Source organism: Apteryx mantelli, chromosome 7 (genome assembly GCF_036417845.1).
Source record: "Apteryx mantelli isolate bAptMan1 chromosome 7, bAptMan1.hap1, whole genome shotgun sequence".
In the NCBI taxonomy this organism is placed as follows: domain Eukaryota; kingdom Metazoa; phylum Chordata; class Aves; order Apterygiformes; family Apterygidae; genus Apteryx; species Apteryx mantelli.
Window position 1 is genome coordinate 20723912 of NC_089984.1, and position 225927 is coordinate 20949838.

Consider the following 225927-nt stretch of genomic DNA (forward strand, 5'->3'; position numbering starts at 1 on the left):
CTCCCTGCGTTGCATGTGGTCATTGTAATAAGTTTTCTTGCTGACAGGGTGTTGTACTGAGGGAGTCTGGTTCTGCTACTGAAGTGTCTCTGCCTAATTAGGGCGTAGTCTCTAAAAGCTCGAAGCTGAAGTAGCCTAGTGCTCTTTGCTTCAAGCTCTGACAATTCAGCAGATGTTTTGTGTACAGGGCTGCAGTTTTTGCCATCTTCCTATGTAAGAGGAGTATTTGAACATGGTTTTCTAAGTCACCCCTCTCCCCCAGCACATGCACACAAGTTGATTACTGTGTGGGAGACCTATGATTGATGGTAGCTCTTATTTGTGCCCAAATCAGATTTCCCTTTATACTAGGATTGGTTTGCTGTTGCTTGCTGGGCTGGTGAAGGAAGTTTGGCAGGATCCTTTTATGCTGTAGTGCACCTGTGAGAGGTGGGGAGAAGTATGAGCAGAGCTAGACCTCAAATGTTTGATATCCTTTCCATTCCATTATGAAAACTATCATCTCTTAACTTAGCTATAATTGATACCGTAGACAAATGGATAGAGCATTTGACTAGCGATCAGGAGATTTGTGATCTGCTTCTGGCTTTGCTACGGCTCTGTAGAGTCACTGTAGACAACCCGCTTCTGTGCTCTGTGTTTCCGTTTTCCTATTTGTACGTGCAGATGACGAGACTGACCTCTGCAGGGATCGCTGAAGCGGGCTGATGAACAGTGATGCAGAGCAGCTGGGTGGCATTGTTGCTACCCGTCACAGGAGAGTCCATTTTTCTCTGAGAATTTGAAAGGTTTGGGACTGCAGACTAATGCATCTGGAATGCTTGTTTATTTGGGTTTGGGAGAAATTTATTTTAGAGTTGGGAAAGGTGGTCCTTGGGGGCAGTTAAAGTGTCTTGAGTGGAGGATTATGAAGTTTCCTTTGAGATCCCTAGTGGCAGAGAGCTCCTCACCTGGAGGAATGCCTGCCTGCCTGCCTGCCTGCCAGTAAAAAATAGAAACTTACAGGTGTGTGTGTAGTATGAAAAACTAAGTAAGCCATTTCCTTTATACTAAACAAATCTTAGAAAATAAAAATGCATATGCTCGTGGTTTAAGGCAATCTGGCTGCAGGTTTTTAATTTTTAATTAAAAAATTAAGTCAGTAAAATCTTAACTCTGAAACTTCCTTATATCATTAGGGGGTAATGTAAAACACCAGTGTATGGGTAAAGAGGAGAAAGGTTGTTGCCCCTTGTCAGTGACAGTTCATAAAATTTCATTCAGCATCATTAGCCATGAATGGAATGGAAGGATGACATTTATTCACAGAAAACGTTTCTGTTAACCCATCTTACCACTGTATTTTGACAGAATTGAGATTTGGCAAGTACTTGTCGGTACAAATTACCATCTCGTCACAACTTACTTCTATGTGCGTGTTTCTGTGGAAAAGTCTAGCATTCATAGTAACAGAGGACAGTTTGCAAAAATGGAATTAACACTATGTTATTGGAGGCTTTGTTTACCTTGGCACATCTTACAGGTTATACCAGTAGTTACAGCAGTGCAACCACTCTCTGGTTGCTCTTGTTTCAGAAAGCATTTTTTTTTCATGATTTATTTGTTATTATGTGGTGAGAAGTTTAAAATAAACTGGAAAAGCTACTTATACAAGATGGACATGTTCTACTTATGTTGGTTGAAATTCATCTTTTTGGATATATCATGATATTTTTCCTGCCCAGAAAAGTCCCAAACCTTCAGACAGATTGTCTTAAATGCATGTTTTTAAGAACTGTAAGCAGCTCTTGCTCATCCCAAAGTAGTATTAATGCTGAAATTATTTTAATTATCATAATAGAATAGCAAGTTTGAATACCTAATCTGCTATATGTGTACAATATCAGTAAAAATCTCCCATATCAGTTAGAAAAATTTCATTAGCCCTTAAGTTTCCACATAAACTTTTTTTTAACCTTTTACACAGCATTGTACTTTGACCCTTCCCTTTTGAATGAAAAAGGCTTCTTGACATATTAAAATCTCAATAGAAGTGGGCAAATAGAAATATTCAGTGTAAGTTAATTTTTTACTGAATATCCAGGGAAGTTTTTAAAAACAATTCCTGAGAAGGAGGGAAAAAGTTGTTTTGGAGAAGTGCATTCTTAGCAGGAAAGGCACGTGCCAGGTGAAATAGGCACAGGGCAGTAGGATGGCCTGGAAGAGGGGAAGGAAGAAATAAAGGTAGAGCACCTGGAGTGCAAGGAGGTTGGCAGAGGGAAGAGAGTGGAAATTTAAGGGGGATTTAAAGGTATATTGCAAATGAGTAGAGGAGGCTACATACGATGTAGCTGGAAACACAAAGATTACAGAAAGACTGAGAGGCTGTGATATGCTGAAAGCAGGAGGAAGGCAGGCGCCTTCGGTTCTGCGGTTTCCTATTCCACCAGTCCAGAGCCGACAGGTCCAGAGCAGATCGCACGGTACCCACAGGAGTGTTATCCAGAGGCAACTGGTGCGCCCAACACCTGTCCCCCTCCCTCTAGTTCTGCCACTGCTTTACGGCCTTGTCTAATTAAAACATTGAGGGGAAGGGTTTGGAGAGATGGGATGGGGCATATTTTGTGGGTGGGGGGGGGGAGTTCACTACAGATTTATGGAATTTTAGGCCATTACTGTTGCACTTGCATGATATATTAGGTACCTATTCACTCCTTTCAGTGATTTTTTTTTTTTTTCCCATGGTGTAACTTCTGCTACTTGAGATTGGTTGGCTTGGTGGAGAGAGGGGAACAACTGAAAAAACTGTTTTTATACCAGAATATCAAATTGTGGTTTGAAGAGGTAAATCTAATTTCACAGAATGTCATACTGGCTCATAAATGCTGGAGGCACGCGATACAAAATGTTGAAGTGATAGAGATTCGCTCTGCTGGTTCAACTTTGTTCAGCTGATTTAGAGAGGGCAACTTCAGTGCTAGCTCGGGCGTCGCCTGCTCCTGCCGCTCTGCCGTCGGCAGGGGCAGAAGGCAGCATCTGCTGATGGCGGAGCCGGTGCTTCATCCGGCACAAGCGCTGCGGCGGGCGCCCGCGTTAGCGCGGCTCGGGCAGGGGCGCCGGGGCGCTTGCAGACCCGCACGGCTGCCGCCGGCTCGGGGCTGAACCCTCCTCCGCGCTCCCTTACGGCACCACGGCAGAGGCTCGTCTGCTCCGCTCGGCTCGCTCGCTCCACCTGCCAGCTCGGGCACCGCGCTTGCTGAGGCTCGTGTGGACAAGGCTTCAGGTACACGAGCATCTTCAGCCTCCCAGCGCAGAGCAACAGGGTCCTGCACAGCAAACTGCTTTTCTGTGGGTGCTGAGGATGAAACGCACCAGGCCCGGCACTCCTCAGCCCGGGGGGGGGGGGGGGGACAGGCTCTCCCTTTCCCTCCTCCCCTCCGCCACGGGCCGCTTTCCCTGCTTTGGACCCCTCGGCTCCTTCTGCACCAGTCCTTGCCTCTCCGTTTTCCTCCTCCTCGGCAAAGTACCTGGGGCAGCAGCACGGTTCCTGCCGGCGCCCCCGCGCTGCGGCGCAGCGCCCGAGCCGCCGATGCAGCCCCCTCCGCCCTCCTCCTCTCCTCTCCTCTCCCCCTAAGCGGGGGCTGCACCGCCTCCCTGCAGCCGGGGCCGCGCCCGCACCGACGCGCTGGCGGCCGCCGCCGCGATTGCACGTGACGGGGGAAGCCGCTCGGGCGCTGCGTCCCGGCGGGAAGCGCGGCGGCTCCCGCGGAGCGCGGCCCCCCCCCCCCCCCCTTGCCTCCCTCCTTGCGGCGCCGCGGGCGGGGCGGGGCGGTGACGGGGGCGGGGCCGCGCGCGCCGCCGGCCCCTCCCCCGCGCGGAAGATGGCGGCCGGGCGGCGCGGCGGCGGCGGCTCCCCCAGCGGCCGGAGCGGCACCCAGCGGCCGGGAGCCGGCGGGCCGCGGCCGGCCTGAGCCGTCCCCGTCGCGCCGGGGGACGCGCGCCGGCAGCCGAGCCCTCGCCCGCCCGGCGCGGCCCCTGCGGCAGGTGAGCAGCAGGAGCCGGCGGCGGCGGGGGGCGGCGCTGCCCCGGGCCGGGGCGGCCGCGGGCGCGGCGGGCTCCGCAGCTCGGCCGCGCCGGGAGGCCGCGGGGCCCCGCCCGGCTGCGGCGGCGCCGCCGTGCGCGGGGAGCGCGGTGCCGAGCGGCCGCGCCGCCCCGGCAGCGGAGCGGGGGGGGAGCGCGGCCGCCGCGAGCTCCGCGCGGGGCGGCGACAGCCCGGCGGGGGGGGCCCGGGGCAGCCGGTGGAGGTGGGGAGCCGCCCGTCGCCTGCCTCCCTCCCTCCCTCGGGGCGGCGGCGCCCGCGGCGGTGCGGTGACAAGTAGGGCGCGAGGCTGCCCCGCTTGCTCGGGCCAGAGTCAAGGAAGCCCGTGTTGCAGCGCGAGTCAGAAGCGGGCGAATGGCACATGTCCGAATTCAGCCTCCGGTTACGGTTCTGCACACTGGGATCCCGTGTGGCAAACCTTGCCAAACAAGCGTTCAGGATCGTTGGCTGTGCGCGCGTCCTCGTTAAGAGGCGTAGCTTTGCTTTTTATGGCAAAGAGGTAAACCTGAAACTCCTGCCGAAGTTTTCGGGTTAGATGCAGTCAACTCGATTACCCGGCATACTTGGGCAGGGAAATTTTGGGTGGTGGAAGCGTGCGGGTGGTGTGGGTGCGGTGGGACACGGGTGCTGTGGCTCGAAGACAGCCAGAAGCGATCACAAACTCGGCAGCCGCCGTGCGGCTCGGCGCCCTGGGAGCGTGACGGGCTGGGTGCCCCCGTGGCCCGGCTGGCTCGGGGCTGTGCCACGTCCGCCCTCGCAGCGAGCCCGGACCGGGGCCGGGCGCGGAGACACCTGCGGTGCCCTCCCGGCTGCGGCTGCCCCGGCGGCCTCCCTGCACCGGCCTGCTCGGTGCAGCTGGTTGCGTAGCGCGGGGCTCATGGATCCAACCCGCGGGAGAAAATAGGTTGGACCTAGAAAAACATCATAGTTTGTACTTCACGCTGCCCAAAAGCGATTACGCTGTTCTGAGAGCTAGACTGATCCCGAAAGCAGCCTGACTCTGCTAGACCAGATCTGAGCCAGTGGAAAAACTCTGTGCTAGAATTTGGCAAACGTAAAATACTCCAAAACTTTTCCACTGTCAGCAGCTGTGAACATGTACGTATCTCTTAGTGTTATTGGTGCATATGTTTGCTACTTTTTTTTAAATTCTCTTCTTCTTCCCAAATTCCTCTTTCTTTTTTTCATTCCTCCCTTTTACTTTTTGCTCCCTTTCTAAGTATTTCATGTTATTCTCCTTGCTGCTTCTTCTCTAACACAGTTTCCTAATGTGTCTTTTCTTTCTCCTTGATATTTTTCAGCCTTTGTAAAACTGTTTGTTTTTTTTTAATGTATATGATTTTGAACAAGGAAATACTGGAAATTTGCAAAGGAGGTGAGAATGAACTTCAGAGCAAGGGCGCGGAGCAGAAGTAGTGGTACATTTGTCCACGTCAGATTTTTCACTTCAGTCGCAGAAGTGAAATTTGCTGCTACGTGTCGGTTCTCAAACCTGGTGTCAGGGCAGATACCGGGGGACCAATATTGTCTTTCGGTATTGCTGACTGCGAGGAAGGAGGAGTCGTGGGGCGTTCTGACAGCAAAATGGGGATTGCGATACAAAGAAAGCTGAGAATCACTGCTGAAGGTGTGGAATAATACCCACGAGTGTTCATCAGTGCATGAGGTGTGCTGGAAAGCTGTGTGTTTTTTCAGCCTTATCCAGCAGTTGCAGTGATGATGCTCTCTGCTCCATGGCTTTTGTGTGAGGCATGTTTTACTGTTGTGATGCCTAACCTGTGGTCTGATCTCCATCAGCATTTACATAGATGACCTGGTAAAAAAAAGCCTGAGCCTAGTTTTGTGTTAGCTTTTATAATCCTATTATTTCTGAAAAAGAGGCAAAAAAATATCAAAATGCAGATGAGGCCTCTGTCTGTGTCCTGAACCACAGCATATCTCCTCAGCTCTGGGCCTGGTTTGGAAGGTTTAAATGCCGATCTCAGCGTGCTCTGTGGTACATCTGGAAGATGCGGTGGTTCTCTGAGCAGAGCTGCACTGATAAGCTAATCTGTTTCTTTTTAATTGGCAGAGTTGTTTACACATGATCTCTCACTCATTTTCCTGTTTTAAAGGAATGCGTATCCATCCCTGATTACAGCTCAGGTCAAAATCCCTCAGCACTTGTAGCAAATCTCTTTTAATTGGTCTCATTTAGCTCTCATAAGGTTGTGCTTTAATCCTCTCTCTTCTGAATCCTTTTCCCCAGTCTGTAATGTAATTTATTACAGGATATTTTATAGACAAGGGAACAGCCTCTGGCTGTCAGCAACCTTTGCAGTGGATCAGATTTCCAGCTCAACAGGCAGCTGCAGCGGAGCCTGTGGGTGTGAGGCAGCGAGGCCGCGGCAGCGCGCGGGCGGTCGGGTCCGTCTGTGGCGCTGGCATCGGGCACCAGCATCGGTTCTGCCCCCGTTCTGCAAGTGATTAGGGCAGATGCTCCCGCGTCTCTGCTCCTCCGGCTTTTGTGTAGCTGTCGCTAATGCCCAGGGTCGCCGAGTTCAGTTTTTCTCTTTCAAGCTGCCTCTCCAGTCTCCGTGGCTGAGCGTAAATACATCTAAGTTACTGTTGCCTGTGAAGACAGGCTTTGAACAGTGCAGAATTAGTGCAAGCCTAATGTTGGGAGCTTATTTTCTTAAGGCCCAGAGTGGCATCAGCTGTCTTTGTAAAATTTCCGGTGACTTTCCTGAATATAGTTGCTTTGGTTAATTGAACATAACGCAAAAAGGTGAGGCTGTGCGTTTCACTATGCCTGTGCCAACGCGCTTCACCCCTGGCCCGCAACAGCCCGGTCTGTGGGCACGGCGCGCTGGTGCGGCTCGCTGCTGGCCTCGGCGCGCTGGCGCTCCAAGTCTCGCGGGTGCTTTTCCGAGCTGTGCACCCTGCCCTTATGCTGGCGGTTCCCCCGCGGCGGGAACAGCCGAAGGGGACGCGTGCCTCGGCTTCGCCTGTTTCAGTTCGGGTGCCAGACTGCGCGGTGCGGCAGCGAAGGTGGAGACGCGCTCTCTGCTCCGCTCATCCTGCTGCGGAGGCTGGAGTCTCCAGCAGAGCAGCGGGCCGCAGTTATGCTTTAAATCACCACCAGGAGATTTACCGTAGCGCATATATCAGAGCCCTAACTGTTCTCTCTGCCTAGCAATATTTGAAGGTCTCAGGCCTCTGGCAATTGCTGTTTGGGGACTGTTTTTCAATATAAACCAATATCCAGAAAGGAAATGATATAGATCGCTAGGCTCAATCCATATGTGCCCTAATAAAAATGCTGTAGAAATCTCTAGATGGGAATGATGAATTAATCCTCTACATCAGGAAGATATCTTCCACCATATTCTTCCCTGCTCTAATATTTTTAGTAAGGTAACTGATTTACCAGTGAGTGTGAGGTGGTTGATGTATTTGTAAAATGTAGCCCGGACCTTCTCAAAATATTTGTAGCTTATACTGGGTAATGTTGCAAGATCAGTTTTCACTGACGTGGGAACTGGTGTTTGCTTGTTTTTTAAAGCAGCCTCAAAAGCTCTGCCAACAAGGAGGGAAATGGTCATGGTCTATCTCTATGTATAGACTCAAGTCTGCTTTTGAATTTGTTGAGTAGAATGAATAGTGCAAAATGAATAAGAACAGCTTCACCCAACACCTGCATATGTATTAACCATGCCAATACGATGTTTAGAAATACCTGTCTCTTCAAGTGTGTTGTATCCGTATGAAACCAAAGCTGTTCCTCCTGCTGGGATTGTAGACATTTAATATCAACAGTGTTTGCAGCTGCTCTCGGGCCAAAATGTTAATACCTTAATTTAGCCTAAAATACTGCACACTGTCTTTTCATGAACTGAATATAATTTTCCTCATTAAAAACAAATCATGAAGTTAAACATTAAAACTAACTGTGGTTAGATACCAACCCCCCCCCCAGGATCGAAGAAAGGTGGAATGGAGAGACAAGTTTTGTCCTCTGTTCAGTGCGTGGGGCTGATGCAGGTCTCTGCTGTGTGCTGCTGTCATGCCACAGTTACGTATTGCCGTCCCTGGTGCTCTGCGGGGTGTTTTGAATGTGGGATGGGAATGAGGGAGTGTGATCTAGGTTTTTGGTGGGGTCAGAGTACAGCCATACTGCACTAGTCTTGTCTTGTCTTTTCTCCCCCAACTCTAGTGCATTATTCTGATTTCTTTTTCCTTTGGAAGCACCCACATTTGAGGAAGAGATTATCCTCGGCATTCCCTGTAAAGCAGGAGACAGCGGAGGGTGTTCCCGTCCCTACCGCTGTCTGTCCCGGGATTCCCGCTGGCGGGAGGAGACAAGGGCTCTCGGAGAGCTCCTCGGAGGCGAAGGCTTTCCACAATGGAGAAGAGGGTAGAACATCAAGCTCTACATGTTAAATGACATATTGACAGGCTGTAGCCCTCACCAGGCTTAGGGGTCAGTGCTGCTTTTATTTATTGGTGTGTAATTTTCCTCCATATTCAGCACTTATTTTGGGAGCTGGGCTGGCAGGAAAGAGGGACAGTGAAATGACAGTGTTTTCCCTCCTTCCTTAATCTCTGCTTTTTGCAGTTCTAGTTTGCCCTCTGCTCTCTTCTAAAACTTACAACCCTAGCTCCTAGCCCTTTCCTCACTATTGCTCCAGTCTCATGCATTCTGCATTTCATTTGCATCAGAAACTTTCTAAGAATATGGCGTTCCTCTGAGCAGTTCATGTTGGGAGGCTTACCTGTCAGGACCGTTAGATTATATGACTGAGCAACTTGCTTTTCTTTGATCGTTTTGGTCTTATGGTTCTGGATGATTCCATTAGCCTAATATTTTGGTGGTCTTTCAGCTTGTCCCTAATTAATGCTAATTTGCTTGGCAGTACTTCTGAAGTGAAATCAGAGTTTGCATGTGGATTTTTAGAGCTCTTCAACAGATCTTAACTCTTAAATTTTCAATCACTTTCATTTAAATTCCTCAAAGGAAACAGTGGGATGACAGGCCCTAGCTGCGATAAACTCTAAGTAATAGAGATCAATTTAGAAAAGAAGAGGAATTTTATATTTGCTTCAAAAGGTTAAAAGAACCCCAGAACATTTTATAAATGTCTGTTTTTGTCTTAAGAGCTTCTTATTCAAATGAGTTTACGTTAGCTATCTGGCCCTATTCAGTGCTTTAGAAGGCATGGGAAAATTCATGTCAGAAAGGGTTTTTAGAATGTTTAAATTAGTCATGTTTGAGAGCTGGACTCATCTGACTGTACGTAAAGATCTACAACTGAAGTGTCCACATCTAATCTAGTCACTGTATGTTCCCTTATATTAAGGGTGTTTGAGGGCACAGTTCATTTTATCCTAAAGCAGATGCCTATATTTGGTGAGGTGAATCATGTTCTTAAAGTAGTTTTTTGTCTTTGCATTGAATGTAAAGGAAACCGACAGTGTTTATTTCAGATGTAGGAAGAGTAGAAAACAGGGCAGACATCTAATGGTAGATAAGTTGAATGCCTCCTGGAGTGACATTTATTTGTATCTAATCCAGGACTTCTTTCAGTGTAGCATTTTTAATAACTTCAGTGATAATTGATTTGCATGAATTTGACTCTTCTGGACTAAGCAGCTGCTCCTAACTACCATTCCCACTTTTAGGACACTTCTTCTCTGAATTGCTTTTTGTTTGTTTGTTTGTTAATGCTGATGTAGTTGTTCTGTGCTACTGTCAGTAATTCTGGAAGTTTTTGCAAATGCTGAATGTTACAGCATGCTCTGCAACCTTCAACAGTCTCTTTGCCCTTACCTGTTTGTTAAATTGTTCCACAGTCAGGGTCCCCCTGTGCCTTTTTGGTAACCAGAACCTTTTTGTGACTCTGACCAGCTATGCTTTTACCAGACAGCTCAGACCAGGTCGTGAACAGATCTTCATTGGATTCAAAGTCTTAAAAGTTGAGGTAGTTGGCTCTGGAAGCAAGCTGAGTATCAAAAGGCCATGTAATGTCCTACATCATTTTTTTTGCCTGTAAAGAGACAGACTTCTGTTCTGCACAAGCTGGAAATTTTAATTTCCAGTGAATTATGAGTTCAGACTTGAAATGGACCAATATAGCGGCACATTATTTCTAGATCATTGCTTGAGAGGAATAATGTAATTTCATAGCAAGTTGAATACCTCTTAATACTTGATGGCCCAAGTTGAACCAGGGGCACTGTAGGACTTGGGACTCTGTGCCATCTAATTAAAGGCAGAATTTTTCCTTGGAGAAAAGATTGATGTCTTGGCCGACTCCTTAAAATGTTGTTTTCTTCCAGCTGTCGTCACCTGTGTCCTGTGTGTGTTTTTCTTCTGAGGAGTCGGTTCCAGGTGTAGGGATGTCTTGGAAGTGGCAACATTTATGTCAGTTGAGGAGATACAGAACTGAATTTCATTGGCATGTTATTAGCAGTGAACCACTTAGCCCTTAAATTAGGGTGTAGGCATACTAGAGAGGACAGGCAGGAATTGGTGAGGAGATTGCATTGATCACTGCAGAGCGCCATGTCTTGAGGATTGCTGGGAGATGAGGAGTTAGCTTTCTTTTTCATCAGCTTTATGTGTCCTCTTTCAGGAGAACAGTATGAGCTATCACAATATCAAATCTGTCTTTCAGTTGGGATAAAGTAGGATCTTGGCTGAGTCCAGAAGCTCCAAAGAGATGGGTTCATTTCAGCGTTGAGGCCTGGCATAAATGGCTGGTCTCCATTTCTAATTTATTGTCCAGACATCTTCCCAGAAATATTAAGCTTTCATTTTTTTCTCTACTTCAGTTACAAATCACGTATTTTAATTTGTTACTTTTAATTTCATTGTTTTTATCCACTTTAATTAAATGTTTTGGATTCAGTCAGCCATACTTTAGCTCACACTGCGAGTGCTTTACCCTAGGATGACTCATATTCATCTTCCTTATAAGCAGAGATCTGTCACTGTCTCCTGACTTAGAGTTTGTCTGCAGGTTTTCATCCATTTTCTTCTTTTCTGTTCCTGTTTCAGATCTGGCCACTTGTATCAAAACATGATATGAGTAAGTTTACTCCCCTGAGTCAAGGCCATCATGAAAACATGCTATCATGTGTTAGCACCTGTAGTTTAGTATCATGTGATGGTGCATAGAATATGGCACATTTCCTTGGCTTGGGTCCATATGGACATATAAACACAGAGCTTTCTGCAGGAAAACTTGTTTTACCTCAGACAAAATACTCGTTTGCTTTTCCCAGCATTACTTTTAAATACAAATTCCTCAGTAACCACACTTAAGGACAGAGTGCCTGTGGTCGCAGACAGAGCTGGAGGTCCCTTTTGGTCTTGCATTGTGTATGTGAGGAGGTTAAGAACAAGGTAATGTTCAGGGGTTGTCCTAATTGCAGTTCATGTTCAGTATAATGTTTCTTTAAGGTTGTTACATTTAATTCTTTGGCACCTTGTACAGCGATTGTATAATTATCCTATTTGTATATCAGTCTTATTTTTTTCCCGTTGCTAAATGCAAACAGGTGAAGATGACTTTCGAACATACTTCTCTTGGTTTGCATTTAAGCTGGTGCTACCACTGAGAAGAGCAGTCCCGTCCCATCCTGACTCTTCTCAGTATTGGCACAGCCACTCAGCAAGCAGGATGAGGAAACTGATGGGAAAATTAAAATAGTGAGAACAGAACAACCCTCTTTTTTTGCTATGTTAATGTTCATTTTTCCAGGGAAAAAGAAGGATTATTTTTCAGTTGATCAGTAGGAACCCCACTCGGGCTCAGATGCGTGTGGTGACACACCGCAGAGTGCCTTGCGGTTACAGTGGGTTGGTGAGGTGCTAGGGCTGCTTCCTTTTGAGAAGAGGAGAGGCATGCTCACGTAAATGCCTGCCAAATGATCACCGTAAAGGTACAGTTTCACTTGGTGTCATCGAAAGAGGTCCTACACTACTTTTCTTTGAATGAGCCCAGCAAAATTTTAGATGTCAAATTTATCTAGGTTAGACTTAAGTAACAGTGGTAATAACAAACTCCAAAAGGATATCTGAAATGGGCAACATGACGACAGACAAGCTGTGTTCCCAGCAACCGTGATCTAGCAACTGCATCCCTTCATAGGCTCCTGTTCTTTTCCACTTTTAATTGCACAGTGATAATGCAATTGATATAAAAACTGATTTTTATATCATCTTATATCATTTTTTATGTCATTTCCTATGAAGGGAAGGATTGAAGAAATCGTAGCAATGGTCATTTCTAAAGGAGATGCATCCAGGGGAAGAGGAAAGCTGTCACTTTGATCAAGTTGCAGAGCAGAGCGAAGGTCACAGGTTCTATACTGAATTTTTTGAGCTGTTCTCCAGCACTTTCCAGCTTCTCTGATGAGTAGCACTGCATTATCTTTACATTGCTGTGCAGTTTACCAGAAAGACAGGACATGTTGCAGCAGAAAGCTGTTTATGTTTCTACAGAAAGGTTCTTGGTTTTGTTTTTTCATAACTTCTTTTTAAAAAAAAAAAGCTGGTTCTTTGCTTTCCTCAGCATCTCTTTCCAGCACCCTGCCACTGACGGTCTGACCCATGATACTATTCTGGACAGATCTTTGGGGATTGAAATTACTGCAAGTGCTAAGGCCCCTTCCCCTTCCTGCAATTATATCTTCCTGAAATACATCCTGTGCAGGGGTGAAGATCAGCAAGAGGCAGTGCTGACAGACAAAGTAGTGGAAATTGATACAGTGTCTGCCTTGGAATCAAGGTTGCTCTTGAAGGATGTCTGTAAACCTTTTAGTCTCATACCTGTATTCGATAGTTTAAAAAATACATAAAGTTAAAAAAGTTAAGCACCTCTTCATACAGATGTGAAGTGTAAACAACACAAAGGCAAGATTCTGTTTTTTCCCCATCATCAGGCTTCATCCTGATCTGGAGAAAGCATTGCTTAGAGATGCAGAGCTTGTTTGGTCTTCGTGGCCTAGTGAGTTAGTAACCCTGTCCTTACTCTGCCAGGAGGGGGTTGATGGCACCAACTTTGAAAACAGTCATTGAGACCTCTACTGTTTTTGTACTCCCTTCACAGCCCTTTGGCACTCATGCTATCCAGCCTCTGCTATTGTATCTCTGTTGGGATATCTGAAACCTTCCTGGGACTGTATGAATTTGCTTAAGAAATTGCATCTTCCTTTGTAGTCATGACCTTTTACAACAGCTGTCTTCCAGTTCAGCTATGAAACTGCTGACAAAGTTGGGGAAGTGGCCGAAAAGCTTGTGAGCACAGATGCCAGGACTTTCATAATGAGCAGGATAGGATGAAGGAACTCATGGCCAAATGCAAATAAGGATGACCATATCTGTACTGACATTAGGATCTAATCTAACACTCAAATCTTAAATTTAGATTTCCTACAACAAAATATCCTTGGGTAACATTGGGTTTTTTTAGAAAAACCTTACAGTCTAGCTTTATTCCACTTGTCATGGAGGAAAAGAAAGAGAGAAAATGTTTCTTGTAAAGGTATAGGAAGGGGTTGCATACTGCACTGAAATTCCTTCTGTGAATGTAAGGAGACTTCTCATCCCTTTCTTCTTGCTCTAAGGCCAGGCTTACAGCTGAGAAATAGGAGAATAAAATGAGAAAAAAATGGAAATGACTTTTGGTTAGTACTGATCAGAGTCTGGTTAGGAGTTGGTGGTATTGGTTCAAAAGGCTTTTTTATCCTGTCGTTGTCACCCAAGACCCTCTTAAACAGTGGTGAGGAAATGTCACATGAAAATTCGTAGAAATGTTTGCTAATTTTTGTTATTTTTGGAAATGACAAAGTCTGGGAACCAGTAAATGACAGCAGCAAATGAAGTAGTTCTTCCCTTGTCGCGGTCGCTCGGATATGGTATCTCTCTCCTGGGGAGCGAGTCATACAGTGCATTTTTTTGGTTTGGCAAACTTCCTGCACAAGGTCAGCATTCCCATTACGCTAGTAGCACAGCATCATCATGCTTTAAATGTACTAGCTGCAGAAAGTTATAAGTGATTACTGATTTTTGAATGCTGCAATATTTTGAATATTCAGCTTGAGGCATTTTATTAAAGGGGCCTCATTACCACAGAGCAAGTGCCAAGTGCTTTAAAAATTCTGTGCCTCTTTAATGTAGCTCATACTGGGCATAGATAATCACTACTGAGGCTTAAAACCTTTGGCATATGGTGCATCTGGGAGCGTGTAGCCATGTGACTGGGCAGGGGAATCCCCTTTTTCTTTCCTCTTCCAAAAAGCTCTTTCCTGACTCACAGGTCCAATTGCTGCTATTTCTTGAATAGTGTGCAGAGCATAGCAATATGTGGGCAGCTAACTAATGCAAAGTACTCTCCTGTCTAGTGTTTCATCGTTCTCTCTGCCTGAGGCTTTGTAGCCTTGGGTTTTTTTTAGTTAAAATCTTTAAACAATGGATTATCTGTTTTCAAGGTTTTAGAGGATTTGAAATAGCAGTTACCCTTAGGCATTTGGCTCAAGATTACAGCAATAAGTACATTCATCAGAGCCCCCAGCCCTTCCAAAAGCCAGGCAGTCATAAGATTACCTTTACCGTATTTTTCTACTTTTAAGTCCAGTGAAGTGTATCAACTTAACAGTTCAAGATAGTTCAAGTTCCTTTTGACCATCCACACTGGTTTGTGAAAAAAGGGGTATGTGTGTGGCGAGATTGAGAGCACCTATGGGGGACCCTCATTCTCCCTCGGACATTGGCTTTTACCACAATACCACATCTGGGTTTTCCAGGAAAAGGCCAACTCTGCTTTTTTTCTAAAGCCCAGTACTTCTGAAAATGTCATATTGCTCTAAAATTTTCAAATTGGAATGTGATTTTAATGAATATTGACATTTCTGATCTTTGTGTGCCAGCTGCTATTTTTCTGAAAGATAGTGCTGGGACTATAAGGCCCCGTTCCAGAGATTACAAACCAGTTGCCACCCAGTTGTGGTATCTGACATGGCAATTTGTGTAAGAGCACTTCTTGGTTGTTTTATTTAAACAGTGAACATAATGTTTTTCTTCTGTTACTATGAGAGCTAAAGTAGTTTACAGATATTAGACATTCTACTGCGTTGCTTCAGAGAACGATGTCAGCTGTCAGTAGGAGACCCAAAAGCCAGTTCTAATAAAAAGCTGCATTTTCTAATGCAGTTTATTTCTGTACGGAAGAGCTGTTCATCCTATGACTTTGCATGGGCTGTGGGACTGACTTTTCTCCAAAGAGCAGCTGTATCCCAGGAAAGATCATTGCATAGAGGGAGCTGTGATGTCTGTGGATCTGAGCTCCTGTGAAGATTTCTACCTCTAACAGGTTTAAGTGATTGTCAGCAAGCGCTATTTCCTGGCCCTCTGAACTCTTGTTCACACCACATCATGCTGCTCACCACAGTTAAATACCATGTGCTGATTTGCCACAGGTTTCATCAAAAGACCCTCCCAACACATGTACACAAATTGGAAAAGGAGGAATTCAATTCTCTTTGAAAGGTTTTTGTACTTTGCTTGCTCTCTCCTTTTCTTTTTCCTTTTCATCCAATGGGCAAGTAAAGATAAGCATTTACTAAACCACTGTATATGCTTTCAAAGCATATGATATACATTACTTTTGCCTGCAAAACTTTGGGCTTACTTTTCAGCAAGAGATGCAAGTATTTGTGGTATTTATAGGTAGAATTGAGTCAGCCTCAGCACTGTGTCACATAAATTTTCATCAGAAGATGGTAGAAGCATTGAGGGTTTTTTGGGCTAGTGCTTACAATGACTGCAGCATTTTCTACTGTAGTCTTACCCTTTACTGTCACACTGCAATTCCCCTTCCTGGAGAAAAGTATTTTCACCATTTGTTTTGGTAGGTGGATAAGTATTAAGAGAATCAGTAACTTAACTAAGCAATATAGCAGGTTTGTGTATGTGCTCTAGAGAATCTTGATATCAAGTCTGGTGCTTTTTTCACTGATGTGGATGGGTGGGATAGGGAAATGAATATGAATTATGATGAAAATGGATATCCATTATTTTGGTTTTTTGTGGCTATCAAGAAGAATGTAAGTGTATATACATAAATAAATAAATATATAAATAAAATAAGTGGCTGTTGATATTGCATTACAGATGGAATACTTTTTTCCCATCCCATGAAAATTCACTCAGAGATATGATGCCAGGGGAAAAAATGTAGCTTATGCATGCTTAAGATTTTGTAGAGCTTAATGCTTAGAAACTCTGAAGATCCCATCCACAATGAGCATACTTGAGCCTGGGGCTGAGCTCGATTTTTCCCATGAATCGCAGGTCTCTGCCCTTTCAGTATAGTCAGCACTGGAGCTGTCACCAGAGCTGGGGACTGATCCTGTAGTCTGTGCTCTGCAGCTTTCATATGGAGGGGAGAGAAGGAAGCTCCTGGATGGGGGCATCCCAGGGTTATGAGCTAGAGCTGGCCGGTGTATGAACAGACCCATGAGGATCCCTAAAGGAGATGGAAACTGGAACTGGGGTCTGTGGGAGCTAGAGATTATGACTGTTTAAAAAAGAGGGATGATTCTAGTAAATGAATGGGGTTCAAAGAGATGATGGACATGCTGAGGTTGAACTAGAGGACTGGGAATTATAAATGGAAGATATTGCGCTAAGGGGGTACAGCATGGCTCAGCTTATGTTGCCAGAGAGAGAAATGTTAGACAGGGAACTGGTAGGTGAACAGCAAGGATGGGATGAGGAACTTGAGAAGGGTGGATTATAACAGATTAGATGGGAGAGATTGGTTTTGGAGGAGAAAAGAAAGTGAAATAGTTATGGTACAGGTAGGAAGAAGTAGATGGAAGGATGGTGGCACCTTCTTGTGCCTTCAAATGGAAATCAGGTCTCCAAATCTCAAGACGTGGCTGTCAGAAAATACCTAAAAACCTCTGGCAATGCTTGTTCCTTTTTACAGTTCTTCCACACCGAGAAAACAGCCTAAAGTTGCTATAATTTATGGTTAGCTCAAAATGGCTGTGTGGCAGATGAGATGGTGATAGCTCTGCTGATGGCCCATGTGCTATCAGCGTGATGCTTATGTGATGAAATTCCTGGTTTAGGTTTTTTGTTTAACATGGAAACTGCAGACAGGAGGAGAGATGCAGAAAGAGGTATATGCATGCACATGCACACCCACATTCAGATATTCTGAAGGTTGTAAAGACAGACATTAATAAGTTGTAATATACCAGAATTAAGATTGTCTATACAGCCATAATGCATTCCCCTTAAATATGACAGTTTATGACTTGCATAGATGAAGAAAGCTTTTCATTTTTCATTTTTTCACACTTGTTCTGTTAATTCTTCCATCTACATTTGTTTTATTGTAAGTACTATAAGGAAGAAAGCATGCTACAGATTTAAGGGTTTTTTTTTTTATCTACTGATGTTAGTGTTTTGGAACCCAACAATGTGATTTAAGCAAGGATTTTTTATATGTTCTCCTCAGTGATGTTATAGCATGTTATGTGCAGCTTAACTTCCAGCCTTGAAACATTAAATCTTGGGAGCTCAGCTTGCTGTGTTTGCTAGGATATTTTTTCCCTGTCTTTAGGGAATGAGTTGCAAAAAGTCATACCTTGAATTACTTCCTGTATTTTGTCCTTTGGTCTTCTCTTCTGTGACAATAGCATTAATGTTTTGGCTTAAATGATAGCTAAGTTTTGCTAGAATACGGGGAGAAAAACACATATATGTAAGTGCTTTTAAGAAAGGAGGAAGTGGAGAGGTTGAGGATGGGAGGTCCTGTGACATTAGTGGTGAAACAACTTAATATATAATTCATGAGTCAATAATTTCCTCTTTCCTTTTGCAGTCTTCTCGTCCAGACGAGGTATTTTCTTTTCCCTTCTCAAGCCAGCCTCTTTTCCCTGCCCTGTTGCTTTTAGGGAAAAGCTGCAAGAAAAAGCCCCAGTGGCACAGGTGTTCTTCAGGCCACAAAACTGTTACAGAAAGAGCAAGGAAACAGGCAGGAAACTGCTACAGGAGCAGCAGATCCCGCAGATCATAGGATAAATGATGATCAAACCCCTCTCCTAATCCATCCTCTACTTATCCACACAACCCAGAACTTTGATCACTTCGAGTTTGTCTAGTCTGTGAAGAAGGCTGCATCTCTAGAGTATATTCTAAAATAATAGCTGACACGGTAAGTCTTTGCACAAAACAAGTTACTGTGAGCAATTTTGAAGGAAACATTTTAGATTCAGAACTGAGGCTATAGTTCAGAGAGGTATGACTCTCTTTTTATCTCAGTAGTGGGTTACCGCAGAATCTTTTCAGCAATAATACTTTTTCAGGTTCCTTTTTTATTACAAAGAAAAAGAGTAATTAGTTTCTGTTACTGTTTTCTACATCAAGAACACCATGGGGTTTTTTTTTTGCTGGAGGATGGCTGCTTTTGCAGCTTAGGTTTGTATGGTTTTAAATTTAGGGGCTCTTAGTAGACTTGCTGTGTTTTCCGTAGACTTGAGTATCTTTTGTTACAGTAGTCTATATATGTTAAAACTGCTGATGTAGCTCAGCAGTCATGTGATGTGGTATTTCATTCTTAATCAGTCCTGAACAAAGATCATCTGTGCAAACAGCAGTTCACTAGGGACTATAATTAAAGCAGATTGTTTTTTCCATATTGCCTAGTGTAAATCCATGTCTTCATGTTGAAGAGATCAGTGAGCTTATCCAATCAGTTGACCACTTGTTCTGTGCTAAAAACAAAGAAGCTGTGATTCGCCTCTGTTTTGTTGCAAAGCTGCCTTATTGGAAGACTGCTGTTGGCAACCTGCATGCAAAGTTTGGGATGTCTGCCTTTCTTGTAATGTTGTAGAAATTCACTACGAAGGGGCAAAGGAAGGGCTGGGTGAGCTGTCTGTGGGACATGGCTTCAGATGTGCTGCAGCAGAAAGCTAGGATGGGAGACAAGCACAGATTTTGCTGGTGGATTTAAAAAAAAACCAAAAACAAACAGGATGTGAGTCATGTTCCACTGCCTCCATTAGCAACACTGAAAGGAAAAAACTGGTGGATACATGGTTTTCATATTAAAGAAAGAACACAATAGGCAGGGAAAGGTTCAGGCTTGGAAGACAGAAACCTTTGCAAGAGGGAAAATTGAAGTGAACAAGTGCTCTTTGAATGTCTTTAAATGGAACTTGAGATGTTGATTTCTAATTAAAATTTTCACTTTGTGCCCAGCATTAAATTCAGCTGTTTTAAAGCTCTAGATAGTTCATCTGTGCCAGGAGGGTTTTTTTTTTTTGGATCAAATGGAAGAATGATATTTGCTTGAGGCTCTTTTGTAGAGTGGTCTGCCTTTTATCTCATCTGAATAACATGCACCGGTGGAAGGTGCCTGCTGTGTCTGCTCTTCCCCCCTTTGGATCCCTAATTAGCAAGTAACTTTTCATTTATTTTCCAGTACTATTTCAGAGAAACATTAAAAAAAAAGGTGAGTTGAGTAGAACACAGATTACTCTTTGGTGATAGTTAAATTGAATTCTCCTCAGGAACAGGAGAGGAACAGAAAAACAGTAGCTTACATACAAGGCAGGTCTCTGTCATCTTAATGTTTGTGCATGGGTCATACGCTATTGGTTTTTCATAGGACCTGCCAAAATGATGGTTTTCCAAGTAGACGTCACTTTGGACTGTCTGGTTGATTTACTGAATTTACTGCAGTGTTTACACCTCTGCTACTGAAGAGAGGAAACTAAGGGTCAAGCAAGTGGGACCTTCTTCATTTGCAGCCCATTATGACAAGGAGGAGCTCAACAAATATCCATATTTAATGTCTTAACATTAGACAAGCATGTCAAAACTCATAAAAAATAGTGACTGTTTCACTGATCTTCTGGTGTATGACAAATTTGAATGTCTTTGGCTCATCCAAATTGAGCACACTTGGTCATACCCCCTCTCTGAGGTGCTGAAAGGCCTTTTTCATATCTCCTAAGAAAACATTGTCATTGGTATTTGGTTATTGGTCATTGTCAGCACCAAATGACTTCAAACCATTACATGAGCTTCTGTCATTTCAGAAATAGTGGTGATCTCATCATCAGGCATATCGGAGACATCCTTTAGTTTAATATTTTAACAACTGTTGATCCATCCGGAATCATTCTTCTCATAAATCAAGGAATTGCTCAACCCCTAGTAAAGCCCTTGTGGCTAACATCAGGGAAGTAATACCAGATCTCTAACAGGATTTATATGCTGGTTCGTGTTTTCTAGTTGTCAATACAAGAAAAACTGAAATCAGGTAACAGTACCTCTGAAGAAGGACAGCAAGTTATTTAATCTATTTCAAGAGTGAGCTTAGTTTTTGTGCCACCTGTAATTGCAAGAGGTAAATTACTGTCTATGCAAGGCTTCTCAACTGGGCAGAGGGTCATACATGTTCTATCAAAGCTTTCAGATCCTAGAGGGGAAGCCATCAAGTACACTGATTTAAGGTTTGGTTGTAGCTTCTGTCAGTAGTTCTGGCCAGATTAGGATAGAAGATGCACTTCATGACAGGCAAAAGGATACAGAAATGCCTTACTCATCCCTCCCTAACAGTTTGTGGTGGATGAAGAGGACAAATTGCCATATCAGAATTTAAAAGTGGATTGTTTAGTATAATTCTTCCTTTTTGTCAGTTAGCTGATTATCTTGTTTAATTAACTTTTAGGTATTGTTTGACCTGTTTTTATACATGCCAGTTTCTTAATTCTGTAAATCAGCAGCAGGAAGCAAGGCAATCTTCACATCCCACAGTTAGGAGTGAGGTCTGACGGCAAGTTCGGAAGAACAGTACTCCAGCGAGCAGCTGATTCATACAGCTGTTACGCTTGTTCCCACCATCAAGGGAAGAATGCCTCTCTAGTAACCGGCAGTGATAATTATGCTGACACATACTCAAGAAAGCCAGCAGCCCTTTAAAAACTCTGTATTTACTATGGTTCTTGGTGATGATGTTACTTTCACAGTGGGCCTGTGGTCCTGCTGTTTCTAGGCCGTGCTTTTCGAGCTGTGAGAGGTGCCCAGCGTTCTGCTCTGTAGCCCCGGTACGGGGATATGGAAGGTTTAGTACTGCGGGCTGCGCAGAGTGCTGCGGTGAAGAAACATGACCTCAGCTGCAGATGTCTATGCATCGCCAGTAACATTCATACAGATTACAGCATGTCTAAGAATTACAGTCATTGCAGAGTTCTTTTTATTTATGAAATAGTTTCTCTGTAAAGGAGATATTGACAATTTCTCATTTTGAGTAGTGATTCAGGACTAGGTAGCTTGCCATTGGCAGAAGGGGAGACTGTCAATGATATTGGAAAGTAACAAATTCAGTTCTGAAGAAAGGAAATATATTTCATTCAGTGCACAATTAGTTTGTGGAATTCACTGCTGCAGTACATCACTGGTGCTAAAATTTATTGGAGTTCAGAGGTAATCTTTCTGTGTTATGGGAGTAGTAATTGTTATATAGACAAATCCTGCAAATGAAAACAAACTTCTAAAGCCTTTTGGAAAGGACAGACACCTGCCTTTATCTTAAGGTAATCTCTAAGTGTAGGGGCTAAGAAGGACTATTTTTCCTGAGGATTATTCTACAAATCTGTCTTCAAGGCAGTCTTCTGCTATTCTTGGAAATATTGGGGACTAGACAGTGTAGATGTTAGGATACTGATGTGAGTGAGTTTCAGGCCAAATTCAGAATGACATTTTTGTACTTTAAATAATTATAATTCTTGCCAGACCATAAAACAACTATGAAGATCCCACTCAAAACAAGGTGTTATGTTCAGATGATCACACTGGTGATAAAACGTTAGGTAGAAACATATTTTGTAATCTAGGCAGGATATTTAAGATAAATACAAGCTTTTGATGAGGTTGAGGAACAATGGCGAATTTTTTTGGAGATTATCTTCAAGTGCTGTAACAAATACATCTAGCTGTTATTTGTACATGGTTCTGGCATACAGCAGTACATCTTCAACCTTCAGATCATGTTCCATTTAAACAAAATCCAGTGTTATCTCATTTTGGACTGAAGTCTGTCTGCTGTTGTATTTGTCTAAACCTTTGTCCTTGTTCAAAAACTGAAGAGAGGTTGGAAGCCTCTGCAGTTGTCTGTGCTCAACCCTTGCTCCATGAGAGTGTGAGTCAGAAGTGGGCAGCTGTGTTTTGGTCCTGCTGGCCAGGTATTGTAAAGGGCAAGTTGAATAAGGCTGATTGAGAGCTTTTCAGGGAGCCCGTTGGTGTTACTTTGTCATTTGCACGTATAAAAAGGCCTTGTATTGCCCAGTCCTACCCTGTCACACCTGAAGTTTTGGGCTAGCCTAGTACGAAGCAACCCTGACTCAGAGTTTCTGGGTTTGTGGCACTGATGCTCTGTTGTGATATCAGGTCTTGGCAGAGCTAACCGTATCTTTTCTGTTCAAATTGCTTCTGAATAAACATGTAATACCACAAGCTAGAATGAGAGAAACTGAACTGGTGGGTTATGACCACAAACACAAAAGTAATTTTAAAACAGTCATTATGTCTGTCCTCCCAAATGATTAGGTTTCTTTTTGTTTTGTGTGCAAAAAGATAATCTTTAGATCCTTACTGTTGTTTTTCTTTGTAAGTCCCAGTTTAAAAAAAAAAATCATTTGCTTCATGCATTTGGAATTTACATTTCATGAGCAAAAAGACAAGTCAACAAACATGCTTGCTTGCTGGATAAAATACTGTCTCTCTATTAAGGAATTATTATTGGCTATCCATCCAAACATAAAATACCAATAAATTAATTAATGATATCAGTGTGCCACTATTTAATGTTATCTTTTGATTGTGTGAAAACTGAGAAAGATTTGTCAACAATAAAATACCTAAAAAGAAACTGATTAAAGGAAACCAAGCATCATAACTTTAGGCATTTTTTTGCATTTACACATTTGGCATATGCATTTGCCTTTTCACCTGTGCATTAGAGTTTCTTTGGCCTAAGCTCCATGCACTTTTCTGTTGCAATGTTAGATATATTGGACCCTGTGAGAGGCGTGACTGACCTGATGTGATATCATGGTTTATAAATAGCAGTAGAAAATCAGGGCGTACTCTTAGGCAGAACTGAGCAGGGTTATTTGGAGTTAGGCTGGTGGGCCAGGACTGTCAGGGTAAGGGATGCAGCTGCCAGGAGCTGTGGTGCGCTGGGAGCTGTTCGTGATCTCGGGACTAGAAGAGCAGTGGTTGCCCTAGATCGGCTTCATGCACTTGGCTTGCGGAGGAGGGAACAGGGAAGCGTAAAATGAGGAGATCAGCACAGCTTCGCCTAATGCTAAACATGGTGCCTTCTGTTTTTTTTGTTTTTTCTCATCACAAAATTTGCTTACTGTGTATTAATTAGGTAAGACTTCTTGCTACCTCCTTGGTTTGTATTATCTCAGTCTCAGTGATATGATGTGAACCACGTTAGATAAAGATTTTGCATGTAGGCTGTTGGGAGAATACTTTGCAAACTGAGAGAAGAAAAGCCTTTTCATAAAACTGTCCTAATAGAATGCATTTAGAAGCCAAAGGCACCTTTGTATAATACTTGTTAGTTAAGAATGATGATTTATTTTATAATGTACTGGAATGAAATTAATGCTGCTAAAGAGTTATATTTTCTGTATAGATATGTAATATTCTTATAATTGTCCTCTTTTAGCCTATGGTTGTTGTGCACAGTGCTTTATTGCCATCTGTCTACTCTTATTCCTCCATTTTCTTCATATCCTGTTCTTTGTCCTCAAAGCTGAAATTAAAATTTTAGCCTTGGTTACATATAAAACTAGGAATTCTATTTTTGGTGTCTTGGAGAATAAATTTGTTCTGATCCAAACCGAAAGATTATCCGCTTTCTTGTGATTTCTTGTATGCTATGGTTGAATTGATATTGGCCATGTGTTAGTGCATGTGTGGCTGGAAAGGATGTGTAGAAGTGAGAGGCAGAAGCTGGTATTTTCTTTCTCTGTGATTTTTAAGACAGAAACTAAATATAGTGAGTGTTAAGCAGATGGCTATGTTGTCGCATAATAAATATTTGAAGAAAATTAAATTATGTCGTGCCTGTTTGCTGACGACAGTTTCAGCCCCCATAGTAACAGTAGTAGTAATAATAGGACTGAGGATTTACAGTATATTTATTTTTTAATTATCAAAGTGAGATACCTAGGAAGGTTGTATAAGGAGACTTTTTTTGTGGGAAAGATCGAGCGATGTGCTTGAGGTCACCCAGCACGTCAGTCAGGCTCTCAAACGAGAATGCAGGTCCCCTTGATTTCGAGACAATAGGTTTCAGTCTTAAACCATGCTAACTTGCAAGTACTTATTTGAGCATTTCCTTCAGAACTTTATTGTTTGTTGCTGGCTTTTTTTTTTTAATTCCAACCTAATTGTTTATAAATGGTAACTTGCCAAGAGTAGATAATAAAAACAGACTTGCATTCCTGTCCGATGTACTTCAGCAACAGGCTTGCTATGAAAAAACTGTATCAAAGGCCCTCCTGAGAGTTTTGCTGTGAGGAGGAGAAGGTGATGGGATGCCAGAGAGATCATGAAGACTCAGCTGAAATGAGAGGTTTTATTTATATAGCTAGGCTTCATCTAGTTGTACTAATAGAGTACAAGCATTTCTTTTAGATAGAGGGGATGGATTCTGTCTTTAGCCGACATTAGTTTACTCCTCTTTCTGGCATGAGCCAGAAAATCCCACTGGCATATAACTGTTCATGTACATTAGCTTATCTTTGCTGGGAGGACTCTTTTGTTTTCTTCTGTAAATCATTTTGATATTGCTGTATGCGAGAGATGCAGAATGAGAGTAAGAACTATAATGTCACTCAAGGGTGAGAAGTATGGACAGCAGATTGGATCTGCAGCAGCAGAAGAGTTGATCAGGCCCATGGTCCACCCTCTTTTTGCAGTACTCTGCAGATGTGGTGGAGTTTATGATTTGTCTCAGTTAGCCATTCCTGGCCAATTTTTGCTGATATTTTATTGCCCTCTGACTGGAAGTACTTGTATCAGTAATAAAAATGGAGTTGGCTCTTAACACATGGCACATGGTGGGAGTAGTTTGCTTGCTTTATTAAAGTAGAAAGTATAATCTGTAGCGTGACTGGCATATTTTTTATTTGCTGGTGAGAGAACAAGACCTGGGATTCTTCAGTACCTCTGTAAAAATTTGTCATATGCTTCAGCTTAAAGATATGTTAAGAGCAACCTGAGCTCTTACATGCATGGTTGGTCCTGCTGTGTGATGCTAACATAAAGTGATTAGAAAGCTATCATTAATATAAAATGAACAAAATAGGTCCTAAAAGTACCTGGTTAGATACTTTTGCTGTGTGCCCCCACACACATCAGTACTTTGCTCTTTTGTTTGCTTGTTGCAGCTTGTGCTTTGCTGTAATCCTGTGTTAGGCTTTTTACTAAACTGTGTCAGTGTAATGTTGATGCTCTTTTCTGCCAGTTTCCTCTCTATGGAGTCTCCCCTATTCTTTGAAATGAATCCATAGCAATTCTTCTCACATCATTCGTAACCTTCCCTAATATGTTGCCTTGTGTGCATCTTTGATCAAATGCTTTCTTGTCTTTGCAGCTTCTTTCAGTATGCAGTCATTTTTAGTTTCAGTGTGCTGTGTTACTCTCCACGGTAAGTATATAACTTATAACACTGTGTTGCATAAAGGAGGGCTAAACATCTCTACAGAAGTCCCTTGCTTTTTAACATCCCACTAGCGTCTTGTAATGGATTTGTTGGGGCTCTGGAGAGATGTCTTTTTCTAACCTAGTTTTTGGCTCAGCTGTTCTCTTTTCCATCATTTCCTACAGTGTTTCTGATTTTCATATATGCTCACTTTTGATGCCGCTGTTACTTCTTTTTCCATGCTTTATTCAAGTACAGAAGCAAGCGCCTGTGGTGGTTTGGTGCTGTTTCTTCAGTTAATCCTCTATTTCTCGAGCTTTGTTGACATATAGAAGTGCTGTACTTTAACTCAAGGTATGATGATGATGATGATTATTGACTGTTCTAGCAGCATTCCTTGATACTTTTTTTTTAAGGGTGCAGTAACTAAAGCAATTTTCTAGCTGTCGTGACTTAACAACCAACTGCTAGTTGTTGGACCACAGTAACTATGTTCTTAGTTTACTTCAGGTGTGAAATAAATGTCTTGCTGAAACCATGTCTGTGTGTAGGCCTTTGGTATGAACTGTCAGGGAACGAGGAACGAAAACAGTGATACGGGGTTCTTAAATTTGGCCCAGTAACGAATGAATTCCCAGATGTAGCAGTAGGAGAGCATTCCTTTCTGGTTCTCGGAGAACTGTTCAGTATCGATCAGCGCTAGCACTGCCAGGGATGGCAGGGAGTGTTAGGTGCAAGCATCTTACGTCAGTGTTAGCTGGTGGCTATGGGGAAAGGTAAGCAGGAGGATTGCTTTGTGGCTAATACGCTGTAACTGGAATTAGAAATTTTGACTTGGCTCCCTTGCTCTGCTGTTCATGTGAACTTTGGCAATTTATTTTCATTGCTGCCTCAGTCCTGTTTTTGTCAAATCAGGATGATATGTCCCTTCTAATAGTTGTCTGCCCTCTCTGTTTCTTTTGAAAATTATGTGGGATATGGACTGTCTTTTATTAGATATACAGAAATAATGATTATGTATACAGATGTATTTGTGTGCTTGTGTATGTGTTTGGATAGATACATAGTATATGACAGTCCTAATCTTGGCTGAAGCCTTTTGGTGTGTGCTGTAATGTAAATAGCAATGAGAATATAGTTGAAACAAAAATGATGTGATGCTTTCTCAACGGTTTGGTCAGAAAATACAGCTTCCTGTTTTAACTGCAGGTGGTATTTTGGGGTCTTGGCATAAATACTGTCCAGTAGCTTTCAGAACTCATAGGTAGTTGCATAAAAATATATGAGAAGAATTTCCATCTGTCATTTCTCAACTTTGTTTCTTTGATATTGTATTTCTTAATATCATAAAAGCCAGTCTTCTTTTTTGGCTTACTTTGAGTCATAAAATGCACTTATGAGAAGAAAAAAAAGGAGAAGATGAGAATGCTGTGTCCAGTCACAACAGTGATATATGTAATACAGTGTTCTGGTTCCAGTAGTACCTGATGACCAGATGTTTTGGAGGAAGTGATAAAATCCCCACAATGGACAATTATGTAATTATGAGTGACAGTTTCAAAAGCAGTTAAGAGATCCCACACATCCACACATCCCACTGAATGCAATGAAGGCAATGAGATCAGGAAAAAAAAAAGTTCTCTGCTTTTTGAAGGATAAATGCCAATCTCCCTTGTGTTTGTAGTAACTAAAGATGACTTTTATTTTTGTATATATTACTAGCTCTTACCAAAATATTGCTCTGATAATGGATTACATAAATTGCATGCTTACATTTCACAATACTGCATTGCTTTTCTCCCCTAATTCTTCTTTTCCACTTTATATAAAACACACAGTGAAATTAAAAGTCAGGTTGTTGTTGCTTAAAGTAAACAACTTGTTTTGGCAAGTAGTAGGCTTGTGGAAGTGAAGCAGGGGTTGTAGTGGATCATGTGGTTGAACAGGAGTCAACAGTGCAAATAATGTCTCTGAAGGATCCCTGCATTTGGTGTGTGTAGGGTAATCTTTCCCTCTGCTGCCGACTGGAAAGATGTCAGCTGGGATGCTGCAGCTGCTTTTGTGCACCGTACTTTAGGAAGTTCAGGAGAAAGCAATAGCAATGAAAATGTGGCCTGCAAGGAAATAATAACAGAGTCAGGGTTATTCAGTCTGGAGAAGATAAAATAACTTGATTTTTTTAGTGTGCTGCAAAGAGAAAAAGAATAATCTGTCCTTCATGTTAACGCAGGATAAGACTAGAAGTAAAGGGCTTAAATTGCAGAAATGGTGATTTAGAGTAGGCATTAGGGAAAACTTTTGAACAGCACAAGTAGTTAGGTGGTAGGCTGGATTGCCTAGGGAGCTTGTGGAGGCTCTGTCATAGAAGATTTTAGCAAAGATAACAGGCAAGCATGTCAGGAATGCTTTAGGTGTCACTGATGCTATCTGAAAAAAGTTCCTTCCAGGCCTGTTCCCTGTGATTGTAAGGGTACTGAACTTATTTCTGTATAGCTTCTCTTCAGATTTATGCATATATTTTGCCCCGATAATTTTCATTGCATTTCCTTGAGCATTTTTCTTTCTGCTTTATACTGTTTCGGTCAAGGTGGACTGAAAGACATTCAGGGTGAAAGTATAATGTTAATGTATATAATGTCAGTATTATTTTGTCCTAACTGTCTTATTTTTAACCACTGTTTAATACTACTAATCCAGTGACTATTTGCACTGACACACAACATATATTCTTATAGAGTTGCCACAGGGAATTTATAGCTCATAATTAAAGACCTCTTTCTGTTTCTTATTTCCTTGTCATTTTTCGTGTTGCTCTGGCCCCAAACTGGCCAAGGGCTGTCTCTGTTACAGTCTCCTAAACTAATCCACAATCTCCTGTCTATTTATCAACCTCACTAAAAGTTGTATGTAGTTGACATTTTATTTCAGTTTGCTTTCTCTTGCAAATATTTAACAACAACCTGAAAGAAAATAGATGCTAATCTTTGAGAACTCCACAAATACCCTTCTTCCACGCTCAAAACTGATCAGGGATTCCTGCTTTCTTTCTTTTTGCCAGTTTCCCGCTTGTGACAGTACTTTGTTCTTCCTGCGTGCACAGTGACTTGAGCAGCCCTTTGTGAAGGGCTTCGCAAAATCTTTTGGCAAAGTTCAAATAAACAATGTGTTCTTGTATTCCTTTAGCCCATAGTTATTTTTAATCCCTGAAAGAATTCGGCTCCTTAACAGATCTACCTTGTGTTCAATTCATCTTGTCCCCTCAACTATGCAGAAATCTTCAATCTGCGCATGCTCAAAATGATTCTCCTTCCTTCTGTTCTTGAGAAGACTTTGGGTTTTTACAGACTTCCCAGTTCACAGGAATTCAGGTTTGCTTTCCTATGTTGAGGCGGTGCCTGCAACTGCAAACACAAGACCGGTATCCACTGGGTATTTTTCAGTGGCATAAATTCTCACACATTCTCACTTTTCTCTTGTCCCTGCATAACATCAGTAATGGTACCATTATAAGTATTTGTGCATCTTTGAACTGAATAAAAAGAGGAAAAATAGCTGGCTCCTCACAGTATATGCCAATAGAGCAGAAGCAGCCTGACAAAGCGACTGTGCAGCTGGGTAGGGTGTGGAAGGGAGGAGAAGGAAGGGAGATAAATGCCTTCTTTTGATGCTGCTGTTGGCGGCTTAACAGTGTATCATACGTGGCTTAAGATATGTCAGATTGTCTGTTGTGATTTTGTCCTTTTACATTAGGTAATTAGGCTGAGAGTAGGAAATTTGCAACAGAAAGTTAGAGATGTAAACACATTCACAGTAGTGCTGAACATCATATCCAGCCACGTGGGGACCTTGTGTCATTGTATCTTACTGAGAAATGTTATGTTTTTATCATCTTTATTACAACTGTTTTTTTCCTTAATTAAACTAATAAGAGATGCTGAATGTTGGAGGTGAGTCAAATGTAGATGAAGAGGGGACAGTAACACAGAAGAACTAGAGATATTAGAAACAGGGAGAGTGTCGAAATTAGGTAAGGCTGTTTTGCAGGGAGGCATTGGAGAGGGTGCAGACTAGTGCAGTCAAAAGAGAGGTTAACATGAAATTTGTGTGTGTGTCAGGGCGAGAGTGAAGCTGGAAAAGCACTGGTACTGACAAGGAGCCTTGGGGGTGGCTGTGCAGCAGATTAATGAGTTTGCAGATGCATCATGGCAGCAAGAAACAAATTAATATGACTTTGGGCTATCCACATTATAGAGAAGTTCCTTCTTAAACAACTGAGAGAGTTAACTTGCTGAGTGTGCAGGCCCAAACATCTTGTTTCTAGACGGATGTAAACCAACTGAAGTGAGCTGAGAGAAGAACAACGAATGAGTACAGACCAAAAGGACTGACCGGCAAATATGCCTACCTTGGCTAAGTGATAACTAGAAGTGTAGTTGAGAGAAGTGATAACAGTCTACAAATATTTGAGAGGCACATACTTGAAAGATAGAAACTAATTAATTTAGCGAGGTAAGAAGGGACATACCTGGAAGCCAGGGAATGAGATTATGAAGTACATTAAAGTATGGGATAGCCTCCCCAACAGAAGAGTTGGAAGAAAAAATGTTATAACTGGTAGAAAGATTCAGGAAATAGTCTAACATCAAAGAGTCAGCTTTCAGATGAAAATAGATTGGATAATTTAATAAGTCTCTTTCACCCTTCTAATTTATGTTTGCTTTTGAGGTATTAAGGCAAGTTGGCAGCCTCTCTTAACTCTTTATTTTTGCTTCCCTCATGCTTCCTGCTGCTGTGAATCTACATTGTTGCGTACCGGTCAAGATGGTTAAGTCCAGTGGCATAACAGAAATAGAGAGGAAGAGGAAGGTGTTTAGATGCTAATCCTAGACATTGTCTTTCTTTAGAAAAATATATTTAAAAGAGGAGCATTAAAATAAACAGTATAAATGTATAAAAGGGGAGGAGAAAGGTGGAGAAACTTTGGGAGTGACTTTCTGGAGCACTGTCTTGCTACCTACTGCCTAAAAGCTGTAGCTGCAAATACACGGGAGAGGGCTGATACTGAGAGGCTCCAGTCACAGCTGTTGCACTGTTTTCTTTCTGTTGGACTTAGACAAGTGCTGGTGAGCGAGCTCCCAGACTGAGTTAACTATTTGTGTTAGACTCTGTCAACTATGGAAACCTGCAAGTGGTGGGACGGTAAGAGCAGGAGCAAAACCCTCTTAAAACAGAGGGAGGCGGCAGGGAATTGTTCCTTAATCGACCTAAGTGTATCTTAAATAGCAGCCAGAAGGTCAGTTTATCTGCATCTGAGAGAAAGGAGAATGTGTGGCTTGTGTGGTAGGGGAAACAGTGACGTGTTCGGATCCGCTGCTAGTGCCGGTTGCTTCTTTTCAGGACAGACTGGTGCCTATTAGGCTCTGGTGTGGTGAGGGCAGAGGGCAAGGAGGAGGAGGCGGCGAGGAAGCACCCGCGTGGAGCCACTGCCAGAGTCACCGGCTTGTGAAGGGAAGCATGTGGCCATGCTTGGCACTTGCTGGCTGACTGTTGTTGGCTTAAAGGCAGCCCTGGGATTGATTTGAGGAGATTATGTAAAGAATTTGGGAAGTGTACAAGTTTGGGGGTTTTCCTTTGCAAAGCATAAAAACTTGAACCTCAGTTTCCAAGCAACACTAAGAGAAAGCTAGTTTATGATGATACCTAGCATTTCTATGTGTTTTCTCTATATACAAACCATACAAGGATTTAAGCTGCTGTCTGAGCTCCAGTGTAGAGGACTTCAGCTGAGGGTGTGTTTTATCATTTTCATTATGGAGAAAGGTCTTCATGCGAAATTTAAAGCAGGGTTTTCAGCACTGTGATGCATACATTAAGAGCCGTGGAAGTTGTAACTCTCTTATTGGGGGACTGTCAACTCTTTAGCAAGCCCAGAACTTCTTGGCTTATTCTTTCCCTTCCTGCTTTTGATTTTATATATAATTTGGGATCTGTTTCAGTGACTAACAGATATTAGTTGCTGGGCTCTTAACAAGGCACAATAGTGTGTGCACTATCTTGTTGAATAGTTTGTGTTTAGAATAAAAGTGATTGTTTGCTGAGTCTGGGTGCAATGGTCTTGGTACTCATATAAAATAAAGTACTCGTTGATCTTTTTTTCCTGTGTCTCTCTAATCGAGACCCATTTTATTCTCCCTCCCCCAGGTGGAGGGAGCGCCTGTGAGCCAGGCGTTGTTGACTTTTGCTCTGCCTGCTGGCTGCTGAACAAAGGTGCTGCTGAAAAGGTAAGTGCTTAACTTCCATCCTCTTTGATGTAGATTTACATTCCCAGGAACTGATAAATTTAGACTTACCATACCTGTCACAGTAAACTGTATCCAGGTTTGAAATGGGGAGATTGTAATTTATCAGCTCATAAAATTGTGAGAGTCAGCCATCAAAGCACAGTTAGATTTCTGGTTTAGTGTAGATGGCATAGCGCTCTGCAGCACAGCAGACCAGGGAAGCTGAAAGGTTAAGTATGTTTCACCTCTTGAGCACAAGAGTAGAGATCTGAATTTAGAGCAGCGGAAATCTCTGAGACCCTGAAAATAAACAGTAATAAAGATATGGTACTTGCCCAGAGACCGCCATGGGAGGGCATGGCTGAGAGGACTGCTTGACTGCGCATAGTTGTGTGGGTTTCTTTATAAAATCTGATGTGTAACACATCAGGTATCTTCTGAAAGTAACAGAGGTACCTGAGCATTAGTTGAAAGAAAAAGAAAACACGTTTTTGTCAAATGGAGAAGGCTACTTATGAGATGGGGAGGGGGGTGAATTTAATCCCGTTGCTCTGCTGCGAGAAGGCGCTGTTGGTGCTTGAGCAGGAGTCTGTAGAAAGCTTTCCCTTCAGTCGGGGAAATCCCGTGTGCAAGACACACAAAGGTGCAGTGTGTGTGTGCGCGGGGGGGGTCATCTTGCAGGTATTTTTGATTTGCATTGAACAGTTTAAAACAAAAAAGCATTAGCACAGAAGAGAACATTTAAAAACATCACAGTGCTTTATGGTTGTGAAATAGGGTTTATGTTTCGTCTGCGTGCAAAAAAACCTGTGTCTGTAAGGGAGTATCAGTACTTTAAGGAAGGGTAGATGAAAGTAAATATGTGATACCATTAAGTTGTTATTGGTTTGTGTTTCATATGACTGCCTTAAGCATCACAAATGGGGATGTCACGCATAAGGCTTGTTCAGGAGCATCTGTAAAATCTTTACGCTGTCAGATGTTGTGTGTATATTGGTCTTCTGCAGAGAGTCTGCTTTATACATATCCTGTGTTTAAAAATACTTGTGCTCTCTACCTGAGCCTATAAAAACGCTGCATTAGAGTCATTAGCTTAATATTTTAGGAACTGGAGAGAGTCACTGATAAAATGTTCTAGAAACTTCCAAGTTGTAGTCTAATAGGCTTTTTTATACCCAATAAAGTGTTTAAAGTAAATATCTTGACTTTATAAAGAAAAATATCTTAGAATCTTCAAGATTAGAAGCAAATATTGTATATTCTGTTAGAAAGCTGGACTCTCACTCACACTTGACGAAACTTGAACATCTAGTTCTTTAATGTACTGAAATAGCTGGATTTAAATTTTATCAGCCACTGTTACTGTTTGCTTAATTTTTCCTGTAGTAAAGATTTTAATAGAAATATCACCATATTATACTGTTTCAGAGAATTGTGATTCTTCTATAATACATTTAATAACATATGTTTATATTACCTAAAATCACAATTTAAATATTGTCTTGTCTTGTAAGAAGCTGTGAAACACTTCTTGGGAGGGTTATGGGCATTCATTAAAAGGAACGAGGTCAGAAGGTACCCTTTCTGTAATTAAAAATTCTTACTGCAGTTTGGCTTGGTTTTTTGAATCCACTTGTTTTCAAAATCAAAGTGCTTTCATTGGCTCTTTGCCCGTGATCTGATCTGGAGCCTCTTCATCCTGTCTCAGAAGATTTGTGAGTTGATATCAAAAGCCCATATTAACGTGCAAGTATTGTATCACAACCCTGTTTTAGAGTTTATAGGAATACTTCATAGAATTTAGTGTACAGCAGGTGTTATACTTTTTTTTTTTTTTTTAACTTTCGTCATTTCAAAAGTGTCTTGCAAAACTTCATGGTACACCTTTGAAATCATGAAAGGCAAGAGCAAGGTATAGAAAGATTCCCTTACTGTTTTTCTGTATAGATAAATATGCCTAGTAGAGCAAGATCTTTTACTGTTTTGTGTTTCTTTTGCTCTACAACATCTATCCAAAAAGCCTTCCTGACTAGGAGACATAAGGACACTAAAATAAGTAGCATACTGGATGCAGATGCAACTCATAAACTAGTTCTGTGTGTCAGAACTGTGCCCTTGACTGATACTTGTCACAGCAAAATGAATTGAATTAGTTTCCAGTTGTGCTTGGCATGTTTCTTCTGCCAGAGGAAGTGCAAGGAGCAATCATGAGGAATATAATGTACAGAAAGATTTGCAAGCAAGCAAGAAGTTAGCTTAATAGCCAGAGGTGGCAGACAGGTGTGAGGATATGGCCTGAAAGAAGTCATAGTTATGAGGCTTTAATTTTATTAAATAATCATGAAGAATAATTCTCTATACCTGGGGGATTGTAGAGAATAATAATTTCCAATAAAGTCTACTTCAGCTATTCCCATGGTACTCTTGAGGCTGAGCATCTTTGGTCTTTTTGCCCTGAGCAGCTAAATCATGTGAGACTCAGTGGTACAACTGAATTGGTGGCAGCATTGCGTGGATTTTTTTTGTTTTTTTTTTTCCCCACTAAAACTTGCTATTGCAGACAAGACCCTAAAAGCAAGCAAAGCTCATATATTGAAAAGTGTCAGGGGAGTTACTGAGGATATCTGTATTTTTGTGGTTGTCCTCTAGAAGGTATGGATTCTTTAAAAAAAAACAAAAACAAAAAAAACCTTTCTATTTAAACCTTTGTGTGTGTATTTGTGTATATTTTTATATATGTGTAGATGTGTGTGTGTGCGTGTATATATATATATATATGAGTATGACTAGATACTCAGCCTTAGATAAGCCTTAGAGATAAGGCTTAAGAAAACATGCACAAGTCAGATCTGTTGATCAAGCAGTTTTATAGTGAGGCGCATTCCAGCTCACAGGCATGCTTTTGAGTATGATGATAGACAGAAATAAAATAAGAAATTAGAGCTAGTGACACTTGAGTTAGGGAAGGCCTAGGAGGAACGAACAGAGAGTCTGAGGCTCTTTCAGGAACCAACTGCAGCAGGCTTTCCTTCAGCCTGATGAGGCCAGAGATACAGAATGGTTCTTCTTTTGGAATAATGTTGGATTCAACATTGTAAATTTGGGGAGGGAAAGGAGCTGATGCCTCATCCTGACATTGTGTGGTGCTTGTTTCTTTGTGCTCCAGTTCCCGACTGAGGGAGGCTTGGTCACGTTCTTTGATGTATGTGCAATCTGCAGAGGGATCTTTGGAGTCCCTGCATTAACGCACTACATGCTGCTCTTCATTTCCCATGCCCACTCAACTGGTGGTTTGGAGGTGGCTGTAAGTACATAACGGTTCACTGCAGGAAAGCCTTCTACGCCCCCTTTTCAGATTCTCAGTCAAACCAGAAACTCGGACGCAGTGCAAAGGTTCAGACCTCTATTTCTGAAATGATGGGTTTGAACATAAAGTGCTTTTCTGCTGAGGAGCTTTAGGCACATGGAGCTGAAGTGTCAGCAGCTTCCTGAAGCAGGCTTTTCCTGGTCAGGGATTTTTTCAAGCAGACTCACATCTCCCTCTCCAGTAAGCAGTAGCATCCTTGTGATTCCTTTCAGATTTGCTGGCTTTTGTGGAGTAGAGTAGAAGGGGGTGGATGTTGCATTGAATTTGGTGCCTCTCCAAAGCTGGTAGGATTGTTCCCAGCTGTCAGTGACTCACAGTAGCCAAGCTGCTGTCTCAGAGTTTGAGTTAGTGGAATTTGCTGTTCAGTTTCCCTTGAATTGTCTGGCAGAGGTGGAATTTCCCGTGAAGTAGGAAAGGCAGGAGAAATTCCACAAAGTAGTAGATTTGAATGTGCGTTGTGTCTGAAAAATTGCTGAGCAATGCAGTCCTTCTTCATCTGTATGGGAATAGCCTCTTGCCAACAGTTGTGAAGAACTGGGCTTTCCAGCGTTTCTTTTTTGTTCTGTATGAATTCTTGCATTGTACTTATAGCTGAACATCTCTGAACAGTTTCCAGAAGTGCATTAAAATGTGATAAATGTATGTCATGATTGTTGTCTTGTCCTTTCTATACATGCATGGCAAACTTCATTTGGATTTAGAGGTTCTAAGTTGTCAGCAGAGTAACTAGTTTGTTTATGCCAAAGAAAAGGGTCACAAGTGTCATCAATGCAATTTATATATAGAATTCATGCATTTACTGAACAGTAAATTAAATCTTCCCCTATCTTCTTGACTGCTTGTTCACTTTTTCTAAGGCAGACTATATTTACCTCTTATATTAAAGTGAAGGGGTGTTTGAAGTACCTAGGATATACTGTGAGGGTTGAGGACTTGGGTCCAAAGTTACATTTTGATTGCTGCTGTTCTGGTAGCATGCGGCTCTTCCAGAGAGCCTGCTGGGCTCTGATGGAGTGTAAGTGTTGGCTCTTGAGCAGCACAGAATCAGCAGGATGCTTTGGATATCATTTATTTTCTTTCAAGAAGACTGTTGTGCAACTGAGAATCACTGTCATTTGCCAAAAGAAATAAAGCCTTTGAAGATTATTTGCCTTATTGGTGCTCTGTTTTAGAGTATCAGAATGTCTGGAGCAAATTCAGTCTGTTGCAGGTACTGAGTCAGTACCTGACTAGCCCACACACGTGGCTGGATTATACTGTGTGTGCAGTAGCTTGTTCCCTCCTTTCTGTCTGTGGTTTGTACCTGTGAACTTTGCGTGTGTATGAAAGGTTTCTTCCAGGTTGGAATGCCATATGAAAACATGAAAGGCAAATAAAATAGCAAGTTGTTTTCTACCCTATACTGCTGCTTTTCCATTGCCATTAATCCATTTGTACAAAATCCAAGAGCCCAGAATAAGAAAATGACATTTAGTTCACAAATCAGATAAGCAAAGAGGGAAGAGGTAATGGACACAATTTTATTTGCTGGATATACTAAGCAAGAACAACCTGAAAAGATTAATTGCATATCTGTTTCAGACCGTAGGTATATTTTTCCGTTAGACAGGGCTACACCACTGAAAGACTAGTAATGAACCCTTGCTTCTCTTAGTCCTATTTTTGATTCCTGTATATGCCCTTTTATTTGCAACACCCAAAAAATCTCTTCTTTCTCCTTCAACTGAATCACAGATCATGAAACTCCTCTCTTTCCAGACTAGTACTGGATTGCCATGCTGATAATTGCTAATGAAACTGTTAGGTTCTCTGATACCAATTTTTGTCTTGTGAAGATCCAGATATGCTTGGTTTCATCAGCCTTTAATGTCTGTTGGTCAACTTGTGCAACTAAAAAAGTGATGTCAAATATTTTTGGTTAAATGTGCAAACACTGTGTTAGATGATTAACTGTGGAGGTACATCTAATCACCCAAAGAAAGTCGTATTTCTGAGTATTTATGTACTTGATGCACCAGGCTTCAGGGACTTCATCTCCCCTGCCCTAAATACTTCTGCTGAGATAGGAAGTTGGTAACATTAACCTTGTCCCCAGTTGCCCAGGTCTTCCTTCCATAAATTTGACTAGTTTAGTGTTTTGTTTTTTCTAAGATCCTTCCTGTTAAGAGGGTCATTGAAAGTTATATCCAAGTAGTGAAGCTGAAAATAACCAATCTCAGGGCTATCTAGGGAATGGCATTTGTAGTAATGTAATGACCTTTTAGGGGCCTTTTCCTTCATTGATATGAATTACTCATTTCAGAATCTGGTAAATCAACTTTCGCTTTTTGATATATCCACAATCACAAGAAAATACTTCCACTTGAAATGGTCCTTCTGCCTTGCACTATTTTTGAGAGGGAGGTTGCTGGGGGCTGAGAGAAGATTGCCATGTTGAAAGCTGAAGACTTCTTTGCATGAATACATTGAAAAAAATTGAGATTAAATGTTTAAAGGTATGTAGTCAATAGGCAGTAAACTAAGATGCCTTAAACCATGGTGTGTATTTTTTTATTCAGAAATAAACTAACCTTAGTTTGCTGTTCTTTATATTTTCTGAATGTCTTGTATATGAAGGAGTTTTGCTAATGATCTCCCAAGTTTTTCTGAATGGCATAATTGATCCAGTGGAAGTCGTACTGTAAATGCAGATGTTTGTAATGTTTGTTACTTAGATTTTTCTCAAGTCAGTGTTGTGACACTGACTTTGGTAGCTGTTGAGAGTCCTGAGAGGTGTCTTTCCTGGAGCTCACATTGTAATTAGCATCAGACTGATCAGATCAGCCTATTGTAACTCGGGTCTCAGGCTTGTACTACGTTACCTTGAAATGCACAATTAGATGATAATACTGAAAATACTGTGTTGATGCAGTATTGTTACCTGGCCTTCAAAGTGCAGGTCTGTAGTCCCTTTAAAGGAAGTGAAAAGGATACAACAGAAACAGATGGATACAGAGGTACCTACAGAAATGAGAAGCAGCACAGTGAAATGTGATTTTAAGTTTGAAAGTTTGAACTGTTTTTTGGAAAATGTGACAAATACGAAATAACATATCCTGAAAATAGTGAATCCCTTTAGGATAGTAAATTAAAAACTCCTTTTTTTACATTTCTTTATCTATGCAAGAACAAAGAGTTTTTCAACAGATCTGAGCAGAAACAAATGTAAGCCACTAACAGGTGGTGCTTTTTATTATGCCCAAATTTGTCTGTGGAGCTCAGTGTCATGCTGTGTCTGTTGTTAATGCTGAGATATAAATGGGAATCGGCGGGACTGGGTATTTATGACTGATGGAAAGAAAAAAGACAAAGACAGAGGCTACAAACTTGTGCAGTACAATGTGAGTCAAATTCTAATTCCATGAATATTTTAATTTGGGATTTCTTGCAAATCTTTAAAAACGTGGGAGCGGCTTGTTTCAAAATGTCCAATATCAGAGCGCAATGGACTCCTACTCTGAATCAGTATCTTTCATGCTACCATTAAATTTCCTGATATTGGGAACTAATGCCATCACTAACTACCGGGGAAAAAATGTATTGAAATTTATCCTGTGTATCTGGAAGATAGTTTGGGGTGGAAGCAGAGCTCCCACAGAAGGCTGTTGTTAATTCAGCTTGTCTTATCTTCTGTCCTACTTTTCCTCTCAGTCCTGCAATATATAATTTCTTTTGTTCTCCTTACCATGTTGATAATGCAGAATACAAATTCTTCAGTCATTTTCTCCTTACAGTTCCTTTCTAAATCTATCCAGTCTGACTCCTGCAGTCTGATAGGGGAAATCTCCGCCAAAGCATGTAATCTCATATTTTAGAAATGGGGAATCAAAAGCATATGTTTCAAGTGACCAAAGGAGAGTATCTCCATCGTAGAGTACCTGAGCTTCTGACAAAGTGGCCTGTCCTGTGGCAAAAAGAAAATGATCTGACAAATTTTCAACTCTCTGTAAAATATCCAGTCAAAAAATCATTTTTAAGTCAAGAATCCTGTGGACTATTTCTTTTACTGAGCCACTTGGGAGGATCTGAGTGTAAGGAAGCAGGAACTTGCTCTGTGCATGCATGATGTTGAGGGCAGCAGATATGCAGAAGTACTTCAGCCAAGTGCGAAAGGCAGCAAGCAGTGTTGTGCAGGCCCGCCTGTCCAGCGCTCACTGCTTGGCAGACTGTCTCCCCGTCTGAAATTGCACCTGGAGCTTACCATTTGCCCTTGTTTTTATTAAGGAAAGTGCGTGTTTATTCTTTTGGCTCCCTGATGTATTTAACAAATATACCTCATTTTGAAGTGCCCCCCCCACAGCTGCATCACGGTTCCTGCCCTTTCCTAGTACCCTGAGGCTCTCACTTGGGTTTGAGCTGTTCCCTTGCCATTTTCTCTTAAGCCGACTTGTGTTCCACCTTCCTCTCGCTTTCTCTATCTTAACCTCAGTGACTGAATTTGAGGTAGAATAGTGGCTTACTTTCTAAGCCGGTATAGGTGAGGAAAAGCAGTTTACATGCAGGAGGTACATCACAGTACTGTAGCTAGGGAAGAGAAAGAGAGAATAATGGGGTGATGAAAGGCAAAACATTCAGTGAAATGAGTTTCTAAAACAGCACACAAAGAATGTGTGTGGCGAAGAGGGAGTTGTCTGAAAAATCTGTGTTTGTTCCCTGGAGGTTCCCGTGTGCTATAATTGAGTCAGCATGTCAGAGTGAAGTATGTGGCGAGCTGTGGGAGTGGGGGAAGAGTACTCCTCCTGCACATGAAGGGCTTGGATGAACCGAGTCCTGCAGCGATAATAAGCACTCTGTTTTTGCATTGCTGAAGCCACAACGCACTAGCTGTCCAACCAAGCTCTACAGTTGATGTTTCTCTAAGAATTTTTTTTAAGTTGTTGTTTGCTTGGGAAGCTTAAGAATAATTGGCTCTGACTTTGCTTCTGATGTGGAAATGAAAGAAGATGCTGAACAGAAAGGGAAGAGGGGAAGATGACTGAATGTGCTATTGAGATATAGGCAATGCAACCTGTAATGGCCTTCCTTAATTTAACTGTTTTTAAATGTCAAAGAAACAAATGCCATTTTCTCTGCATCTTACAATATTACTCGTATTGGTTTAATTTTTTGGGAACATCTGGGATATACTGGCTTACTTTTCTTTAGTGCCTGTATTTCTGTGTTTGAAATGCAAAAGGGATGATTTAAACGCTTTGCTCTGGCAGATCGTTGCAGCTTTTGGCTGTGTGACTTCATGCGTGATGCTGCTCTGGCAGCTCTCTCCTTGGCCGTAGCTGGCTGCGGCATTGCCCTTGGAATTCATGCAAACTGAAAATCTTTTAAACCCAGTGTTTCCATGCTAACGGGCTAATTTTGTCTTGATTGTTTTTTGTGCAGAGTCTTTACCTTTGGTGCTTTCATATTTTATAAATCATGCTTAGTGACATATTTGATGCTCTGATTGTTTCCATAGTGACAGCGATGGCAGAAACCTGCAAAAGGAAGGTGACAGGACTGTATTTTCAAGATTAACTATTTTACAGAGGAATGGATTGAGGGGATGGGAATATAGTAGATTTTTCCAAGCAGTCACAGAATATTTGGGAGTGGGGGGAAAAACTTGGGAGGTGGGAGAGAAAAGGCAGCACGGAAGAAAGGGTCTGGTATTTTGGCATTTGTTTGTGTGGGGAAGCAATGAACACAAGGTCAGCCTGGAAAATATGAGATGCTTTCAGCAACATGTCTCCTTTACTGCTGCTCCAAAAGATCATGAAGTTTTGAAATGCTCGAAACTTCAGTGTATGAATTATCTTCATAGAGGAGGCAGAAGTTAATATGCCTGCGAGAAAATATGCGTAATATATCTTTTGTTTTGTAATTCCCCCTTCCAAGTTCATAACCTAAGTGCAGGAAGCTTTTAGCATTAGAAATCAGACACTTAAAAAAGCTATTAGTGAGAGCTTTGACTTCCTTTTTTCTCCTGGTAAAATCAGCAGTCTGATTTTATTTTTTGGGAAGCAAGACTTTATCCCCTTTTATTACATGTCGTATTACCTGTGTTCGTCAGTGAGATACCTTGTGCAAATGCGAGTGTTTGATCAGAATCCTCTCTGCAACAGAGAGGGATTTTTAAGCATTTCCACTGAAGCATTTGGTAGCATTTGAAACGCAGTTTTGCTCCCCCACCCTGCTATTGCAGTGCTGAAGGGCTGCGGCCAGATTTGGGACGGTGCCCTGTGGCTCTGCCCAGGAAGAGCCAAGGCAGGCTGCGCTGCCCAGTCCGGGGCGGCAGGCGCCGCGCAGCCCCGGGGGAAATGAAGCAGGCTGAGAGCAAGGCACAGGTGCCACGCTCCAATTTAACACGTTGTTAAATCACATCTCTTATGCCTTCTAGCCAAAATATGGCATCATACTGTAAGCTGAATTCATGTTACATCTTATTACACTGGGGAAGAGGAGCGGCCAGCTGGGAACTTAGGTCGCCTTGAGAGTTGCAGAAGTTATCCATTTGCTGGTGCCTGAGGCCTCCGAGGTCGCATCTGCATCGGTGCCTCAGCTGCTTCTTCCATTACTTTGATATCTCGGGAGTGGGGATGAGCAAAAAACATATAATTTGTGATTCTTCCTTGTGTTACTATCTTGATGTCTTAGGAATCGTGGTACAGGCGACTTGTTGGTCAGCTAGCGTGCTGAAAAGAGTTTAATTGCATTTTTCCCTTCGCCCGCTGGAGAGGAAGCTTCTCTGTGTTCTGTACCAGCTGGAATCATTGCGTATAAGACTGGAAAGCAGTACAGAAATTGTGGGAGCAGTTAGTAGCAGCAGTAAGGTTGAAGTATATTGTGCCATTTGCTCAAAATCATATCTGCCTGTTTGCAGAATGATACAGAATTAAATAGAATCAGTTTCGTCAGAGACAAGTTCATTTTTGGATAGTTAAGCTGTTGAGGTGTTGACTTAGTGGGAAAATAAGAAAGTGATTAAGATATGTTTCCTCCACTTCCCCCCACCCCAAAATGACTGTTGCTTTTGCATCATTTACACCGATACAGACCTTTAGGGCATAGCGTAGTGCTGTGCCTTAAGTAATGTCTTGTGTCCTGAGCTATGTTGGGCATCACTTATATTTCACTTTTGTTATGAAATTTAGACATAAAAAGACATTTAGACATGCTTCCTTCATGTGACTCCTGTATCTAATTTCTTTATCTTGCAAGACAAGCTCACTTCTTATATCGTGCAGCCTTAACTTTTCTGATCGCTCTTAGAATCACGTGATAGTGTTTTTTTTTTTTTCTTTTTTGCACTGTTGTTTATTAATAGAAGCTGCTGGCTGATATTCATTCACATTGACCCCTCTGCTGCCTGTTAAAGGATAGCTTTTATTTTGCAGAGGTATCACTGTATGCTTAATTTGCCCTGCAGAACCTTTGCAGGTGTTTTAATCTTATATGAAATGGGGAAAATCAAGAGGTAACTGGAGAAAAAAGAAACCAATCATTCTTACGTAAATTTAAACATTAAAGCTATTGACCATGTAGATTTGGATATGGTTTTGTTCATTTCTTGAAGTAGAACTTTTTCTTAAATCATGGGAAAACATCTGCACAGAAAAAAAACATTTCTTTTGCATCTGTTGCTCCTGGTTCCACTTACAGGCAGCTGTCTGGTTTATACTCAGTGAAAACAACCAGTCGTGCCCTTGTAAACTTTTTCAGTTTAGAGGAATGTGTATTTATTTGTATGGAAATGTTCGTATGTGAAACACAGAAAACCTTTATTGCAGAAGTGAAATTTCAGAGTTCAAAATGTATAAGCCTTAATACTCTGATAAAAGCTCTTCCTTCACAAAAATCTAGTTGACAGCTTTCACCTCTTCATATGTCATTAATATTTAGTGCTATTGCAAGTCCTTGGGTAGCAGATTCAGGTGGCTTTGTGCATGTTGCACAGAGATTTTCATCAACTCTGCTTTGATGAATTTTGTGGCATACTTTAGGGTAGCAAACTATGGATTTAATATAAATTGGCTTATCATTGGAGGAATATACCTTGATAAAATTGCACACATGCAGTCCATCCCTCCCCTTTTGGGGTGGGGTGTATAAAGTGGGAAATGACTGCTAATTTAGTGGTACAGTGTGTTCTTTTATTGATGACATACGTGTTGTGTAATCAGGTCAAGTCAGTGTGTGTATTCTTTGGCCAATTTGTTCCTACCTTGAAATGCCTTCTGTTGAAAATAGCTCAGAGATATTTGAGCCATGTTTGTCAAGATTAAATCAAGATGCTTTGGATTTCCAGAATCCTGTCCTCTGAATTTTTTGAGATGTAAACTTCTTGGAAGTTTTTTTCATGCCTTCTAATGATGTTTTTAGTCTTTTTTTTTATTTCTAGAAACACTTTTAATGTATGCTTTGAAAGAATCATGTGCAGTCATTTTTATTTTTGTCTTCTGAATCTTTGTAATCGAGTATCTATCTTCTTTGCTTATTCTTTCTCACTTCTGCATTTCAATCAGTTAAAATATGGGTTATGTTTCATGATGCTCATGAGTGTAAATCTGTAATTTATTTTGCCACGTCTCTTAGGAATTACCTTTTGCTTAGTTGGGATGAAATTGTGAATGTCAAACCCAAAAATAAATGCTGTTTTCTCATAGTGCGTGATTTTTTTTTGACAAAATCTACAAAGCTGTTATCCTAACAACTGAGTAAATTAGTTCTGTGATTTTGATTGATTTCTAACCTGGAATCAAAATAGATATTAATTTTGGAGATGGTGATGATAAGTTAGTGTGTTCTTTAATCCCAGAAGTACAAAATCCTTTTTAAAAAAAAACAGAATTGGAATTCTAGCTTTAGACATGTTGAAGCTTACAGAGGTTTTCTTTTTTGCCTCTGCTGTTCTTTGGGGTAGCTGCAGACCTGGGTGGCGATTCCCAAACTTGCGAGTCTTATCGACTTGATAAATGTCCTTTTTCCTTCTGTAGTGTCATTTGTTCTGGGACTTCAGGGTTCTGGCTTATATGAAATAAGAGGGTGCTGAGGACCAAAAACGCATCTTAGTAAACAGTGACTCCTGTGGGTATTAGGCATGGCTGCTCTGCCAGTCCCTCCACCGCTCTGGCTCTTAGCTAGCTTTTTTCCTGTTGTGTTAATTTATTGCACAGTATCACCCTCTGTGAGTACCTTTGGATATGGCAAATCTGATCGACTGAGCTCTTTCTTGCCCTCAAGCTCATGAGCAGGAGAGTATTTGATTTCCACTGTTTTCACATGTCAAGTGAGTCAGTCTGGGATGGGGATATTTCCGTGTTGTATTAAATATCTCTTGAGACATCTTCTCTTGAATGCTCTAAATTCTGGGTCGGCCTCTATGTTGGTAAGGTGGATGGATACTTAAAACTTAGCACATTTTCTAAGTTTGGGGTTTTTTTCTTAATGCAGAACAGAATTGCTGATCTCCCAGTTTCACTGTGGTAGTGTAGGGAATAGTAGTTGTAAAATATTCTGCTGCTAAATCATAGCACTGCTAGAGTGTAGTCACTTCATTTGGTTAATTTTCTTGGTAGGCATGGAAAGGTTTTCAGAGTGGATATTTACTTCAAAAAACATTAAAGTGAATTTAGTTGTGGCAACCGAAATTCTGTTTATTTGCAGAGCAGGTGCGATATAGCTTGTTGTGACATGCTGTTGTCAATGCTGTCCCACTAGGGCGGCTCAGCGCTGGTTCATGGCTCTGAGAACTGCAGCCGGTTGGGATGGTAGCTTTTGTAATGTGAGAACTGTGTGGAGACCACCAAACTCGATCAGAACCAAAGTCAGCTTCGTTCTCAGCCAGCCTGAAGCTATTGCTGTATTCCAGCTTTTATAATTGCATGACAGGCACCCATGGTGGGCAGCCCTTTGAATGTTGGCTCTACTGTACTGTTTGTTCTGTTTCGGGAAGCTGGATGAGACCTTGAGTCTGTGTGGGCACGCTTCTCTCCTCACTTCAGCACCTCTCTGCAGGGTGCCTTTGTAATGCTGGCTTCAGCCTATTCACCATAGATTCTTTTCCAAAACATGTATCTCGGTGGTGAGAGACATCCACATTCCCTTTCTGGCGGCTGTAGGAAATTGTACAATAGGACGATATGGTTGATATGACTCTTTGCTCTTGGAATGCTTTCTGGCATATTGCTGAATATCGGTAACATTGGTAGTATCATCATCCCCTTGCCTAAAGTATGCTGCTGGAATGGATTTAGGAGGGTTCTCCATTTCCATTGGTGTAGCTTTTGGATCACAGAGAGACAAGTGGATGATATTAGTAGGTGGCAAGTCTTTGAAGTACATTAGAATCAACTTCAGAGAGAAAGAAAATCCCTTCCTTAAGCTACAGATAAACAATAATGCTTTCAAACCTTCAAGAGGATCAAGGTGAAACTCAGTGAACTGCAAGTTCAGAGAAGATGATCCTTTTTTGTGATGAGAAGTGGCAAAAATAGCTTCTTTCCTTTTTGTATTGCCATAACAAAGCAAAATAACAAAGTACTGAGATTTTTCTATGAAAAAAATATAATTTTTTTAAATTTTAAATAGCCTCATCTTAATACACCTGGGTAGAATATATTTTAAAAGAAAGATGAAAACGTCTCCTTGGAATTCTGAAGTACCTTCAAAAGTAGGTGAAATGACTTGAATTCATCTGATTGTGTGGATACATTTCACAGCATTTATTTGCTTATTTAGATTTGCAGGAGACTGTCATCTTTCAACTGATCTGTGTCACTCCCAGTTTAGCTGGCTGGCTATGACTGGGAGAGCAAGCATGGGACAATCTCATTCCTCTTTTCCTTGCTAATTTACTCGGGAAAGAAGGAAAGTGCTTGTAGACCATGCACCTTGAGTACATTTCAGAAGGTAAATGTGCCCCTTCTCTACCTAGAGAAGGGCACTGTCATCAGGCAGATGAGTCGGAGAGCAGTAGAAAGTGGCCTGGGAAAGGAAGTGGCCTCCTCGGAGAAGAGGCTCCTTTCCTCCCAGGTGCCGTTTGGTTGTTCCAGGGATCCTGAGTCTTGGAAGACAAAGGAGAAAACTGAACATATTTTCTTGAATGTGTGAGAATTTTGGACATTCGGCTTTCAGATTCTTATATAAGTTTTTATTTGCCAGTTGTGACACACAGCCCATATGGCATACTAATAAATGTCCATGTCCACTTGGCTGCAGGCTTTATCCACCAACCATTTCAAAGCTGTACAAAATTGTAGAAGATGCTTTTGCAGAACATAATACGTGAGTTGTGATGTCATGCCTAGTAAATAAAAACTTACGTAAGAATCTGAAAGCTAAATGTTGAAAATTCAAATAGGAACAACAAAGAAAAAGAAAATTGGTGGTTAAAAAAGAAATCATCTTTTAAACATACATGCTGACACATGAGGACTATTGGGAGAACTCCAAACAACTCTGTGTGTCACCTTTAACAAAAAGCTCTCTGTATAGACAGGGCCATAAAGAAGTGCCACACAACAGTCTGTCCCGTACACAATACAAAAAGTGAGAACAAACTAGGTATTGAGAGGTGGTGCATTTGGGTGGGGGAGGGAGATTTAAATGTGTCCTTAAGGAAAGAATCTGTGCAAAGGATTCAGAAAGAAATAAGATGGCAGTGGCAGCAGCCAGGATTTGCAGAGCTTTTCAGTCCTTTGTTTGGTTATCTTGCATAAGTGCTTTAGCTGGAGACTCTTTCAGGAGCTGCATGGGGCCGGCTTGGAACACAAATGTGCATGAATCCAAATGTAATTTCCCCGTTGTGCACGTCCTGGCTGTGACAGCTCAAGTTATGAATGTAAAATAGCAGAAAAAAGTTTAGAAGATGGCCAGGCCTGAAATGTTAATAAGTACTGAACTACCGGGGGCTCCCCTGAGCTTGGCAAAGGTGCTGCCCGAATTTTAAGTTTGTAGCTGCTTCTGTGCTTCGTTTCAGTGTTCCTTGAAAAAGAAGAAGTAGCCCATATCTCTGTGTTCCTAAGTGATTCAGCTTAGTAGAGGTAATATTCAGATGTTTACCTCCATGTGAAGTGCAGGGCAGGCAAAGAGGGCTGATGCTTATTCTCCACTGCCATTTGTGGTCGGTGCTAGCACACAGACTGAGTCAGCATCAGTGGCTTCAATCTGCAAAAATGAAGTACTGTTCAGGGAACGGCAGTATCTTTTCCCTTTAATGCAGTTCTGTTTACTGAGAGGCAATTACCCATAATCTGCAGCTTTCCCTAATTCCCTGTGTTCGGGAGGCATTTGTCTTTCCTCTTGGGAGGACTCGTGCAGAATAAGGGCTTTCCTCCCCCAACGTCACCACGCTGCTCGCAGAAAGGGCACCTCGTGAGTGCGAGACAGCTTGTCTCACGGGCTGTGCAAGCAAGGAAGGGGCTTTTCCCTCTTCTACATGCAACTTGCAAAGCAAAGAGAAGTTGCAAAGTTTACAGCTCTCCCTGCTTCCTCAGCATCATTTTTTCCTGGGTCTGCCCTGTCCCTCTCTCTTTTTCCATCCTCCTTCCATCTCTTGTTACCATGGAGAATGAAATGCCAGTTCCATTCAAGTTGTCGGCTGAATAGGTTTTGAGGTTGATGGATGGTGAGAATCTCTTATCCCTCCTTCTCCAAATACCGCCCCTGCCTGGTTCTTGACATTTCACTTGCCAGAGACTGGCAGTCAGAGAGAGGGAACTGAAAAGGAGGCTGGCAGTGTCCTGCTGAGATGCTCTTTCAGCTCCTTGGATGAGATCAGCAGCCGTGAGAAGGTCTTAAGGACTTTGCAGAGCCTTGTCCTCAAGCTGGCTGGGGCACGAATGCTCACTTGAGTGCGTGCTCGTGCTTCCCCAAAGCACTCCGGGAAAGGAAAATTCATATGCGGCTCTTGCTCTTTCTTATGGCTGTGTTTCAAGGGGTGATGCAACCCTGCAACTGAAGGGGAAAGGTAAGGAGTGAATGGATACAATGTGTGCTCTAGTCTAAGTCGTTTCTCTTGTATATACCTCTTTTAGACTTCATCTTAGTACTACATCACATGAAAAGTGGAATTTCTTTGCAGCAGTCTGACTTGCCAGGTTTCCTGGCTGCAATGCTGAAGTTAGCAGGAGAGTCTGTTTGTAGTGTGATTATAGCAGTCCCCATTTGCGCTGGTTACTTACTCTCGTATTACTAGCATGGTGTCAAACAGCCTTCTGAATAAGGTATCTTTTAATAACAGATTTGTGGAATTGAGGATCTTACTGAACAGGCCCAGGATTGAAATGTGACGTTGGGGGGCTGCTGGAGTGCCTGCAATAGAAGTACAAAGCAGAAAAATCAAAATGATAGCACTGTAAAATTATACAGAAAATATTTCTTTTGTTGTGATTTATTACTTTTCACGCAAGATAACTACAGATTTGCAAGGGATCAGGAGAATTTTCAGTTTATGCTGAAAGGCTTAAGACTGTCCTTTTTACTGGAGGGGTTGTTTTGACTGATGACCACTGTACTAGGGTTTGGGAGACACGTATACCTGGCATGGTTTGGTAGGTGTGTGGATTTCACTTCTGGAAGTAATGTTTAGTGAAGTTTATGGTTTTAGAATTTAAATTCAGATGTTTTTCCAATTAGAACATTCCATAAACATATACTTGTTGGGAGAGGGAAAATATTTTTGTGAGTTTTTTGCTAAAGCCCTTATACAACTACTTCAGTTACTTGCTGTTTTCACATGCTTGGCATTCCTGCTTTTTTTTTTTTCTGATTTTCATCAACTAAATATTAGTCAGCCATATGGTTTATAAGTTCTGTTTCCTTCCAAAAAGAAAACTCAATTTTTTGTGCATCATCATTTATAGAATACAAATGTTGTTGGTTTGGGGTTTTTTTTGTGGGGAAAAAAGAACTCAGCAGTTTTGCAAATCTCGTGAACCAAAGTTGAAGGTTGCCACTTTTTGCTCTGCTGTAGTTGGAAGTAGCGCTCCTAGAACTGATATGGCAGGAGCGTGCAGGCATGGGAATTACGCTGACGGTGCTTTTGCAGGTAGCATTCCGATTTGTTTAAGGTCATATGTGGAAATCTGTTTTGGGTGCTTTGGAACAGCTGTGTTATGCTTGAGGAGTGATTGCGGATTCTTTCTTTCAGTACATCTTTTCAAAACATTGGACTGAAATATTTCCACTCCAAGATATTAATAGCCTTCTATTTGTTCCTGAACTTACGAAACAAATACATCTTTCCATACTACCTCCAATGGCTTTTGCATCTGTCTTACCCTCTTAAGAATTCAGTTTTCATTGATGCTGCATGTCCTGTTCGTTGTTGGCTTGTTGTCTCCCTGCTGGAGTTTTCCTACTGTGAGGTTGCTTTTTCCTGTGCAAGCCATGTCCAAATGCTGATATGTTAGCTGTTCGGCCACTGGGGTGTTAAAAGAGAAATCTGTAACTAGTGCATCAGAAGGGGTGTGTGTGTACAGATGTATACAAAATAATATAAATAATAATATAAATATATTACACATATATGATTATACCATCCCAGCTCTTTAATTAGTTGTAAAGGTCATAACATTTCTGTCTCCAAAGCTCTGTAGGGATTCCCTAGGCGGATGCACACGTTGTGGACCCCTTATTACTTGTGATTTTTAGTCATATGAAATAATATGCAGGACTTTGAGCTTTGCAGATTTTTCTAGTTTGAAACTGGTTGGCTGCAGAACTGGAAAAATGAGATTTTCAAAAATGCACAGCTGGAGCAGCTTCTTTCTGCAATAACTGCATCATTCATGTCAGATGGAATTGAGGGAAAGTGGTATGGCAAGGAAGAAAAGGAGAGAAGTCCATTGGGACACCGAAGGATACCATAGTTTGGGATTAGCTTCCTAATAGATGCTCGGCTTCATGTTTCCATTCATAAGGGATGGGGGCAGGGTGAGCGTCTGTCTTGGCGTGGGGATTTCAAGGGAGCTGAAGCAGCATCAGCATCAAGGCTTGGGCTGTGTCTCTCTTCTGTTATCCTGCTGTTGTTTTGATTTAGATACTGCCTTCTGTATGGAGAAGAATACGCTCCTACCTATTTCTGAGTTTGCACGAGATGAAATCCCCAGTCTTTCTCTCCTGCTCTGTGAGGTTTGTTATGCTAATTTCAGAGGTCCTCAAAAGTTTTTCTGGGTATTCATGACAGGTTTCAACTTCTGAAAAAAAGATCTTCCAGGTTTCAACATGGATATGTTTAGAGTCAATTTGGTCTCTGAAATACCTCCTTGTTTTCCTCCCTACTGAGGTCGACCTTTTCTGTTTTTCTTTTTCCGTGATGAGAATTGGACTGACTTTTTTTTTTTTTTTTTTTTTTTTTTTAAGTAGCAGTAGTAGTATAGACTGCACACTTCTGGTAGCTTCTCAGCTTCCTTCCATCTGGTCTTTGGTTAAATTATTCGTGGAAAAAATTTTAATGCCCCTCTCATTTTAGATTCAGAGCTGCAAAATAGCAGTTCTGTGCTCCTCTATACACTGTCACTTAGGCTTTTTACGGGTTCCCAGATCTGCCTGAATATACTGTGGTTAGTACTGTTAATCACCAAAGGTGACTTTTTTTTTTTTTATCATACCCAGAAATATCTCATGATTTCAGAAACTGGCACTAAGGTGGTGGCTACTCTAATCCAGTGGTCCTGCCTGGTACATGTGGTTCTCTTGTAATGTTTTTTCTGCTCTTCTGTAGGTTGACTCCTGCTGACACGAATGACTAGTGTACCACTGCCTAGATTAATTCTAGAGAGTCAAAATGCCACGAACACTATGGAAACCCTGAAGAGTCACCTTTAGTCCTAAGTTTTGATTAAGTAGTCTGGTTCTCATGTTCTCTCTCTGCATGAATGCAAGATTGTCTTAATTCTGCAACAGCCTGAAACACTGTAGATGTCAGTTTATCCTTTACATTATATAAAATATAAATGCTAAAAGCAAAATGTAAACACCAAAATCTGTTCTGCATCAAATATTTATTCAAATCCCAGCTTTCTGAATCTGTGGTCTTTCTGAAATCTCTCACCTGAGTCTTAATAAGCTGGATTTGAAAATCCAGCAAAATGAAGGAATACCAAAATGTCAGTTTTGTTTTCTTCCATTGGACTCGGTCAGTACTTCCCTATGTGTGAATTTGTTCGACTCTTTCACAGTGTCTTCTGCAATAAAGCATCATGGATCCCGAGGAGTTTGTAACGTAGCACAGGAAGCCTTGGATATGGGCAGTCCTTCATGCCCCATGTCTCCAGCATCTTTGAATCTAGGAATTAATGTTACACACACACATTTGTGGACAAAAAATTGCAGTACGAGGAACATCAGCAGATGATGAAACTGTATCCAGCAACCAGGGAGGCTGAAGAACATCTTACTGACATGCCTGCTGTGGTTGACAGAAATGAAATAATTCTGCATTACAGAATTCTGTATTAAACCCTTGTAACAGATTGCCATTAACTCCTTGTTTAATATGTTTAAATAGCATCCCAATTAATGCTAGAGCTAGTTTGATCAGAAGTAAAATAAATTTGTCTAATGTATTATTCTACCTTTCTTGGTATCTGTCAAATAATATCTTTGACAAATAGTGCTCTATCGCTTGGGGAACTTAAGAATTTTGCAGAAAAATATTGATCAAATGAATCATTATATTAACACTGGGAAAATTTGTTGGATAATTTGACTGCTCTTCAGGTGGTTATTATTTTTAATTCCCTGGTTTGTTTTTTTTTATTCCTCTTTCACTTCAGTTGTCTCTAGTGGAAATTAGAGTATGCAAATTTTATTTTCATTATTTTCCCCACATTATCTGGGACTCATATCTGTCTCCCCCTTTCCTTCCACTGCTTACCTCTCCCCTATGTCTGTTTGCTCTTCCCTGCAATCTTTCCCTGCTGTGCTTTTCTTTTGCTACCATCATCTTTTCCTCTTCCTTTCTCATCCAAACAGTAGCCAGAAAAACAAGCTTGCCAGTTGCCTCTGCAGAAACCCACATTCAGAATTTTCTTATCTCGCCCTAAAGCCTCCTGGCTGCTATTTACATGTAGGCAGCTGGAGGAAGATGCAGTTCTAAACTTCCTTCAGTTTGCTGGATGTTTTGTTTTATTTCACCTTTTCCTTAGTGAATAGTGTCTGTGTTTCTGTGCAGCGCTTTCCCAGGCAGGGTAACAGGGAACTGACCTCGTTTGCTTCGGTTTCCCTCCTGCCTGCTGCTTCATCGCTGTGCCCAAGTCGGTGAGAAAGGACAAGGCTTTGTTCAGCCTCAACTGCTGCAGCTTGGAAAAAACTGTGAGCAAGCAGGATCCTGAAACTGTCCATCCGTGGATTTAGGAAGACAGGTCTTCACTGATTGGTACTTTGCAAGTTATCTTTATAACCTTAACATCTGGAAAATTAACTTTATTTTAGCTTTTGCCAAAGCTTCCTACCTGTCCTGGTCGAGTGGATTTTTAAGCCCTTTTATAGGCTGGTCTATATGCAAAGAATGAACATTGTACTCTTCGGTTGCTCATACTCTTATCTCAAGTGTCATTTACTGGAATCTCTCTACCTTTTGCCTCCTGTAAAATGTAAACTGAATTACAGGTATATAATTAAATCAACATACTGTGTGTGTGAGGAATGAGAGGCCATATCCATAGTTAAAATATTAAAATCTATGATTTAATGTACCTAAGCTATTGTTTGGAGTATTGAGAACACTGGTTGTGTAAGAACAATTTCCAACTGAGACGAAATGTGTTTCTGTGCTAGGTCAGTGCTACAGGAGATCATTTCACCTCACCTGGCAGAGCTGCTGCCCTATAAACCATGTGGCTGCTAGTTAAAAGACTCAGATGTGTGGTATTACTGCTCCTCTGGGATGGGGAGATTTTACTAATTGGTAAACACTTGTGAGCCTTTGACTGCAAAAAGTGTCAAAGCCTGGTTGAATGGCTTGGCAATCTCAGGTACTCCACGTTTGCTTTTGTATGTAAGCCCTGTCACAGTCACTCTGTTGCATTTGGCACACTTCATACTTAAAATTACCGTGGTAGTGTCTGAGACAGATTTTCTGCATGAATTTTTATGCCAAACCTCATACATATAGTATTGGTGTGTGCATTGTCTATATATGTGGAACATAGGATTCTCAGACCTGAGGCTGTTAATTAATTTATTTTACATTATGCATAGCAACTGAAGTTGCTGTAGGCTTGCCATAACCCAAATCTAGAACACAAAATCAAAATGAGAAACTGTAAAACAAAATGTAGCACAGGAAGCATGACAAGAAGTGGAATTAATCTCTTTAACATAATTACCTTTCCCTTTAACCTTGGCTTCCTGAGTAGGTGTTTGATGTCAATTTACCTTGAAGGCTAGGAGCAGCAGGGTAGTGTGGGACAGAGTCAAATTTGGGTGCAACATGAGGGATGCCCCTTGTAATCGCATGGAGCTGTGCGGTACATGCCTAAAGCCCAGCTGCTGGCTATTTCAGATTTGTCGCTGTGAAATCCTCTCCTTTAGTCTTTTTCCAGAGCTGTAGCACTCGATACCAATACATCCCCCTGCTTCCATCCCCGGCCCCAATCTAGTTATTTTTTGGCTGTATATTGCTCTTTTCCAGCTGTGATACTTGATTTTTATTCTATGTGTAGAAAGATAGGAGAGTAGTAGAAGTAGTAGTATCTGAAAGTGGTATTTGCTTCTATTTTAAATAAAGCTTAACATTTTTTCGTAGCAGATGGACACTGTAATAGAAACAGGGAGACACACTAGAGACAGCTTTTGAAAATATTGCATGTGTTTCACTCTGGTTCAGGGTTTTCACTCCTAAAACGCATTCAAAGTTTGTTAGCATTTTGCAGTTAAAAAGTTTAGAAGGAAATAACCAGTAACTCAAGAGTATAGTGATTCTTCAGATTTAAGACTATTACCTGCCCTCAGATAACATACACATGCAGTATTCACATTGACTGAAGGTTGATTAAATGCATGTCCAAAAACAGAATTTTCTCAAAAAACAAGTAGCTTTGGAAGAATATGATCTAATGGACTAAGATGTTCTAACTGTAGCCAGCCTCTATATTGTATTGTTATGGGTAACTCCTCTATCTCCTGCCTTCCCCTTTAGTCTGTTTAATAAAGATACTGTTTTGTGAAAGGCGATCTCAGACCATGCTTCTCCTGGAAAGGTCAGTGTTGCCCTCATCTGCCACAGTCATGGCATTTTTGTCTTGCTTCAGTTTCTGCAATCAGGCAGCTTGTAGGGTAAGCTGGATCAGCTCATAAATCTGACTGACTGATAATCATTCTTTGGTGTATTAGTTCTTACTTGGATCAGTGTGCTGTGAATAGCCAAGGATATGGGACCATCTTTTTTGGTGGTAGCCACTAACACTGACTTATGCTGGTTGTGAAACTGCACCCTGATGCTATTAACCCATATCAACCCTGTAGTAGGCTTTTTGATACTTGATTGAGCGCTACATAATATTATATTGCAGATGAGTAGTAGGAAAAGTTGTAGTTTCTTCTACAACTAGTATCTCTGTGTAGTATAGCAACTGTACCTGCAAGTCGTGAATGTCCTCTTACGCTGAGGTTTTCAAGCTCAGTTGGGTTGGGTATCATGTGCAGGAGCAATGTCATTTTTGGGCCAAGCTAACATAGGTGGAAGCACACTTCTGTCCCGTCCCCTTGTATCTTATCTCATATTCTCTCTCTCTTGCCCCTAATCCCATAGGACCAAATACCTCTTACTTATTAGTGCAGAGCTCCATCCTCGGACCTTGAATTTGTGTTTCCACCTATGTATTACAACCCCACAAATCAGGCATTGTGTGATGTTGATCACGAACACTAAAACCCTGTTCCCATACTTCATCCTGCCTTGCCTCTGCTCCTGAGCAACGCCAAGCAGCAGAAGCTGCTTTATGCAACACAGTCAAAAGGCATTAACTGCCTTGGGAGAGGTGTTCGCCCCAGCGTTTGGATGAGAACCATCAAGGTGCTGTCAGGAGTTGCTGTCATGTACTGACTTGGAGGTTGTTTTTTTGAGAATCTCTATTTTGGCAGCTGTTATTCGGAGAGAGTGGGGATCCCACCCAAATGTATTCTTTTTTTTTACTTATGGGAGAAGTGTTTTATACACTAAAGAAGGTGGCTTCTAGTCCCATCTTTGCATTTCCATATTTTACCTAGTAGTTGTTTCAGTTGTTTAAAGTACATGGATTTGTTATTCTGGATCATGGATATAAATAGATGCCAGTAGCAGGAGGTCTTATCAGCTGCGAGCAGCTGCATCTGCCTGTTTGTTTTTAAGTCTAGGCACCTAAAGTGCAGATGAGCGGCAAAACTTGGTTTTCTGACAGGTAAAATTCAGAAATGAAATTCTCTGGAATTTGTTGAAAGCTGTTGCCTCTGTTTTCAAAGTGAACTAGCATTAGCCTGTTGTGGGAAGGCTGTCACCTGTTTATTGGAGCTCAGAGTTATGGTTCAGGGTGGTCTGTAATTCTTTGCCTTTTTGAAATGCTGTGTCTATATGGACAGTCATGCTTAACTAAGTAGGTATATTACTTGTATATGTTGGAGAGCGTAGAGAACCAAATCTGATTTCCTTCCAAGTATCATCTTTATACTCTTGGCAGAAGTGGCTCTTGGGGAATGCTTGGGGATACTGGGAGAGAAGAGGAATATCCATGGGCAAAGCTTCAGAGGAAAGAATTTCAAACCTTGTATGGGGGATGTTGCAGATAGCCTTCATAATCAAAATAGGTTAATTTTTTACCTCTGAACTAGTGTGTAGGCACCAAAATTGGCCTTTCTGCCGTTTAATTGTTACAGCTAACCTTTTATTTTCCATGGGCAGATTATTCAGGTTACAAGTTATCCATGCAGAAATCTTGGGCTCAGACCTGGAAGTAGTACATCTATTTTTGAGTGGCTCAGACCCTGAGTTAATAGAGATGTCAGCTTGCTTTACCAGCTTTCTTCAGAGCTGCCATTGGTGTCCCTGTATTGTGCTTCCAGAATATGGCTTGCTGGGAAGCCAAGTTTAGAGGCTTTCTTGAGCCAGCCAGGGTCCACTGCTTAGAGGCCTGACCTGAAGCTCTGGTTCTGCAAGACATGGAGCTGCTGATAGCAGCAGTTTTCCAGCAGTGATAAGTGGGGCAACAGTAACAGGTTATATGTACTATCCCTTCTGCTTTGAGAGATTTAAGGGCTGGGGTTTCATATGGGGCTAGCTCAGTTCTGGCTCTGTACCCCAGCTAAGAGCCCTTCCAGAGCCTGGAGCCCTGCGAAGTACGGTGCAACGATACTGGGCAGCCTCTGAGCTTTTGCTTCTCTGCAGCTGGGGTTGCGTGCTCAGGTTTCTTCCGTTATCTGGGTACTCCCATCCCCCATTACGCTGGCTAATGGAGAACTGGCTGACTTTATTAATGCTTGATTGAAGGCCGTATCAAGTGGTGTCTGACCAAGCTAAGAATAAAGTGTTTAGTTCAGATGTTTTCTCCTGGGATGCTCAATGTTCACAACATTTATGGAAAAGATTGAGAGGGTAGATAATCTTGTACCAGGCTCAGCTGCAAAATTCATCTACCCTTGAATAATGGCTTTCTTCTCAAACTCATTCAGTTTGATGCATCTGTTCTGTCTATACAGGTATATCTCTGTAGTATGAACAGCAAAGGCACTTTTTTTATTTTCCACTTCTAGGAAAGTCTGTAGGCCTGTGTGGTTTGCGTGTACTAGGTAGTTGGACAACAGAGGTATTTTGTGGAAAATACTAACAAACTTTATTCCAGCTAAAAAAGGGAAGGATTTTTTTCACCTCATATATTCTGATAAACTTCTGTTGTCAAGTAGCAAAAAGATGCCCAAAAAGAAGTACATGTGCCTGGAAACAGGACTTGAATGTGGTGTAGCGTCCCACAGGGAGCAATGCTAGTATTTGCTGTGATGGCTTCTGAGGTGTAGAAGAGTATTGTTGTATCCTTGGGCTGTGGTAGCTGACAGAGAAAAAATTAAACCTGTTTGCTAGTTGTAAAATCTGTTTTCTTTTTACCAAGAAATTTTTTGCTTTTTGCACATGGTCTTGCCAGATTTACTATGCCAGGTCTTAAGAAGTAGCGTGTCTTGTTGTGCAAGACACCTTTTGGTCACTTTGGAGAAGAGCTCACTGTTCACTAGTTTTCTCCTTTCAGTTGGAATCGTATGGTCTTCCCAATCCTAGATTTAGCTTTTCTAACAATTACAATAATGCATAACGGACTGAGCAACGGTAGATGATTGAGGCCTTTTTTCTGCAGGACCTTGTGATCATAGGCTCGTCAAAGTAACAATAATTCTTATTAATGCAAAGGTAAAGAAAGAAAACAAATGAGTATGGCTGAAAAAATAAGTTCTTTATGCCTAACTCATAGTTCCTTTTTAATGTTTTTCTTTTCTTTGCAACTTTGGGTAATTTCTAGTCAGGTCAGTTACTTCTGTTACTGGCTGGCAGAATCATGAAGGCCCGAGTGCCTTCTCCTGCGGCTCTAACAGATAGGCAACAGTGTCTTGAAGTCAAGAGCTAGAATCAGAGCTAGTTTACTTTCATTTCCTGAATGAAAACTGCAGTACTTCAGGTATTGAATCACAAGTGGATCAGACACCCCTATCAGAGAATGTTTCCAGTTTGGAATATTTAGCTGCCTTACACAGTCAGATATGTGTATTTATACAATCTTCTTCCCTCTCCCCAGGTTCCTGGTGTTTTTACTGAATCTGCATCTGGTGCAACACAGCTCTTTTTCAGACTGCACTCACACTTTTTTGAGGTAAGAAGGAAATTGAAATAAATGATAATTTTGGCCTGGTTAGCATGATAGACAAGGATGGTGGGAGAGAATTCTTGTTTTGTGGGTCTTTGGTTTGATATGTTGGTGAAGGACATAAAAAGCAGAGATCTTTTCTGACTGAGGAGAGTAATCTATTTCTACATTATTAGACTTTAATGCTTTTTGCTTTCTTGATCTTGCTACTTATGAAATATAAAGTGAGTGAAATATACTTAGGAAATATAAAGTACGAGTTATCAATTAAAGCTGAGTAGTGATGAATTTTCAGACTTTAAAGCTTGTATTCTCTTTGAGGTGAAAAATTTTTTTTCTCAGTATTGGCACCATGCTCTAAATGCATTTGAATCTGTGCTGGGTCTGTGGATTCCAGCACTGTATGATAGTACTATAGTGAAGTACATCAACGTGTACTCCTGCTTACAGATGGAAAGATTGCGATACAGACAGAAAATTGACAGTCACTTTGTCTGGCTCTTGGACAAAATCTTCTGGAGAGAAATGGCTGTAACGTCCTTAGGTACAGTGCAGCTATTAATATATTTGCTCTAAGCATGGTGGGTTTTTTTAGCTTTTCTATTTTGTCCAATATGCTCTTCAAAGATGAACTTTTTGTACTACAATTATTCAGGGGATGGAGGTATGAAGATGCAGCACTAAGCATCTCCAAAGTGCACCAGTAATTATTTTTGACACTAGCTTGCTGTACATTAAAAAGCAAAAGTGTTCATTATGCTTCAAGAGACTCTACTCATCAAGAGCTCAGGATGACTGTACACAGAATAGGAAGCTTTCACAGGTTCCATCCTATGGGCTGCATTCATATTTCTGCTCTTCCCAAGCATAGATGTATCATGTACCCATGGCTTTCTTAAATTGCGGAGTAATAGATCTGTAATGCTGGAAAAGGTTCTGCTGTATTCAGGGTGCACAGGGGGTGATTCTCTGGCTGATGGGGGCAGGGGGAGGCACTAAGTCAGACATAGCACTGGAAGTTTGAAAAGAGAATTTGGGTAGGAATGGTTTACACCTTACTGCCAGAATAGAAAAGCCTCCTCTTGTATTTTTGTCTCCTTCTTTCTCCAGATGTCTTAATTTCTTCCTTTGCTAGATGGCTTTTCTGTTCTCTTCCCTCTTTTGTAATCGAGATAGCTTGCAAGAGAGAAGACACTTTGGTTAAAAAACAAGGCCTTGACACAGTGGAAGAGTTAAAGCATTCTTCATGGTTGTTGGAGCCAGCTCCAAGGTGTGGTGTCAGAACAATAGATTTAATTTCTCACCGTGTTCTGGAAACAGTGCTGATATGAGGTTATGACTAGTATCTCCCAAGCATTTCCCTATACGTGCATCCCTGCAACCTCCTTATCAGATAAGCTGCTGATAAGCAGCTCTGTCAGGTACCAGAAAGCACAAGACTTCTGGGCCTTTGGGAACTGCCCATTTCATGTTGCCGTGTGCCTCTGCAGTTAGTAAAGTTTTCTGAAAGTGGCATTTTGGAAAGGAAGAGATGCCATGTGTCTTGTGGGTTTGGTTTATGTGCAGCTCTTTGTGTTTAATGTGTCTACCTGTTGCTGGGCTGGGGCTAATCAGTGCTGGAAGGTGGTGTTGTCTTGTAACATGAATATTGCATCTCCTGAGACAGACATTGTAGAGTTCAGCGTGATTCAGCTACCATAGGTTTAAACAGGACAGGGGTATCTGTGTTTAAGTTTGAAGTTTTATGTTAAACTTGATGTCTCTTTCCAGCAGGGATAGACTCTTTAATCTCCTTGCTATCATGCTTTAGGGGAGTTGTTGGGACAGTAACGTCTCTGCTGCCACTGCACTGTATAAGGCTGACTGCTGTTTCAAGAGCCAGCTTGTGCTTTTATCCAGTGTCTTTTAGTACTGCAGAGTTCAGACTCAGCACCTTCCTGCAGGAGGCTTTACAGGATGCCACTAACTGCTGGCACTGCAACATCTGGGCTTTGGTGCTCCACCACTTCCCGTTGACTTGTGAATGCATCTGAGCTCCAGCGTGCTCCAGAACAGGTAGCAGGCATGTTGGTTGCAAGAAGTGAAGAAAAGTCAGTAGTCAGACAAACCCTTAGCTTGGTGGTAGGTGGGCACAGGTGACTGAAGAGGTTGAATCATAGCTTTAGGGAATGGGTGTGGAATGAATATTCTGCTCCTGAGAGTATCTGGGAGAGCCTCCACCCTGACCTCCCCTCAGAATTGCTGTGCTGAGAGGAGGGGGTAGGATTTCCCTTTACTATCTCCCTCTTTGTTTCTGTACTCCTTCCTTCCTTTTTGTTCATGATTGTTCTTCAAAGAAATAACATAAAACCCCCTTACAAATTTTCATAATTTTAATAAAACAAAAGGGAGGTGCACAGGAGCCTCATTCATCACCTTTTGTCTCCAGACTTGATCTGACATCTGAGACTACAGAAAAACTTTGGCAAGTGCAATGATTTCCCGTGTGGGGGTAATAAGAGAGAAAAAAACTGTCAGTTGAAAACAGCAGGAGCTGCATTAGCAAATATAAATTAAACAGATGGCTAAGATACTGCAGCTGTCGCTTAGAAGCTCCAGGAAGATCTTTAGCTTAGAGCTGCAGGAGGCTATTTTAAAAGGAAAGACAAAAACAACAACAAAGCAAACTTTAGCATGACCAAAGAGACAATAGAGGCATTCAGATGATTAGATGAAATTTACCCAGCACTGATTTTTTTCTTCACCTTTTCAAATCTTAGGACTCTAAAATTAATTCAGGATCAGCTATTATAAGATCACATTACAGATTTTCATACAGTGGGGTTGTCTGCTGGCTTAAAGGTACTATTCCCGATTTCTATGTGAGACACCATCTCTGACATGTGCTCCAGAGAGAGGGGTGAAATGTGCCTCATATCATGCAATTGTGATCTTCTGCTGGTTGTTTTAACAGTCTGCAGCTGCTTCAAGAAAGCCTTCTTATGAAAGAATTGTTTGTTGGAGTGTAGTGTTAGAAGTACTAAAATTTTTGTGGAGGAAGCACCTTCATTTAAAGTGTCTTGCATGTTCAGTCCAGGGTAACATTTTTCAGGCCCATTTTCTGCTCAAAAGTGATTTTTTTTCCTTTGTGAAAGAAGTAATAAAAAACGTATCCAGGTACGTTATTTTCAACATATGAGGGTAAACTGGAGTTTCAGTGGTGTTTTTTGGAGACCAGAAAGCAATTAATTCTCAAAACAGTGCATCTATAATATATTTTCTTCAGTGAGGGCTGGTGATTTGTCTTAGATACCTTGTGCATAAGCAGACTGTTATGCTGCCTTGATATATATTTGAAGATGTGAATTTTGAAATAGGTGCAGCTGCATTTGAAGCCTGTATTTCACATTCAAAGAAATAGTGTGGACAAACAAATTCCTAGACATGCTGATTGATTTCTCTTTCAGAGTTCTGCTTTTTCTATTTGTTTTTTTTACTGCAAAATTTTTCATGTGTTTATGGTTGACTTTTTAAACACTACTTAAAATGCAAGAAATTCTGTATTTTGCTAGCACTACAGCCCCCCAGGCAAAATTACTCTCTCTCCTTTGCTGTATGCTTTTTTCCAAATTGTATTGTTCCTTTAACGTAAATATCTGTAAGTGCAATTAGCTCCAAGTCTAATCTTCATCTATACAGATGACTTGGGAGCTGCAAAACTACGTGTCAAAAAACTAAACCTTTCGTTCCTCTATATTTATCCTTAATCCCATCCCCATAAAGTTTGAGGAAATAAGCCACACCATGCTCTGAAAGTCAGTGAGCCTCCATGCTGTTGGACCAGTGCCAGAACTAGGAAGTTCATCATTAAGATGTAAATACTCCTTGGCTGCTAAATCTTTAACCTGCCCTAGACTGTTCCCTGATTGTAGTGGTTCAGGACACAAGTCATGAAGGGGATCAAATTTCAAAAGCAACACCTCAAACTCATTTGTGTGAGCTTGCTGAAGACACGTAGCTTCAGTCTTCTCGTACCGTCCAGGGCTGCTTGCACTGGCTCAGGGAGTGGAAGAGGGCTTCTTGTCGTTTAACTGTGCATTTCTTTTGCACTGGCAGTTTCATGCTTCAGTGTAGAACGGTGCAGCTGATCATGCCACGTAACTGTCATTTCTACCCTGGAAATTTCATTTCTACCCTACAGAAACTTTGGAGCAGTTACATAACTTCATAAAGCTAAGAGGAAGAAAGCCTCAGCCAGAGTATATGCCTTTGCTCCCAAGGAAAAATGGAAGAAACAAAGCTGGCCTTGAAGTGTACTTGAACTTGAGAATGATAAATGTGGGATATCTTTGGCAGTGATGGAGGGACGTTTCAGAGTAGGTGACCTTCCACTGGGAAGCCTGGCCTCATCCTCCACATGTTTCTTCTGAGACTTCTGCTCCAAATGCTTTAGCTAATGCTCACTGCCATGGCATCATGCTCGGGAAGGGAGCCGTGCTGCGTAGTCAGGACTCGGGGCATACAGCAAGGTTATGTGTTGAACCCTGCAAATTTGTCAGCTCTGTTTTGGGGAAGAAACTGAGGGATGCATGAATAGAGGCCAAAAAGAGGATGATAATTGAAAGGGGACAAAGAGGAAGAAAGGAAAAAAAGAAAAGCAATGAAGTGACTGAAATAGGAAGAAACACTGGGGCAGGATAGCCTTGCTAAAGCTTTTTTTTTTTTTTTTTTCCCCCCCTGCTGAGTAGCCAAAGGGCAGGAATGAACTTTTTCAGCTAGATGTGTCTAATGGCCCTATTCTGTCCTTGTTCTTCAGGCAAACGTTCTGGTGATATCAGTGGGAGTACTGCTGTGGAGGATGGTACATGGCTGTTATGCTGTAGATAAAGCAAATTGATTGTAAGCAGGTCTGTAGCACAGATACAGTGCTAGATGTAATGTCTTTATGGTTTTTGAAGGAAGGCCATGACATAAATTTGCACATGACATAAAGTGTTAATATCTAACTCTCATTGATTAGGGACAGCTGCTTACATGCAGAATGGATGCTAGTGGGAAAAGGAAACCCAATCCAGCACTGTTTTATGCTGTCATGAAAAGAAAGTGCTTCTTAACTGGAAGCAAGAATGCCTGGCCTTTTAGTGCTTCAGTATTGGTCTAGGGCTTAGCTAATGTGGAAAATATTTCATGTATTTTAGCCCTCATTTGGACCTTGTTCTTTTTAACCCTAGTCCAGAACTGACGAGTCTGTTTTAGGCCAGTGCTGTTCTTCATGCCAGATAGAGAGGTACATCAGTGACTGAGCAAAGGTTGCTGAGAACATGTAAGGATTATAAATTAGTACCTGTTGTTTCGCTTATAGTTTGCGATGTCACGTAAATAATTCTTAGCTGTAACAAAACAGTGCATTGAGTAGTTCTGATATGTGGGCTGTGGATTCTACAGTGATATTTTGGTAAATAATACGTTACTGATTGATTTATGTAGCTAGTCTTTCTAATTTGCCCCGTAACAGAGAATATGGGGTTTCATGTTTAGTTTCACTTCAAAGCAGATTTAGCTTTACTTTTCAGTGGAAAGCAACAAAATACATGTGCTTCAGTTGTGGTAATGAAACCTTCTTTCATGTGGAAAACAAATTTTCAATACTGTTAAGTAACTTACTTCCCTTATCTCTGGCAACTTCTGTCTTTGGATTTTGAGCTCTGGTCCAGATTCAAGCACGCCTGACCTGAATCAGTTTGTGGAAAAATATTTACCTAATTTGTGACCTGCCACAGATTTGAAATATGGTTCTGCCATAGCACTTGCACTGTATTGCATAGCTTTGGTGCCATGTGTGTTAGAAAACTCTCTGATACAGTAGATGATGTGGAGAAACTCCCTTCTAAAATAAGTACAGGTTTCTCTTTGGAGAAAGCTTTTCAGAGAAGTGAGACAGATGTTCTTCCTTTCCCTGTGTAAACAAGCCCTTAGGTGATGAGATTTGGTGCAGGCTTCTAGAAAGGTGCAGAAAAACTGAAAGGCAAAATGTAAACGCACTGCTGCTGGTACCCGCAGACTACCTTAAGAAGCTCAGAATAAGACTAAACATGTCTAGAAAAAAGGGCAACTAGTCATCTGGGAACCTGATGTGATGGCACCTCTCCACCTTTGTTAGGAGATAAATAACAATTAGATAGCTGATGTTGTTTTAAACTTGAGTGAGAAAATTGGAAGTTTCAATAGAAAATAGTAATAATAGTACAGGTAAAAAATTACTCTCCTTTCTGTCACATGAACTGGTTTCTTGTACCATAGTCCATATTCTTTACAGCAGTATAAATCACATGTAAGCGTTAAATCTAATGCTGTTAATACTATGTCTTTTTCTGTTTGGTAAAATGGACTTGACCAAGGCTTTATTTTAGTTCTTCTTGTTCCTTTTTCTCCTTGTTTTGTAAAGGAACAAAAAATATATATCTTTTAAAAAATACTGAAGTCAAATATCTTTGCTGCTAAGATAATCTCTTTACAGAGGGCCCTTACTTCTAGCTAATTCACATAAATAAATGAATGCAGAAACTTGGTATTGCAAAAGTAGTAAATGCATGTCTTTCATCTGTAGCCTCCAAAATATGTAGGCCTGAGCTAGTTTTCAAGGTTTTGGCAGTATAACCATGTTTTGTTAAGGTTCTGCAGAAATCACCCTTCGTTGACATACGATACCCATATGCTAGATTCAGTTAGATACCACCAAAAATGTGCTTCTGCTAGTATAGCTTTTCTTTTACTGGGAACTGGTACTAGTTGTTCTGGCAAAAGACCTTTTTTTCCCTGTGTAAACCACATCTCTGCTAGGCAGATTTGCTAGTATAGCTATTTTAGCAAAGCCTTTCTGCTGCAGAAAAGACCTTATTGATAATACCGTGAGGTTCCCACAGTAGATGAAAGGCACAATACAAAGGGCTTTTACAAACATGAATTAAGCTTCACAACACCCTTGTAAAATAAGTCATTCTTCCAGCTTGTCAATGGCTAGTTTCTTTTAATATGAGACATTTTGCGGGGATGAGAGGGAAGGGTGGAAGATTCAGAGTTGGGGGAATGAATATCTGGTAGCATTGATAAGTTAAACAAATTTCGGACCTGCTGGAATCCCCTGCCATCTCCATCTTATGTTTAAAATGTCCTGGCAAAATCGGTATTAGAGCAGCAGATAGCTGCTGGTTGCTGGTTTCATCTGATCTTTGATAGTAGGAGGAACTCTATAATGTTCACTCATTGGCACTTGGTAATTCCATTTTTTCCTGACAAACCTGCAGCCAGCTTTTGTGTATGTGATGCTCTCATTAATGCTGCTCTTAACTAGTGTTCTCTTTGATGTATTTGTATTAGACTCTTGCATCAGCTCTTATAGTTTATGTAGTTCAGGGTTATGAACAGGTTATACAGTTCAGGGATCTCAAAAGGAATGGAGAAAAACAGAACTATAGATTTAGGCACAAAAATTACTTTAAAGTCATTCAAAAGCTAGAATAGTCTGATATTGAGGTTGCCTGTTGGTCTTAGTTCAGCCATTGCTGTGTGTTAATTATCGTGCAGTCTTTAATGACATGTTCATATTCTATTTATTCCCCTTCATCTGTTAGGGAATAAGGAACCTACTACCTAGCAGGATGTAGGTTCATTTTCTCCTTTACCATTCACCAGCATCACTTCTGAACTCAGTCAGTAAACTCTTGGGACAGCCCCGTGCATTTCTGCGGTTCTCTGCTAAACACCGTGTCCAGGATTCTGTATTAATAAACCTATCCAGAATTTAAGCAAGCTCTGCAATTTCTCCTCCTCCCAGCTCAAGGCCTTCGCGGGGTGGTAATTGCTTTCACCAACAAGATACCTTTTCTCACCGAGTGCAGTGAGGGACTGACTCGCTTTTGAAAAGCTGGCCCAGATCCAGTAAAATCGGGGAAGCGGTGGAGACATCTGGGCTGCCTGCACTCCCTGTCCTAGCCCTTCTTGCATGCCAGAGGAAGTTCCCGTAACTGCTCTGCAGTGTGCTTGATCCTCCGAGAGCTACTTGATCTATTAGCAGTATTTTCGTGCTCTGTTTCCACAGCAACAGCGCACACTTTTTTTTCCCCCCCTCTCAAAGTGGCTGTTGCTTTGAGAATTAGACCTGTGGAAGAAGCTTGGCCTTCTTGTCCCCTATCGAGATTTCAGCTTGCAGAGGTCAAGAGTGAGAGGAGTAGGATGGGGAGAGTGTGACTCCTGGCAGAGTGGATGCGATTATGAAGTGACGGTGGAAGGAACTAGTCCTATTTAATTGCGTTTTTTTAGTGTTAATAAAACTGTTGTGTTGAAAATCTTGGCTCTCCCAAAGCTGTGCCTGCAAGTGAATGGCCTGGGACTAACATTAACAACTAATGTCTTAGCGCTTTGCATGTGCTCTTGTAATCATGTAGGACCCATGTCTGGTTTTGTGCATGTGTTCATGCACAGCATGAAACCAGATGTACATTTTTATATTCATCTGCTCATAGACCACTTTTTGTGTGTTGCACATCACTTTACAAAACTTAATCTTCTGTCACAACATTCATCCTAGTATTGTAGGAAGGGAAATGTTATATATTTAATTGATCCACTGAAATAAATAAATGCATGCCACTGCTTGGGCTGTGTTAAGCCATGATACCACTTGTGGGTAGCAAGGCACTCCCCTTCCAACTGGAGCACATGCTGTTGACTGTACCAGTCTCAACATTTTCTGCTGCCTGGAGGACTCAGAAGCTTTCAATTTTTAAAGTATTTCTGTAGATCAGTAACTTGTCCTTTTTAGAGATGGGTGAGAATAGAAGCATATGGTTTGATATCTTGCCTGGGTTGGCTTTTTTGATCCATAGCTAAGAAAGTGTCTCCCCTTATGTGGGTGCTTAATGCAAGCCTAATTTGCAACTGTTTTATTTTGCTTCTTCCCTAGTCTCCTGGTCTTAAAAATTAAACTGTTACCCTTCCTGCAAAGCAGATCATTTGTGGTACTGAACTCTGTGATGCTTTTTATCTCCTTTGCTCGTCTTTCCTTTCTTAGGAATGTACACCTTTATATTGAAACTAGGGAATTTGGAAGTAAATGCTATTCTGCTTTTAACAGACTCGCTATGTTGTGGAATAGTTTAAAATGCTATGCTTTCATTTTGATAAGTCAATTATTAATACTGGTTTCTGGAATCTCCCTTCCTTTAGAGTGAATATCAAAAGCAGTATCTGTGACTATGTTACGCCTTTGCAGGAAAAGCCTCTGCTTGATGAGAGTGTGTGATGGCTCTTCACTGTCAGTATTCTAGTTTCTAGTAGTTTTGAGTCAGGATGCTAGAAGTGCTAAATTTCTCTCTGACTGAATGATAAGCAGGTGTTTGATTGGCAAAATCAATGGCTAATGAATGAAACCACATAACCTGGTTATCAGGGAAAGGCACTTTTTTTTACAGCCATCTCTGCAGTGCAAAGGACAGAAATTTACTGATCCTTACCTGTATAAAATGTAAAAAGTTGGTCAGGGTCAAGCATCCAATCAGAAATGTCACATGTGCCCAAAAGGTGGAAATTAATAAAAATATGTTTTATAAATTTCTAATTTAAAAAGTACATCCGGATATGTTTATATTAAAGATTTCATATTTGGTTTTCCTTCTTCAAAAATGAAGAGCATTCCAATACTGAAGCTTTTTTAAATTGAAAATAAACTCTATGATTTCAAATCTTGCATCGCTTGAGTTCAACTCTTTCTGATTCTATCTAGTCTTTTTGACTGCACGTTGAAGAAACTATAACTTCCAGCTTACTTGAGAACTTGTTTACTGAAAGACCAGAATATAAAATTCCATGTCTGTTTAACATTCAGTAATTCACCATTAAGCTACTTGACAGAAGTTAAAATTTATGTTAATACTGTCTTGATTAAACAGCACTCATTATCACTCACTGTGATTTGGCCAAATCAGTTTCCTAGCAGATGTCTCAATAAAGGAGCCATCCTACTATGGCATGTCCAAATTAAGTTGAGCATATTGCATTAATGTTTTGCACTTATATAGCATCTTTCATTTCAAAGCACTTCATTAGGTAATATAACGGCCAAAGCAAATTTATACCTCTAAAGAGCTACAGGGCATTTTATAACTTCAACGTATGTCCTGTATTACAATTTTTAATGTTTAGTACAGAAGAGTCATTTAGTGGTTTCTTCCATGGAACTCTGTTTATGTAGCTTGCAGAAGAAGGTTTGAGCTAACCCTCCCTAGGCTGGAACAGATGCCTCCACAGACAATAAATATTTCAAACCACAGCTTTAAACCACTTTTAAATAATCCTTTCCAGCCAGTCTTGGAATCTTTGGTGCTCTTTCAAGCCCCTTCTCTTTCATTTTCTTTTAAAATTGTTTTATTACCACAGAAAATACATGTGCTTTCCCATCTTTTATTTAAATCATTCCTTGGTGCCTGTTTGGAGCATCACTCTAAATTCCTTTTATGCAGGCTTTGCTGAAGTAACTGAAAACTGAAGCGCAGAGGAGGGTTTTTTTGTTTGTTTTTTTTTTCCTCCTCATGTGCAGTGTTAGTCTCATACCTATGGGATAAGACATTCCTCCTTAAATCCTCACAGTTTGTTTTCATGTATTAGGTTATTTCAGTTTACATATGCAGGGAAAGCTGGTACAAGTCATAAGTATGTATATGAAAATCTAAGGATTTTCTGTGTTCAATTTTTGTGCCTGGAAATGGTTGCTTTTCAGGCTTCTCTAGCATTCAAAAATTCTGTTATAATTGTAATGTAGTACAAAGCAGACATCTGACACATGACACCAAACAAGCCACTACCTTATTTTTTCTGTTTAAAAATTGAACTAATCATGTTTTGCATTTACTTAATGGTTAAGTTCATCAATCGTGTTTTACAGATAGTATAACTGAGAGCAGACATTGGAGGCAATTTGCCCAAGATCCTAGTATTTCCTGTAACTCTGGTTGCATTTTCCTGATTTGATTTGGAATGATTCAATGAAGAACTATATGTGATTTCATAGATGTGTGATGTATCAAGTTTGTGGCTCATGTGATAACATTTAGACTCACCATTTCCCTCTGTGCATGCACCTGGCTGGATTTTCTTGTAACGACAAATCGTTTCATTGCCAAGTTTTCCCAAACTTAACGTGATGTGGGCCATCTAGGAAAGTTAATGTCCATGTTATGTTTCAGGGTGAATAGTTCAGCTGGATTGCAGCCATCCTTGAAAAAAATAATGGACTTTTTCCAAATACTAGAATTATTTCTTGCTTTTGTTAACTCTTTATGTAATTCAAAGGCAGCTGAAGGGATTTAACTTCAACAAAGCGTGTCATATTTCCCTGCCGAAGGCGGAAGTTGCAGAGGCTCAGGAGTGACTGAGGGCAGGCAGCGTGGCAGGTGGCTTGTCCTTACGTCTGTCCCTGCACATGCGGTGTGTTACGTGGAAAGGCTGGACTTGTCAGAGAGCTGTTAGTCCTAGGCTAACTGGGCATCTGCTGTGAATCAAGCCGAAGCTCTGTGGTTAGTACCGTGAGATACCAACCTGTAGGCAGAGTTTCCTAGGGGATGGTTTGCTTGGAGCGTAAGACCTCAGAGGTGGCTGGTGGGTGCTGAGCCCGGAGAGCTGCGGGGCAGCTCGCCTCTGCGCCCCCTTCGGCTCCTGTGTCCCCATAGGCCGTCGGCTGCGTTACTGGTGGGGAGGGGCGAGATGGGACAGCGCTCTGGGTTTGATTTAGTGCTGGTGCTGCAACGTTTGAAGGAAATCTAAGATTCAGCAAGTGAGAAGTGGTGAGAGACCCAATGAAGGTTTTTTGAGCCGTTAATGGTGTTCGTAGTGGAGTCCTCTTGTATTATTCATGCCCTTTGAGCTTTCAGCCAAGCGGAGCGCTCTGCGCTGAAAGTGTGATACTAGCAGGTAAAAGGAAATTAACCCTGTGGTGATATATTGCAAGTTTCTTGGCAAAGTAATAATTTGTACAGTGTGTTGAGGGGGGGATAAAAGCATGTCTGAAAGAGGGGGAAATGCAGATTTCAACCCTGAGCCGATCTCAGAAGGTTCTTGGAGTACTCTGCAGGGAAGCACAGAGAGACCGCTTGAACCTGTGTGCAAGTCCTTGAGTCCCTCCCTGTGTTATGCTTCCTAACCAAGTATGTGTTCTGGGTTTCAAAAGAAGTTAGGTTTTGCAGCTGTAAGATGAGCTAGTACTCAAAGATTTCCAGATGATGCTATGGAAAGCTTTGCTGTACAAGGCTTTGCCATGTTAAGAATGACTGTAGTAGTTAAGACTTCCCAATGGTTTGCAGATCAGGTACCAGAAATCTGTCTTCCCGGGTTGAATCTGTAGGTCTATCATGTTTGTGACATGTTTAGCTCTCCTTGTGTAAACTCTTTATGTTTAGGATTCTTCTCTTCAGTTCCCTTGCCTTCTTCCTCTCCCTCCTACTGTTTCGAATTTATCCCATGGTTATGTTAGAGTAGAACTGTGTGCCGGAGGGCTTGTAGGAAGGGTTCAGAAACAGGAGGCTTTTAATGCAGTGGATCTATTTCAGTAATTGATCTGGGATATTTGTGCTGGAGTCGTCTCTTATACCCAGCTTTTTCTCTCTATCCATCTCCCAGTTCCTCTGAGATTTCCCAGTGAGTATCCAGAATGTAAAACAGATTATTGCACTGGTGGAGAAGAGCCTCACTCAGCAGCTGAATCATCTTAGGAAAGGAGCGGAGAAAGTGGCTGTAAAAAGCAGCTCTTTGCTGGTGCATAAGCTGAAGAATGTCTGATCTTTGAGTTATTGCATGTACCTTTTGTAGGTAGGACTGAAGTATATTACCCTGGAGGCAGAAAAGGGAACTAGTGGTGGACTCAGTACCTGTGCTGAGGACTGGTTAACTTCTGAACATAAAACACAAACACTTTAAGCTCAGATTCTTCCTTTCTCTTTCCCACGTACAGAAAGTCATGTTCAAGGATAATATTTTTAAAAGCAATTTATTCCTTAGAACCCTAAGCTGTTTGGGTTTTAGGTGCAAGAAAATTCTGAAAATTTCATCCTAGAAAGTACGTGTCTTCAGGGTTTTTTTTGTTTTGTTTTTAATTGGAAACAAGAATTTGATGCATGATTTTCCATCTGACATAAACCTTAATAATAATTCGGTTAAAAAACTGTGCCTTGGAAGCCAGCAGACTGTGAAATAAAGGGCTTTTGTGAACAGTGTATCTCTTCATGTGCTGATTTGCAGGACAAAGTCAAGGTGCATGAGACATAGCAATAAGGACCAGAAGGAAAATTTTACACAAAGCATGGTGCTAAGTTTTAGTCTGGGTATCATAGTTGCGCCAGGACTCTTCGAGAGACAGAAGGCAGAAGAGTAGAAATTGTTACTCTTGTGAAGATCGCTGTGCTAGGACTCCACTCTTGACTGTGCAGCCTTGTAACCGCATCTTGAATGTGGTGTTGCAGTTCTGCTCCTTGGACATTCTTAAGGCCAATAAATGTTTCTTTTGCTAGCACCCATACCAGCGGTACATAGCACTGAATACTGTTGAAATCCAAATGTTACTAATGGCAGTCTTTGATCAAGAGACTTTGTTGAAAGCTTAGTCTACTTTTAAAGTATGTTAAACGTGTAATAGTTAAGCAGTTAAACTCTTTAACATTGGTTCAACTACAGCTATTCCTTAAAAACATTGCTGATGGCAGATAATTTTCTTAACTTTTTTTTGTTTTTGGTACTGTGTTGATCAGTATGCATGATCAGTAACATATTGTGGAGAAAAAGATAATGCAAGTTCCAGAAAGTCTCAGCTGACGGGGTTCGGCAGCCTGGGCTTTTCCACCACTTGCCTATCTTCTTACAAGACAGAGCCTTTTACAGGATCTCTATTCTTTGTGAATTTTCTGGATGATTGCAGGAAATTCCTTTATTGCTTTATGGGGATGTTTTATCCTTCTGTAGGTAATATTTGCAGATTCCTTATATGCTACTTATTTAAAGAGATCTCTGCAGTGTTACAGTCTCTTTAAAACGGCAAAAGCAGGTGCAGTCAGATACAAAGCCCCCGGAGCCCCCCCCGCTCAGTATGGGGTAGCCGGGGTCTCCGTTCCCCTTCGGCAGCGGTGCAACAGGAAAGCCAGGCTTGGATTTCAGTGAAGCTCTCAGTTCCTCCTGCCGACAAATTGCGAAGGTGCCTGCCGAGCCGCTAGGGGTAAGGTGCAAGCCTGTGACTTTAAACAAAGAAGCTATGTGCTTAGCCTCCACTGCAGTTAGCAAAAAGGAGATGAGATTGAGAAATAAAAGGCAGTAGTCCAAGGATGAGAGAGCAGGGAAACACCACTCCTTTCTGTCAGAAGGAGCGTGACAGGAAAGTCCTGCTCCGGACGGAGAACAGGTAAGCTTATCCTGGGAAATAAGGGGGAGGAACTGCAGACATTGGGTTTCACATAAGGCATGCTGGCTCCATTTGAGTATTCGGCATGTCTGCTATGCTTAATAATGTCGGTATTTAAATAGTTTTAACCGGGCTTTGAAGTTAGAGCCATGTTGAGTTAAGGTAGAGGTCAGTGTGTTGTAACTCTTGGCTGAACATTGATAGCAACTTTGTGTACTTATTGCATGTTTTTAAGCCATTTGACAATAAAGAAAATTTAGGAGTATGATTTTTATTTGAAAATTTAATAACCGTGGCAGTTTTATGTGGCAGAAATTAACAGAAATTGTAGAAGGCCTAATGTAATGGAATCTACTGTTTTTCTGCATCCATAATATTTTTCTTCATGGCCTAATTAAACATGTGAAATGAAACTCCTGAGCCTGGATTTTGCCTCCAACATACACAGAGAAGTCTGTACTTGCATTTTTAAATTTTGAACCACGGTTATCAGGCATTTTAAAGCAAGGAAATCCCAGGCAGCAGGGAAATGAGTATCTCCAGTGTACAGATACACAGGTTGTGCCTGGGAAGCTGGTACAGAGCAGCACTTTACACTGCAACCCCTGCGGGCTCTGGCAGCAGTGAAACAGAGGAAATTTTAAAGAGTATCGGTGTAGACAAGCCCAGTTCTGCTTTCATGGGAGGACTTGGTCCTGCAGATTTTATCTTCTGTTTAGGTTTGCTGTACCCTGCTCGTGTCACAGCACCTCACTATTCGCTTTCCTTTTAACTCGCAGAACTGCTTTCTCTTGTAGGTGAGGCTCCCCTTCCCTTATCTTTAAGAGGGTGTGTGAGAGACAATAGCAAAGCACTGAAAAAGCCCATTGCAATTGTATTGCCTGTGTTGTCAAGAATATTTTTGGAGCACTTGGAAAGGTGATTGCTTGAGGTGCAGTACTGTTTCAGATAAATTGGTAAGTTTAAGATAAAGTTGAGTAGAAATCAAACTGGTATAGAGGGGCCAGTATGGGTTGAAAGAGCAATTGCAGGAGGGTACTCCAGTGCAGCTGAAATGGAAGAAGAAAAAAAAAAATCCACTGTTGGACAGGAATATATCTGCATAATTAATAGGGAAAAATGCTTTCAGATATGTGTAATTTTGTGTATATTCCCTTGGGGACAGCAGACTGTGTGATTATATACCACCTTTGATACTGCAGTCCTTTCTGCGTCTGTCTTTTCCTTCACATGTACCCAGCCTTGCAGTCAGGGGTTGCAGAATCCAGCCAAGTGTCAGGCCCCGAGGGCACCCAGGGGCCTCCATTGCCCTGAGCAGCCTCTCAAGGGGCTCCTGCCTGGGCACCCTCTGCCTGCGGGTCTCGGAGCTGTGTGAAATCTTGGGTCTGGGTCCTCGATCCTGGCCTGGGCAACACTGTAGGCTGAAGACAGCTTCAGCCCTGTCCCTGGCCTTGTGTCTTGGGTGGACCTTGGTCCTACAAGGTCCTCGGACCGACAAGGTCCAAGGTTGTAACTAGCTTGTCTCCTGTCCCTTCTCCATTTGCTCCTGCCTGGACTCCCTTGCTCATTACTCGCCTTACTTGGGGCTGTCGATGGACCCGTCGCCAGCACCCGGCTCTGCCTGCCATGTTCACGTATGGGGAACCTGTGCCCCATCAGCAAGGGCACTGCCTGCGCTGGCGTCGCCCCAGCTCGTCCTCCCTCAGAGCAGCCACCCCTCTCTGTGCCCTGGCACCGCGAGACGTTGGGCCAAGGGAGCCATTCCTGCTGAGAAAGGAGCCAGAAGAGGTGGGACAACTTACCCGCGAGATCCCTGGCTCCTTTTGAAGGTGGAACAGCTGAAGACATGAACATATGCAAGCACAGGGTTAGAGTGTTTCTTTTCTTGATGGTGATGTTTTAGGGTTTTGTTTTTAAAGCTGTCCCTACCTGACACCAACTGTCCGCAGTGCTGGTAAACAACACGTGGCACGCAGCAAAGATCCTGGTCTCTGTCTGCCTGTCCTCACCGTAGGATCAGCTCCGGGAGGCCATGGTGACGCTGTTGGTGGCGGTCAGCACCTCTGTTGCTGGCACAAGTAATGAGCTGAAAGGGATTGCAGTGTGAAGGGGACGGCTTATACAGCAGCGAGCTCAAGGTCTCCAGGCAGAAGCTGTGAGAAGTGTTTCCTGCCTGTTGGTTTTCTCCTGCTGATGAGCTCCTTAAATTCAGATTTCACGAACTGCAAACCTTTCTTGTCTGTCAGAGAAAAACCTGTAAAAACAACCAAAACCTGAAAATGTATTCAGTGTACAATTCTTTGATTTAGACGTTGAGGGTTTCACAGACTAGTGGTGATATCTGCAAGGGCTAAATCCCTGGTGAGCACAGTGGTCATATAGATGGCAGCAGAAACACAGGTTTCTATCAAAAACCTTAATTCTGAGGGAAAAGGATGATAAGCTACCTTTTCCATCACTCTCAGTAACTTCTATTTTGGGTCCTCCTGCAAAAGGAAAGCTGTACATTCTGTTTTTGAACATATTACATGTGTTTATGTACATATACACACCCTCTCAGCTCCTCGAGCAGTTATCGCTGCACTCAAAGAGGCCAGACCTACCCTGGTACTAGTATCCAAACTGGCAATTTTCAAGGTATCTCAGGTATGTCTGTCCTTACCCTTCAGTTACAGCAGAAATTTTAAGGTGTGCGAATCCAGGACTGAGGCAGTTAGGAAAAAATTACAGCTTCTAGATTGGTATTACTTTTCTTAGGAGAGAATTTCAAGGAAAATCATAAAAGATTTATATTGGTAAGGCTTCCTGAAACACCTTTCATAATCTATCACTTTTTTAATGTCTGGTGCTAGAAGATCCAGAGGGCTATGCAGGAACTGACTGCTGCTGAAGTTTTGCTGATTATTTTCCAGCTTTGTTTAAATATTTAATATCTTAATAGTGGTAATGGAGAGATCCCAGAATATAAATCTAAAACTAGTCTCTTATTCTAACCCCCTTCACTGCTCAACTATATTCTGCATTCAGAGGTCATTTTCTTCCAGCTGAGTGGGATGGACATAACGTACTGCTGGTGTTTCCACGTAACACTCCTTCGCCTTGTCAGAGACATGCTTTACATGAGCTATGCAATAACTATTGTTACCTCTTGTTAACTGTCTTGGGTATTTCTGGTGTCTAGTTGCTGTTCAGTATCTTAAATACTAAATTCAAAATCACAATTTTGTGCTCATATACTGAGATTGCTGTTCAGTTCTTGTCTGAAAACCTGTTGTCTAGTTCTAATTTATGTGTTTGGGGTTTTGTTTGTTTGTTTTCACACCTTCCCTACAAAGGTTGAAGGAAGGTCTTTGTACTTTGGCTCTTTTCCTGCGTTTATCACTGTGTGATCTTGATACCTACATCCATTGTCACAGCGAATACTTGCCCAAAAATGGTGGGTGCCACAGTGCGCTCTGGGAGCAGCAAGGCTCAGTGAGGACTCTCTCAAAGCCCAGTGACTTTTTATAGCTCAGGCCTTTCATTAGAGACCCCAGCTATTTGCTCTTCACATAGTAAGAAATAGATTTTGCTGCTATTAGGAGTATTTTGGAGTTGTGAATCTGAAACCGTACTTTTCCCCATTTTATATGTGATCTCGTTTTCAGTACAGCTTAAAGGAAAAAAAGGCTTTCTTTTTGATCACCACCCTTCACTCAAGCCCATCACCTGTTATCAGTATTGAACTTTCTATAGGTCTGTATGTCTGGACTATATCTATTTTTTCCCTACATTATGTTTCTAAGAGGAAAAAAACTGGTCCAGGTCCTCATTCTCTTGTCTCAATAAATGCTGTGTTGCTGCTGTCGTTGTCATTTGGAGAGCTGCTGCCAAGATCACTTTCCTGACCCATTGTTTGGACCATATTGTCCCTTTCTTTATATCCACCACTGTTCCTTGTCAAAAATAAGTAATATGTCTTCCTTTATGTGGCACTATATAGCTTGTCCCCCATCTGAATGAGCAGTTCAAATTCAGTGTGGATATGTAAATTTTTTTCTCAGGTCCATGATAACAGACTCTATCCCTCACTTCATAAATTATCCAAGTGTCATCTGCATGTTTTCCTCCCATTCTGCCCCTCTTATTTAGGAAGGTCTCTCTAGAAATATTTGCAATGTCTACCAAAAAACAATTTAAAAAAAGTTAGACCACTGTTGTTGACTACTGTTGTCTCACCTTCTGTTGCAGCTTTGCCTATATATCTTTGTGTTGTCTCTCTTATGCTTAAATTATAAGCTCTTTTTTGTTCTGTGTTTGCGCAGCACCCTTCCTAACACTCTTCATCCCTACTAGTTCTAATAGTTACAGTGATACAAATTACAAACTTTTCCTGAAAAGAAACTACTGTTATGTTTTCCCCATTGCCAGTAGAGGATCAACGCATCTGTCCATCCGGATTCAGTGTCCTTTTGTTGCTGACAGTAGTTCCTGTTGTTCAAGAGCGAATTCTGTGGAAGACAGTTATGTTACAATTCCTAGAAGATGTTTATTGCTAATCTGCAGGAGTAGAAAAACGTTGTATCCTGAAACAGGAGAGTTTCTGACTTTTGTGATCTTTGTTGTTATTAATTTAAATGTGCTTATTATAAATATTAATGTTTCATACTTTTCTTGGCTCTTGACATCCAGTGTTATATTGTCATGGTAGGTACTACTGCATAATTGCGTACAATGTGAAACTATATAATCTCAAATCAACCAAATTTTTGCCACGGAGTTTCATTGCGTATTCCCTTGTTCTTATATTAGGAAACCAAATTAATAGTTCTTAATCTGCCTACTCTGTCCTCTTGACTGTTTTAGACTTAAAACCTATCCCCTGTCTGACTGAAAACAAAAGTCAGACTTCAGATGAGTTTCTTTATGTTAGGTTTTTCCTTTAGCAATTTCAATGGCTTCAATATTGTTCTGTTATTTTAGGATAAAGTGGTGAGAACTGAACAGTGTTTCACAGTGGAGAGCATATATTAATGCTTCTTGTACTATTTACCTTTACATTCCTTGTACATCTTAATATAACTTATTTACATTTTACTGCATTTTTGACTGTCACTTCTTATTGACCGCATTGCATGCCTTCGTGAAGATGTCTGGGTTTTTTTCCTTTTTTTTTTTTTTTTTTTTGAATTAATAATTCATATATGACCCTGTTGAAAATAGTATGAGTGGTTATAGTTTTCACTGTTTATTACTTTGCATTTATTAACATTAAATTTAATGCACCAAAATGTTTCTTCTTAGTTTGATTCTTCTGAAGGGAATATATACATATTAAACTATTATGTTTGTTACAATTTGTTTGTATTGCCAAAGTATTTAGGAACCCTGATCACAGGTCAGGTGCCAGCTGTTTTGGGTGCTCTGTGAATGCTCTGGGTGCTGTGTGCAGCACAAAAACAATCCACCATTTCAATTCATTTGCAAGCTGTAGAAGTCAGGCTTAATAATCTAAAAATCTAATCTAAAAATGGTGTGCCACCATTTGTGCTTCTTTATAGTGCAGTGTTTGCTACTTCAAATCTTTAAAATCTTTTCCTATTGTTACATTTGATTAGTTCAAATAGACATATTTGCTGTTCACCACTGTTAGGATTTTATCAGATTTTATTGACAGCTTGTTTTGCGTCAGTTATGTGCCATTTTTCCTGAATCTTTTTAGTCTGTATTTTATACCATTTCTATAATTTGAAAGTTGTTTCCCTACAGATTGGATTATGTTTTCCTCTTAATGGAAAATGTTCTTATTAGACTCCTTTGCATATAACAAATCTTCTCCTACCTCATTAATGTAATGTAGTCTGGTTTATAACCCACTGTAATCAGAACCGAGTGACTTTTGTCATTCTATGATGTTTCCGTTTGCTTGCTAAGTTGTTCCCTTCTTACATGGCAGAGTAATTTTCTCTCTCTACACTATTCTTCATTTTACATCTGCCTCTTTTTCCCCAGATGTTGCTGGTCTAAAAATGGGACAGGAATTTACCCTGAACTCAGCAGACCCCAAATACTGTATTTGAACATCTTTGTAGGCTACAGTATATAAATATGCTTTTGATGCCTCCTGTAGGGAGGAAGTTTTGAAAGAGGTCTGAGCTAAATCACAGCTCTGTCCTTTCCACATCCTTCTGCTCTGGGGGATACCTGGAGTAACAACAGGCTGCTCAGATAAACCAGTTATCAGATCCAGATTTTCCAGCTGTTTCCCCCCCTTTACCACCTAGGCATTATTCAGTTCTGTCCTGTCCTTTGCCAGCCTACAACAACAGCTATCTGTTAGCTACTTGGGGCGTATCACCACTTGTCAGCAATTGTGCGTTATTTCCGTACCACAGCTTCAAAATCCGTGTCTGTCTTTTGAGCTCCGCAGAGGCCTTCCTTTCTCTTGCTGCCTAGGTTATAGAGCTGCCACGTGCTGCAAAGGGGACTGATGAATGGTGCAAAGGAGCATCTGCTGGCAGAAGATTGCTGAGGGACAAATCTAAGGGCAGGGTCCTTTCCTAGTAAACTGGAGGTCTGAATTTCCACTTCTACCAATGTCTTCACATGTCAAAAATAACATGCTGTCTGTTGGGGAATTCCTGATACTTCCTGTAGCAAGGAGAAAATAGCATGGTTCCTCTGTTCAGCATAACACGATGAATGATACAATATGTGAATACTTCCTTTTCTCCAGTATTAGATGCTGGTGGGCCTTGTTTGTCAGCAGAGCTGTGAATGCAGATTTTTTGCAGATCTATTTCAAAGAGTTGCTGCCTACTTCTCTGAACTTCCATGGGAATCAATGAAAGCTTGGGCAATCAAGCCAAAGTGACTTTTATTTTTACTTACATGAGGCCTGGGGAAAGGGTTGCCTGGTTTATGAGCACTTCATTGCTATGCATTAACTTTCCCCTTGAGTGGAAGGTAACTTGACCAAGAGCAGTGGGCCCGAGCAGCATAAGGACAAGCGCTGGCGTGGGCAGGGAGTCGGCAGCTCCTCAAGAGGCCAGGCTCCCTCGGTGCAGCCTCCCCAGTGTGGTTGGCCTCCGAGTTTCCTTGCACTTGCATTTCCTGCCGGAACAAGCTCTCTCTCTCCTCCCAAGTGCTCCAGGAGGTTGCTAATGAACCTCAGCGGGAAAAGACAAAATGAAGTTCATGAATAGCTTTACAGTCCCCTTCTCCCGCCCACCCCCACTTCTGTCCTGGGAATGTGCTGCCCACGCAGTGACCAGAGAGGAATTTGGAGGCATTTGTAAGACAATGCCATATCAAATGTTCCACTCTTGTGCTTTGTTCTGGTATTTTCAAAACCGATTACATGTTTCCTTTTGATTTGCCTGAATAAGCACATCTCTCTGAGCCTAAAAAGGGGAAAACACATTTGCAGATGTGTGAAGTCACATAACTGTAATAAATTGCTTTAATTACATATGGTGTGTATAGTTCCTGGAAGCCTGTTATGCATTTCTATGTCCAACAAGTAGCCTTTGCTGTTTACTCACTGCTGCTTACCAGGCTGGCCATCTTCCCGAAGTAATCCTCACCTGAATTCTGAGTTCCCCAGTTGACAGACCCTCACTGAGATCCTTCTTGACCCTCAAATGCTCAGTGTCATCTTGGATGTTGTTCCAGTGGACAGGAAAAAGTAGACACAGTAGATTTTCTTCCTAGGAATTTTCTTTCCTAGGAATAACACATTTTTAAGTAATATATTTTTAATCTGGTTTATGAAGTTGTTAGAAAGATTGAAAAGTTACAGCTCAATGCAGATTTGTCTCACCAGCGAATACAGTTTTAGTAAACTAGTCAGCACGGGTGGATGTCATCTATATCACCCTCCTCAGGCAGTCACAGCTTCTGGGTGCTCGAACAGTGTTCTTGTATACTTTTCTACAGTTGCTGTTTTTCCTGGCAGGTGCCGTGTTCCTTCTATTTTCTTTTCCTTTACAGTATTATTCAGGAGGACTGGGAAGGGGTGCTGTCAAAGCACTTTGGCTTTTTTATCTCTGGATGACAAAAGCTGCAAAAATATAAGGTATTATTATGCTATTTTTACTACTGAGTAAATAATATTTCTCATTCCCTTTTCTTGTCCACTGTTTGTACTTTACTTACTGGTGTTTGTTTCAGTCTAGAACATGAATGTGCTTTTTAACTCTTTCACCTTTTGTAAGATAGACAGTTTTGAAATTGCTAAGCTTACGTAATTCCCTACAACAAACAGGGAGTGATCTAAAGTTTTGTGGAATATGAGAAAAGGTCTTAGTTCAAGTTTAAAATGAGGGGGCAAAGATTCAAGGAAAGCTTTTCTGCTTTCTGTTGGTGCTTCTCCATATCTGCAGGGGGGGAAGATGTTCAGTACTGTTGGGATTAAATATGGAAATGATACTGACAATGAAATTTTCCTCTGGAAAGAAAGGATTTTCAGACGGCTCAGAATCAGTTTGGAGAGCCGAAACAACCGTTCACATCATGGTGGCCTGTCTGTGCTCATCACCCCCTTAGCTTTCTCGGAAGAGCTCCAGGAAAGATGGCCAAGCTAATCCTACGTACATAGAAATGACCTTTATGCAGCCCTTCCCAGAACTGGAAAACTGATAGCGTTCATTTATTCCGCTGCTCATAACTCTGCATGTGTGAAAAACAGAGATAATTGTTCTTCCTTCCTGAAACTTTCTCTCTAGAAGTTGCTATGCTCTCAGGATATGATGACCATACTAATGAATTCATCAGTCACAATAATCTGATTAAATTGATAGGGGAGAGGGAGCCAACAGATTATATAAATTGATTATTTTAAGATATATGAGATACCCAATTAGTGACTGACTCGCTCAACATTTAAATGGAAGTGTTGCACGAAAGATTTATTGATAACCAACATAACAGATTACATTGTTTTTTCAGCTGAGAGGAAGGCTTATGTACAGTTATAGGGACCTGTTAAATAAAACAGTGGCAAAGTACTGCATGTAAGAAATACTATATATATATTACTTTAATTTTACTTATTTTTATATGGATAGATATGTATATATGCATTTGCTTAGGAATGGGATATAATACGGACAGTACTAAGGATGGAGATTAGCATGGATTTTCAGTCTTGTGTCAAGCACTTTGGCCAGGACCTGATGAAAGTGTGTTCAGGCGCCTAGGGAACTGAGACTTGAGTAGGAAGAGAGTTGCTTCATGTCCCCGAGGTTTCAGGGGTCAATACCCTAGAGTATGGAGATAATGGAAGGGAAGCTTTCTGTCAGGGAGCATATGTTTTTGTGAAGATTACACTGTGTATAGATTAGGACTTTGGGGAGGGAGGGAATGGAAAGATGTGCTTGGAACATAAGACCATCTGCCAGTACCCTGGCATAGTCATTTCATTAATGAGACACTTATTAGCTTGAGTCCAGCTGAGATAGACCAGAAAGGCAGCAAAAAGGACAGAAAACTGTAATCCAGACACAATTTAAAACAGAGAAGACACAGCTCTGATAACCTGTAAAATCTGATTTTGTTAAATTAACTATTCTTGTTCTGCTTGGTCAGAAGGTATCAGTCTTGTCATTGATGAAAAATGTTTTCCTTAATTTTGTGATGCAATGTGAGACATCCTAAAGTGGGGAAAAATATGTAACTGATTTTGAGCTGGAATTGACAAGAAGGTGCTAGAAGAAAGGAAAAACTGCCATTTTTACTGGGAAGCTGTTTTTGCATCAAATGACTGCCTGCTCCCTTTGGTGCCCATTTGAAGGTGCCATGTATTTAATATTTTGTCTTATTTGTGATGATGAAGGATTGCACCTGGACGAGAGAACTGTGATAGAGCCACGCTCCAAGTCCTTGCTCTGCCAGCCACCTCAGAAACACAGCTTTTGCACAGATTACTTGCCCAGTCCGCCTTGTGCAAAACATCAGGTGTTTCTGAGCAGGCACAAAATAGTGCTCCGGTTTCCCTCAGAGGAAAAAAGCCAGCAGTTAGGAATCTAAATTCCTGATTCTGCTGCTGACTGGGTCAGTGAATATCCACAGTTGTGCTCTGTCGCTCAGTTTCCCTGTCCCGTAAATCAGAAAAATGATACCTTCTGTTAGTGAGAGCTTTGCTATTGATTTGTGGACACAAGACTTAAATGCTATTTTATTTAATCAACTCCTTGTTTCTTTTGACATTTGAGTCAGACTTGAGTCTGGGTGCAGATAAGAGAGCAGAATCTTTGCTTGGACAAAATAGTGGTTAGAAGTGCCAAGTGGTCGGAGTGCTGCTGTTTGGGAAATGATCTTCCGTCTGTCTCTTATTATACTGTAGTTCAGGTTGGACTGGTAATTAAGTTGAAGGGAGAAGACAAGCAAAGAAAGTGTTTCCCATGAAGGGTCCTATAATCTGCAACTGCCTACATCCCCAGGAGCATGGATTTGTTTAGGGCATGGTTTGTGCACTTCACCAGGCTTGTGTGCGAAGGTGGTCTGATAAATAAGGCTGAGTGAAGGCAATTTCTGTTTGTGCAGTTAGGATAAAAAAGGCAGTTTCCCACAACATTTTTGCTGATTTATGACATACTCAGATGGGGATTGTTGCTGACTTTGTCTCTTGAAAATCTGTTGAAACAAAAGAAACATGCATTTTCAAGAAATGAATAGAAAAATATAGTTTAGAAGTGTCAACACACCTACGCAGAATGAGACTTAACTGGAAGGAGTTCAGTTAGTCATTCACTTTACAAATTCTCTTTTTATATTGCGGAGGGGAGAAGATTAGTGAGATGATAATCTGTGTTATTACAGAGATAAGAATGGGTTTTGGTTGGTTCCCAAAGGAGAAAGACGTTTTTTAACATTATAAAACAAATCTTTGCTGTAATTCATGTGTAATGCATAGGCAGTTCCATGCCAAAAAAATCATTATAATACTGTACACCATGGTGTTTATACTCTTAAGTATATGTGCACATACCTGCAAAACATAAATTTCAGTCCTGACTCTGTGCCTGTTGAATTCAATGGAAACACTTCTGCTGGTTGTGACGCACATTAGATCAGATTTCCATGCTGACATGTAAGCGTTGCACAAGGCTCCAGCTGAAGGTTCTTCTTCTGCATAATGTTTTTCACCTACCTTAAAATAGAAAGTATTTGATCGAAAGTCTTGAAAAAATTGTCCTACACACTGGGTCTTGCTGTGTTTCATCTACTGAAATGCTGTTGGATAGTATCCAATGGTGATAATATTCAACTGCTCAATATGCTTTTTAAATTGACAGTTCATGTGTTTTCTTTCTCAAGTAGTAGGAGAGTATCACTGGTCCCACAAGGGCACGATAGGTGAGGGTTTTGGCTCAGTCTACGTGTCTAAAAGGCTTTGCACTTAGTGAAGCCATAAAGAAACCTCCAGTTGGCTGGATGCCTCTCTCAAAAACACAAGTGTGGCCTTATTCAGAAATGATGCTGGAGAGAGTTGTGTATGTATCAGTCTCTGGGGGTGAGAGGAGTGGCAGGGGGAGCCTTCACTGATGTTCCAGCAGGCCAGGAAAGTCAGATGTTTACATGACAACACATGGAATTTAATCACTGATGGGTTCAGCTCAAATCACTGTGAAAGAAAGAATGAAAAGGGGGGAGAGAAAGCAGGAAGGCAGCAGAGAGCTTTTAACTTGAGATCTGAAGAGAAAGTAAGAAGTAAGCAGAAATTTTCATTTCATTTTAAGCACAAAAGCTCCCTTACTTGTTTATGTGAACTATAAAATTGTGGAGCTCTCCGCAGGGCTTTCCTTCCAGCGGCAGGGCACAGAGCTGAGTGCCTGCGTTAGGAGTGTTTGGTACTGCTTTGCTTTTGTGCCTTTTGGGATCAGTGATTCGCAAACAATGCTGCGCTGAGCTGCTTTAGTTGTGCTTCCCCGAGTCAATCTCTAAGCACTGACACTTCTCGCTGATCGTAACCCAGTGTCTTGGAGAATCTCGAGGCTTTTTTGATTAGCTAATCTCAAAGCATTTATGGTGTTCCTTGAACTCAGGTTGGTTGATCATGTGTACCTTTTTCAGATGCTATTCTTCCTGGCAATTCAACCACAGTCAAATTGTTGACTTCAAAAGACCAAGTAAAAGGATATGGCCGAGTCCTTGCACCTGTAGCATTAAAAGGATTGGTATTCCTTTCCTCTTCGCGCTTTGTTCTTGCGCTACTGCTTCAGATAGGCACAATCTTTAAGTGTTCTCTCATGGAACATAAGGAAAAAAGAATAGCTGGTTCATGCAAAGAGCTTTTCTAAGCAGTAATAAACAACAGGATCAAGCAGCTACAGCAGTTACATTCTTTTCAAATGGATTTGTGTGCCAGGTTGTTTTACCTCTGTGTCCCAGGAAATATAAAGGAAGAAGGGAGGGTGGGAGGCAGAGCTAAAATAGTGTACTTAAATGTTCTTCCAAACAAGCTCATATGGAAGCAGAGACTTCTGTGGAAGGCTCGGGTACATGTTTCCAATTGATTGCATGACAAGGTTTGGCGAGGATTTGAGCATTTTTATAGCCAAGCGTGGTGGCAGTTAGGAGCCCCCTGGGAGGAGGGAACAGGCTGTTCAGCATTTGCGCGCTCCTCACCAGCCGACAGCACCTGCAGCATTTGCCATCAGCGACTGGTGCAGAGGCATTTTGGAAAGCAGCAGCAGTGAGGAGCAGGGCTTGAGAAAGCTGTGGGGGAAGAGAGAGCAAACTGTCATACCTCCAAGTGTGGAAAAGATCCTAAAGATAGGTGTTTGCGTCTGAGCATTGGCTGAGCTGAAACTGGGGCTGAACACTGGCTAAGCAGGTGGAAGGTAAATTGGGTAAGAAGTTTTGATTTCTTCTTTCCCCTCCTCCCTCTGAAAGCAGGAATTGTTTTTAGCTGTTTTCTGTGTTTCCACATATGCACATTTCCTTCTTCTCACCTATTCAAAAAGGCAAAATGCACCTCATTAAGCAGGTGTGGATACAGCAAATCTGCTAACAAGCTTTATCCCTTCATAATTTGGCTTCAAGATACCATATTTATTCTGTTTCCAGATCTGGAGTTCATTCAGCTTTGCCCTTTTGCATCCAGGAAGAAAGCCCATATCTGTAGTTTTTAAAGGGTTTACGGGATGGAATATCTCTTTTCATTAAGTATTATTTCTGTACAACTAGTTCTGCTATGGCCACTTGCTGGGCGTCTTGGAAGTTATTACTGTGACCCTGAAACTGCATACAAGGAAGGCTGTTTAAACAGTACGCTTGAACTGAATTATGGGCACAACTCCATTTTCTTCACTGCAGTGTCCCTTTATACTTGTATCAAACTTGTGTTTTATACCTTTTATTTGGATGCAGATTATTGGCTTTATTGGCTTCTTTCTTTTTATGGAAATGAACGTTTTTAATTTGAATTAGCCCCTTAGTGTGGAGGGGTGATCATAACTTGGGAATGGTCAATTTTTAACATTGTAGGCTTCTTTGTGGGGTTAAGTGAGGAGGTGTTTATAATTTATTGACTTCTTTCCCCACCTTCTCAGATATTGCAGGAATCTCCTCTGTAATGCAGAGTGTACCTCGCATTACAATAAAAGACAGAGATAAAAGGAAGCATAAGGAGCCTGAAGAGACAACACAATCCAGATCAAATATTGACAATGATGAATGAAAAATGTAGAGATGGAATTGCATGGAATTAAGGTCAGCAAGCCTCTGACTTTATTTGCCATATTTAAAGGAGGGATAAAATGAGGGAAATAAATGACCCTCCTCTTGAATATCTCCCTGGTAGCTGTCAACTTCACTGTAAATTCGGTATCACCATTTAGGCACAAAGCCTTTATATAGTATTCTGTTGGCATTAAATTCATTCCTGTGGAAATCTGGCTTCTAGGTGTTTTCAAGCTGGCTGTCTGGAAACCTAACATTTCATTGTTTTTCATCAATCTGATAATTTGTTTGCTAATTTTGTAAAAACATACTTTTTCTTAAGATAACAGTGGCTTTATGACTGGTACAGGAGAGATGAGGGTTCGCTTTTTCAGCATGACTCATGATATACTAGGATGAGGGAAAGACTAGTACCAAGTTAGGGCCTGTAGTTCTTCAGCATGCTATTAACTGTGAATGGTATGGGAAGGGGGAGCCTGAGCAAGCCACAGGCAGAACTGTGTAAATGGCCTGAACGGGGTGAAAGGTTCAAAGGCAGAACTTTGCTCCTTCAGCCCAGCACCAGCATCTCAATGAGCGTTGCTGTCAGGAGGCTGTGGCTCTGTGGCAGGATGGGAACTGCCACTCTGTTAAGATGCATGTCTAATACACAGATCCTAATTTTTCCTTCCACAGGACCAAAAAGAAGAGATCTTTATCAATGGAAGCTCATCAGCTGAGAAAGCTATTTACTTCCTACTTGTGTGTTGAGAGCAGTAAGAGAAAAAGAATAAGGAAAGATTTTTTTCTTAATATTTTGGCTATAGTCATTGCCCTTTTGTTCAGCTTCCTTGTCTTATCATAAAGTTGGCATGGTTTTAGTTGCTAGACTGCAACACTGGGAAGACAGTTGTAACTGATACCTTTTTCCCCATTGGCCTTGATGGCAATTGGTTTGCTTTTTTGCTTATTGGGAGGCGTACAGCTACCTGCTCCTGAAGGACAGAAGAGGACAGAGGCAAAGACAGATAGCGTTACGGTTTTAACCCTTGGCTGCTTGCATAACCCATTTGAAAAATGGGATTGCTGGAGCCATCAGGGTCGTGGGCATTTCAGAGCAGTGCAGATGCAAACGAGCACAGCCATGCTGATGGCAGGCTGGACCCTGCCACTTGCCGTCCATGGAGTGATAGACTTATGAGGAGGAAGGCTTTCTTTACTGTCTGCTGACAAGATGATGCCACAGAAGGACATGCAGGATCTGAAGTAGTGTGTTGGCTGAATGAGGAGCATACGACGCTGTTAGCTCTACATTATCTGACTGATACTGCTCCTTCCTCAAACCTTTCTGTGAGAAAAATTTCTTTAGTGTCTTACATTGAAGGCAACCCGTTGTACAAGAGGGAGGGGAATAAGTTAAGAGATCATTTCTAGAACTTTGAAAATAGTCTTGCCTTTCCCTTATAAGAAATACGCATTCACTTAACAGCTTCACTGGGTGTCACAAACCATTTCCCTTCTCAAACCATTTCTGCTGGATGCACATAAATGAGCCATAGAGGAGCTATATGTGTTAAGATAATCTACTTTGATGGCAGAGGTCCCTGATTAACTGTTTCAAGCATATCCTTGCTGCCTAGTTTCCTTTTCTCTCACTTCCTTGGAGATCGTGCCAGGGAATGCAGTTTTCTCCATGGTGCTTCTTTCTTGAGCACTTGCACTTCCCAAGAGTGTCTTTTTCTGATAATTGCTGCTTGATTTCACTGTTTCCTACATGGATCTGCTCCTTTTCTCCTCCATCTCTATGTATGTTTTCCCCTTTTTTTCCTGTTTAGTTTTCCTGCTCCTTCCTGCCCCTACCCACCATGTATCACACTTGCCTTTGGTATGTGTGGTCTTTGTGCAGCTTTGAGCTGTAAAGCTACACAGCTCTTTCAGCAATCTTGTGAAGTATATGGTATCCAGGAAGAAATGCAAACCTCATGTATTTTTCTTCCTGTATTTCTTATTCTCTGTTTTATTCTTTTACGGAAATTAAGTAAAAATCCCCCCATTTACTAAGCAGGGCTTTCTACTCTCTGTTCATGTCCCTGTAAATATTCTTATATTTAGACCCTATAGGGTTACTTTTTGTGTTTTCTCAATGTGTTGCTTTATCATTGTGTATTTTCACTGTGCTTTTTTTTTTTTAAATTCTTCTTAAACTAAGTGGTTCAGAACTGCCATCTTTCTCTGATGTAATTACTACAAAGACATATAAAGTAGAATTATTGTCCATCTAGTGTTATTTGGAACATTTGCCCAGACTGAGGATTAAATCTTTGTGGGAAAATAGGTCTGCTTACGTTTGGGCTCCCATACGAATACTGTTCTTTTGACCAAGTGGACCCTGTTATATTTGATTAGTGCAAATATTAAGGTTTCAGGGCTTAGAAAAACTAAGCACCCTTCTCATTTTCTAGAAAGCTGATTTATCTCATAAGAGTGAGGGGGACCACACACGCTCTCACATGTGTCATGGGCACTCCAGACAGCATCTGTTACATTTAGGTTTGGCCTTTTTTCCAGAGTAGTAAATGAAACTTCCAGTTTGGCTGGTGTTTTAAGAAATAAAATTGTCAGGAATGCAAATGTCATTCCTTATCAAGTCTTCCCGTGGCACGCACCCTGACTAACAGGAGCACCTTCAGGAGTCAGCCTGGCCAGGTTCCTGCTCGCTACAACAGCTTTCTCACTCTATTGTTATGGCTGGTAAATTTGTAACTAAATACAAACACAGGAAAAGATATGATGCTCCTAGAGTTAATGACATCTTTCCAAAATCACTTAATTGTGCACTAGGCAAGGTTCATTCCATTAGTAAATGTTTTGATGCCTAGAGATGAAATATATTGTTCCCTTCTCGCATTTGGAAGGTGTTGTCTAGCAGCTGTGATAATAGAGGGAACGTGCACTTTGTGCTAGGGGCTTTCCAAACATACAATTCTGGTTGCTGCTCACAGGCGATGCAGACAGATGAATGGGTATGGGGGAGGGAAATGGAAAATTGTTAGGCACGATTTTTGCCGCTCGACTTGGCTCTCTGTGGAAATACAGCAGTGTCATCCCTTAGTGCTGCTTTAAACACCCCTTTAGCGTAAGGTTCTTTAAAATAATAAATCTTACAATGAAATCAGATTTGACCAATTCCAGTCATATACCAGTGGTGCAAAAATCTCTTTTGGATAATATCACTCTGTTCCATGTATTTTGTCACTGGTTACTTATCCATTATTGCATTCAGTTTAAATTTCTTGTCATCCCATTCAACTGGTGTTTAATTTTGCCCTCTCCTCTTTTCCCTGTTGAGCTTCTACTTCTGTCAGTTGTGACATGCCTTAGTGGAAAACTGTGGGACTGTGAAGGGCTGGAGTAATTTTTCCTCACTGATGCAACTTTTTCCAAGCTTCTGTAAGTGTGAGGAAGTTGCATTTTTAAAAGCTGAAGAAAACCTGATTTGTAACCCATGTTTCTCTTTGCATGTGTCCTCTGCATTTGTGATCTACCCTGTTACGTGCCAGTTGTGCCCCGTCCGCTGCTCTTCTGAGTTCATGGCCTTGGACTGTCATCTGCTTAGATTAGGTTGGTGCTTTTAGGTTTTATTCATGTCTGCTGTATTCTGCAGAGTAAAAACAGCTGGACCAGAGTGATACTCCATCTTAGTCTGAATCCCCACCTTGGAAATAGTTGGCATCAGAAGGTGCAAGACACTTTGTAGTGAAAGTTCAGGGGACAGTTTGCCCCTATGGGGAACTGGAGTTAAATCCCATTAATTGGAAGTTGGTTACCCAGCTTGTCTGGGTCCTGCCCACTGCCATGGGGGTAATAGACATGAAAGTCTTATGCAGTTCCACAGTATAAATAATAATAACAATAATTAACCACCTGATATGATTGTTTTGCTTAGTGAGTTCCACCAGATAATCATGATTCTGTGAAAAATACTTGTTTATTTTTTACAGTGATGACAAACATTCACCCCTTTTGTGGTTTAGTTGCTGTTGTTTTGCTGTCGCATCTGACTGTTTTGATGTTTACTCTGATGTGTTAGGATTTGTAGAGGCCAGAGATGCAGGCTTTTTCCTTTTGCCTTCTTATAACTATTTTGTGCAGCTATGTAATGATTCTGGCTCAGAATAAAAGAGGAAGGTTGTATATGGAGGAAGGCTGAGGAAGAGTAGGTACATTTTTCTAAACTGATGCTTACGTGGTGCAACCATCATTCTGATATTCCTGGAAAAAATACAGTTTGGCTCTTGCTGTAAATTTGCAGTTTAAGTAGCAAGGAGCTAGGAACACTTGGTTATATTTACCAACAGCACAAGTGTGCTGCTTATTTGTTTGCTAATCTGCTGCAGAGGTATTAAAGATTATTGGTAAACTCAAAGGTCAGAGTTTTTGCTGAATCAAGGCCTCTGTGAGTGGGAGAGCTCCAGCAGAGCGCTTGTGTGTCCGTCTGATAGAGAGCTGGTGCAGAAGAGCTGCCGGGAAGGGCTGTCCAACAGGTATGGCAAAATTTGCCTTTTGGCCCCGTCGCTGCTCTGCTCTGAGCTCTCTGGGTTTCATCAGCTCCGCTGAAGGTGCTCACACTGGCAAGCTGGTGTGGGTGTGCGTGTAGGTGTGCGCGTGTGTGTGTGTACGCTGAAGTTTCCCGAGCTTCAGTTAGCTTCACAAAGTACCTTCATCTGTGTGATCACTAGCCAGGTAGAGGGGTGGAGGAAGGGTGTAGCTCCGTCCTTTGGTGGTTTGTTTTTGTTTCACAGGGTACTTAATGGTCCCGACTCTTTTATATGCTTTGGCAATAGTCTGCGCAGACTTTGTCACACAACTGAAGTTTTATTGAACTGACTAAGCTGTGGCCAAGACTAAAGAAGCAGCATCTTGTAGTTTGCTTTGTTGGCTGTTTCAAAGGCCGCAGTATTAACGAAGAGATGTGAGAAATCCCATTAGGACTCTGCTTGCTTGTTCAGTTCTCAGCTCGCACCACGTTTGCTTGTTCTGTCAGCTTTCTTTATTCTTTGTGGTTTACCTCTAAATCCAGGTTCCTGGTTTTCTCCTGCACTTGTCATTTCTCCTCTCACCCCACTCTTTCTCACTCTTGCCCAATCCAGCCTGCTGAAGTGCAGCTCTACGTCACCGTCTAGTCAGTGCCAGCAGGGCTGTTGTCAGGGCCCCGCGCTGTCCTCATGCCACGGTTCGTGTAGTGTAATCATTACCTTGGTTCTGGAGAGCGAAGGTGCTCCTGCTAAGTAAATGTTTACAAACACTGATGAAGGCTAACTTTAGGGAAGGCAGAGAGAAGCACTGTTTAGTCTTGTTTCTTTTTTATTTTAAAACAAAACGTTGTTTCTAAGAGAGAAGCAGCTGATGAGTGTTTTTCCTTCCCCCGATTGTGATCAGAGGTAAGTGCAGAATCTTTTGACTTTCTGTGGGCTGACGTCTCCAGATTTAGTGAGGGAAAATCTCACTTAATGCTCTTTAAATGGTCTCGTGTCAAAATAAGAGGCAAGGAGTCAGGTAGAGGAAGGAAGCTAGATTTGTTTGCAGCAATGTAAAGCTGCACTGCTCCTTCCCCGCTTAGGATGATTTGCAGAGGAAGCAATTCCGTGCTGCTTGTCTTCAGTCACACAGTCGTCAGTATGAAGTGGCAGCACAGTTAATTTGGATCAGAAACGAATTTCTGATGCAATTCCTGAGTGAGATAGGAAGGAGTGTTTGCTTATTGCTAAATATTATTTTATTTAAATAGATTTACTACTTGCATAACTTGCGGGCAGTATTCGAGGCAATGTTGTTCAGTATCCATTAACTGACTTTGAAAAGGAATGGGAAGGAAGTAGGCTGAAAAGCTTTAGGTTTCAGATTTTACTTTTCACAGAATCTCTGACCCATGCATAACAGCTGTAAGTTCCCTTTGGGAATGACTATATTTATGTTGCTCCCAGCATACTGGAACTGCATTCCTGACTTATGCCCACAGGAAATATCATAAATGTAATTAAAAATAGAAATGTTGGATTGGTCTTCTGTGTTGAAGGGACGGAGTCCTACTTTTTTCCCTCAGTTCTGTCTGGATGAATAGTGAGGGAAAGTAATTCTTACAGAGTGTGTTTAGGTAATGAACTGACATATACTTGAATACCGTACTCTAATGTAGCAACAAAGCACTGGTCCTGTCCAGGTGCCTGATGCAAAACTCAGAGATTCAGGCTTCTGTGACATTTATGGCTTTCAGGCGCTGCAATATTTTGAAAACGCCAATCTTGCCTTATGAGTGGAAGTTTCTACAGTCAGTGCTGTAGAAGAGGGATGATGTAGTCGTGTCTTGCCTCAATTGAAAGGTTCCTACAGTCTTTGCTTGGGAACAGCAGAGGTGATCTGGTTTTGTGTGTGTGCGCTGGAGAAGCTGGAATGAAATACCTTTTCACCAGAATGCCTAGAGTGTTCTCAGTTATAAGGGTTTCTCAGCTTGCTTCGTATGAGCAGAGGGCTAGTACTTAATGCTGAAACTCAGGTGGTGAGGAAAGATGGATATACTAAAACAGGGATTGAGCCCTACTCATGCTGCAGCTCTATGCTTTCTCTCAATCCAGAGCTGAACCCTAACCCTAATTTTCCTGGGAAGTCAGAGACAAGTCTGCCACCGTTGCTCAGACAAATGATTTTAACCAACACAGGACTCTACGCAGCCCCCGCTTTCCTTTGGCAGCAGCTTTCCAGCCCTACTCACCCTGCAACTCTACATTTTCTCTTTCACTCAATCCTAGCCCTGATTTTTTTCTGGAGACATATAGACAAGGATCTTCAGGCACTGGTCAGATAAAAGAATTTCAGAGGGTCGGAAAAGAAGTAGGACCTTATGTAGTGTGCCCCTCTTTTCATAGGTCGCTCTTCCAGTGTGATTAAAATAGTGAATCTTGTCTCCTGTAACCTTTTTGATGTCAACTGTACAGCTACAATCTGCAGAGACTAGTAAAGGAGCAAAATAACTTGAAACACATGACAAAAATTTTTGTACCAGTAATAAAGTATTATGGGGAACAGAATGGTAATAGAAGCCAGGAATACTTTTGCAAACTCAAGAGTAGAAACAGAATAAATTATACAAAAGTCTGTGATAGAGTAGAATGGGCATAACGACCAAATCAGCATCCTGTCCAGCTTGAATAGTTGTCTTATTCCATAGCCACTTTGTGTGAAAAATTAATAAGTTAAATATTTATATTAAATGAGGGAATGAAGGTATCATTAATGGTATGCTTTATACATTCTACTAATGTCAATGTATACATGGCATCAAGGCTAGAACAGCAAATGGAGAAGAATCTTTGATTTCAGGTATGGCCACAATAAATCTGATATGTATCTTATCTTCTGCCACTGCACCTTTGGATTCATTGACACAAAGGCAATGGGGAAAGAGACCAGAAATGTAGAAATGGTAGCAAAATTACAGAGCTGACAGAAAAAAAGTGATATAAAATGAAAGCTCTCTTAATCACTGTGTATAATTACTCAAGTACAGAAAAATTACTTAAGAGGGGACCATGAAGTAGAATATATAGGCAGATAGGCCATGCAGTACCCATTTGATTGATTGTACATAAAAGTAAAGGTATTGGAAACTGTAAATTGTCTTCACTAATTTAACAGTGTACTTTGGGCTTTCTTTGGGCTTACCCATGATTAATTCAGCCATTGTTTTAGCAATACTTTCATTTTGGTTAATAGTATTTTAATGTTTCCTACAATGAGAGGCCTATGCCAAGAATATTCCACAGTTAAATTATTAAAAAAGGGGAAAGGGAGAGCCACAAAATGCCAGCAGCTTACTTTTCAAGAAGCCTTTACATAAGCCTTTACTTGCCTGAGCTAACATGATCTTGCAGATCTGTTCAGTCATAGCTGAAACAGAGGTACAAATTATTCCTTTTCTCTTCCATTATATTTTATCTTTTTCTCGGTTCCTACTTGTGTCTATTGTTTTGTCCTGCCAGTTGGATCTGTTAAACACTTGTCTGCCAACATTTCTTTGCAGTCACCAGTTCTTCATCTCCTTGTCTGGGGCAAGGTGTAGTAACCAGTTCCTCTGGAGCTTGTAGGATTGATCTAAGTTTATTAGTGAGGTCCTGTCATGCAGCATTTATGCAACAGAGAGAAATTCCAGTGCTCAGGCAGGATCTGGTCTTAAACATCTTAATTGGTTTATTGGACTGAAGTTCAAGAGAACTGGCAAGTTAGAGGGATGAATTTTTGCCAGTTATTATTTGCATCATTTTTCAAGGCTTGTCTGTTCCTGAAGATGAGCCTGTTGAATATTAAAGATGAATACAAAAATATATATAAAAGTTATATATAAAGAGAAGTGTCTCAAATTGTAAGCACTTGTAAACGTAAGGCATAGATAAGGCTAGCCTGCATAACATCTACTAATGCTGTTATCCTTTCCTCCATACTAGCTTTATCTCCAAGTGTGCTTTGAGGATCTTTTAGGAGATGAAGAAATTTGAGCACTATTGAACAGAGACAAGAAATTAATTACAAAACAGCAGGGCATGACTTAGGGTGCTGTGGAAGAGGCACTTTCTGTCTTTTAAATATATCATCTATTTGTCAATTGAATGGCTTATCTCTGGCCCTTGTCACCCTTCTTGCGTGCATTTTAAATGAATATAGTCTTGTGGTTGGGGAATGGTGTGTTCAGTACATTAAGAGCTTTTTTTCTACTTTAATGTGGAAAAGTAACATGTTATCATTAAGTTTTCTCCTGTGAATGCAAACACATGTTCCTCCTTTCTTTCACCTTCTTCAACAAAATGAAACCAAAGTCGTGATTCATGTGCTTATATATTACAAAACAGTATTAGTCTCTCAGATTATATTTTCTTTGTCTGACATTAAAGTTATTGATGCATTACTGGGCTAAGACACTGGTGAAACTGCCAAGACCTGTGCTAAGACCATGCTTAAAGGCTTGGAAATCAACTTAGGTTGCGATTATGGAAAACTGGGAAGGCTTCCCAGAAAGAACCTGTCCATTCACCAGCCCGAAGAGATGAATATTGTTTCCATTAATATTTAAATCCACTCCTGCAACCACTGTGCACCAGCCGTGAGGACTGGCTGTCCCTAAGGGAAGGTGAGCCGGGGGCGACCCCAGTGCGGGCAGTGCCCTCTCTGACAGGGCACAGTCCCACGCGGGCTGAGCACAGTGGGCAGAGACGGGTGCTGGTAGCAGGGTCCATCGACAGCCCCAAGCAAAGCGAGTGATGAACCAGGTTCAGGGGCCATCCAGGGAGTCAGTCACAAGGAGTTGGGGCCAGAGACAGGGCTGGAGACAAGGCTACAGCATCCATACGAAGAGTCTTTCCAGGAGACAAGCTACATACAGCACAGGTCCAAGGTCCGCCCAGGAGGCAGGGCTGGAGCAGGGCTGCAGGCAGGCCCGTGCACAGCGCAGCTCGGGGGTGACTAAAGGCCCAGGGCTGAGCTGAAATGGGGCTCCTGGGCAGGGGGTGGTGGAGGCCCCAAGGGGAGCCTGGTCAGGGCCATAACAGCTGCTGGTGCCCTTGGGGCCCTGCCACCTCCAGCTACTTAATGAGACAGATGACAGAAAGGAGAGGCTGCTTGCTCTGTATCCTGTTATCCCTCAGATTCTGATGCAATGACTGGTGCCCATGACATAGCCCCTTTGTTTCTCCAAAGAGGAAGAAAGGAGTTTCCCATCACGTGATTCTCTTAGTCCCAGAAATTGTTGTCATCTCAGAAAGGCACTTCATTCCAAACAGGATGGATGGTGTCTCACTTGTCAACTGATCTAAGAGACAGAGGTATATTTTTAGGAATACAAACCTTTAACATTTTTTCCCTTAATCCCATAGTCAGCTACATCTAGGCGTTCTAAGATCCACTCTGTTTTCTGTTTCAGTGGCAGGTCAAAAAAGCTAATATGACATAGTTGTCTTTGACTTAAATTTCAGGTAGGGTAGATTTCACTATTGACAACATAAACATTCAAACCAGCTAGAAATCTACCAAAGTCTGCTGCAAAGAAAATGTGCTTTTTAGGTTTGAACAGATCATACCTTCAACTGCCTGAAGGGCTCATCTTCCCCCTCCCCACAGTTATGGCAGCATTTGTATGGCTTGTTATGCCGATAAGCTGGTTTGGGGTTTATATGTAGTCTTCCCTGTGCCATGGAGTGGATCTCTGCTTACCTCAGTTAAAGGGGAGATTCAGACCAGGAAGCTCTTCCTCTATTAACAAACAAATATTGAAGGATGTTGGGATAAATGCTTGCTTCAGTCTTCTCCTATCCCTCCTATGGTTGCTAAAGAGGATGAGAATTTTTCCCTCTTCCCTCAGTGATCCCCAGAAAAGTTGTTGTGTATCCAAGTATCTCCTCCAAAAGAACTAAGGTAATCTAGATTCCTGGTACCAATATTTGGTGGAGGAAGGATAGAAGGAACTGAAAAGAAATCCAATTTTTTTCAGCTGCTTAGTGTAGTGTTAGAGTACCTCAATAGTGATCTATACTGGAGGAAGGCTAGGTGAGAGATGATCCCTTACTGTTGCCAGAAACATAAATCCTTGGTTAAAATTGTGCGGGGGCTGAAAAGGGGACAGATGAAACACCCTCAGGCAGAATCTAGGAAGAGGTGATCTCCTTCAGACTTCTGTACCATTTTTAAGATCAAATTGATGTCTATTGACTTAATTTAGCATTTATCATATAGGCAGTGATGCAGGTATTAAACTGAGCTTCAGCTTTATCTGTGAGCATAAGAGGAGTGGGAAGGGGTTTTTCCTTTCCTAGTGTTTTTTGAAATAAATTTGCGCACAAATATGTTTGGTGTTTACTGTCCCCAGAGAGAGTTACAAAATCTATGGCACTGGCTGCAGCATATCCTGTTTGTTTCTACCTGCACGAATTTGTAAAATGAAGTGAATCAATGAAACGGGGAAAGAATTGGGGGAAGGGCACTGTGCGCAGAGGAGGCTTGTGTCTGATTGAGACTAAAAAGCTGGGTGAGAAATTCTTGTCTGGCACGTTGCTGTAAATTGTGCTAGATTTGTTACGTGTTTCTGTCTGGAGGTTACAGATCGTTCGGGGATAGGGCTATCAGCGCTGTTATGCCGCGGTGGTTTACAAATAAGAATCCAGACTTGACCAAGAAAATTTTTCAAAGAATGTAAACTAAATAAACGGGTGCCTTGCTATGTCTTGGTAGTTCAAGAACCATTTAGGCCTGTTCATGTCACAAATGCAATCAATGTTAATATGGTCTTAAAGCTGAGGAATTTTGAAAATTGTGCAACAGAAAAGCTTATGTCTGGCCATCCAGCATGGCATAGTATGGTATGGTGTGGTCTGGCATGGCACAGTGTGGCATTAAAAATCTGTTTTGTGTCCTCATTTGAAGTCATTTTAAAGGTCCAAGTGAACATTTTGCAGTACAGCCCAATAAATATCACAGACGTCTAGGAGAGGATTAACAGGTCTGTATGGGGTAGGAAGTCAGCATTCCAATATAGATCTCTTAGGAGATTTACGTGGAAAGATGGGATTTTGCTCCTTTTTTATTTAACTTTTCAAGATTGGATTATCTAGAAACTAAGGCCATTTACTTCAACATTATTTACCTTGCTGCTCATGTACCCTTTTAAGCTACTGAAATAAAGCATAGTGAGAGGTTTGGGTCTAAGCAACATCTTAGGAATTATGCCATTACACAGTGTGATGCTGGTGAAGAGGAAATATTGCAAACACTGTTAATATTCTTGTAGCAGCTACCACTCTTAGTTTAGGTATAGAGACTCTTAAAGTCCCCTTGCTTTCTCCTAATAGTTGGTTCTGGTTTTCAGCTGGGCTTTGCAGTGCCTATAAAGCAGATTGTGAGTATTAGAAATAGAGGAGAGAAAGATGTTGATACCTGTACAGTGAGTTAAACCTACTGATGATTGGCTTGGTTTTCTTGGTAAGCTTTCCTGCTGACCCTGGTGGAAAACCACTGCTTTAACATTGTGTAATTCTGGAGCTGCACTTCGGCTCGCACTACAGTGATTAAAGTACATTGAATATTGAACACAAAGATCATGTAACGGTGTCAGAAAGGCCTATCTGGTACATCGCAGCCTGCTAAAGGCTCAGACGTTGCAGAGAGACCTCATGGTTACCCGAATCTTCATGACGGGGGAAGTTGCCGGGGAGAGGAGGATGTACTTACTACGTGCAGTCGAAGAACCTGTGTTTTAATTGGTAGTAACCTGCAGGATTTTCCGCTTTATTTTCAGGGCTCTGTGAAGGGAACCCCACTGCGTGAAGTTGAGCTGTGCTAGAGCTGCGTCCTGGATAGTTAGGACTAGCTGCTTAGGAAAATATCACTGAAATCTCACTACACCTACCTGCTGGTGTGAGGGGGTAACTGTGTGCATGCCTCTCGGTGACGCTTACCAGGGAGGAAGCGGGTGGCCTAATTTTTTATCTGCCTGCCGTAGATCTGGGCGACAGCATGGAGGAGTTCTGGAAGGAGAGTTTGGGGGGGGGGCTTCTCTCCTGAATCTTTTTTTTTTGGAGGGGGAGAAGTGGAGGTAGGGAGGTTTGGGCAGGGAGGATGGAGGAGACACAAGATCTAGCCTTTGAGAGAGATACTGAAGTTTGGACTTTAGGCAGTGAGCAAAAGTTAATCGTCTTCCTGTATGTGGAACAACAGTAATTCTGTCTAGCGTTTTCCAGCTGAGTACATTTGAAAAGACTCTCAGCAAGTGTCCAATAAACCTGAAACCTCTGTAAAACTTTGTAGATTGGAAGAAGATGTATTTTGTGTTTGATGTAAACTCGTCAAGAAAATCTCGGTTATTCTAAAAATTAATCCTGTGTTGTTGAGAGTCAGGATTTTCTGTTTTCTTTGTGATTAGTGGAGTATTGAGAGGTTTCCAAAATTTGCTTTTTGCATAAGCAGCTTGAATGGAAAAGATTTGTTTACTGGCATAGATGGCAGCCAGAGGCTAAAAATTTAAATGGTTTTAGGTTAAGTGTAAACAAAAAATGTTGTCACTATCATCCCTCTGCAATGGACAAAGTAAAGAGGCTTGGAGCCTTGCAGTGCTGCCTTGTAGCATGACATGTCTGGGAGAACTTTTTTTTTTTAAAGAGGCAGAATAAAGAGTTGTCTCTTCTATCAGATGTGGAACCCACATTTTTAGGGGGTACTCTATTCAGCTTTTTTTTTTTAGGACAGCAGCACTGATTCCTTGCATGTAATCCTTATCCCTCAGCAAATTGTCTTTTATTCACCGCTTAGCAATAAATGCCTTAATGTATATGTGCTTTTCTTTTTGAAAGATTTCGATGCTCTTTTCAGCTTTAATATTAAACACATGAATACTTTCTTATGTTTTTGAAATGTATTTTCCATGATGAAGCAGTGTTGAGCAAATCATTGTCCATTATAGGACAGGAAGAATACATAACAACATACCCATTCTGGGTTGGGTTTGTTGTTAATTTAGTAGGGGAATGATCTGATCATAATAAGCAATTTAAACCATTTTTTTCCCTAGCTTCAGGGTGTTGTTCTTGTCCTGTCAGCAATGAGGCAGAGAAAAGAAACATTTTTTAAGACAGACGGAGGAGACTTACTGCAGCTACCTGGTCAATTTGACTGTGAGATGCTAGGCATACTGCAAAAGCAGGTAAAAACATAGTAGGTAACCCCAAGGGTCTAATAATTGGCCCTTGTTTCCATTTTTCTTTTTAACTTGTTACTGTCAGGAGAATATTTTTAAAAGGTGCTTTCTTTGCCTTATCATAGAGGTAGCAACTAAATCAGTCAGAGTCAGGCCTCTTTCAGAGCCTTCTTTAATATCCTGTAACATTCCGTTGCATTAAGTTTTCAGTGTCTTATTGCAGAAGTGTTTGCAGTGCGCTGTCAGCTCCTGTTAAAATAACTTCTGTAGAAATGTGTGCTAGTGTGTCATCCTGTCTGAAAACCTGCTTCTCCCAAACACTGACTGCAGGAGGGAATACAGCTTTGAGCACACCTAGCGCTTTGCGTGTTCAGAGGACAGAGCCCAGTGCCGTGGCGAGAACCTCCTCGCTGCCTCCAGCGCGTCCTGCCTGCCTCCTCTCTCCTGCAATGCCGTTTCCTATTGAATTTCAACATAGAGAACCCTGCTTGTACCAGTGTTTCAGGGATTCAAACAGGGGACAGCTGCCCCACCACCGCCAAACACATTTAGATAGGGACAGAACATATTTTCAGATTTATGTATTTATTGTTCTAGCATGTTAATATTTTTGGTGCACAAGAAAGTGATTTTTCTGTGTCCACGTGCAGATTTATGCCTGTTTCAGGATTCCAGTAACAGTGCCTCAGTGTACTTAGCTGGTATGCTTTTGGTTTGGTTTGGCTGTTTTTCCTGATAATGAGATCAGTTCCCGGAGTGAAACTGTGAGCCGCATCAGGGCAAGAGAAGCAATTTACTGCTGCTGAATACATTTGCTGAGGGTAGTTTCCCTCATCTTGTCAGCTTCGTGTCTGAAGGCAACCATAAACCTGTGACAGCTTCGAAAGACAAACTCTGGCAGCGAGCTGTCAGGGAGCCCAGGAGCGGCAGGCACCGTCTGCGGGGGCTCCTTCCTGCCCGCTCCCGCCTGCCCTCCCTCTGCCTGCCTCCCTCCTGCTCTCTGTCTCTCCCCTTCCGTCGCTCTCCCCCACCTCCCTCTACCTTGTTGATGTGGCTTTCTGTGCTGTACTTCTCCCTGGCAGCACCCCTCTGGCTTTCTTCTTGATCCTCTTGCCTCTGAACAAAAGGAGACCTTGCTGCCCCCGTGGTGCAGCACCTGCCCGCGTTGTCACGGGAGGGAGGGAGGGCAGGGGAGGAAAGCGGGGGACTCTGCATCCCCGTCTCTGTGCGAGCTGAGCCGGCAGCGAGCTGGCTCAGTCACTTCCCTGGAAATGCCTTTGAACCGCTGCCAGATCCCATTGTCTGCCGTGCAAATGGAGCTCAGCGCCCTGCTGCGATGAGAGGCACAGGGTGTACGGCGGGCGAGGAACGGATCGGTGAATCCCCACCCTGAAGGAGCATCGCAAGTCTGCCGTGTGCCGTGATTGTCTGAATACTGGACCATGCTTTTCTGCCTTCCTCTGCACACTGGTATCCTTACTTTCCTTTCGTTGTTCCTGGGATTTCCGAGAGTGACATGGAAGCTTTTCAGAGAGGAGCTCCAGGACAAGATAGTTCCTGGGAAGCAGGGGATTGTGCTTTTGGACTGTGCATTGCCCACCACCCACCTGTAGCTGCAGTATGATATACCAGCTAGTGGTTAATGCTGCTTATTATGCTTAGCAGTGATGTCCTCTTTTTAGTGTGAATTTATTTACATTTTTCCATTTGTCTGCACTTAAAATTCCAGCGTCCTTAGGTTCACAACATGATCTGAGAGATTTTGGTGACACTGGGGGAAGGGAAGGCATCCCTGCTGCTAATAGTGGTTCAGCCATCTACCGACTGTGCAGCCCAGCTGCCCTTTTCAGGAAAGGCCAGCTCACTTAATATATGATTTTTGTGAAGAGCAGCTCTCAGGCTTTTTATTCTTCCTTGCTTTCCCTTTGGCTCCGTGTGCTTCCTTGGGTTGCTGACTGTCAGAGTTATCAGACAGGACCCCTTTTGAGAGAGAACTTCACTGGAAGACATGGCTTTTAAAGGTAGGAAATTTGAATCTGTGTGTTTATCTGTGCTATTCCTTATCTAATTGCTACCCTTAGGTAAGTACAAGGAAACATCTTTTTTTTTCCGTGCACTGGTATTTGACTGTTTATTTAACAAGTCATCATCTGCAAGGACAGTGCTTTGAGAGGTGGATGGAGGGGCTGCTCCTCAATGATTGCATTAGGCAGCGCACTAAGTGGACTTGGCAGGGCTTGTGTCTAGCGCTGATATGCCTGCTACCTTCCTCGGTCATTAAGCTCTACGTTAGTTCCCTCTCCTCCTCCTCCTCCTCCCTCTGGTCTCCCTTTCCCTCCCTGATAGGATGTCTCTGCATCTAACCTTACAGCTGGGTTAAATTCAGGTTCTAAAATGTGCTGGAGGAAAGAAGAAATCTGGCCTTGAGGAGCTGGTGGCACACAAATGTGCTTGAATAGTACAAGGAAGCTGGTTATAGCTGCACACCTTCTCCTAGGCTACTGCTCATGCTGCACTATAAATAGATACTCCCTTGACTCTTCTTAGTCAGTCACTTTATTTCTTGGATATCTGATTGTTTGAATGATGAGCAGATATCAGCACTATTGGTAACTGATGAAATCATTGCAAATATTAGAGCTGTTACAGATGGAAAATTAAAAAAAACAGATTGTGTTTTTTCTGTTCCTGAGTACTAATACAGCTATATTTTTCTAGTGGTTTCTCATACAGCAATCTAAATTCTCATTTTCATGTTAAGAACAGAGCTAGCTGTGTTAATATAATATTTAGCAGTTCGAAAGCTTAGAAATAGATTTTTTTTTTTTAAGTAATCCCCCCCCCCCCCCCAAAACTAGTAAAAAAGCCTTTGGGTGACAATACATTGGAATTTCACTTTTGAGCTTCTTGGAAAATAAGATTCACTTAGAACATTTTTTTGGTCATTAAGAAATTTCTTGATCCTCGATCTCTGATGCAGCTGCCATTCTCCTGGTCAGGGCACCTTAAACAGGATTTTGGGCCTTAAAAATGTTCTTTAATTAATTAGTCAAGTTTATGCAGATAGTACTGATGCTTCTGCAACATGGCCAAACACTGCAGTTGTATAAAGCAAGAGCTTAGCTTGGAGCACAGATCAGAAACTTCTCACAGGGCCTCTTTTCTTAAGAGGCTTGTTTTTTTCACTCTTGTAAAAAAAAAAAAAAAAAAAAAAATGCAGTCAGATGGATATGCTGCTTTGTAAATAACTGTGTAAATGTAGCTCCTGCTGTCTTAAACCTTCCCTCTACAGTGTGGCTATGTGGAACAGGAGATGTGATTTTCAATTCCCTCCTCTGTCCTCCTTCACTCCCCAGCTTCAGCTGTTAAAGGATGAGGAAAGGTGTTATTCCCTGCTAAGTGATGTGTTATGTTTTGGGTTATCTAAAATTGCAATGGAATTTCTTCCCTGTTATCATAGTAATATTAAGACCTATCCTTTCTATATGCCATTAAATTCAAGAATCTCAAAGCAATAATGTGGAAGTACATGTTGCCAGGTGTGTGTGTTTAACCGACACACAGAGCTTAAGTAACATGTCAAAGGCGATATGCTGATAATGCCAGGAATTTGGGGTCTTTCTTCACTGTTGTAATTTTCAGTCAATCCCTTATATAGCTTATCTGCTTTGATTATTTGAAAGAAATGACTATAAAAATACAAATAATCTTTCAATAAAAATGTTCTCCATTGTTTTAAACCATCCAGAAATGACACATCAGGTCTGTTTATTTTCCATGACTTCTCAGAAACGTAATGAAAGAAAAGCCTCTATAGAGCTAGCGTCATTAACCCCGCTGCTATCCTTCATCCTAAAACAACCATTTTATGCACTCAGTAAAGTGTTATGGCATGTCAGAGGCATTTCATGAATGGATGCAGCCATTTGCTTGAAACCACAGTGAAGGTCTGGTTGCATGACGCTGTCTGGTGTTACTGCTTCAACGCGTGTGGCTGCGTCTGTGCAGTCGCACCTCTTTCTGCACAGCCATCCCCTGCTAGTGGCGCAGCATGTGCCACATGTAGCGTGGTACAGGATGGGAGCAGGTACCCCAGTGGTTGTCCTCTGCGGGTGCCTGCTTTCTGATGATGCTTCGTGACAGTCACCCCATGCAGCTGAAGCACTCCGGTCCATTTGACGCTGGGATCCTCATTTTAGTCTCTGGAGCAGACTCTAAATAAGGTGATGGATTCAGTAAGCTTGTTTCAAGAGAGGCAATTGGTAGTGCTCATTTATAAAAAAAAAAAAAATGTTGCTGGGTTGCTGGAAAAGAAGAGGGGGAAGCAGCTGAGAAGGAAAGTCTGCAAACTAAGCTTACTTATACACATTAGGATGAGCCCAGGCATGAAGCAAAAGGAGAACTCAGAGCTCTTCATTATCTAATACTCCCTTAGGGCAATAACAAACTCACTATAGAGCCAGCAAGCCAGGCACAAGGGCTGGCAAAGAGCGAGCACACTTTGTACTCAGAGTACCGCCGGTACGGGAATGTTTTGCTATGTATTGAAGCCATCTTTAATACAAAATATTCCTCCAAGGGATTTGTTTTTGTTGCTTACTGTTTCAGAAGTTGCTTTAAATCCAATGTAGTGCCTTCTTCCAAACAAAAGGTTGTAAAGTTAGGTGTCATACAATGAAGGAAGCATAGGCATGCTTTTTCACATCCCTTGTGTATGAGCTGAGATTATGTAGGGACCCTCCTTTTCAGAACTGAAAAAAACAAAACAGGGAAGTTGGCCTCTCTTTTTGCTTTAGTTGGTTGTGACTTTCAGTCATTCTCTGGTACTTGGTGGCCACTGCGTGTTGTGTGCTTCATTTCAAAGTAGGTCGTCATTTTTACACTGAAAATTCAAGTGCAGAATGTATTTTTAAGAAGGCCAAATGTTTATCCCTGGAGGGAAAAGGGAGAGCAGGCAGGACAGACCTCCGGTGTCCCCCATTGATATATGTACAACTGCTCTGTTTTGGATTTCCACAAGGAACAGGGTGGGGGTACCCAAGTTGAGGAGTCTCTTCTCAGGTGGTAGGGTAGTTAGGGATTCAAGGCGTTGGTTCAGTGTGTATGAGGTAAATTGGTTGATTGGCATCAGTCTATTTAGGATCATGAAGGAAAGCGGACTTCTCTCTAAAAAAAGGTAGAGGATCTCCTCTTGTTTGTATTCTTAGCATTTGCAAAGTCCAAAGTGATTCTTCATATAGGCAGTTTGACCTAGAATAAATGCACCCTTCTTCCTGCTTCACAGTAAATTAAATGCCATTGCCAGTAGTTTAACCTCTGAGGTGGCCCTGGTTGAATGAGCACAGTTCCAGTGTTTGATACAAATAGAGGCAGTAAAGGAAGAAATAAAGAAAGAAATGTATGAGAGCTTGGCAAATACGATGGAGGGGAAAAGAATTTTCACCATTTTCATGGGATGTCTTCTATACTGTGAGCAAACAAAAGTCAAGTTACAATCTTTTTTTTTAGCTGAGAACTGCTAGAGGATTTTTCATCTTCTGTCTGTCTCAGATCTCATTGTCTGGAGTGTTTACAGTAGAGCAGTAAGCAATGGCAATCTCACCTTTATCACTGTTTCAAAGTTTGTGCTTTACACAGGTAACATTAGGGTAACAATTCATTCTGATACAGTCCTGGGCATCTCAAAGTGCTGTTGAGGCATCACTGCGCATAGTTGTTCTGTGTAACATTATTTGCATTTTACAGGTGGGATTCAGGAAATGTGTAAATACATCAAGTTAAAAGTGGATGCTTGTAGACCAAGGAGCAAAGGGGAAGTTGATTTTAATATTCCACCCTGTCTTGTCTTGTCTGCTGTGATAATGCTGCTCTTCCTTCTCTCCCTTCTATGACTCTTCCAGGGGGGAGAGAAGCCAAAATCTGCCCTGAAGTTCCTCTGGAAGGCACTTCCAGATGTTGGTCTCCTGAAACTGAAGCCCTCACTTCCAGCTCCTCTGTGGAGTCTCCCTCTCTGTATATGCAGGAAAACCTGTGCCTGGACAAGAGAGTGAAATTGGGTCCCCAATGTATGTGCTCAGGAAGCAGTTAGAAAGCAGACCCCCAGTCTTCTCCTGGGAGGAGCTGACTGAGAGGAGTATATGGTTTGACAACCCCTTCACACGCCTCTTGGCACCGCTTGGATAGAGTTATCAGCTCCTGCTGCCAAAGGGCTGCCCCTCTGAGCCGGGGGAGGCAAGGGGCTGAAAATGAGAGCTGCGGCAGTAGGTTTCCTGGAGCGGGAATTACCGATCCATTTGTCAAATTGACAGCCCGGGGTGGCTGAGGAGGAGGGGGATGTGCACATCTGTTCTCGTGCCGCCGAGGGATGCCGGCGAACGCGTGTGTTCGCCCATGCCCCCTCCCGCTGCGACGGGAGCCAGGCGGGAGCGCAGGCGATCCTCCTGCACCCGGCAGGCGCTCCCGAGCACTGAGCGAGGCTGCCTTGCGCTGCAGCGGCAGGCAGCCGCCTCTGCAATGCCGCCCCTCGTGCCAGCCGAATTGGTTCGGAAGGTACAGGCAGGCAAAGCGGAATTTGGGCAAAAATAGGCATAAAAGCAATGGGTAAGATTCCTACTACAGGTATCCAGATGCCAGCAGGTTTTTTTGAATGAAGACCATGAACCTTCCTTAACTCTTCCCATCACAGATATTCTGCAAGCCACTTAATACTTTGGAGGAACGGGGTATAGACCCTGGGAGGACAGTGAAAGCTTTTCAGATTATTACAAAGACACAAGCCCAGTTCCATAACAAAGACTGAATTTTACAATTCAAGTAGAGGCTTCATTTCTTTGTTGTGTGCGAAAACAGCATATGCCTTCCAAAAAGCTGTAGTGCTTACATTCCAGCTACCAAATTAATTATGTGAGAATTAAGTAGACCAAATAATTAGAGTTTAAATTAGTTTGTGCATTTAATTTTAAAATTAATGTTTAAAATTTTAAAAGATGTTTAGCATTGGGTATTTTTTAATAACATAATTATAGGTTCTTCAAAGTTGCTGTCTAGCTCAAAATTATTTAGTTCTTGTGTTTTGGCTACACTGAAGAAGATAAAATTTAGGGTTTGGCCATCCAAACTACCTTTACTCTCCCCTTTGCAGCAATGTTGAGTAGAAAACAAAGAAAAAATCTTGTCTGAAAGTATAGTGTTAGTCTAATCTGGGGCTAGTAAAAAGCATTAATTATTTATTTATAGTGTTGCTGCAAAGTCAAGCTTGAATTACTTGAATGCCTGAGATGTGGTTATTTGCCTCCCATCATAACTGTGCACAAGATTTCAGTGTTAAGTGATCTGAGAACTACAAAGTGTCTGTTACCTCACTGAGATCAGTTCATCACTGTTAGCACATTTGGACTTCAGATTTCAACATTAATCATGAAATTTAAGCATTTATAACATTTTGTTGTGGGTATTCTCTAATTTAGGTGCTCTACACTCTCAGCTACTGCACCCATCTAATACTACTTCTCACTGTGGGAAATGACGTACAATTGAAATGGCCTACAGTATTACGTACTGTAATAACATAGTGAAGGCAACTTTCTTGCCTACTTGCAAAGTCTTTGACTGCCTTTTCCCCCGTGTGCCTCTCCCTGCGCAAAGGAAACTGGTGAATGCAGTTAGGCAGTCCTGCAAGCATATTAGTTTTTCACAACCTAACCAGCAGTGGCTTTAGTCAGATGCAGATGAAATATTGCTGCGGTGCGTCCAGCCTGTTGCACTGCCTGTTGCAGTGAATTTTAGGCTTGCAGACTGTATGAGCTGCTCCCCCATCAGCATTAAATACATAAGCTCTAAGCATGCTAGTGTGCTTCTGCTGGAAACTCATCTTTGAAGATGAGATGTTAAGCCTTTTAGTTCCTGCTTCTTTTGATTATTAAATAACCTGTGTTTTTTAAAAGTAGGCATGCTAGACCGAATGTCTCGGGCGAATTCTGTCTTTAGGCACTATGTTTCTGCCTCCTTAAGCAATGTGAGCTGTCATTTTCTCCTACTCCCCTCTGACTCCCTGTGCACTGCTCCCTTTATCTCTTCCTCCTACTCTCAGCTTTGCATTTTGCTTCATGCTTCTTCCTATTCCTGGAACAGTCTCCGAGTCTCTGCTGCCAAATTCACCCTCCCTCTCTCTCTTCTTGCGAACCTGTTTCTTCCAGCAATCGTTTCTAAGTTGTTTACTTGACTAATTGTCTGTCTGTACGTTTTCTTTTGTGTATTTGTCGTTCTGGATCATGTTTCTTATGTGAGATGGTGCATGTTGCAGGATAAGGAGTATATTTGCCAGTGTTTTGCTGAGCATTGTTTGCATTAACTCTTTATACAATGATTAGTAATAAATTCTCCTTACCATTTTGAGTGCAGAATTTTTCACTAAGTTATTGTTCACTGTTTTCTGTATGCTGTTGAAGAGCAGCCCTGTTTTATCTTAAGGTAATTGCTGGACTGTGAAAATTAGTGTCTGTATTACAGCAAGTGCCATAAGGTAGCCTGGCAGTATAGGTAGAGTTCAGTTCAGTTTGGATGGTATAGTGGTAGAAAACGCATGACTATGGGCAAATCTGGTGCTTGGTAGTAGCACCAGATTTGCACAGCTGTGTCATTGCCCAGCTGCACTACTGGTGGTAATTGCGGTGGCATGACTCGCGTTTTTCCAGCGTAGACCAGCTCTTGGTGGTATACGTGGAGATGTATCTGCTTACTGTTTATAAAGCACTTTGGTGTCCTTGTTTCTGGAATAGCTCTTACCATGAAAACACTTGCAGAAAAGCACAGGATCCACCATATTAGTATACGTACATGTTGGTGGGTGGTAGTGTTGCTGTATGCAAGTGGTGGATGAAGTCATCCGCTTTTGCAGTGCCTTTTATAGGCTGAATACCTTGTAATACCTTCTACCCAGGCTAGACTAGGAGAAATGGGTTCTGCTTCCCTTGGTGAGACCGAACACCATGGCCCAGGCTGATGCCCCTTTCTGCCTTTGGAGAAACGCGCTTTTCTGGCAGTTCTGTTCTTTCCATTCCAACTGAGTGCAAGGCAGTTTGATCATTGATTTGAAAAAAGGTTTGGGAGATTTTCTGGTTTCAATTCACTTATTTGAACCTGGTTAAACATGTATTAAGAAAGAGGGAAAAAAAATTTTTTTTGTTGCTTTAGATTAAGTTTCATAATAAACTGTGTTCCGAATGCATTTATGACAATCTTCTGATAGTATCTTACCTAATATCTTACTGCTGTATGTGAAACAGTAATAATTTCATAACTAAGTTTATCCTATTGATACTTATACAAGCTTGCAGGCTGGCTCACAAGAGTGATGCAATTAATTTTGACATGGAGGTTAAGCATATGTTTTTTCATTGTCAGAATCTAAAATCAGACTTTAAATTTCTTCATGTAAAAAACAAGTTGTTGCTTCAAAACAAAATTGTTTCTATGTTAACAATAAAAAATGAATTAGACTTTCAGTAGTTTAATTTTATTGTGAAGTTTATTACTTATAAGTTTGGGAAAAATATCTTGAAGATAGCTGATTTAGTCCCCACAGCCCATATTTGGGCACCTAACAGTTTTCAGCACCCAGATCCTTTTGTCTTCAGCTGTAGTTCCTGGTGGAGATGTGCAGTCTGCTCAAAATGCTTGAGCTTTCCCGACTAAGAAAACTTCACTATTATCAGACGGTTGATTCGATTGCAAATACGGCTGCTTTTGTTCCTGAGTTTGTCTGTTCTGTTAATTAGGAGGTTAATGAGGTCCTGAGCTTATCCTTCCCTGCATGAAGGAATATTTAAAAGATGCAGCTTCATAGTAGAAAAGAATTCTACTTGTAATCAGTTGACTAATTAAAAATGCAAGAATGTAGCACCCACTTTTGCAATTAAGGCTATAAAATGGGAAGAAAGTGAAGAACTAGTGACTTGTAATTACAATGACTGTTTTAAATGAATTAATGTATTTGAGAGATATGTATTTTGAAATCATGAGTTTTATGTGTCCTTGCTGATTGTCTAAATGCAAGGTCTCTACGAGGGGGAACAGCAGGTCGGATGTTGGAATTCCTGTTTAAAAATGGTAGTGAACATGGCACAGTGCAAGCTGTGGTGTGGAAATAAGCGTGTGTTGGCCTCTGTTGCTCTGATTTTGTAACAATTACAAACACAGATGGTTTGAGAGAAAAATTAAATAATTCCACCCACATTAAGACAGGGAAACCTAACAATAGCTACAACCCTTTACCACCCTGTTCCTCTAGCAGACTCTTTCCTGCTGTCTCTTACGCATCCCTGTATGCGTGGAAGACTCCTGCTAGCGTGTGAAGCTGCTGCGGGGTCTGTCGGGGCCGTAAGTATCCCCGCAGGCTCCGGTTGCCCTGGCCAGCCTTGTCTGGGGCCTCCTCCTCCTCCTCCTCCTCCTCCTCTTCCTCTCCTGCTTTTGGACTGAGGGCAGGCAGCCAGGCCTCAGGGGCCCCTCCAGCTGCCCCGGGCACCCCTTCTCCGAGTGACACTGCCCCCGGCTCGAGGGCAGGTCAGCCCTGGGAGCCTCGGTCACCCCGACCTGCAGCAGCCCTTTCTCACACCTGAGCCCCAGAGCCCGCTTCGGGGGCTTGGCAGCGCAGCGGGCAGCCACCCAGCTCCCCAGCTGCAGCTCCAGCAAGGCAGAGCGGCCTCCACCACGCTCCCACAGCCCCCAGGAGCTACCCCGGAGCCCTCTCCTTCCCTTTGCTTGTTTACTCATGTTGCTTTGGCTAGGCCACGCTCATCGCTTTCTGAAATCACTTTTTCACCTCTTTCTAAAGTGAGTTTGCAAGGTGTTAAAGCTGTCTTGCAATAGCCAAGCCTGCAAAAAATGTGAATATTTTGATTTTCGAGTCCAGAAAACTTACTTATTTCAGTCATACCAAGGTATTAGAGAACTGAATGTTGGAAACTAAAAAGGATGGGAGACATATCTTTAACTTCACACTGGATTGAGGTCTTTTGAGTAGAAGACCTAAGCTGAAGGCAGGCAGGCAGGGAGTTGCTGTGCACAGCCGGGGAACATGTTCTTTTACAAGTCCAACAAATTCAGACCATGTGAATCTTAGGTTCAACTACACAATAACAGGTAAGCACAACCTTTCCTGGGGTTTTATGCTTTGGCAGAGCATACTTGCAGCTTTCTTCTGATGTTGACTTGGACGAGCTTTCAGTGTAACAGTATTAAACCTGTTGTAGATGGTCCCTGTTGTCATATGTTCCTAGATAAAATAGATTGAAAAAAAAATTAGCTACTACAGGTTCCCTGACAGGAGGAAGCAGTTGAGCGTATGAGATCAGCCTCTTGCTAACTGAGGTGAAATGTTTAAAGCATAACTCAAAGGAAGAATGGTTGGACTGCTCTCATAGCTATTACAGATAAAGTTTCATACCTTGCATTTCTATATAAAGACAGTTCAACTCTGTCTGACACCGAGTTGTTCTTGGTTTTGCTGCAGTTTGACTTTATTTCCCTACTTGATTAAGTTACTTAGGAGAAGACAGAAGAGAAGACATTTTGCTTTCTACAACAGAATCATTTATCTGAATTGTGATAGCCGGTGCATGAGGGAATGGAGATTAGATCCTTGTCCATATCTAATGTGGAAGGAACTGCATTTATTTCCTGTTCTCACAGCTTAGTTGAAGATGTTTTGCCATGATAAAGCATACTTGTTGATTGCTGATATAGGGAGGAGGCTGAAGATGGTATGTTCCCACAATTTTGGGTGACTGAAGTATTCACTTATCACCTGGGTGGGACTGGAGAGCATCTTGGAGGCTCCCTATGTGGCAGGCTCCAAATCTGCGCTAATGCTAATTCTCCGTCCCATGGCTCCTAGTGGCTGCAGATGGGCGTCAACATCTCCCATGTAGTTACCTGGTTTGGGTAAAGGGTTTGGGTCTGAGTGTGTATAGGCATAAATGTCAGGGGAGGCAGAAAACAGAAGGAAAGGCAATTCCAGAATAAAACCATGAAGTTTTTGTGGAGGACTGATATCTGGATATTAGAGCTTAAGCAGCATATGAAATAAAGAAGTGGAGATGTCCCTTTGGCTATCTGTGAGGACAGTGCCCCCTTTCTCTCATGTGAGCAGTAGCATTACAGAGGCCCGTGCAGCCGCAGAGTAGTGGCATCCTTTGGCTGGTGGAGGGCATTGCCCTCCATGAGCCCTCCCAATGCCAGCATACACGCATGCTTTCCTTTTCATTCCAGTAAATGTGTGCAGGTGTCAAGCTGCATATTATTTTTATTAAGTAGGTAGCATCAGCAACTGCTGAATGCTGAAGGGGTTTTTTCCTGTTTTAGCATTTCTTCAGTTTTGTCATTTGCACATCTGATCTTTAGGCAGGCTGAAGAGCAAGCGAGCAACTGTTTCTCTTCCTAAACTTGTCCTGTTCCAAGACAGTGAAACAGGTAGGGGCTTGTGGTGCTGGCATTCAATCTGAGGGAATATGTCAGTGCAAAAGTTTGAAATTCCCTTGCTTTTGAAGATCAGTCAAGTTAGTTGTAATGTCCTTAAGCAGTGACGGTAGTATGACGGAGAGGAGGCAGGGAACTGAAAACCACATTGCCTGGAATCTTCTATCAGAAAGGCTTTTTTGTTGGTCGGAGGAAAGGCTTGGTTTCACGTTCTTAGCGGGTTGCCTGCCCTTTGCAGGGGAAGGACTAAACCTGTCGTTTCTTTTTTATGCTGTGAATGAGTAAGAAAAGAGGGATGTACTGCAAACTAGGTTGTTGGTGGAAGGGATGCGCTTGACTTGATGTATCCCAATAGCACAAACCTTGCAGGAGTCATGGGGCTCTGGTGCAGTCCCCCTCGGAGCTGGCCTGGGCCGTGTGTGCGCACCTCTCCAGGATCTGTGCCTTGGCGTTGCCCCCAACTTCGTTATGTTGGCAGGAGCGCAGATTCAAGTCTGCAGTTGAATTTCCTTTGTGCTGGGCTGAGAGGAGTTCACGCAGACCTGTTTAGCATGGATTGCAGTTGATTGCTCTTGCAGAGGGTGTGAAGTCACACACCTGTCTGGGGCGGGGAGTAATTACTACTACGTTGTACAGCTCTTCTCCTCCTGTTTGAGGCTGACGCGTTTGGAACCTGCTGGCCAGCTGGCAGCTTTCCTGCTTACCACCGATCTGTACTGAAAAAGGCCTATCCCTGCATGGGGACGTGCCCGAGCAGAGCACAGAGCTGGCGGGAGTCTGCAAGGGTATCTGTCAGGGCAGGGGAGGCACCATTAGTTTTTCTTGCCTCTTTGATCTGCGTTGGGTATTCTTTGGGTAGTATCTCACCACAGGATTTGACTGGCAGTGGGTGCTAGCTGAAACACGTGCCTGGAGCCCACAAATGAATTTGGTTGGCAATTACATTACAATGTGACTGTAAGTCCCACAGTATTTTTTATTTTTTTATCCGGGATGTGGAATACAACCAGCGTTCATTCTTTCGTGGGCTTACCGCTTCTTTTGTAGCGTGGCTAAGTGTGCTCTGCTGCCGCTGCTTACCAGATTTTCACATTCACAAGAGCGGAGCTGCACCTGGGGGCCTGGCACATAGATATCACCGCAGACAGGGGAGAGGTTGCAGCATCTCTCAGTGAAGCAGACAAATGAGGAATTTTGTGTCATGATGACACCATTAAAATGGAATGGGTTGGAAAATCAATCAGATTCCTTCTCTGATTACTGTGTAACTCAATTACTGCAGTCCCTCTGGGGCCCAAAGCAACAACCGTTGCACAGAGGTGTAGAAGAGCTCTGAACTAGAGCTGTTCTAGGCAAAGATGAGACCCTGCCACTGTGCATTCCACAAAGTTGGGTTATGTTATGCATGATAAAAGATCTGGAGAAATGTACTCGTGATACTGGTTTTTAGAATGGTAAGACCTTCTGTGGCTCAGCTGTAAGAGAGCATGCATGACAGAAATTCTTGATAATGGTGTCAAATGACATCCATTATCTTCTATATCCCTGGGCACAAACATACCATCAGCCCCAAATATACATACATACATATATACATACATACATATATTTATATATATATATACACACATACATACATTTTATATATATATATATACACACACACACACACGTACATACACATTCTGGTCACTGGTTTTGGACGAGTGTTGGTCTTAAGCATTTGTAATGATTCCCTGTAATAATTTCCAAGCACTGGAGATTTATGCCTATCAGAGACTAAAACCACACAATTCTGATTATTATCTTGCTTTCATATCACATCATTTGCCATGTGGTTTTAGCAGCTGATAATTCACAAAACGGTTCATCTTTCACATTAGCACTGTATATCGCTAGGAAACAGAACATCTAAGTTATATAAAGCATGTGCCTGAATGTTGGTGATTTGTGAGATAGCCAGCCTTAGAGTTGGTGCTTTGACCCAGCGATGCTTTCCTGGCAGGACGGGAGCCCACTGCACCTGGGTCCTTGCACCAGTGTAATACTTCATCCTTGCTGTGCCTTCTGCCTGCCTCCTCCTACAGTTTGCACTCAGGTAATCCTGGCAAATTTGCAGTAAAGGAGTTTGGAATTTATCTATAAACTTGAGTTTTTTAAAGTGTTAGTTTCCAAGGAGTTTGATCTCAAACAAGGAGCCAGGTATTTTTCTTTAGGAGGGAGTAATTTTCAGTGTGATTGTGGGTTTGGGTTTTTTGGATTTTTTTTCAGTGCAGATCTTTCTGGGATTTGTATTTTGGCTATGAGTGGTTTCTGACAGCTCTCTCACCTTTAATATAAACTTTGGTTGGTGTTTTTGTTGTGTTGCTTTTTTTTTTTTTTTTAACCAGCTGATGCAGTCCCCAAAGAGCTTAATGCATACTGTGCCAGCTGGCATGCCCTCTGGCTGTGAAGCCTTGTTAAAGAGATTGGAGCTGACAGATTCTTGAGCAGCAATCTGATACAGGCCTTTTTTTTTATTTGTTTTTTTGAGCTCACCCGTGTAACAAATGGGGGCTTGTTTGGGAAGTTCGCTAGAGGGCTGAATGGAGTCATTGTTATCCAAACACTGCTGTGATTCAGAAGTGTCCAGCAAAGGGGATTCCTCTCCCTCTTGCCCCTCAGCTGGGCACTGCAGGTGTGGCAGCCCGGCTTAAACTCCGGTTTCACTCTTATTCTGCAGAATAATCCAGTTGTTTTGTGATTTTCATCTTTAAAATGATAACCAGGAGATTGAAGCTACAGCTCTTTGCAAAACAGAGACTCAGTTCAACACTGAAAATGAAGTTGAAGAGGTGAGTGAGTGTAACCAGGGAAGAGAAGTGTTTTTCAGGGTGATGTTTTGGGGATGGAGAGTTGCAAAAGTAATATAGTACTTTGCGAGGCTTTCCCATGGATCAGTATGCTTTGTGTTTTCTTACTGTTACAGTGGTGTTTAGATTACAAACTCCACCAAAGAAACACTTACTTGGAAATCTCTGCAGGCATCCCATGGGCTCCTGATCTTATAAGTCCCTCTTTACATTATTTTCTCCTGCAAGAACCACTGCCTGTGTGATACATCTGAAGACAGTGAATGTTTCAGAATAATCTAATTATTCTATTTTAGCCAATGGTATTAAAACAAAAAAAAAAAGACGTGAGCTATTAGGGAAGACATTGACTTGCAATTTCCAGCCTTCTCAGTTAAGATTGAGTACAAGGAATCTGAGTGTAGTTTTTTATATGAATTTGTTACATAGTGGTAGAGTGAAGACCGCTTCTCATTGCAACTGGTATGCATTGAGCTGTGTATATTGTGTGTTTTACAGGGAACTCACCTCATACAAAAGATACAGCATTTATTAGATGTTTCTACCCAACCTCTATCTTTCCACCTGACCTGTGGCTCCATTTACTACCGTCTCTCTGCAGTTCAACCTGACTTTGGAGCTCCAGTGCCAAACTAGAGGCTGGTAACATCAGGGCCTTCCTTGTAGGGTCAATGCGATGGGAAAGGCCTGGTGTGGATGTGGGAAGGTTGTTCTCCTGCTTTCTTCTGAACGATGGTGCATGGTTTTTTGGATACTAAGCTGGTTCACTGATCATCCTCATTGACTTGAACTGGAATTATGAACCATGTCCTGCAGTCAGTCCAGAGAGTTAGGCATTCAAAATCAGTTGTCACTTCAGTAACAAAAAAAGGAAAAATCTATCTGAATTCCATTTTTTTACATCCTCCCAGGGTTACTTCTGCCCCTCTCTCATGTGCTTTTTCCAATAAAAGGTTAACAGTATGTAGAGACAAAATTGAAAGATGATCAGTCATCTATATTGAAGAAAACATAGCATCTTGTCACTGGCTGAGCTAAATTTCCAAAGCCAGCTCTCAGTAGAGAGGGGCATTTGAGGCTGGAGAGCAACAAGATCCAGCTGAGTCTGGAGAACAGAGTTTTTTTCAATCTTGATTCTTCTGCAGCCTTCCAGTATGACCTTAAATCGGGTTTCCTGTGTCTCAGTTTCTCCAGTGGAAAATTAATGGTGTAATGTACTTTACATTTATACTCTACAGCTATTCTGAGGACCTCATCAGAGCTAAGGTTTCATTGTGCGCTACACAAACCAGCCCCTGCCCTGCTAAGCTTGTAGCTTAGAAGTTATTTAGATAATACTTAACAATCATGCTTGTGTAAAAAGCGTTCTGACTCTTTTCTGTCCTCCAACACAAAGTTAGTGATGCTGTATCTGTTTATATAAAGTCTGCTTGTCTTTTTGCCTGTGCTTCAAGCTGTACCAAGAGCTTGGAAAAGAGCCTGGTGGGAATATTTAGAGTTTGACTTCTGGCCTCATCTGTGAAATGATCTTTTCCCTGACTCAGAGAGATTTTTTTCTGTTTAGTAATACACATTACAAAATAAGCATCTGTCTCAAAGAAGCAGTTTCTTTTCTGGTGTAGATAGTTGTTAAAACCCTGACTTACTATATACAAATCTAATGTCTGTTTTACCCCTGAGGACAAATAGGTCTCCTAATATTATTTCTGTGTCAGAATGATCGTGACAAAAAGGCTGAAAAAAGGGAGGAAAGGAGAAAGGATGGTGAGCTGTGTTTTGGTAGTACTACTTTTTGTTATTGTTGCTCCTGTGCCTCCTGGCATTGTAAGCTATGCCAGTCGAGTAGGTGGGCAGAAGGACCCTAAGTGGCGGAGCACGTGTCTGCAGAAGCATGGGTGTGTGAGTGAGAAGGATCTTGAGAGAGAGAGAAGTTTGGGGGGTTCTTTTTTTTTGTAAAAACTTTTACAGAGAGCTTATTGCGAGCACGACTGACTTGGTGAGCAACATCTGGCATTAGGGGTGTCTTTGCACCAGCTTCGGATCTGCCTGTGCTGGGAGGGACAGCAGGTGCTCCCTAAAAATGTGCCTGTATCCCAAGTAATGCACACCTGGAAGTTGTTCCTGCGTTTACAGTAGGTGGTCACATTTCTGGTAAGAGAGAGAAAACTACGTAGTGATTTGATTTTATTTTTAAAGTAAGAGCAATTTAGTTACTTTCCCTGGTGTTTACATTTAGATGGCTTGGTGTTTGTTGGCTTTGCTGAGCATTTTATCCTGGAAAAATAACAACATATGGTGAAATAGTCTGCCGTCATAAATGCAAAGCAGGAGGTAAGAGAGCTTCACAACAAGAGGTGCTTTCACATGTATGAGACTAGCCCAAATTCACTTTGTGCTGTTAGTGATTTAAAACTGGCTTCATGCTCTTCAGTGGCATATGAGAAAAGGTGAGGAAGGTTTCAGGAGGTGTTTCCTCTCCCACTGCCGCTGAATCGGGCAGCCTGTGCCCTGGGCTGTGGATTCCTAAGGGAGGATGCCTCCCCGAGAGCGGTATTTTAAGAGCCCTGGAAGAAGATGGATTCCCCAGACAAGTGAGACAGCCTCATAAAAAGGGTGGGAACCATGGAAATGAGGAGCCCTACTGGGTTCAGGACAGCAGCATCCCAAGGGCCCAGGAAATCACTGGCAGGGACTCGCACATCATCATTAGTATGAGAACAAGTCAAGAAAGAGAAGGCAATGTCTGTCTCCTATTCCTGTTAGTTTTAAAGTATAAGCAGGAATAAAAGTGGTCCATGTCTTGTGTTCAGTGGCAGAAAGAGAAGCGGGGGTAGGCCAGGTACACCAGCTGTACGTATCTACTGTAGCTCATGCAAATCCCACCCAAGGGCAATGCGAAGTCTCTGTGCACTGCCTGGACCTCTCTTACAAAGGCCATTGCAGTTGTTCTGCAGCTCTGCCAAGCTCCTGTACAAATGGTGTGTGTCACTTCCCAGGGGACAGGTCTGCCTGCTGACAGGCAAGTAATGCTCTCCACCTGGCACCTGCTGATCCTGCCATTTCAAACCTGTTACATACCATGAATCCATACCAAGAATTGACTTTTTCTTTTTAAATTGCAGGATGCAAAGAGAAGGTGCCATCATGTGAATGGGAAGCAGCTAGCTGAGAAACAGGACGCCTGGGAAGGCTGAGCTGAAAGCGCCTGTGCACAGGATGACAAACTGATTTGCACTTGGAGACAAGAGATTCAGAAACCCCCTCCTCCAAAAGACTTTGCTGAGCGAGAGGAGAGGAATAGGAGGCAGCACGCAAAAGAGCAATGGGAATTGAGGGCCATGGTTACTTGAGATAAATGGCAGATCCCTGGGAGTCTAGCCTTGTAGCTGTTCGCTTTAGCTTTGTCTCTCTCTGCAGCTGCTGCTGCTTTTTTGCAAGCTGCTGGTGGGTGCTGCCGCGGTGGCACTGGAGATTTCAAGGGCGACGTGGGAGCAGTGTGTGAGGAGGGGGTGGGCAGCCCGCCTCACCATGATTCAGCTGTGGAAAGTAGTGCGGCACGTGCGACAGCTGGAGCTCCACAGGTTGATCCTGCTGCTCATTGCCTTCAGCCTGATCTCCATGTGCATCCTGGCTTACTACGTCACTAACAGCCCCAAAATCAAGGAGCCACCACCCCTGCCCTTCAGTGACTGCAGCAACCAGCACCGCATCTTGATCCCACCACAAGCCAGCTGGAGGCTTACAAAGTCTGTGGACACCTCACGCACGGATCCTGTGGTGCTAGTCTTTGTGGAAAGCATTTACTCCCAGCTGGGGCAGGAAATTGTGGCCATCCTGGAATCTAGCCGGTTTAAATACAGGACAGAGATCGCCCCTGGCAAGGGGGATATGCCCACCCTGACAGACAAAGACAGGGGACGCTACGCTCTTATTATCTATGAGAATATCCTTAAATATGTGAACCTAGACGCCTGGAACCGAGAGCTGCTGGACAAATACTGCGTAGAGTACGGAGTGGGGATTATAGGCTTTTTCAAAGCCAACGAGAACAGCCTACTCAGTGCGCAGCTCAAGGGTTTCCCCCTTTTCCTCCATTCCAACCTAGGGCTGCGGGACTATCACATCAATCCCAGTGCTCCCCTGCTCTATGTCACCCGGGCTAATGAGGTGGAGCAGGGTCCCCTGCCCGGGGATGACTGGACCGTGTTCCAGTCAAACCACAGCACATATGAGCCAGTGCTGTTGGCCAGCACAAAGTCCTCAGAGTCCATTCCTCACCTGGCTACCCACAAAGCGTTGCATGCCACAGTGGTGCAGGACCTGGGTCTGCATGACGGGATCCAGCGGGTTCTTTTTGGCAATAACCTCAATTTTTGGCTGCACAAACTCATTTTCGTGGATGCCATTGCTTACCTGACTGGCAAACGCCTCTGTCTCACACTTGATCGCTATATCCTCGTCGACATTGATGATATATTTGTGGGCAAAGAGGGCACTCGCATGAAGGTGTCTGATGTAGAGGTAAAGTCCCCAGGATAACTGCAGGCCCCAGACAAAATTTCAGTGTGTGTGGTATGCCAGGAATGTCAAGGCTGAATTTAATTTATGTGATGCAGTCGATTGCTCTAGTTGTTCTCATCTTAAACACAGAGAATCAGCCCGTGAGAACGGTGAGGCACAGTATGTGATGCTCACAACAGTTTTTCAGGTTTAGATGGAACATTTTGTGTTCTGGGACCTGTAGTTTGCATGTAGCTGCCTCTCTCAGTTTAAGAAGAGAATGCCTGTGGTGGTCTGTCCCATCTCCTCTTTAATATAGGGAATAAGCATATGCAGTTTTCCTTTTGTAAACCTATTTGTACCCATAAACTACCTTTCAAAGGGGAAAGGCAGGTTGTGTTGTAAAACTGCAGGCCAATCCATGCAGTGTAAACTGCTATAGTTTACGTTTTAGCCCTCTTGTAGTCTTTCAGGACATAACCAAATTGGGAATAAGAAGGATTTTCTTTCACCCTTTATTGCAGTCCCCTCATCTTTCCATCTCCTCTACCAGTACTCCCCATCCCTGTGCAAGGAATGCCCCAAAATCCACTGGGGAAACATGCTGAGACCAGGCCACCCTGAGAACCATCTCTGTGACCTCATGATTGGAGAAAAAGACATGCCATCTTTGGCGATTGCTTTCCTTGGCAATTCCTTGGTAATACAATGACCTAGTAGAGGAAAGATATGGGAAAGGCCAGGCACAGAAAGAGAGATTTTGTGGAGGAGAGGGAAGTGAAAAGAAAGGCAAAGGAAGAAACAAGTAGAAGGAAGGTAAGAAACTAAAAGCACCTTCTAATTGCTTGAAAATATGTGATAAAATATTCTCCTTCCAAGTCTATGATGCGTGTTTATATGTTGCCTTGTTAAGCCAAGGGCTTGTTTTTATACCTTTCCTGTCAGTCCTGGTTTATAGCCCTTGAGGCAAGTGCATTGCCCCTTTCTCCAGGCACACTGAGGTCACTCCCGGAGGTGTGAGGCTCCAGCCTTTCTCTTCTCCTGGGGTGAATTTCCATTTAGTGCTTGCTCTCAGATCTGGTCCTGGATCAAGTTCCCTGGCTACCAGCCATTAAGTGAGTGACAGCAGGTGCCTTAGCATGTTTCCAGAACAACTTCAAGATGAAGCCAAGGGCACAGAACATTTGGGGCAGAAATATAAAGCAAAATAATGTTCTACGTGCATACCTCCTTACCTGCACTGAACCTCATCCTTTATTTATTCCCCTGAGCACTCTTCCACCTCACTAGGAGTCTTCACACCTTCTCTACATTCTTCCACACCCTTGCCAGGCACATCTCCCTGTTCAACTCTGTTTTTTTCTGGTCTTTGAGATTTTAAGTTCTGCTTTTGATCCCATATTCAGCTTGGGGAAGAGGAAACCCTTTTAACCTGCTTTGATCTAGTTTTATCTTCTCGATTCATTTGGAGCTACATACCTGAAGCAACTCTAATTGCATGTCATTATTTTTCTTTTTATTCATTATTACTGTTTTCATTCATTATTCTTCTTCTTTGCTCAGTTCTTTAATAATTCTTTACAGCCACATTTGACCATAACTTTTTGCTTGCAAGGAAGCAGATACAGAAAAATGAACAGTTGTTCATAATACTTATGTAAAGAAAATGCTGAAATTTTCATCATTTCACTGCAATGTCCCTGTGTTTTGAGATGCTGAAATGCTCCAAAAGCTGTTTTTGAAGGATCATAGTATTATCTTGGTCCTAAGCAAACCTTGGTCCTGCTTGTCCAACCTGGCAGAGATTCCCATCTCTGTGGTGTTTGTGGAGAAAGCAGGAGATGGTTTGCCAAGCTCTTGGGGACAAAGACTGCTTTAGTGATGTTAAAAACAGCCCCAGACAAGATAATTCCAAAAGACATTTTGTTTGGGTTTTAACAGGGTGAAATGGAGGAATAATCTGTGATCAGTAAGCAAAGAATCTCGGGCAAAGCAGATAAAACCCAGATTTATCCATTTAAAAGAAGCTCTCTGATTGCAGAGCCACGAGAGGTTAATGAATTTTTATTTTTTGAAGGTGAGAAATAACTACATGGATTTGTTGATAGTCTCTCGCTGTGGGGAGGGAAGGGGATATAATAGTGATAAAACAGCTGGCATTTTCTTTGGCCTTTTATATGAAAGCTCTGTTTCAGGGCTGTTATCTCAACACACAGCTCCTTATCTTAAAGCCTAGATTACAGTGGTTGGGGTAGAGGTCTGAAGATTGGATGTTGTGTGAAGGTATAAAATTGACTCTGCTGTCCCAGCGGGGCTGCTTGCCGTATGCAGGTCCACATTCAAAGAGCTTCCCAGACAAAATGACTAGTAGAAGAAAATGCTGAATATAGTTTCATCAGTGTATGTCCATGGTAGGCATCCTGTATGAGAGGAGGAATGTTTTTATTTGTGATGCTCAAAGAAGGGCTGAATGGCTTTCTTTTTGAAAAAGAAAATGAAGGAACCATGCTTACTTTTACTTTAAAGATGATAACCATTGAGTTCCTGTTTCTGCCGCAGGGCTGGAGCAGGAACTTGCAGCTCTTGATTGAGGTGAAGCAGTTGGAACTTTCACAAATAAATTGTTTTTCCCCAATAAAGTTCACCAGGAATTTGAGCTGCACATAATTAACAAAACAAAATCTTGGAGGATCCTTTCTCATTTCAATTATTCCAGTCTCCTGTTGAAATCATAATCCCCAGAACTTTCCAAATCTCCATGGGCCTGGCCAACAAGGAAGAGCCGTTTCTAATGCAAAAATATCTGTCTTTTCTCATTCTTCCTGGTCATCTTTAATGATGAGGAATGAAGATGAAGTAGTCAAGTTCTTGCCTCTTTGCTGGTGATCTTAGCAAGGGCATAAATAGTGAGCAATCATTAGTGAATCTGAGAGCAAGCTACGTGATGATCAAGGACAGTCTTTTCTTTTTGGGTTATTATTGGTGAAGGTGATCAACCAGCTCTTGCCCTTCTAAATTGTAGAGGATGATCTTACCCAAAATGAGAATATTTAGCGATTTCTAATTCCCTGATTCTGGCATTACAGGGGAGATAGAAATGCCAGCATCATGAATACTTTCTCTTTTGACGGCACTATTCTGAGCTATGCCAGTGCTACAGTACTGTGAGAAAACTGTGGAAAATCCTCTGAAAATGTGCTGCCCAGTTCCCCTGGGGACCATTCCTATGAAGAAGGTGTTTGCTGCAGCAAGTTACTAGTATGCTTTGCATGAGTATTTGAGAAAGGGCTGTCAAAATACTCTGCTTTCCTTTTTGTATCACCTTTCTGTCTTCATCTGTCCATGCATTGCTTTCCTAAATTCACGGTATTCTTCTCTCCTCAACATCTAACTTTAAACCTTGTTTTCCCACTTTCTTTTGTGTCTTTTTAGAGAGATGTGGGAGAGGGGAGGCAATATTCAGTGTTTGTATGAAATAGCTAAGATCACTGCAAGCACTCTTGGGAGTTAAACATTTCATAACTAGAAAAGCAAAGTTGCATGGAGAATGGTTGAGCCCTGTATGACTGTGACGCCAAGGGTACCATGCTATCTTGATGCCTGAATGGCATCAAGAGTTTGTATTGACCACTGATTAAATCTTTGTAAATCTTTGTAGATTCATCAGTAAGAATATATTTTTTCAGATGTGCTGCAACAAATGGCATGATTTTAACTTTTTTCCTTAATGTTTGCTTAAAAGTAAATATTTAGGATCGTTTGGGATTTTTAAAAAGCGTTTTTTAAAGTGATGGGCCCCAAATATGAGACTGAAGTGTTGGATGTTTTTTAAATGTGTCCAGAACTCTGCGATGGAATGTCCTTTGGGACCGCGCAGTGGCTGTCCCAGTAAATCACTGAAAGGCCTCTGAAAATTCAGGTCAAGGGTTGCAGAGGGTGTTTTCTGATAGATTGTGACAAGTGTGAAGTGGGTCTGGCCTTGATGTGGCTTATGAGCCCTGGTGGCCAGCTACATTTTTCTGTGAATCCCTTGGAGACCTCATCTTTTGCTGCTTGGGGTGAGCCTTGCTGAGCTCCAAGCAGAGAGTTAAGCAGCAGGGAAGGGGCCTTTTTGGCTAGCTAAGGAGCAGCTTGGCTGCATCCTGGTAGGATTTTGGAATGGAAGATGATTAAGAAATACAAAACAGAAATCCTTGGAGGGATGAGGGGAGGGGAGTTTTTGCTGGGGGAGGAAACTTCGCCCCTTAGGGACAGCTAAAATACTAGTCCTGTGTTCAGTACCATGTGAACAACTGAATTTCTTAAATACGGATCTGAAGATCTGTTTGCGTATCTGGCTGTTATAGCCTAATGGATATCCTACTCCACGTTTCTTAATTGCCTTTCATTTAAGAGTCTCAGAGCACATTATGGATATAAATGAAATGCCACTTGAGTTCACCTGGAAGATATTATTAGTACTGTCATATTTGTCCTAGTTTATAAAAGAAAAACTGAGTGTGAGGTATCAGAGTTGGGAACAGAGGTAAGTGCCGTCTTCCTGGCCCATTCCCACATCTATATTGTTTCACCTTACTAAACATACCTGTTTGAACGAGTACGCTAGGGAGAAGGGAATGCATAGTTTGTTGAAACAGATTTCCAAATATTTTATTTGGCACCCTAGTCTTTTTATCCTGTGCAGGGCAAAGACATTTATTCAGACCTTTGCTGTGACACTGTGTGGATGTGACTGTGAAAAGGACCTGGCATCAGCACAGGGATAGCACCTCATTAGAAATAAACCTGCCAGGACAGCAGTGTGACAAGTACTCCATAGTCTCAAAATTTCTGGGGCCCCCTCGGTTTCTCCCTGGGTCCCTCCCCAGACACAAAGGATTGCTGCCTGCCCGGGCAGAGCTATTTGGGATTTACCATCTGACAGATGTGTCGTCATGGTAACCCAAGCCAGGCTTTAAATCTCCCTCGGAGCAGAGGAATGCTAAGCCTTTTAGCCACTGTCTTTCCTCCCTCAACCTTCCCACTGAGCCTGAGGAACTGCATGTGCCTTTCAGGGCAGCAGAGGGGAGTGGAGAGGACTGGACAGCTCTGGAGGCAGGTAAAGAAAGTGGCCCTTTTCTGGCTGTGACGCTGGGCGATGTGTGCAAACCACCGGTCCCACGTGTGGTGCAGCATTGTCACCCAGCTGGCAGACCAGGCATTGCTCCATAGATGATGCACAAGTCTTGGTCTGCACTCCCTGGTGCGGGATGAGTCTCTGTGTCCTGGGGTTGACAAGGGGATGTGAGGGGAGCTTGCCCTCCCATTGCCAGTGCTGGACCATGTGCTGCAAAGAAGGCTTTAGCCATCAGGGCTGCTGGCATGTCACCTTTTAAAAGCACTACGTGCATTCGTGATAGGTTCTGGAGGCGTCACGTGCCACACATTTCTCAAAATATTACTCTTGGGTGGGGACTGTGATAGTCACGTGGTCATGGAGGAGCGGGGATCTCTGTTTGAAATTTGTCCCAGGCTGCATTTGATGTCACTGGTGTGTGAGCAGGGAGAGGGAGAATGGCAGCTGAGTGCTCCTCTAGGGAATAATCTGAAAACCTGGTTCATTCAGGCTTGAACGGCACTGAGTGGGTCTGCAGCACTGTAGAAATAATCCATCTCGTCTTCCCATCTTGCGGTGTGAGGGCCATGGGCTACCTGCCTCAGACAGAAAGCACAACTTCTTTCACCACCTGCCTCTCTCCAAGATACAGGTGCAGTGGATGGGTGATTGAAGTAAATTATGGAAGTCATCAGTTTTAAATTAATGTGATGGTCAGTGTTTGGTCAATACTCTTTTGAAATATTAGTGATTGTGGTGATTTTATCAGGATATCCTTCAGTGGTAGGTGACAAAGCTGGTGCCTACAGTGAATGAGAGTCTGCGTTTGTGACTGCGCTTCCCCACGGAGGGAGCCATGTGCCTGAACCAAGTCAGGTGTGTCATGGGAAGGCAGCGCAGCTGTACTCTTTTGTGCCCCCTGAACCGGGGAAAGGGTAGCTGATGCAGGAATATCTGCTCATCTCCTCTGCACAGTATAAAAAGTCTGTGCTTTCTCCATTTCTATGTGGTAATTTGCCTGTGCATTAACATTTAGCCCAAGTCTGCTATTGAGAGGTCATCACCTTCGTCTTGGTGCAGCCACTGAGCCATTGCTTTTCTAGAAAGCTATTAAAATGTAAATAACTGCCTGGGCCAGGACCATCTCTGTCACCTGCCAACAGCCCTCCTGCCAGGTCCCTATTTGATTAAGAAGTGCTCCCATAGGAAGCTGCATTTCCTGACGTACACAGGTAGTACAGAGTGTGCATTTCAGAGCCTCTTTTTTTATGGTTTTCCAGCTGAATAAATTTGACTGGAATTAGTTTGTCTTGCTTGTCTGTAACATACTCAGCCTCTCTGAATTTTTTTATTTTTTTATTTTTATTTTTTTGGTCAAGTCTGTCTGCTGTCTCATTCTGTATGCTGCTGGGTCTTGTGGTTGTAACGCAAGGCTCTTCCCTTTAGCTATAGCAATTACTTTGGACATTCAGAACAGGCACAAGTGAGCGAGAGAGCCTGTAGGAGATATCATGGCTGTGAATGTTGGCTCCCCCAGGTTTTCTTTCCAGAATCCAGGAAACCTTCCTGCTATCCATTGCAGGATTCCTTGCGTGGGTAGTTCTGCAAATCCTCCTTTCCTCTCTAAATGAAAGTCCCCTCCCTTTGGATCACTTAGTTACTGTTCATGATATTATTGAATTCTCTTCCTCTGACTATGCACCATGTCCAACCCCACCCTACAGGGTGCTTTTCAGTAATCTGTAGGCTCAGAGAAAGGGGAGAAGTTCAACAGCAAGGTCCCAGCCAGCCCAGGAGGGGAAGGGAGTATTGATGTTGAGTCTGGGAAGACTAAGGCACCTATTGCTTGGAGGTGAGATTTACTGTCCCCTTGCCTTAGTACAGACAGACCTTCTGGGTTCTTTACATTGGGTTGGAGAGCATGAATGAGGAACAACACGTGGTTGTGGTTGTAAAGTGACGTCTTTCAGTAAGGCAAGACTGTATGTCATATAAAGGCTCTGTATGCGTAGCTGTTGGCTACCCAGCTTCACGCCACAGTTTGCAGTGCCCTATCTCCAGCCCTTGCAGTATCTCCCCCAGAACTGAACTGGGTACCAGCAGAGCACAGAGAAACGTTAGAGAACAACTGAATGCGAACATTTCTTTTTCCCTTTCATTCAAACAGGCTTTACTGAGCACCCAGAATAAGCTGAGAACTTTAGTCCCAAATTTCACCTTCAACCTGGGCTTCTCAGGGAAATTCTACCACACAGGTAAGTCCCTGGCACCACCTTCAGTCCCAGTGCCTGTGTGTGGCCTGCAACATCACAGGAACCACACAAGGCCCTGGCAATGTACTGGGCACGTTCCTCTGTGGGTCTTGACAGATCTGATTCATTTCTTCTAACACTCGCAGCCTTTGGTAGCTCTCTGTCTGTACCCTCTGTGCATGTGTCTGTGTAATACTTTAGAGAGATCTTGGTGCTCTGTAGGAACTGCTCAGCATTGCAGGGGATTAGCCACTGCTTTGAAACGTTGAACACCTCTTCTGCCTTTTGCTTTTGCCCTTCCTTTTCTGCTTTTCATAGGTACAGATGAGGAAGATGAAGGGGACGACATGCTGCTCAAACACAGGAAGGAGTTCTGGTGGTTCCCTCACATGTGGAGTCACATGCAACCTCATCTTTTCCACAATGTCACTGTGCTGGCTGAGCAGATGAAGCTCAACAAGCAGTTTGCTGTGGTAAGGGACATCACAGCTTTTTTTCCTCTACAGTACTAATCCTAAAATATTTCTTCCCCTGGAATAGCTGTTCAAACCCAAATGTTAGTCTGGCAACTCAGCTGCATTTAAGAAAACCAACTCTGAAAGTTTAAATTGGTGCATGGCTCCCGCTGCCTTCAGGCAAGAAGCATGATTCACATGCCTGCCCCTGCGATGGGAAGTGCTTCCTGGCACCTGCATGGCCCCGGGCAGCCTCCACCACATTCCAGGGTGCAAATCCCAGGGCTCTTGTTTGCTGAGGTGTGAACTCACCGTAGCACTGCCATCCACATCCAATTAACTTACAAACTCTGGCTGCGAAAGAGCATTTCCTGCTCCATCCTTATTCACTGTGGTTTTGTAAGGAAATCACCTGGTCAGTAGTATAAAATGCTCTGTGTACTAACAGTCATGCCTCTGGCCTCCCAAAACAATGCCAGAGGGAGTCAATTATATAGGAAGTCCAGGGGAAATTCCCTGGGTCTTGGCAGAGGAGGAGGAAACCTTGAACATCCTGCCCTGCTGGGACAATGTCTGCTTGAGGCTTACAGGACAGAGTTGAATATAGTGTACATGTTCCTCTGAAAACAAGTGTCCTTTTCACCCCTACTTTGGTTCTGTTGATGGTAATCCCCTTGGGAATGGCAGGCTGCTGTTCCTTGTTCCCATGACAGATTAGGAATGAGTCTGAATTCAGAGCACAATTGCAATGTCATAGAAACAATTTAGTCTCCCTCTTTTCCTGCTTAAATAACACTGCGGTCTATTGCAAAGAGAGACAAAGCACAGAACACAATTATACTTATTTAACGTAAAACAGGCAAACAGTGGGAAGGAAAAGGCTGTTGTTTCATTTAGGGGCTCTGGTTTTTATTGTACACCACCGGGGCAGAGCTGTCATCATTCATACTGTTACCAGAACCACACAGTGGAATTAAAAACCATGAAATTCAGATATTTCCTGTCATTTTAGGATAGCTCCAGGCCCTGTATCTTCAGCGTCAACAGCCTCTTGCTTCCTGCCTGCTTTTCTTTGAATTTCTATCTTCAAGACAGATCCCAGCTCTTGTCTTCCTTTCCTTCTATATCAATTAAGGAAATTTTGCTTTCTTCCTCTAGTGACTCCAATCTAGGTATTGTGGGAGTGAGAACTGTCACTTACAGCATTGATTAGTTTGTCTGTAGTAATCAAGGAGCTTGACCTCATGCTTGTGTATTAATCCGATTTGTCGGACTGCAAGCTACAAGACTGTTTGTACAGCAGCTGTTACAAAGTGCTGAACGTGGTGGTTGATACAGTTACCCTTCCTATTTCTATAGACACAACAGGCAAGATTTACAAGCAGTATTTCAGGTTTCCCAATCCAGGGAGATTTCATGCTACTCTGTCCCCTTGCTCCAACTTGGAGGCTATTGGTAAATTCAATCCTCATTAAGGATAACAGTTAAATAAATATTGAAAAATCAAGCTGCATATTCTGCTTCCAGGAGCACGGGATTCCCACAGACTTGGGCTATGCTGTAGCCCCCCATCATTCTGGGGTGTATCCTGTCCACACACAACTCTACGAGGCTTGGAAATCCGTGTGGAGCATCCAGGTAACAAGCACAGAGGAATACCCACACCTGCGGCCTGCTCGGTACCGCCGTGGATTCATCCATAACGGAATCATGGTGAGTGCAGCTGGGCCAGCAGAGCCCACAGGACCTGGGGAGGGCACAGACTTCCTGACCAAGGGACAGACTCTAATGACTTGCATCAGAGACATTGATCTCAATACCACCAGTATTTCCAAAATCATTAAGTCAAACAAAGAGAAAGGACTTGGCTAAAGCCAGTTTCTGTGCTTCTCCAATCAGTCAGTACAATGGAGAGTTGACAGGTTGCACTGTTGTAGAATCAGCACAGGAATGCTAATAAAATCAGTATATCCTGCAAAAGCATTGTTTCTCCAGGAGCACGTACCTCACTCCTTGAGCTTGAGGGCTTTTCCTGAAGAGGACATTTAGGAGCTGGCCAAATGCCTGCCTGTGCCTGATTTCAGATGGGATAGGTCAGCACTGAAAGGAGAAAGAGGAGCAAAAGCAAGTACAACAAGACTAAAATGAGATCCCATTCACTTGTTTGCACTGTTGCTTAGAGCAGGGTGAGTAAATGTCTGAGAGGAATATCAGAGTCCTTCGAACCTATGTTACTTATATCCCTTACTCTCTTTATATTGATCCATATAGTGCTGCTTTGACGCATCAGATCTGTGCTGTGTTTGCCTCTTACCTAACTTTGCTTTTCTCTGATACTGCCAGGTTTTGCCTCGACAGACCTGTGGTCTTTTTACTCACACTATCTTCTACAATGAATATCCCGGCGGCTCGAAGGAGTTGGACAAAAGCATTCGTGGTGGTGAACTCTTCCTGACAGTGCTCCTGAACCCAGTAAGCTCATCTTTAAGGGGAATCAGTGCATGGATGTCTCAGCTTTGGTGTGTGATGTGGGAAAGGGCTAGATACCTATGGGAGACTCAATATTAAAACCCCAATACAGGAAGTTTTCATAGTGGGGGTATCTCCAGTGTTGAGACTAAGGAGATCTGAAAATGAGGGCCAAGGAAATACTGGCTACTTAAGACTGCTTCACCTTACACACTGCCAAGGAAGCATCAGTGTTGAGTGTTGACAAGTGCAACACTCCTCAGACAGAAACTAGCCAGGGTGATGTGCTGAGCGTGGCCCAGCGTGGAGTGGGTGTTAGCTAGGCTGCTGCTTCTCCCTGAATCAGAAGTGAGATATTCCTTGTCTCCTTCTGTTCCACGCACATCTGCTTGCTGTTGGCTTGTCCCCACACTTACTGATGAGTTTTGTTCAGAATAATTGCTTTTTCTGGGCTTTTATTATGGGGTGTTTTCCCCTTTCTTCCAATATGGATGCACTTGAAACAATTTCTGCATTTTTTTTCTGTGATGTAGCTGTCACCATAAGGCATTTAGGGAAGATCTGGATCTGACACAGCTGTTTCTTTTTCCCCTTTAACACTTCTCAGCTCCATCAAATCACCAAACAAATGCAGTGCCTTCAAAACCCTGCAGCCCCTTCCCAGTTCTCAGCTGTGGATGGTAAATCACATGGGTTTCCTGCTTTTCATTGAAGCTGGGAGGAAGAGCCAGGTGGCAAGAGACAAAAAGTCTCTAATTTTTAAAAAATCCATAGAGGATAGAATTAGGAGATGATGCTTTGTATCCTGCTCCAACCCCAGCTCTCGCTCCCTTCACAAAACATGCCTTAGCTTTCCTCAAACATGCTTGTTGGTTGCAGCAGGGGCAGCTGCTTCTCTTTTTGATTGATCCCATATACAGTATCTTTCTCAGTTCCCCACAAGAATTTGTTTCTTTTTACAGATGATTTGGCACCTGTTGTCATCCCTTTCTCTTCATGGGCATTATTACCCTGCCAGATTTAGGCAGTGATTTTTAAAACATCTATCTCATAAACATTGCTAAAGATAATGATGTTTGTTCTCTTCTTTTCTCAAAACTTCAAAACTCTTACCATGTTATTTCTCTTTTAGTGCCTCTAATCCTAGAGCTGTCATACTGATAAAACCCTTGCAGCGCATTTTGGGTGCATCACACAGGTCGTAATTTACAACCAGGCCCTGTGTTTCTGAAGGTTAGCCTGTGACCACCTTTGGTTTTGGTGTATGTCCTCTCCCTAGGTGCCTGATCTGCAGAAGATAGGAGTCCGTTACAGCCCTAGCTAAAAGGTTTAGGGGTTCGTACTTCCAATTCTGGAGGCTGCTATTTAGCCCCCATCACCAGAGACAGAAGTGTTATTGTTACACACAAGGAAATCCACCTGTGTAATAAAACTCCGCAGGAAGCGGAAAACTGTTCTTTGCATTACATATCGAGGGATCACTGATATCATTGGTCAGATGTAAAGAAACTGCTTTCTTCTCTCAACAGCTGAGACTTGTGCTTTTCTGTGTTTTGGTTCCTGTATCTAAGGTGATTTTCACCTTGTCCCACTTCATAATAGTCAGAAGAACAGCTATGAAATTTAAGAGTTCTGGGTTTCTCTTGGAAAGTCAGTTGCCAAAATATAATCCAGAGATCATTGCTGGTCTGGGAGGCTGTGCCAAGGAACTCGTAGAGTTTAATGGGTAGAGCTACCCATTAAAATTTTGCTGATATGCATGCAATGGTCTATGCTACTGGCAGTGATTTGTATTCCAAAACGTTTGGGAAGATTGTGCTCTGGTGTGGGATAGGCTTGTGTCAGATTTAGTGTTGGCTCTTCGTGGTGACTTTCAGAAGGGTTTCAGGCTCTGTCAGCTGCTTCCAGTGTGCTTAGTTTTGTTTCGTGGTGGCAGTGGAGTTTCTCTCCCTGTGAGCACTGAAGGCCTGTGCTCTCAGCTCCTCTTCATTGCTCCTGTTTGCACAGCAGCTCAGACCCTTGCGTTCCTCCCCTTGCTGATAAAGCCATCTCCCAGACTTGATAGAAAGCTGGCCAGCCCTGCAGCCCCAGCAGTGATCCGTAGCAGACTTGAGCCAGTCTCTTTCAGTCTTTTCTGGTGCTTCCAGCTCCCTTTGAGGGAATGTACACAGGCAGGAATCTCCAAGCCTGTGTGCGTATGCGCTCCACAGTGCAAACAGATGATGTTTGATCTCCTGACTAGTGAAAAGGTCTGAAGTCAGGAATGAGAATAGCTGTTGATGCTCAGTGGATAGGCTGCCATGTGCCCTATCTGTATTTCCCAGAAGCAAAGGGAATGTTTTTGATGATTTCGTATAAACACTTCTGCTCATACCATGTACTAGACAGGTTATTGCTGTGCCCACAGCTACTTGTTATGTATTGCAAGGACTCTCCTACCCTCCCACTTTCTGTATTTCAGGCTCTCTGCCCTTTTTCTCCCATCCTTCCTCAGTGTTAAGGAGGGGAAATCATGGCATGCTGATGGTGCAAGAGAAGGGGAGAGGAGGGAGACATCGCTACCAAGACAGTCCCAGGGGTCACTGGGTGCGAGTGAGAGGGATGGATGGACAGGGCTTGAACATGGGTTATGTCAGCGTATGTCAAACATAAATCTAGGTTATGTTTTGGTAGTGGTAGCCATGGCAAGGCAGAGAGCAGGCTGCCAGGCCCGTTTTAACAGGGCAGGTGTATTACAGGACCTGACTACACACTCGGAAGTACAGGGAAACAGCTCTTTAGTTGTGTTTATCTTGCCTTCTTGTAAGTCCAATTGCTTGGGACTGTTTGCAGATAACAGCATTATCTGGGTGAGCAATGGTTGGCCTGAAGATTTTACTGAATGTAGTCAATCTTGAGACATAGTTTCTAACCTGGGTCACATGCAGCATTTTTCATCCTGGAAATCTTGAAAGTGTCCTTGGTGGCAACCTGTGTCCTTCCTCCTGCAGTACTTGGTTTAAGCCAGTGAGTTAGGCACTTCATACAGCAAACGCTTCTTCTGAATGTTTCACCAGCAAGTCAAAGGGATGAGCCAGCTGCTAGCTGTCACACTACCTTCTTGGCATCTCCCAGAAATAGCCAAAGACAACATGAGATGCATCCTCTTGCCTTCTGATGTAGTCAATGACATGGCCCTGCGGTTATATAGAAAACCTTTCTGTCCTTTGCTCTGTGTTGTATTTAGCACATCCTTCTTACACAACAGTACCAAGCCCACGCTGCTCTTTGACGCGTAGGTACCGGGGGCTGTCCGGCAGGGCCTCTCTGTCAGCTTTGTGGGAAACCAGAAGTGAAGAATTTACAGGCAGATGAACGTGATGAATCTTCAGCTCTGCTTCCCATCCATGTGTCCCAGCATCCTACCAAGCATAATCTACCAGCATAACTGTTTGCTGTTGCCTACCTTCAGGTGGTGCAACCCTGGTGTGCAAGCACTGTATGGACAGGACTAAATACACCTCCACACTGTCTTGACACAAATAGATACTAAGAGATGCTATCTGTCCATACCTCTAGTCGCACTGACACTAGTCCATGGTGACATAGGGCAGAAAACTGAATTCAGACCTCCTGAGTGCCAGCAAATGACTTCATCCCAAGACCGTCTGTCTCCTGCTTCCCCCTCTTGCCCTTCCCTCCTGCGGGTGGGAAGGCCATTGCTGCCCCCTGCCAGTGAAGCCTGTTGTTGCCTCCTGACCTCCCCTGGCAGCACGAGGGTTCAGCCCTGAGCTGTGCAGCAGCAGGTGCCCTTTCAGCTACTGAGACCTCTTCCCCTCCCTGCACCAGCAGACACTGGGGAGCGGGGAGTGCTAAGTCATCCACATAATCGTCCTTCCACTGGCCTTAATGTTCTGCTTCTGTTTTGCTAACTTCTAGCCTTGATGTGGTTTTGTGACTGGCAAAGAGCTGTTGTGCTGCAGGCAGTGGGATGCCCAATTTCATGGGATCAGTCAAAGCCACACACTGAACTCAAGCTGAGGGCACTCTTTTGCACTCTTTTCCAAGAGTTAAAATGTTGAAAAGCAAACAGGAGGAGAATGAATCTGCTTGAGAGAGGAGATGGCTTGGCAAGGCAAAGATAGAACATCAACTCCTGGGCACTGCAGTGCAGGCAGGGACTTCCATGCGTGCTTAGTGCCACTTTGCCTAAGGGCTTATGCCCTCAAGCTTGACAGGAAATTTTTCAGGGGCTGCGCACATTGCAGGCCTCTGGAGAGCTAAAACCTTACCAACTGGTGTCCTTTCCTAGGACAGTGTCCTAGTGTCGTGTCTCTTTATATGCCATATTCAGTTCCCCAGATACTCTTCTTTGTACTTTAAAGTGTGAATTTTCAATTGTTCCTGTACATTCAAGGTATCCGCTCCAAACTGAATGAAAGCTAGATTCCCTTAGACACCAGCTGTGGGCCTAGAAATAGCTCCTGTGGAAATTGTCCCTTGTGAAAGCTGTACCTTTTGCCACTGCGCTCTGGTCTGCAGCATGCTGCCCCTCTCCCTGGCCTGCTTCCCAGCTGGAGCAGACACTCCAGCTAGATATACTTCGTGTCTCAGGGGGAGGAAGGGAAGGTTCCACTTTCTCATGAAGGGAGCTTTGCAAGGTTTTGATTAGGAGCGAGTCACTGAGTAACCTTTCTTCCCCTAGATGGCCCAGAGGCACTTGAATGGGATTTTGAAACTGTGCTGGATTCACGGCCTGGGCTTATTGAGATAACCCTGGGGTTACTGAGAGGTGTGTGTCCTTCCTTCTCTCCTGAGTTCTTGCTGCTTTGCAAGAGGTAGATTTCTTTCATTTTTCATCAAGGCAGTGCCGTATTCTGACAGATGCACATTCATCAGCCCAGTCAGCAAGGACAGTGAGATATGAGCAGCCTCTTGCTGACAGTGGGATCAAGCCCGGAGGACACAATACTATTATCCAAATTATCAGTATCCCACATCCTTCCTATTTGCAGATCAGCATCTTCATGACCCACCTGTCTAACTACGGAAATGACCGTCTGGGACTGTACACTTTTGAGAGCCTGGTCAAGTTTGTGCAGTGCTGGACCAACCTTCGCCTGCAAACGCTGCCCCCTGTCCAACTCGCAAAGAAGTACTTTGAAATCTTTCCCCAGGAGAAGAATCCCTTATGGCAGGTGAGAAGGCAGTTTTAACCTCTGGTAGTGGTTTCCTGCATTTAAGTCCGGTGAGACTGCTGATCCAGAGCACAGAGTGGTGACACATAAGCTTTCTAGGTTTAACCTTTGTGGCCTGAGGCTGCAAGTGCCAAATTGCAATGTGGAAGGGATGGGGAAGTGGGAACAGTAGGCTTAGGGACAGAGATTGCTGTCCTGAGGGACCTTGGCAGGGTTTGCAGGCATTTGGATAATTGAAGATTGATGTGAAATGTTAAGTGTGTGAGGAAGGACCCTGTTTGGTGCTGGAGGAGCTTGCAGGCTTGTTAATGTGATTAATCTTAAAGTAATTTCACACCACAGAATTCGTGTTCATTAAATAAAAACATGCTTATTTCATTTCATCCCAGTGCAGAGCTCTCTGCATGGTAATGAGTAGATGAAATTAACTGAAGGTGATAGAGTTGTCTGTCTGCCAGAAGTTCACAGATGCTGAGCTGTACTACCATGGTGGCCCAGCCCAGCACGGCTGCACAGGGCAAGGCCTGTAGTTAATGCTTTCAAAGGGACTTTGGCTTCTGCGTCACTTCTGAGCTTTTTAAAATGTTCCCGTGTGCTTTTATCTAAGCCTTCTTGATGCCTGCCAAAGGAGCAGTGTGGTTGTGAAGTGTTCTTCATATGCTAATAGCATGTTCCCTAGAGGACTGGCCTTCCAGCTTTTCCTCCCATTTCCATTAGCTCCTGCAGTAATACTTAATCCCATCACTTGTGCTGCAGAATCCATGTGACGATAAGAGGCACAAGGATATCTGGTCCAAAGAGAAAACATGTGATCGGCTCCCGAAGTTCCTCATCGTGGGACCTCAGAAAACTGGTAACGTGAATACTTTATCTAAAGACAGATTGCAGCTTCCATCTCATTCCTCCGGAAAGGAGAGCTGGAAAGGCCCATGTTGTAGATCTGTGTGGCTGCTCTTTGTGCAAGCTGCCAAATGACCACAGAGGACATTTCAGAGAGTCTCAGATTTGTTCTACCCTAGATTTGGCAAGCCCATCGGTACTTTGCACCTTAGCACTCTGCTTGTATCAGTCCTGGTTTGCAGGGAAAAGCCCTACCTGCTGAGCTGTGTTTTGGCTTTTCCACACAAACTCAGAGAAACAGTGACCTTTCTTAGTTTGTCATAAGACATAAGCTGTCAGCAGGACTAACCACGCGCTCCTAGCAACGTTAGGATGAATGCCCCCTAGTGCTTTCCTTGCGACAGATCTGTGTACCCGCCACATGCTCCATGTCACTGTCAGTAGGAGGTAGTGATCCTCTTTTGTCTGACCTCTGTCAACACCTCCTAACTGCTGTGGCATCGTGGTTGGCAGTTACATGGCTATCCAGAAATACTGTCCCGAGGAGTCACTGCTAGCCTGAAGAGAGCAAAATCTCTTCAGCCAGAGACAGGTCTTCAAACCTTGGCTTTCTCTGTAGTGCAGCAAAAAAGCAGCTGCCAGCCATGCACAGAGACAGTGGTCCTGGCCTGTGGGAGGAGGCTTGTCCCAGCCAAGCTGCTGCCTGCGTCACTGCGAAGCTCTGTTGGCATGTGTGCAGCGCCGGCACTCCTGAATCATGGCCTGGGCTGCTCGCAGTGGCACAGTAAGAAAACCCTCCTCTCAGCTGGTTTATTGGCCTGCTGGAGCCTTGCAGCTCTGCGTTGAGCAGAATTATCAGGCTTCGCTGGCTGAGGGAAAACATCTGCAGCAGAGGCAGGCCAAGCCGTCCCTTGCTGAACTCCCTTCCGAGGGCACTAATGTCGTCCCTAACACATCTCCTTCCCAAACGCATACTGCCTACAGTACCCAGGCCGTCTCCCATTTGGCAGGTGTGGGTCCTGCCACACGGTGGTGTGGCCGTGCTACATAGGAAAAAGAGATGGGGGTAGCCCAGCCATGTTCACGTGCCTGTTAGCAGAGAACACAAGATGGCTGACGTGATGATGGCCGTCACGGTAAGGAGGTGACTTAAATCAGCTGTGTGAGTTGAAGCCTGCGGTTGAACTGCTGATCCCAAACTGCTTCGGCATCACTGCTGTTTTAACCTGCATGAGTTAAGGGGTGGGTTAGCCATGCAGGCAAGGAGTGTGCCCATTGGGGGGCTGATGTTTGTGGTGTAGATAAAGCCTTTCGCCCAGCCAAGCGTTGTGTATGACCCAGGTCCTGTTAACTGGTTCCTGTTGCAGGCACAACAGCTGTGCACTTCTTCTTGACCATGCATCCAGCTGTCACCAGTAACTTTCCAAGTCCATCCACCTTTGAGGAAATCCAGTTTTTTAATGGACCCAACTATCATAAAGGAATTGATTGGTAAGAATCCTGACTCTTGTGCTCTTCTATGGTAAGTTGCACTCATGTTGTCTTCTCCTGAGTCTCCCTATATGTACCCTGTCCACTTCAGCCTTCTTAGTAGCTTCTCCATTTCTGACCAGCTGTTTGCATTGCTGTTACACAGTGCATGTTCTCTGTTTTCCTCCTAACCCATCTGCTTAGTCCCAGGATCAGGACTGGTAGTTTCTGATCTTAGTGACTGTTGGCCAGAAGAATTCTAGGCCTGATTTTTCCCAAGCTTTAAAAATTTAAAGAATCTTTGTTGAATCCACAGCCATCATGAGATTTTCTCTCCTTTGACATGCAAAACTGACAATGGTGTGCTCTCTAAAAAAAAAAGTTCTTCATGGTCTCTGAGTTAAGACACACAGGACAGGGGACAGCCTCCATGCTGTTGTTCTGGGCCCTTTAGACTTAGAGAGATGTCACTGCATTCCTTACACCGACTGCAGAGTCTCTTTGGCCACATGCATACCCTGATTTTTACTTGTACAAGTATGCAATTATGATAAAGTAAGTGTTTCTCTCTGGTGGAGTAATACCAGTGTCACTGTGGCACTATTATGCCACTATGTTTCCAGGCAGAGAAATTTTAAAGGCTTTTCTTGCTTGAAGTATGAACTCTGGGTCCACCCTGGCATTGCACTCCCTAAAGCGTAGCTCTGAGGGATGGCGGTGTGGCAGTAAGGCATTCTGCTATGGGATTTGTTTCCCCAACAGTTGCAGGAGAACTTGTCTGACTTCTCTGAGCATTTAGAGGACAGTTGAAAAGATATTGGAGGGCTGGTGGTACTTGAGTGAAGCTAATGTGAATCGGCACCACAGAGTAGCTGTGTTAGCTGATAGGCCTTGAAAGCCCAGGCTTTCATGTGCATCCCCTGGAAAAGTCATCCAACTTGAGTTGAATATAGCATCATGTGCAAGGGGAGAATCTTGGTGTTGAGGATGGAAATTTCAGCAGAGCCGTCAGGTACTTTACAGTGTTCTGTCCCCCCACTACCCCTCTCCCCTCCCATTACTCAAATACCTTACACTTTCTGTTTCATTAATTTTACGAGATCCTGTAAGGTAGAGCAGTTTCTCAGCTGTGAACTGAGGTGCAAAGAGACGAATGATTTTACCCAGGTCTAAACCAGAGGTCAGTGGCAGGGCAGGCAGTTGATCCTGATCAGCACCCTTACTCTTGGGCAAACCTTCTTCTGTCCTGCTTTTAAAGATATTTTTGCAAACCTGGAGCTTGCAACTAGTCCTCTACCCTCAGCCTTGTACTGCCACTACACCAGGACTTGGGGAGTGCACTCGCAAGAAGATAATTCTTTATCCCTTTTATTGTCTCCTACTTTCTATCCTGCGCTCCACCATCCCTTTCCAAGTCATTCCTCTGCCCCAACTTTGCACTGGTTTGCTCACTCATTGCATTGCTGGGGAGGTGCGGTTGTTCTGTGAGCCACGTCTGTCAAGGAGGTGCGAGGGCATCGTTTTGCTGTGTACCATTTCTCTGTCGGGCCGTGCTGCTCACTAGCATCCCGTCCATTTGGCAGGTACATGGAATTCTTCCCCATCCCTTCCAATGCCAGCACAGACTTCATGTTTGAGAAGAGTGCCAATTACTTTGACACAGAGGTGGTACCGAAACGTGGTGCAGCCCTGCTTCCTCGAGCCAAAATCATTACTGTTCTGATCAACCCTGCTGACCGAGCCTACTCATGGTACCAGGTGAGCTCCCTGCACCACTCTGCTGGGGAAGGCTAGGGAGAGATCCCAGTTGGGTGAGGCAGAAGGCTGTGAATCCATTTCCAGAGGGAGGCCAAGGGAGGTGGTACAGGCTGCCCCTGAGTGTGGACAGTTATGGACAAAGGCATTGGTAGGTCTTTGTGCTTAGAGTCAGTGGGGTCTGCACAGAGATGTGTATGCTGGCAGGGGAAAGGTGGAATTTTGTGTTTCTGCTCCCTAATTTGGCATATGTTTTTCAGCACCAACGTGCTCGCAACGACCCTGTGGCGCTCAATTACACCTTCTACCAGGTGATCTCTGCAAAATCCCAGGCCCCTCAGGAACTGCGCAACCTGCAAAGCCGATGCCTGCTCCCTGGCTGGTATTCAACTCATCTGGAGCGTTGGCTAACATACTATCCCTCTGGGCAGGTAGGAGGTTTGGCAATAGGATGAAACAGGTTAATGATGCCCTGACATTGCTGACTTTGGATGGGATCATGCAAAACCCTTGGACCCAGGGACTGAACACTGCAGTCTGGCCTGAAGCTGAGATGACAGAACAGAGCCCCTTGTGTGTTGATTGCAGAGGAGAGGAAAACTCTCTTTATTGCTTTCTCTCATTCTGTTTTCATTTCACCTTTTGTCTTGTCTTTTGGAACAAGAACCACCACTTGCTTCCTTCTAGTATGAGCCGATAAGGGATCAGGCTTGCAAACTTCAGTTTTGTACTTTATTGCATTTGTAAAATCTCATTTGGGACCCGGAATCTGCAGGTTGCTGAGTAAAAGTAAACATGTGCAAGAGGAGACTGTGATCTCCCAGACAGCTCCACGGTATTGAGAAGTTCAGGAAGAGCAGTGTTAGCATTCCCTTCCTTTCATCTTGGCAGCCTGCAGCCCTGCGATCCTCTTCAGGCCCAGAGGGTATTCAGCTACTTGCTGTGGTTTTATTGCTTTAAGGACAGGCTCTTGCACTTGGCCACTTGTTAGTTCCCATGTTGTGAAGCCTTTAGCCCTCTGCTGAGGGGAAATTTCACTGCAGATGTGTCAGGATTCTGTGTTTTGTTTGTACATTTGCAAAAAGTCAATTAATATACACTAGAGATCATTTTAGTTTCTAAATTCCCAAGAAATTTATAAACTGTCTAATGTGTTGTGAGTCTGGAAATATTTTTTCAAGTTCCTTTCTGCTGCTCTCAGACAGTCTATAATCCAGCAGAGCCTTGAACGCATATTTAGTCAATTATTCTCTGGAGAAGCAGCAGCCTCAACTTCACATGATAGATCTACCAAGACTAAAAGAGAGAAGGGAAAACAAAGCAGAGACTTACACCTCTGGTTACCATCAGACTAGGGCTAGTGCAAACCAGCTTTTTGTCAGGGAATATTTAGCAGAAAGAGCAACTAACTGGTGCCACATCACAAGGAGAAGCAGTGGCAGGAAGGAACTCCTCCAAGACAGTGTGATGTGTAGTCAGAAGCTATTGTATTAATCCCGCCATTCATGCCTTGTGTGTGACTGAGAATTACGAATTTAACTAACAGCTCAACCTGCCTCCTTCATTAACCAGTAAGAGGTAGGAGCAAGTTACTGCATTCCTCCTATATTTGTGAAGTTGGAGCAAGCAAGTAAACATAGACTGTTCCTGCATAAAGTGCAAAGGCTTGTGTCTCATTGCCTTACTATTCCTGGAGGTTACTACTGTGAGGAATGATGGAACCAAAGAAATGTGTGATCACTGCTTAAAAATAGAGGGGGAAAAAAAAGCATTGCCACTCTTCCTGGTACCTTTGCACTGACACACCATCCCCTGCATTGGTACTTGCTATGGGTCAGGGTCCCATCTTCCCCAGACTTCAGTTCATGTTACTGTTTCTGTACTGTGTTCTTTGGAGTAGGTAAGCCATTAGCACAAAATACTGTTATTGCTTATTATACATGTAATGGGAGAATAATCATACATTACAGAAGAATATTTAGCATAATAACTACAGGCATCTTAGAAAGGACGGATAAAATGTCCAAAGACCAACTATAATTCATGCTAGTGCTGGACCTCGATGCTCAGTTACAAGAATTTGGCCAAAGACAAGTTTATTAAGGAAAGCTTGTTGGGATCTACTGTCTTATGGTACTTGTTGCCCTTATCACAGCTTCTGTGTCTCTGGTGAGAAACAGGCCAAGTCCCCCCCAGTCTTCTCACCATGTTGCCCTAGAACTAACAGTACATACTACAGGAGCTGTTACTCAGTGCTGAGGCCATGGCAGTTTCAGGAACCAGGACGCTCACGGGTGTCCTTCAGCACGACACACCCGAGTGTCTCAGGTCTGAGCTGCTGTCAGAGGCTGAGGTGGCCGTTCTCGTTTCAGATTCTCATAGTGGATGGTCAGGAGCTGAGACACAACCCTGTCTCTGTAATGGACAGCATCCAGAAGTTCTTGGGTGTTACACCACTCTTCAACTACATCCAGGCCCTCAGGTAAGGAAATCATTATGTGGCTCTGCGTGTGCGTGTGTGTGAACACAGCTAATAGTTACAAGCTAGATGGCACAGTTAGTTAGCAGTTGCAGCGTCAGCTTGACAGCAGTCTTCCCCTGAGAAAGCGTTTGTCTCTTGCTAGCCCTGTCTCACCCCTCTTATGCAGGGACTGAAAGTTGCACTAGAGGGTGTAAAGATTTTAAAGAAGCTTTATTGGCAGAGTATGGTGCTACTAAGCACTTGGCTGGAAGAATACTTCTTATCTCTGACCACACAACCTGCAAAGGTTTCAGAGGTTATGCCTAACCCTAAAACTAGGTTCAGATAGTTGTGTTCAGATAGTATGAGGTACTAGGCTTAAGACTGGAATTGTAACTTAGTCTTTCCAGAAGTGAAGGTGGATGTTTCTTGGCACTGTGGTGGAGGAACATGAAGTTGTCCACAACAGTAATTCCTATGTTTTCCATTGGGTCTTTGTGGTTTCTGAGCAGGTGCTTGGAATTATTAGAGCTCCTTATGCTTTGTGTTAGACCTTGAATCTGGCAGAAGGCAAGAGATGGTGTGATAAAATGTGTGACAACTCACGTCTTTACCTAGATGGAGATTCAGGACACATCCCACAGTTTTGAGGTAGAGGGTCAATTCTTATTGCAGAAGACTTGGACTTGACAGGTGCCCTGAGCTATCTGTGGAAGTGCTAGAAGATGCACTACCTTGCTGCACTGAAGTTGAAGGACATATTGCTCAGGTGTTGCTGTGTGCCTCTCGACAGTGCAGTTAGTCTGAGTAGATTTAGTGCTAGCTGAAGCTAAACTGTGGCAATACTGGGCTTCAGTAGAAGCTCTGCAAATCTACTGGAGATCCTGAATATTGCCCTTGGCAGCTGAAACCTGTGCTTTCACATCTTTTCTGTTATCACAACCTATGCTAGCTAAGGGTAGTGGGTGCTATGTGCATGTGTGCACGTGTATGCTTACTTTAACAGTAAAGTGAGAGTTGAATCAGGTCAGTTCTCCTCTTACAGTTGTTTTCCAAATGGGTGGCACAAGGCTCCCCAGGGGAGGGCAGATTTACAGAAATGGCTGAATATTCTTACAGGCTGAACTTGTCAAAGCACATGAGGTGATGGTAGGTGGATTATTTACAGTAGTATTACTGGCTGTTATGTTTCACCTCCCCTTCAGCCAGTGTCAGAAAAGAGGCAGTGTTGGTCAGCTTGCCTCAGGGTTTGGTAGAGGTATTTGCTCAGACCTTCAGCCTGTTCAGGGGCATGACAGACATGGTTTCCAACATTGCTTTAAACCTATGTTTTAGCAAGGGGAGAAAAGCTTAGGCTTTAAGCATGCAGGGGCTTCTCTGACACTTCTCAATTACAGAGGAGCTTTAAAAGAATTTACTTGTAGTGAAACATTGCTTTTTTTTATTTTTTTTTCTTGAAAGCTTAATGGGCAGAGATGATAACACCAAGTTTCCTTTCAAATTTTGCATAAAGCTGAAACAGTCATGGTTATAGAAGATTTCTTGTCAAAGCACTGGAGTGCCAAAAAAATGAACCAGTAGCATAAAAAGCCCTACCAAACCCAGTTTTTAAACCCTGAAATGGAAAATACCTACAGAGTGTTAATTTCTACTATTACTAATTGGGCATGTGGCTGTACCTGCTAAAGATAAGTGTCCTTTTCAGATTTGATGAAGCAAAAGGATTTTGGTGCCAGCTGCTAGATGGAGGAAAGACTAAATGCCTAGGAAAGAGTAAAGGAAGAAAATACCCTGATATGGATGTCTCAGTGAGTAACCATCTCATATTTGTTGGCAGCAAGAGATGTAGAAACTTGAGATGCAATGAGCAAACAAACCTGGATTTTCCTACCATCATCTAAGTCCTAGATGACCTATGGAACAGTGATTAAAAAGTGGTGAGAGTAGCATTTTATTTCATGCTAATATTATCTGTCTTTTCCACACAGTCACGGCTGTTCCTAAGAGACTTCTATCGGGAACACAACATTGAATTATCCAAGCTGATGAACAGACTTGGACAACCGCTTCCAACCTGGCTCCGAGAGGAACTGCAGAATTCCAGCTGGAGCTGAGAGGGACTCCCTTGTCCCCAGTGCCAGTGGGATGTGTGGTGCTCTAATGCGTGCTACGATGCCATCTCTTGTCAAGCCAAAACAACTGGACAAATGAGCAGGAGCAGAGAACATACATACATGTGGAGCGCTTCCCTACCTTTGGGAAGGGCTGCTGCCTCTGACACTGCCCTGGGGCAGGGAATGCAAATCACATGCTTGAGTATTAATGGTGTGTTACACTTTGACTCTTACTTACAGGGAGGATTTAAAATGCCTGCCCCGCTTTGAGCAGGAGGAGAGCGCACATTAACGCTTTATGTTTAAAATGCTCAGTGTATGAAACAGGCACTAGCTGAAGGGTTAATGTCTTACTCCTCTGAGTCCACTAAAAAAGAATTAAGAGGTGAGCCCACTGCTGAGAAAAGCACAGCAGCTTAATGAGAGGGGAATCTAGTCCAGTGAACCCCAGCTTTACCTAGTAGTCTAATTTGGCAACAACAGATGGAAGGAGGACTCCCTCTGCAGAGTGCAGTGGTGGTGATCACTACTTACAGTGCTATGGTGCGTGGCTCCTGGGAATTGCACCAGCCCTCTGCCCTGCTTGCAGACAGAGGTAACAGATACCTCTCCTGGTCTGCAGCATTGCTGGTGTGATATGGGGTCCAGTGAGCTTGGTCAAGGGGCAGAGGGAGATGAGGCAGAGCCGCAGATATCAATGCAGAAAATGTGTTTGTTTGTTAATTTAGGGAAAAGGTTGCCATATGTGGCAACATGGCTGGGTAACAGGTATTTTTCTGCAGGGATTTTTAACCATTTCAAAAGCTAGAGACCCCAAGCAGTAACATTGTCCCCTTAGAGTACTTCCAAGCTGTGTTAGTGCAGCACAGCAGCTGGGGGAGGCCAGAGCTCAGGTACTTGTAAAATAAGGCTGATACAGGTGAAGCCAGACAGGCCAGTTCCCCATGTCTAATCAGCTTCAAAAAAATTGCAACATTTTTCTCTTTTCAGCAGCTCCAGGGCCCCTACCAAGTATGCTGATAACTAGCATCTGTTTAATCCCCCTGCAGTCCAACAATCCAAGGAGAAAGGCAAAAACCAGGTAAAAGTAAGTATCACTCAGATGTAAAGGGAAGGCTTAGAGGTAGAAGTGGTTTCCTGTATCCAAAAGGGGCAGTTTGCTACTTCTGCAGCAGACAGTCAAGTAACTATGCTAAGGTGCTTTGCCTCCTCCTGCAATTGCTGGATTATTATTCTCAGAGTAATTCCTCCAGCACATGGTTGTACATGTTTTTTCCTGCTGAGTGATGGCTTCTGAAGTCCTTTGGGCCATCTTCCCTCCCCCAGGCACAGATGTTTCTTAAAGACTGCTGCTGTTCCAGAGAGGGGCAGGATCCATATAAACACAAGATTATGGCAACTTCCACAGCTTTCATAGGCTCCTTTTCTCCTATCAGAGGAGAGAGGTTGCTTCAACCAAGCTTTTCCATTGAGCCTTAGGTATTGTGTATTTCTGAATGGTGCATTTACCATTGTATGTAAATGTATATAGTATGCAATATAGTATTTTATTTCATGTGCCCTTGGAAAGGGTAATTTTGTGCAGCCAAAAAAAAAAAGGACAGAAAGAATAGAAAACTCTCTCTCACTCCTGTTACAGAGAAGAGCCCAACGTCCTGCACTGGATTCATGTATAGCATCATTCACATTGAATGATAATGAAGAAATTCTTGGCTCTTGAAGCTGAGCACAAGTGTCTGAATAAAGGCTAGAAGTAGTAGTAAGTGGATTCAATAAATGTACTACTTATTTTTCTTCTTTGTGATGGTTTGGAGTGATGTCATGGACCCTGGGCTGGTAGAAGGGGTAAGAAAAACTGAAGAACCTATCCAGGCCCTACAGGTAAAATTTGGGAAGGCAACAAAGGTATTTTAACCACAATTGTATGTTATTACTGCTGCAGAAACAGTGTTCTAAGCCTTCTTTCTCTGCACATGTACCTACAGGCTTGCAGAAGCCAGCACAGCACACACAACCTGGAGTAGACTCAGTCTTACTGATTTGCACTAATGATGACTCTTGAGCCAGTCCCAGCCACTGCAGCCCTGGGATTTCCTACTCAGTAGCGACAGAGCTTTGCTGTGCACCTCCTGTCCAGGTGTGCTTCCACCATGTGGCCTTGGCCAGCAGCCCAGGAGCAGACCTACAGTAATAAGCAACTTTACATTCAACTGTTTGTTAGTAAAATATTAACTAGTCACAGTTGTGACAGCATTATAAAATAGCCTTACAGCTCTCACTTCACCAAGCATTTCAGAAACAAAAACAGCATGAACAGAGCAGGTATTTTTATATGCTGCCACAGGAGGAGGCTCCCAGGACCAATGCTATGATACTCCATTAAGCACAGAAGCTCCCTTGCTTCTCTTAATCCATTACAGGTTATCACTCACTTACATAATGACTTGAGGCTTCATTTCAACCTATAGTAAATCTGTGAGGAGTTGGATTCAAAGATACAAAAAAATAAAATAAAATCAAGGTACCAGCAATAAATCCTGGGTGGGGCTCACTAAATGTCAGGGCTGCTATACTAGAGATAGATAGTTCTTCAATTAGGTCAGCAAAGGGCAGCTGTGCATTTTCAGTGACTGTTTATCCTTCCTTCATTTCTGTGCCATGTTAGTTCTTACTGCTTATGATAATGGAAAACAAATCAGTTGCTGTGGCCTGGTCCAAATGTGTAATGTCCTCATCTGATTTAGCTGATGAAGAGCCATTTTAAAATATGGTAACACCTTCTTAAAGTACATTGCTGCAGAACAATCCCTTCAAAGCCAGGCATCCCTTCAAAGCTGTGGAAATGAGACACCTGCTCCTAAACTTAAGAGAAGCTCTAAAACATCTGAAGACCAACAAGGGACATCTTTTCCAGTGAGATAAGCAGATTACCAGAGACTAAGCATTAGTCATTTACAGTATATTTCTGACCATTACACTTCATTTTGATACCGGAAATTGCAAATAAATGTAGCCTTCTCGCATCACTATTTAAGAGACACTTCTTTGTGGTAAGTAAGTAGCTAATATTCAAGACAAAGAAAGGGTCAGGCACAAAACATTACCTGAGAATTTAGTTTTGTAATGTATTAAGAATATTTTTGTCTGTCTGGTGCATAGTAAATCTGACCATTTAAAAAGGAGTAATTCAATCCAGGTATCAGAAATGCCTGCAGTTTTAATATAAAGTAATAGTCAGTGCAGGTCACATGTCAGAACTGGAAGCATGCCTGACATGTAAGAATTGGCAAAACAGTAAGAAACAACTTTTTTTTACAGAAAGCCGTCAGACCATATATACCAACCTCAGCAAAGAAAGCTCAGCACGTGAAACTGAAAATTCTGCGCCCTCAGGGCCTCTGGAATGCAAGCAGGAAGATGCTTAAAAGTAGGCTGCCCCCTCTTCCTACTAGGTACAGGAAATACAGGGCTATGCTGGCAACGGGTATGATTCTCAGCTATAGAGTAAAGACATTTTAAGGGAAAGGGGAGAATTTCTTTGTAAGCAGCAGCAAGGACCAACTCTACATGAAACCTGATACCTGAAAACTAAAATTTTCAATTGACAGCACTGCGAAGACACATTCCTGGCAGAAACTTGCAGATACTGGAAGTCAGAAAGAAACAAAAAACTTTTATATTAATCTAACAAAGAACCTGATCTAATAAACTGGCCCTGTTGTTTACTATACATCACAGTCAGCTGGCAAGAGAATACTTTGATCTCACACTAAGCAAAGTCCCTCTATAATTTTCCCAGTCATTTTGCTATGTCAGCATTAAGAGGGCAAGTAAAGGAATGACAAATAGAACTGAACATGCATGTTTATCCCTTTGCTGCATCTTGAGTGTCTCCTGGCTGACACCATGCACCTGTGAGCAAGCCACCAAGTCAGTGGAAGCTAACACACACAAGTGTTTTCAGCAGGCTGCCCCAACTCCCTTCATTCAGTAGGACATGGATTGAGTGAGTACTGCTGCCTCCCTTCCAGTTACTAAGACTTCACTTACAGTGTTTCTTTCTCTTTTTTGTCTTAAGAGCTTGTGGAAGACCAAAGAGTAAACGCAGAGTTAAGATTAGGCATTAGCTCTCATCTCTGAAAAATGCTTTACAAGCTGGTATTGCTACAATACATGTACAGTGTAATTGAGTACTCCAACACGTTCGTCTCCACTACTCTTGAATATGCAGAAATAGATTTAATCTATTTTAGGCCTAAAGAGTGGGCTTTTCTTCCAAGACTCCATTCCCCCTGCTCATCTTTCTTTATATCTTTATCAACTTCTCCAGTTGCGCCAAAATGCTTGTGGAACAGCATGTCTGTAATTTTGTGAAACCTCTCCCAGCAGTCTGAAATCCAGCTCAAGTCTACTTCTCTTATGGTAACAGGATCATAAACCGGAATGCTCCCAAAGTCCTGCAAATATAAAGCCACTGGAAAAGGTGCTTTTCAGGACTTATAACAACCATATCTTGCCCTTGAAAGCCCTGCACAACTGTTGCCACCATCACAGTGCATAAAAGTACTGCCCTCAAACTAACTCCCAAACTTCTAAACAAACAATGAACCTCTCCTGGCTGACTTAAATGAAGCAAAATAAAGTATAAAATTGGAGGAGATGATTGTGGAGAACCCTTCCACTTTCACTACAGCTATGTATACTGTATACAATAGGTTTTTTTTTTTTTTTTTTTTTTTTTTGGTAGCATTTTTCCCCAATAGCTCACATCTCCTTCATGGCAATAAAGTAATTGTGCAGTGCAGTACAGTATTATTTTAAGTAGTCATACTATAACTGTACAAAGGCAACACTAAAAAGGAAAAAAAAAAAAATCCACTACTTACAGAGCATGATAATTGTCTTTATACCAACAATTAACAATATACAGCTGTGAAGTTACCTTGCAACAGATTGCAAAGCTTGCATTTGGAAGTTACCACTGAGAAAAAGCATTTACTAAGCACAGGCTGAAACAAACTGTAGCACAGAATACTCCCAATCTGCCCTTACAACTTTCCCAGCTTAATTCCACTCTTTGACATGCCCCCCCCAAAGTTCAAGTACCCTTAAAATGGAAACAGTAAGCAGGAAGAAGTTCAAAAGCCACATTTTACTTGGGGAGGGGAGATTTTATAAATATATATAAATATATATAAAAATATTTATATATATAAAGGAGGACCCTCTTTCCTGTTATTTTTTTCCATAATCATGCCATATGGAGCTTAAATTAGGGCCAAGAAAGAGAAAATTATTTAGGTAGATAGCAGATAAAATACGCTGCATAAAGTGTAGTTGAGAGCTGTTTGCTCTATCAGCAAGGATTAAAAGCAAAGTCATAGGACAGTTGTGGTCCTCAAAAAAAACAAAACAAAACTCCTAGGAAGTCCTGATAGTACAACCTGCCCTTTTAATTTTTCAATTTAGATAGATAGATAGAAAAATGCAATCAGCAGCAGACTGTGAGGAGCCTTTTCAGTCTGGGCAATCTCTTACCCAGGTGCATCTTGGACATTTCATTTTAATAGCCTGCCTAATTTCTAGGTAAGACATTGGCAGGTTTTTCCAACTCCTACAGAAAACTTTTCATATTTGTGTCAAGTTACAACCTAAACATACCAGGAGGAAGTATTAAGAGTCTTCACTGACATGGATCTTGCTTCTGCTTTTTCTGTTGACTCTGGGTCTTGCAAGACTAGTATTTCATCCATTCTAGCACTGTGCAGCGATAGCCAAGCTAGCTCTAAATGAGCTGGGAAAGCAAAAAGCCTGTAATCTGCTCTGAAATAGTGCTAGACTTGATAAAAGTTAAACCCTACCTGGTTTGAGAACTAAAAAAAAAACAAAAAACAAACCTTATGCAGCTTGAGCATAAAAAAAAAAAAAAAAAAAAACAGCTCTCCAAAAGGATATTTCTGTATGGAGGCTGAAAGAAGGAAAATACATATCCCAAATAAATATCAAAGACAATAAATAAAAATAAAAACAGCTAATTCTAGCCCTACCTGTTGATAGGCATGTTGCTTCATCAGGTGACAACTCCAATTCAGATGGTTTATTGGCTGTAAAGATGCCAAATGCAGATATGCTCCTCTGGGGAACTGCAGACCAGTCAGCCTCACCTTGATCCCTGGAAAGGTGATGGCACAACTAATCCCGGAAAAATTTCCAGACGTGTAGTCAGCAGGGATTTACAAGGGGGGGGAATCCTGCTTAACCAACCTGGTAGCCTTCTGTGATGAGATAAGTGGCTTGGTGGATGAGAGGAGAGCAGTGAATGTTGTGTACCTTGACTTTAGTAAGGCTTTTGACACTGTCTCCCATAGCATCCTCATAGACAAGCTGATGAAGTATGGGCTAGACAACTGGTCAGTGAGATGATAGACTGAAAATTGGCGGAAGCACCAAGCTCAGAGGGTTGTGATCAGCAGTACAAAGTCCAGCTGGAGGTCAGTCACTAGTGATGTCACCCAGGGCTAGCTACTGGGGCCAATCCTGTTTAACATCGTCATTAATGGCCTGGATGATGGGACCAAATGCACCTTCAGCAAATTCACAGATGATATAAAACTGGGAGAAGTGGCTGATACAGCAGATGGTTGTGCTGCTGTTAGAGTGACCTCTACAGGCTGGAGAAATGGGCAGTGAGGAACTTATGAAGCTCAACAAAGGGAAATGCAAAGTCCTGCACCTGGGGAGGAATAACCCCTCACATCAGGACAAGCTGGGGGGCTGAGCAAACAGCTGGAGAGCAGCTCCGCAGAGAAGCACCTGGGGGTCCTGGCAGACAAGTTAAACATGGGCCAGCAGTGCGCCCTTGCGGCAAAGGCAGCCAACAGCATCCTGGACTGCATAGGAAGGCGTATTGCCAGCAGGTTGAGGGAGGTGATCTTTCCCCTCTGCTCAGCCCTGGTGAGGCCATACCTGAAGTACTGTGTCCAGTGCTGGGTTCGCCAGTGCAAGACAGACATGGGTTTACTGTAGCAAGTGCAGTGAAGGGCCACAAAGATGATTAAGGGACTGAAACATCTCTCCTACAAGAAGAGGCTCAGAGGGCCAGGACTGTTCAGCCTAGAGATGAAAAAGCCCAGAGAGGGTCTTATCAATGTTTATAAATACCTGATGGGAGGGTGTAAACAAGACAGGGCCATACTGTTCTCCCAGTGACAGGACAAGAGGCAATGGACATGAACTGAAACACAGGAAATTCCACTTGAACATAAAACACTGATTTACTGAGAGGATGGTTCAACACTGGAACAGGTTGCCCAGAGAGGTTGTGGAGTCTCAGTCTTTGGAGATATTCAAAACCCAACTGGACATGGTCCTTGGCAACCTGCTCTAGCTCATTCTGCTTGAGCAGGGTGGTTAGACCAGATGATCTCTAGAAGTCCCTTCCAAACCCAGATATTCTGTAAGGGCCAGGAGAACATTTACTCTCAAGTGAAAAAAATGCATGGGTTAAATGAAAGTCAAAAGGGAACTCTAGGTGACTGTGACCTCTGCGCTTGCCTACTACTAAAACATTTTTTTCCAGAAGTTTTGAGCCTAGGTACTTTCTTCACTCCTAGAAAAGCGACCAAACTAACAAGGCTGCACTGGGTAATAATTTTTTTAATTTAATAATAGATTAGGGCTTCTGGGGCCACCAGGGCTCATCTCATCTCTGCACCTTAGAAAGGAAAGATACCGCAAGAACCTTCCAGCCACACTGCATGAAAAAAACCAAACATCTCCTTTCTCATTAAACTTTCCTGCCCTTGCACAGATATACTTCCTTGGAATATGGCTCAGGAACAACGTAAGATTAACAGTTCCAGAGAGCCAGTACTGAAAGTGTGTTCTGACAGACCTGAATAAATTATGCACAGCTCCTCTTTCTGACCGTTCACTGTGAGGAATTTTGTCAGAGAACACGACTGGAAACTTCTGAAACTGCTGACCTGTGCTTCACACCACTGAGTTGCTTGTTCAGCCAATGTCAGTCTGAGGTGAGATTCCCTGGCTCTTCCCCTGCTTGGGCTCTGCAGCTGCTGGAAGACAACTCTGATAAGGTCTGTCACGAAAGCAATGGAACCTGTATGAGGACTAGAGTGGGTAAAATAACCAAAGAGAGTTTTGAATGCAGTAAAAAGATAATGTGCATTGCTATTTCTTTTCTCTTACAGCCATTATGGGGACTACAAAGAATGAGAGCAAGTGCACTTCTAGACAAATTCCATTCTGATCTCAGTATAAACAGCTCCACTATATCTCCTCAAACCAAAGATACTGGTGACAGTGCTCTGGGGCTCCTGATGTATTTTAGTTATAATAACCTGAAAACTTGCCTGCGCAGGGAGTAAGTATAGTCTTCTAATAGATAAGGCTCTGTCCTTTTATTTCCCTAATCAGTCCAAATCCTCAATGCAATAACTGCCACTTCTGTTCCTGATATTTAGCACATTCAGCTTTTGCCCATCTCCCCTCTGCTCCTTTCTTTCTAGAAGATACTCCCTTCTTTCTTCCCTTATTTGTTCTCCTATAAACAGTGGAAAGGAAAAGGTTAGGCTTTGTTAGAAAACTCTCACTTTTCTCCAAACTCCTTGCCCAGTTCTGAAAATGCAAGAACCAGAGAACACAGGAAGTGCTTCAGGATCCTAAACTTCCCAGGGATCAGGCTGTGCTCTCCTTTCTAAAGTCAGGAGTTTTGCCCAATAACAGGCAGCTCATAATCAACATGGAGTTTGTTCAAAACCCACAAAACTTAACACAGTCTTACAAACATCAGTATTTATAATTAGCATGTAACTAGACACTGGAACAACTTACCAAGCAATGCAAAGGGCTGTAAGGAGATCTTTAAATAGTTACTGTTGCACAATCAGAAGTACAGGAACCTCAATCACACTCTGTTGCCTGTGCCTTGCAAGAAGTCAAACCAAAGGAGCCTATTCATCTGCTTTGCCCAACAAGGGCATCAACAAAGTTGGGTTTTTTTTTTTCTTTTTAAGTGTCAATGGAAATATCAAATACAAACAGGCATATAATTCTAGCTTAGAGGAACTAGAAGCTCCCTATTGTCATTGGCTAAACCAAATAAAAAGCAAAATATATTACTACAGAGAAATTAGATTCTTAGCATCCATTAATCATTTGAGTTTCAACTAAAAGAGCCTTGATGTTTTTGTGCTTGTATGTTTGCAGATGGCAACAGCCTTTTAAATTTCCTTGGCATAAAAAGAAAAGGTTTCTAAAATTAATTTCCTGCAACATTGTCCCCATTGGATCTCTCGCATACTCCACCAAGCATATCTCTAAAATGATGGGAGCAGAACGTAAGCCTTCTTTACTTCATAACATGTAACAATTACATCAAGGGTGAGCAGCCACTGTTTTGTACAAGACTTTGGAAATATGAAGCTCTGCATTACTAAGCGGTATCACTGACGTCAAGACAGAAAGGGAACCTGGTGTGGCTGGCAGAAGTTTGGAAAGGCTTACCTTTTACACCAGCTCCCCTCATGCGCATCAACCACACAGTCAACATGTACCTCAGGCTCTGCAGAGGAATGTCATTCTCAGAGTGGTGCCAGGCAAGAAATTTCTGGCTTGCGCCTTGCCTAAAAGTTCTGGCCACCTACCTCATGCTGTCCTGCTATTCCCTGAGGCAGGACAGCCATCTACTAGCTCTCACAGGAGCTCCCCTTGGCACACAGCTGGCCCATTCCATCAGATCATCAACATCATAGCAGATAGAGGAGAGAGTCAGTCTAAGAAAACGAGTGTTTAATCAGGAAACGAGAAGAGACAAGGGATAAGAAACCGATTACAGGAGAGTAATATCCCAGCCAAAAGAAACACGATTGTACAACTTGGAACGACCAGGATCAGAACATCCTAAGAGCCAGCAGTGCCCAGTGAGGGACGCTCCTGAGGAAGAGCCCAAGCACTTCCAGCAGTCTCCAGGCAGCTCAGTGCAGTCATGGATTCCGACTGCCCAAGCTCCAGCCTCTGCCCTCAGCAGCTGCTGCAGGAAGCCGCAGAGGTGGCCCTGGCCCTGCTACTCCAGTCTCAGCTTCTCTCAGCAGGAGGTGCTGAAAGGAATGGAGGGAGCACTGGCTGTACAGAGCAGTCCCAGCCTCTCCCAACAAGAGATGGTGTGTGGAGTAAGAAAAGCCCATACAAAAAAAAGAAGGAAAAAAAAAAGTTTACATATTTATAAATGCCAAAATAAATATTTAAGACAGACTCCCCCACCCCTCAAACGTGCGCAATCACACTGCAAACTGCTCGCAGGACAGCCTCCAGGGGCTCAGGGAGAAAAGCAGTGACTACACCACAGGGCAGCCAGCTCAACTTCCTTCTCGTTTCCTGATGCTTCTGAAGCCTGCAGCCCACTGGGAAGGAGGAGGAAGAGCGAGCGAAGCAGAGTGCCAACACGCAACAGTGCTGGAGAGGAATGTCATGGAATAAATACATCAGATCAGTGGTTTCCAACAAGTTAAAACTAAAATAAAAAAGACACCAGAAGGAAGGATGGTGTGAATGGAACTACAACTATGCGGGACGAAGGGCTGCACGTCCATGGAGCTCTGCCTGCCGTCATGGCGAGAAGGTGGTCATTTCCAGAGAGACCCTTTGCCACAGCTCCTTTGTCTGCTTGCTGCGCTTTAGGTTCTGGAGAATATCATTAAACTGCATCATGCCCATGGGAGTCAGGCAGAAGGCGCTTCTGGCGCTGCGGATGGCATTCACAAAGTCATCGTAGTCAGCTGGAGTAAGATGGATCAGCCGGTGATGGATGTACTGGATGGGGACAGGGAGAGAGCCTTAAGGTATTTGCTCACCACCCTAACACTGGTGACACTCAGAGCAGGGCTCAAGAGCTCCCAAGGTGACACATCACAGGATCCTGTTACCCCACAGCAGTCACAGGACTCAGAGGCTCTGACAGACAGGAGAGCTAGCTCAATTGATAGCAGTGCTATATCTTACTTCCTAATGTAGCTAAGGAGACTGTCCCCTCACAGCACCAGAAGCAGCTGTTCTCTCCTTCATGAGCATCAGACCATGGCATAGACCAGAGCAAAAAGGGTCGGCCAAAGGTCTTTGCCATCACCCACCTGCGTCTAACCCTCACACCATTAATTCTGCAGGATATACACAGGGACCCAGCATGTTCACAGGACATCTCCTTTGCTAAAGGGGTATGGCAGGAGTAAGGCTTACACTAAATTGTTACAAAGCATCCCTAGACCTAGCACTCTCAGTCAGAATCTGCCACTTATATCAGTTTGCCAGCTAAGGCCCCAAAACTGCAGGTCCAGCCTTTGAGAAAGCTAGTTCCCTAATGCAGCTCAGAGAAACAGCTCAAGCAAAGCAGCCGTGATTATCATGATGCAGCTGTGATGACCCAGAATATCATCTAGGTGGCAGGACAGCTGATCCTACATGGACAGTAAGTCTGCAGAATTACCGTTCTTGTCCTGTATTCAAGAGAAGTAGGCACATGCGGGGCAGTCTGTTTGCACTGTTTTAAGGAACAGGTGGCTCTGGCATCCCAGCTGGCTCACTGAAACACACTTGTCCTGGTTTCAATAAATCCTGAAATATCTCATCTGTACTGGTATCTGACCAAGCCACTTCCACTATTAGTGCTAGCACTAGCACACTACACAGCCATGCCAGGGCTCAGTGAGGAGATGAAGACAGGCCACAATCAAGGAAAGAAGAGAAAGACAGGCTAAGAGGAGGCAGACAGGTAGCTCAAGAGCATACAAGGTAAAGAAAAAAGTACAGACATTAAAAGGCATAGATAGCATTTGGAGCAAGAAAGGAAGAGGACTGGGAACACAAAACCACACCATCTTGCAGGGTGAGTAAGGGGGCAAGAGGCCTTGAAAGAATCAGTACAATGGCATCCTTTGGACACAGCCTCCATAAAGGCAAGCAGTGCCTACTCTAGACCCTGTAAGTGAGACAGATGCATCAGGCAATGGACCAGTTCAGCTACCAGTACCCCAAGGTCCCTTCCCCTCCACACATGCGTGCAGTATCTGCAGGGCAGGCTCTGACAAGCAGGAAGTCAGACAGCGTGTTACCTGCATGTAGGCCTGCTGGCATCTCTGCACCAGCTGGTGGAAGGCTGGGGTGCGCAGGTGGTTGTGCACATGAGCCGGGTTGAGCCTCTGGAGAGCTTCCATGATGATCTCCTGCAGCACAAAAGGGCTCAGCACACCCTTGGCTGCACCAACGCAAAACTGATGCACATAGTTTACACCTGCACAGGAAGGAGAAGTGAGAACAACACAGTGTTAAAGACGCACAAGAAGTCAGGCAACCACCCAGCAAGAACCTGGATTTGGAGCACCTTCTTCCTAGTGTAATGTATCCTCTGCCAGCCTCGGGAGAGAGGGGCTAGCAAACTCCTGGGGGCAAGAGACCATTCTCATAAATCCATCAGGGCTGAGTAGAGACCAGGTACTACCTCAGCCACTCTTGATATTTCCAGTTCACTTGTTTTTAAAAAGGATGTGAAAGAAAAGTAATGTGGCAGGATAACTACAGAGACAAGAGTATGCAGCACCTCCTCCCATCGTTTCCTTCCTGTCCATCTAGGAAGCATCTGCACCCCCAGCACTCAGGCCTTGGTGAGGCTGGAGGGATATTCACATTTCTCCACTGCTGTCTGCACTGGACCTCCCCTAGCAATAGCAGGAGAAGCCATGCCACTAGACAGGCTGTTTGTAGACCTGTTTTTGTAACTTCTTACTGCTGATGAAAGAATTAAAAAAAAAAAAAAAAAAGCTGATAGAAAAAAGACCCAAGATGAAAGTAGAAGTGAAAAAAACTGGTGGTTTGAGCACCTATTGCTATAGAAGGTCTTCACAGAAGGCATAAATATACATAAGAAAGAGAGGAATACCTACAAGATAGTGGAAAGGGAAAAGAAAAAGCTATTGTTATAGAATGGAAGATATACAAGCTCTGAGTCCAGTCCAACCCCATGCACTTCATCCAGAGCCTCAAAATTCAACAACTTGCAGACAGAACCCAGAAAGGGGACAGCTGGCTGAATGAAAGAGCAGCAAGGATCTTCTGAAACACTCTCAGAAATAGGACACTGGCTTCACCCAATCTTTGAAGTTTCAGTCTTAAGAGAGCTTTTCCCCCATGATCCAAATCCCAGCAAGTAGATTTCTGCTGAAGAACTGCTCTGAGCCTTACCTAACTTTGCAGCTAACCCAAGGAGCCATTTTACATCCTCCGTGTAGGGTGGGCTGCGGGAGAAGTTGTTGGGATGGTCGTTGTGAGCTCTTCGGCCAAGCATCTCCAGTGCCAGCATCCCTGTGAGAAAGGGGCAGCCAGAGTCAAGCAGCACTTCTGCCCCAGTAGGACTCAGTCTAGCTCTTACTCACTGCAACACCATTTGATTGCCCTGCCCTTCATTAGCAGCAAATTCCCTGGCTGCAAAGAGCCCACAGAGAAACAAAAGGCCTAGTTTAGAGATTGTCACCACACGGAGGAGCTGCAAGGACAGCTGGATCTGCTCCAGGCTGGGAAATCTGCTCAACCATCACACCTCACTAGAGCTGCAAAGAGACCACGAGCACCTACAGCACATGGACCTAAAGGATGCACTGGAAGAGATGCCCTGAATACAGTGCCTTTGCTCCAAATTTAGAAACAGAGGAGCTACCCAAATTAACCAGTTCAACTGCACAGACAACAGGCCCACACTAAGCTGCAGTACGCCAATCTGCAAACATTTCACTCATTCCTTTACAGTTCTTCACACAAATCCTCCCCTTTAAACATTTTTAAAAGCCCAGCAAGCCCTATGTAACCCAATGGCCTGTTTTCATCTTCCAGGCCCTCCACCCCACACCCCTTCTCTGTTATTCAGGCTATTAAATGCCTTTCATGTCTTATCACTTACCACTATAATGTTTCCCATGACACCTGCCTCCTTGCTGGCTGACAAGTACTTTCTCCTCTACTTTTCAACAAAAAACTGAAGCAACTTCCAGATAGCCTTCCTCCATCTTCTTGCTGTTCCTTTTCCTTTGCTGCCCTGTGCTGGCTTTGCCTATCTTGAAGTCTCCCTCCCCCTTCCCTGAGTATCTGCTGGGTTTAACCATCACTATGTATGAGTAGCTTACTGCAATCTACGCTCAACTGCAAACTCTGAGACTCTGATAACGTTATACCAATGACAGTCCAGGCTCTGGCTGTTTATTTCCTAATAACCAGTATGACTGGGAAAGGAATACTACTTATATACCCACCTTCTATGAAATGCAAGTTCCTTCCACACCAGTCTTCCACAACCTAGCTGGAGGGACAGAGGGTGTACTCTCAAGTGGTATCATTACACTAGAGCTGTGCCTGCACAGTCCACAAGGAGCAGGAACTGAACTCCATTTTCTTACATGGTCACAACTTCCACAACCACATCCTCAGAGCCCCATGTAGGCTTCCTTACATGCACCTGCTGAAAGGCAAGACTCTTCCCAGCTCTACCCATTTAGCTTTCTCTTCTACTCTGACAGCTCTCAACAGCAACTGTACAACCTTCTAGTGCTTCGCCTCCATTTTCAGCTTCATGATATGCTCATCATATGATCACATGACCATGAAACAGCTCTCCCCACGTAGCTAGGATGCCATCACCCCAATAGGTGCAGTAGGAAATTGCCAAACAACAAGAAGCTGCTGCAGCCCTGCCCTGAATCCCTTTTGAGGGGGCCATGGGAACCCACTTGGCTGTCCTTACCAACTCGGTATGCAGAGTGGAGGTAGTGCAGACCTTGGGGGCTCACAGGCTGACTGTGCTGCTCATCCTCGGCAGGAAAACCCCCTGTAACAAGGGAGTTGGGCTGTGAGGACAGAGTTGTCAAGGAAGCCCCCTGAATCGCTGGGAACGTTGATCCTGCATGGACACTTCCTACTGAAGAGAGCAAAACAGCAGCATTAGGACCCACCACCAAGCCTATGAGAAGCTTTACTTGGGCCATCATCTCCCTCACCTGGCCGCCCACTGCCAATGTACTGTTCTGCTCCCCTAAACAGAACAATACAGCAACCAAAAACCACGGATTTACAACCGAATACAATGGGCTGCGAGTATCTCTATTTTGTTTGCAAGCAGGGGCTAAAATGGGTCAATTACATGTTTGCCCATCTCCTTCCAGTATCCCATAGACATGCACATCATCCATGATTTACATGTAAATACATGTATTAACTCAAACGTCTTTCTTATTATTAAATGACATGTCTGATTCTGACTTCTTGTTCAAGGAAATAAGCATGTCAGTTTCCATCTAATGAGAAACTGCTGAAAAAAGTCATTGAATGAGAACGGTATTAAGTCACTCAAAGTCCAACATTGTGAGGTTCCTCCACTTCTGCTGTAAAACAGCAATGACTCCAACAACCCTGTAGGAAGGGTGTTCCTGGAGGGTAGCCTCCAGTTGATCCTCAGAAGGAACAGCAAATGCAAATACTGGCAGCATGTATCAACAGTAAAAACAGCAAGGCAACTTGAGAAGGTTCAGACACCTGCAGACACTAACGGGGGCAAATTCAAGGGGATCACAGGAAATCCATTACATTGTACTACCTAAACTTTTACAGGAAGCAATTAACACTGAGCCAATAAACTGCACTCTGACAAGGGACTCAAGTTTATCTAAATTTCCTCTCAAGAAAGGCACACAGAGGAAAAAGCAAGGTGTGCTTGAGAATTCCAGAGCAGAGATGCCATTAGGTGTGTGAACATTGTGACCTTTATTTCACAGCTTCTCTGTGGTGCTGCTATACCAGTCTGGGCAATGCTCCATGTTCTGATTTCTTCTCTTCCCTGCTACCTCTGTGTTGGTTGGTTGGTTGGTTGGTTTTTTATTTTTTTTCCCCAGAATATGTTTCCTAGTGCATAGTTGAATACCTGAGAACATTGTACCTCTAAGGACAGATCCACCTGACCTCCTCAGCAAAGCTGACACACAGTGCCAAACAGCCCACAAACTGGGGCAAAATCCGTGCTGCATTTGAAGTTGGACAGGGAGAATAACCCATAAGAACGGGCTGAACTGTTGCCAAAGCTCGAACGTCACCACATGACTACCTACTCCATGAACAGTGAAACGATATTTTAAGAACTGGAGAACAAAAGTTTATGCAAGTTATAAACAATGGCAACTGGAAAGGGTGGGGTTGTTTTTTCCTTTTGTTATTTTAAGTGCTCTAGGATGAGTTAACAGCTCTGGAGGATTCATAGCTCTTGGGAGGCATGCAAAAATTGTTTCTGACAGATAAGACTCACAGCTCCAAGCCAGGACTGAGGCTGTCAGCAAACAGAGGATGCTCTTCAAATTCTGAGGCCTTCAGGACTCCTCTGCTTTTGGCTGGCTTTTTAGCATTAGAATGAAAGAAAGTGCACTTAAAAATAACTGAAAAGGAAGCCCCTTTCTCCTGAAAATCTGGGTATGAGGGAGGCCAACACATCTCTTAAGTGGTTTCCCACATGCCAGTCTTCCCAGAGTGTGGTCAGGTGTGAAGCACTGATAAGCAAACATACAAACAAGGCAAACCACAGCATCTCCAGAGAGCCTGAGTCCAACCACTGTCTGCTGGTGCAGCACCCCAATACAGTGGGAACATGCCCACAATTCAGTCAACAACACATCTGCTGTTCCAATGCTGCACACTACCTGATGGGTCTTCATCATCACTACAGCCCCAACACAACACGGATGCAATCACTCAGACTGCCATTGACATGATCCTACCAAAACATCGGCCCACTGTAGAGGAGTTCCACATTTGGGGTACTGGCATCTCCAATCTCTTAGGTCAGGAAAGACAACTATTAATGCTACTGTAGCAAAAGTTTGACTGCTGCCTGCTTCCTGCATCCTGACCCAAAGGGATCACAACAGCCTACCCAAGATCATCTATGCTCACTTTGCCCTAAGGAGAGGCTGCTAAGGAAAATAAGAGGGGGAATAAAACTCTAATACGTTAGAGGTCAGAAGGGGTAGGAGGTCTAGAAACACTTCAGTCTGAGAGGCCAAAATAATCTCACACTGGAAATTTAGCTGGCCAGAAATTAAAGCCCCGCTAGCTGAATCAGGTTTCCCTGGTGTCCCATTAGGAACCCCAGTACCCTTGAACATCTACATCTGTAGGCTGAGGTGAACTTGGTCAGAACTTTTCAGTGCAAGAGCCCTGTTCCCACATGTGGTTAGTGAGGAGGACGTGACTGGGATACAACTAGGAGGCACAGTAACCATACCTACGCTACGTACAGCCCAGGACCTGTTACACTCACTCGCTACATTGGAAGACAGTGACAGTCCTGTCTCGCTGTGATAGGGATGCACCGCAATCTGCGTCATGGATGGAACCGGCACACCAGGGAATGACACCGCTGTAGCTGCCAACGACGGGGTTGTTACCGAATAAGGGTACTGCGCTCCTATGAATGCTGGATGGACACCCTAAAATAGAAGATGAATAACAGTCATGTCTACTTCCTATGACCATTTAGAAGAAATCCAAAACATGATGTTCACACACTAACCCCAATCTGACAGGGAGGAGAAAGCACAGGAAAAAAGCAGCACAGAAACGATCTTGAACCAGATGACTATTACATCTGCTTGTTCCTCATCCTTTTAAATCTAATCAGTTTGTACAAAAACACTCCAAGAACTTTCAAAGACAGGCAGAGGCTAAAATATCCTTTGCTGGTTTTCCCCCTGTAGTTCTTATTTCATCTGAAAGCTCTCAAGAAGATAAGCTTTCTGTCAGGTGCCTTGCATGTTCCGAGAAACTACAGAGCAATAATAATTAAAAGCTACTGACATAATACTGTATTTTATATTCTCTCAAGACTTTATATATACCCACAGAAGGCTCCTTATCAGTGAAAAAGCTGAGCTGGAGAGCTGAAGGTAGATATCACAAATCACTTAGGGAGAGCAGAAGCTAGAACTCAAGACACAGCAGCTCTCAGCCACATGCTTTCCCCGGTCAGATGTACCCCCACTGGAAGCAGCCACACAACTCCCTGTAAATGAACAAACCAAAAGCAAAACTCACCTGCGGGTAGGCTGAGCCAGGCACCGGGAAGACTGCTGGGCGCGGCATGTGCTGGATGGTGTGTCCAATATACTGAGGGTTACAGGGGATGTGAGTCTGGAGGGTGGTGTAGGGGTGGAGGCCCTGCGTGTGTGTGTGCGCCATAGCTGGTCCTGCCATCGTATGCTGCTGGTACATAGTTGACCCCACAGAAATCACTGGCATTACTGTTGCTGCTGCAGTTACTGCAGCTGCCACTGTCACAGTGGTTGGCTCAGAGGTCACCCGGTTGTCCGTCAACCCACGTGCTGCTTCAGAGGCAGCCCGTGTACCACTGGCACTGCAGCCAGTGGCTCCTTCTCTCTGGGCTGGGGTCCCACCAACAGTCTGTTCATAAAGCCAGTACCACTGGTGAGCTACTTCAAAGAGGACCTCTGGGTACACGCCGCCTCCTTTGGCTGCCTCTTCTACTGCCATGCAGGCCTTCTCCAGCATCAGATTATCCTGAGGGCAGGGGGAAGAAAAGCAGAGGGTTAAAAGTGCAAAAACAGAAATGCCAGAAGGCAAAACTACAACAGGAAAAAACTACAAAGGCACTCTAAAATGACTGATGCTATGGGGAACAGACAGAAACAAGGCTGCAGAATAACCAGAGCTATTCATGAAGGACAAGAGAAATCCACAGAAATGCAATTAAGGCTGTCCAGCAGCAAAAAGGAGCCAGTTCCACAGAAAAAAGCATGTTCTTGATGGTGGAAATCAGCTTGTGCTAGCCATCCCCCATGTGATGCTCACCTGTTCCTTACACTGCACCAGAGCCCTCTGGATCTCGTTTGGGTTCAGGGCATGGGCATGGGGCAGGCAGCTGAGTGCCAGTTCAGCAGCTGCTCGCACCATGTTGGAGTCTCTGGCCCGTGAGGCCCTGTCCGCCAATGATGCCACCTCTGGAGGTGTCAGATGTCCATCCCAACACTCCACCAAGATGTTCAAGGCTGCACTACCAATCTCCATAGCCTGCCCTAAGAGTAAAAGAGAAGACTGTCATACTGCTGACCATGTCCAACACAGAGCCAGTTAGCTTCTCCCCTATAGCAGATGCACTCATAACTTCCCTCAGGGGCCAGCAACAGAGTCCAGTTGCTCCCCTTAGGTTTTAAGTCAAATTCAGGCTCTTCCTCTCAAAACACAGGATAGGCAAGAGCCCTGAATAAGCTGAATAAACAAGCAGCGACTGAGGGCACTATTAACCAAGCTAAGTGAAAGATGCACCTGAGGCAGTGAGAGAAAATTGCTGTAACTGCTTTAGTACCCAAAAACCACAGCCTGGACTGTTGCTTGCTTTCTGGCATGTCAGGAAAACATGAACTTTCCAGAGAGTGTTTTTTGTGCTCTAGAAGCCACACAGGGAGAAAGCTGGCAGTGGGACTGGATGCAAACAGAGGGAGAAGGAAAGTGAAATTTTGAACACAGCCAAAGAGCACATTCAAACTTTACAAGCGTCCATCTCTTCAGCAGACCCCCAAAGGAGACCAGTCTCAGTGCCACCTCCCTTTCCCAAAAGCTTCTGAGAAAGGGTCTATGGCTCCAAGCACTGAAGCGCATTGCAGTACAAACAAAAAGAAACAAGTCACCAGAATCTTCCATGCCAAAACAAGCACTACAGTGTAAATCACTAGTTCCTAGCTTGTACCACTGGTTGTGCCACTGGCTTACATGGCTACCACAGCACATCAGCATTTTCATGTTTGGGCACAAGCTCACCTCCCTCCCCTCCTTCCTGTCCAAAAGCAAGCTTCCCAATAAAATTGTGCTGTAACCTGTGATCCAGGAGACATGGGAGGAATAAGTTCGAGAGAGCCAGTTGGGGGAGACAAAATTGTGCAGCCCTAGTGCATAGAGCCCGATCTCGAAGGCGCAGAGGTGAAGGTTGCGGTGTGGTCCCTGGTGCCCACCGCTGGAGGAAGGGTGGGTGAAGATGGACGTGCTGCTATTTCCACCTGCTTTGATAAGGACTGTCTTGGCCAATTCAAAGTAGAAGTGAGCAGCTGCCTCTGAGGGCTGGTTTGGGACATGAGGAGCATGGCTCTCCAGCCGCCTGCCTTTATACCTAAAAGAAGATAGAGGAACCTTTCAGACAGCAACAGGTACCCCAAGTTCACTAGCTGGGGTGCAGAGTTTCTGCCTTTAGGATCCAGAGGAAACAAAACAAGCTCTCCTAAGGAAGTACTTCCTGGTGCACAGATGCTACATCCCTCACATCACGCCAAGAGGTTGCCTCTGTGCATTATTCATTACCTGCCAACTTCCACAGTCTTTGCACGGGCTCCCCCACTGGCTCTCCTACTGCCACTGGAGGAGGAAGAGCCCAGTGAATCACTTGAAGAACTGCTGATACTGTCACTGTCCTGTCCTCTGCCCCAGGATGTTGTTGCCCATCCCCCACGTAGAGGCCGCCGACTGAGTGTTGGAGAGCTGTCAGAGGTGGTTTCAGGAGCACTGCTGTCAATACTAGCCATGCCTACAACACCAAAACCAACAGAGCAACATCAGCAGACAAGCTCCTACCCAGGTCACATACAGTCCTGTGTAAGAACAGTCATGCCAGTGACAGTCAGCCTAACAGCTGCCAGGCATTTAACTTCTTTGCAAACTACAAAAGATTAAATTAGCCAGTTTGGCCACAGATATCGCAGGCATTTTGCAGTTCCCTGAATAAAAAGCAGAAGTATTCAAGCAGTAAGTATCTTTATTTCCCCCTTCACACCATCCCAACCCCTCAATCCATCTGCCAAGCTATATGGCAGAGTATAACAACAAGAAGCAAATACGCATACAAGGTCAAGTTCTGTATGAGCATGAAGCAAGGAGGAAATCTGTGGAGAAAAGCTTATTCCTCCAGGCCAAAGACCTCAGAAGCGATCAACTGCTTCTGTAATAAAGGAAAGGCTGACAGGTGGAATAAAAGAGCAGGTGAATTACTGAAACCCCAGCAGGGTGGCTAGCACAGCACTACAGGCTGTATTAACTAGCCCATTCCTACCCGTGTGCTTCTTCTTCTGCCTGACGGGCGAACCCCAGCATCTCCCATTGTATCCACCTCGGTTGCCAAGGGCCAGACGACTGGGGACCTTTCCCTCTTGTTTCAAGACAGTGGACTCCCCCACTGGCTCGCAGGGGGACCTCTGAGAGCTCTCTGCATAAACAAGACAGTGACAAGGTAAACATGATTTGTTTCTGTACCTTTAAAACCAGATGTGCCAGTTTAGAAGTATAAACATTAAAAGACACAGGATCTTTGAAAAGTGAGTGCTATTCAGAAGCAAGATTGTATCAGTTCTCTTTCAGTATTAAACATATCATCAGATACCAGGTCAAGAACATTTAAGCTTAACAACTCAAGCTTTGGAAGGTTTGTTTCAACTAAGGACAAAGTTTTAGAATAACAGTGCTCCAGCAACCTCGACCTTATTGTGCTAATCCTAAACTACTATTGATCTCTTTGGGAAGAGTTAAGAGATCACCTGCTTTCCACCAGATGTGATGCTTGCCACTGGAGCAGGGGCATATCTTGAAGGAAAACACACCCCATTTATCACTGATGCCCTTCAGCCATCATAGTTACTATCCTCAAAAGCAGGCACCTGACTTGGTGCGTAAACTTTTTGAAATGCTGTGATACAAAGCTAAAAGATGCAGTCACAGTAGTTTTATGTATACCAAAAAACAGTTAACAATTAACCCAACACAGGATTAACCTGAAAAGTAGTTCGAATTTCTATGCAACAAGGTCAACAGAAATGGATCTGACCAAGCAGGTAACGGGAGAATGACATTCTAGTAACTGTCAAGCAGGCAGGTGCTAATAATATAAATCACTTTCAACCACTTCCCAAGATAAACAAGCACTTAAGTTTCCTTTTTGCACTGATAACCAAAGGATTTCAACATAGCCCTTACAAAGAACCTCTTACCCTGCGCACTTTTCTCCACAAAGTTCTCAGGACTACTCTGGACTGCAGTGCTTACACTGGCTTGCTGAGTGACAGAAGTCCCTGGAAGCTGCTGGATAGCTGCAGTGGACTGGGCAGCGTGCTTGGAAGGAGATTTCTGATTTGCTACTGTAGGCTTGCTGGATGAGTAGAAGGAACTCAGAGTCTGTGGTTTGTGTGTTTGACTCTCTCTGTCTAGGAGTTTGTCTAAAATCTTTAACAGCAAGAAAAAAAAAAAAAAGAACTTAGTAGGAGAGTGGGAAAACAGACATTACACACACACACACACACACACACACACACACACACACACAGAGAGAGAGAGAGAGGAAGGAAGGAAAGTACCAAATCAGCTTCCTGATGGAAAATAAATTCCATTTGCCTGGATAATAAAGAAAATATTTGTCTACTTTCTAGAGAAAGCAGGCACCTTCTTGTGCTGAAGATCAGTCAAGCACAGTTGAGAGCCATGTGGTCTGCATTACTAGGGAAGCATAGATTCATTTGTACTCAGTAATGGCCCCATTTTTAGTTCAAAAAGCCACTGGCTTCCCAAGGAAGGCACCCAACACACACAATACAAAAGCAATTCTGCTACATCAAGCACAGAACAGGGCTGCATATTTAGTTCTGCCAGTCATTAGATGTTCTTGCTCAAGTCTGCAATTATTTGCTCACTATCTAAAAATTACAATTACTGAGAAACTGGTAGAGCCTTTTAGATATTCAGACACTAAAGAAATTGTCTTCTACCAGACTACAATAAAACTTTCTCATCCCTGTTTATTACATAATTGGGGAACAACATTTTATGGGTTTGTCCATTTCTACTGTTCATTCTGCACATGAAATGAACACTGCAAGTGTGACAGGATTTATTTGTAGACAGCTGATACTGCAGGCGTTCTCTATTAATCCCTGTAGCAGAGAAAAGTGTAGTAAAAGAGCTTATCCTGTAGAAGTCAGAAATAAACTCTTGCTGGGTAGAACTGTTTCTGAATATAAAAGGTTAATAAAGCCCTTCCTGAAACTCTAGCAGTTTTTGATTTTGGGGAGGGGGGGACACAGAGTTGTACTCTCTCTCTTGCATGAACAGTTAAGAGATAGGTGGATTGAACTTGTATACAGAAGAGGTGAGAGAGATTAAGAGACAAAGGCTTTGCTAGTTATATTGTTCTGCATGCCAGCATTCCTGCAGCAAAACCAAGTCAATGCCCAGACCACATGCACAATGCACACCAAAAACCCCTGGGACAAAGGACTTGTTTCAGCAGGTAAGCAAAAGCATTAAATGCAGTGAGAACGCATTTCCAAAGGGGAGCTTAAACCGCCTATGGAAAGAGTGCCTCTTCCAGAGCAATGCACACTATGCAGTCAGATTTTGCATCAGTGGGAGAATATAAGCACTACAACATGGCTTGTAAATCAGCAGGCAATACATGACACAGCAACTTATACACACTGGCAAAACTGTGAAATCTGTCAAAAAACAAACATAATTTACTTTGCATCACCCTCTCTGCTTTTAAAGGGATGCTGACCTTCTTCAGCTTAGACTGATCATCCTTGTAAGTGATCATCAGAGCTAACGCCAGATCCCCCTTCTCCCTTCGGGTGCCTTCACATAACAGAGGATGTTCTGCTTCGCTTACAGTTGTCTTCATACCTGCAAGCCCGAAAAGAGAGGGATGAAAAGTCAAGTGAGCTCAAGGGGCTTACACAACGTCCTGAGCATTAGCTATACCTCAGACTGTTTTATTCACCTCACTGTCATAAGTGAAAGAAGAATTTTCCCTATTTTTCTGTTCACTTCAGAAACAGCTGTTGAATAAACAGGAGCTGCTGTCTGTCCCAGAATACTAAGCTTGCTATGACTATCAGAGCAACCAGAGATGCCACAAGAGTCCAGGCAAGCCCAGAACTCCATCTTGAAACAAACTTTTCCAGTTTCTGCAGATGCTACAAGCAAGCATTCCCAGGCCATAAAGAACTCATCTTCTTCCTTTCAGAGACAAGGCAACAGAGGATAGGTCTTGTTTAATCCATTCTATTCCTTCTTTTCATGTGCTGCTCTAAAACAGGCCTATGCATACGGTCAACAGTATATAACAGTAATATATATAACCACTGTTTTGTTGCTGAAGCTGATAAATGAGAGGCAGTAATCCAGCAGTACACCAAGATCCCAAATTACATGACAATGCCTGGGAGTAGTTCTGCTAGTCTTTTACTACCACTGTCTAACCTCTTCTGAGGTGGTTGCCTTTTGTTCTCTGAAAGTGTCCATCTCAATTAAAGCCCAGCCAATACCTCTTCCAAGAATAACAAGAACAGCTAAACGTACTAGTTTAACATTCAGTTCCTGCCCCATACCCCCCCTTCCATTACTCCCGTCCTTGCAAAGGCACCTCAAACCTGGCATGCAGGACACTGCATACAGTACTGACAATCTATGCAAACGCTTTTATTTCTGCACCAAACTGAAACCACCCATCAACTCTCACCAACAAAATGAGGCAGCATGCAGAAAGTGGATGAGGAAAGCCTTCTCTTACAACAAAAATTCTTACCAAGAGCAGCAACAGCTGCTTCAAAACCAAGCTCTTCATCTCCAGGCATTTCATTATTCCAATTACGGCTTGGGGGTCTAGAGCCTGTAGGAGAAACCACTGAAAAAAGACAGGAGAATTAGTGCTCAGCTTTCAAAACTAGGACCTCAGGGCAAAAGGCATTTCTGGCAGCTTTTTGAGTTTGCAGAGCTTCCTGTGGTCTAATTCCCAGCCCTCATATCAGTTTCAAGACCACAGCTCTGGTTTTGGTCTTTTTCCCCTTCTCTCTCTGAACTCAGAAGGCTCCAAACCAGGCAGGCATACTATCAAGTGAGCCTTCTAATCCCAGGTTGTTGGACTCTTTCTTAAATACTAGGTTTATATTAGCCAGCATAAGAGAGGAAGACTCAGTCATTTATAACTATTTTGCAAACACACCAATAGGGCTGAAGTATGATAAGTTTCCGATTGTTTTCAAACATAAGCAGAAGCAGAGCCAATTCCACTGGAATAAAAAATATCTCCAGAGCTACACGGAGGGAAAAGCAAGTAATGGTGTGGAAAGATCAAGCTTAGGCTGTTCTCACACAAAGACAGTTCCTTTCTGAAAACCTCTCAAGACCTGGAATCTTAGAACATGCTGTTTGCACATGCAAGTCAATACAGACTGTACCTGGAGTGCACAGGACATCAAAAATAAAGCTAGCCAACATGAGAGGCAGGACAGGACGATAATCACATAACGTCCCTTCTCGCAGTTCTTCAGCTCTTCCTCGAATAGTATTCATCTCATTAGTGCCCAAGGGAATCTTCTTCAAGAGGGCTACAATCTCAGACTCCTGATATGCCAGCTTCACCTGGTAGTGTCCACAAGGAAGCAGAAAAAGCAGCCATCAGCATAGGCCCTGTGGGCAGCTGACTGTTTTTCCCTATACAGATGTTAAAGTATAGCAATAGGTTTTCTTGGTTTCTTAGATGACAGCAACCCTTAGAACCCAAGCCACCCTTACCACTCCCCCCACACTGAACACAGACATTCAAACCTAATACAAGTCTTGCTTCATATTTATATGCAACCTCTTTTTAACTCAAACTATCTCTCTGAAACTATGTACAGAGAAAAAACTTCAGCCTTCATAAGAATATTAGAAGAAGTGTTTGGTTGGATAAGTCATCGGAAAAGGAGATCACTCCTAATTGTAGGAAAAAGCATACTACATTAAGTAATACATCAGCCTGAACCAAGAGGGACTGACTAGCAGACGAATGGGCATGGGGTGGCAACAAGCATGCCACCAGAAGAGAGATCATTACATTTACAACTCTGTGCCATTCCTGCACTTTCTCCATTTTAACATGCAAAAGTGATTGTTTTCTCCAGAACAGCTTAGGCAGCTGGTGACTGCCAACCTCACACTTAATCTCATCAGACCCTAATAAGTACAGATACTCCAAATAACAAGTGTACTTGGTGAATTCCTAGCAACAATACACATTTCCAGAGTCTGCACAACCCTGCAGTCAAAAGGAAGGCAGCTGCAACTCACAGACAAGATCTTAATTGGCCACTTCTTTTTTCTAAATAAGGAAGCCTAATAATCATTAAGCAGCATCCACAGGAACATGCCTGCAACTGTACACGTGTTCATACACCAACAAATGAAATATCAGCAAGAGCAACAGTTTTCCAACATGAAACAATTGTACTAGGTCACCCAAAGGAATACATTTCAAACCATTTAAGCAGTGCAAATATGGATGATTCAGTTTACAAATGGCTTTTTTTTTTCAGATTAGCTAAGCAATCTGGAAACATATTTAAGATAACATGAAGTAAGCTGCTGCAAAGAAAAAAATGTTCATAAAGGAGCTGGCACTTTTTAAAACATTTTTAAGTACACAGATTCATGTGAAATCAAATGCCTGTTGGCAGATGAGGCCTGAGCTTCCTTTTGATGAAGATGACTTCAAATGAAGCGATCTTTCCAATCAAGTTCCAGGAAGATCAATGTGTGCTTGGGATGTGCACACAACCCATTTAGTTCCAATGCAACTAGTTTTAAGAAAACTTATAAAAGCATGACCAAACTTCACAAGCTGAAATGGGAACTACCTGAGCATAAGCATTCAAGTAGCACAGTGTTACTTATGGATACCATCTTTTTGCAATACTTCATACCTCCAGGGCTTTGGTAGAAGCAGGCGGCCTCTGCAGCTCCAGGGCAAACATTCCTATTCGGAAGGCCAGGTTGTGGTACTCCAGCCGCTCACTCAACACAGTCAGCAGGAAAGCAGCTTTGGACAAGGTGTTGGTTGCCATCCAGGTCTGCTTACTGGTTGATACCTTGTTCTTTTTGCCCTGTTTGAGAAGAAGTTTGTAGCAGGACATTTTAGGAAAGGAATTCACCCCAGCTGTGACAGTATGAACAATAACTGTCTGCAGAAACTCCTATGCACCAATGCAGCAAGACAAGGACTGGCCCATTTGTCTAGAAGCAGGTTTATTCTAGCTCTCCTGATTGATTCTATGCCTGTCCTCCCACTCTTTCAGGAGACAGAAGGAAGATGAGAACAAACTTAAACTTCATTCCCTTTGCTGCAGAATTCCAAATCCCAGTGGTTACAGATGACCATCGCTCCTTCCCCCATCTCATTCCAGCACAACACAGGGGAAGATATGGCCTGTTGATAAGACATATGTCCACTATTGGACTGGTGCTGCGCAGGCAGATGTTGCATGCCTGTCCCTTCCAAAGGCAGGGAACCCTTCCATACAGCAAACACTACTTAGTGCCACTACAAGTGATTTTCTGGAAGCTTATGCTTATTTCTTTCCTTCCCAGCTCTCTATCCAGAAATAGCAAAGCTTCTAACATTTCCAGTGGCACATATTTTAAAAGAGGAGACTAAGAGTTTGGGGAAAATCATAAAAAATGGGCAGGTCACACATGCACAGAGCTGCACAAAAAGCAAGACTTTTTTGTGGCTGGTGTATAATCTTATAGCACACAGCAGAAGGTACCTTTTAAACAAAACATCCTTTGAAGTTGATGTTAAATTGGATGTTTTGTTCACCATATTTAAAATATATTCCTAAAGGAGCTGTTTCCTGTAGCTTTTAACAGCCAAACCAAGCATCTCTCTGAAGCAAATGGAAAAGGGAAAGAGCTTTTAACAAAACTTAGTTTCTAAAAGCACCAGGTCCAGCTGAATAGCCTGTTATTTTCTCCCTTCTATTCCCTCCCCCTTCTTCCCCCAGTGATTGGGCACATTAATGACACCTGAGGAGTCCAACCCAAAGAGAGTATCAAGGAACGGCCCTGCATCACAGTAAATGAGAAATGCCTGTGATTGCTACTGCACTCATCCTACATATTCCTTCTCATCTCTAACCCCCGATATCAGACAAGCTCTCTCTCTACCTTAGTTGGTGGCTGTTCCACTTTGAGATCTGGAGGGTTGGCCAATAGGTCCCTGGCCAGCTCCACAGTTAAGCGACATGCTTCATTACTGTATCCATGTGCATACAGGGCCTCTGCACAGGCAAACAGGATCTGCAAGAAAGAACAGATGGTCATATTTGAACCACACTCTCCCAGGCTGGAGGTAACCTGACCAAAGCACTTGTGGCAAAGCCCCTGCAAACACAATTCACAATTAAACTCAGCAGCAGGCCTTCTCAGAGAGTCCTCCTTGCCTGGACCTTCCTCACCATCCCTTTAAGTACTCCTCTCAAAACTCTTATCTTCCATGATTAAAAGTCCCCTCCTCCCTCCAAGTGCTATGATCAGATAATTACTCAAAGATAAACTAAAACCAAAGCTGAGTTACTGTAACTGTTTCCATGCATATCCATTTCAGCTCCTTGCTTATATAGGAGCAAGCCCTAAACATATTTTGAGGTTATTACAGGAATGTGTCACAGCATATTTAGACTGTTTCTTGCTTTCCAGAGAATTTGTGTTTATGTGGTTGGATTTAAATTTTTCCTGCTGGGCATGTCTCAGTCTTTTTTTTTTTTTTTTTTTTTTTTTTTAAATTTGAGCTCAGTCAGTTTTGCCATTTCCAGGAGTGAGGCTAGGGAAAAAGCAGACACTGTTTTGCCTACATTCATAAATCCTGGAATCTGAGATGGTATGAGCCAAAACTGGGACACACTTGAAGGGAGCAGAGCAACAGGAGGGGGTCAAGCTTGTGGGAAGCAGAAGTGTGATATCACTACATTAAGACTGTAGATATGTTATGATACAATGGGTTATGATGATATTATAGTTAAGCACTTGACTTAAAAACATACAAGGTTAAGCGTGCCAGCTGAGAGGGTGGTGAGACAGTGATGTGTACAATACATAAAGAAAACTGCAAAACAGTGTTCTGAACTAGATCCAGCTCACCTCCATCCGGTTCTCCTGCTCCAGAGGCTTTATACCAGCAAATATATCCTGCTCCTCTTCATTCCCTCCTTCAGCTTTGTCATCATCTTCCTTGGCTACCTCCTGTGGATTCAGATAGTATACCTGGTAATCGTCTTCCTCTTCTCCCTCATCCCCTCCCCCTGCTGCACCATTCTCCCCCACTTCTTCTGGCTTCAGGCTCACACCACCGCTGTTCTCATCTGCAGAAGGCAGGTCGTCATCGCCACTACCCATTTCTCCCACAGGATCCTTAGGCGATTTCTTGGCCGTGGAACTGCTCCTGACACTGGGCTCAGGTCCCTCAGAGAAATACACCCCACCATCCTCCTCAAAGGTGTCCCTGTAGCTCCTGCTCAGTGGGCTTTCTGCAAAACTAAACGTGTTGCTGGCTTCTGCCCCCAGAGCCAAGCTGCTGTCATCCAGGCTCATCTCTGCCAAGTCCGGCTCCAGAGAGCTGTCTTCACTGCTCATGCGGCGTTTCCCACTATGTTTACTGGTCAAGCCTTTGCTCACTGGCAACTTGGTTTTGCCCACTCCAGTCTTATACACAGTTTTATCACCTTCCGCTGAAAGTCGTCTCAGAACCCTCTGCGGCGTTTCAGAGACAACTTTCCGTTTTCCAGTGAGTTCCTTTGGACGAACTGCTGGCTCCTGGGGCGAGGGACGTGGCCTGTCCCCAGGCTGCAGGCATGATCCGCCGGGCTCCTGTCCATGGGTTCTACCAGTCTCACAGGCAGTTTCTGCACACTGCAACCGGCAGCTCCTCTGCTGGATGGCCTTTACCCAACAGAATGAGTTCTTCTTGTCAGTGCTGCTATATGTGATCCCAGGAATGGGATAAGCCTCTTCCCAGTTGAAGTAACAGGCTTCCACAGCTGGCTTGAAACCCTGGAAGAGCTTCTCCAGTGATTTCTTGTGCTGACCCCTCTTGACATTATCTATGACTTTCAGCTGCCACTGTCTGAGCTGTGAGCAAAGGTCCCTGCGCCTAAGGGAAGAAGTGAGAGGACAGGTTAGAAAGCAAACAACATACATCAGCAACAAACTACCTCCCAACCCACAGAATACCTCCTCCTCTTGATCAGAAATCTCTTCTGCTAAAATAGATATACACAGCATTAGTAAGAAGATAAGTCTAGAAAAAGGAACAGGTATATTAATGACCAAGTCCTAGACAGGCCCAGAATATAGAAACAACATCAGCACCAACACGAAAGCATGCTACAAACAGGAAGGTTAAAAATGAAGTACTGTCTACTCTGTTAAGAGCCTCAGAAAAGGCATTATAGGTGCCTTAGCAGTCTCAGACTGCTCCTCCCTGGGGGTCAGAATCATTCACAAAACAAAGAGGTGAAACAGCACTGCAAACAACTCTAATCAAGGCTTTCACAAGTGCAATCTAAACAGCCCGTGCATGGAAGCACACTGCCAGACAGAACCACCTAATTTACCTCTTGGGTTCTTATGTTTTACCCAAATATGCCTATCTAGAGGCACAATGATTTGATTTAGGCTGTAGCAGGCTGTCCTCAGGAGACTAAACTATTGCAACCCACAGGCACAGAGCAAGCAAGACAAAAATATAATTAATGTTCAAAAAAAATCTGAGGAGCTGGTAGGATTATATATAATTATTACAGCAGTTAGTTTCATGCCCTATATTACCAGGAGACGAGCAAAGCATTTCTGTGTTCCCCAGCTCCAAACCTCACTTAGAGCCTAAGCATATGAGTGAGATAGTTTGAATGGACTACATGTTTAGCTGATCTAAATCAGGAAGAGGAAAAGATATCTCTAGACACTGCACCAAGTGTCTCAGCCAACTGCCATCTTATTCCTGCCACAGATTTCAGGGATCTGGGATACAAGTCCAACACTTCAATCCTCAGATTTCCTATCAAAAGAACACAAAAGTAAATCAAAATAGGGTGGCCCAATTTAGGTGCAAAAGGACAAAATGAGCTTAAAAGAATGGACTGGTTCTATTTGACCACTAAAGAAACCAATTAACAAGGGAGCAGACTGGCAGGGCTTAGTCAAGGAGAGGATTTTCAGAAGGAAAAAGGAGGAGGGGGAACTACTGAGAAAAGGTAACATGAGGATGAGAGTCTGCAATGAATTACAAATGAGGCAGCAAGTTTCCTTATGGCTCACTGGGAAGAGTAGTGAGAATGGGCAGAAGAGGTTTCTTCCTGATGACTATTCAAACTCTAAGAGAATAGGAAATCAAGCAGGAGCATTTGAATTATGCATGAGTTTAAGTAGGGGCTTTGAGCAAATTTGAAGTGCATCAGATAACTGGAATGTGAATACACATAACACAACTTCATACTTTATTAAAAGCCAAAGAGCTTTTATGGTTTTTCTATGTGATGTGATTGATGTTTGTGTTTATTTTAAGCCTCATTCCCAGTTTCCTACCATCTTCAGTTTGTTTTCATCACCTATGTTTAGCTACTTCATACTGTAAACTGTACAAGACAGAAACTGCATCCATTTTAGTGTTCCTGATGTACCTTACAAAAATATAGCATTATATTAATGTTATGCAGCAATTCACAGAAAGCAAATATTATTAACGTGCTATTGTACTGAAAATAACACCCTTTCTTTGTTCTGAAAAAAATTCTGACTATTTATAGCACATTAAATTAATACAGTACAATTTGCACACTACACTTTGTAGACCTGGTAGAAAAAAAAATATATATTATTACAATGTCAAGCACAATGTTTAACGTGAGCCCTCAGTACCTGAAATGCTATTCAGCTTATGCCAAATAAAATGGTGGTGATTTACCAAGGCACAACATGATTTAGAAACCTACAGAAGCCTCATAATTTTTCCTCAGGCAACTGAAAAATACATACTTGTGATACTACTTGACAATACTTTGCAGAGAACAAGCTCCCTAAGAGCACAGAAAATAAGAAATGGTTCATCTTGAAATGGGTAACAGTGAATAACTGGGCTAAACAAAAATCCACTACATTGCTGAATAGCTCAAGCTTTAAAAAGTGTTAAAATTTATTGGTAGCCTGTATAACCATCCACAGAAAATGTTCTCCACTGGCATGCTGAAATGCAGAATTATGCTCATACATTACAGGGAGAAAAATTAGTTGTTTTCTCTCAGAAAACAACTAACTATTCACAGTACATGATGTTGCTAAAAGTAAGCAACAATATCAGTTAAAGTTGAAAGCAATTATAGTTCTCTCGAACCTTACATAGCACATAGGCCAGAAGGACTAACAGTTGAACAGTTTGTTTAATGAGGTAATGATACAATCACAGGACATCTACAGGAAGAAACCCTGAGTGTGCTTGCATATCACAGAAATAAATGAGAGACTGCAGTCCACTCTTTAAGGAGTCTCGCACTCACTCCACACCCATTACAGATTATCTGATTCTGGTGCTCACCTCTGCGGACTAATAGTTGGGTCAAGGACAGCCAGCCTCCAAAGAACCACCATCTCGTCACACATACTTGCACAGGCATGAGCAGCTACTTCTGACTGGCCGTTGCTGCGGCCCGTGTGCCCGCTAGCACTGCTGTGTGATGCAGACGTTCGCACACTGTACCACCAGCCGGTTATCTGCAGGAGAAAGGATGTTCAGTAGAGCTGTGTTCTGGCTACCGTCCCATCCTGTGCTCTCACTTAACCTTTTAACCACAAGGCTACTGAATCTGTATACCACAGCCACAGCTAGCTAGTACTGCATTTTCATTTCACTCCAAAATAACTGAGCAATAAAGAAGTAGTAGTTTGTGAGAACCAAGGGTCTCAAAATTCATTTCATTCCCAGAAGGCATATGTCCCCATAGACAAAAAAAAAAAAAAAAAAATCACAGCAGGTTTGCTTACTAAAAGCCTTAACATTTGGAGAAAAAAAGTGAATAAATGTGATAAGTGAAACATTTTCTTTCCTCTGCTCAAAATTGAGATATACAATAGCATAATAAGGAAATTCTCACTGCATCTTATATTATGGAGAGAGATCAGTGTCCTGAACTATCAAAGGACATCTTTTTCATAACGAGAATCAAAAATTTATCCAACAGATTATGACTCAAACCTACCAAAAGATACTTTCTATAAAAATAATCAGAGTCTGAAATTCTACCACTCAATGCATGTCAAAATGAAAGCTCATAGGTGGTATACTTTGTTTTGGAAAAATTATTGTAATAAACCACCTTGGCTGGGCAGAAATCAAATCAGGTTTGCTTAAAAAAAGAATTCAGACTCATACACTGATGTTAAAATGGTTAGGTATTCTGGGGATGCAGTATTGCTGGGGCATCACTGAATCAGCACAAGAGCAAACTATAAAATAATTTTGGTGTGGGAAGGCATATGCCTGTAATGCATTTAGATTGATTAAATAAACAAACTCAGACATGAATTTAAAGGCACATGGGATCAGCCTGATTTACAGAAGTCATTCATTTTTCCTCACAGCAGGGAGGTTCAATTACCTGCTCATAATTGAGACACTGGTCAGTCAAAATCTCCAGCAAAGGAGCTGCATTGCTATCCCGTCTCTTAAACATCTCCCGCACGATGGAAAGCAGGTTCCAGATTCCCTCAGGCTCCCTTCCTCGCAGAGGACGCAGGAGACAGGCCCACTCAGCAGCAGCTGGTGGCTCCGTGGAAGAGAGATACATTGAATTCACATCACTGCATATAAGAGAGAGGTGCAGGGATGAGGAAAAATGAACTCAAGCACAGCCACATAAAATCCCATAGGTATATGCTACATCCAGAAGTATGTCTGTGTGCTGAATGGGACAACCATGCATAACAGAAGAGGGGATGCATAGCGAAGCTGGAGAATACCACGCAAGTAAAGTATTGCGCAAATACACAGCGTTCTCTACCAAAATAGCATTGGACAAAGCATGCAAAACTACAGTCTGGAAGGATGACATCAAAACTAAGCATCCTTCATTCCATGGCATCACATAAGGGTACATACTATCAGGTTAAATGAACGAGCTTACAAATTATGTGAATATTACATTTTCCCTTAAATGGGAAACACTTTACCTGAAAACAACAGGAGAGGGTCCACAGAATTTATGAAGAGTTTTCTTTATGTTGTCACTCAGAGTAGACTCATCTAAGTACCAGGTGCTTTGATCTGATGCAGAGGGTCCAGCAGTGGGATCTTAACAAAAGAACACATACACAGTTTGGAGGTTTGGAAGAGATGTTCTCTGTGTGCCCAGCCACAGAGATTATAGGGAGCATATAAACAATGTTACTCAGTTTATTTTATCAGTTGCAGAACTGCTCACTATTTCAAAATGCTATCCTGGCATTACCTTAACCACTGACAACACTAAACTGGGAGGTGAGGTTGGCATGCTGAATGGCAGAGCTACAACCAGGGACCTGAAGAAATTCAGGGATTGTGCCAACAGAAACCTCATGAAGTTCAGCAAGGAAAAATGCAAACTTTTGTACTCGGGGCAGAAAACCCCATGCATCAGTACAGGTTGAAAAGCAAATGGCTGTGTAGCTGAAAGGACTTGAAAATTATGGTGAATGTCAAGTGGAATACAAATTAATGACACACTTTCATCACAAATAAATCAAGCTGCACACTGAGCTATATTAGGAAAAGCATGGCTGCCAGATGTAAGGAAGTTATTTTATCCCCCTCTACTTGCTACTAGTAAGGTTGCATCTGGAATATTGTATCCAGTTTTGGGTCCCCTAGTTTGGCCTCAAAAATGATAATGAGAAACCAGAGGTCTCGGCAGAGAGCTATCAAGACAGTTGGCACAGAGCACACAACCGATGAAGAAAAGTTGAGAAAGCTGGGCTCGTTTTGTCTAACAAGAAGAAGGTGAGGGGTGATCTAATAACAGCCTTCAACTGTCACAAATACAACAGAGCCAAACTCTTTTCAGTAGTGGAAGATGATGAAACAAAGGGCAGCAGCCATAGTGGAAGATTCATACTGGTCATTAGGAAAAAAATCTTCATCAAGAGGGTAATGCAGCACTACAATAGGTTAACACCAAGTTAAGCAGAAAAATTTTCCATTAGAAAGGGTGCGGTGCTCAAAGCTCCTTTCTCCTCTGCACACCCTGAGGAGTCCACCACACCAGCAGTTTCCTGTAGCTGTTCCATATATAAACATATATATCTGTACTTGTCCCCTTTCCTTGATCTCTACCTACAGTCCCAGATATATGGTGACCCATCAATTCAGAAACTCAAAAGCAACAGAAAAATACCTGCTTCCTATCTTTGACGCAGATTACTGAAATAAGATTCAACAAGGTTACCTGGGGCTCCGCACACTGTGTTGATGGCAGTGGACTGAGAAGATAACAACTCATCCAGCAAGCGCTGAGCAGTTGGAAGAATCTGCAAACATGAAGGAAATATTCAATATACATAGTATTTCTTGTCCTGCTATATCCAGCCAAAGATCCAGCTGGACTTTCATGACTGAAGGGCTCATAATATCACAAGTATTAAATATCGGATATGTATTTGTGTGTACATATGTATATGCATGCATGTTTATATATGACATGCATATATTTATATGCCTATTTATTTGTGTGCATGTGTGTGTGTGTATATACATATATATATATAAAATATATAAATATGTACACACACACATCCAGTTACTTTTACAATTTCTTTTCCTAGTTCTTCACCGATAAGTTTAATAGTCATGTTTTCAGAAAGGACAGTAGAGGGTGCTAAAGATAATACAATAGCAGAACTAGCTGTTCCACTTTCTCCTCTCCTTTCTCAAAGCAAACCTTTATGCAAAGCTTATTTCCTACATCCACACCCTAAGAAGAAAATAAAAGCATCATAGGTTATTCATTCCTTTCTCATTTCTTGAGGAGGAGGAGCTGCCAGCAGAGAGTGATACTGCAGCTGGTTTTCAGAGATATGGAAGTGACTGCTGCCAAGGTCACCATTTTCCTGCACTTACTCTGAATGCTTTTTGTTTCTTGTTCCTAAATCATTTCTCTATAAAACGAGTTCATGGGAATGGAGGAGAAAACTATAAATCACATCTATACATAATTCTGCAGGCAGACTTTAGTTCATTTACCATGCTTATAGCAGAGAGACAGTACATACATTAACTCAGGCTCAACACTAAACTAATGCAGTCATAGCTTCTGGCAGTTCAGAGCATAAGCAAAGAAGGCTCACACCTGACTGCAAAACCCTGAGTAGATTGAACTGGCCTTTTTGGGAGGAAAATGAATACCAAAAAGCTCTTTCTTTCCCTCACTTTCAAACTAAGTCTGGGCTGCAACCTTAGATCTATTTAGTCTTTAGCAGTCACATTCACAATAGGCTAGGGATACGGTTAGGATTTAAATGACTAGCAACATAACATCTGATATCCCCCCACCTCTCTCCGCACAGCAGCTGCAGTTGAAGATCATACTCTAAAGCAAACAATATTCAATACACCTTGAGACAGATATTTGCAAATAATACGGACCCATCTCATAGACAGATGGAGAAAAACAACACTTCAGAAGGACATTTTGCATTTGAGTCACCTGAAGAAACAGGCTCAGCATTAAGCTATTCTTGCACCTTTTTCCACTACTACATATTTTAAGTCACCAAGAAGCAAAAAAGTCATGGGACGAGGCAAAGTCACACCTTAAAGTTGAAATACCAGGGACCTCCAGAGACTTTCCCTTGGGCACTTTTGCCAAGACACGCATACCTAAATGGAATACAAAAAGTGGGTTCCAGAAGGGAGATCAGTCTTGGGAGAAAAACTGGGTGAGAACTTCCGTCTGCTCAACATCACTGACATTTTCATAGAAATGCAAAACACTTTCCACAAAGATTTTGAAAAACACCTCTTATCTAGCTGCATTCCTGCAGACCACCATCCCTTCACACTTGGAAGTAACTCAACCACTATTACTGGAGTATAATGTAATTCATCAGCTGGAAATAAGCATAAAATAGAATCATGTGAGCAGCCCACTCTGTTTCTACATCATGTAGTCAAAATACAGGGACCCAAGGTATCAAAATATCTCCATTCAGAAATCTCAGAGACTGTTGGAAGAGTTTGGAGCATGCCTTCCTTTAAGGGAATTATATTACACAGGCTGAGATGCATCTGCCAATAAAATCCACACTTTTCTGTTGGGCAGCATCCCATCAGATTATCTGGCAAGAAGCAATATATTTATCCAGATGTTCCAGGGTGCACAGCTGGTACAAATAACTGAAGTAGAAACAAACCCTTCAAAAAGGAGCAGACACAGAATATATGAAGCATTATATCAGGCAAACAACTCACATGCTATTCAGGAAACAACTACCACCACTACTAGCCTTTTAAAACTCTCCTTTACAAAGTACCGAACTATGTGGCATAAAGCTCTGAGTCCTTAAGGAGGAAAGAAAAGCTTTTCCTTTTCATGTCCTGCAGAAAGATGCACACGCTATTGGTACTGAACTCTCAGCAACAAGAAAAGCCATGTTTTTATATCATTTTCATATTATTGACTCTATTTCCTCTCCTAAGCAGCTTAATATTTCTGGAGATAATTTAGAGGATGTTTCAGAGATAGAATATCTTAGTGTCCCAAGTATACTATCACAATATAAATATTAGGCGCACGCTGACAGTATTCTAACTTCTACTTAAGACATTGTGCACATGGTACTGAAATGTGCCAGGTATTCAGGCAGGGCAGTACTTCTCTGCTTTATTTGGCTGAATCAGAATAAAAAGTTGCCAAGCCCTTATATTTTTAATTTTAAAGCAAACATTTCACAGTCACTTCGATATGCTTGAATAACCGATGCATGCATTTTGACCAGTTGATAGAAATGACCTGACCTTGAAAAATAAAGATATTTGAGGAATAAGAAAGATTTTACCTTTGACTAACAAAATGTTTTTCTCTATTGTTTTTCATAACCCAAATGATTCTTGGGAATCACCAAGAAGCTACATGGGAGAAGTCAAAAGATCACCGATTGGGTGCATTAGGGACTATCCACCTAAGACATATACAACACAGCCCCTGGGTAGTCTTGTCAACTAACAAAACTCACAAAAAAGGAACAACATGATTTGTTCTGACCTAAGTTTTTCACCACTGTACATTTATTTTGTGTTTGATCTTCATATCCACAAGCTAAGCACATATTTACGCTAATATTAACAGCCAGCACTGTTTGCTCTCCTTTTAAGACATCTCTCATCTTTTACTTGGCAACAGGCAATTGTCAAATAATAGAATGGCAAATTTGAAAAGAACTGAAAGCCAGTAAACTCCTAATCAAATAGTATAACTGGTTATCTTGCAACAAATCCACTCAGAATAAAGATACTAGAATTTAACAAGTCAGTCCTACTAATTGTCCCCATTTACCTGTTGTGGAAGTTCACTGATTAGGTACTGAGCAAATTTTTGCAACTGATCTCTTTGTAGCCGAGACAAGGACTCAGAAACAGGAGCTCGTAAGCATACCGCAGACGCCTGAGGAAAGAAAAGGAGACATAATGCTGCCATTAACAGGTCAGACATAACCTGTGCCCACTGGACGATTCAGCATCACAAACAACGGCTGTGGCAAAGCACATCATTCTTGGCCTCGACGGACACAATTTTTTTCTGTAATTATGTACAGCAGAGTGTTGCAGATAAGATGCAAATAAGCTGTCTAGGTTTTATAAAAACTGTTTTTAAGAGTTTCTTGTCAAGGAAACTGCTTTAACAGCTGTGCTTAAGATCTGTTGTTGCTAGCAATTGCACAAATACTGGCAGAGATTTCACAAACAAACCTCTTAAATAGGACATTATTTTTTAAGCTTCTGGCAAATGAAGTAGCTTGGTGGGGGGCTGTTTCACAGAATCACAACCACCTCATTTATCCCATTAAACATTTTCTCTTCAATCTTAAAATCAATCTCATTTCTTATCTCAAAACAACAAGTCATAGATAATAAAAACTAGTTTCCTCACCTTTTTTACCATACAGACTAAAAATAGTCCAAACAGCACACATCTAAAACTTAACTTGGAAGCAGGCAAGAGCACTTTGATGATACAGATGCTTCTGATATTGATTTGTCTACATAGAGCAATATCCTTTAGAATGTAATTTGTTGGTGTTCTCAATCAGTATACACAAACATGAAAATCCTTTCACTATCATCTTTCAGGTGGGAGAAAGGATGGGGATGGGGGGGCATGATCATCTTACACAGGTTCCAAACTTTCTGGGTGCCAATACTACAAATTAAAGTTTCCTTCCTAGTCTCACTCTCCACAACTATTTCAGAGCAGAACCTAAGTCTTTGCCAACTCTACTACCATGACTAAGGACAGAAAGTATACTGATATTCTGATGATTTCATACAACTACCAATTTAAGTCCACTACAGTTGTCTATTGTGAAATACCACTGACAAACTATTAGCAAGTTTCAGCAGGTAATTAGCACTCATTTAGGAGCTGGAGTTGATCATAACCATGTTAGCTATAAAATGTTGTGTGACAGCAGAAAATCTTCTGTTCCTTTCAATTTTCCAGGCTTAATCCTTCCTTAAGACATATTTCTTACAGCTTTCAAAGATTTAAGGAGATAAATCTGCACACAAGACTGAATGCTCAACCTGTATATCTCATGTGGATTCTACCGTTTTTCACTTGGAGTTCCTTGGGATAGGGAATACATTTTCACTGTATACAAGGCCACACAATGCTACAGCCAAATAAAAATATAAACATAACTACCTGTTTGAAATCCACAAGTCAAAATGACAAATGACTGGGTAAACATAAAGGCCAACAGTGATCAAAATGACTTTGCCTCTGCACTCTGAGTGATCAAACAGCCTAAAGAAAGAGCTTTTAAATCCCATATTTACAAAGACTTTTAATAAAAGACTAACTATTGGTGACCTTTCACTCCTTGCAGAACTGAAGAAAGAGTGACTTATTCTAGCATTTAAATGAGAAACAGGAAGGGGCCAAAAAGGATTGTTTACCTACTCTTAGCAATTCACACATTATCAAAGGACATTCTGCAGCTTAGAGCCTTGGTCATTTCACACTGCAGACTGCAACTGTGAGCGCACACTTGCACAATCTGTAACTGAAGAGGAATGCCAAGAACAGCTTCCCTAAGGAGAGTGCACGATGCATGAAGCTGTGATGACAGACAGACTCGGAGGATAAGATGCCTAGGGAGGAGCAACACAATATTTAAATGCCTACATTGTGTATCCGGAAGAGACAGAGAGCCACGACGTGAGCACACCACTTGGCCCCAGCTCCACAGGTGCAGCTGCATGACGTGATCCTGCATCGGTCAAACATCACCGCCACGTTGTACGCACCTTTGGGTGGCACCATCTGGGGCGGTACCACAGTGGCGCTCAGATGGAAGCCTGTCAAAATTCAAAAGTCCAAAGTTACTGCTCTGGTAGGCCAGGCCTAGGACAGGACACATTCAACTAGCATGGAAATTCATGTATGAGCAGTGTAAACAGCAAAACAATAATATTTGTAGCAACCTGGCAACAACATCCACACGGGAATGGCCACTAGTTTAGAGCTAGTCTCCAGCACCTGTCTCTTCCCAATCAGCTACAATAGCACACTAGCAGAGAGATGTAACATGTTTTAAGAAGTTCAAAAAGACAAGCTTTTAATATATTAATTTATATTTAACAAGGTAAAGCAGGAATGGATCAAGCCACCACTGGAAGGCGTGGCTTTTGGATGGTGGGGTCACAGCTAGACTACACATACTTTGGGCATGACTTGTGTGTTAATTAACTGGCAACAGTGCAGAAGAACAGGTTAGGCCATTTCTTCAGAACTATTTTCAACTCAATCAACTTTCACAATATTGCAGTGAACTAAAGGAGGCAGCTCTTATACCTCTTATCATCACCTTGTGGCTTCAGAAGCCACCAATTTAACAAAACTATTTCTTGTAAATTATGTACCTCCTTGCAATTTTGAAAAAAAAAAAACTTTTATAAACCAGGTACTCTGAAAACAAAAACAAACAAACAAAAAAACCCCACTCTTGCTCAAATTAAAATCAATGGGAAAGGGAAATTTCTGCAACAATACTTAAAAGAATCCAGCCCACTCCTCTGTGCTCAAACAAATGATTTATGAATCTCATCTTGGGCAGGATGACAAAGAACTTTAATGAGACTTGGCTTCATGTAAACTCAAGTACAGTACATTCCAGTTGTACTCATAATGCAGCTTCTTCTACAAATAATGGTCATCCAGAGGCACAACATAGGGAGCAGGAAAAGGCCATTAAGAGCACAAATTTTCTGCTTGTCTCTAAGGCCCCTATCACCAGTTAATTTTCTTCAGTAGCAATGAATATCAATCTCAAAACCTTTTCAGTAGATTCAATTTCAGTTTTAATGCAACATAAACAGCACGAAGGACATCAAAGCTACAATCAGAATTCAGTCCAACTATCTACCTTAGGTAAAAAGATATGGCTTGGGACAGATGTTTGAAACAGTTTCTCCATCATCAGCATGGGCAAGTAGGTTATAAATCCAGGTTACTAAGTTTTATTATGATATGGTGAGATTGTAATAACCATGGTGTTCAGTAGCGCACATGACCTATTAAAACCCATTTAAAACAATGTGCAGTAATTCTTTCTCAAAATATAAACCCTATGCCAATACAAACTTGCTGTTACCTTGTTTAACCTTTTTATTTCTCCTGTGCATCAGGATTTAAATCCTCTTCCTGATGTGGGTGATTATTTTGATTAGTACATATAATGCCACCCAAATTCTTCAGCTATTTTAGCAATTGGAACAGAATCAAAACAAAAGAAGGCATTCACCACAGAATTACTGCACTGCTTATTACTAGCTACAGCTCTAATTTATGCTCCACACTTGGATAATACAACCCAAACAGTTCAGCTAGTCCTTCTGCTACACTAGAAGCATCTCAGACTAATGCCAAGATGTCCTAATTTTCACAAAAGAGAATTAAGCATTTCACAAACTGTAACTGCAGCAATTTTGTTTCACTGAGAAAAAGCAGCATTCTAAAGGTGTTAAGGAAGAATGGGTCACAAGTATGCCTTCTTATCCAGATCCTCGCAGTCACATGAAGACAATTAACTGATTAAATGCAAAGAAGAAAGAATGGTTTTAAAAAGAGACAAAGAGATGAAATTTTTAAGGGCTGCCATACAACATATCACAAGCTTGAACTCACCCTGTAGCATGATGGACATTTCTGCCTGTGACACTGCTAATTCAAGCAGCCCTGCCCAATTCTCTTGCACCATCAATCTTGCTGTACTGAACAACTGTTTGTGGGATGGCACAGGAAACCACATCAGGGAAAATATCTGGATTAAATTAATGACTACTTTTATCAGGATAAATATCACAATCCACTTCACTGTACAGCTTACAGACAGCTGAAGCTGCATAAATTGAAAAGGTGACAATAATGGGGACTGTTCTGGACTGCTTAGCCCAATGCTACTGCTTAAAGAAATGGTCACCAAACTGTACTCATTTACAGTGCAACTGCAACTATTACCTGCTCTGGCAGATCACAGCTCTTGTCCTCTTGCTTAAACATGAATGCAAGAGTCATGTCTACTGCATACCTAATTGACCTGGCCACCTTTTGAAAACTGCAAGAACAAAGAATGGGCTTCTCTCCCATTCAATCCTGGCTCCCACTAGTCATCAACAGCAAATCTACTCCCAAGCACAACAGTACTTTACAAAAAACTAACTGCCCATATGTACCAGCAGCATTCATTCTGCAGCTGCATGCAGCCTACCAGAAAAATGAAGATCTGTAGCCTATTCTCAGCAAGCTCCACTCCCAGGAGACCTCGAGAACAGGCCGCAGGCCAGAGGAATTGCTCTGCCAGTAGTCATGCTCCCCTGGCTACTTTTTTTTTTTTTTTTTTTTTTTTTTTTTTTTTTTTATGTATTGCATGCACAGAGCAAGTTTAGTGCTTCTGTGAAAGCACTTAGGCTTGCTACACAGAAAGTGCATCTCACACTTCATACGAGTACCAGGTTTTCTGCTCACACACAGAACAAATGCCAGGCAGTACCAGCCTAGCACCAGTATACGCCAATACAGTACCAGTGCTTCAGAGGATGCGTCAAGCCTAGCACGCATTGTACAATAAGGTCATAATTCACAGAGAGCACCAGGAGTTATCTGCTGCACCCAGGAAGCAGGTTTTATCATGTCGTGAAGAACGGGTAGCAGCATGCTGTCTTCTGTGATACTCAGTTAAGATGCATGGTTTGATCAAGCAGAAAAACTGGAAATAATCAACCTGCATCCCAAATCAGGTCCCACAAAATGGAGACGGCTTGTTTTTCAGCCCATGACCTACCCTTCGCACTGCCCTCCCCCCAAAAATTAATAGTCACAGCCTTGACAGAAAGCTAGTTATGGGGGTGGGAAAGTGCGTAAATATAAAGATCATATGCCAGTTTTCTAAAAAAGAGAATGATTACAAATAGACAAACAAAAAGCCCCTTCATCACCTTTCAGGAAAAGCACCTAGAAGGTAGGCATGAATCCCACTGTTAAACTCCAGCTTCTAGGACTGTAGGACTGCTGCATTGCTGTATACTCATTCATTCTGCATTTAGTATTTATTTTATCATGAAATTCATTTACTGAGATATTTCAGGTCTGTTTATTCACTTTGCTGAGATTCTATTAGTCCTCATGATTTCAGATGGAAATGCATAAATTGGAAACACTACAAGCCACTCAGTAAGCAACTGGAATGAAAACATTTAAGCGACCTATGAGTTAACACTGCCTCTATTTTAAATACTTCCTGCAATACATTTGCAATACAAGCTTTCTTCACTGATACTAGATAGTTCTGCTGCACCTATAACAGTGATAATAAACATGCCTCTGCATACAATTTAAAAACTTTTTTCTCTGGCTTTCCCAGAACTAACAAACAGCAAAACAAGAGCTGAACAAAGGCTTTTAGACAGGAAGTAAAGCAAGGCAATTCTGGAGTTTTTTCCTTTTTTCTAAGCAAGATGGGAGAAAGTTTAAAAAGCAGGAAAGTTAGAGACACTATTCAAGGAGATGCAAAAGTTAGAATCAAGAACTACACTGGGTCTGCTGCTGCCTTCCTCAATTGCTAAAAAGAAAAATTAGAATAAGAGACAAAAGTCTGAAATCAGCAACTACAGCACACCTATTTGAGAACAATGTCTTCAACGCTAGGAGGCAGGTGGATGACTGCTACAAGGGAATGTGCAGGGAAAAGTCTATAAAAGCCAATCCTTTTGGTATGTGCAGTGGAACACAAAAGTGGGTCTATGAAAAGTGAAGAGGTGCTACTGTCCAGAAACTATGGATATGGATTTGCATGTGAACAAGATGACTAAGATTACATATTTATCTTTAAAAAAAATCTTAAACAGAACTGCAAAGATAAATAGGACACTTGTCAGTGTACAAAACTCAAAATTGCAACCATGCACTTTAAATTCACTTAGAGGAGACGACTAATATTATATCTACCCCATATATACTAACCAGCTTCTCAGCTGCTATTCGTGGGGCAGAGGAGGGGAAATCAAGCCATTAGGTAGTTTTCTAAGTTCCTCTACCAAGAGGGAAGCAAAGTTACTTCCCTCCCTTCCACACAGACACTCCTTTGTCAAGAAGTCCAGTTGCTGTGTGCGGACTGGGGAAGTTCTTTTCTGGCGTCATTCACGAGCTCCTCTTTTTTCCTGTTCCCTTCCTTCTCCCCCAAGCATAGGTATTACACTAATATTTCTAGCTTTTGTTCATTTACATTGCTCTACACCTCTTCCTTGCCCTTTTAATTTATTACTAGAACAAGTTTTGACCACAGCCTCACCACTGTATGTTAAATACTTTGCTCTTTTCTACTGTTAGTGTCCCAGGAATTATTGAATTTCAGCCAGTTTCCTTTTAACTCATTTTGTCTCTCTTAAATTTGCCTTCCTGAAGTTCAGCAGATGCCTTAGAGGCTTCTCCCAGCATTTCAGCCCTGACATCAAGGGGCTTATATATGCACTCAGATTGCAGTTTAATCCTATTTAGCTCAATTTTGCTGATGATCCAGAATCACTGTCTGGTCTCACAGACACCTCAATGTACGATGTATGTATGAGAAAGTACTTCACCTCCATTCTCAAGAATTCCTGCTAGTGTTACTGCCATAGGCAACAGACTAGATAAAGTCCTTTCAGATGCTTTACCTCATGTTCAGAACACAGTTCAATCTCTTGCAATTTGCATGTCTCAATGACCACGTTCTCCTCCTTTCCTTCTTCCCCAGCCTTCACAGCATGAGTTCCTTTCATTCCCTTGTTAAGGGTCCTTTACCTGAATTTATTCATTCCACTGATCCTCAAGAGTTAGGTGTTACCGGCACTGGCAACTGAACAGGCCCACAGAAGTTTCCTTCCCTCATCACAGGTAAATATAGGAACTTCTCTCCTGAACAATGTTCAACTTTTTACATTACCATTTTCTTATACAGCTGGGCTCAGTTCCCACGTCAGCTAGCATCCTAATTCTGAAGCTTATACTTTGAGCAATGTTCCCTCGATCTCGCTTGTCATGCAGAAAAACCAACACATCTGCATCAGCTTGACATGGTCCACCTGACATACTAGTCTTCACCTAATTCCTTCCTGTCTAACATCTGTCACTGGAACAACCAACTCAGAATTTGTCCTTACCTTGAAGGGTTTAATGAAAAATCCAGAGTCCGGTTTCTTGTTTAAGATAAGATTAGTTTCCATTACAGTAAAAAGATCAAGATGAGTGAAGAAGAGGAGGGATAAAACCCACAGTCTAGCAACAGGCATTTCCCTCTGCTCTTATACAGTTACCCTTGTAGTAACTGTATTATAAATACAACCCTCTGCTATAAGAATAATACCTAAGCTTTGCAAACTTCACCTCTGCTTTGTATAACATATACTTTATGCAAAGCATTAATTTGATCAGATCACTAGGAAGCCAAGTTCTCTTTATCACTGAAGAATTTAAATGTTATAGAATGCTTGTGTCTCCATATAGTTTTCTCCAAAAGGCTCAAATCAGATTAAGCATCAAATTTGCAAATTTGGCTTTTCATTCAATTTTACAGCTCAGCTGATGGAGGCTGAAAGAAAACACAGTATTTTGCTCAAGAAATTACAAAGCATACACGTTGCAGGGAGTTTAGTCTAGGATGCCAGAAAAGCTAGTTTTGAGACATGGTCACACCAATGCTGTCCCACTGCAGATATGGTTTGGGGAGTCTGAAATACCTAGACATGGAACTGCAGTGTCTTACCTATCTGGAGAGGGTCTTTGACAGCCCTCACCCGGAACAGCTGCTCTCCTCGCTGGAATTCATCTGCACTGCCATTTGCCAAACACGAGTACAATCTAGAAGAAATAGACATAACATATCAACATCAGTCTAGTTCCAAGAAACTGCACATTCTTATCCTCTTGCCTTCTTTGTTGACCTGGCTTTTGACAAATCCTTATCATCTTCACTTTTAAGATGAAGTCCACCTCTTTTTTGCCATTTCTCCATAACACTTCAAATCACAAAAATCATTGGTCTCTTTCTAATTGGGTTTGTGTATAGCCATTGGCATTTCTAGGAATTTTAACCTAATGCTCTTGAACACAAATTCTTTCATGGTGTAAAATTTAACTTTTATATAAAGACTAAAATTACTTCAAGGTCCAGTGTCAGCATGCCACAGTAAGAACTTCTTTGCACTTCTAGATGAATTACCACACGCTCACACGAGATTTTCCACTTCTGTGCTCACCGGAATAACTGCTATAGCATATACAACCAACTGGTTTGTTCTATTCCTCCACAACTGATCTTTCTAACTATTTCAGCACCTACTGGCATCACCTCCCCCAACCGGTATTAGCATGTTAGATGAATGCATCTAACAATCGTCAGGATGATGTTTCCTGGAAGAATGTAAAATCACTACTTTCCTACAACATTCTGGATGCACAGTTATTTGAGAGGTATGCTGTATAGAAAAGCTTCAGGCAAAACACTTTGGTAAAAGATCTAGAAGCACAAAATTTTTGACTACATAGTCACCCAATTTATTTAGAATCATAAGAAATACGGTCAACTCTCTGGCTGTATCCATTCTGACCACCTACGTACTCAGCCTGTTTCGAGCCTCAAACTGGCACAGACAAAAAGCTTGCACAGCATACCGAGATAGCCCTCCCCAAGAATTTCTGAGCTCAGTTTAAGTTCTGACTCATGCAACAAACAGATCCGAACTGGAAAGAATACTGGGTAAGACTTACCTAAGGGCAAACCTATACAAACAAGTTACTGCCAGGCAAACTAAGGTGTACATTTATACTGTATAATTTACACAGAGAACCTGCATGTGCTCTTCCTGGGACATATGCAAGGCAGCTTACCTCTCAGTAAAAATCCACATCATGGCATATCCCACAGTAATCCATCTGCACACTACAACCTGGACATACAAATATTAGGAGCAGCAACTATACAGGACATCAAATGCACAATAATTCTTTTCTAGTGAGCAGAACTTTTCCAAAAACATCAATGAAGCAGAAATAGCATACATTACCTAATGTCTTCCTCATTTTCTGGGAAACTCCAGAAGGCGATCCGAAGCTGCAGTTGCTCAGGCACTGGCGGATAAACTTTCTCCACCACCTCGAATGGAATGTGAAATGCAACCTGCTTTGCAGACAGTTCCACCAGTGGGATCACCAGCCCATCTAGCAAGACAAGAAACAAAATGCAATTAGCCACTAGAGGAACTAAACTCGCGAGAAGTTAGAGAGATCAGAGAAGGAAGCTTTTTCATTTTCTTTCTTCTCTCACCAAGTTCAAGGATCAATCAGTGAATGGCACCACAGAACTTTTCTGAAGAGTCACCTGCCAACTTCATGTCTGTTTTCAGCCCCACAGGGCAGGGGCTAGACATTCCTAAAAACCCAGTCATTCAGCAGGACAGCTGCACTAGCCTAGTAAACATCAGTACTCAAACTTTATATTCTGACAAAACTAAAGCCATTTGGTAAGACTTAAGGTAACCAAATATTTTTCACATATTTCTGTTAAAATATGGCATGTGAATGCCAGGTGATTATGCAATAAAGCACTATAACAAGGTACACGCACAAAAGAGTAATGGAAAGGTTATGCAGGAACCTTACTGTTGGGGTTTTTTGTAACTTACAGTATTCTGCAGTTTACAAGACTTCCATTTAAAATAGCGTTTGCTGTTTAATTCTTCTCACAGCCACCTTTCATAAGACATCTATATCGCAAGTTCTTTAAAGAAGCAATTGGGAATTCACATGTTCATACAATGCTGACTGCACTGAGCCTCTGAGGACCTCAGAGCGCACTACGAGCTTTACACAAACAAATTTAACCACCACCTTTCCACTAAACTAACTCCACTTTTTGTGCGTTTTTAAGTGCAGATCACGATTTCTTGTCATCAGGCGATGGGAACTTTATGTTTCTGCCAAGGAGGAGAATAGACTCTGCTCTGAGCTAGATTACACTCTAAAACCAAATGCCAGACTTGGCTTATCTGCAAGCACCTCGCTGCTTCATTGAGATCACTTCCTGACCCATCGGTACAGCAGCCTTGGTTCCCCTTGCCTTCCAATCCCTGTTGCCAAGAGCCTAATTAACTCGGTTTCAGATATTCGATGTTATGTCTCTTCACCTCCCTAACCAGCTTCTAAAACACCACTGGAAGCCAGAATGTAAACCAATCTGGCCCTCAGCTTTCCCTCCCCACCGGCCTCCAGGCAACATATCAAAGGAAAACTTAAGCCCTGATGTCACTAAGCGCTTTCTCACTCTCTGCCTAGAGACACCCGCCAGTCCCAACAGCTGGGAACCAGATAGGAAGGGAGAGGGCTTTGAAAGCACATGCATGCAGTGAAGCAGCCAAGATCTCCCCCAGTACTGAACAGACCTGTCAAATGGAAGGGTTACATAAATATGGAAAGAACATACAGTTTTCAAACATCCACATTTTTGATTACAGTGAAATTAGATACACTAGGCAGCATTCCCTGCTAATAGAGAGGCAACTAATGTAGTCAGTCCTTTACTGTCACAGGATTATTTCTCCAACACCAGTGAATTTTAATCTGCATTAAAGATGGAGCCTCTTCTTTACAGCGCTAAAATCCCATCCACAAATGTGAGAGCAGCAGACTTTACAATGAACACTGATGGAAAACGGAGCATCCCTTTCTCTTTGGCTAACAGGTAAACAAGATCTTGGGGGAAAAGTCATTCCCCTTCTCAATCTTGACAATTGGCATAGGTGTAAAACTTCTGTCAAGTCACTAAAAAAACCCTATTTTTATTAGTGCAACACATTCAATTTAAATACCATGGTTGTTACCACAGTAGCAGTAAATACCATAGGAGGTGCAAATTGAGACACATTGATATTTGAAATTGCACTGAATGATGAAAGGGAAAACATTTTTTGTACTTTTCATGGTGCTTTTTGTACAGAGGCATTTTATCCATGTCTTTCCTTACACAATACTAGGAAAGAAATAACACCTAAACAACCTGCATTTACAAAGGCACAAAAAATGAAAAAAACTTCAGTATCACTGCACATTCTTCAAAGAGCTGGACTGCATGGGGATAGTATCCCAAAAAGTGATACTATATAAAAAACAAGGATTTGGTGCTGGGTATGAAGGCCAGAAATGCTAGAGACAGATGGTGTTGACAGAAAAGCAGCAAGAGCAAAAGCGTTCTGATTATTATTCTATCATGATGCCTTACCCTTAAAAATCTTTTTCTTTACAGTTGCAATGGACTAGGACGCACATACAATCAGCTACTAGGTGACAAGAGGAGCAGTAGCACGACCGCTGCAATCACCCTCCAGTCTCTGTTACACAACGTGGCTGTTCTCTTGCAAGCTAAACTAACTCAAGAGAAATACTCTGACAAGCATCACTGAAATTATCTCTCCTAAAAACATCTGTCTTCCAAGTGGGAAAGAGACAGTGCTACTACACATAAGAAGCCTATGTGCTTTCAGACGAGTCAAACAGCAACTTCGCAGCCCCTGATCTAACGAGTTTCAGATGCTCTCACTTCTTGGGCCAATAACAGGGCAGTAGAGCTCAACCTCAGATGGGAACCCTGCACTCCTTTCCTGCCACTGCAGGCTGCTTAACCACCTGCGCCATAGATGCCCATTGCCTGCCCACAGAGTGCTGCACCCCAAAAAAGGCAGGTCTGAAGCGGATAACCATCATGAGAACAATTTCTCTAGTGTGTAGTGTACTCCCCACCATCATCTGTCCCCAAGTGCTTTTCAGACCCCAGCAGGGAGCAGGCTGGATAAATAGCCCTGGCTGTGCCAGGAGGCTGCTTCCAGCTGCCCCTTTCCCCAGAGACCCATGCCTCCCTCTCACAGTCATATGATATATTAGCAGGGCTCCTTGGGACAAAATAATTTATCAGGATCTCCTTGAGCCAGGGACCCTTAGCTTTTCTGCATAATCTACCAAGATTTCATGCTATGAGAGGAAACGGTAGTTTTATTGGGGAGGACAAGTCCCATCAGCAATGTTTTGTTCGCTTAGAGCCATACAGCTATATGGCTGTAAAACTCCTTGCCATTGCAGTCTTAAATTAATCACGGATGACAACGACCCTGGGACAAAGAGATCCACCAAAAGTATACAGAAGCCAGCCCTATTTGCCGAGTCTCTAGGATTTACTCCTTCAGAAAGGCACTGAGGGCAGCTAGTACAAGACATCCCTTCACCTGGTGGCGTGTTACTTTGAGAGTTTTCCTCATCCTTGACAAAATGAAGTTAAAAAGACAAGTGGGAAAAGGAGTCAGAGTGGAGGATAAAAAACAGCACCTTAGAACTGCGCATGAAAAGACAGAATATCAGAGCATTTTGGAACAAACTGTAATGCTGGAATGTGACGATGTATAAACACTGCAGGGAAAGGATGGGGAAGAAATCTTTTAGCACTGTAAGATATAGGTAAATTAGGACAAAAATCATGAGACCAAAACAGATTAGACAATCTGGATAAAACCAGAAACCAAACACACATAAGCATTAATCTTTCAGAAACCTAATCAGGAAAAAGAAACTCAAACACTGGCATGGAAATCAATAGTAAAAAGAACAACTAAAGAAAGCCCCTTTTCTTCTCAGGATGGCCTTGTGTACAGCTTAAAAAAAAAAAAAAATCAAAAATACTGTGCTTTGTGAGGTGAAGACTGCTATTCACAGGAGAGTCAATGGAACAGATAACATGAGCCCTCCTCATCTGCTCCAGTACAAGTCAGCCAGCTTGATTTTAACACAGCGAACAAAGGTAACAGGCTGATTTCACACAGAACCCATCAACTGCTTCATCAGCTACAGCGCCAGCAGTAACGCTCAGAAGACGGGCAGTAACAGCAGCCAATTAACTGGCATGGCTGTCTCCTTAAGCCATATTCAGACATTCACAGCAGATAGCTAAGACATTTTCAGAATAAGCTGAAAGCAGTAAAACCTGATGGGGAAAAATAATCTAAAACACAATAATTGTATTTATAAGGTCACAAATCTCTTTAAAATGCTGAATTTTCAGTTAAAAAAAAAAAACATGGAAAAGAAATGGTAGAAGATAACTGAAAAGTAGAAAATATTTTTTCAGTGATACTTTAAGGGTGGGTGAATTCATATTAGCTAGCTTGCCACACAGTGTAAATACCAAGATTAAGAAGTTAAACTTCTCTAGGTTTCAAGGCAGTAGTCCCCTATGTAGTCAAAGCGAGCGAGAGACACTTAGCTCGGAGGGGCTCCTCGGAGGCAGCTGAGGTTCTTTTCTCATCAGGCTTCCCTAAAGCTGGCCAACTTGGACAGCCCCAGCTGAGTGCCTAAAATTAGATTGTGAACGCTCTCTTCTGAGTCCTAAAAAGAAAGAGATCTATTCCAAAGGTTTATCTCTGGATATCAGCCATAGTTGATGGACTCATACCTGCTTGTATCAAAAGGCATTACCAAAAAAACAGACAAAAATGAGGGCTCAAGTACTACACAAACACATTTTCAGCAAATACAAAAATCAAAAGTCTGCTAACAAGGAAAAGGGGAAAAAGCATTACAGCTTCTACTCAGAATGCAACAAAGATAAGGACAGTAAGGAAGACTACAATCTTAATATTAAAAAAAAAAAATCCAGTAATGAAATCAAAGATGTAATAAAAAATTGACAAGTCTGCAAGACAGATGTACCTGACAGAGAAGATAATTTTAAATTGTGGAGTAAAACTAGCAAGGGTCACTGCCTGCTCTTGGGAAGCAGACAAGATGACCCAAGCAGAAAAAAGGAAACGTTTCCTCTTGCAAGAATGAAGTCAAAGAAAAAGCCTAAGTAACCTCAAGCAATTGAGACTTACAGGTTAAATGATTAGCAAAAAAACAAAAATCAGAGCTGGAAGGGAATTTCTGAGATCATCTAATCTATCCACCCCACACCCAAGAGGCAGGATCAAGCAGACCTAAACCATTCCAGGTAAGTCATGTCTCACCTCTTTACTCCCATGTGGAACACTGAGCTGAAATAAGGGCTATCTTACCCTTTTTGCTACTGTTTCATGTGAATTACAGGTCTGATTTTTATGACACTTTTGTAATAGCTAAAACTTTAGCATAGAGAACTATTCTTGCAGGGAAAAAACAAACACGCACAAACTTCAGCTGATACAAGCTATGCACACAGACATGTATTTTCACCAGGGAAAGCAACTTCTATGACAGCAGGGCTTAACGACGTGTGTGTGCAAGCGTAGCTACATCACTTAATCTTTCCTAATATAGGGTAGGCCATAACATGCTGAGGCCAACAATTATTCATAAAAACAGATCATGTTCAAACTAAGCTATTATTTCTTCAGTACAATAATAGAGCTTGCATATTAGACAAATACACAGAGAAGAAACTGCTTGAATAATCAGCAAAAAAGGGGCTATGAGAATACAAAAGAGTTATTAAATGGAACTGCAACAAACCCAACTAGGCCAAGCACAGAGTGCACTTGTTACCTAATTGCATTATTTCCATTGGGTTACTTTTGGTTGACACATATCCCTAAAAATAAACTATACGTACAAGTAAATGAATACAAATGCAAGTGAACAAATCTCATAGTACAAGATAACATAGTGCAAAGGCAGGACTCCTTGGTTTTGTTATACATACCCTAAGGGAAACTGGATGGCATTTTTTAGTAGAACAAGTAATCCATGTCGTAAGACATCTTAAACTGCACTATCTTTTGAGAGATGACTCTACAGCTTTTATAGCTATCCCTAGTCCCCATCTCGCATTTCCCCCCACCTCTACCACTGGCCTCAGTCCAGAACATAACAGAGTGGAACAAAGTAATGCAACTACACATAGAACAAGGACGTGGGGGAAAATAGAGTGAAGCACTTTTGGTAGCAACAGCCAAAATGAGAGGTAAGAACGGAAAAGCTAACAGGAAATAAGCAGAATGCAATGTTGACCAGTGAAAGGGGAGGTGGAGGAATAAGGGGAAGGCGAGGGGGCATAAAACCTGAAAAAACCTGTTTTGCAAATCTTATCTTAAAAATGGTAAATATTACTTTTCTGTTTATAAGATTTGCCATGCAGAAAAATAAATCTGTGACTGTAGGATGCAAGTTAAGTATCTCCACTCAATTTATTTTCATTAAATGCCTATCAGTGACACGTATCAATGACAAATGCCTATCAGTGACAAATCAATGACATTCTCTCTTTAGCACCCCTTGAAACCAAAAAGCGCTCAGAACTGTTGTATACGGGCCAGAGGAGCAAGCATTACATTTAATAGTAACATACCCAAATTAAACCTCTTCAAAACTGGTCTGTCTCTTACTGCTTTCCATTTTTTGCCCATTTCCTTCCAAAATTCTGCCATTGGCTTTACTTCTTGCTCTTCCTTTCTTTTTTCTTTTCTAAAAATGTTGACATCTCAGTGCTGATGTCTTTAAGTAGTACATGCCAAAGCAATGTTTTAAGCCTCAAGCCCTGCAACAATGATCAGAAAACTCTACCTTTGTCTTGAACTCTGAACTCCTCTAAGATGAATACTTTGAATGCTCTTAAAGAACCAGTTTCCCAAGATGAACACTGCTAAATGAAACCCAAGTTCTTTAATCAAAAGTTAACTTTAAATTTCAAATAAAATAGAACCAGGGTATTTAGGCCATTATTTATACTCCTCTTTTTGCCCCTTCTATTTTTCTGTGTAATTAATATCCTATGAAAAGCAAGTTACATATTTTTTAAATAAATAAAAATATCCATCTCTGAACTGAGAATAAAACACAAAGTGTGTAACAAAAGTGTGTTGCAAATATCTGAAAATAAAATATTTTCTCTTCCTTCAAAAGCACTTTGCAGCATAAGCTCCTTCCACAAGGCCAATTAACTTTAGTTCTCTTGTCAAAGAGGCAGCGCTCAATTAAGAGCAGAACTGATTCAATGGGGCACGGACACACCACCACCAGCCAGTTCCTGTCATGTTAACATTTCGCCCAGGCAGATCCCAGACCTACAAAGTGATCAGAAGGCAAAGATCTTCAGAAGTGCTGAACTAACATCCATCCAGCCTACGTGAGCAGTAAGAGTACATTTCTGTCAGGTTGCTGGTTTGTGGTTTTCAAGCATAAATTTGTGAGAAAGGAAGCTTACTATCTGTCCCGTACAACTCTCAAACGTCATACCACATGATAAAAAATACAACACCTCTACAATACACACACTACTACAGGATACATATATAAATGGTGGAATATTAAGAGCGTCCTTGAATAGTCATGGCATTATGATCTTGGGAGTAAATCGCACTAAGCACAATTAAATGCAAGCTTCGTGATACAGGCACCAAGAGAACAGCTGTATTTTCAGAGAGGCAGAGTTCTTGATCAAGGTCAAAGAGGTACTGCAGCAACTTTACTCTGTCCCAGTAAGCGTCACTCAGAACATACGAAGTGCTGAACCACAACCACCAAGCTCCAAAAGAGAAACTAAGTACCTTAACATACAAGAAGCAACTGAAATAGCTAATGTAACTTTAAACATACAGAAGAGAGAGATAACAGGCAAGCACTTAAAACAGCAGAAGAATTATCTTGAAACATCCAATCCAAAATGCACCAAAGTTGCGGGGACAGCAGTTTGGAATAAAAGAGTTTAATCTAAATTGAGCAGCATGAGAAACTTTCATTGCAAAGGCTCACAGGTGAACCACTGGAGCAGCTATGAAGCTAAACTATATAGTAAAAGAAAGATTCGATTGATATAGGCTTAGAGTGGACTATCTAAGAAAGCACACTAGATACAAAGGGGAAATCTGACTCAAGATGCACTTTTCCAGGTTTGTCTTCGGTTCTTACAAATAGAGATTTATTTCCCTCCAAAAATCATCGCACTCTGGTTGCAGATGATCTTTTTGAATCTTACAGCTGGTCCCAGTGTAGTTCATAACAGTCATGCACACACATCACAAATCGCTCGCACACAGTCGCAACTAACTGATTCTCTTATGACAGCTCAGTACAGATGCCAAGTATGGAATAGGCACAAAGAATGAATTCCTTGCCCCAAAGGCAATACAAGCAAAGAAACCCAGACTAGCAAGCAGAGGAGTGATGAAGCTATAGTCACTCCACAAAGGGAAAAATTCAGACTCCCAAACTGAATTCACCACGCTGCAGTGTCAGATCCTGACAGTTAAATGCACACAAGAAGCACTTGCCCCAGACAAAACAAATCCAGGTCTAGCTTGACTGTATACAGAACCAAGCAACCTGAAAAGCTGAAGATACAGTGTAATGTTCGAGTACTGACTCCTACTTGTCTTCAGCAAGCGTTTCTCTCTTGCAGATTAAGAATTAAGAATTCCAGGCCATCCTGTGTCGGGGCAGGGGGGTGTCACAAAGCTTTTTTTTTTTTTTTTTTTTTTTTTTTTTTTTTTTTTTTTACAAACAGCAAACCACAGTATCGCTAAAATGTAGGGGCTTATTTTCATTTTATAGACTAAGGAAACGGAGGTGAGGATACTTGTTCCTGGTTCCTAAACTACTTACTGGATTAGTTTCTCTACCAAGTCAGAATAAAGTTTCAGCAATTTGCTTCGCGGAATCCACCCACTCCAAAGCAGTGCTTTGCAAAGCACCTCAGCATTAACAAAGCCAGCTGCAATAACAAATGCAGAGCAGCAGATTCTAGAAGAAACTCCTTGGCGAAATACATCTATACAAGTTTTCCAGATGCTGGGATGGGAAAGTAGAAGCAGATCAGAGAACACAAGAAGAGGGCTTCTTGAAAAGAAGAATGAAAGAGAATATCAGTGTTTTTCTGTTCCTGTAATTCACCTGTTAAACCTTCACATAGGCTTTATTAGTGCCTGTAAATAGTGCAGAACTTCCAGGAAGAAAAGCTATCAACAAAATACATTTTTTAAGTTTAGGAACAGGTCTGCTTCTCTTGTTTGCCGTTTTCGTCCTCCTCCTCTTCCCCTACCACCACCCCCGCAAGGCTACCAATGGTATTAAAATTGTAACGGGATCCGTGTTAGGACTCTCACACCTCTTACTTCCCCACCTGGAGTTATACAGCTCTGTCTGGTTTCCATAACCATGCTGCAGCAGTGAAACTATACTGAGAAGAATGAGGTGGGGCAGGAAATACAGAGGTATATAAGACCACTTTGAAAGGGAAAAGAAGAATTTGGGTGGGCCTACATCAGTCCTAGGCCACACAGTGGCATTTTTATGTACAAAATAGTTGAGAAGATGAATAAGCAACAAAACTTTTTCACTAGTATGTACTGGATAAGAGAAATGAGATTCATAGCCAACAACTGTTAAAAATACAAATCCCAGATGCGCAGATTATGGTCCAGAATTGGAAACCTCACTGTTAGTTGACAAACTGCAGCACCTTTTACTACACAAATTCCATTAAAACCACCACAATCAGATTTTAAGAATGTTTATTTATTGCTTTATCCAATGCAAAAAAGACTAATTTTATCATAAGAAGGTGCCCAATTCATCCCCAAAGTCTCTGCCAGCTACGGCAAAAGTCATAGCACAGAATCAAATCTTCTGAAAATTGCCTAACACTGCATCATAAACAGCACTCATATATAGACAAAATATTTGGTGGCTCAAACTATCCTTTGGTTGCTGTATTTATATTTCCCTTCAAAATCAGGTAAGTAGATCATTTAGCTAAATGTATAAATATATCCTGACTTCCATCTCCAAGATTAGGACACTTGAGGAAGCAAAAATGACTTTTTCCATAAGGCAAACCTTAACATGCATCAAAACATCAAAGAGTAACATTAAGTTTCTATTTTGCACACAAGCCCTGGAAAATTTGCAACATAAAATACTAAAAACCATCACATTGTGGATTTGGGTGGATGGCTGCTTTTTCAAGTGTCAGTAAATTCAAACCTGTCCAGTCTTGCAGTTCCCATTCTGGTCCTCTGAGTTATGTAAAAAATATACTTCTGACAAACCCATTTCATGATGGTTACTTACACCCACTCTCTTTATGTGGACAGAGCTTTTAAAATATATATATAAAAATGTTGACCTAACTTTGCTGTCCTTTTGAAAAACAGCATCACCTTCATGCTAAGATCAAGCATAGAGACTGCATCCCAAACCAATTTTTGTTAAAGAAGCCAAGCAACTAACAGCGGAAGGATCCTACATACGGAGCTCAACTCCTACTCAAAGTGGAGTCTTATTGGCCACTGTTTCAATATTAGACTGAGTTAAAAATTACTGTAGCTAGATACTATTATTTTTAAAGTTACATCTTTTAAATGGCAGAGTGTTCAAGTACCATGCCAACTTTTGATAACTCATCCAAAAGACTTCAGGAAGCATAAAAAATACCTCTGAAAAGAAAGCTGGTTAAGCTTAATAATCCTACCCCAATACCCGACCAGAGAATTAAAACTCAGAAGATGCATGACCTGTGTGCAAGCTCCAAGAGTCCTAAACTCACCGTGAGTTTAAATCAGTACGAATACGCCAAAAATCCCACAACCATGTCCCAAGTTTCCCTGTAGGAATTCTTCATTTCTTCCTCTTCCCATGTCACCAGTAGCAAAACCTTCCACTGCCCCTTCTTTTAAGACTAAATGTTGAAAAGAGGAAGCAGCACTGATGATCAGTAAAGGTTCATATATTAGCCTGCAAATTACACTGTAATACAAGTAACATCTACTGCCACTGATTTTTAGATAGATTTGTGAGAAAATGGTTCCTTTTTCTTCCTGTACTCTTTCCAAACTAGATTCTTCCCTGAGATCATAACTCTTAACCCTGTGCTACACAGGGCGAGCACTTGAGACACACGGACAGCAACCTTAACGTACCCTAACCGCCAGACCAGCCACCCACAAGATCACCTTGTCAGACATCCCCAAAACAAGTTTGTTTTGGAACTTCCAAAAAAATGATTCTCAAACATTCTTTCAACCCACAAAATATGAGTGTTTGCCACAATCCTACTGCAAAAGCAGCCAGAGAGGCTACTGCTACTCTTGTCACAACTTAATACGGCAAAATTGCAACAAGTTAACTGAGTAACACAGTACTAGCATTACCAGGGAATATCCAGGGCACTTAGGACTACCGAACAGACCTGAGTCAGAAGAAAAAGGCTGATGCTTTCTGCTACTGCACTTTTTAGAAAATGAAGCAAGAAACATCTCTTCAAGACAAGAAGCTCCAATGTACGTGAAGATGGAGGCACACTTCTCAATACACTTTTTGGAGCAGTTGTTTGCTTTTACCCCTCATGACTTCATTTTCAGTTTCCCTGTGTCAGCAAGAATACTCTGAGACACAAAAAAAAATTGAAGGAATCCTCTCTTCAGTGCAGTATGAGATGTTAATAAGAAAATCACTCCTGTTGTGTTATTCCTCCTTTCACCACTGGTGAATACAGCTAAAGAGTTTCGATATGCCCAAGTAAACTTTAATCACAAAACAGATAACTCGCTGTTTTATTGTTCCCTCAAAGCTCCTCTTGCAATTAGTAAACTGAATAAGGGCTTGCACATCTGAAAACTTTTTCTGCACTCCGAAGGTCTCGTGGTTGAAGAAGAGATTTCCTTCCTTGCCTTATGTCCTTAAAGCATCAGAGTTACAACACTGTTGGTGTACTAGAAACCAGATCTCTAGAAAGAACACTTGAATCGAGTCTTTAGAACTTCAGGACAAGCCAAGGGTGGAAAGCTAAATGTTACATTTAATAACCAAGGGGGAAATAAAGATGAAACCAAAATCCATGTTTTCTGAACTCCAGGACAGAAACACCTGCACGTTGCTCCATCACTAAACTCAAATTCCTAAGACTCTAGTGTAATGATGTCATGTACACAAGTTCTGCCTAAGATTTTGTTGCAAACACATGCAAAGTATGTGTAGTAAACTACAGAAAGCATCTGCTCTGAGCAAGCGTCAGAACTTTTCCAAACACAAGTCAAATCCAGATCAGAAAGGAAAGCTGTTTTCCATGTAACTCTATTGCTTCTCCTGTCCAATAACTGTGAAAGTCTTTTGCAGAGGGCTGTGCTGATGAAACTGGAGTATTTGATATTATGTTGATGTCTTATGAATGATACAGGCAAGCCAGAGGAGATCTATTTGTCTCCTCATAAGCTCCAAATCTCAAGAGCAAAATTTTGATAAGCTCTTTTCTCAACTCTCACCCACTCTAACATGATTGAGATCCAAAACTGTAATACGAACATTAGGCAGGCAATGCAGCATTCACAGTTTGATAACCTCCTCTGGAAATTCAGGCAAGAAAATTCTTAATCCAATCTCGCCCTTCCATTTCCCTCCCTAAAAAACAAATTCACTTAAAAAAAAAGAGCAGCCAGGGCAAGCAACCCACAGCTGTTAGAAATCCTAAAATGAACAGCAGATTTTTGTAAAGCAAGACAGACAGTGCTACAAAACACTGTATTCATGCCAGCGCTGGCCAAGGTTTCATGACAAATTGGGCAGCTTGCATTCAGAATAACTCTACAGTTGATGAAGCAGAACAGCTTCAGGCTAGTCATTCTCCCTGCACTGTTACTCCTCTCGCTTTCACTCCATGCAGAGAGCATACTGCATAACCTGGATTGTGTATTCAGAGCACAGAGATCAAACAGCTCCTGCTCATTTATAGGAAGGCTTAGTGCTACCAGTTATTCCCACTCTTGCCCCATGCATGGTATTTTAAAGTCTTAGAATTCAAAATATTCTATTGTACCTGATGACAAAAAAATATGTTACAAAGACCATCAGGAACCAGGCATTTTTTCTAAACACAGGAGACAGAACATAAACATAAATCAAAAAAGTCAGACTGCATCACAACTGAGCATCAATCAAGAAATATTGGTATGCTCAAATGCTGAAAAGAAGCCTTACAAAACACCATGCAGCTATTCACTGTGCTGCTCTCTACCATCAGTATCCATCCTTAAGAATTACATGCAAAATTAATCTTTACACCAGCTTCTTTCCTGTGTCTAAATCCCAGTGCAGTATCACTTGTCCTCCAAACAAATGCACAGGCAAACACTGAAGCAGCGCATTACTGAGCATATCAGAATGAGATCAAGCCAATTCTGTTGGGCCTTATGGGAAAGCCATTGTCTGAAAAGAGTAATCAAGGATCTGATAGTTGTAAAAAGGCATTCTCACCTCTAGGGAAAAAACCCACAAAATTAAACATCTGTCAGCAAGCAAAATAAGATATTGTCTGTTAATATGACCAGCAGGAAATCATTGGAGGTTTAAAGATCTGTTTCATAGACAGGAGTCAAAAGAAGTTGGATACCTAAATGCTTTGGAAAAAAGCTCACCATTTCAATCTCTAGTTTTGTAAGCATCTTCCCAAATCCAACCCCAGGTCTAGTGCTTTGTGAGAAGTTACAAGTCCGCTCAGCGGCATCCCTCAGATCCAGGCTCTCCCCTGCAGCTCAGAGGTGCAGCGCAGCAGCCCCCGACAACCCGCGCGGGCTTCCCAAGCCAGCAGCCCTCGGCCTGCCACGGGCTCTCACCCGCCGCAACAATCACCTTTCCGCATGCTAAGAGCATCTGATCACTTCTCGGGATCCTGTAGTTGGAGGAAGTTCCTCCTCTAGTAAGAAATACATTTGCCTTCCGTTTCCCCCCCCCTCCCCTATGGAGGGAACAAAGGGAGAAGATGCTGTGTGCAAGTCCCAAAAGTGAGCATTGAGGAATATATGTAACAAGCAAGGAGCTACAGAACATTTACTAATTACAAGCACATTATCATTTTCAGCGCACAAAAATAATAACGAAAGACTCCCTCAAAAACTGTGAGGCATTGATTAAATACACTCCATTGCACGAGTCTGCTCAGTCAGATGCATAAGACCTCTCCAACAGCATGAGACTGAGGCAAAGTCAGCCATCCTCTGAAAATATCTCCAGAACTCTGCAAACATTTGCTGCTTGTAACCAGCCAGGGAAAACTAACTCCCTGCCCTTGAGAAGGCTAAGCAGCTTAGCGGACCCTTGCTCACTACTGCTTTAAAGGCAATCAATTAGTCAAGGAAAATTTCCAGAGGCAGTCTGGGTCATACACAACTAACTTTTCTGTGTAAGATCACCCTCCCTTCAAGCCAAGCATGAAAGTTAGGTACAGGTGTAAGCTACAAATATTTTCACCTGGCCTCTGTAGCTAGCTCTGCTAAACAGATTTACTGCTGCATTTCCCTTTTTCTCCCATCTCAGCATTTACTGACCTAAATATGAGGTAGCAAATGCAATCACATGTAATATGCAGCAGGAACTGTAAACAACTCCAGAGAATTATTAAATGATGTCTTTTATAGACTTTACAAAGGTACTAGACTCGCAGATGTTGTCACTTCATTGTTACAGCTGTTGGTTACATTTTAACTCACCAGCAAGACTACCATGAAGTTTAGAAGTCAAATTGCTACCAATAGTTTTATTCATTAGCAATCAGTGCTTCATAAAAGCATGGAGCTTAAGCATTCAAGTCATCATCAAACTATTTGATTAGCCTCTAACATGGATTAATGAGGATTCAAGTTTGTGCATCCTCTCTAGAGGATGAGGCAGATGCAAATTTACAAATTAAGAATTCCAGTACAGTGTTTTTAATAAAGAAAAAAAGATTAAAGAGTAAGTTCTTGAGAATCATAATTTGTTAATACACAAAGTCAGGCAAATGTGAACATATACTGAGAACAGGAAAAGCTGAAGTCCTACAAGCACAAGAAACAAGACACGGACACATTCCATAAGGTCACACAATACTCAATATACACAGGTTTAGCAAACTTTTCTGTACTTCAAGGAGGAATCTGGTTCTGTCACAAACATTGACAAGACACCAATAACAATGGTTTAGCTACATGTAAGCATTGTTTTAATAAATATATCTTAAAAAAAAAAAAAACCCAGATGGTAACTTGGCCACATTTACTTTAAGGCTGCTTCACTTTTCCCATTCTTCAGTTCTAGCTGGGGAGACATGCTCAAAGCAGCATCTTTAAAGATCTTAGACCTAATGAACAGAAAAGCTGAAATTAACTTTTTCCAGTAGTTTATCTAGAGAGAAAAAAAAATAAACAAAAAAGCCCCAAAGAACCATACCAGTTATGATTTTGAAAACTGGTATTTTCTTCTCAGAGCTCCACCAGTAAATTACTAATCTTTACCAGTATTTTTGAATGGCAAAGAGTGATCGTTGCCTATTTAAATGTTTTACCTCTGTAAACAGAAGAGGAAGACAGAATTGATGGCCCACATGTTTACCAGCCCACTGTTTTATCAAGTCACCTCATAAGTGTCTTGACTTGCAAGAAAAAAGCACAGCCGGATGCCTTCCTGTAAAGATTTTCATTACGTACACACAGATTCTGGGTAAGATTTCTTTTATCACACCATCAATCTATATTTTTGTAAGCGAAGTGGCCATCTTTCCCTACATCGTTTTTCGTCTCTGACCTTCCTCCTTTTCATTCTCTCCAGTCTATTCTTCCCTTTCCTGCACTGCAGCATCCAACTTCTCTCCCATGAAGGGATAAGCTGTCTTCTGAGGACAGATTCCCACCCCAACTTATCCATTTATCCTTTCCCTGTCTTGTATATACCAATCCTTATCCTATATCAAAAAGAAGCTTGAAAGCTCTACTACATACCTCACAGCCACAGAACTAAACCCAGTGGACAAAAGAAAGATATAAAAGACATTGAGACATCAAGAAATAACACACAGGTCCCCTGCTTGCAGCTGAACGAGGGATGCTAAGAATTTGTTTCGAGGCACTATCCCTGCACCCTTTTCAGGTTTCTCTCTCCTGCGGAAAGAGAATGTCTTAACATCAGAAATTTTTCAGGGCTGACCACACACCAGTAGAGTTTTATACAAATACAGAAAAATCAGCACACAGATTTGCCAACTGAATATATACATATTAAGCATGTTTGACCATCTCCTAACTTATACTGTTAAATACTAACATTTTTCACTTTTTGTTGGAACAGTCTAGAAACACTAATAATGACTCATAATAGCAACAATATTTTATTAAAACCACTTTTTGCAGCATCACTTTTTTCAATTTCTGCAATTCCAGGTGATTTTAAGTAATAGGTGTATCACAGCCTGACAGAGTTCCTTTGTTTCATTCGTTTCAAAAAACATAAGTTTCCAGCTGTATGGAGGCAGATATAAATGAATTAAGCATAACGAAAACAGCAGAGCTTTCGTAAGCCTTGCCAACAATGTTTAATGCACTATCAAAAAATAAGGTCAGATAAGATCAGTTTCAGTATTTTCTGCTAAAGATGCTACACAACTATTAAGAGGCACAACATCCACAGTCTTGCCAGAATGTTATTGCCCTTCTGCAGATAAAGAAACAAAGAAGAAAGGATGTATTCAGACCCACACAGGTTTTAAGCAGAATGAGAACCCTCTGGCTGGTAAACCTACAGTTATTGCCCAAGGCTACACAACCTCAGGGGAGGTAACTTAGAAAGGTGTGACATGGAATTTTAACATTAGAACTAATATTTTAAATATTTTGTATATTATGCATCATTACATTTTAATCTTAAAAAAAAAAAAATCTAGGCCTAATAGTTTAGCTAGTTGATGTGTGTATTTTGAATTTTACTTTTGGAGGTAGGGTAGGGAAACAAAGGAGGAGGAGGGAGGGAAGAGAGAGCAATACAGATAAAGCACATTAAAATAAAATTGAAAAATTTACTTCTAGCCATGACACTCTTATTACTAGATTTTAGACTTAAAATTAGATAGGTGAGAGAAATGAGTTGTTAGTCTAAACCAACCAATGACATCTTAAAGACATTCCTACACTTTAAGAACTAAGGAATAAATTGTTTTTGACTTTTTGGGTATGTTACTTAAAGATATGAAAACAAGAAGTATTATATCAAAATTAATTATGAATATTCTAAATAGCCAAATATTTACTCCAAAAGTTCAAAGTAAAACATCTTTTGAAGCTGTGCATTCTTTTCTTCCTCTGGAACAAAGTAATTTATAATAATTAGGACAATGGACACTTAAGAGGAGATGGTTTCTGTTCCTGATTTAACAACCGGCCTGAGAGATCTTGGCCAAATCACCGATGTCCATTTCAGTTCCCCCAAAGGTATACTTTAGGGGTAGGGCAGGGGGGAGCAGAGAGGAGAACTTTTTTGTTTATTTGCTTGCTTTTTAAGAATACCTTATGACCCTTGCCATTCAATTCTCTCTTTTTTTTTTTCTTTTACTCCTTATTTCTGGGTTTCATATTCCTTGTTCTCAACATTTCATTCACTGTTTTATCCTTTCCTCAGCATATTAGTAAAAATGATATTACTCCACAGCCATGGACTATCAAGAGCTTGACATGGATAAGGAACCACTCTCCTGTCCATAAGAATAGTATCAGTAATACGTTCACAATTCCCTTCAATTTCACCATAGTTATCCCAACACTACAAAATAAGACACTGATTTGCGTAGGTACCACTTCGGAGAGAGAGAGGAAAAAAAAGGGGGGGGGGATGGGACAGGACACGACTAGTCACAAGTCAACATCTGAGTTTTATTTCCAGGACTAGTGTGAAGAAAAATTTTTACTTTCTGTATATTATATTAGAAAATACATTTTGATAAGTCTGATCAGTTCACTTCCTTATACCTGCAGTTCTTTTCTCACTAAAGATGCAATAAAAATACACTGTATGAAAGGTGCTATTTTTCTGTACATGGATTATGCTATAGCTTTGTTGCTCTTCCTCAAACTGAACTGGAATTCCAAAGTTTTAAACTTGCATATTAAATTGCATTTAACTGATGGCTCTTCAAGCATACAGACCACACCACTACATTTAGACTAGAGGCAACACAAATATAGAGCAAGGTACGTACAAAACTGGTAACAGCTCAGTTCAGTTTACGAGGCTACTAGGCCATCTCCGCATACTGAACAAGCCTGTTTGGGTTTGGGTTCCTGACACTTCCAATCACTTTTTGGACCTCAGCAACTTGCACAAAAATCTCTATTGGTCAAGCGATGAGTCAGAAAGATTCACTCGTGTTATAGGACCTTAACTCTTCAAAAGCAGACCCAGAAAATGCAGATTCTGACATTGAGTAATTTGCCTGGTGATGAAGACACACTTTATGGCTAACCAAGCCCTAATTTAAAAATCTTCCAGGGTTTTCATCAGGGCAGGAATTACATCTCCTCCTACATTTTCTAGAATGTATCCATTAAAAAAAAAAAACAACAAAAAACAAAACTCATCTCTTTTGCTTTTGCCCTTTATCAGCAACACTCCAGAAGCAGCAGCAAGTTTTTTTCAGTTTTATCTCTCACTGCTATTTCGATGGGTGACCCCAGGCATGCAGTGGGGACATAGCTCCAGACACAAGACACTCTGTAGTGGTTCAGATATACAAAATTAGTCTCTTGTTGCTCTTCCTGCTTAGAGCACAAAATATGAATTCAAACAGATTAATTTAACAAAGAAAATAACTTTTGCTGTTAGCATTCAAAGAAGTAACATAAGCAATAAAAGCATTTTTGAGCATTAAAAGAAAAGACTCTGTTTTAACCTGAGTTATCCTGAGGTAAAATACTCAATGAACAAAAGATACTGGTGTTTCATTACAGAATTACATTTGTCCAGATAACCACACACTTCAATCCTGAAGTTTAGCTTGAGAGAAAAACTGAGGGGTCTTATCTTCGCTTTGTTTTTTACCTCAAGACAGAACTAACTATCTACAGGTAAAAAATAAATAGATAAAAATAAACCCCACTTTTTAGCAATTAAGAACAGGTCAAAGGAAGAAAGAGGAAGACAAAAAAAGAGATAGGAAACAAAGGAAGAGCACAACTCAGAGCCTAGGATCAAACCTGGATCCTTATCCTTGCTTCCCTAGAGCTGGGCACGCCACAGAGAACGATAACCCCTACAGCTCCAGGCAGCCTGAGATTCAAATACAGCAGCTGTAATCTCTGGTCATCCCGCAACATGAGGATCTCCTGAAGGTGAAAGGAAGGAGAAAACAAACACAAAAACAAAAATCCAGGGAATCCAGGAAGGCCTCCCAGTAAAAAGATGTGACATTAAGAAACTGAAAGAACGTGCAAAACTTCTGGTGGGGAAAGAGAAACCTATTTAAAGCAAGAGGCCAGGAGACAACATTAGAATTAAAATTGAATTGGTCCATTAAAATCTCAGTAGGAAAAAAAAAACCCTCTTCTTGATAAGTTCTTTATATGGTCTCTTCCATATCCATTCTTGGAGAGAGGAGTACACACATTCAACTATCTCAAAAAGGCACAGTAGAAAGCGAATGAGGAGACAAATGTGAGAGCCGTTCATCTCATCATTCATCAAAAAGATAGATGTATCACCACATTGTAAAGCAACCTTTTGCTTAGTGGAAACTTCTAGACATCTTCTGAAATCTCCATTCCATCTCTGAAGCAATGTATTTAATTATGCCAGTCTTAATAAGTGACCATCTCTAGAGTTTGTCTGCAGTATCTTCAGCTCTAATGAACCTACAACACCCCTTTGTACCTTGTATTACAACACTGATACTCCAGTAAGTCATTCCTCAACTTGAACTTTTGTCACTGCTGTATAGAGGGCCAACAGCATCACCAACCACTATTATAATACAAACTGGGTTATAGTTCAAAAATAGGTGAAATCCCTTTACTAGGGCAAGAAAACGTAGAGAAATCTATTTCCTGCTAGCAGCTGAGCCTTCTCTTTTACATTACCACAAAGACCATTTCTCTTTGGACACCTCATCTCTGCTCATTTCCTAAGCATTTTTGATATCTTCTCACTTACATTTAGCTTCTTAATTCTATTGCTTCTGTAAAGAAAGTCATTAAGCAGCTATACATGACTTTTGCTCAACAGTTATCATTTTGGGGGTTTTAATGTTATTAGTGAATTTGGATATATTACAACAATTATAATTACACTTGAGCTAAAACAGATTTGTCATGTGTTATATTACATTAAAAAAGATGCATTACATCAGTATCTCCCAAAAGTATAGGTTGATTACATAATCTCCCTCCCAATATCAGAGGCACAAATAAAGCAGGAAAAAAAATCAATTCTAGCCTTATAATACACAGTAATTGTCAGTAACAAAATGGCAGCAAACCACAGAGTCTTCATTTTCAGCTTCATCAGGCTCAAAGAGAGGATACTTTGGATGACACCAACATTCTTCTCTGAGAAGAACAAAAGTCTGAAGACTACAGTATGAATTTGAAAGAGACTACGCATTTCTGCTGCTTTCTGCAATTATTTTTTGCGCTAGAGTTAATTTTAATATATTAAGTAGTTACTGGCAATCCCGAGGAAGAAGCTTTACTCTTCAAGCCATTGTCCTTATTAATTAATGAAAACCAGTCACTGTCACTTTACTACTGTAGATACTGTTCAGACTTTGACCAGGTTTTCTCTCTAAACTGATCATATCCTCCCCTCAGGCTTTTTGTACTCTATGCCAAACAGTCCATCTCCATAGCTTGTATTTTTTTGAGGCGCTGCGTCTCAAATTTACTAAGTGAGTATTCCTAGCAGTTTGGAAGAAGCTTTGCACTTCTTATTACCACCTTACAGCACTATATCTTACAACATACAACTTTCAACTAAATGCTACCATAACCCATTTGTGTCTGGATAATAAGAATGTTTTCTAGGAGATCACTGCCTGCAATTCTTAGTTTAGTTTGATGGGTTTTGCCACACACTTTGTGATGGTTCAAGCTTACAGTTGGGGTGGGTGGATGGGGGAGGGAAGAAGATCAAGCTTTTTCACTAGCTACCTATTGAAAATAGTTTTAACACAACTCATCAGCATGCTTCCAGTAGAAGCTGGTGTGAATGAATAAATACAAACTGAGCAGAAAAAATTGTGAACGCACTACTTAACAGCTATTTATGGCAACCTCTGAAGTGTTAGGTAAATATTTGTTCTTAAGAAGTTGTAAAATAGAAGGGACTAAGGGTGGGAAAAAGTTTTGGAACTTTCAAGAAGAAACAAAGCCACAGTGGGTTTGGAGAGAGGATGAATGCACTTGAATGTTTACTCTGACTTTAAGACCTCTGTCACAAAAATCCTTACATGAAGATAATTGATAACAAAACCTTTGCAGAAACACTAGACTTATTTCAACTGCCAATGAAAAATGCAAGTATTTTATGAAGTGAAAAAGGAAGTCAGGGGACCATAATGGCTCTCATAATGCTTTCTGGAAAACAAAAAACACATAGAAAACTGGAGAAAAGGCAAACGGGGGCAGTCATTGGTAGAAGAGTAATAAATTGGTGAAATGTAATTTGATCTAGAAGAAGCTGAGCAGGAGTCACAAACCAATCTGGGGAACCGACTGGTTCTAAAAACACTGCAAAGACATTGTTCTTCAAAACACCTAATCATGTAACTTCAGTGATAAATTCACTATCTGCCTGTTCCTTGTTTTCAGCTAGTACATTTGAAAGCTTCTAATCAATGATGTACATCGGCAATGGACAAATATCAGTTACAAGCATTATCTCATTCAAAATGAAAAAACAAAGGGGAAAAGCAAGCAATCAAGGCTGTCTAAAGTGAAAACAAGGCTTTTCTAAAATAAAGGCTCAAAACTATTAAATAAGTTGGAAAGGACTGTTTTTCCTAAAGGCATCATCTAAACTGATGTACGTGCTAAAGCTTCCTCATGGATATCAGTATAAATGAAGCAGTGGAGACTGAGAGCAGACTCAAAAGCTAAGAGCATCCATACAGCGGACACAATGCATTCCTCCTTAACATTACTGATCCTACATCTAAAGAGAAAACTCCTTTCTAGGAGGATTTCTACAAGGACTTTATCACAAGTTCAGGTAGTGAAAATTAAATCAGGACAGAAAACCCAACCAATTACAATCCTAGGTTTCTGATATAACTACTCAGGATACTTGATTTTATAAATAAATCAGTTCCAAGGATCATATTGGAGAAGCTCAGACATTTTTCTCCACCTATCATCATCTTTCTATCAAGTCGATGGGGTGACTGACAAGCTAGTGAATAACTCAGTTTTACAGACAGGATTCTCTGCTAAGAGTAACTGAATTTCCAACAAGCTACCCCAAGCCTTATATTTAAATTTGCATCAAACACAATCATAATATTAAAAAAATCAACCAAGAAGAAAATAAAAAGTTGTGAAAAGTAAGAAATCCACCAGTAGTGGTGGGGTTTTCTTGTTTCTGTCCTGTTTTTTATTTATTTTTATTTTTTATTAAAGAGGAGGAATCCCAAGCCAACAGCACTTCTGCCAGTCCCAGGACAATTCTCTTTGAACTAATTAATGAGAATTGGACGCTCACAAGGACAATTTCAAAACAATTGAAAAAGCTAGAAATCCTTTCTATTACATAACTTGTCTGACTGATCCCAAATCAAAACACAGGCTGAATGCCAAACTGGAGGAAAAGGCTAAAAGAACATAATTCCTTTTGTTTTCCTTTAGTGTTCAAAATTGAAGAAATCAGTGTCTAACCCAATTTTTGGCTTGCACAGGCAACTACACTACTACAACCACACCACAGGCCACCGCAAAATGGTAAAACTGTGGAAATAAAAACACACAAGCTGAATTTAGAATTATCACATTTTAGAAGACTCCTTACAACTGACCACCTCAGGATCTAGCAAGTTATCAACAACTGTTCTTCTAATTACAAAGACACTATCACCTACAGGTGTTGAAAATAGTTAAATCAGTACAGGTGTTCTGAAATCTAAAGCCATCCCAGAAGATGAAAGACCCCTAGTCAGGCAAGACACACTGACAACATGCTGTGTATATTAACACCTATAAGTGTTCCATGTTGATAATATCATATATGACTTTTTATACTGGATAAATAATTATTTAGGAAGTGAATCCCTGCTCACATACTTCTCAAAATAACCCTGACCAGAGCCTGGGAATTGCCAGCAAACGCCTGTAAAGCAGACAACAATATCCTTTTGGAATGTCTGCCTTGTTTTCTAAAATAAGCACTTTCATAAAAAAGGACTTAAGTCTCTCTGCAAATAATACCTAAAAAATATGAACCAAGTACAAAAATACAAGTTTGCCTATGCAAGTTTGCAGAACCTGAAACAACCGCACCTCGATACGGTGTGAAAGACAACAAGGATTATGAATATGCACAATCTACTGAAGTCATTTTTCTGTTAATGCAACAAGTGGATGACAGCAGAGAGAGCAATCACTGCTTGCTTTTAATTCAGTCAAGAAGGCTAAAGGAACTAGAGCAGGACCCAGCAAAACATGTAATCGTACACTGAACCAGTGAAGAACAATCAGCAAAAAGCATCTCAAAGTTGAACAAATACAACCACCTTTTCAAACATGAATCTGATCTGCAGATCTTGCGCATACCAGTTTCAAACACCTCTGCTGAACTAGTGATGTCTCCTTTTCCACAGCAGTATGTTTTTGATACTTCAGCTCCCTTCCAGGGAGTCAGTGTATGCAACATGACCTAAAGCAAAACACATAGTTTATATGCTTGCCCTGCGCCCAATCCTTCTTTCTGCATCTCAGGATTCATAGCTTTAAAACGCACAATATTAACACTGTTCACCTTCTTTACACCATTAGAATGTTCCCTATGAAAACCAACGTGTCCTGACAGCAGAATATTAAAACAGCTACCCAACTTGGACATTTATTCAGCACTTCCCCCCCCCCTTTTTTTTTTTTAATTTTCATCCTACCCTCAGTCTAATAGTGTCTAGTCCGAGACACAGGAGGTTATATATCCTGGACTACAACCAGTTCTCAAATTTCTTAATAATTAAAAATGTAATCTGTTCTGGAAAGCCAATGGTTAATGCAAAAGTACTTTCTGGTCCTAATCTAGTGACAAATGAGTATTTGCCTATATCATAACACTGCCAGATTTCAGCACGATTCATTATAAATTGAGTTCTCTGTTCTTATAAGGCCAACATTCAGAAGAGAATGAGGTTTTGTAGTTCCAAATAGGAAGATATTAACACAGCAGCTGATGGTCACGAAGGTCAGCAGTAACAGGAAAAGTACAGACACTGGACTGAAAGAAAAGAAAGGAGATATAAGGAACAGGAGAAAGGGCTTGTGTAATTTCTACTAACTATATGCCTAGCTCTGCACAGTGTAAATTCCACCTGAATTCTAGGGTCAAGATGCATCGGGATAAAAGAGAAATTATGATTCAATTAAAAAAAAAGAGTTAGCAGCTATACAATAGATTTAAATAGTTTCTGAATAGCTAATACTGTATGATTTTCTGCCTGCTATCAGAAATGAATGACTGTCAGGAGAAAGGAAGTAAAACAACTCTCACGGAGCAGACACACCGTAGCTTGGTCACTTCTTAAGGCCTTCTTGCTCTACTACTACAAAAGAAAGTTTGTTATTTTAAGAGAAAAAATAGAAATGTAAACAAACAAGGAAAATAGACTGCTCTATACAAACAAGGCTTGCATGCCTCTCCATTAGTACTGTAGTAGTTGTAAAAACCTCTGTGAAACCTTAGTGTAATTCAATCAATGCAACTGGGAACCTATGTATAATTATTCCCAGCCAAGTTTGCAGCTTCTTTATAGACAACCGGTTTCAGATTTTCAAGAACAAGCTCAAGAAACATATTCAGACAAGAAGCACTACAACAGTACGGAAAACATGCAGATGATAACTTGCCTAGAACACAACTTTTTCTTAAATTCTCTGGTAAATTTCTCAGTTGCCACCTTTGTTTAACAACTGTCTTCTCAATACATCGGACTTCCGTTCGCACCTTTGATACTTCCTCTGTAAATCTCTACACCCACCAACTCCCGGCCCCAGAACTTTCCTACATAGCAAGAACACCCCCAGGAAACTAGGTGACCTCACCTTTCATTTTGACAGTGGGAGAGTTGGGTCCAGCTGATTGCTTCCTCCATCCTCTCCAGTTTTGGCAAAGGCTCTCTGCCTCAGAGATGAAGGAACAAAGAGAGTCTTCTTCAAAGCGATCAGAGTCTTCAAATGAAAACCTCTCCCCGTCCTCCCACTCTGCAAACATGAGTTCCATCACATCCAACAGACAAGGAGGGAAAAAAACAAAACAAAACCCAGAACTGCTCACTCTAACAGGTGGATGGACTTGAGGACTCCTGTAACACTTAAAATTTCGACTCCATTCAGATCCCTGTACAACACCAGGAAAAACAGCGTAGTTGCTATCTGAAGCGGGAGAAGCAGGAAAACAACACAAAAACAAGGGAAGCTTGTAAAAATCCCAGAAAACAAGTTCTTTAAAAAGTTTTAAAAAAACGCTTATGTCCACGGAGCGCGCCGGAGCGCCGAGGTCCGCTCAGCCCGCCGGGTGCTGCTCCCAGCCGAGACGGGCGCGCGCCTGCCCCGAGAGCCCCGGCTGGCGGCAGGGGAAGGCGCCGCCGCGCCGGCCGCTCCCCGGCGCTCGCGCTTCGCTCACGCCGGTGCCAGGCGTCGCCGGGCGGCCCCGCCACCAGGGGGCGGCAGCGCGGGGGGAGCTCGCGCAAACGGCCCCGGCGCGGCGAGCCCGCGGCAGCGGCTCCTCAGCGGCGCCGGGGGGCCGCGGGCCGCGGCTCCGGCCCCATGGGGGGGGGAGGGGGCGGCGGAGGGGGGGCGGCTCCGGCCGCCGGCAGGCGCGGGCGGGGGGCGGCCGCCGCCTCTCCCCTGGCGGCTGGGACCCCGCGGCTCTAGGTGCCCATGGCCCGCGGCGCCCGCGCGCGGACGCCCCCGTGCCCGGCCCGGTGGCGGCTCGCTGTCCCGGCGCGGCGGCGGCGGCGGCAGCGGGGCCCCTGCCCGGCGCGGGCACTAAGATGGCTCTGCGCCTCCCAGCTTCACCTGCGCTCCCCCTCCCCGCCAGCTGAGCCCCGCTTCCGCCCGCGCCGCTTCCGGCTTCCGCCGCCCAACGGCCCCTGCGGACTGCACCTCCCAGCGAGCCGCGCGCCGCCACGCCCGGGGGGGGGGGGGGAACCCCCGGCATGCCGGGATCGGCGAGCGCCGGCTGGCCGCCAGGGACACTCCCCCGCGCCGCGGGGCATGCCGGGGCCTGGAGCCGCGCGTTGCATGCCGAGGCCTGTAGTCCGAGCCCCCGGCGCCACCCGCCGCGGGGGCTGCAGGCGACGGCTCGTCCTCCCCCGGGGCCGGGGCCGGGCGGCGAGGCGCGGGCGGCTGCGGCCCTCCCCCGCGGCCCAGCTGGGTGGGGAGGGGCTGCAACAGCCGCAGCACCGGCTGGTGCCGGAGACTCAGTTTAATAAGGTGGATTTTCTTTCCTTTTTTTTTTTTTTTTTTTCCTTATTTCCCCTCTCTCCCTCTTTTTCCTACTTCAGCAATCTAACACGGAAATAGCCCAGATTCCTCCTGCGCGTCGGAATCTAGTGGTTTATCTGTTCTGTCTGCAGGTACCACCGGCGGCGAGAGAAGAGCACCGGTTTGACCCCCACAGTGCACCACAGCGATGTTGCACAACCTAGAAATAACTCAGCTACGCTCAGCTGAGTGCAGAGGAAAGAAATACGGAAATTCTCAATAGCATTTTCAATAAAAAAAAAAACAGGAAAGAAAATGGAGAAAAGAACACCAAGGGAATGAAACACAAGGGAATACCTCTCTGAATTCTATGGTAAGGATAAGTAGAAGGAGCCTTACTCAAAAAAAAAAAAACAACACAAAAAAACACAGTCAAGCTGCACTGTTCTCTCTCCTTAGGCCAAAAAAGCACCTTTCTCTCCAGAGCAGCCTGGAGGAAATGGGGGGGGGGGAGGGGAAACGACAACTGAAGGATTCAGGGCAGCTCTAAAATTAAAAAGGAGGCACTAACTCACATTGCAGCTACATAAGGAGATAACTGCCATGAATCAAGTGATATTGTTCCACTCAGCACATTGGACCCCCATCTCTTTAAAGACAAAAAGATTCAAATAAAAGCCCTGCTTTTCTATATGGAAAGATAAATAAAGCAAATTATTAGTAAGGCTAACAGTTATAGCCCTAAGGAACTCTTTTCATATTATACTCAAAGCAAAAGTTTTTCATTTGTGCATTTGTTTCTAAAATTCTGCTTTATTTGGGGGACCTATTTATCTATCTCATTACTATAGAAAACTTGTAAATTAACTAATGATAAGTTTCCTCTTTAAGACAGAATTAAGTTTGAACCTAACAACCATAGGCTGGAGCTACATCTGCCTTCCCATATTTGTAAGGAGGAAAAAAAGAGCAAGTGATAGAAAAAAAGAGCGAGAGAATAAAGAATTAAGTACTGATAAGTGGTGATCCTAGACCTGAGGAGAAACTGAACTACCATGTCCCTCATCTTAATTCACTATAGTCCTTGATCAAAGAGAATCTATGTTAATTGATGGGTCCTCACAGCAGGCCTTAAGAGATGCCTCTTGGACCTCAAGGGAAAATTACTTGTGTGTCTTGTTCTTATATATATAATGCTTACCAACACAGTATTTAATACATTGAACACAGAAAGATGCATTAGTATGATGCCCATCAGCTGTAAGATGTATACTTACCATGTATACTGGTATAAATGCCAGTACCTAGCATGGTAATGTAACTCCCTGGAGAGACCAGTATCCTGATTAAAGGAAGGCAGTGGCTTTCCTACCAGTAAAGAAAAAGGGAGCAGTCCACAGCCTCTTAATCCTCAACTCTTTCTCCAAAACTTCATCCAACTTAATGTGTTGTTTGCCCAAAGCTACTGTTCTAAAAATACTTACACAATTCCTTTAAGGGATCCTCTTGAGGAGCTATCTGAGGTGATAAGCAGATATATGGAAAGAGTATTCACTTACTGTCTTTTTACATAAATCATTATTTAGCTAAATAAACTCTCACAACATTAATATGTCATAAATTTTATGAACAAGCTACCCCTGTATACACTTTCACTTCACAGGAAGAGCTCATTTATACTCCTGCATACACCCATAAGACAAGGATTGACATCTGAAGGGTGATGTTATCCTTAATAGTCTGTTGCACAAGAATGTATGTATTAAAGCCTATTAAAGCAATTCAGGATCTCTGAAATACAGAGACTCTTCCTTTGTGAAAAAAAATTGCCAAGGATCTGTTTTTCAGCTAGTGAGAAATACTATTAATTAACAATAGCTGTTGTAATTATCCTTTGAGCTAATAACACACAGACAATTAGGTAATTACTGTGCTCAGTCCCTTTTTACAGTGTGTAAGGGCAAGCAAGGAATGCTTTTTAAGACAACCTGGGCATTTAGAGCTTCAAGTAATTTAAAATGCTTTGACCTTAGTTTTACAAAGTCAAAATGCCTCAACTTTCGTTCCACAAAGCTAATAGATCTGATTATAGGGTACCGAATATCCTGTAGAACACCACAGCAATAGGTCAAATGCTGAGCTGGTGCAAAGTGACTCTATCGGCACAAAGTTCTCCACAGATTCCCAAAGGGGTACCTTCATCAAAGTAATTCTAGCTGGAACCACGTCATCCACCACACTGAGGTCCTTCACTGTCTAGCCCATGGGCTCTTCTTGCCCTGTTTTCACTCTCAGTGTTCTGAGGTCAGGGACCCTGAATATCACTTCTCTTTTTAAGTAGATTCAGTCCTAGTACCCTCTCACTTAAAATTTTCCAGACTTGGGTCTTTGTTACCTTCCTACTGAATGACTTCAACTAAGACAATCTCAAAATGCCATATAAGACCTAACCATTACAAATAACAGTTTTGAACTGCTGATAAATCAGAATCTGGCCCAAAGTCATAGCCAGGGGCAAAGACAGTAGGCCGCAACGCAGACTGCAAACTTGATGATTTTGCTCATCCTCCTGATGTTTTTCCTCAGGCAGCCCACCGCAGTCTTACCAGGCAGAAGTATTGGACCTGTTTGGTTTTGGGAGGAACTGCTGTGCCAGGGCCCCATCTGAGAATTTGAGGAGTGACAGAGTCCACCACAAAATCTCTGCTTTTATGCTCATGTGGGCACCTCAGGACCTGAGCCAGGGCAGGGTAAAGAGTCTGAGCTGGGCTCACAAGAAGGCTGTCAGCAGTGAATGCCCTTGGCAGCAGGGCATCTGTTCCATGGTATAAGGAGAATCATCACTACTTATATTAAGATGCAGAAATAATTCCCAAATTCAACAGGGATCCTCCGGGGGAGCATTTGGGACTCCCCAAGTTCAAGGACAACTTGCATCTTCCAATGGAAAAAAAGACGACAAGAACACCATGGGGGAAGAGACTATGGGGGAGCAGGATGAGGCTTCCAAGACCAAGCTATCTGAATTTGATGCTCCAAAAAAGATGTGCAGCCCCTAGAGCCTGTGGGGGCTGCCACTGCTCCAGATGAGGAAGCTTGGCCGAGCAGGCTCTTCCTTGGTTTGGGATGGTTATGTTTTGTTGTATTTTGTTTCTGGGCATTCAGCCAAGTGCCAGGCTCTCAGCCAAGAAGCAGCTACGGCACCATTTCTGCCTGAGTGCATACTTGTACTGCACGCCACGCTCCCAGCCCCACGCCACAGCCACAACTCCCCAGCCTACCCACCGTGGCTGGCTGTGCTCACCACACTCTACCCACCCTTAGTCTGGCATACAGCACTACCCGAGCCTGGGTATTTTGTCCTCTCCTACACCTTCTTCTGAGTTTCTGTGTCTGATGCAGCCGGCAACAACTCTGAAACAAACAGACACAAGCACAGAAAGACAAAGAAGCAGAGCTTCTCCTGCACACACAAATTTCATAAACAAAGCGAGGCCCATTTACCACAGGCTTGCTGCCTGCTCCTCAGCGCAGAATGCAGAGGGAAAACAAAGAGGTGAAAATAGCTTTTCATGTTTCCACCATGTTAATGGTTGGTGAGCACCAGGATGCAAGTGACATCCAATGGCATTGCCTTGGTGCTTCTCCCAAGACAGTGGCTAATGTTGGTAACAGGCCGTTAGTTCAAGCAATCTACCACACACATTCCCGCAATGCAACAAGGTCAACGTTACATAGTCCACTCGGCAGAGCGCAATGCAAGCCAGGTACACCGGCAATAGGCCATAGCACACAGCAGCAAATTCTGTCTCGTCTTCTGGCTAATCTGGCAGAAAAGTTATCTTGCGCTGATGCCCAACTGGATCAAATGTGTACTGCCAGATGACCTGCTAGCGCACAGCAGCAGCAGTAATTAGAGACACCCACACTTTACAGGTAGTAGGAAATCTTACAGTCTACAGCAATAGCAGTCTGGGTCATGGGCTGTAATACACTGCAAAGAATCCTTGCTATATCAGAAAGCAGAAATATATGAAGGTATCACAAAACTTTATGGAATGCTGCATGAAACAAGGGTTTAATCTGAGGGAAAAATGGTTCCCTCGTGGGGAAAAGATGGCTTAGGAGATTGTGGTAGTCTAAAAATAAATAAATAAAAAATCTAAAAATACAGCTGAAATTGAGGTGTGTTTTGATGAGAAAAGGGAGATATGAAAGAAGAGCAAAATAAGGTCTATCTGTGGAATGGAGAGAAAACTAAGGGTGAGATTTAGCACCCTGACATAACCTGAATGTTGTAGTACTTGAAATAGCATAAATAAGGCAACAAGATACAGTCGTGGCTTAAGCCTGGTGGTACTCACCGATATCTTGTCAACATCGTATGTAACACTGAATCACTGTGAGCTTTTACCAGAATACAGTACAGAATATACATAACACCAAGAAAAGGCTGAGGAGAGGAGAAACAGTACAAACATTTGCTAATGTGACATGCTAAAAATTATAAGCGTACCTCAGCACATTGTGTTCAATTGTATTAGAGTAATTCCCACTCACATTATTTCTCCTTCCAGCTTTGGGATATTACAAGTTATAGAAATTTCCATCAAAATCCTACTTTCACAAACATCACAGGCTGAAAGCACAGAAGAGGTGATGAAAGTAATGAGGCACACAATGCTGGGTGAAAAGTTGCGCTTCTATTTTAAAATGCATTTCAAGAGACTGAATGTGTCTTCTGGCTTGTGCAGACTAGACCTGGGTGTGTTCTTCCTCTGGTCAACATGAGGGAGTGCAGGTGTGATTATTAACTTCTTGTCCTGAGGGCCATGGCCTGGAAAGGCACAGAAGTTCATCACCTCTCATCTATGCTCTTTCCAGCTATCTTATTGCATGAGTCAGGCATGTATTTTCCCTTGTGGATCTCCTAACAGACAGAAAATATAGTCATTGCTGAGGAGGCCATGAAAAATAATATCTGACAGTTTCAGCATTCTTCTGCTAGCAAGAAGGAAATTCAATAAAAAATGCTGCAGAGATGACAAGGTTGCTACTAAGAGGGTTTCTCTCTTCCAGGGATATACATATAGCACTCTTATTTAAGAGGAAGGAAATTACTGTTCAAAATTCCTGTGCCTCCATTATACTCAATTTTGAATGCATGTTTCATACTAGAGACACAAACACTCACACCTACCCTGAAGCAGAATTGCAACATTTGCATTTGTTTCCTGTCTTAAGTTCTCACCAGGGACTAAAAATCAAAGAGAGTCTGTGCTGCACCCCAGAAGTGTCTGCTTTTCACTGATGACTCCTGTGGTACTCCACAAGTCATGTCCGGTGCATTTTTACTTTTGATCACATGGAAAGCAAGACGTGTCCTTGCTAAAGCTTTGAGTCTAACACAGACTCAGTAACAAAAGAAAGCGCTCTTGAGATTTTATCACTGCTGATGCAATGGGACCCAGCTGTTCAGCCACATTCTGACTGTGCAAGATTTCATTGTCTTTTCATATGCAATACTGCACCCACAAATGACAAGCAAAGGCAAATTGTTTATATCACGCATATGGCTTTGTTTCCAAGTAAAGCATTGGACATGCAGAAGAATAGCTTCTCATGCTCTGGCACTATGACACTATGGTAAACTGCAGATTAACTTTTGTATCTTAAGTTCCTGTTCCCTGGGAAGTGACAATGATCAGAGAGTAGTCTGTTTTCCAAAATCAGCTCTGCCAGAAAATCAGTTTCACGATATACTGATCACTATTAATAACAGATATTAAATGTCTCCAGAAAAATCACAATCAACAATCCCATTACTATTTATTTCAAAACACTGGGATTGTAAAATAGATAAAGCAAATATTATTTTAGCACAAAAGAAGGGAAAACACAGTTAGCTAGTTTCCAGTTGTTCTGCTTCTAACCAGAGAAGTGCCTGTGCAAGATACATAAAGCTTTCCCAGACACTGAATATTGGGAAGCTGAAAGCAAAACTACTCTGAGGAATCACAAACTCTGGAGCAGAAAACAAGCTTCCTCCATTTGGATTTAGCAGTTTTCAATCTTTGGCTAATCCTTTCCCCAGGAGATTTTGAACTGATGGTGTAAGAGGTTCATTCTTTGGAATCTTATATAATGTGAATATATGCCTAGTATTAAAATCTTATCCAAAAAATAATTCACTTTGAGATGAGTCACTCATACATACATACGTGGAAGATGGAGTCACTAGGGGAGCACTGTTTACCACAGCTGTTAAAATTATTGTTATAAAGTGAGAGACTACAATTATGGCTAAGATCTCATGTATGCACATAATTACTACTCTTCAGAAAGCATAAGATGCAGTTTACAGATAATGCCCACAAGGATCACTGAGCATATTTAGTCTGGCCTCTTGTATTTCACAGGTTACAAGTATATATCCTCTTTCCTTCACAGTAACATACAGGAGCATTTGTTTGCTTTTTCATGCTCTTGTCTTTCTTTTGCCATTACCAAAACTGTCTGTCTGGCAGGATCTAATACATAATGTAAATTCACAAATAAGTTAAAGGAGTGGTATTAACCTAAAATGAACTGGAAAGATACGTTCTCTGTTTCTCAAAGGGGAAAAAAACAACCAGGACATTTTTTGATGGAGACATTAAGCAAAACATAGGTTCCTCAGCTTATTTACTTTTCAGTCTGCCAAGAAATAATCAAGCAAAGTTTCTAAATGTGATTTGCCTTATCAATCTACAGTTTTAGAAATCAAAAATGGTAATCAAAGAAAAAAAAGATACAAGTACTGCAGTAGCTGACTCCCAACATACCTTTGCTGTAGAAGTTAGGTTTCTGTATTTGCTGTTGAGGGCACAGTCAGTTGACTGGTTACGCAAAGGATCACTGTTAGGGAGACAAAGAAAGCCCATTCATTCATGTCAAGAGCCATATTTACTAGTTGGCAACATATGCAAGCAGATCTTTGCTGAGTGAAATGATCTCGCAAACTCAGTGGTAGCTTGCTCTGCTCTATTCACATGCTTCTCTCATCTTCAGGAGAGGACGCTTTTTACTTGCTGTGAAACCTGCTTCTTCAGATAAAACTGGCCATGGCAAAATTTGTACTATGGCTCTCTTCTGGCACTTGAGTCTTTCAAAATATAAAGATTAGGCACTGCTAAGAAAAGACTTCTGAAGTGCAGGAACAGCAATGTACAACAGTAAGTAGATGGTAAAATCGTTTGTGTTCTACACAGACAAGGACAGTAAAACAGTCTATGCATTCTGCACAAACATTCCTCAGAAAAGTAATTGAAGCTCAGAGTGAAGGATATCACAATTTTTTAATTGAAAATTTTAAGTCATTTGTTATGGCCCTTCAGAAGTTTAAGAAGCTAAGTCAGTTCAGGGCAAGATTCTCTTACAGAAGTGCTGACGCTACAACCCGTGCCAGATTCCATTTATGAAAACGACCCTGATGACAGGTTTTGGTACTCGTGAGTGTGGGTGAGAGATTTGAGTAATAAAGTTTTTAACTAGCTTCTTTTGTGTAAGACATTTGGAGGAGACACGAGCAAAAACACTGTGCAAGACAGTGACTAAAAGTTGCCTGGGCTGCTGGATGAAGAGGTAATACCTCTCAGTCACTTTTCTGCTTCTATAAGAAGAGAGGGAGAAAATATTTTCTCTTTTACCTAGCCCTACCTACCTGAGCAAGCGGGATCTATTCCAGGGTGCTCTGTAAAACAAAGCATTTGATCCTTAAAATTAGGTGGATGCTCACAGGTTGAGAGCATTTGTCTGAACTCCATTTTACTGG

The 225927-nt window shown here is 42.3% G+C and overlaps 2 protein-coding genes across 16 annotated transcripts; one reads left to right on the forward strand and one right to left on the reverse strand.

The window, feature by feature from the left end:
* The first annotated feature begins 4003 nt into the window (after window positions 1-4003).
* On the forward strand, window positions 4004-145791 carry NDST2 (N-deacetylase and N-sulfotransferase 2). Of its 10 annotated transcripts, none has more exons than XR_010884719.1 (17): window positions 4004-4023; window positions 32008-32087; window positions 58227-58301; window positions 118533-119931; window positions 127173-127260; window positions 127576-127730; window positions 129240-129425; window positions 130056-130184; window positions 135176-135358; window positions 136115-136211; window positions 137566-137689; window positions 139252-139426; window positions 139684-139854; window positions 141796-141905; window positions 143590-143692; window positions 143873-145085; window positions 145638-145791. XR_010884719.1 is itself a non-coding variant. In XM_067299913.1 (16 exons), the coding sequence occupies exons 4-16, from the start codon at window positions 118939-118941 to the stop codon at window positions 143996-143998; spliced, it is 2640 nt and encodes an 879-aa protein (XP_067156014.1). In that variant the 5' UTR covers window positions 4004-4023; window positions 32008-32087; window positions 58227-58301; window positions 118533-118938; the 3' UTR covers window positions 143999-145791. The 10 variants fall into 10 exon arrangements, 5 of the variants coding, with proteins under 5 accessions (XP_067156014.1, XP_067156015.1, XP_067156017.1 ...); XR_010884721.1 differs by having other exon boundaries at window positions 143873-144383; window positions 144989-145791; XR_010884722.1 differs by having other exon boundaries at window positions 143873-144383; window positions 144992-145791.
* Window positions 145792-153793: 8002 nt separating this feature from the next.
* On the reverse strand, window positions 153794-217218 carry ZSWIM8 (zinc finger SWIM-type containing 8). 6 transcript variants are annotated; one of them, XM_013960279.2, is made up of 26 exons: window positions 216732-217218; window positions 191742-191895; window positions 190442-190536; window positions 184327-184499; window positions 182476-182583; window positions 179371-179452; window positions 178121-178241; window positions 177550-177751; window positions 176490-176665; window positions 173042-174050; window positions 172070-172201; window positions 170827-171006; window positions 169321-169504; window positions 168669-168767; window positions 167640-167764; window positions 166081-166312; window positions 165150-165302; window positions 164405-164627; window positions 163927-164216; window positions 162905-163128; window positions 162131-162613; window positions 161358-161526; window positions 158799-158972; window positions 157250-157369; window positions 156124-156302; window positions 153794-154828 (listed from the first exon to the last, which is right to left on the reverse strand). In XM_013960279.2, the coding sequence occupies exons 1-26, from the start codon at window positions 216907-216909 to the stop codon at window positions 154625-154627; spliced, it is 5469 nt and encodes a 1822-aa protein (XP_013815733.2). In that variant the 5' UTR covers window positions 216910-217218; the 3' UTR covers window positions 153794-154624. The 6 variants fall into 6 exon arrangements, with proteins under 6 accessions (XP_013815733.2, XP_067156019.1, XP_067156018.1 ...); XM_067299918.1 differs by lacking the exon at window positions 216732-217218 and adding an exon at window positions 191566-191624 and having other exon boundaries at window positions 191742-191766; XM_067299917.1 differs by lacking the exon at window positions 157250-157369.
* Window positions 217219-225927: the final 8709 nt, after the last annotated feature.

What these genes read in the sequence shown, in the direction of transcription:
- NDST2 (XM_067299913.1), top strand. Translation starts at nt 118,939, where the DNA reads ATGATTCAGCTGTGGAAAGTAGTGCGGCACGTGCGACAGCTGGAGCTC. An exon ending in AGAAGAATCCCTTATGGCAG is followed by an intron (nt 135,359 to 136,114) that starts GTGAGAAGGCAG and finishes CTTGTGCTGCAG; the next exon opens with AATCCATGTGACGATAAGAG. An exon ending in TATCATAAAGGAATTGATTG is followed by an intron (nt 137,690 to 139,251) that starts GTAAGAATCCTG and finishes TCCATTTGGCAG; the next exon opens with GTACATGGAATTCTTCCCCA.
- ZSWIM8 (XM_013960279.2), bottom strand. Translation starts at nt 216,909, where the DNA reads ATGGAACTCATGTTTGCAGAGTGGGAGGACGGGGAGAGGTTTTCATTT. An exon ending in CTGGCTCAGCCTACCCGCAG is followed by an intron (nt 161,527 to 162,130) that starts GTGAGTTTTGCT and finishes CTTCTATTTTAG; the next exon opens with GGTGTCCATCCAGCATTCAT. An exon ending in TGGGTTAGCTGCAAAGTTAG is followed by an intron (nt 156,303 to 157,249) that starts GTAAGGCTCAGA and finishes CTTCCTGTGCAG; the next exon opens with GTGTAAACTATGTGCATCAG.